General features: G+C 41.9%; 84 protein-coding genes across 84 annotated transcripts; 43 read left to right on the top strand and 41 right to left on the bottom strand.

Moving 5' to 3' along the window:
* Positions 1–3,077: 3,077 nt before the first annotated feature.
* On the top strand, positions 3,078–4,958 carry EAE98_005176 (uncharacterized protein; the record flags this gene model as incomplete). The annotated part of the gene is made up of 1 exon (XM_038952797.1): positions 3,078–4,958. The coding sequence occupies one exon, from the start codon at positions 3,078–3,080 to the stop codon at positions 4,956–4,958; it is 1,881 nt and encodes a 626-aa protein (XP_038810639.1).
* Positions 4,959–7,796: 2,838 nt separating this feature from the next.
* On the top strand, positions 7,797–8,000 carry EAE98_005175 (uncharacterized protein; the record flags this gene model as incomplete). Its single annotated transcript, XM_038952796.1, has 1 exon — positions 7,797–8,000. One exon carries the CDS (start codon positions 7,797–7,799, stop codon positions 7,998–8,000), a length of 204 nt encoding a protein of 67 aa, XP_038810638.1.
* A 2,214-nt stretch (positions 8,001–10,214) lies between these two features.
* EAE98_005174 (uncharacterized protein) lies at positions 10,215–10,564 on the top strand (the record flags this gene model as incomplete). The annotated part of the gene is made up of 2 exons (XM_038952795.1): positions 10,215–10,334; positions 10,403–10,564. The coding sequence occupies 2 exons, from the start codon at positions 10,215–10,217 to the stop codon at positions 10,562–10,564; spliced, it is 282 nt and encodes a 93-aa protein (XP_038810637.1).
* Positions 10,565–11,550: 986 nt separating this feature from the next.
* On the bottom strand, positions 11,551–12,274 carry EAE98_005173 (uncharacterized protein; the record flags this gene model as incomplete). Its single annotated transcript, XM_038952794.1, has 3 exons — positions 11,551–11,717; positions 11,771–11,928; positions 11,979–12,274. 3 exons carry the CDS (start codon positions 12,272–12,274, stop codon positions 11,551–11,553), a joined length of 621 nt encoding a protein of 206 aa, XP_038810636.1.
* Positions 12,275–15,205: 2,931 nt separating this feature from the next.
* Positions 15,206–17,055, bottom strand: EAE98_005172 (uncharacterized protein; the record flags this gene model as incomplete). Its single annotated transcript, XM_038952793.1, has 4 exons — positions 15,206–15,744; positions 15,852–16,565; positions 16,618–16,875; positions 16,932–17,055. 4 exons carry the CDS (start codon positions 17,053–17,055, stop codon positions 15,206–15,208), a joined length of 1,635 nt encoding a protein of 544 aa, XP_038810635.1.
* Positions 17,056–20,916: 3,861 nt separating this feature from the next.
* On the bottom strand, positions 20,917–21,199 carry EAE98_005171 (uncharacterized protein; the record flags this gene model as incomplete). Its single annotated transcript, XM_038952792.1, has 2 exons — positions 20,917–21,077; positions 21,136–21,199. The coding sequence occupies 2 exons, from the start codon at positions 21,197–21,199 to the stop codon at positions 20,917–20,919; spliced, it is 225 nt and encodes a 74-aa protein (XP_038810634.1).
* A 207-nt stretch (positions 21,200–21,406) lies between these two features.
* On the top strand, positions 21,407–25,778 carry EAE98_005170 (uncharacterized protein; the record flags this gene model as incomplete). Its single annotated transcript, XM_038952791.1, has 8 exons — positions 21,407–21,622; positions 21,669–24,303; positions 24,373–24,576; positions 24,659–24,679; positions 24,744–24,873; positions 24,929–24,977; positions 25,027–25,278; positions 25,441–25,778. The coding sequence occupies 8 exons, from the start codon at positions 21,407–21,409 to the stop codon at positions 25,696–25,698; spliced, it is 3,765 nt and encodes a 1,254-aa protein (XP_038810633.1). The 3' UTR covers positions 25,699–25,778.
* Positions 25,779–30,458: 4,680 nt separating this feature from the next.
* On the top strand, positions 30,459–34,720 carry EAE98_005169 (uncharacterized protein). The gene is made up of 2 exons (XM_038952790.1): positions 30,459–33,525; positions 33,595–34,720. Exons 1-2 carry the CDS (start codon positions 31,834–31,836, stop codon positions 34,072–34,074), a joined length of 2,172 nt encoding a protein of 723 aa, XP_038810632.1. The 5' UTR covers positions 30,459–31,833; the 3' UTR covers positions 34,075–34,720.
* A 2,335-nt stretch (positions 34,721–37,055) lies between these two features.
* Positions 37,056–39,174, bottom strand: EAE98_005168 (uncharacterized protein; the record flags this gene model as incomplete). The annotated part of the gene is made up of 2 exons (XM_038952789.1): positions 37,056–38,947; positions 39,033–39,174. 2 exons carry the CDS (start codon positions 39,172–39,174, stop codon positions 37,056–37,058), a joined length of 2,034 nt encoding a protein of 677 aa, XP_038810631.1.
* An 8,252-nt stretch (positions 39,175–47,426) lies between these two features.
* On the top strand, positions 47,427–50,227 carry EAE98_005167 (uncharacterized protein; the record flags this gene model as incomplete). Its single annotated transcript, XM_038952788.1, has 4 exons — positions 47,427–47,429; positions 47,504–47,782; positions 47,837–48,701; positions 48,756–50,227. The coding sequence occupies 4 exons, from the start codon at positions 47,427–47,429 to the stop codon at positions 50,225–50,227; spliced, it is 2,619 nt and encodes an 872-aa protein (XP_038810630.1).
* Positions 50,228–51,161: 934 nt separating this feature from the next.
* Positions 51,162–52,136, top strand: EAE98_005166 (uncharacterized protein; the record flags this gene model as incomplete). Its single annotated transcript, XM_038952787.1, has 3 exons — positions 51,162–51,214; positions 51,278–51,518; positions 51,594–52,136. 3 exons carry the CDS (start codon positions 51,162–51,164, stop codon positions 52,134–52,136), a joined length of 837 nt encoding a protein of 278 aa, XP_038810629.1.
* A 941-nt stretch (positions 52,137–53,077) lies between these two features.
* Positions 53,078–53,809, bottom strand: EAE98_005165 (uncharacterized protein; the record flags this gene model as incomplete). The annotated part of the gene is made up of 3 exons (XM_038952786.1): positions 53,078–53,299; positions 53,354–53,653; positions 53,705–53,809. The coding sequence occupies 3 exons, from the start codon at positions 53,807–53,809 to the stop codon at positions 53,078–53,080; spliced, it is 627 nt and encodes a 208-aa protein (XP_038810628.1).
* A 569-nt stretch (positions 53,810–54,378) lies between these two features.
* Positions 54,379–54,871, bottom strand: EAE98_005164 (uncharacterized protein; the record flags this gene model as incomplete). Its single annotated transcript, XM_038952785.1, has 3 exons — positions 54,379–54,421; positions 54,495–54,610; positions 54,662–54,871. The coding sequence occupies 3 exons, from the start codon at positions 54,869–54,871 to the stop codon at positions 54,379–54,381; spliced, it is 369 nt and encodes a 122-aa protein (XP_038810627.1).
* A 1,231-nt stretch (positions 54,872–56,102) lies between these two features.
* Positions 56,103–56,650, top strand: EAE98_005163 (uncharacterized protein; the record flags this gene model as incomplete). Its single annotated transcript, XM_038952784.1, has 3 exons — positions 56,103–56,395; positions 56,450–56,510; positions 56,576–56,650. The coding sequence occupies 3 exons, from the start codon at positions 56,103–56,105 to the stop codon at positions 56,648–56,650; spliced, it is 429 nt and encodes a 142-aa protein (XP_038810626.1).
* Positions 56,651–57,262: 612 nt separating this feature from the next.
* On the bottom strand, positions 57,263–59,923 carry EAE98_005162 (uncharacterized protein). The gene is made up of 3 exons (XM_038952783.1): positions 59,020–59,923; positions 58,836–58,963; positions 57,263–58,780 (listed from the first exon to the last, which is right to left on the bottom strand). Exons 1-3 carry the CDS (start codon positions 59,166–59,168, stop codon positions 57,489–57,491), a joined length of 1,569 nt encoding a protein of 522 aa, XP_038810625.1. The 5' UTR covers positions 59,169–59,923; the 3' UTR covers positions 57,263–57,488.
* Positions 59,924–60,523: 600 nt separating this feature from the next.
* Positions 60,524–62,185, bottom strand: EAE98_005161 (uncharacterized protein; the record flags this gene model as incomplete). Its single annotated transcript, XM_038952782.1, has 1 exon — positions 60,524–62,185. The coding sequence occupies one exon, from the start codon at positions 62,183–62,185 to the stop codon at positions 60,524–60,526; it is 1,662 nt and encodes a 553-aa protein (XP_038810624.1).
* A 1,022-nt stretch (positions 62,186–63,207) lies between these two features.
* Positions 63,208–67,023, top strand: EAE98_005160 (uncharacterized protein; the record flags this gene model as incomplete). The annotated part of the gene is made up of 2 exons (XM_038952781.1): positions 63,208–66,323; positions 66,393–67,023. 2 exons carry the CDS (start codon positions 63,208–63,210, stop codon positions 67,021–67,023), a joined length of 3,747 nt encoding a protein of 1,248 aa, XP_038810623.1.
* Positions 67,024–67,803: 780 nt separating this feature from the next.
* Positions 67,804–69,729, top strand: EAE98_005159 (uncharacterized protein; the record flags this gene model as incomplete). Its single annotated transcript, XM_038952780.1, has 4 exons — positions 67,804–68,185; positions 68,255–68,289; positions 68,362–69,114; positions 69,172–69,729. 4 exons carry the CDS (start codon positions 67,804–67,806, stop codon positions 69,727–69,729), a joined length of 1,728 nt encoding a protein of 575 aa, XP_038810622.1.
* Positions 69,730–70,110: 381 nt separating this feature from the next.
* On the top strand, positions 70,111–71,512 carry EAE98_005158 (uncharacterized protein; the record flags this gene model as incomplete). Its single annotated transcript, XM_038952779.1, has 2 exons — positions 70,111–70,372; positions 70,485–71,512. The coding sequence occupies 2 exons, from the start codon at positions 70,111–70,113 to the stop codon at positions 71,510–71,512; spliced, it is 1,290 nt and encodes a 429-aa protein (XP_038810621.1).
* Positions 71,513–72,089: 577 nt separating this feature from the next.
* EAE98_005157 (uncharacterized protein) lies at positions 72,090–74,122 on the bottom strand (the record flags this gene model as incomplete). Its single annotated transcript, XM_038952778.1, has 2 exons — positions 72,090–73,857; positions 73,917–74,122. The coding sequence occupies 2 exons, from the start codon at positions 74,120–74,122 to the stop codon at positions 72,090–72,092; spliced, it is 1,974 nt and encodes a 657-aa protein (XP_038810620.1).
* Positions 74,123–77,082: 2,960 nt separating this feature from the next.
* Positions 77,083–79,565, bottom strand: EAE98_005156 (uncharacterized protein; the record flags this gene model as incomplete). Its single annotated transcript, XM_038952777.1, has 3 exons — positions 77,083–77,253; positions 77,305–77,778; positions 77,826–79,565. 3 exons carry the CDS (start codon positions 79,563–79,565, stop codon positions 77,083–77,085), a joined length of 2,385 nt encoding a protein of 794 aa, XP_038810619.1.
* A 1,401-nt stretch (positions 79,566–80,966) lies between these two features.
* Positions 80,967–84,550, top strand: EAE98_005155 (uncharacterized protein; the record flags this gene model as incomplete). Its single annotated transcript, XM_038952776.1, has 4 exons — positions 80,967–81,106; positions 81,196–82,030; positions 82,098–82,239; positions 82,290–84,550. 4 exons carry the CDS (start codon positions 80,967–80,969, stop codon positions 84,548–84,550), a joined length of 3,378 nt encoding a protein of 1,125 aa, XP_038810618.1.
* A 922-nt stretch (positions 84,551–85,472) lies between these two features.
* Positions 85,473–88,698, top strand: EAE98_005154 (uncharacterized protein; the record flags this gene model as incomplete). Its single annotated transcript, XM_038952775.1, has 4 exons — positions 85,473–86,890; positions 87,036–87,135; positions 87,209–87,495; positions 87,549–88,698. The coding sequence occupies exons 1-4, from the start codon at positions 86,709–86,711 to the stop codon at positions 88,696–88,698; spliced, it is 1,719 nt and encodes a 572-aa protein (XP_038810617.1). The 5' UTR covers positions 85,473–86,708.
* Positions 88,699–89,250: 552 nt separating this feature from the next.
* On the bottom strand, positions 89,251–94,926 carry EAE98_005153 (uncharacterized protein; the record flags this gene model as incomplete). Its single annotated transcript, XM_038952774.1, has 4 exons — positions 89,251–90,942; positions 91,148–92,314; positions 92,363–94,177; positions 94,224–94,926. 4 exons carry the CDS (start codon positions 94,924–94,926, stop codon positions 89,582–89,584), a joined length of 5,046 nt encoding a protein of 1,681 aa, XP_038810616.1. The 3' UTR covers positions 89,251–89,581.
* Positions 94,927–96,018: 1,092 nt separating this feature from the next.
* On the bottom strand, positions 96,019–97,745 carry EAE98_005152 (uncharacterized protein; the record flags this gene model as incomplete). The annotated part of the gene is made up of 2 exons (XM_038952773.1): positions 96,019–97,562; positions 97,613–97,745. The coding sequence occupies 2 exons, from the start codon at positions 97,743–97,745 to the stop codon at positions 96,019–96,021; spliced, it is 1,677 nt and encodes a 558-aa protein (XP_038810615.1).
* An 890-nt stretch (positions 97,746–98,635) lies between these two features.
* On the top strand, positions 98,636–100,111 carry EAE98_005151 (uncharacterized protein; the record flags this gene model as incomplete). Its single annotated transcript, XM_038952772.1, has 3 exons — positions 98,636–98,720; positions 98,771–99,702; positions 99,752–100,111. 3 exons carry the CDS (start codon positions 98,636–98,638, stop codon positions 100,109–100,111), a joined length of 1,377 nt encoding a protein of 458 aa, XP_038810614.1.
* A 727-nt stretch (positions 100,112–100,838) lies between these two features.
* EAE98_005150 (uncharacterized protein) lies at positions 100,839–102,743 on the top strand (the record flags this gene model as incomplete). The annotated part of the gene is made up of 2 exons (XM_038952771.1): positions 100,839–101,773; positions 101,822–102,743. The coding sequence occupies 2 exons, from the start codon at positions 100,839–100,841 to the stop codon at positions 102,741–102,743; spliced, it is 1,857 nt and encodes a 618-aa protein (XP_038810613.1).
* Positions 102,744–103,343: 600 nt separating this feature from the next.
* EAE98_005149 (uncharacterized protein) lies at positions 103,344–105,727 on the bottom strand (the record flags this gene model as incomplete). The annotated part of the gene is made up of 4 exons (XM_038952770.1): positions 103,344–104,541; positions 104,597–105,123; positions 105,180–105,209; positions 105,263–105,727. 4 exons carry the CDS (start codon positions 105,725–105,727, stop codon positions 103,344–103,346), a joined length of 2,220 nt encoding a protein of 739 aa, XP_038810612.1.
* A 1,403-nt stretch (positions 105,728–107,130) lies between these two features.
* Positions 107,131–108,170, bottom strand: EAE98_005148 (uncharacterized protein; the record flags this gene model as incomplete). The annotated part of the gene is made up of 2 exons (XM_038952769.1): positions 107,131–107,603; positions 107,930–108,170. 2 exons carry the CDS (start codon positions 108,168–108,170, stop codon positions 107,131–107,133), a joined length of 714 nt encoding a protein of 237 aa, XP_038810611.1.
* A 2,164-nt stretch (positions 108,171–110,334) lies between these two features.
* Positions 110,335–111,498, top strand: EAE98_005147 (uncharacterized protein; the record flags this gene model as incomplete). The annotated part of the gene is made up of 1 exon (XM_038952768.1): positions 110,335–111,498. One exon carries the CDS (start codon positions 110,335–110,337, stop codon positions 111,496–111,498), a length of 1,164 nt encoding a protein of 387 aa, XP_038810610.1.
* A 3,837-nt stretch (positions 111,499–115,335) lies between these two features.
* EAE98_005146 (uncharacterized protein) lies at positions 115,336–117,701 on the bottom strand (the record flags this gene model as incomplete). Its single annotated transcript, XM_038952767.1, has 2 exons — positions 115,336–117,306; positions 117,546–117,701. 2 exons carry the CDS (start codon positions 117,699–117,701, stop codon positions 115,336–115,338), a joined length of 2,127 nt encoding a protein of 708 aa, XP_038810609.1.
* Positions 117,702–120,085: 2,384 nt separating this feature from the next.
* Positions 120,086–121,465, bottom strand: EAE98_005145 (uncharacterized protein; the record flags this gene model as incomplete). The annotated part of the gene is made up of 3 exons (XM_038952766.1): positions 120,086–120,235; positions 120,318–120,566; positions 120,617–121,465. 3 exons carry the CDS (start codon positions 121,463–121,465, stop codon positions 120,086–120,088), a joined length of 1,248 nt encoding a protein of 415 aa, XP_038810608.1.
* Positions 121,466–122,978: 1,513 nt separating this feature from the next.
* Positions 122,979–123,434, bottom strand: EAE98_005144 (uncharacterized protein; the record flags this gene model as incomplete). The annotated part of the gene is made up of 1 exon (XM_038952765.1): positions 122,979–123,434. One exon carries the CDS (start codon positions 123,432–123,434, stop codon positions 122,979–122,981), a length of 456 nt encoding a protein of 151 aa, XP_038810607.1.
* A 2,900-nt stretch (positions 123,435–126,334) lies between these two features.
* Positions 126,335–126,897, top strand: EAE98_005143 (uncharacterized protein; the record flags this gene model as incomplete). The annotated part of the gene is made up of 2 exons (XM_038952764.1): positions 126,335–126,546; positions 126,606–126,897. 2 exons carry the CDS (start codon positions 126,335–126,337, stop codon positions 126,895–126,897), a joined length of 504 nt encoding a protein of 167 aa, XP_038810606.1.
* Positions 126,898–128,032: 1,135 nt separating this feature from the next.
* Positions 128,033–129,349, top strand: EAE98_005142 (uncharacterized protein; the record flags this gene model as incomplete). The annotated part of the gene is made up of 1 exon (XM_038952763.1): positions 128,033–129,349. The coding sequence occupies one exon, from the start codon at positions 128,033–128,035 to the stop codon at positions 129,347–129,349; it is 1,317 nt and encodes a 438-aa protein (XP_038810605.1).
* Positions 129,350–129,672: 323 nt separating this feature from the next.
* Positions 129,673–130,677, top strand: EAE98_005141 (uncharacterized protein; the record flags this gene model as incomplete). Its single annotated transcript, XM_038952762.1, has 2 exons — positions 129,673–129,897; positions 129,952–130,677. 2 exons carry the CDS (start codon positions 129,673–129,675, stop codon positions 130,675–130,677), a joined length of 951 nt encoding a protein of 316 aa, XP_038810604.1.
* Positions 130,678–131,020: 343 nt separating this feature from the next.
* EAE98_005140 (uncharacterized protein) lies at positions 131,021–132,432 on the bottom strand (the record flags this gene model as incomplete). The annotated part of the gene is made up of 6 exons (XM_038952761.1): positions 131,021–131,320; positions 131,380–131,479; positions 131,527–131,906; positions 131,958–132,017; positions 132,167–132,174; positions 132,234–132,432. 6 exons carry the CDS (start codon positions 132,430–132,432, stop codon positions 131,021–131,023), a joined length of 1,047 nt encoding a protein of 348 aa, XP_038810603.1.
* A 3,751-nt stretch (positions 132,433–136,183) lies between these two features.
* EAE98_005139 (uncharacterized protein) lies at positions 136,184–137,299 on the top strand (the record flags this gene model as incomplete). The annotated part of the gene is made up of 5 exons (XM_038952760.1): positions 136,184–136,245; positions 136,303–136,428; positions 136,491–136,741; positions 136,813–136,957; positions 137,029–137,299. 5 exons carry the CDS (start codon positions 136,184–136,186, stop codon positions 137,297–137,299), a joined length of 855 nt encoding a protein of 284 aa, XP_038810602.1.
* A 130-nt stretch (positions 137,300–137,429) lies between these two features.
* EAE98_005138 (uncharacterized protein) lies at positions 137,430–138,816 on the bottom strand (the record flags this gene model as incomplete). Its single annotated transcript, XM_038952759.1, has 8 exons — positions 137,430–137,510; positions 137,567–137,624; positions 137,676–137,824; positions 137,873–137,964; positions 138,030–138,077; positions 138,130–138,250; positions 138,318–138,471; positions 138,521–138,816. 8 exons carry the CDS (start codon positions 138,814–138,816, stop codon positions 137,430–137,432), a joined length of 999 nt encoding a protein of 332 aa, XP_038810601.1.
* An 835-nt stretch (positions 138,817–139,651) lies between these two features.
* EAE98_005137 (uncharacterized protein) lies at positions 139,652–140,890 on the top strand (the record flags this gene model as incomplete). The annotated part of the gene is made up of 1 exon (XM_038952758.1): positions 139,652–140,890. One exon carries the CDS (start codon positions 139,652–139,654, stop codon positions 140,888–140,890), a length of 1,239 nt encoding a protein of 412 aa, XP_038810600.1.
* Positions 140,891–141,308: 418 nt separating this feature from the next.
* On the bottom strand, positions 141,309–141,566 carry EAE98_005136 (uncharacterized protein; the record flags this gene model as incomplete). The annotated part of the gene is made up of 1 exon (XM_038952757.1): positions 141,309–141,566. The coding sequence occupies one exon, from the start codon at positions 141,564–141,566 to the stop codon at positions 141,309–141,311; it is 258 nt and encodes an 85-aa protein (XP_038810599.1).
* Positions 141,567–142,475: 909 nt separating this feature from the next.
* On the bottom strand, positions 142,476–143,738 carry EAE98_005135 (uncharacterized protein; the record flags this gene model as incomplete). The annotated part of the gene is made up of 3 exons (XM_038952756.1): positions 142,476–142,491; positions 142,545–143,069; positions 143,119–143,738. 3 exons carry the CDS (start codon positions 143,736–143,738, stop codon positions 142,476–142,478), a joined length of 1,161 nt encoding a protein of 386 aa, XP_038810598.1.
* A 232-nt stretch (positions 143,739–143,970) lies between these two features.
* EAE98_005134 (uncharacterized protein) lies at positions 143,971–145,227 on the top strand. The gene is made up of 3 exons (XM_038952755.1): positions 143,971–144,298; positions 144,345–144,506; positions 144,609–145,227. Exons 1-3 carry the CDS (start codon positions 144,124–144,126, stop codon positions 145,004–145,006), a joined length of 735 nt encoding a protein of 244 aa, XP_038810597.1. The 5' UTR covers positions 143,971–144,123; the 3' UTR covers positions 145,007–145,227.
* On the bottom strand, positions 145,219–146,606 carry EAE98_005133 (uncharacterized protein; the record flags this gene model as incomplete). The annotated part of the gene is made up of 3 exons (XM_038952754.1): positions 145,219–146,123; positions 146,187–146,199; positions 146,595–146,606. The coding sequence occupies 3 exons, from the start codon at positions 146,604–146,606 to the stop codon at positions 145,219–145,221; spliced, it is 930 nt and encodes a 309-aa protein (XP_038810596.1).
* Positions 146,607–152,788: 6,182 nt separating this feature from the next.
* On the top strand, positions 152,789–154,675 carry EAE98_005132 (uncharacterized protein; the record flags this gene model as incomplete). Its single annotated transcript, XM_038952753.1, has 7 exons — positions 152,789–152,964; positions 153,015–153,077; positions 153,131–153,350; positions 153,400–153,560; positions 153,613–153,947; positions 154,003–154,580; positions 154,637–154,675. 7 exons carry the CDS (start codon positions 152,789–152,791, stop codon positions 154,673–154,675), a joined length of 1,572 nt encoding a protein of 523 aa, XP_038810595.1.
* A 3,745-nt stretch (positions 154,676–158,420) lies between these two features.
* Positions 158,421–158,905, bottom strand: EAE98_005131 (uncharacterized protein; the record flags this gene model as incomplete). Its single annotated transcript, XM_038952752.1, has 3 exons — positions 158,421–158,671; positions 158,742–158,791; positions 158,844–158,905. The coding sequence occupies 3 exons, from the start codon at positions 158,903–158,905 to the stop codon at positions 158,421–158,423; spliced, it is 363 nt and encodes a 120-aa protein (XP_038810594.1).
* A 1,152-nt stretch (positions 158,906–160,057) lies between these two features.
* EAE98_005130 (uncharacterized protein) lies at positions 160,058–161,332 on the top strand (the record flags this gene model as incomplete). The annotated part of the gene is made up of 1 exon (XM_038952751.1): positions 160,058–161,332. The coding sequence occupies one exon, from the start codon at positions 160,058–160,060 to the stop codon at positions 161,330–161,332; it is 1,275 nt and encodes a 424-aa protein (XP_038810593.1).
* A 1,514-nt stretch (positions 161,333–162,846) lies between these two features.
* On the bottom strand, positions 162,847–163,792 carry EAE98_005129 (uncharacterized protein; the record flags this gene model as incomplete). The annotated part of the gene is made up of 3 exons (XM_038952750.1): positions 162,847–163,168; positions 163,232–163,341; positions 163,424–163,792. The coding sequence occupies 3 exons, from the start codon at positions 163,790–163,792 to the stop codon at positions 162,847–162,849; spliced, it is 801 nt and encodes a 266-aa protein (XP_038810592.1).
* A 485-nt stretch (positions 163,793–164,277) lies between these two features.
* EAE98_005128 (uncharacterized protein) lies at positions 164,278–165,193 on the top strand (the record flags this gene model as incomplete). Its single annotated transcript, XM_038952749.1, has 2 exons — positions 164,278–164,530; positions 164,643–165,193. The coding sequence occupies 2 exons, from the start codon at positions 164,278–164,280 to the stop codon at positions 165,191–165,193; spliced, it is 804 nt and encodes a 267-aa protein (XP_038810591.1).
* Positions 165,194–165,603: 410 nt separating this feature from the next.
* Positions 165,604–166,311, top strand: EAE98_005127 (uncharacterized protein; the record flags this gene model as incomplete). The annotated part of the gene is made up of 2 exons (XM_038952748.1): positions 165,604–165,685; positions 165,742–166,311. The coding sequence occupies 2 exons, from the start codon at positions 165,604–165,606 to the stop codon at positions 165,894–165,896; spliced, it is 237 nt and encodes a 78-aa protein (XP_038810590.1). The 3' UTR covers positions 165,897–166,311.
* A 263-nt stretch (positions 166,312–166,574) lies between these two features.
* EAE98_005126 (uncharacterized protein) lies at positions 166,575–167,459 on the top strand (the record flags this gene model as incomplete). The annotated part of the gene is made up of 1 exon (XM_038952747.1): positions 166,575–167,459. One exon carries the CDS (start codon positions 166,575–166,577, stop codon positions 167,457–167,459), a length of 885 nt encoding a protein of 294 aa, XP_038810589.1.
* Positions 167,460–167,895: 436 nt separating this feature from the next.
* EAE98_005125 (uncharacterized protein) lies at positions 167,896–168,916 on the bottom strand (the record flags this gene model as incomplete). Its single annotated transcript, XM_038952746.1, has 2 exons — positions 167,896–168,659; positions 168,712–168,916. The coding sequence occupies 2 exons, from the start codon at positions 168,914–168,916 to the stop codon at positions 167,896–167,898; spliced, it is 969 nt and encodes a 322-aa protein (XP_038810588.1).
* A 2,297-nt stretch (positions 168,917–171,213) lies between these two features.
* EAE98_005124 (uncharacterized protein) lies at positions 171,214–172,389 on the bottom strand (the record flags this gene model as incomplete). The annotated part of the gene is made up of 1 exon (XM_038952745.1): positions 171,214–172,389. One exon carries the CDS (start codon positions 172,387–172,389, stop codon positions 171,214–171,216), a length of 1,176 nt encoding a protein of 391 aa, XP_038810587.1.
* A 748-nt stretch (positions 172,390–173,137) lies between these two features.
* Positions 173,138–174,961, top strand: EAE98_005123 (uncharacterized protein). The gene is made up of 2 exons (XM_038952744.1): positions 173,138–173,716; positions 173,807–174,961. Exons 1-2 carry the CDS (start codon positions 173,584–173,586, stop codon positions 174,634–174,636), a joined length of 963 nt encoding a protein of 320 aa, XP_038810586.1. The 5' UTR covers positions 173,138–173,583; the 3' UTR covers positions 174,637–174,961.
* Positions 174,962–176,337: 1,376 nt separating this feature from the next.
* EAE98_005122 (uncharacterized protein) lies at positions 176,338–177,582 on the top strand (the record flags this gene model as incomplete). The annotated part of the gene is made up of 1 exon (XM_038952743.1): positions 176,338–177,582. The coding sequence occupies one exon, from the start codon at positions 176,338–176,340 to the stop codon at positions 177,580–177,582; it is 1,245 nt and encodes a 414-aa protein (XP_038810585.1).
* A 1,024-nt stretch (positions 177,583–178,606) lies between these two features.
* On the bottom strand, positions 178,607–179,581 carry EAE98_005121 (uncharacterized protein; the record flags this gene model as incomplete). The annotated part of the gene is made up of 1 exon (XM_038952742.1): positions 178,607–179,581. One exon carries the CDS (start codon positions 179,579–179,581, stop codon positions 178,607–178,609), a length of 975 nt encoding a protein of 324 aa, XP_038810584.1.
* Positions 179,582–181,488: 1,907 nt separating this feature from the next.
* On the bottom strand, positions 181,489–183,465 carry EAE98_005120 (uncharacterized protein; the record flags this gene model as incomplete). The annotated part of the gene is made up of 4 exons (XM_038952741.1): positions 181,489–181,706; positions 181,790–182,403; positions 182,453–183,053; positions 183,108–183,465. The coding sequence occupies 4 exons, from the start codon at positions 183,463–183,465 to the stop codon at positions 181,489–181,491; spliced, it is 1,791 nt and encodes a 596-aa protein (XP_038810583.1).
* A 593-nt stretch (positions 183,466–184,058) lies between these two features.
* EAE98_005119 (uncharacterized protein) lies at positions 184,059–185,069 on the bottom strand (the record flags this gene model as incomplete). Its single annotated transcript, XM_038952740.1, has 3 exons — positions 184,059–184,554; positions 184,604–184,893; positions 184,947–185,069. 3 exons carry the CDS (start codon positions 185,067–185,069, stop codon positions 184,059–184,061), a joined length of 909 nt encoding a protein of 302 aa, XP_038810582.1.
* Positions 185,070–194,244: 9,175 nt separating this feature from the next.
* Positions 194,245–196,351, bottom strand: EAE98_005118 (uncharacterized protein; the record flags this gene model as incomplete). The annotated part of the gene is made up of 3 exons (XM_038952739.1): positions 194,245–194,897; positions 195,090–196,043; positions 196,258–196,351. The coding sequence occupies 3 exons, from the start codon at positions 196,349–196,351 to the stop codon at positions 194,245–194,247; spliced, it is 1,701 nt and encodes a 566-aa protein (XP_038810581.1).
* An 855-nt stretch (positions 196,352–197,206) lies between these two features.
* On the bottom strand, positions 197,207–201,082 carry EAE98_005117 (uncharacterized protein; the record flags this gene model as incomplete). Its single annotated transcript, XM_038952738.1, has 1 exon — positions 197,207–201,082. The coding sequence occupies one exon, from the start codon at positions 201,080–201,082 to the stop codon at positions 197,207–197,209; it is 3,876 nt and encodes a 1,291-aa protein (XP_038810580.1).
* Positions 201,083–208,214: 7,132 nt separating this feature from the next.
* On the top strand, positions 208,215–209,467 carry EAE98_005116 (uncharacterized protein; the record flags this gene model as incomplete). Its single annotated transcript, XM_038952737.1, is given in 4 exon segments — positions 208,215–208,312; positions 208,323–208,508; positions 208,823–208,961; positions 209,138–209,467. 4 exon segments carry the CDS (start codon positions 208,215–208,217, stop codon positions 209,465–209,467), a joined length of 753 nt encoding a protein of 250 aa, XP_038810579.1.
* A 974-nt stretch (positions 209,468–210,441) lies between these two features.
* EAE98_005115 (uncharacterized protein) lies at positions 210,442–211,434 on the bottom strand (the record flags this gene model as incomplete). The annotated part of the gene is made up of 1 exon (XM_038952736.1): positions 210,442–211,434. The coding sequence occupies one exon, from the start codon at positions 211,432–211,434 to the stop codon at positions 210,442–210,444; it is 993 nt and encodes a 330-aa protein (XP_038810578.1).
* A 535-nt stretch (positions 211,435–211,969) lies between these two features.
* Positions 211,970–219,483, top strand: EAE98_005114 (uncharacterized protein; the record flags this gene model as incomplete). The annotated part of the gene is made up of 5 exons (XM_038952735.1): positions 211,970–212,034; positions 212,097–212,161; positions 212,220–213,168; positions 213,221–218,999; positions 219,046–219,483. 5 exons carry the CDS (start codon positions 211,970–211,972, stop codon positions 219,481–219,483), a joined length of 7,296 nt encoding a protein of 2,431 aa, XP_038810577.1.
* A 1,112-nt stretch (positions 219,484–220,595) lies between these two features.
* On the top strand, positions 220,596–221,788 carry EAE98_005113 (uncharacterized protein; the record flags this gene model as incomplete). Its single annotated transcript, XM_038952734.1, has 5 exons — positions 220,596–220,751; positions 220,856–221,465; positions 221,517–221,561; positions 221,617–221,668; positions 221,746–221,788. 5 exons carry the CDS (start codon positions 220,596–220,598, stop codon positions 221,786–221,788), a joined length of 906 nt encoding a protein of 301 aa, XP_038810576.1.
* Positions 221,789–222,206: 418 nt separating this feature from the next.
* On the bottom strand, positions 222,207–224,162 carry EAE98_005112 (uncharacterized protein; the record flags this gene model as incomplete). Its single annotated transcript, XM_038952733.1, has 3 exons — positions 222,207–222,895; positions 223,014–223,873; positions 223,939–224,162. The coding sequence occupies 3 exons, from the start codon at positions 224,160–224,162 to the stop codon at positions 222,207–222,209; spliced, it is 1,773 nt and encodes a 590-aa protein (XP_038810575.1).
* Positions 224,163–226,230: 2,068 nt separating this feature from the next.
* On the top strand, positions 226,231–227,873 carry EAE98_005111 (uncharacterized protein; the record flags this gene model as incomplete). The annotated part of the gene is made up of 2 exons (XM_038952732.1): positions 226,231–226,576; positions 226,627–227,873. 2 exons carry the CDS (start codon positions 226,231–226,233, stop codon positions 227,871–227,873), a joined length of 1,593 nt encoding a protein of 530 aa, XP_038810574.1.
* Positions 227,874–228,869: 996 nt separating this feature from the next.
* On the top strand, positions 228,870–229,919 carry EAE98_005110 (uncharacterized protein; the record flags this gene model as incomplete). The annotated part of the gene is made up of 2 exons (XM_038952731.1): positions 228,870–229,184; positions 229,248–229,919. The coding sequence occupies 2 exons, from the start codon at positions 228,870–228,872 to the stop codon at positions 229,917–229,919; spliced, it is 987 nt and encodes a 328-aa protein (XP_038810573.1).
* An 844-nt stretch (positions 229,920–230,763) lies between these two features.
* Positions 230,764–232,254, top strand: EAE98_005109 (uncharacterized protein; the record flags this gene model as incomplete). Its single annotated transcript, XM_038952730.1, has 1 exon — positions 230,764–232,254. The coding sequence occupies one exon, from the start codon at positions 230,764–230,766 to the stop codon at positions 232,252–232,254; it is 1,491 nt and encodes a 496-aa protein (XP_038810572.1).
* A 572-nt stretch (positions 232,255–232,826) lies between these two features.
* EAE98_005108 (uncharacterized protein) lies at positions 232,827–233,474 on the top strand (the record flags this gene model as incomplete). The annotated part of the gene is made up of 1 exon (XM_038952729.1): positions 232,827–233,474. One exon carries the CDS (start codon positions 232,827–232,829, stop codon positions 233,472–233,474), a length of 648 nt encoding a protein of 215 aa, XP_038810571.1.
* A 680-nt stretch (positions 233,475–234,154) lies between these two features.
* EAE98_005107 (uncharacterized protein) lies at positions 234,155–235,183 on the top strand (the record flags this gene model as incomplete). Its single annotated transcript, XM_038952728.1, has 1 exon — positions 234,155–235,183. One exon carries the CDS (start codon positions 234,155–234,157, stop codon positions 235,181–235,183), a length of 1,029 nt encoding a protein of 342 aa, XP_038810570.1.
* A 1,169-nt stretch (positions 235,184–236,352) lies between these two features.
* On the bottom strand, positions 236,353–237,318 carry EAE98_005106 (uncharacterized protein; the record flags this gene model as incomplete). The annotated part of the gene is made up of 2 exons (XM_038952727.1): positions 236,353–236,942; positions 237,024–237,318. 2 exons carry the CDS (start codon positions 237,316–237,318, stop codon positions 236,353–236,355), a joined length of 885 nt encoding a protein of 294 aa, XP_038810569.1.
* A 2,099-nt stretch (positions 237,319–239,417) lies between these two features.
* On the bottom strand, positions 239,418–241,384 carry EAE98_005105 (uncharacterized protein; the record flags this gene model as incomplete). Its single annotated transcript, XM_038952726.1, has 2 exons — positions 239,418–241,037; positions 241,094–241,384. The coding sequence occupies 2 exons, from the start codon at positions 241,382–241,384 to the stop codon at positions 239,418–239,420; spliced, it is 1,911 nt and encodes a 636-aa protein (XP_038810568.1).
* A 595-nt stretch (positions 241,385–241,979) lies between these two features.
* Positions 241,980–243,456, top strand: EAE98_005104 (uncharacterized protein; the record flags this gene model as incomplete). The annotated part of the gene is made up of 3 exons (XM_038952725.1): positions 241,980–242,215; positions 242,278–242,651; positions 242,702–243,456. The coding sequence occupies 3 exons, from the start codon at positions 241,980–241,982 to the stop codon at positions 243,454–243,456; spliced, it is 1,365 nt and encodes a 454-aa protein (XP_038810567.1).
* A 4,310-nt stretch (positions 243,457–247,766) lies between these two features.
* On the bottom strand, positions 247,767–248,612 carry EAE98_005103 (uncharacterized protein; the record flags this gene model as incomplete). The annotated part of the gene is made up of 1 exon (XM_038952724.1): positions 247,767–248,612. The coding sequence occupies one exon, from the start codon at positions 248,610–248,612 to the stop codon at positions 247,767–247,769; it is 846 nt and encodes a 281-aa protein (XP_038810566.1).
* Positions 248,613–249,311: 699 nt separating this feature from the next.
* EAE98_005102 (uncharacterized protein) lies at positions 249,312–251,600 on the bottom strand (the record flags this gene model as incomplete). The annotated part of the gene is made up of 2 exons (XM_038952723.1): positions 249,312–251,212; positions 251,303–251,600. 2 exons carry the CDS (start codon positions 251,598–251,600, stop codon positions 249,312–249,314), a joined length of 2,199 nt encoding a protein of 732 aa, XP_038810565.1.
* A 476-nt stretch (positions 251,601–252,076) lies between these two features.
* On the top strand, positions 252,077–253,231 carry EAE98_005101 (uncharacterized protein; the record flags this gene model as incomplete). Its single annotated transcript, XM_038952722.1, has 3 exons — positions 252,077–252,816; positions 252,870–252,983; positions 253,031–253,231. The coding sequence occupies exons 1-3, from the start codon at positions 252,280–252,282 to the stop codon at positions 253,229–253,231; spliced, it is 852 nt and encodes a 283-aa protein (XP_038810564.1). The 5' UTR covers positions 252,077–252,279.
* Positions 253,232–253,863: 632 nt separating this feature from the next.
* Positions 253,864–254,312, bottom strand: EAE98_005100 (uncharacterized protein; the record flags this gene model as incomplete). Its single annotated transcript, XM_038952721.1, has 2 exons — positions 253,864–254,030; positions 254,222–254,312. 2 exons carry the CDS (start codon positions 254,310–254,312, stop codon positions 253,864–253,866), a joined length of 258 nt encoding a protein of 85 aa, XP_038810563.1.
* A 326-nt stretch (positions 254,313–254,638) lies between these two features.
* EAE98_005099 (uncharacterized protein) lies at positions 254,639–256,656 on the top strand (the record flags this gene model as incomplete). The annotated part of the gene is made up of 10 exons (XM_038952720.1): positions 254,639–254,706; positions 254,763–254,882; positions 254,932–254,950; positions 255,000–255,265; positions 255,313–255,457; positions 255,511–255,780; positions 255,836–255,957; positions 256,010–256,182; positions 256,229–256,375; positions 256,430–256,656. 10 exons carry the CDS (start codon positions 254,639–254,641, stop codon positions 256,654–256,656), a joined length of 1,557 nt encoding a protein of 518 aa, XP_038810562.1.
* Positions 256,657–257,048: 392 nt separating this feature from the next.
* On the top strand, positions 257,049–259,670 carry EAE98_005098 (uncharacterized protein; the record flags this gene model as incomplete). The annotated part of the gene is made up of 9 exons (XM_038952719.1): positions 257,049–257,166; positions 257,227–257,384; positions 257,432–258,295; positions 258,345–258,597; positions 258,643–258,762; positions 258,810–259,160; positions 259,210–259,292; positions 259,384–259,442; positions 259,496–259,670. The coding sequence occupies 9 exons, from the start codon at positions 257,049–257,051 to the stop codon at positions 259,668–259,670; spliced, it is 2,181 nt and encodes a 726-aa protein (XP_038810561.1).
* A 1,955-nt stretch (positions 259,671–261,625) lies between these two features.
* EAE98_005097 (uncharacterized protein) lies at positions 261,626–262,541 on the bottom strand (the record flags this gene model as incomplete). The annotated part of the gene is made up of 2 exons (XM_038952718.1): positions 261,626–261,976; positions 262,053–262,541. The coding sequence occupies 2 exons, from the start codon at positions 262,539–262,541 to the stop codon at positions 261,626–261,628; spliced, it is 840 nt and encodes a 279-aa protein (XP_038810560.1).
* A 1,101-nt stretch (positions 262,542–263,642) lies between these two features.
* Positions 263,643–264,056, top strand: EAE98_005096 (uncharacterized protein; the record flags this gene model as incomplete). Its single annotated transcript, XM_038952717.1, has 1 exon — positions 263,643–264,056. The coding sequence occupies one exon, from the start codon at positions 263,643–263,645 to the stop codon at positions 264,054–264,056; it is 414 nt and encodes a 137-aa protein (XP_038810559.1).
* A 3,369-nt stretch (positions 264,057–267,425) lies between these two features.
* Positions 267,426–268,886, bottom strand: EAE98_005095 (uncharacterized protein; the record flags this gene model as incomplete). Its single annotated transcript, XM_038952716.1, has 5 exons — positions 267,426–267,737; positions 267,787–267,924; positions 267,989–268,297; positions 268,373–268,702; positions 268,761–268,886. The coding sequence occupies 5 exons, from the start codon at positions 268,884–268,886 to the stop codon at positions 267,426–267,428; spliced, it is 1,215 nt and encodes a 404-aa protein (XP_038810558.1).
* Positions 268,887–270,278: 1,392 nt separating this feature from the next.
* EAE98_005094 (uncharacterized protein) lies at positions 270,279–271,806 on the top strand (the record flags this gene model as incomplete). Its single annotated transcript, XM_038952715.1, has 2 exons — positions 270,279–270,949; positions 271,089–271,806. The coding sequence occupies 2 exons, from the start codon at positions 270,279–270,281 to the stop codon at positions 271,804–271,806; spliced, it is 1,389 nt and encodes a 462-aa protein (XP_038810557.1).
* Positions 271,807–272,793: 987 nt separating this feature from the next.
* On the bottom strand, positions 272,794–274,107 carry EAE98_005093 (uncharacterized protein; the record flags this gene model as incomplete). Its single annotated transcript, XM_038952714.1, has 1 exon — positions 272,794–274,107. The coding sequence occupies one exon, from the start codon at positions 274,105–274,107 to the stop codon at positions 272,794–272,796; it is 1,314 nt and encodes a 437-aa protein (XP_038810556.1).
* Between the last annotated feature and the right edge of the window lie 4,134 nt (positions 274,108–278,241).

The raw sequence follows: 278,241 nt of genomic DNA, 5'->3' as shown, positions 1-278,241 counted from the left end.
GGTTGGATTTTTTTGAGTTTGTAGGATTAGATTGCGAGCTGCTCTCGTCCTGTGACTGTCCATTTCATAAACTCTTAGTTTTTGGGGCAGAGATGTGTATAGCAGTCCTTCAATCGTCTCAAGCCTCCATGGCCTACACAAAATATTCGTTTGGTACGCAAAGATTATTATTGTTTATCCTCCAAAGTCCATTGGATAGCATACTCATGGAAAATGAGTATGTTATAGAATAATAAGCCTACTGCAATTCCAAAGCATATGAAGATCTAAGAATGTGTTATTCGTCTGAGTTTGAAGAGTGTCCGATTTACATACAACTATGTTGAATTATTTACATAGCCAATTCATTCACGTCCGAGTATCACTGGTCTTTGCATAATCGACCGAGGCTTGGAAATATTGACAGAATGAGTGAGAATGGTTCTTTATATCGTAGTATGCTTGTTGGTTTTGTCTTGAATCGAAAGGGACTGAAGGCCGCAGTGCCTTGTGTTTAGTCGGAGGGGGGTGGCTTCATTGTCCTGGGTCTATCGATTTCCAAAAGCCCAATCGCGCCATGATGATATCTATGAATACTACGAAATTGCTTCTAGCACTCTTAGATGCCTAAGCTGATGATTCGAATCTGAGGTTAACACTCATCGCTTAGATAACAAATTTGAGTGGGATTATACTCGCGCTGAATGAAGCACGATCTCAGAGGTTGCGTATCATGGGGGGGCGAGATGTTCATTTCATCTCCGTTGAAGTGTTCTTCGAGTGCTACACGCTCTCACTCAAACCACTGTTCTTTCCGCGGCACCGAATGTAGCACACACGTAAACGGCTTCTAGATCGATGGATATTTAAAGATCGCTAACTTAAAACTTCTTAGGAAATAATAATGTCATAACGAGACAAAAGCTAATCTGACTCTCAAGTTGCATGCATACAATGGTTCAATAGGTTACCAAACATGAAGATCAACCCATTTGCATTGGTAGTATTGCTCTACTTGAATACTTATCATCGCCCAGCTTTAGGATTTTCAAATGATGGACTGCGCGTAATCTTTGGCTCTTCTTGCATTTGTATCTGTGGGTGACTTGATGTCTTTACATGTACAGAAAAAGAGGTATATCCTGACCACTCAAGCAAAACCATATACTGAAGACACTAACATCCACATATATCCAAACATGAATTCGACATCAACCCGAATGCATGACAGATGCATTTTAAAATGTCTCTCAACAGAGTATAATGGGGATTGTAGGCCAGAAAATGAGAACATTCAAAGGTTAAAGATTGACTAGGCTGGCTCGAGCTCCCCAAGCTCTAGCATCACATGAATCATACTTTTCTAACAAGATATAAATTTATGTGAATAGGTAGGTCCGGAGCTATTGAATAACTTGGCATATATTTAAACTCAAAACATCAATTCTTCGATTTGATATCGAATATTGAAAAGACTACAGGTACCTAGCTCTATGTAACCGAAAAAAGCAGCGGAAATTGAATACCCTTTCAAAGATCTTTTTAATAAATTATAAATTCATTACAAATTAAATATTGAAATTTGAAAAAAGCATATGAAAATTTGAGTCTTCTTTATATTGATAACAAATATTTTTATTATTTAATATTATATCAAAAAAAGTTTTAGTCATTGAAGTTCTTTTGAATAGTGATGAATTTCCGCTGCTTTTTTTGGTTACATAGAGTCTAGATACCCGTGTATTTTGACATCTCCATTTTCTTGTTCTTGCTGGATTGGGGTGGCTCGGGTGCCCAGGTGGGTTCATCAGGGTCTGTGCGTTGAGCTTAGACGTTCGTGCACTTGTTACTATTGACTTCACCTCAACTCTCGAATTATTCCACCACAATCCAAACTTCGAAGATAATTCACAACATCACAATTTCTTCAACTCTCTACATAAGATATTTGAATCTACCAGACACTATGGGCACTCTAGATATTCATTTCACTGTCCAGCATGTTTTCTGACTGTCGCAGGAATAGTTGTTTGTGAGAAGCTTCTACAGGCAAAGGATGATCCAGCGATACAATTCATCGCCTGGTCCTTGTATGTCTAGGCCGAAAAAAGGTGCAGCTGAAGAATTTGGGCGCAGCATATACCAGGTATATTGTGTTCGACCAAGACTGGCGAATCTTATTTGCAATGGTGTCTGCCAAATGTTCTTGATTCTTACTGCTTTGGTCCACCGCTTTCATTTTGTCACCAACCATGGCACTGGACACATGCGAGACCCCCACCTCTCTTGTTGTCAGCCTGTTCATAGGTAAGAGTTGAGGCCCCGGCTTATCGCACACTAACCGAAAACATACCAAAAACCTTTATTTCTTTAATTTTTGAATTATATATTATTTCAATAAATATAGAAATGAAATTATCGAAATTGATATATATTATAATTAATTATTAAAATTATTCAAAAAATGAATGGATTATTTTTAGTATTTTTTTTGATATAATTATAGGTTTTCAAAATTAGAATTTCCAAAAAATTCAAAAAAATCGATTTTTTTGTATAAGAAAAGTATTATATATAATAAATTTCGAAAAATTTCAACTTTGAAAACCTATAACTATATCAAAAAAAATATTAAAAATAATTTATTTATTTTTTAAGATTTTAAATATAATAATTTCTTATATAAAAGATTTTCAAATTAATTTTTTAATTATTAAATAAATTATAAAAGAAATAAATTTATATAAAAAAACGACTTTTTTGTAAAGATTTTGTTACAAAAAAGGATAGTATGCAATAAGCCGGGGCCTTAACTCTTACCTCAGCGTAGCGGAGGGATAAATGGATGTTTATTGACACTGCCTCAAAGCCATACCGGCCTGACAGGCTGCTCATGGTCATTATGTTCTCAGTCATGTCTGAAAAGATTTGGTGAACAATCCATCTTATTCTTACATTGAAAATATCATCCATCAGCCTCATTCCCAAAATCCAAAGCGATCAGGACTTGAACCATCAAAACCATCAAGATTTACTATATCAGGAGAGACAAATATCTAGATCTTGAACTCTCCAAGAACATCGGAAACAGTTCCCAAATGGATCCATATCGGTACCAACCAATCAATCTTGGTCGACCTTCTATTCGACTTCTCCAACTCCACAAAGGGGATTGGGCCGATGAAATTCAAGGCCATTTCATCAGTGCTTGGTTTGACGATTCCGATAGTATCATCCCATATTTCGCATTGTCTTATACCTGGGGTAACATTGACAAAGTGGAAGAGGTTATAATTGACCGCGCCAGAATCAAAGTGACTATCAACTTACACATGGCACTTCAGCATTTAAGATCTGACGAAGGAGATCAAGTATTTTGGATTGATGCTTTGTGTATCAATCAAGAAAATGTCCACGAGAAAATCCATCAAATCAGACAGATGGGCGATATATACAAGAAGGCTGAAAAGGTCGTGGTTTGGTTAGGTCAAGGGACTGAAGAAACCAACCTGGTGATGGATGCCATGACCAGGCTGCGAAAGGCAAGTTTAAGTTGGCATTCGACAGAGTGGAAATATAAGGCCCATGGCTGGGTCGATGAAAACAATGAGCACTTGACGAATTCGCGCGAGCAAATGAGGTTGATATTGGACCGACCATGGTTTCGAAGAATCTGGATCTTGCAAGAAGTTGCCAATGCTCGGCAATCAACGACAGTACATTGTGGTAACAGATCTATCACCGCTACGATCTTCTCCCAGTTTCCGGCTCTGATTGCTTTAAAACCTGCCGTACATTGTCAATCAGTTCTGGATATAATGTCTGAAATTTCGCGGAAAGAGTCTTGGTGGGCGCAAGGTCAGAAGCTTCACACGTTACTAGTAAAGTTTCGCGAAAGCGAGGCGACTGATGATCGAGATAAGATATATGCATTACTGGGTATGTCTTCAGACGCACATAGGAGTAACATCTTAGACCCAAAGTGCGACAAGTCATCCCAACAGGTCATTCGAGAAGCCGTCTCATTCATGTTATCTGAAAGGTATCCTCAACTGGTAGATGATGCGACACTCTATCAATTTCTCAACTGGAATTTGACGAAATTTTTAGATAATTTGGAAGGTTTAGAAGGTGCTATTTTGATGGATGCGTTTGCGGGAGCAGAAAAAGGATTTCTCAAGCTCTTTATTGAAACAGATGTGTGTCAAATCAGCTCGAGAGGCTTTCATGATCGAATTCCGGTGCATTGGGCCATTCAAAGAGACCGGCTCACCATTTTAAAGATACTACTTGACGCATATCTGTGCAGTTTCGAGAAGAAAGATTCAGATAAGCAAACACCATTGTCGTTAGCTATCCAAACAGGAGACGCTAAGATTGTCGGGTTAGTTCTTAATGCAGGCGCAGACATTGAAGCAACATGCTCGAACGGCTTAACACCATTGTTACTAGCTATTGAAAAGGACAAAATCAATATTGTTGACTTGCTTCTTTCGAGAGGTGCTAAATATAAAGCACAGAACATGAGTAGCTCCGATCTATTATCACAAGAAAGCGATAGATCTGGCCAGTCCATATCCTCACTTTCAATTCAAAAAAGTCAACTTCCATTATCATTTGCAATTGAAATCGGAAATTGCGATATCGCTAAATTATTACTCAACTGTGGTGCAGAGCTCGAGGATAAGGACTTATTGTTAGCTCTCGAATCTGGAAACGATAGTATGGTTGAGTCCTTGGATGATTACAATAGAGCCACACACGCTACGAATCGCAGAACAAGTCTACGGTCGGCGGCTGAGCTCAGGAACGTCCAATTAATCAAATTAATCAAGCCATTTATCAAGAAGAGGTTTGGGCTTGAAAGCAAAGATGAAAAGGGTCAGATACCACATATTGTCCAGCTTTTGCTTGAAACAAAAGATCATACAGGAAGAACACTATGGCAGAAATTTAAGGCTTCGCATCGGGAAAGGTAGCTTCTCGGCGAATGGCCCTTTTGCTTAATTGGGGTGCAATTGATATGGATGGGGAATAGAAAAAGAACATCACTTTTGTTAGCTTTTGTTGGAATGAAACAAATTTGGTTGTTAATTTCGTGGCGATGCTGGATGATCTATTCAGAGTCTCAAGATATGGAGTTCCGATTGATTTGGGGGCGGGGAACCACGAAATGGGCCAAACACTCTTTTTATTGCGCTTGTAACCAAGATTGATGACAGTCCTACGAATTGTGAGACGTGTCGGTTATCAACGTCTCAAAGGGCAAACCGGTATACCCAATTGACTTCATTATCTTACCCACGATCTCTGCATACACATGCCTCCTGCCCTCATGTCCTCGAGCTCTGTCGCTTGTCATTAATACACCGCTTGCGCAACATTACAAACCAGAGCCAGTGTAAACTTCTATTTTCAAGACTTAGGATAGTATTGGGATAAACGAGTGATTGGCTGAGCTGATGTGGAACAACAGAGAAATCTTAATCGATCATATATCCATTGAACAACCCCGCACATAGAACCTGGTTTTCTCTCTCTATGTATACCAAAATAACAATTCAAATATCATGTATATCTTAGGTAGTTCGAGCTGTTGGAAGCACTAGCACGGAAAGAGAGGTACAAATTGAGGAGATGCGGGAGCATGAAATCGAGGTTGCTAGTTTCAGCGGCTTGACACCAATCACCAAAGCACGGCCGGGCCTCTCGACAACATACTTGCAGAGATTGCAGCCCGACACCAGGTTTCTGAGAACGCTGTACTTATTAGCTGGCTAGTAGCTCAGCATGTTGTAGTGACGACAACGATAACGAAGGTTGGTTGACTGGAGGATTACGCTGCAGCTGTGCAGCTGGAATTATCGATGGACGAGCAGGAGAAAATCACACAGGTTGGATTGACGCATCATCTCAGAGATTGGATCCTGACCGTTTCGATCCCAATGATAGATCCTAGCTTTTTAATACATATCTGGTGATGTTTATAAGTTGATCTCAGCTACAGAGGCCGGAAGGAAACATTTTGGTATCTTGAATTTACAATCAAAATTCTCTTTTGCATTTGAATCGAAGACTCTTGTCTTATTGAAATCAATTCAAATGTCTTAGAAGGCCATCAATGCAAAGTTCATCTTGTATCTGGAAAGTTGAGATGATTCTTATCAACAGATATTCATAATTCTTACTACCTGTCGATTGGAGAGATATCCAACAATGCTTGGTAGAGAGTAGATGTGCAGAATAGAAGGAAGTATCACATGGCACCGTACATACATGGACATTCTCCGGTAAAATCGAAATTGAACGAAGTGAAAAAATTTATATCTCCAAAAAGAAGAAATCCATTCATATCTACACTTACAAGTGAATTCACATCTTCCACCGCATCATTATAACCAACACTCACAACTATCCATCCATCACCACCCTCCCTGAAACTGCCCCTCGATCTCAATCCATCTCCGAATTTTTCAATTCTTCGGCCGAAAAACTTCGGCCGCGACTCAGATCAGAATCCCAATACCCACACTCATCCTCATTCCCAACGACTAACCCAGCATCTCCGCAGATATTTCCATGAAAACATAACTACATCTCTATCCCAACCAATCTCTATCTCTCATGCCTTTTCCAAAAATCTTGTGTTGCACATCTACACCGGCTCCGAAGGTTTGGGAGTCTCGGACTTCCGAGTTTTTCCTCTAGCCTTCTTTCACCTATTTGTTTACTTTTTTATATGTAAAGAATTAATGAATGCTGCATGATATCATATCTATGCATATCACAATTTACCGCGGAGAAAAACTCAGGTCCATGTTCTGATCTAGAATCGAGATGGCTGAGAACCCGATAACGTAAGAAATTCCCGAGTAAGCTCATTTCTCCTCGGATGAGTAAGATTCTAGAATTCAAATTTCACGAACAGGATTTCCTATCTAAATGAAGTGGAGAGTTTCTGAAAAAGGCAGGAGATATGTTGGAATGGATAGTTGGTGATGGGAATTGAAGTTTTGTTGCATGTCGTTGTTCGGATCCGGGAGGAATTTTCGGATATAGGGGTCGGAGATCGTGGGGCTCGGTAAACGTGTACAAGTATACTGGTTGCTTGGAATGAATTAGAATAGATTTGGATTGATTGGGAAGGTGAATGTCTGATCGGAAATGAGGGGATGGTATGTAAAAGGGAAGGTAGACCGTTTTTGGTAACGGTGTGTAGCGATGACGTTGGATTATGTATGGAATGTTACTACAGGGGATCATTCAACCAGCCTAATATATAAGTCAGATATAAATACTATCTATTTGAACGTCATTATCTCACGGTTCAATCTGTGGTTTTTCGTTGAGGTTTATTTATTTCATTCTTTATACTTCATTTTGAATAATGACTGTATAATGGAGTGTTGTATTTTTTCAACAGCTACTAACAATACCAATTGATTCTGCCTATCTTTTCTTGAAACTCAGCATCCCGTTCAGACCGACACAGTTCGATATCACAAGACTTGAGAGTCATGATGATAGAGTAACGAACCCCTCAAATCCGTCACTTGAGATTAAAAATTATGTATTCCATACCTCTGTATATCAAGAAACCCCATCGGTTACCCTTCCCCTCGAATCAAAGATCCTCCACTTCCAACCCAAACCTAAATTCAAATCCACATCTATTAAATTTTTCCATTCAAACACTTTGTGTGTTACTCCTTCTATTCCCTTTAGACTTCTAATGATGCCTACAATCATTAATAGTCGCCACGATCATCCATAGCAAAATCATACCACCCAATCCCGCAAGCAAAACAATAACCGGAATGGCAAGACCGTCTAGAGGTCGAGCAAGAAAAGCTCGATCCGATTCCTCGGTTTGGATTGTTGATTCCTGTTTACAAGAGATCGATTCATCGGAACAGGTTTTTTATTATCGTGGTGGTAATGATGGCGGTAATAGTGGGGGTTTAGCAGTAGTAGTAGGAACTACGAGTTTAACAATGGTTCGGGTAATGATGGGGGCTTAGCTAGTAATATTAGAATGAAGCTTTTCAAGAGCTCCAAATTCGTATGTGATATCTGCCATTTTTCTTGCGATTGTTGGAGATGGTGGGTTGTGGATGAGAGAGAAGTGTTTGCATGGGATAGGTAGATATTTGTAGAATTTATTGTTGTGTATGAAATTACGATCGTTGTATGAATGTCCTTGGACTGATACTGGTTGGGAACTAGGAGGTCTAGTAACCTTCAGGAGGAAGAAATAACCGGTGCTGAACTCGCTAAATGGTAAGTTTTTTGAAGCACTTTTATCGAGGAGGTGAACGATAACATCTGTTGTATAAACGGACATCTTATTAAATTAAGATGTAAGACAGGTATGAGAAGAAGGAGCTAGTCTGACCAGGCATATAATGTATGATTAGATCGGTTCTAAAGCCCTTGGGGGTATGGCTGGCATAATGGTAGTCAAATCTATTATAATAAAATCCATTTTTCTAAAGCCCAACGAGGGGGTATCTTCTTCAATTCCATCGTTTGGATTGAGATTAGTCTTTCTTTCTTTTTTTAATTTATTGAAAGCTTTGTTATAAAAAAAAGCTAGAATACAGATCCAAAAGTATTTTAGTTACTGATTCCGAAGGACCTAATTCTTATTATCGAAATCATCACTTCACAACCACAAGCTGGGGAGAATTCCGGACGGAGAGAAACTTGTCTGAAAGCATCTATATAAACCAATCAAACTTCAATTATGTTAGAGGCGCCAATCAACCTCTTAGCCTGCTTATCGTATATAAACAAACCAAGTCTAGGATGGTTGCTCGTGGAAGGGGTTACTGGAAGTTTAAAGCTAGATAACAGAAAGGCAGAATGTGATCAGTCAAAGTATGTGTATAATGCAATGGTTTTAGGCGGTTTATGAATCGAAAACCCTTCGTCATATACGAATTCACACTCAATTCAGCCTTGCAGCCTGTATCGCTATATATAAACAAATCAGGACTAAGATGGTTGTATATGGAAGGGGTAATTGAGAGTTAAAGACTAGGAGCCAGGAGGGCAGATTTGATTGGTTGGATATTCATATGTTAGAATAGTTTAGATTCGCGGGTACTCGTTGATCAATTTGGAGAATAGAAAAAAGAGTTGGCCTGAATAGGCATATAATGTATGGATAGATTGAATAACACGTTAGATCATACATTATACCCTAATTTATTTCATGCTTCTCTATCTCATTTTCGCTTATATAAACTTATATTCAAGTCTCCCTCCTCTTATTTTCCTCTTCGCTTATAATCTATATTAAAAAAATTCCTATCCTACGTATATACTAGCTAGCTTAATTATTAGGATATATACTTATTATATGCGAGCGAGCGCTTATATTGTTTTAGAGGTCTTATTTCTTGAACTAATACTAAGAGCATAGTTATGAAAGCGAGCTCCTTTATAAAAGCCGTCTTTAAAATCTTATGATTATCTCACCTTATATCATTCAATCACCTTTATACTTTTGTATTACTATACAGTTTTATCATATAACTTTATGATTTCATCTAGTACAAAAATATCTCCTTTATATCAATGTATGCGAGAAAATGAGAATGTGATTGTAAAAGTGAAACCCTCTGTAACCCCTCCTCCCCCCTCCTCTACTCCCCTCTCTTAAGGCTTATGATTTTTGCAATTGATATCACACAATCGTTCTCATATACTCAAACATTACCACAAATCTATCATATAACCATAAAATTTATCCCACCAAGTGGAAAAGACTCTATATCATACCCGAACCTTTCCGCAAAGATCTCAGTGCAATGATTTTATTCTAAAGCGTAATAATTTATTCCCCCTTCCATTTCAGTATAAGAAAAGATCCAATATCTCTATCATTCAAAAACCTCTTATCTGTATAATTCGATTACTATGGCGTGTCTTTGCCGCAGCTTCACAGTATTAATTAATTAGTTGGTCGTTGGTTGATCATCATAACCTTTGACGAGTCTTTCTTTCTTCCCTTTGAGTTCGCTTTATTTCTTATCTATCTTACTTTATATAGAGATCGGAGTATAAGAACATTATCAATAATTACATGACCTTTTAAATCTTTGCAAGAAACTGAACATCGATCAACATCCCCAATATCACAAAGATATAAAAGTTCAACAGCAGTAACCCAACCTCATCATGTCAGAAACATAAACAGCGCCAGTAAAAGAGCCATTCATCCCAAGCAAATGATGACCAAGACCGCGGCCCTCTACAAGGAACTCACTGGCGATTCCTCGATCCTTGCTGCTAAGCATGCGATAACTCATCTTTTGTCTCCCTTTACTGCAGATGCCATTAGTAAGAATGTTAGTTCCCGTGATATCATCACGTTTCAATAAAATCCATATTGAAACCTCATTAATCCCCAACCTAGTCCACAACAACGGCTGTGTCACCGGCGAAGTCACAAAAGCGATCATGGAATCCCATCCCCGAGAGTATCCTAATCCAAGCCACCGATCGCAATCAATACATGATATATGGCTGTCGCGAGTTTGCCCCAGCGGGAAACTGGCCCGTGGAAGCAACTGTTTAGCCAGCCCAATCACTCACCTTTCCCGATAACCACTTCACGCATTCATTCAGCAACTTCTTCATTTCCCATCTCGATGACAATCACGATCTAGCAGCGAAGCAAGTCTATCGGACTTAAGCTTTGAAGTCGGGAGGCACAGCAATAGTTTCTACATGGGCTGCAATGGCCCATGGAGAACCGATCAAAAGAGCGCATCTTGAAACACGAGGGTCTGATGTTCCATTCCCTATGGCCATGCCAACACATTGGTATGAAAAAGATGCATTGAAGAATTTTTAAATTGTTGGGGGATTCAGAGAGGAGGATATCGAGATCACGACCTGTGATGTTTATATTGAAGCGAAGGATTTACGCCATCTCATGTCTGCTACTTGGAGCTTTTTGGGTGCGCGAGATGATGGATGGGATCCGGAGGATGAAGAGAATTGGGATAAAGCGGTTGATATTTTGGTGGAGGATATAGAGGCTGGGCCATACTACTTTAAGCTTCCTTTAGGAAATATCGCGTTGAGAATGGTTGCAAATGTGGGCCTGGCTACAAAGTAACGCCAGTTCTTTCATCTACTGGTATACATGTATGATTAGATTTTATATCCTTTTTATTCAAGCATCTTGCTTATCAGTTCTCTATCAATCTCGATCTCTATCTTGAGCATCCATTAAACCCTTACATGATAAAATACAGCACTAATGATATAAAGCCAAAATCAAGAGATTCTTCATTTTACATCTGTCAACAGAGCGACAATCAAAGGAGAAGAATGTTCCAAATAAATGATACAACAATAAATTAATTCCCGACCGAGTGGTCTCCACCATGTAAATAATTAGAACAAATATAAATAAGATGTGCAATCAATGCAACAATTGGTCATCATCCAAATCCAAATCCAATGTCTCAAAGAACACTAGCACGGGTATCGTAATAACTTTGTAAAAGATCGTGATGAAATAAGATGGTGATTCAAGTCGGCCCAGCCCACCCATCACATACCAGCAGCAGTCTTAGCAAAAGCAGCAGCTGTACCGGCATCCATTCCATAAGTTAAATGAGGTGCCAGAATAAGATCTCCGTGGGCGCAAATGTTATCACCGGTATGGCAGATAACTTTTGTATTTGCAGCTGATACGCCTGCGACTGGACTTCCATTGTCTGATATGTATGTTAGTGAGTGTTATAAATGATTTAGTAAGAGCTTTACTTACTTGGGTCTCCGAAAATGATAGCGGAGCTCACTTTCGCCATGGTGGCTGCGGGAACCATTTTTGCAGCGTTGTGTACGAGTTGACCGCCTTGAGAGTAACCTGCCATGACGACTTTGGAATCGGGACAATTTGTAACGGCAGTTGTGATCATTTGAGCCCTGTCATAGGAATTAGTGGCTAGAATTTAATAAACATTGGAGGTACATACATCATCTTGCTTCCAGCTGCATCACCTCCTGCCAAAAATCCAGGGATATCGGCGGGGTATGGAACACCTTGGGTAGCCACATTGCCAGCACCAACGGCTTTACCAAGAGCAGCAACTAATGGAGGTCCTGCCACGGTACCCATAGTCCCAGTTTCCGTAGTTCCACGGGCAAAAATAAGCATCATTGGTGCGCATGCTCCAGCTGCAGCTTTAACATTTCCAGTGCCCTCGAGAATTGGCGCGGCTAGCGCGGTAAGAGGGAGGAGCAAAAGAGATAGAGACTGTGAAACCTTCATTTTGGAGTCTTGTTGTTGTATGAATTGAACTTTCGAAATGATTATTATTTTCTTGAAGTAGTGAAGAAAGCGATTAAAAGTAAGCTGTATTGGATGGATAAATTAAAAAAGAAACGGTCATCCATTGGGGCTTACATGAATTTATATATTCAATCATACCAAGATCCTCAGTTACAATAACACATATCAACATCGCAAATAATCCCGTGACGGCGGAAAGGAATGAAAAGAAAGGTTGCGATTGGTTGAAATTTCTCATGCAAATATGACGGTAGTGACATTCTAGAAAGATGGATGGGATGAATCTGTGTGAGCGGCGGAGGCACAGACAGATACAGGATTTCTCCAACATGAAACTCGTCTCAACCATAACCCCATTATCACTAACACCGAGGTAATAAGGAAATCGTTCCTTCTAGCCTGACATTTAAAATCTTAGATGTTTAGACTCCAACGTTTGAAATCTGGGCGTTAAGGCTGTGTACATCAAAATTCATCAACTTGAGAATAATGAGGTTGTATCGCCGATCGATGAAGATATTTCAATACTTCGGTGTCTAGTACTGATGAAAGAAGGATCAGTTATTGCATATTTTAGATTTCCACTGAACTAAAGATGGAAGTATCTTTTGCAAATCTCCATCAGAATCTTCACACCGACTGACTTTGAATATGTAAACTTTTACAAGATCGTGTGGCTCGACAAGTCTACAGTCTGATACTACAGATCCCAACTGAATGGAAGAAATCAAAACCACGTTTTCATTGGCATTTGTCTGTGCGACGAGCCTCATCAATTGAGAAAGCGGAATGAAGTTTATGCCTCGGTAGTCATTCTGCTTATACGACGTGTTTGCGACGAGTTTGTGGGTATAAAGTAAAGACACAAATGCTCGTATTATCAGAATCCAAACTGCAAACCGGACGATATACTCTTTAGAGTTGGGATGGTTAGACAGTTTGATTTCTCGATATGCGATTCGTAGAGAGAAGCGTTCCTCCAGGTTCAGAATCCACTTTGATTTAACCTTTAAGCTACTTCAGATGTGTTTTGATTTTTGCTCGGCAGTTTTTGCCAAATCTTCAAGATTCGCTCGCATCGATTTCTTGGTGATGTTTGTTATATCGTCATGCCATTTTGATACGACAAGTAGGTTCGGCATTTGAGCTCGATGGGGCATTTGGACACGAGGGCAATGAAAGATGACACTGACACCCTGCAAGTGCTTGATAAATTGAAGTATGAATATCTTTTCCGCTTTCTTGGTAAATCGCACAGAATTCCACTCCTCTAACAAACAACAACATTCAACCACATACCTTTGCATCAATAAGGCATTCCGACGAGGTTTTATGGCACACCGAAGTCCGAAAAGTCGAAGTCTTATTATTCATTATGGATATTGGCCTATTGATGAATATGATCAAGACATTTATTTTTGATGGATTGTATGAGAAGGCTGTTAGACACCATGAGAAAGATGCGAGTCAGATTCATTCTAGCAATCCTTGGGGTGCGAATTTATCGACACGCAACAGCTGTCACATGACCCAGCCAGCCATCTTAGGTATAATTCTATAAATTCACACCAAGCTGAAGTGATACTACACCTAGGATCAATCGAGAAAGATATTCTATAAGAACAAGTCATCACAATGACAGGAAGACTCACGGCGCTATATCATCTTCTATGTTTGAACTATCTACCTCATCGATCTTCCATTTTCTGGTGTTCGAATTGAGTCAGTCTATTCCGACACTGAACATCCGCTGTCAATCACGACTTCCCGCTTGTCAAAAGAGCTAAATTGCTCCACCCCTGTTTCGACCAACTGATCACCATTGATCTCCCGAGATCTCCATCACTTGCATGGCCAGCAGAAGATGTTCTATTTTGACCGCATGCTTTTTCTCATAAAGCACATTATTGGTATGAAAAAGGAAGTGCGACGGTGGCAGAGATTACCACTGGGAAAATTAATGCTGAACTTGTCCGAGGGGTACATAAATGCACGTCAACCTCGACGAGATTCTACGATATGAGTTGGAATCTCAAGGGTAACAATCGCGATAGACAAGGGAAGTATGACGATGCTGGAGATCAAAATGTCTGGTCGATCAACGTCAAGGGTCTTAGTTGCCGCTTTTTTGCTGTGTTTTTATGTCTATTTCTCAACCCTGGTTGCATTGCCACGTCTCGTTGAGATCTTTTTGGCAGTACATCCACTACTTATTAAGCTTTGGGCAGGTATGACGAAGGGAAGTAAGGTACATTACTCGTCGTTTTCGTGTCACTAAGTGGTGACTGAATACTAAGGATATCTCCACGTGGACGAGACAGCGGTTCACCAAGTCTGGCTGAATCATATATCGGAAAGACTTACATTTCGATTGAAAGTGATGATGGTTTGGTTTGATGTCGAAGATTGAGAAGAGTGTATACTTTATTGTCCTGTTACTGTAGTCTGGAAGGTTCATTAGACGCTGTATTTGAGATAATCTTCCGTAAACTGCAGTGGCTATGAAAAATCATAGGTTAATCGTCGATGGGTAAACTGAGATGTGAGATACGCAGAAGTGAATATCCTGGGTTTCTCGAGTCTTCACGAGTTTGATCATTTCAATGACCATTTCAAATTCAATCTTGAATTGTGTGCGAAAGATTCACCCCCGAGCCTACCTAGGCATTCACAAATTTCGTGGTGTGTATTATGGCTACCTTCAATAGGGAGGAGTATAGAAATTCAATACACCCCAACATCCTTCAATCAGTTTTCATCTGCGAAGAACCAAATTACAATGCTGAGTTGATCTAAATTATTTATATAATTTGCTACATAGAGAACAACCTAAATGTAAGCAGGTAAGGACAACAAAATTATAATGACCACGATTGATACATCTTTTCCTTCCCATATACACCCCAAAATCTATATTAAAGAAATCTCCCTCTTCTCATACCCCACCGCCCTCCCATTAAGAACTCCATCCTCTCCACTAACCATCTCTATATCCGCTCTTTCCCTCAACAAAGCAGATCTATCCACTCCGCCCTTGCGCTCCACCAAATCAAAAGGAAACCACTCCGGCCTGACAATCACATACGCGGTGTAATCATACCAAGGCACTTCGATATCCTCACCCTTCTCATTCTTCTGCTTCCTAATACTCACACTCCACAAGATCGTCGCGATAACAGTAAGCAACACCATCTCGACATGATCCTGTCCAATACAAGCGCGTCTTCCCCAACCAAATCCGTGGTTGGCTTTGATGGATGGGAAATGGGTAAGCGGTTCTCTGTATGTGGGAAATTCGGGGGATAGCCAGCGCTCCGGACGGAAGTTTTCGGGATCGGGGTAGAGGACTGGATCACGGCAGAGACCCCATTCGAGTGCGAAACAGGTGGTGCCTTTGGCGAGGAAATAGCCATCGTATACATCGTCTTGGGACAGTACGTGAGGAACGCCTGATAAATTTTGTCAGTTTATCAAGTCATTTTGGGGATAGTTTCGAAACAGGGAAATATAAATTGCTAGAAAAAAAGAAGGGGAGGAAAATAAGAATCACACATACCAGCAGGAGCAGGACTTCTCCACCTGAAAATTTCTCTAATGATCGCTCTCACTACAGGCAATTGCTGGATATCATCAACAGAAGGTGGTCGATCCCCACACACCCTATCGACCTCTTCTTGTCCCTTGGCCTGCCACTCTGGACTAACAATCATAGCGTGGAAGAAACTTTGAATAGGTGACGACGTAAGAATACTTCCGATCAACGCCAACATGCCGATCGAATAGGTATTATCTTCTTCAAATTTAGGAGTAGTAGGCATGCTGAGATGTCGCGCCATCCAGGATGGATCCGGCTTCTCATTTAAAAGTGACTTTCTGACTTCCTCTTTCTCTCCAAACCAAAAGTTTCTCTCCCGTTGATAACGTACTCGTTCTGCTACTTTCCATGGTTGGAGGAAATCGGGAACCCAGTCTGGAATATTGCGGAGGAATGGAAGCTTGTTTTGGATATCACCATCGGCTGAGATACGGCGGAGGAGTTGGTTAGCACGCATGATGGTTTCTTTGGCGGTGGAGAGACGGCGATCATTCCAGGCCATTTGCGATGAGATTTGAGCGGTGCATTCTTCGCAGAATTGTTTGAAGAGGTGTGGTTGGGCGATGAGACGAGTGACGAATGTTGCGGCGCCTTTTTGAGAAAGGCCCTTGAGACGATCGGGGGGCATGCTGGACATGGTGGCCTTCATCCAAGTTTTGATGCGCCTCATGTCATCTGGATGGATATTAGTATTGTGGGAGGAAATTTCAGATACTGGGAGACATACCGCCATTGGTAACGAGGGGAATGTATCGATTTGTGTATCTGCAATCATCTCCGATAGCTGCAAGGAATGGTCTATCCGAATAGATGGCTCCTCTCTTGACAAACAGGTCTTCGCAAATTTTATGAGAGGTAATCCAGACGGTAGTATCGCCGTTCAGATTCACTTGGTACATGGTTCCATACTCCTTACTCCAATCCACCATTTTCATCCATGGATTCTTCGGGTCGAGATCAGGAACTGACCCAATGATTGGGTATCCTGTAACAAAACATCAGTAAAGATTCATCATTGAGGTATCATACATATTCTCTTACCTTTTGGACCCGGCAATGTTTTGGCGCCATCAGGTATCTTGACTTTCTTGAACAGACGCTCATAAGATACATAACATATAAAAATCGCAGCAGAAAACCCAAGCAGCAACAATGAGTATGCCATGCTTGCCTATGACGAAACGATCGACTATAGAATTCTGGAATGTAGAAAAAAGAGAGATGGGAGACTTGATATTAAAACAAAAATTGCAGCCTGTCCATCCAGCTCCTGGGAAACGAGAAAAAGGAAAAAAAGAAATACGAATCCAGTAGTACTACACTAGTTTCTCCAACACCAACAGATCCATCCACACTAAGACAAACTAGTCATTTTCCTCCCATATACCTACATTTCATCTGACGAGAACGACCAAGCCTCTCTCGAGCCTTGCACAACAACACCCAAAACATGCTTTCCAGCTCCATGTCGATCACGTAACAAGGGACGATTGTTTCCGTTGCTGAAACATCCTCGACGCGCTATGTTCCGAAGCACGGATACTAGAGATGATCCGCTAAACCCCTAGTGCCCCTTTTGCGTGCCGACCTTCGTATAGCTTGGCCCAATGCTGCATACATAAATACATTGCTTGTTTGAAGTTTGTCCTGTCTCGTCCTTTCAGCTTATGTAGAACGAGGATAATTGTGATGCATCATTGTAGATGTTGGCTGTACCCCCCACATTCGTGTCAGACTTTTGGGGGCTGGCAGATTTCTTCACGACGTCGCGTGCAGGGCTGAATTTAGTCGATTAGTAGTATGCTTACTTGTCATTCTTATCCATCGATGCTTTCAGAATTTGCGTGCGTTTGTGATTATCTACAGATTGACAACAAACAGATGCCGAGCTATCACAAAGTCAATATGTACGGAGTACAAGCGCAATCAAAATTTTACCCCGCGGACCGTCAAAAAGCTTAATGATGCAAAGCGTGTCGCACGGGGCTCTGCGCTCTTGAACATTTTCGAAATTGCATACTTGAATCTCTGATCTCATGTCTGTATATTTAGGTACGAGAGTAACTTTACCAATTGTTGGATAGGCATCGTGAGACAACCAATAATTCCAACTTTAGCTCGAGTGTGATAGAGAACATGTATGGACTGGATAACGACGGCATATCTAGATACGAGACGTAGGTATGTGTTTTTTTCTATTAGACTTTCTCTAACCAATTTCCTGTCAAAAAGCAAAGTATATGCCAGTGGATGAAATGGTTGACTCAGAATCTCTTACCCAAAACGAGATGGGGATATCTTTCATGAGTCTGCTTGGTTCGTTGTCTGGTATTTTGGTATGTTGTTTCGTAACTTTAAAGCTCATATCACCGAGTGTCTACGTGGTCCTAACTAGTCGCACCTAATGTATGTTTAGTAAGAAATGGAAAGAAAAAAAAAGCTATCAAAAGTTAGCTTGGATGTCTCGAGGATGTGAGGATGTGTAACGATAGTCGAGCGTCGATAAACGAACGCCTTATCGATCGCTACAGGGAACATATTAAGATTTCGTATTGTCGTGTACTTCGTAGAAAATTCAATTACAGCCTCTTGTTTTCCGAAAGACCGAAGAGCGAAGATCATGTATTTCACACATCTCGGAATCCAGTTTGGTTCTGAAGAGTCTTTGTTAGTGCTGTGAGGTTACATCTCAACAAGACTAATGCTTGTACTTAGTAATTCGATACAACCTCAACCTTACAAAGTACTCGTAGACGATGATGTTATAGATCAGGTTGAAGATTATCTATCGGTTCCATGGTAATGGCATGGCTTCAAGCATATTGGTATAGATAAGCAGATAACACAACGCTTCTTGATTATCCAAGGACGTGGATGTGTGTTCCGACCACCATGTTGAAGAAACATGAAACAAGACCATTTGTCCAAATATATTGATCATCGTGAGCCAAATACTGGAATAGCTATGGAAAAGTGACATGGATCTTACCCAAGCCTCTGTTGTAGCAAACATTGATACATAACTGCCAATACCTACGAGTAGGTAGTTACCAATCGAAGAAATCGCTTAACAATTTTTGATCTTCTTCAACATCGAAGTAAATTCTGATGGCTTTGATATTTCTATAATTAGCTCATCCAACCTCAAACTTTGAAAGACTGATGATTGAGCCCCATATCAACTTTTCTCCACAATACATTCACGGATAACCAATCAGAAATTTATGTCGATTCGTAACCATTTCTCCATTTGCGTTCGTTTGTAAGATCTTGAAACAACATACATACACACCAGATATCTGATCATAGATCTGGTGTGAAAAAGTGGGTAGATAGGTTATTAAAAGTTCTGGAAACAAATGTTTGTGAATTCGACGAGTATGAAGTTGTGTAAGGGAACGGCATAGAGGAAGTCATGATGAAGAGCGTCTTACTAACTCTCGCATTTATATCAAAGCCACATTGAGAAACATTCTGAAAGTTTTCTGTTGAATAATAGGAGAGGAATTTGAGAAAAAGAGTCGATCCATTTGCTGGCCAACTGTTGCGCAATAACCTCTTGGGATATGCCCCTCAATTCTTACGCAATGGGGTCAGTGGGAGGTCCATGTCGTATGCTATGAGACGGCTCTTTTATTTGTGAAAGTTTGACCTTGAATCTTCTTTATTGATTTTTGAATAGTATCGACTCGAAGGTAAAATTTATGTCCAAGGGAGATTGAGGGTCGTATATTCTTTGGAGAATCACAGTATTCCGATTCGAAACTCACAACATGAAGCCAACCGCAAAAGGCAGCAGAGAAAAACAGTTCCATGAACGGGGAAGATGATCTTCGCCGCACACAGGATTGGAAGTTTACATCGTTGCATTCCATAGAAACCGTTTTGTTCCTAAGGACATCTATTCCTTCTCCTGTGAGTAATGTCGGATTAAATGATTCCGGATGTGACCGTATCCTTACGTTTTCTCGATCTAATATTAATAGTAGGAGACTTTGTCGCTGCACTCTGGAGGCAAATTAAGTCCTTGAAAATGATTCCATCTCATGAGGGGGGGCGGGTGTAGGAGCACCCATCACTCATTTTTGCAATAATTCGGAATCGGCAATAGATACCAAGTGGTACTGAATCAAAAGGATCAATTGAACCGGCCTTACTTTGCCAAACTTCCCTCTCAAGGAAATCTAGTATTCTGCAGACAATTTCTTCATCTCACCAACACGAAGAAAACGATCAAGAAGAACCGCAAATCAGAACCAGCCAGACCACACCACACCACAGACGGAAAAGCACATCTAAAATCGCCCCCAGAAAACAACCCAAAAATCTCAATTCTGTTTATAGTCACCAACAGTTGGTCGTTGTCGTGATCAAACGTTTAATTTCGCAAACTTGGAAGTCGTCATCCAAACATCTCTGATTGGTGCTTCATATACGGGGTACACAACCTATCTCAAGCGAGCTTACATTATTCATCTAAAGAACCCCTCTTGATCTATTTTCATCATGATGTATTATTATACGGGTATGTACAGCCATGTGAACCAACATCCTGAAACTGCATGTGGGATACCGCGAAGAAAAAAGAATGCTGAGGGGTGGGTTAGTGAGTAATTATGTACATTCGTTGTTTGGATGGAATTAGGTAAACTGAAGCTTTTGATTTACGAGAGATGATTTATGGTTTTGGATGTTTGCAATAATTCAAACATTTGAATTCTCTATACACTCAACCTTTTGAACAGTATCAAAGTTCCAACTGGGTCCACGAATCAAAAGCTATTGACTGGCAGCCTACCCACCAGATCATCAAATGAAAACTCGGAGCAAATTTACAATATAATCAACATTAAGTTCCGAAAAGTTCTCTATATAGAAAACGGGTCCGTACATTCGGTAAGAGGATTGCATCGTACATTCCTTCGAGTCATGTAACATTGGTGAAGGGAAATTTCCGTATCGTGGCCAGGTTCAGCCTTACTGGTACAGGAAAGACGTTCCAGCATGGATAGAACGATCATACATACTATGGTTTCTGAATATCTTCAGTTCCCAAAACTGAGAATCCGTTGGCACTTTGATACAGTAAGTATATCCAAATGACCAACAACAATCTTTGGGAGATTCCTCCTTCAATTTCTCCTCTAGTTAGCGATTGCCTGGATCTCATTACACTATGATAGAAAGCTGTATAACTTTCTGTCAGTGACATTCACAAGCTGTGCCTCAAAAGTGTAATACTCACGTCGTGTCGTAGGATTCTCAATGATTCCTCTTCTCATCCATCCCGTTAGATTCTGGAGCATCATTTCGGCAATGGAAAATTATATCGTCTATCTAAGGGGTATCCAAAAACTCACACTCCCAGGTATCGCATATATAGATATTTGATAATACCTGTCATTCCATTTCGTAAATCATTCTCATTCTTTCCTTAGATTTCTCTCCTTGAAATTTCTTTCATTGGTATTCCCAGTCATTCCTTTCTGGTGTCAATATTACATTCAGTCTTTACCATGTCTCCTCTCAATTTGGTTCTCAGAACCGCTTTCATTCTTTCTTGTATATCGACTTCTTTTGCTGCAGTCTGCAATGACCAAACTCGAGCTTCTGGGGATCCCTCTGGAGAGGAATTAGCTGCATTCCTCAATTCTGAAGATCAGATCTCCCAGTTTTGTTCGGTGAATGTATCAGGGAAGACTTCAGGGAGTGTTAACTTCTCAGACTTCCAGGTAAGACACCTAAGAAAGATTTAATTCGACATACTAATTGAGGTAGATCTCTTTTGAGCGCAGTGATACCTCCAGTTCAACCTTGGAGCATTGCACGGAAGCACTCCAGGATATCGTATCCCAGTGCATTGAACCTTCCGATCCAGGAACTTATGGAGGAAGCTCAACATTTGAAAATGGAGAAACATACACCATCAGCAACGACTTGTATCCTCAAGCACCCATTGTCTCTGTGAGTCTAGAGAACCGAGCAGTGGAGGATGCGGCCAAACCGAAGCCTCCTAAAGTTACAACGAAAACAACTCCCAAAACAACTCGAACCAAAACATCTGTAGCAAAAGCAACCACTAGTCCAAAAACCACAGCAACTACTCCAAAGCCAACTCCGACTTCTGTGACTACGAGTCCGAAGACCACACAAACTACCCCTACTACATCTAAATCATCGACTACCAAGACAAGTTTATCTTTAGAAACTCCGAAAACGACAGCAACTTCCACTAGTTCCAAAACTACACAGACAATTCCCACTTCTTCAAAATCCTCCACATCCACATCTACCATCAAGACAAGTGTAGCTTCTGAGACTCCCAAAGCAACACCTTCAGCCACTACTTCAAAATCTGCCACTTCCAGCAGCCTTTCAACAAAAAGCTCTTCCATGACCAGCCTAACCAGTCTATCTTCCCAAACCCCCAAGACAACTTCCATAACCACGACTTCAAAATCTCAAGTAACCACCTCAATAACATCCCAATCATCGACTTTGAACACGAGTCCATCCTCCGCAACTCCCAAAACAACTTCGGTAGCCACCATTTCGCAATCCACAGAACTCCTACCTCCAACTTCAAAGTCCACAACTTCTAGTATCATCTCGAAGATTTCTTCCCCCAGCAGTCTCTCCTCAAGTCAAACTTCAACAAAGAAAAGTGGTACTAGCACTAGCACTACTTCCATCCCCTCCATTTCCTCCATTTCCTCAACCAAAAGCTCTTCCACCCACACTCCCACCATCACACCCGACGCTTCCACCTCAACCAAACCATCTTCAAGTACCATCCCATCTTCCCTCTCAACCACTCAACTCTCCACTTCAAGCCTGGAGGTATCTTCCCACACCCCCGAGCTAACTAGCACGCCTTCACAATCCACCCCCACAAAATCCGTTTCACTGGAACCTTCCTCGCAGAAAAGTACATCACAAACCGATCATTCATCTAGCAGCAGTATCCATACTTCTAGTCTCTCATCCACCAGTTCCCCCTCAAGCAGAACAAAAATCCTCACTTCCACATCCCTTCCTTCAACATCCCATACCCTCCAACCGACTCCCTCCTCACCTCCAGAATCCCTCCCCGCAACCAAATCAAGCATATCCCCCGAGTCCAGCGAAACAACTCCCGCAACGATCTCAGAACTCCCAAGCAGTGCAGATATCCATTCCTCCTCCTCCTCCTCCTCCTCAACAAAAACATCTTCCATTTCTTCCCTCTCTTCCAATTCAATCCCCGAAATCACACCCGGAACCACAATTTCCAGTTCTTCAGTGATTACCTCTTCAGTTTTTGGCGAATCAACTAATTCCGCTGGACATTCTAGTAGTACTATCGAGAGTAATACAATTCCCTCACCAATAACCACCTCCAGGATTTCAATTCAATCGTTAGCGTCTTCTTCAATCCCCGAAATCACACATTCTTCATCTACTTCATCGAGTGTTGCTTCTGGATTCGTCCCATCTACCTCGGTCCCCGAATCAACTTCGCAAGCAACCTCTCCCAAAACTCATATATCTTCCGGACAATCAGAAATTGTTCCTTCGCCTTCTCCCTCCACCCCCACATCCCAAGTAATCTCTACCGGATCCCTCACATCTTCCATCCAGCCCGAAATCACACCGCCTTCCTCGGAATCTTCGGTTTCCAGATCCATCTCTTCAAGTATTATCTCCGAGGCCATCCCTAAAAGTACTTCCACCGGATCCCTCACATCTTCCACCAAACCTGAAATCACACCTTCCCCCTCCAACCCATCATCTTCCGAAGCTACTCCTTCATCTCCCATCTCCGAAGCAATCCCTCAAACCCTTTCAACCAGCTCCCTTATATCTTCCACCCAACCCGAAATTACACCTGCTCCTTCCAGCCTCTCCACCCCCGAACTTAATCCATCAACTCCAGAAACCGAATTCACTTCGCAGGCCATTTCCACAGGATCTCTTCCCTCTTCCGTAGAGCCTGAAATTACTCCATCCCCATCTCCATCTCCATCTCCATCTGAGCCATCCGAACCAGTGGAAACCTCCGAACCAACCGAATCACCCAATCCCATCGAAACATCCCAGCCAGAAACTCCAGAAAGTAATCCAACCGAAACTGCCATTCCCTCCTCAACCTCATCTCCCTCATCCACATCAATCATTTCATCTGCCGCTTGTACAGCCACCACAGGAGGGAATTGCTCTACATGTTATCAATACTCTGGTTCTGGCGATATCTCGCCTTCTCTCTCCAACGAAACTACTTTGCAAACTCGCAAACTGCCACCATCGATTGCTGGTCGCATATCTACTACCAATCTACACTCAAAGATATCCAAACGAGTCACCGGATCATTTACTTCGTTTGACGCTGCCACTTCGTGTGTTTTTGGCTCGGTGGATGTTCCTTCTATTCCTGGTTTGTACACAACTCGTGAAAACCACGAATAATCCAAAAATTGTAATTTAGCTAACCTAATATATGAAGATGCATCTACTCTAGTCAGCAAAGCAGGTACTCAAACAGAATACTGGTATATTTTGCAAGATACTCCCGTGAACGCAACGACCTGTCCCGCACTTGGCTTTAAAAAAGTTACCGATGAAGCGCTTGTTTCTCAATTGATAAATTCAAATGCGGTTGGGTATACAAAGGCTGGATCAGGAATTGATTGGAAAGCGAATGCTCCTAGTAAGTGTCTGTCTCGAACGGATAGTCAGCTCTTACAAATATTGGACTGGCATACTGTAACTTTTGACTAACAAATCTTTAGCCGTTGGCGTAGATAGTGTTTGTAAGTATCGAGTCTCTATTTTAAAAGTAGTATGAGAGCACCAGACTAATGTCATTATTTATAGATGAATCAACAATTCTACAAGGCTTCTTCGCAAGTAGAGTTAACAACAGCAACTGTGCAGCTTTCAAGACTATTTTTGATCAGCCAGATACTGTCAATGCAGGAAAATCTAGGCTACAGACGATTTGGAAGTAAGTCTACAGATTACCTCCTCAAATGTCCACGGATTTTCTAATATAAATATAGTGCACTTCCTAGTGATATCAATCCCGACTATGCTGGAATAGATCAAAAGGTAATTTCTGCTCCAAAGATCATAAGATACATCACTAACAAACGAAAAGATAAGCACCGTCAAAGCACAAGCCCTCACCGGTGAATTGCAACAAAGTTATACCAGCAACGATGAGAAGTTAGCGTATATTTCCGAATTAGCCGTGGCAATGGCCATAACCAACGATGATGCCATTGCGAATCTTTTTCAAAGCACCAATCTCCGTATTTACAAGGCACTACTTGCTATCGATGCGGTTATTGGTGCTGATGCGGGTATTGGAGCTACCAATGGTACCACCACGACTGGTATTAAAGCAGACGTAAGTACTACCTACTACCCCTTTGCGCACCATTATATCATATTTCTTGTCCTTGATTGATACGAGGACAATAAGAAAGTCCACAATCGATTGCTCCACCAATAGGATCTCATGAGTTCTCCTTTCAACTTCAAGAGAAAAGCTAACACTCCTCTTTCTCAGTGGGCATCAACCTACCGCGTCTACCTTACTACCCTCCTAACCACCCGCTCCTCGACCATCCTCTCCCAAGTCTCTAGCTACCTTGATAATGATCTTGGACCTGCCGCCAGAAATGATAACGTTACACTTTCAGATGGAACGGTATCGGCAACTGAAAATTCCATTGGAAAGCGTGTTGACGCTTTACTAAATGCGTATCCTCTGGCTAATGCTTTTACATTTAACCAGGCCAAATTATTAGGATTTCCTAGTGTGTAGGTAAAGTTTGCAGGATGAATTTGCAAGGAAAGACTGAAAGAGGATAGAGGAGGTTTGTTAAGAATGGTAGCTTGATGATGGTGTATGTTTGATTTTGAATTTGGAGGATCGTTATTTTGAGTAATTGAGTTAGTTGTTTTCTTCGCCATTTGTAAAATATTATTATTTTCTTTTTTTCATGTTTTGTATTCGATTCTTCAATCTAAACACGAAATACCAATCATGACTTCAGCACGGAACTAAGGCTACCTGACTAGCCTTGATACGCATGGACCACACAAGGCTGACCAAGCTCCCCTCCACCAAAGCTCCCACTCTGACTCTCCATCGCAACTGCGATCACATCACATCACAACTCAATCCGCAACTCAACATGAGTACTCTTCAAAATCAAAGTTCTGCCACATCTGCCAAAACCTTTAAATTTCCCCGCGAACATTCTTTTCCTCCTTTCTTCACCCTCCAACCTACCTCTTCGACTCTCCATGCGCAACTTCGCAAATGGAGCGATTTAATCCTTTCCTATTTTGCGTTTCATCGATTGTTTCGTCTTACGGTTTCTACGTTGTTATCTTCCGAGTTGTTTAGAAATGAGAGGATTAATAGGAGATTGGATGAAGAGGGGTTGAGAGAGGTATTGGAGTTTATGAGAAAGGAGGGGAGAGTGGAGTGGATTGGCGGAGGGGGGAATGGGAAAGTAGGTGGAGATATATGTTGGGTATGGTGGAGGAAGGTAGATGAATGGGCGAGGGTTATTGAGGAATGGGTTGATGAGACGGGGCAGAGAGGGAGTGTGTTGACACTTTATGAGTTGGTTGAGGGAGAGGGAGGCAGGGGTGCTGGTATGTTATTTATTTTTGTCTTCTGGCTATCTGGGTTGGAAGAAGAGTATGCTAACAGATGGATTGGCAATAGAATTCCACGGTCTAGATACGGAAATATTACAAAAAGCATTGGCGATACTGGTGAAGAAGGGAAAAGCTCAAGTTTTCGGACAGGAAGATCAACAGGGTGTAAAATTCTTTTGAGCCATGGGAACATTCCAGAATACATACAAGGTTAAGATCCAAAGTCTTATACCATCCATGCGTTGCGGGACGATTGAAATAAGTGTCGAGGATTGATAAATCTTTTGGATGGGAGCATTCCGCATTTGAATTCGCATAAGGAGGGAGGAACTCTTTCACTGAAGCTTCGTTCCCCTTTTGAATCTTCAATAGGCCTCCACCGAACTTTGCCCGCACCAGTATTATTAGTCAATACTTGAGCACACCCAGCCCAAGATCCTTTCCATGCCTGTCTTCCAGAAAACCCTTTAATCGAGAAACATACAGGAGGTCACAACTTTAATCATGGTACACACACTTAACAGTGCGTACCTAGGTAGTCTCACAAGAAAGTAACCAGAGTCAAAACGACTCTTTCGGGAGCAAGGTCGACGCAAAGATCACAAAGCGAACCAAGCTACATGTAGCCAGAAACTCGAAAGGAAATTTGGACGCCATAGCTAATTCGTAGCTGTTGGGCCTAGACCTAACGAATGAAAAAAAAAATCCTGTCCCGCGTTACCGTGTATCGTCTTTTCCCGCTGTCTCCGGGGGACGTACCGAAATTAGATGGAGAATAATATTTGTCCTTCAGCTGGCCTGGGTAGATTGCTAGCACGCATGGAGACTAGCACCATCGAGTCTCATCGACCATCCCTTTTTCTTAGCAATAGATTTATGTTTGATCTGCGAGATTTTCTGATGGTACTTGGAAGTACTGGAGCCTTTGTGTGTGTTTTTTTTTCAAGATGGAAATTGGAGGGATGATTAGTGGGTGGAATGAAGGGGTGGGTGGGTTATTGGGGGGAAATATTGGGGGGTTTGTTCGTTTTTGGTATATAATTTTATAAGAGAGATATATATATACATATACCTAGGTAACTTACATACAGAAGTCGAAAGTAGATAGGGAGGTACTGGTCTAGTGGCATGGATGAGATTACAATCCCCAGCCAGGAAAGCTCCACCATAGCATGGAATGAAAAAATATAAAGTTGCTCACGTTAAGTTGATTCCATATCGTACATGTCATACCGATCATATCGTACATACCTAGCAGATGGTATACTCCGCACGATATATATATGGAGTACATATTTCACTCTCTGATAGCCTACGATATAGGAATACTACTCCGTAGGAAGTATTCCATGGATGGTCGAATTGTCGAATTGTGGAATCATAGAATCATGGAATCATGGAAGAGGGTCATTGAGTGTAGTGTGTGACTGTGATGGTTGATTGGCTGGCAAGCTTCTTCCTTGTTGGAAGGAGGAAGGGATGGGGAATGCATGGTTTTTATGTATTATAATTTGTATTGTATTGTATTGTACGAGTAGGTAGTGTAATATAGTATATTATAGTATAATTTGAGGTGAGGTGATGGGATGGGATGGGATGGGATGGGATGGGATGTGATGGATGATTGGTGAGTAAGTGGCTTATGAGGATTACGTAGGTGGTTGATAGATGGTGTGAATGGGTAGATGGGATGGATAGCTAGTAGGTGGATAGGTAGAGAGGTAGAGAGGTAGAGAGGATCAAGGTCTTTTGGCTTGTGGCTTTTGGATTGAATGGAGGGCTTGGAGATAGGAGATAGATAGGAGATAGATGAGAAATAAATAGAAAATAAATGGAAGATAAATGGAAGATGAATGGAAGATAAATGGAAGATAAATGGAAAATAGATGGGAAATAGATGGGAGATAGATATAGCAAAACCTCTCTATAAGGATACCGGTTTTTGTAGTCTTTTTTAAGGATATATAGAGGTATCCTTATATAGAGGTATCCGATTAATATCAACCTGATAATAATTAGTTTCCGATTAGCCCCGATTAATTCCAATCGGGTTATATTCTATAACAATTTCGGAAAATTTTCTATTTTCACAAAATATAACTAGATTCTTTATATAATAGCTCAGATCCTAATGATTTTATTGATCTAATAAGGATATATGTGATTCTAGAACCGGAAAATATAAGGATATCCTAATAAAGGGGTTTTAAGGATATAGATTTTTTTTAACCTTGAAAATTCTTAGAACCGAAAAATATGTCCTTATAGAGAGGTTATCCTTATAGGGGGGATCCTTATAGAGAGGTTTTGCTGTAGGAAATAGATAGGAGAATATAATTAATTGTATTTGGGTATTCGGGTATTTGAGTATTCGGATAGGTAGGGAGGCTCGGAGGTATTGAGAGTGAAAATTCAGGGAAAGAGATGGATTGATAGATACTAGGTAGATAGATAATAAATAGACTCCAAGTAGTATGTATGTATATATGTAGGTAGGTATATGTTACCAAGTACCAAGTACCAACAGCCAACACGGTGGATTTGAATCTAAAATTTGAATTTGATCTTGAATTTGATTTTGAATTTGATTTGATTTGAAAGCCATCATCCCATCCCATCCCATCCATGGATTTACTTGATTCGACTGACGAATGAGAAGTGTACGGTCCCTGAATTTATCTCCGAGGTGTACCTTTTTTAATATATTTATATTGCGATTATGATTACCTAGGTACGTATGATTACTCGGTAAAGGGTGGTTTGGGTGTTGACGGTTTTTGTACTGTATCCGTACTGTCCGGTCTTCGTTTTCCCCTTTCTCTTGCTCTTGCTCTTCTGTCTATGGAGTTGGTAGGTAGGTAGGTATCGGATGGATTGGTTATTGGGAATGCTGAGGTGGAAAGTTGAGGTTGGGGAATGAATGGATGGATGGATGGATGGTGTTGGTGGATGGTGGATAGATATTAGATACTAGATACAAAAACTAGATGTTAGATGTTAGATATTAGATACAGAAACTAGATATTTTCTTAATAAATAAGTAGTAAATACTTTCCCTGATAAATTCATCAGCATTAGTTAACTCCTATGTAGTTAATTAGTTCCCCAATAGTTGATTAGTTGTACGATATGAAAATACTCGCTGCCTTGGAAAGTTGCATCTCATTGCTCATTGCATGCAAAACAAGTTGAGCCGTCCGTCATCATTAATTAAAGATCCGAGTTGTCATAATGCATACATCCATACCCTTCGATGGGCCTATGTCTATTCTCGATTGCTCCCTCATCCAATGTTGCATTCACCGCTATTAGATGTGTTTGATCTCTTATCTCTCCATGAACTACTAGCGACGAACTACCGACTAGTTGCTCCTTCATTGATAGAACGGGTTCCAAACTTCTATACTTCTAAACTTAATTCTTGAGAGATCGGTAGCAACGGGAACGAGAGACTGGTTTACTTGCGGTGGAATCTCTGGCTTTTGGGTTGGGATAGTACACTTCACTGGTGAGATGATGATGATCGTCAACTAAGAGGGTGTATGTGTAGATGCAATGGATGGAGATGGAGATAAGAAATGTTTCAAGAGGAGAAGAGAGATCGATTCGATTGAAATATAAACTTTTATATTTGACTTCCTTCACTTCCTTGACTTCCTTGATTGACTGACTACCTTGACTACTTTGACTACTTAACCCTATCTATCTGTCTTTGTTTATATTATTGAATATCTTTTTATATTCAGATTGCAGATACTACCTAGTACTCATATACTCCTAATTCATATACTCCTTCCTATACAACATACTCATCATTCATATATATATATATATATATATATATGTATGTATATATGAATCCATAAACGTATTCTCATCTTATATACACATTCATACACATATTGATATATTCATTCATATATCCATTTATATATACACTCATATACATCCATATATATACAAACACATACACACACCTCCTACCATCTCTTCCAAATATATCAGAATCAGGGGAGGGAGTAGTATCCCCAGTTTGTTCGAATCTTTCTTCCACGAGTCCACCAGTCTATGAATCGATGAGATGAGTCCACGACCCACCGATTGCTAAATGAAGCATTTGAAATGATCCACCGAATATCATTACGACCACATTAAAAAGTTAAAAGATCAACTTAATCCTTACAGACTTGAGGTCGCGACCCGACTTCTCGAAATTCTCTGACCCTTGTTCATTACGAAAGTGGGAAATCATACTTGAGGGCTTCTTTTTGGTTGTTGCTGTTGTAAATATTATTATTGTTATTATTATCATTATTATATTGTTATTACTATCATTATCATTTCTTCGCAATTGCTGTTTGTGGATTCTTGACATTGAATCTTCTTTACAAGTTATTGCTTTTTTTTAACTTCAGAATTCACCACTTCAAACACGACTTTTACACTTCATATCACCACTTCTCCAATTCATTCTATCGAAAAAGTTGGCTCCAAAGCATCTCATCTCATCCATCCATCCATCCATCAATCCAACACTTTCCATTATACACCCACCAGCTTTGCTTGCTTCACACTCTTTCTGTCTTTCTTTCTCTCTTTCTTTCCTTCCTTCCTTATCTAGAAACGAATTCATTACGGAGTACGAACCCATAAAATATATCTCTTCCCTCCCCCTCACCGAAGACGAGCGAAAACAAAATATCTTTTTCATTTGAGAATAAACTCGACCCGACAGCTTCTACAGCAGCAACACTCTTTGCAATCCAATACCGGTACATCAACATCAACAAATAATATCAATTTCATTTTCACTACCTCCATCACCACCTGGACGACAAATTCCATTCATTACAATCGTTAATTTTTAAAAAGGCTTTATTTATTTCCTAGCTTTTGTTACTCTCGTTCAATCGATCAATCGATCAGTCAATCAATCAATCAATCAATCAAGCTTTCAAAAAGCTCTTGTTCTACTTCGATTTGAGCCAATTCACTTCTCCATCCAATTCCACGTCGATAAATCACAAGATTCGAATCTAAATCAATTTCCATTCCTTCCTTACCTCCTTCGGAACAAGCCTCAAAACCCGACAATCCATAAATACCTACATAGCATAACATAATCAGGGGGAGCAGGTATCATCTCATCTTTTCGAAACGGTAAATCATCATACCGCCTCCACCTTCTCCTCCCCCTCCACTTCATCCCGGCTTTCAATTCAATACCGCCAAAATAGCTACCTTACGAGAAAACCACTACCCTCAAATTCCATCTTTTGAAGATGCGATGATCTATTCAAATGATGCGGGTTATCCAACATCAATGCCTGGTTCACCCCCCGAGTTAACGGGATCGAAATCCTCGAAATCCTCCTCATTCCATTCCTCTTACCAATCCGATAATGATGAAATTCTCTCCGACGTCAATCATTTCGAAGAAATTGGACTCGACGACGAATCAAGAATTGACTCGGACATTGGGGAATTCGCCGTCAAAATGTCGACAAATCCATATTCCTCAACATTCACCACTGATTTGCGAAGTCAAGCAAAGCGACAACAACAACGAACTCCCATGTCTGCGACCCAAGGAAATACTAGAATTCCAAGAGACTTGACATCAACGACAAAAAGTCGTCAGGGTTATCCAACATTGAGGTCACAGATAAGAAATGCGGCATCGGATGGCTTGGCCATTGTGCCTGTACCCAGTTCATCAGCAAAAACCAGAAGAGGATTGAGTAGTCCCAGTGCACCTGTATTACCCACTACACTTACACGACAGCGAAGTTTGAGCCCAAATATTGGCGCAAGTCCAAGAAGTAGTATATCCGGAGCTTCCGCGAAAGGAAGAAGGGGCAGTTGGGTTTCGAATCGAGAACGAAAGACTATACAAGAGTTAGAAAAGGAATGTGATGAGGATGATGGAGATGATGTACCTGACGAATGTCTTCTGGAAAATGTGCCAATATCGCCGCGGCCTCCACAAGAACGAGCAAGTGCTGCACCATCAGCATCGACGAGTCCTGAGAGACCTGCGAAGGAGAAAACAAAGCCACTTGGAAATGGAACTTCTGCCAAGCCGGCAGAACAGGGAGAACTTAGATCACCAAGAGCGATCATGACACGAGGAGTAACGACGGGACAATTTTCAACTAATCATTTTAATTCTAATAAACCTCGGGCAAAGAGTTGGAACGAAGCTTTGTCGGATTTGAGTGAAGAGGCAAAGGCTTTGACAGAAGCGTTGGAGGCATATGCGGAGGATGAAGAAAGAAGGGATTCCGATACTCATAATTACCAACGTTCAGCCAAGCCAACAAGAGTGAAATCATCATTCGCTGAATTGCCTCCATTACGAAGAACTGAACTGATGATTGATCCGCTACCTATATCAAAGGAGAAGGAAGCCGTTCTTTCGAGGACAAGACCATCATGGCTTCCGCCAAAGGATCCAGCTGAGGAAAGACGACATCTTAAAGAATATCAAAAGATGATGGCATCAGCAGAGAAAGTGGAACGTCAGAGAGAATCCGAAAAACGTAGCAAATCAACTTGCAGAGATGACACAGCAAGTTCTTTGTTACGGATTTGGGAAGAACATGTTTTACCCAACTGGGATGACGTGATAAGACAACGAAGAACGAGAGAATTATGGTGGAGAGGTATAGCGCCAAGAAGTCGTGGAGCCGTATGGTTACGAGCGATTGGAAATCCCTTGGGTTTATCGGATTCATCATATACCGCTGCCCTTCGAAGAGCTCAAGCTTTAGAAACGACAATCAAGAGCGGTTCTCAATTAAGTGCAGAAGAGGAGAGGAAGAAAGGTTGGCTTGAACGTATTGAGAGAGATGTTAAGGAGACATATCCTGAACTACGAATATTTCAACCCGAGGGTCCTTTGCATGTGGCATTAATGGATGTTCTCAAAGCTTATTCCATGTACAGGAGTGATGTGGGTTACGTACATGGAACAAGTGTAAGTAACAATTCTTCTTTTTTAATCTCTACCTTTTTGCTTTAAAATGGAGAACTAATTCTTGAGTAGACAATCGCAGCCATACTTCTTCTCAACCTTCCCGATCCTTCCTCGTCTTTTCAAGCTCTCTCAAATATTCTCAATCGACCTCTTCCTCTCTCCTTCCATACCAATGACCCCGGCGCCATTTCTCGTGTTTATGACCTCTTCCTCACCACCCTATCACAAAAATTTCCACGTCTTCATTCTCATCTCACATCAGAAGGATTAAACTTTAATCCAGATGTTTATCTTCGTGATACATTTGTCTCTCTATTCACGAGCTCGATATCCTTTGATAATGCGAGTAGATTATGGGATGTAACAGTTTTTGAAGGCGATTCAGTATTGGTTAGAGCGGCGGTGGCACTTTTTGGATCTCTGGAAAGCAAACTTCATAGTGTTAGTAATGATGAAGAAATTTTGGAAGTTCTTCAAGGGGGGATTGGTGCTGAGGGAATGGGAGAAGAGGATTGGATTGCGGCTGTTAGAGGAGCTGGGAAGTCGTGAGATTATTTGTAGATGGATTGATGGGCAAAAGGAGTTTTGAGCGAGTTGATTGGGAATGAACAGGCATTGCGAGGAAAAGATGGATGGATGAGAGGAATGTACAGTACCAGTCTAGTCGACCTACATACAATTTTGTGTAGGTGTACAGTAGTTTAGATGGGGAAGCGATGATCAGTCAATCAATCGATCGATCGATCAATCAACTTTTAAAGCATTTTATGTTTTCTGTTTTTGATGAGGTGAATGATTCAATTCTATCATTAAAAATGTGGTGTGTATGTGTTTGATACAGGGGAGCGGACCCGATTCCTCTCGATCATGTCATGTCATGCCATGCCATGTTGATATCAGCTGATGTTTATGTTCCTGGGTACCTAGTAGGTACCTACCTAGTATCTGTAGGTATATCATATTGAATGTGTACGTGAGTGAGGATCGATGTGGTGAATGATATGATTTCTTTCTCTCATTCTCTCATTCTCTCTTTCTCTCTTTCTCTCTTTCTCTCTTGATTTTCATGAACGATCTGGTTAAGTAAGTGATAAGTAAGTAAGTGGTAAGTAAGTGATAAGTAAGTGATAAGTAAGTGATAAGTAAGTGATAAGTAAGTGATAAGTAAGTGATAAGTAAGTGATAAATAAGTGATAAGTGACGATGGTTTGGGGAGGGAGCGCGGGGGGGGGGGGGGGGGTTGAGGGGTTGAGGAGGAAAGGAAAAGAAGAGAAGAGAAGAGAAAAGAAGGGAAAGGGGGGAGAGATTCGGTTTCTGATATCTACCGTGAGGTGTGCAATAAAATGAAATGATATGGTATTAATAGGGGGATGTTGAATGGACCTCGATGGATGTTGAAGGGATGAATGTTGAAGGGATGAATGTTGAAGGGATGAATGTTGAAGGGATGAATGTTGAAGGGATGAATGTTGGAGGGATGAATGTTGAAGGGATGAATGTTGGAGGGATGAATGTTGGAGGGATGAATGTTGGAGGGATGTTGGAGGGATATTGGAGGGGAGGGAGGAATAGGTACTCTGAGGGAACTTTTCGGAATGGGATGGATGGATGGATGGATGGATGGATGAATGGAATAGGGATGGAATAGGGATGATTGAGGAATGATTGAGGGATGGAATAGGGATGATAGATGGATGGATGGAATAGGAATAATTGAAAGATAGGAAGGAAAGGAAGGAAAGGGAAGGAAAGGAAAGAGGTGGCGAGTATGGGTGCGGGTGTGGGTGCGGGTGTAGAAGTTTGAGGATGTAGAGAGGTAGAGAGGGAGGGGGGGAGGGAGGGAGGTTTGTAGATTGGAGGTGAGGTGAGGTGAGGTGAGGTGAGGTGAGGTGAGGTGAGGTGAGGTTGAGCTTTGTTGGTATTGAGTGTAAGTATATAAGTATATAAGTATATGAGTATATAAATGTATAAATGTATAAATATATAAATGTATGAGTGTGTGAGTGTGTGAGTGGGAAATTTCTGAAAGGAGATCTCGAAGTTGGAGGAGTTGGAGGGGTAGATTTTGATGCGGATTTTGATGCGGGGTTTAATGTGATGTTTAATCTTAATTCTAATGCTTAATATACAATATGTATGTATGTATGTATGTATGTATGTATGTATGTATGTATGTATGTATGTATGTATGTATGTATGTATGTATGTATGTATGTATGTATGTATGTATGTATGTACGTATGTACGTATATATATACATTCAGCTAATTACTGCGGATTTTTGATCGCTCGGTGGGGAGGATATACTAGGTACCTACTTATCTATGATTGAGGTTAATCATCTGTAATTAATCAGGTGCTGGTTAGTATGCGCGAATAAGCTAGCTACTCTGGATTATCGATCGGTATGTGGGTGGGATATGATGTACAGAGTATTTATTGCAGAGGGGAGAGGAAAGACAAGAGAGGAAGAATTTAGAGGTATGGTTTGCTGGTCTGGTCCGGTGTGTTGGGGTCTTGGAGTCGAGGTAACATAGGTATATATCTATGATCGATTTTTATCAAAAAAATATATCAGAGAAGAGGAGAGAAAGAAGAGAATGATATATCTTTATAAGATTCCATATTTGGAAATAGCAGATAGCTTGTTATGTTGTATATAGGTGAGTAACCGAATGTTGAAAAATGTCACAAATATCATTCATCAAACTTCAATTTCAATTTCAATATCTTTTAATATTTTGAATTCCTATTCCTTACTTGTTCATCCACTCCAATTCCAATCCCAATCCCTAACAGGGGAGCAGCGTGAGCGCTCAACCCATATGCAAATACTATAATATGAACCCTATACAAATAATCCCAGAAGCATCTTCAATCCTCTCCTCCTTCCCCAAGATCCCCCAGCTCTATAGCCTTCTTCTCATTCCCAAATAGTTAGGATAATAATATACAAAAGTGTTTCAACGAAAGTTAAGTAAACGGTGGTATGTAGGTTGAACAAAAAAACAAAAAACAAAACACACAAATGCCTCTAAACGCCTGCCTGCCTACTGACTGGTATTTCCTCCCTTCCTCGCGTGATTCCAAACACATACATGTATCTCTGATTCTCTCTTAATCTGCCGTAACGCCGTTGCTTGCCAAGGAGAAAAATGAATGGGGTATGCCAAATGATAATGATAATGCAATCCATGGTATGCTTTCGAAAACCAAAAAAAAAACCCTCAGAATGAAAAATCTTCCTCGTCGTCATCTTGTCTTTTCCCTCGTTGATCTCAATGATTTTTAACTCTTAACACCGTACACGTATCTCTCATTCTCATCTCATCTCGTAGCTCATAGTACTACATATCCATTAATCCTTCCATGTCTCATGAAAATCTCGCTTCGTCTGGGGTCTAGTAGGTAACTAGATGGGCTCAATGCCCGGCGTGATGATTCGATACAGTATCACTACTATATCATAGCACTGCAATATGAAGTTTTTCCATCTTCCATACCAGTGGAAGATATCCAAGTCAGGGTTTCTAGATCAACAAGAAATCCCAACCCTTCATCTGCATTACCTCTCTCCAGGAGACATAATGTGCTTCACCACCACCAGGACTGTATCTCCCATCCACATGACTCCAGACTTCCTTAAGAAGAGTCGATACACGACCGAAACTTCCTTGGTTGGCGAAATCTCCAAGAGCAGCGAGACGCTCGGCAAAATGGTGACGGAAGGGAGAATGAGTAGTACTGACAGATCCTCCAATGAGATAAACCCATACGAGACTACGATCATAGCCTCCGGGTCCAGCGGGGATGTATTCAAGTGCTTGTGTAAGTTTGTTAACCAACCCGACACAGCTATCTTGACTTGGGGAGAAGCCAGGAACGAGACTGCAGAGATAGATACGAGCTGCGAGACGGAAAGCAGCAGTCATATTCTTGCTCAATTGCTTGGGACTGAGAATACCATGAGCATTGAATGGAACACGGGGACCGGTTTCACCGATTTCCGTAAGTCCGATTTGATCGCCGAGAGCATGGACGTGTTGACAAAGCTGAATGTCATCCATGCCATCATTCTTGAGAGCTTCCAAACATGCGATTTCAGAAATGAGATACAAAACGCGATCTTCACAGCCCATGAGTTCTCTCAAGCCGAGAGATGAGTTGGTTTGCGACAAATGCTTTTCTCTGTATGTGTGAGCAAATGTGGGTGCACGGCCTTGAATGGTCGAACCGAGGATGTCGATCCAAGCCGTCAAAGTCATGTTGAAAGGCATCAGATCATGCGATTCGGTGACGAGACGTGGCAATTCGAGTTTTTGAACGAGAGAAATCGCAGCTTGGAAATGTTGATGCCATGGGATATCGGGGAGAGAGTCGTCGAATCGACCGACCGAGCATTGAAAGAAGATCATTCCCAATGTAGCTTCCAATATCGATACGTGATCAGTGTCGCGGTTGAGAGCTTCACAAAGTTCGGAGATGGTTGCATATCGGTGGCGCATGATATCGTTATCGATTTGTTCTCCTTGGATGTTCATGGTGGATTTGAAATGTTGAGCAGAAATGCTGAGACAGCAGTGTAGGTAACATTTGTTGCTTTGAAGTGCTGGAAGGATGTAATCTGTTCGTGCGGAACCATGTTGGTTGCTTTCGAGAATTGGAAATATGGTAGGTAAAACATCTGAGACGAAATGGTCGAGAAGTCTTTGATCACCCTCATCCAATTCAATGGCAACTTGGCGGAATGATGACGGTGGACCGTGGGAGAAATCGAAGAGATTCATGTTCAATGCTTCCTCTGCTAATACTTCATGTCTTTCATTGTATACAGTGTCCCACTCATGATCAATTGGGAAGGATGGTAGCATCGATTCGGGTGGTGGTGGTGGATGGAACGTGCTAAAGGTAGAGATGGTTGATTCGCGGCGAGTAGGAACATCATTAACAAACATTTGTCGTTCTGTCTTTACATCAATCTCATAAGGTGAGTATTCCGGATAAATTGCGTATTGAGAATGCGATGAGTGCATTTGCGCATTGTAAGCCGTGTAATCGGCCATGGGAGGGGCATTGAAATCAAAGAGAGATAATTGAGAATCAATTGATGATGATCGATTGCGGTCTAAGGAGTCGGAGTATGTTGCAGAGGTAGGTAATGAGTGTGTAAGTCCAGGAGGGGTATCGATACTCGATGACATGACTTGTTGTGTTTGAGCTTGAGATGGTGCGGTTGTCTTTTCCGTGAGCTTCTTTCGCTTGATGATAGTCTTGATCAGCTCTTTTTGCTGGCGGCGCAACTCATTGTTTGACCACCACGAAGGTCTCTTGTATTCACATCGTAAACCTAGATGCTTACAAGCACTGCAAGTTATGGCACCTTCATCACACTTCTTTCTTCTTAATCTACATGTGTAACAACCTTGATAGCTAAGGTCAGTATATAAAGTCGGACGATGAGAGATATCAAAGAATATCGAATTGAGATGAATTAAAGTCGAACGAACCTGTCCTTGATCGTCTATGCATTTGCATCTTTCCTTTTGTAGCAGGAGCAGCTTTGGGAGCTTTTGGTTTGGGTTGAGCGACAGCCATGTTGACGTTCGTCGTTCTGATTGCTGATTGAGCGTTGGGGGGTTGTGTTGACATTTGTATTTGTACTGTACCAGCAGTAGATAATAGTGGGGGCGGCGAGAGTGTGAGTTCGGTTCGAAGTGCGTGATATTGCGATGAGAGACTGGGGTTAGTAGCGTAGGTGATTGGCGAGACCGGGGGGACTGATAAAATTAATGAGTGTCGGTTCAAATCAAGTCCAGCTTGACCTTGAGTAAATGAGTGGGTTGTGCGGGTGGTAGATGTTGAATTAGGTAGAGACAACAATCTAACGACGACGATGCGGGGAGGGAGGGACTAAGAAATTGACCTTTTTGTTTCGATGTTCGAGAGCCTCAATGAAGAAAGTGAGGTAATGGTTGCATGCTCATGACCTATATATGAAGATGTCGAAAAGATGTACAATAATCATCTTCAGCCATGGGAAGAATTGGAAAATCTATTTCTGGATATCGAATGGAGTGATGCTATTTTTCCTGCATTCATCTACCTAGCTCATATTCCCGCCCACGAACGTACATGCACACGTGCGGCTACCAGTTGGTGCCCCTTTGGCCCTATGAGAAGACGATATCAACTAGGTCCGAATATAGGATACTTCCCATTGAGGAATGGTGGATGAAAGGTGGGTGCCGTTGTGCACTAGGCACATAGGATTAGACTAGGGAATATAAAAAGAAGGCTAGTCAAATAAAGTGGCCGCATCGCATGGGGGCAGCATTCACGAACGAGCCTAAAGGAACATTAGGAAATATTATCCAACATAGCATTATGGATAACTTCAAAAATCATGATTGGTGAAGATGATGATAATCCATGCATTGGGGTTAGTTCCACAAAATGCCGTGTCCACCAAGACCCTAGTCATCGTTACTGCATTTGATCCCATCCTTCTCCGTGCCCCTTGTCCTTCTCTTTTCACCCCCCTTGTTAATGAAAACCTACCGCACTAAGCTTTTTATGGGTCGGTTAAGGAACAGGTGTGGCTGGCCCAGTGGGGAAACTCAGCGGTAAAAGAAGGCGATTTTGTGCTATTTTCGCGAGGCGCCTCTTATGCAACCTACTCCAAGTCGGCCCCCCACCTATCTTTGCTCCCCTCTCCCTTGCCCTATTGCTCCCATTCCTGGTGTACTTGCTTGCTTGCATGTGTTTGTACTACGAATACCATTCAACTGGCACGATGGATCGATGGAACGATAACACATCGCATATCGTACAATAGCACATCGAACATAGCTGGCACCTACCCTAAGGATCCGTGAATTCATCCTCTTCTTGATATCAATATGGAGACTTCCTGTCAAACTTCTCAAATGATCTCAAGGGTTCTAGGTGGATAGATCGACAAGTCATGATCGGCTGTGTCAAATGTGATAGGTAGACATTTAAATGATTTTGAGTTTTTCTTTCTTTGTCAGGCTTTCTTGACTTGTCCACAATTTCTTACTCGTTTGATGGTTACTCGATAAACTCGAAGATATGTATGTATGTATCATGGATTCATGGGTAATCTACTCTCTGTGCAACGGGTGCACACTTTTGGAAGAGATATTGGTCTATGCTTCATTTCTGCAGGACACCTGCATTTCGCCATTTCGCGATAAATATCCATGTACATGAAAAGTAGATTGCTTGAATCGTCCTATTTGTTGATTCGTTGTATTTCTTCCTTTTGGGTCAGCACGACAATTTGCAAAAGCCTGAAAAGAGAGAATACCAATACGATACCGACATACAATGACGGAGAATCCCCTCTTCCCGCAAAAAAGTGGTACATTACCTTCCTATTGCACCATTGAACGGTAGAGCGTACCTTTTTCTCTCTCTCGAGGGTAGCATTCGCCAACCTGCGGATCCACACTGCCGATGCCTTTTTTCTAATCGATATCTGCTTTGCCTGCTTATCCGCAGCATAATTCCTTTACTTTACCCCAGCCCGCATACAACACTGAGACCCCGAATCCCGATGTGAACCTTACATACTGTACGATGTAGTTCTCCTCTTCTGCCGTAATCCCGTGCTTACTTCTCTATATGGTCCAATTAAATACGTTGGAATGACTTTCTACAACGGTCAACGGCATGGTGATTTCGTGAAATTCTCTTCATTCGGCGGTGAATGGATATTTGGGATCACGAGATGTGACGGATTGAAATTACACTCCATTCAATCCATTACTAGATTTCGACATCTCAATCCAAAAGAGTACGGAGGAACAAATGGTATAATCGTATAATCGTATTGTAACAAATAGCGGTCAAGTAAGATTGGGCGGAAATCGATCACGACAGGGTGATGAGAGTGCAGCCATTCAAAATACCTGAATTGCTTTTCAATAATGATTGTGATTTTCGTGGATGGGAATTGAAGAGTGGATTGATGACTGTGATTCGAAGATGTCAATCAATAAGTGTGACCACTTGCATTAGCGAGGAAAGAGCGGCTTTACCCGTAGCCAACGGTTGTCAGTTTCTGCTATCAAGTTGAATGAAGGAAATTGTCTAAAATCTGGGCCAGTGTAACTAGATGATTTAGTGGTTCAAGCTTAATTCAAAGTAATACAGCACGAGATGATCAAGTATTTTACGGAATGCTTAGGGTTCTCACTCACTCATTTCATGGAAGCGAAAATGAAGCTATTGATGAAGGGGTGAAATATTTCGTGTAGATCAAAGAAAAAAGTACGCAAACGAGAAGCCAATCGGAAGAAATTAATTAAAAAGTTACGGCGGAAAGCATATTGAAGAAAAAGTCAAGCATTCCGACGAACTGATATGGAGATAAACTAGGATGATTAGGATAATTGTCGAGGTAACGACGCAGGTCTTTTCAATACTACATCCCCCGCAATACACTGCTTGTGCAAGGTGGTATTTCTTCTGCATGGGAAGCTCTTGACTACATGGTGTCTATGCCCCGTAAGTGCACACACAGTACCTGCCTTTGATATTACAACGAACTGGCTGTTTGTCTCATCAGAAATCACAACGACCCCCCGAGTTCCCTAAATCTACAGGCTTCATGTCTCGCGATTTTGGCTGTCCTTCCCTAATCTTCATTGATCATCAGCGGTGAATCAATTGGTGTGCAGAATCAGGTAAAACCCTTTTGACTAAAGCTTGACGGAGTGGGGTGTGTAAAGTGTGGACAGCGGGTAGAGTGGAGGAGGTAGCCAAGTCCATGCAAATATTCAAATGCGAGATGGAAGGATTAGGACACGGATGCAACCTCAGAAAGTGACCCCTGGAATGATAATAACGGTAGGTAGGGGCATTTTTTCTCCTTCTCTGTCAAAAAGATCAATGATGCATCTGTGCCAGACTCATACATACGATTTTCTTCGGCAATATGACTAGGGAAGAGACTACCTAGTAACAAAACCTAGTAGATACTGAAAAGCTACCAGGTAGTTGTGAAATGTCACATAATGATCCAAGCTTCTCACATTCATCTATTCATCACATCCAATACAATCCTTTTTCCATCACACCAAAATCCTATTAATGGTATGAATTAAGCGCTTATTGTCAATAATTATGTATCATTTCTTAAACTACCACTTGATCATCAGTTGGTCTTTTTGCTGTATCCCTATCATATTTCGTCACATTCATCCTTAATTAGCAACATATCCCGCTCTCAATGTAGTGTTATTTTTGGACATTTCACATATGTTGGTCTTGCAGAAATTGTCACTAATTAATCAACATTTTCAATAGTCTCTCGCACTCGTCTGTATTACCCTTTTAGATCCCCGGGATTTCGTGGACCAGCGAGGCTCCGTTCACCCCCACACTGAAGCTCACAATCATCGAGCCATGTGGCTTGAGTCTTGACTAAGAATATGCTAATCATCACCGTCCCCATACGTACAACAACACCAAGCCTAGAAAGGCTGAGGTGATACGAAAATCATCAAAATGTGAAGTTTATGTTAAAGCTTCCTTCATTTCTACAAATTGTCCAAGGTACGCACGTTCTCCTCCGAACGTTTATGTGCACATCCCTTTACACTCGCAGCTTTTCCCCATTTTTGCGCCTTCTCCCTATTCCCTAACGATCTGGAATAGATGAAGAAGCTCGGTTTCGGTTAGAGAAGGATATCGAGGCAACAAAAGCCTTCGCCTCCTATCTTCCCAAGCAATCCAATCTTAAAATAACATCATCATCTACAATATTTGTGAAGTTGACAAGATCGCAATTTCGTTTCAGTTGATAACACATGAAGCTTGGACCGGTACGAGGACAGTGGTCAACAATATCTTCACAATTTGAAATATATCACTTGGCTCTAGAATCCTCACTCAAAGAAACTGCATGTAGGATGATGTGATGTGCGTTGAGGATGCAACCAGGATATTTGCCCGCATCTCTTCAAGACTTTCGTAAACCGCTCAATTCAGTTGTGGTGTAGGAACTAGAAGCATCAAGTAGACAAAGGATTGCTGAGGCTGAAAGTGAAGCCTCAGCAGGCTCCGGGGGACTGGCATCAGGAGTGGATAGAGATGCCGTTTCCGATGTTAGTATCTGTTAGTATCTTCCAACAACGGTAGGTACGCTGACATTACTGAGGCTGAATTTGAAGCTTCTAAGAATGTAGGATTGCTTCCAACAAGAGCGGGTAAAAGGCTCCCTCCACGATCCCAGTATTGACTGAGAACGGTAGGCACGCTGACATTGCTGAGGCTCGCTGAAGCTTCTTGGAGTACCGGAATGTTAACAACGAGAGTGGGTAAAGGAGATTCCTTCAGTCATTCCAGCCAGTATCGTCTGATATTGGCAGGCACGCTGACGTTCTCGTCCCTCGTGTTTTACTAGGTTTGGATGAGCTTAATGATCCTTCTCCTTTGTGAAAGAGTTTCATATATCGTATCTCTAATATCATCATAGTGGCTGACCGTTTGTATGTCTGCCTTATTGGAAACTTTGATTATTTTTCCGAGACAAAAATAATTCCTGACAACTTTATCATCGTCGTCATTTTCTGATAAGAATGGGGGAGACAATGCTCCAAAGCTAATATCTAGGAAATTAAACTTTCATCTGACAGCTCGTAAGAACTTTACCCATTTCGAACATTGCACTAAGAGCGTTCCGCAATTCCAGGTTACCGTTTAGGAGAAATTTTAAGATATGGAGATTATTTATGGACATATTAGATATGCACGAGCATGCTCAACTTCACATCTCCATATTAATTGATGTGGAGAACAAAGGTAAAAGTGCATGATGGATCTGGTGATCTGAATTCACGATCTTCAAATGAAGCGGATAGGATAGTACTTAGATAATCCAGCTTATTTGTTTTCGTACGAGCGGACGAGTGAGAGTACATACTTAGTAGGTGCAGCACACTTGTGTATATCGTAACGATTGATGAGTTTGATGTCCCATTCCCATTGTCATTTTTTCCAAAGAAAACATCTGCATCACCAAAATTCTTGGTCCTCCATGTGCGATTCGACTTCGAATACTGCGCAATTACCCGAGAATCATCTAATTGTGGCCAACTAGCCAGTAACGAATTCAAAACCTATCCTTCATGCTTCTATTCGTTTTCTCATGTATTCGAATTTCGCCATGGTGGAGCGTATTATATGTTGTACTGGCCACCAAAACTTCCGTATGTAACCTTCGGTCCTTCTTGAAGTGACCTATCTGATTGAACACAATGTTTTGGAGAGACCCGCATGAAGAAACAGTCATGTGAGGATGGTGTGAGTGCTCTTTTCGTCTGCAATTGGTTGGAAGAAAATATAAACTCACTTAGGTAGAGACGCCATTGATGCATCTGTGTTTATTCGGCTGGGATCTCGACATACACATGCAAAATTTAACGTTTGATTTGCTGAGAGGAAAAAATCGATTTTTCTACTGCAGATGAAAATCGATACTTCAAACTCCACAAATGTAACCTACATCATGTGTACTTTCAAAATGTTTACATTTAATCCACTTCCATACATATGTTCTTTTCTTTTGTACTTACAATGCCATGCATTTCCGATACCTTACTGATTAGTATATCGCATGACGATGCACCGTTTTGCGCAGATGACGGAGACGGTGAGGCCTGAGACAATTTGCTAATATGGATCAATCAATCAATGTACAGAGTATGTCAATGACTTGCACGCGTATCCGTGATACGTGGGGCTTGTATTGAGTATGCTGAACAATTGACAGAATCGAATGAGGGGCAAATTGAATCCTCCAAATCTGCGACAGCGATAGTCGAATCGACTGGACTATGTGAGAAGTCCGTTCTAAGATAATTTGTGATGAACAATCATGACCGGCCAATCCAGGAGGGATATTTAACAGGAAAACAATATCCGAGGACAAGGGCATCGTACAGACGTGACGAATCTTACAGCACGGAAACAATTTATCCAACAAGGGGGAATCATCGGAAGGATCGATTCTAATTGTTATCTCTTCACTCCGGACTTGAATTGGTTTGGATAAACGCATGCGACGGGAAAGTACAGGCACTGCACAGCACAGTCCTGCTTTTCTCCTCTCTTGCTTGCATGTAATATTCATGTGCCGACGCTGATTATTTCTGTATTGCATCACATATGGAACTAGATACATAGGTACTTGCAGGAACGAAAAGCCGGCAGCGGCGGGACATCGGAATACCCTCTTTTTAGGGTCTTACATCGATAGTCTACTCTTCCTGACGTTGTAGCGGGCTCGGGCTCGGTATCGTACATGTTAGTAGTCGTGAAAGTAGCTTCTTACTTCAGAGTTCTCTCTCTACCTCCACAAGTGAATAGATGCCTGATGGGATCTCTCTGATCCGCATGTGCATTCCCATTGTTAGTCAGAGTTTCGGGAAGTGTGGGGAGGAAAGGATGGGAAGAAAGAAAGAAAGAAAGAAGGATTTGGTTTCTCCAGTTTTCAAAGCTTTCAAACAGCCTCCCCCATTCTCGATGTTGACGGCAATGCGATTATTTTGAAGACGATAGCGATAGCCATGGCGATAATCCTTAGAACTGTTCCTTATCATCACGTACAACCAACAACTTCCAACAATGCCGAAAATCCGTACGTACAAATTTCTTGCAGTTCCGTTGCTGATGTGAGTGTTCATGCTTGTAATATCTTAGACCAGCGGTTCCAATTATTTTACAACATTTTTGAAGTATTTCAACAAGCTTCAACCTTGAAATTTCATTTTACTTGGAGCAATTACCCCTTCATCAACGGACCGCACCGTAGAAGTCTAAACGAGACTGGAGAATTTTCCACTTAAATATAGTTCTCACTCAACACAGGTAGTTTTGATGCTCGATATATTGATAATAGAAGGCATTCTCTATAGCTTATTGGCCTTATGGACTAAAATGATTTTCTTCTAGTCTCGGGACTAGATACTTAGGTACACAAGCCGGTGCCCGATAGCCCGATGAAAAAGGCGGGATGATGTGAAAAAAACAAAGGGTCTGGATTTGCAGACTTTCTCTGGGCATCCTCGGTCAAATCATGAGCAATCATACAGAGTAGGCAAATCATCCTTCAATGGACGAATCAAACGAATCAATTGACGAATTGTGTGCGTTAGCCAGGATAAACGAAGAAAGATGTGACTCGGCGCGTAGATGCAGAACTATCCGACCATTCACAACCAATCATGGATTTTTTCTGCAGGATCCATCTGACCAAGCTTGAATATTATTGGAACGTCTTCTATTTTTCACTTCATTTGTCCTGCGTGAGAGATGCGTGGATGTGAGTATTCTGCATGCTTACCCTAACAGAATCTCCTTATTGGGTCTAAGTTTCCTGCGATGTAGGGTCGCAAGGCTCGCAACCCGATCGTCTCAATGGCTCAAGGGAAACAAACGAGGGCCTTGTGGCATTGTGTGGCATTATTTCTCAAGAATAGTCACAATCTTCATGCAGGAATGCTGAGCACAGTTCACATTATAGAAAATATGCCGGGACGTTATACTGCCCATTGGTGAGCTCTGATATATTTGAGGCCCATGATATATCGTTTCGTTTCAAAAATGGCGATACATATACTGTCCTAGACGCCGTTGACTATAACCCCGACTCCTCCTTCTGATCCTTTTGAAATTTTACGATTCATTCATGTCAGATTGAATTTGATTCTTGCTCCAAATTTGCTTTATCGTTATCGCGGTTCATAAGATTTCATCTGGACTTGTTTCGGCTCATAGAAGATACCCCCGGCAACGGGCAAGCAAGCAGTCTTGCAAGTATTCTTGTACCGCCCGAGTTATCAATTGTTATTCCCGCCTTTGTACTAGGCAGTATGGTGAGTTGATGAGGCTATGCCAGTAATATGCTCATGTATATTGAAGTATCATACTAATCCTACGATGAATGTAGGCTACAACCCCTCTAACAGCCATCGACACTCGGCTGGACATGTACCAAAGGGGTTTCGCAAATCAACCCCGGGATGCTCTTCTCGGATTCAAAGAAACACAGCATCGTCCTGAGCGACCTTTATCATCCGCAACTGTATTCGATACCGACTTCGAGGATGACGTAAGTGATGTTGAGGAATTCGAAGATCACCAAGATACTCCACGATATGTAGAAGAGGCCGCATATGGATCGGATTTCGAGGAAGACTTGGACTACCCACGTCTAAGTTATAGATCAGTATGTACCACGTTTCATTCTTTTTGTCTCTCGTACTGACATGTCACTATTCAGGGAGGTCGAGCGAGTGAAACAACATTATCCTCCTACGAAGAAGTATTTACACCCACATCGGCCTCAAATGAATTCCAATCCTTCAATTTCGACTTGGGTCCGAAAAAACCGGTCGAAGGACCTCGGGGACCACATTTGTTCCGCAGCTCTGTTTCCTCGTCGCTGGATATCCCGGATCAATATGTTTTGGAAATGTCACCAATAAGTCCACAGCCATCGATGCTCACACCGCGACACCAAGTCAGCCCGCCTACTCCAGTCTCACCAGATAGTCCTACGAGGCGCCAGAGATTATCTCTCTTGACCGAAAACATCGCGGATCTGAACCTGAATGATATCACTCACTGGACACCACGCCAAGTCGCAAGATGGATGCATGATGCAGGTTTCGAATGGTCGATTGTTGAGAAATTCGAAGAAAATGACATCTCGGGTGCGATTCTGACCACTCTTAAGTTTGAGGATCTCCGAGAACTGGGTATCTCATCATTTGGACAACGAACAAAAGTTTGGAACGAGATTCACATCTTGCGAGGAAGTGCTCCAAGTACACCTAAGCCAATTACCCCCATCGAAGAAACTTCTCCAGCCACGGAATTCCGTATGATAAGAGATAGATCAGAAAGAGGTAGACAAGAGAATTGGTCGAATGGTCAAGAGCGAGGTCAATCTCGAAGGCGCAAGGCTTCAAAGAGAGGGAATAAACACGAGACTGTTTTGCCTTTGGAATCTATTTCAATTGTGGGTATCGAACAACTTATGCCGAAACCACACAAATGCTCAAAGGGAGAAAATTGCTCGAAGTGGAGGAAACAACAACGATTGATTGCTGCTTTCAATAAGGATCATCCGATCAGTCCCGAAGGTACGTTTTCGATTTGCGACAGAATATTTGAGTTTAATACTAATAGTTAAATAGAAGGTGGCTCGCTACTTATTGCTGGAGATCCAGGAAATGCTCTCACAGCTCGTCCAATCTCTGATGCAGTGCCTTCAGTTGTTGCATCTTCAGATGTTCTTGGTCCTGGCTCTACTCCTGCTCTTCGTTATTTAGAAGAGGAGAACCTTAAAAATGTTGGATTGCGTGATCCTCAAGATAATGTGAAGCAATTCATCAGATTCCAGCATCTCGCACCGAACCAATCATCCGAACAACCTCCAACTCCTCCATATGAAATGTTCCCGCCACTAAAAGGACCTATTGCAGGTCTCAGGGGCTTGCCTAAACTTTCTATTCCTCCACCTCGTCCTGAACAGCCCATCAGATCCCAGAGTGCCAATGGATATGGTCCTTGCAGCGCAACCGCCGTTCCAAACAGCGCTATCGCATTTTCACCTTATCACATGGACCGCGCAGAAGCTCTCTCTCCAGAGCTCCGCAACGAAACCCGCTCTCCTTCGGTCTATCGATTTGGTACTCCCTTTTCCGAGATGGATGTGCCGGTTACCGCTGTACCTATGAGTCCTGTCGCAAGAGAGGCTTCTCAGTCCGTTCCACCCAATATGACCTACCGCCCAAACACCAACACATCTACCAACAACTCGATGGCCAACTCTCTTCAACGCAGTCTCTCTCGTATCTCTAATCGTCGTCCCTCTCTTCTTCCCCGAGTTGATGAATATCGAGCCACTCAGTCAACCCAGCCTTCACAGCCAGCTCAGGTCCAGATTCTTCCCAATGAACCAGCCCACACATTTCCAGAAAGTTCAAACACCATCAGAGATCCCACGCACCCAGTGGGTATCGCAACCTCTATCCGTGCCTACTCTACAACCGACCCGTGGGCTCAGTTCGGCGGTCCAAATCCCAATCCATCTCACAGCACCACATCAATACCCCTTCCACCCCACTCCTCCTCTACATCATCCTCCAACACCTCCTCCCCAGAGAAAGACACACCTTCCTATGCTGGCTGGATGAAAAAGCGCCGCACCAAGATGCTTCGCCACGAATGGCACGAACACCACTTCACACTCCGCGGCACCACTCTCGCCATGCACAAAGATGCTCGTGCGCTCGATGTTTTAGAATGCATCGATGTTGACGACTACGCCATTGCGTGTTCATCTTTAGCCTCCTCTTCTAAACTCAACGCAGCGTTTAAACGAGTGAATATTGCGATGGGACGTGGAAATGATCGAGATAAGAAAGTTGACGTTTTTGCTTTCCAATTGATTCCGCAGGCGATTGAAAAGGGTGTGAAATTGAGAAAGAGAGATAGTTTGATGCCGAGTGGCATGGGCAATGCAGGAGCGAATAATAAAACGCATTATTTTGCGGTGAGGAGTAGAGATGAGAGGATTGATTGGATGAGAGAGTTGATGTTGGCTAAGGCGTTGAAACAGAAGAGCGAGGGGTATGAGGTTAATGTTAATGGGAATATGATTTAGGGCTTGGTGGATTATGACTTGATGACTTGTTTGATGGATGGATGGATGGGCGGGGTTTGATACCACATTTTGATTTGATGATGACTTTTATGAATGAATACCTTCTGTGAATAGCGGAGTTCGGGCGAGATTTACTTTGTTGTATGGAGATGTATTCTTCAATGTTTCTTTCTTTTCTCCTGTTTTTCGTTTAGATCAGTCGAATGTCTCATTTTCCATTTCTTCCTTATCTCCTTCTTTCAACGAATACTCCGAGAGCAATCTCCTTTTAGGAAGCCAGCATTGTCATGGAGTTTGTCTTTCCTTTACTAGATTGATTATTTTACTTGTCCTATCTTTACTTTTCTTTTTTTTTTTTCTTCGCGATTTTGAGAAGCAATCTGGTGTTGGCAAGACAGAGGATCGGAAAAGTCAATGGTAAACAGAAAAAAAGATGGATGGATGGATGGATGGAAAAGAATTGAATAATAGTTGAAAGGAATATGAATCTGGACATTCATTTCATTTATATAATGACGGAGGCATTTTGTGTTTAATAGTTAGTTAGTTGTATTTAGAAAATTGAATGAAGGATGGCTGTATATGAACTTTTTCCCCTGAACGAGAATTTGCTGTGCTGTTTTTTTGTGTGATTTTTGTTTGCGATATAAAGTTTGAGATGTAGATATTTGATAATGCGGGACTTTGCTTCAAATCGCGCAAATTTGTACAATATGTCGAGTGGCAATAGATACTGTGGAGAATCAGTTGAGTTAATTATTGAGTCTAAAAGTTGGGAGTTGGATAAGTGCTCTATTGATCCGCGTACCAACGGTTGGAAGGGAAAGATAAGTTCGTATCTCCTTATGTGTTTCTTGAATTTCTTTATTCAATAATTCTTCTCTCAATCATAGATCTAGCAGTTCTAATTTCTTGCTCTTTTTATGCATCAATAATGTCTGATATCTACGCTGAAGACATGAGACAAAATAAATCCGAGTCTCGCAGGTCAGCAATTTCTCGAGACTTCCTCCTTAAACAAGAATCATAGACTACTAACATTATGTAAAGACTAAACGAGCAATTTGAACTCCTGAGTCGGTACGGAAGTATCTCTCTGCACTCACAAATCTCCAAAAGTATTTGCTTGATCATTGACTCAATTTTCCAGAAACATTGGGTATTTTATCCATCCCTCCATTGCCGCCAAACTACCTCCTGGCCTACAATAGCAGATATCGGCACTGGCACAGGAATCTTTCTATCCCAACTTGCACAGGACTACCCCGATGCAATTCTTCACGGCTTCGATGTATTCCCAAACTTGTTTCCATCGCAAGAGACATTGTCCCCGCAAGTTTCTCTAAGCGTCATGAACATCAAATAGACTCCGCCTTCATCCAAACACAACAAATACGATCTCATTCACATTCGGCTCCTCGCCTCAGGAATAAACCCGACAGAATGGAAACCCATCGTACAGAATCTCCTTAAGCTTCTCAAGCCCGGCGGAGCTATCCAGTGGAAAGAATGCAATTGGATGGAAACCCAATATTACCATTCTGACATTGAATTATCCGTGCAAGCTGCTCGGTCGATGTGCGCACGCTTTAAAGAGGCAATGAAGGATAACTTCTCGTATGGATGGAATATTCTTCCTCGGATCTATGAGGAGTTTGGGATGGGAGATGTGGTGGAGGATATTGTTAGTTCGGATCGGATCGTAGAGACGAGAGCGGCTATGGCGAGGAATGCGATGGATGCTATTTTTGGGTGGGCGAGGTTGGTTTCGTCGAGGAATTTGGCCGGTTCGTTGTCTGCTGAGGAGCTGATTAGATTGGAGAGGGAGGTGGAGAGGCAGATTGCGAGTGGATGTTATGTGAGATATGATGTTCATGTGGTACTGGGATTCAAAGGTTGTGAGGATTGAAAAGATGGTCAAAAGATAGGGACTATTTTCTACAAGGTCCTTAATGAATGATTTGGTAGCCTAGTTCAAGTTTTGGTTATTCTTGAACTCTACTTCTCGTATTCTATGTAAGAGTTGAGGCCCCGGCTTATCGCACACTACCCTTTTTCGTAACAAAATCCTTGCAAAAAAATCGTTTTCCTATATAAACTAATTTCTCTGATAATTTATTTGATAATTGAAGTAATAATTTCAAAATTTTATATATAAGAGTTTAATATATATGTAATTTTAAAAATAAAACAGATTATTTTTAATATTTTTTTGAAAGAAATTATAGGATCTTGAAGTTGAAAATTTTCGAAATTTATTATATGTAATACTTTTCCTATACAAAAAAATCGATTTTTTTGAAAATTTTGAAAATTCTAACTTTAAACTCCTACAACTCTTTCCAAAAAAATTATAAAAATAATCTATTCATTTTTTAAAATAATTTTGATAATTGTTTATTATATTTCTCAATTTGAATAATTCAATCTATATATTTATCGAAATTTTATATAATTAAAAAGTTGAATAAATGAAGGTTTTTGCTGTGTTTTCGCTTAGTGTGTGATAAGCCGGGGCCTCAACTCTTATTTTGTAAGGTTCTGGCTTTTGAGGAGAAGAGCAACAAAGGTGAAATGTCATTTGAATATCGAATTACATTTTGGTTTTTCGAATTTAGATATCAATAGAAATTTGATACAACACCTTGGGCAAATAGATATTTAGATGCTGGCTCAGCTCGAAATTTGAAATTCTCGTTTGATTCGTGCTTATGTTGTACTCGAAGAAAATGACTGACGCCAGAAACTCTTCAAATCCATGTTTCATTACAGCAAACTAGAAATGTCTTTCTCTAAGCTTCACATTGATCACTCTGGGGGCTCCAAATCCAAAAAGTCTAGCCCTCAAACCTACAACCCATCACCATAACTTCCACTCGGTATAAAGCGAATCTCCCAGTTCCCAGCTGGCCAATTTCTCTTGAATACTTCAAGAAGTTCATCGTTCTCTCCTAACAACTCTAGCAATTCTTGTCTTGCTACATTACTCTCCTTTGTATTAGCTCCTTTATTTCCTGGAAATCCATTGTAGATTTTCCAGAACTGATTTTCTTTTTCTGGTCCCAAGAGCTTCTGTCGATAAGAATTAATATAACACAACAAAATACTAGGAATATAATCTCTTACCTTTAGATTCTCTCTAAAAACCTCCATTTCACAAGTCGTTGGGTAGTCGGGAGGAAACTTATAACAAGGCGTGTCAAGAATAGCATGAAGCCTAAGCCGAGCAGCATCGCATTCATCTTGCGTACTGGTAGGCATACTGAGAAAAGGTTCAATCCTAGACTTGAGCAAATCCGGTGGAAGTGGTGCATTGGCAACTAATTCTCCAAGTTCCTTTTGTGTATCGGAGATCGAGCGAGTGACTGAGAATTTCTCCATGCTAGTCCGCCATAGTTTGGCATAGAGTGTGCCTTGTAGTCGTGCCTGGGGATACTATTAGATGTGTGATTTGAAAGATGGATCAGGGGTACAAACTGTGACTTCGGATATGATGCTCCAGCTGTATTCGCTATAGTCATCAATTTTCCGGGCTTCGCTGGTGATATTTGTGTCGGTGACCTGGCTAAGTTGTTCGGACATCTTGAACTGAAGATTGAAAGTTGAGTATAAAGAAGAGTAGATGTGGAATGGGGGGAGTCTCAGTTATCAACTACACAATAGCACTAGGCTGTGGCCCATAGCCACTCGATGAACTCCCCTGTCGTGCTGATGCTGACACCAATCGCGTACATTTCCGTGCCACCAACTGTTGTTGTTACAGATGAAGAATTAGGCGAGTACCTAGTCATCCAATAATATGGTATCGCTCCCCTGTACCTACAGTATCAGACAGAAGCAGTAAATATCACGAAATTCAAAGTTGAATATCGGAAGAGAGTATGTTAAGATAAAAAACAATTTGATTCCAGCGAACCTACGATATACAAGCATCAAAACAGAAAACCAAGAATACAAAGATGGACTAAACGATTGTGTAACTTAAAGCAATCCAATGAGAACAATAACATCGCAAGACAAGTAAAGACTTCACAATATCTGACGCCAACCACCACGTGCCAACATCTTGGACCGTTCATACTTAGCCACCATCAACACAAGTGTGGGAGCTATCTTTAGCAATTGATGACACGTTCGAGATCCAGACCCAATTATTTTGAGATCGAATAGCAAGAACCGGCATTTGGATCGGCGCTAGCACCTCGTTAGCCATAGCCCCATCCTCTTATTCTTCTCGCCAAAGCAAAAAGAACATGAGAACACTTACGTATACGCCCAGTTCGAATAGGAAGAAGATCCACCCTTGCCGCATGCGGTTTCTTTCTGCATGCCACTGATGCACTCAGTTGAACCGATGTTCCTGGAAGAATCGGATCCAATATACTAGTTTCCTTTAGAATTGCATGAATATCACGTTTGGAGAGACGGAAATACCTTGAGGGTAAAGTCCCATTGGACACTAGCGCTATCCATGACGCATTGGTGTCGCTGCTCATTCTTGACATATTTTCCAGAGAGTCCGTTACAGATGGTTCCTAAATAAGAATTTATATTGACTGCGCTGCCGGAGATGCCACTGGTGTAGCAGCCAGCATAGATTCCTGTGGTGAAGGAGAAAATAGTTATGATGCTGAGGAATTGCATGATGATTGATGGGATGATTTGATTGAAAATGAAAAGGCAAAGTGTAGCTCGATGAGTTGAATTTGCGGTATTTGTAGGAAGTATTTATTGTCGAAGATGGTATTGATGAGGATAGATCTGAGGGGTCTTGGGGAGTGTTTTATAGACCTTCTAGCCGCAAAGGATGATATCGTCTCATGCTTTACAGTCTTCGATGATGGCATGGTGACTTAATCCCGAAAGATGAATCTCGACTTGGGGTGTCCTCGATAATTTCGAGGATGGAGGCTATGCATTCTTTGTTGTTCTAATTTCATCGAAGGCAGCAGAAGGTTTAGTTGGCCAAAGTCTCGAGAATCCCCCTGACTCGTGTGTGATACTCATATATTCAAGCATTTTATGTTGGTATAACTATACTCGCACAATATGAGGAGATCCTGCTGTAGGGATCTCTATAATTCAGTTCAATGGGGCCCACAATGGTTTGCATATTGAATAGAAGCTGAGTGTTGACATAAATCGATCACGAGGGGTCGGAGTGTCAACAAAATAGTCTCAAACTCGTGCAATCCTACCCTGGGCTCGGGACGCCCTTGAATGTTGATCAAGGAGGCAAAGTTTTGGTAACATTTGCAAAAGTCTACTGAATCTCATTATGTGGAGGATTTAATTCGTTCCATCGTAGTAAGCCGACCGAGAAACGAAAGGCACATGCGGCACCATCACTACAGGATCGTCTATTCTAATACATTATACAACAGTTACAACTTGAATGGCTCATACGATGTTGGAGTTTCAAACAATCCGAAGATGCCATGCTTAGATTCGTGGAGTTGACGTTATTTCCGTACACATAGCACTACTCGCATCACGCCATCTATCCCCAACAACTAGTAGAGCTGATGAGGATGGAAGGAATTGAAACAATGGTGGCAGTGTGACAGTCGTCGTTGGCTGCTCGTTCATGATTATCGAGCAGATCAGCGAGGTCAATAATCCCAGTTTTATGATCAGGCTCTTGAGAACCGAACAATCCTACTACTGCCTCTACAATTCTGTCATATGAAGTGTTATCAGCGGGAAGACACACACCAAAACAGAGATTCCCAAACAAACAAAGGGTATATAACTGCCGTGCTGCGCTTTCATATCGAACATCTTCTTCTTGTGCATCAACAACACAAGCCAAACGTCTAAAACAGACAAATATCATCTTTTGCCCTACCAGTTACTCTTCAGATTAGTAGCAATCATGAAGACACTCTTGTTCATTCCACTCCTGCTAATCAGCAGTGTAACTGCTCTCACATTACCTACCGAGGAAACTCGACGAGACACCTCTACCTATTACTCTATCGGTGAAAACGAGCTCGGTACCGTTTATTCCACCATCAAACCCACCGAGAAACGACAAGATTCTGAATGGTACGCAATCAGCACCAACGAACACGGAACCGTATATTCCAGCATCAAACCTTCATCCGTGAAGCGCGATGAATCTGGAGTATCCAGTCTAGCCGACTACCAAGATTGGATGGCCAAGCAGTAAGTATCGCATCAACACAATGCATATCAAATACAATACTGACCATCATCAAGAGGCTTGACTTCTCGAGAACTATCTGAAGTAGAAAAACGTCTCACAAATTACGAGGCATTGGTATGCATATGAAATCCCAGCAAACATGCCAATCAACAGATTCACAAAAACTGACATTTCGAAAGTACAATTGCATGGCGCTTTGTGGAACGAGACTTGCGGCTGCGACTGGCGATACCATGAGCTATCGCGTTCAATAGTAAGTTTGATGTTTTCCTCTTGTGGCTATGCAGATATTATATCTGCAGGAAGTATAGAAGAGTGTTTGTTAATGAGCATATAGTTGTCTTCAACAATGCGGCCTTCAAATGGTTATTTCTTACTACAGTAGAGCGAAATATATGGATCAATACCCAGATTCCTTTCCTCCCGCCGATAACTTGGCAGGTTGAGATTTGGAGTGCCATCATCGTTTCTATCTCGCTAGTCACTTGATAGACGGATGATAGATGAATATTTTTGTGGGCTGATGGAAGTTTGTTTTGGTCGGGGTTTAATTTTCTCGTATTTTGGCCATTCCTTCATATTTCTTTGATGTTATTTGGATTTATCAGTAGTATAGATCGGAGTTTTTGTTTTTGTTATCTGAGGATCTGCATTATTCTCAACTGTTGCGAAGAACACAGATCGGTACCTGAATAGATAATCATTACATTCGTTCTTATCCCGAAAGAACTGTCGCTTCTCTTTCTTGTATCCATGTATCAGTATGCCCGTCATGTATAATTGTTGAATTGATACATTCCGAAGTCTTGTAGCCCACAAATCAAATACCATATGTCAGTTTGACACGCCGAGCGCCCGCTAAGTCGCTTCGTCCTTGGTTCTTGTTCTGAACGCTAAAAGTCATGATCTTTTGTACAACCTCTTCCATATGAATGTTCATTGTGTCGTTTACCATTTAGCACCTTACCTTTCGCATTTCATTTCAAAATATAAATAAAATTCGTGATTGGTCATCTACTACAGTGTAATCAAGAACACCCTGGCTAATAATGAAAAAATACAAGAAGCCAACCAAATTTCCCTCCAAACTAATTAAGGCTTCCACTTGAATCCCGGATGTCTCCAATCCAAATCCTGGATTTGCTTTTGACTCAAACCATCCAACTCCGCATCCACATCTCTCGCTTCTCGCTTCTTATTATCCATCTTCATCCAGAAGAGCAATGCAATCGACAAAATCAATATCGTCGTTCCAGTCGCAAGATTGAGTCCATTTCCAATATGGTAATTCGGCGCGTCAGTCGGCAAAAATGACCACGTGGAAACGAGACCACCAATGTTACCCATCATGACAGTAGTACCGATTGCGCTGGAGCGTGCAGTATCAGAGACTACATTAGCAGCAACTTGAGCATTGCACAGTGCGCCGAAAGAGAAGGCTCCGCTGGCGATGAGGAAAGTGGCTCCGTAGCGGGTTTGCGCATCGCTGGTGGCGAGGAACATGATGTAGCCGCACATCATCAAGGGAGCGCTTGCGATCAAAAAGATGTTGCGTCGATCGAAGCGCCAGCTGAGGAATGGGAAAAGAACTGTAAAGAATGCACCGACAATGTAAGGTGGGACAGTGTGTAGTTGTTGAGAGACAACGGTGGCTGTGGGGTAAATAGTCCTCACGATTGTGGGGGCGAAAAAAGCAAGACCTTGGACGGTGATGTTGTTGAGGAGGAAAATGAAGGATGTCGCGATGGTTACTGGACTGAAGATACCGCGGAGGACCTTTTTAGTGTCGAAAGCATCTAGGACTTCGGTAGCTCCAACTCTCTCGGATTTAACACGAGCGATCGCGAGGTCTTTCTCTTCTTGTGTGAGCCATTTCGCGGTGGCAGGGCGATCGGTCAGGGTGATGAAAGCAATGAGTGAGAGACAACAGGTAATGATACCTTCAATGGCGAAAAGCATTCGCCAAGTGTGAAGTGAGCCGAAGCCGGGAAGTTTTAGAATCCCCGAGGCGAGCAAACCTCCGAATGCACCAGCCAATGGGGCCATGACAATATACAACGATAGACGGAAAGCCAATTCAGATCGGCGATACCAACGGGAAAGATAGTATGCGATACCAGGCAGCATGCCTGCCTCAAAAATACCTAAGAGGAAACGAACGCCTGAGATCGCGTGGATGTTGTGCACGAATGCAGTGGCAATAGAGCAAATTCCAAAGGCTAACGAAGTTCCTGGGATGAACCATCCTGGGCCCATCCATTTGCAAGCCATATTGGCCGGGATTTCGAAGATGATATATGAGATATAGAAGATAGATAAGACTTTGTTATAGTCGTATCCCGTCATGTTTAGATCCTTCTCAAGTCCTGCTAATTTTGCATTGCCTTGAATATCGTTATTAGTATCGTCCGATGTGAACAGAGAAGTGTTCTAACTCACCAATATTTGCTCGGTCGATAAAACAGAATAGGTATAATAATGCCACGGTGGGAACAATCATCAAATCAATCTTCAATCTCAACTTTCTTTCCGCAACGGGATCAAATGTAACAAGTGACTGGCCATGGCTATAATCCGAATAAGCAACGATTTCGTGCGACAAGAAACATCTCAGACTACTAACCTATCAGTCGCTGCATTACCTCTCTCTGCAATTGCATGAGCACCCTTATTTAGATGCTCCGAATGCTCATCATGAAAGACACCAGGTTTCTCATCTCTCGACTCCACACCAATCGCTCTCTCCTCAGCATTAATATTTTGAGGTCCCATAATGCAAAATGAGGTAGTATTCTATATCAAAATCGAAGGAAAAACAATCCAATTCCAGATCAATCGATAAAGAAAAATAATGCTCATCTTTAGACGGGGGATACGGAATACTTTATAACTCCGGTTTCCACCTCCCCCATCTTCCAACAAAATCTAGAATTGAAATAATTTGGGGAAGCGAAAACGCGGGGTTTGCGTTGGACTAAAACCTGGCACTCCACCACCCGTCCACCTTCACACGTCGCTACCCCAGAAACTAAACATCGCATGCTCAGCTCTGAAGCGAGTAGAATTCACGTATCTAATCGTGTGTACGCTACTTAGTACCTTCTTGGCTAGTGAGAGTCGGTCAGTCAATACGAAAGCGGGACGTTGACATGACTTAGATGAATGTAAGTAGATTAGTACCGAGCGTGAGCAATACTTATCGACAAATTATGGTTGGGAAAGACACTTACCAAGCATGTTGGGGCTTGATTAAATTAGTGTTGATCATGGTCGGGGGTGTAGGCGAGATAAGATAGCAAAGACATATGAGAGGTTGCCGTGGCCAAGCATACACACACATGCATGCACAGCCAAACGCGAACGAAATTCATGCCGCGTGTGCTTCTACTCGGCAGATTGTGGGGATGGGGAGCTTGGCCTTTTCGTGGGGATGGGATAGTGTACTTAGCTGATGGATTGCTTTCCTGCCCTTTCATCCGGGACCTTAAAGTTTGAATATGGATTTGGAACTTCAATCAAAGTCCGCGCGGTTCTCTGTTCAGTCAATGTTGACAGGTTGGGGCTGAGATTTTAACCTTTGTAGGCGAATTCATGAGAAGTAATGACATGACAAGATGTCAGCATCATTTTTTGAGGTGCTCTCAAGAAGGGGTCTGTGTTTGTTGTGATTTCATAATCGATGCAAATCCACTACACGTGAAATGAATGTCTATTGCTGGATGGAAGGAAGAAGAGATAATGTGAATTCAGTTAGCAATACGAATGATGAAGCTATAGATTCGAATAACAATATCATTAGTATTACTTGGCTTTCCCAATCCCTCTACGTACACCTCCTTAAGTTCTCTTAAATCTGGACTGTAGTGCAGGTTCGAAAGCGTTTGATATTCAAAAGGCCGTAGACTCTTGAACATGATAAAAGCTACGAAGAGGATTGATGCACCGAAGAGACTCAATAACTCGTCATCCTTAGACTGCGCTTTGGATCAGTGAAATCCTGCTTCCCCTATGTCGTCTGTCTCTCGCCCAATGCACGATTTTTTTTTACTCAAGCATGGTCGACTCCAATTCTCAGACTCCATGCTGCCATATTGTATAATATTCGTAAATCATAAATTCTAACCACCTCATATTGAAATACCACTCTCCCACCAATGCTTTCCAGTATACCATCCAAGTCCTACATGCTCCCAACACCACCACCCATGATCTTTACCAGCAAATCCTAAACCTCTAAGTAATGAAATGGGAATGGGTTCATAAAGCCAAATCCCACCCCGAGCAAAGTCATCCGCTATAAACCATCCAGTCAGTAGACCCCATGATAATGCATAGATTACATTCATTGCTTGCCTCATTGGCTTCGGGGTATTCTTGATGTACTGAGACAAGACGGCACAAATGCCAGTTTGCAGAAAAATCCCAACAGCTTGCAGCATGAAAAATTTAGGTGGATTCCATGGTCTTGTTTCAGGAATTTGAGATATACTACCGCCAGCATGCAAGATTCCAGATATACCAAAGGCAAAGACCGAAGCGATGAGCTTTGTAGTTGAGGACTTGGCATCTAAATATCCATTTGTGATCAAATAGTTTGTTGGTGAGGAGAATATGAGACGGAATATTTGATGCCAAGCACCTCCCCACAGCCCGGCAAGGCCTTTATTTGCAATGACCGAAAAAGAACCCCATGTGGTGGGGTAGTACCATGCTTCACCCCTGAGACCCATGAATGAGGATGGGCCGAGAAGTATACATCCTACTATAGGGGCCAAAAGAAATACCATGTCTAAAGAAATGAGTACCCCAGCCATTGATAAAAGCTCACGATATAGAGAGCGTAGGATTGGAGGCATTACTGCAACATGTGGAGGCATAGCATAATTGTTGGGACCAAGCCAAAAATATGCATCATTCATCATGATAGTTTTGACGACGTCAAGTAAGAAATATCCAATAATGAAGCGGGGAACTTGAGCCCTGAAGAGTTCATTTCTTGTGTTAAAGCGCTGGATTCCTGTTCTAGATATATCATGTTTCGCTGCTTCATCTGCAGGTTCTCCTAATTTGTTGTAGACGGATGGGAGAGGCTTTGGTATATTGGGAATTGCCCAGCTCCAACCAGGTCCACGAAAATTGATAATTAAGTCGGATATCCAGTCCAATCTCTCCCAAATGTCATCTGGGTATGATTGCCAATAGTACTGAGATTCCGTTGTCTCATTTGCCGCCGGCTGACCATGAAGCGCCCCTATATCTTTGCCGTTTGGTGCCTTTGAGCCAGAGGAAAGTTTGTTTTCTTCTCCATCTACTCTATTGCGCTGCCTTACATGTAACTTCATGCCCTCTCCATGTGCTGTAGTTCTCTGCTTGTTATCCTTTGCGATGATTTTGTTTTCCTGAATCTTCCTTCTCTCAATCCTCTTAGCATCAAACTGTGGCCGCATAAATAACAACCAGGTCAAACTTGTAACAATACCATAAACACTCATCAAGCCTGCCACGAAACTGATTGCCATGTTCGTGCTGCTGGTGTGCCATAGTGTTTTGAGCTGAAACCATGTTATAGCAGCCAGCACAATCCACCGCGCCTTGTATAATAATGGTCGATTTGTATGCCGCACACAGAGATAAATTCCCAGTAGTATAAAACCGTAGAGATTATATGGTACCACCATAGGCCGAAGCGTTCCTTCTAACACGCGATTTTCGAAGATTTGACGATAGGTGCCTACGACATCTCGAGGATTTGGAGGATCGGCTGGGTCTGCAGTGAAAAAGCTCGACATTCCTTCTTGTCTAATGGCAGGATATGCCAAGCAGAGGAAAGAGGAAGGGAGAGAGAGAGAGATAATACCAGAAGGGTAGTTTTGACTGCACTTGAAAAAAAAAATACCTTATTGCTTCTAGAAATTATTTGACGCGATTCAGCTGCTTGGTGGCGCAAAACAATTTGTGCGCCGTGTGACACTCTTCCGAGGACAAACAATAGAATGGCCAGTCCCTAATATCAAACCATGTATAATCGTGATTTGTGAGTTGATGAGTTGCATTATTTTGTTGAAAATTGTATTTTCATGCATTTTCCCGTGTAGATGTCGATGAGGTCACTATGAGATAGCATGATCCAGGTCGAAGAGAAATTGTGGAACTGCCTTACCTTGTGCAAAGTGTCAAAGATGTACGAGAACCTCATATTGATATCTGGGCAGATTGGTTTATGGCAAAGGATCGAGTATATTGTATGTTGATTTGATATTCATCCTGTTATTAGAATTCATAGATTGTAATGTTGTGTTGCTGATATTAGAAAACAGCTGCAGGGAGAGATAAATGCTCCATTCCACTATTGAACCCACCCTTTGAAATGGCAGCCCATGGACCAATGTAAGACTGCTTTCCAAGCTCAACCAATACCTCCTGTACTTATTAGATACGATACTGCCCATATAGAATGATTTGTATACATCATCAAGTTGCCATAGAAGAAAGACTTCAATCAAGACGCAAGACTTCGGTCACGAGGTTGAAGCGAGACAATACATTTTGAGATGACGTGTTGCTCAAGATTGTTCTCGGCACGTGACCAGGTTCGGTTGATCCGCCAACGTGAGACCCGTGAAAATGTTTATCAATAATTATCCTTGCATTAGCTTGAAATCCTTACCTTACTTCCTGAATCAAATCAACATTCCCTCTTGCTAAATTTCAAGACTTACTGACATTTATTTTAAATCGCGTCAAATGTAACTCTATCTAGAGATTCAATTCATACTTTTACTAACCTCGACAAGCCGAATAATTTACAATCATGGATCCATCACCACCAAAACGTGTTACCCGCGCGAGGGCAGCCGCAAAGTCAACAAAAGATACTGGAGTCAAATCTTCCAAAACCGCACCTGCCGTATCGAAAGCAGCTAAGGCCACCACCGTTACAACAAGTGCGAAGAGAAAGACTAGAGCAGATGAAGAAGATGAAGAACAAAACGACGAATTAGGAGAAGAGACCAAGCCAGAATCAAAACCCACTCGCGGACGACCGAGGAAAGCCAATGTACAAGTGGAAACGGAGGTAGAGGAAACCATGGCTCCTGTAAAAGCAACTCGAGGTCGACCAAAGAAATCTACAATCGAAGCGCCAGCCCCTCCACCCCCCAAACCTACAAGAGGTCGACCAAGGAAAGATGCATCTCAGGCGGAACCGGAATCAATTGTGGTCGAGGAACCTGCAACGAAAATCGCTCGCACACGTGCTCCTTCTGCTACGCTTTCACGCGCCATGGGACCGAAGAAGAGGGTCAAGTTTGAGGAACCAGACAAGGAGAATATTTTACCGTCCTCACGAGCAAAGCCCAAGGCTACAGAAACAGCCTCAGGACTGCGAGCAAAACCGGTTCGAAAGCCTGTATCATCTGCAACAGCTTCAACTCGTGCAACTCGTGCTAGAGCCAAGCCTGGCCAGGACGAGAAGGTAGAGAAACCATTACCGTTAAGCCCGAAGAAAGCGACACAAGTTAATGCGAAAAAGGAACAGTCGTCAGACGATGAATTATCGACAACAGTAAAGACTCCAATGAAATCATTGATGAAGAGTCCTGTCAAACCACCAGGAAGTATCTTTGATACTGCGAAAAAGATTGATTTCTCGAAATCCCTTGCAGCACAAAAACCTATAGAAGGAGCTAAACTGGATTTCCATGCATCTAGTATGATGAGTCCAGCTCGTCGACCCCCACAAACTGCAGAGAAGAAACTGGATATACCTACATCATTTGCTGATAAACCTTCAATGGAACCTACCCAGATTTTCAATGCATCAACACTGACAAGCCCTGCTCGACGCCCACCACAATCGTCGTCACCTTTCAAGGAGACATTGAAATCAAATGCGCAAAGATTTGAATTTGGACATAGCATGCGATCACCTTTCAAACCCAATTTGTTTGCACCAGAACCTTCGACAACCGCATCTCCTTTCAAAGCATCTCTTCTTCAATCGCCAGCTCGAAGACCAAAGTCACCTACCAAAGTCGATGAAGCTGGGTCACCAATCAGAACCAATCAGGGTGCTTCAATATTTGATGCCACTCCAAAAGCCAGCACCTTTAAGATTTCAAAATTTGAAACCCCGAGAACTCTCATGAAGAGCGCAATCCGTCCTGGTCCGATGTTTCCTCCAATACCTTCAAGCGCCCTCAAAAACAATGTTTCCAATGACAGTCCAATCTCGAAGGAGACGAACTCTTTGCCAACTCCAGTTCTAGAATTCTCCGGTCGACTCTCATCGATCATGCCGCGCTCTGCTGATCCAGCTTTGTCACCTGCGGTTGAACTTCCACCTCAAATAGACGAGTCTGTAGAACTTGTCGTGGATGATGTCCAAGAAGAATTCGACGACCCAGTGGCCACTGAAGATACAAATGAAGTAGTCGAGACTGTCGAAGCTCAGAGTACTACACCGCCATGCTCGCCTCCTCGTAAGAATACTGGCAGTTCATTTGAGCTCCGCAAAGAACCGACTGACGACAACTCGGATTCAGAAGATGAGCTTGCTCCTGCGGCTAAAAAATGTTCACTCGCCCCGCTTGCCAACTTTCAGGTTTCTACTAACGACTTCGCTTCTTCTCCTGTAACACCAGTCCGGCTTGGTAACATCAACAAGACTCCTAAAATGACTACAATTAAATCAGCGATGCGATCTTCAAGTAGATTCAATCAGGAAAAGATTGGTTTCACTCCTTTAGCAAAACAACTCAGTAACTGGATGGCTGCAAGCCCTGAAAAATTTGCTGAAATCGAGGATGAAATCGCCGACCCTGCCTCACCCGCACGAAAGGTATCAGCGAATGAAGTGTTTGCCGACTTGAGCACGGCTGCAGCTTCTCCAGCTGTTGCTTCCCCAGCTAAGAGTAGTTACTTCGAGGACGAGATGAGAATTCGAGACGAACTCAACATGGCCGAGAACGAATCTATTCCACTTGATGCTCTTGAGGCTGAGAACAGTGAGCCAGAGTTCGAGGATATTGAACTCCTAGAGGAAGATCTCGACCTCGCAGAAGAAGCTGATGAGTTGTCGATGTTGGATCCCGAAGCATTTGAAGCAGGCAATGATGACGAAAATGAAATTGCAGAGGAGCACGAAGAAAACGACGAAGATGAAGAACATGAAACGACGATCGTGGGCAAGCTTGAAGAGCCTATACCTGAGCGAGAGCCTAGTCCTTCAGACGCTAGCCAAGAATATGGGGATGAAAATGAAATGTTAATCGATCCCGCACTTTTGGCTCCTGCGCCTCAATCACCAACTGCACCAGCAGCTTCAGCTTCAGCTTTCACGACCCCCAAGCGTGTTTTGACCGAGAGAACATTCCATACCGTCGCAAAAGTGCCACTCAAAGGTGCTCATGAAACTCCAATGCGGCCATCACAAGCGAAGAGAAGCGCTAGTAGTTCGAAACTTCCAGCTGTACGCCCATCTAGCTCGTTATCTCGTAACAATACCGTGATCTCATACTCGCCATCCAAGAGTGCACCTAAATCTCAACAAGAAGAAGAATCCACGGAGAGTGCAGATAGCCAGCAATTTGCTACTCCTATCAAATCAGAGACTTTTACTTGGTCCACAGTTGCCACACCAGCCCGTACACCACGTCCGGATCTCAACACAGCACTTTTGAAGGGAGCAGTAGTCTTTGTTGATGTACATACCACTGAAGGCGCTGATGCTAGTGGTTTATTCACCGAATTGCTTACACAAATGGGCGCCAAATGTGTCAAGACATGGACATGGAATCCAAACAGCGATGACAAAAGCAAAATTGGAATCACGCATATTGTTTTCAAAGATGGTGGAAAGAGGACACTCGAGAAAGCTAAACAAACTGGAGGAGTAGTTTCTTGTGTTGGTGTTGGTTGGGTTTTAGAGTGAGTTTTTTTTAGTTCTTTTTGGGTGGCACGCCTTATTTTGTACCAGTTCGCTAACAAGATCAATAGTTGTGAACGTGAAAACCAATGGCTCGATGAAGCTTCTTATGCAGTTGATACAGCCATGGTTCCTCGAGGAGGTGCACGTCGTCGCAAGAGTATGGAACCTCGTGCACTTGCTAATCTCAATGGTACCCTCGTTCCATCAACTGTACCTGCAAAATCTACGTATTCAACCTTGACCTATCCGGATACCACACCAATGACCCTCAAATCTAAGAGAAGAGAATCAACACAGTGGCAAAAGTCACCTATTTCCAATGAAGATGGTGAAGTAGATGAATTGGGTGACGACAATTGGATGTTAAGCCCTGTTCCCGCTACACCTGCCCCGGAAACAATCAGTGCATATGCGGAAGAAGGATTGTGGGGTGCTGAAACTCCAGGTGCCCAAACGCCTTATTATTTCAAGAAGGATAAATTGGTGCAGATGACAGCTCCAGGTGGAAATAAGAAGTTTGTGAACTTTGACGAGGATGAGAGCAGTGGAAGTGGAAACTCGGGAGACGGCATGGGTTTCTTGAGGAAGGAAAAAGATCAGAGTGTCATGATGAGATTGATGGCAGCTAGGAGGAAGAGTTTGCAGTGGGCACCAAAGGTGGGAAGTCCACTTGCTAAAAGATTTGATGGTGGATTGTGAGGTCGAATTTGAATGATTTATGAACATGAATGGGAGTTTAGGTTGGGAAATGCAATTTTGTTTGTAATTGCACGCATTGGTTGAGGAACATGCTTTGCTGCTTGACCATACTTCTCATCATTGGCTAGGTGTTGTTTTGACAATCAAGTAAATATTGTCATTAGCTTGTGCAAGATCAAAATAGGATGGAGGGTTGCTGTTTTGGGGGTAGCAAGAGACTAGCTTGATGTAATCAAGCCACAGGGTATAAATGAATGAACGATGATGATTTTAGCAATATAGATTTGTTTAATATGTACTTTATTATTGACGATCGTGATCGTGTTAGGCATCTTTCTGGCTATAGTATAGCTTTCTTGTTATCATCAAGGTATTACAGGTGTCGGGTTTCAAATTTGTTCTGTCCCTGATTGAAGATTGAAATCTTCAACAAAAATCAAGTGTCGTTTAAGGGACCTTTACCTTGACCTTGACTCAAACAGTTTCGAGGCTTCCACGACATACATACTCAATCGAGTGAAACAATCATGCTCTGCATCGACATTTATGCCGCAAAATTGTGAAATCCGGAAGCTAGTGGTTATTGGTGCCGTTTCCAACATGTTTACCAACACATGGCGCTGTTGGTTCTTGCATGCAATAAAACCAGCGTTCAATTCGGATTTCCCTTCTCTTTCCACCTTTTCTTTCCATTACAGAATTGCGATAAGAGCACAAAATACCCATCTCATCCTATTCTTCTGAATCTAATACCTCCCCTCTCCTTCTACCCCCAAAACCATGCACACCCTCCTTCTCCTCCTTCTCTTCCCCCTATCCTGGATCCTCTACACCACCTACCACCTCTACCACAACTACCAAACCGCGCTGCAAACCCAGCTCCCCCTCATAATCCTCCCCTCTAGCCCGGACAACCCCCTCTGGGTCCTCACGCAGCGCTTCATCCTCCCTCTCATCCGTCTCCTATACGGCGAATGCGATATCACGCGCTATGGCAAACTGGGCTGGGAATACTACGTCAAGTATCGTGTGCATAGAGAGAAGGGAGATGCGGTTGTGCTTGTGACGCCGGGGTTTAACTGGGTTTATGTTTGTGAGAAGGAGGCGTTTGTGGAGATTTTTCGGAAGCGAGAGGGGTTTCCGAGGCCGGCGGAGATGTTGGGTGGGTTTTTGTTTTGGGGGTTTCCATAGGGAGAGGGAGTTTTGACTAATTTGATGTTTGCGGTTGTAGCGATGTTGGATGTTTTTGGTCCTAATATTTCTACCGTACGTATATTCGTATCATTACTATAATCGTATCTATCATTGTCCATGAGCTATCCACTAACATCCATCCAGGCCAGCGGAGCAGACTGGCAACGCCAACGCAAAGTCACCGGCGCACAGTTCAACGAACAAAATAGTAGCACGGTATGGATTCATGCACTAACCCAAGCAAACGAAGTACTAGAATACTGGAAAACGCTACCAGCACCCATCCGTCGCATTCATAAAGATACGAGAACGCTGTCTCTTCATGTGTTATCGGGCGCTGGGTTTGGTAAACCGTATTCATTTACAAAGGCGGCGGAATCTCCTAAGAAGGGGCATATGTTTAATTATCGGGATTCGTTGGCTTTGATTTTAGAAAATGCTTTGATGATTCTAGTTTTTGGGCCGAAGTTTCTCAGCAACAAATGGTTGCTGAAGAGGTTTAGTCGTTTGGGTCAAGCTTGTGTGGATTTCAGGGATCATATGGAGACGATGGTAAGAGAGGAGAAAGAAGTTATACATCAAGGAACATCTGGGAATCGGAATCTCATTAATTCGCTAATCATGGCGTCTGATGAAATGATTGAGTTGACGGGAGATAAGGGTATGGGTGGAAGAGGATTAACACAGGATGAGGTGTATGGCAATATATTTGTGTATAATTTTGCTGGACATGATACTATGGCCATCACGATGAATTGGGCTTTGTATCTCCTTGCTGCCAATCCAGAAGTTCAGGAATGGTTGCGCGAGGAGATACATGCTGTGGTTATCAATGATGATACTCAATCGAAATATCAAGAGTATTATCCGAAATTGAATCGCTGTCTAGCAGTTCTGGTACGTCCTGCTTTCACCATCCATACATTGATGGAAAGAAACTAAAAGAAACTCCAGCTCGAAACTCTTCGGCTCTTAAACCCCCTAATAGGAATCGCTAAATCAACAGGTGCGGAACCGCAACCTCTTACACTCAATGGAAAAACCATCGTCATCCCATCAAATACGCGCGTGATACCTAATATCAACGCAATGCACTCGCATCCGAAGTATTGGGGTTCTGATGCACTTATCTGGCGTCCTAATCGATGGATTCTCAGTAAGAAATCCGACTCCGAAACTCGAATTCAAGAGGAAGATCTTCCAAATGAATCGACAACTCCCAAGTCAACACCAGAAGAAGAATTTCTCTTCTCGCCACAGAAAGGTACGTATGTTCCTTGGTCGGAAGGAGCACGCGCGTGTCCGGGGAAAAAATTTGGGCAGGTGGAATTTGTGGCGACGATGGTTTCGTTGTTTAGGAAGCATCGCATTGAGGTGGTTCCTGAAAAGGGAGAGAGTGTTGAAGAGGCAAGGAAGAGAGCGGAGAAGAGTGTTTGGGATAGTGAGATTGTCTTGTTGTTACAGATGAAGAAACCGGAATTGGTGGGTGTGAAATGGGTGGAGGTTGAGTAGGTGGTTTAGAGAGCTTCATAGTTTGGCAAAGTATGTTACTTTATTGAGGAGGTGTATTTCAATAATGGAGAATGGGAATAGTTTGTTAGATAATGAATTCTGTGAGCTGCATGATGTAAGTATGTTTGATCAAAGAGCAAAAGAAGCTACAGATTAGATAGCTGCAAGGTGCCGGCCAGCCTGCCTTAGTTCCCGGTGAGCCCTGTCCCGTTCCGCAAAAGTGTAGCCTTCCCGTCCCCAGCCTCGTCAAAATTTCTCTTTCATGAAAAAGAAAGTTTTAATCAATTGCTCCTCCAACTCTTCCAATTGAATCCGAAATTGATGCAATCTCAATGAGATAATGTTATAGTCCTCTCCGAATCATATCAACATCTAACCACCATGTTTGAAAACCTCTGTTCTTTACCTCTCAGCTCCGAGCTCTTCGCCCAAGCTCTACATCCTACCGAACCTGTTCTCTCAGTTGGTCTTTCGTCTGGTCATGTACAAAGTTATCGATTACCGCCTACTGGAGCTTCTGCTGAGGATGAAGATGGAGATACGAGTGTGGTAAGCACGGGAACTAGTACTATTGACACGGAATGGAGAACTAGGAGACACAAGGGAAGTTGCAGGACATTGGGGTATAGTCATGATGGTGAAGGTTTGTTTTCCATTTTCTTCTCATGCATTTGTTTGATTGAAATCTCATCTTACATCTGCAAACTAATCAAAATTCTACTATTCAATTGCCACATACTAACATCCAACCCCAGTTCTCTACTCCGCCGGCACTGATTCCCTCCTGAAAGCCGCCGCATCTTCCACCGGCCAGGTCATCTCCAAAATCCTCATCCCCAATACCAACACCGATAAACTCGATCCTCCCACCCTTCTCCACGCCCTCTCCCCTCAAACTCTCCTCCTAGCCACCGATTCCTGCGCTCTCCATCTCTACGATCTCCGCGACAATTCGTCTTTCAAATCTGGTAAACCGGCTCAGACACATTATCCACACGATGACTACATATCTAGTTTATCACCGCTCCCACCTACAGAAATGAGCACGAGCGGGTTTAGTAAACAGTGGATCACGACGGGAGGAACTACATTGGCGGTTACGGATCTCAGGAGAGGAGTGCTCGTCAAAAGTGAGGACCAGGAAGAGGAGTTACTGAGTAGTGTTTTTGTGAGCGGGTTACCTGCGAGGGGAAAACACGGGAGAGAAAAAGTTTGTGTGGGGAATGGAAATGGGGTTATTACGCTTTGGGAAAAGGGAGTTTGGGATGATCAGAGCGAGAGGATTATTGTGGATGGGGGTGGAAAGGCGGGCGGCGAGAGTCTGGATGCTATGATTGCGATGCCGGAGGATTTGGAGGGTGGATATGGTGGGAAATGTGTGGTGGTTGGATGTGGAGATGGGAGTGTGAGGATTGTAAGGGTTGGGGGGACGAAGGGGGTAGTGGAGGATATGAAACATGATGATATTGAGGCGGTTGTCGCGGTGGGATTTGATGTTGGAGGAAGACTGATTTCTGGAGGTGGAGATACGGTTAAAGTTTGGAACGAAAGGGTCGAGGAAGATGAAGAAGAGGGAGAAGAAGAGCAAGAAGATATGGAGGATAATGACGATATCGTGGGTGATGGTGGAAAGCGCGCATTGGAAAAAGACAGCGATGATAGTGATGCCAAGGCAGACAGCAGCGATGAGGAAGATGGCGGACGCAAGAAACGCAAGAAGAAGAAGAGGGGAAAGAAAGGACCGGTTGAAAATGGAATCTTGAAGTTCAAGGGCATGGAGTAATTTGTTATAGTGCAATGGAATGATACCCAATTTGTCTACGTGTTTTGTGCGGAAATGGTAAAATACGTATCTCTCTCTGAGATTTGTATGTATGTATGTACCTATGCATGTGCATGTGCATGTAATCTTACATGTGAATGTAACCTATTATCTCGATAATCGAAACGACTATTTCTCCTTGGTGCTCTTCCAGCTGTACTCCGTACATTCTCATTTATATCGCTAAGCGTACGAGATAAAAATATAATATGAAATTGAATCGAATCGAATATCGCTTATTGAAGGTAAGGAATGACTTGACTTGACTTGACTTGGGATTCTTTTGATTCTAATATTACATCATATCATACTATACTACCTAGTATACTATACTATATATACTATATATAACATATATACACACACTCCCCATCATTCCCCAATGAATACATTACATTACATACGACCATTCATTCCAATCCCATCCAATCCAATCCCGGACAATATACCCTCGATCCAAGATTCTTATGCAAATCCTTTTCCCCTCCTTTCCCTCCTTTCGCGCCCTACCCCTACCCCTACCCCTTAAACCCATCCATCACCAAGTAACAATAATATCTTTCGTCACACTTTCCCTCCCCACGCCAATCCGCTGCGAACAAAACATTTGCGCCCTCCTCTTCTCAACCACCACATTCAATCCCGCAATCTTCGCTCTTCTATCCGCAGGAATATGTCCCTTTTCATCTCGCCACGGTTCCTCAAGATCTCGAATCCATTTACAGATGAATCCGCCGACATAACTATCCCATACCCCCTCTCTATATTCTTTACTCACAAACGACATTGCGATTGCTTGATCTCTCAATATCTTCGCTCGACAATGCGTACCGACTTCGAAGAGCGGCATTAAGATCCCCAGATTTGTGTGGTAGGATGAGGTACTGTAATAAGGATGGAGGTATGTACAATAAGTAATAATAGTTTGGAAATAATGCGTAAGTTGATCGTATTGAATTTCATCGATGAAAAAGGAGCCGTGGAGACGAATGGCACTAGCGGCGGCGTGAGTTTTAAGGAGAGCCGCCGTCCGAAATTCTTGCGAGTGGTGAGGAGATGCGAGACATTTCTGAAGAATAGATTCAGACGCTTTTTCCCAATGCATCAGATCTGCCAGATAGATATCGCGTTCTCGTAGAATTTCGGGTGGAAAACGGGCCGCAGCTACATAATCCATACAGGGATCCGCGAAGCCACCTTCGACGCCGGAATTGGTCGGATTCAGAGATTCTTGAGGCATCGCGGCAGATTCCTCCTCCCCATAGATTTTACCGCACGGATGAGTATCGCATGATGCCGCAGGTGAAGAATGAGAGGCGCGTGGCTCTAGCTGAGTCCATGGATTGTTATTTTGGCGTAAATCTGCAGCTCCTTCCCAATCTTTGGGTGAAAAGGTTGTGGATTGCTCTTGAAAGTCAGTCTCCAAAAGTAATTTCCTGGCTATATCGATGAAATGAAGGTTCCTTCTCATGATCATTTGTAAATACTCGTAAGAATCCTTGATGTTCTGAAAAGTTGGGACTTGGGCTCCGTGGAGATGGTATCGATTGAGCTGCTCCTTGATGATAACGTGGTGAGCTGGCGGACGAATATCAAGGAAGTGCAAAACTTGTAAGTCTAAATCCGTGAAAGCTCGCCGAAGTTCAGGTCCGATGACGTTCTCTTTTGTGAATTTGGTGCCGGTTGCTGAAGATTGATAGTAATCGTAGAGCATCATGATACCATTGGTTGCGTGTATAGAAGCGGATGCTTGATGTCCTTGTAGACTTTCGATACAAAAAACTATCATACACGCAATCAAAGCTGTTCTTGGACTCCGGCTCACGTTTCCATCAATTGCTTTCTGCATACCTCGTAGACTTTTTCCATACTCTCGCAAAGCGTATTCCAGGTGCTTTTTGGTATCTGACGATTCACCCCCTTGGACCATCTCCTTGCTATACTTGCTGAAAGCACCCAGTGCTACTAAGCCATGTGCAATATATGGCTCGATTTCACACACCTGAGGAATGATCTCGGACCAAACACTCGTTTGAAGTGGGCCTGCTAATCCTGCCGCCACATTCTCACAAAAGTGTTTAAAATACCTACCCTCAAGCTCTTCCGTAAATCGAGGTCCAAGGTACAATTCAATTATGGATCCTTGTGCAATATCCGAAATCGTCCCCTTGGGTAAAATGGGCACGATTTGACGGGAATTTGGTTTGATCTTCTCCGGTTGTTTCGGATATCCACTACACAAAATTCCGAATTTAAAACAGCGAGAGCAGCCGGGCAGTTTTTCGTCGCACTTAATTCTTCGGATCCTTCATGTGTATTAGTTATGATACAAAGGTGATGATAATAATAAAAGGCTAGCACCTACTTGCAATTTTGACATCCTGTCTTGACCTTGGGTAATCTGGCACGAAACTTGATTTCCTTCTTCTGTAGAGCTGGATTTTTAGATTTCTCTCCCGCGATCATTCGACGAATGGGTAAAATCTCGCTACTCCGAATAGTAGCATTGTTCTTATCGTCGCTTCTAGGAAAGCGCACGTCTGGTTGTATATTTTTGTTGGTGGTGGTCATCCTCTCTGAACAGCAGCGTTGTGTAAGACACCAACATGGTGAGAGCTACATGCGCAAGATTTTCGTGGCCTTTTGACGCACCAACGAAATTGCAGCAAACGGAGGAGAGTTGTGGGAGAAGGAAAAGAATCAGATCCAAAGGGAAGAATGTTAGTTAAACTAAGGGCGTCTAACGGTTGAAGCAAGGAGGCACTTCGACAACATATTGATCATAGCAATGCTGGCAAATTCTGCGGGGCTACTAAAACTTGGAATCCTCGCCTCCGTATTATTCTGCACAAGCATATTCCTTTACCAGAATGGATACCGACCAGTGAAGATCGCCGGTGGAGGGCTTACCCGTGTATTCGTAAGCTTACCTGGGAGCTTGGGGGCTTTGAAGATTTGGTTGATGTTGATGTTGATGTTGTGATGGTGATGGTGATGGTGATGGTGATTATTCTGTCTATCCATTCATGATTCATCCCGCTGGGTTCGAGGTCAGGTCAGGCAGTAATGGAAGCGGACATTGTTCGAGAGTCGAGACTTTCAATAAGGACCAACAACGCAACCCAACCACATCAAAACCGTTTATTTGCAAGGAAAATGGTTCGACATTATGAACCTTAATTGAATCCTTGGGAGAAAAGAGCAAGAGTGGAAGGAGGTACATACTGGCTCCTGGTACTGGAAGTGTCTTGACTGGGTTCCTTCCTGACTATGCTATGTATCTTAACTAGTAGATGTGCACGAGGTACGTACTCAAGACGGCACCAAGCCGGTAAAATCCTACAAACTTGGAAAAAAAGGGGGTGACATCCTATTGGTAAAGACGGCAATCGAGGTATTTCTAATTTATTATTATACATTATCCCTAGTTAGTGTGATTATATGATTATATGATTACATGATTGCATGATTACATGATTACATGATTATATTCCCGCAACCGCTCTCGAGCCGCTCCAGCGCTTACAGCTAATGAGTTTCCACATTTCTTCTCCTTTGGGCAGTTTGGAAGAATTCTTATTTCGGTCGACATTTTACCTCTTTCGTTCTTACTTTCCGGCGCCTGGTTGATTTTCCCATCTCTCCGCCAATGACTACCGATATTTCCAATAGAGTTTGGTCTTAGAGTTTGGAGTCGAGATGGGGATCGTCGGTGTACTTCTGATGACTACAATACAATATATGTGACACTTTGCGGGATCTGCTATTCCGCTCGTACTTGCTTGCACATTTCGCCCTTTCCTGCGGCAAACATGAATAACATGTTACAAACTCTAGACTCCTTTCACGCGGTGGATTCATTCCATCAGCATTCCATTCCATGTATGCATGCATGTGTGGATGGCAGCGTGGGTCATTCCACGAAGCAAACCAAGCTCTCGGTATTCCATCTAGTATTCGTGCCGCGTGCTGTCAGAAGATGCGTAACGCCACTCGGCCACCCAGACTCCGAAAAGCGGATTCGTCCGTCCTCTCGTAGATTATCATTTTGTGGCATGTGCATTGGTGATCTGGTCTCGGAATGCATACCGTCTGGCCGTACGGAGTACGAGTATGCGATTTTCATTTCAACGTTCTAGACTTTCCTCTCGGCGATGTACCTCTTCACATCTATCTGAAACAACAGAGACAAATAAACTTCCTCTCTGTTCTTCAACGAGCATACCTAGCTATGAAATTTTGAGATCAACTGATCTCCGGAATGTTAAATTCCCCGCACTTTTGAAATCGATGTTTTTGGTCTGATCTACATGCTATTGTGTATCTATCCGCATACAAACAACCCGATCTTTCTGATGACAAAGTGCGGGATCTATAATCTCAGATTTGCAGCTCCTAACTATCCTGCTTCAATGGACCAACGGCATATCTATTTTCAAATGCTATTCAGGGGTGATAAAGGTATGCGTTAAACCCATTTTCAGCTCTCCATCACTGCTAACAAGGACTCGAATACTTTCTTATATTTCGTCTACATTTCTTGCAAGTATGGAACTGAAATCACCTAACCATCTAGTCAAGTAGTCCATCTGTTTTCATCGTATTTCTTCCAATCAGAGGATTGCTACCACATCGAAGTATTCTAACACCCCCAACAACCCCTCTGCAGTAAAAGCAAGTTGCAACAGGTATCAGGTATCTCCATGATCAATTCCAATCCTTATCATACTCAATCAGTCCCCTCAATCAGTCTCCAGCCACATTGCCAGTCCTTGCAGTAACATAAAACATAACTGTATAGAAGACGAACCTGAAGGTATATGCTAATGTGTGTGTGAGAGAGAGAAAGAGAGAGAGAGAGATAAAAAAAGGGAAAGGTATTGATACAGCATCCATCTAGTATCTACACATACATACATACATACATACACAAACGATTACAGCAAGTCCCACGACAAATACATAACATACATTATTACATTTAAAATCTACAAACCATATATACCTACCTACTTAGGTATGCATGGCATAACATCGTATCAAACTAGCGATCATATCATCGCGCCAGCTATCAAGCAAGCATAAAAAGCCTTCCTTTCTCCTTTTCCATCCATTCCCTTTCGTCCTCCCTTCCATCCCTTTTGTTCATCTACACATCCCATCATCAAAAGTCATCCTCATGATCAATCTCTCCCAATTTCTCCCCGTCCCTCCCAGTAAGAATAATAATAACAACATGGAAAGCCTTTCTTTAAAACCAAATTACTATTTCCTTCCATGTGCAACCAGTCAATGATGCTCCGAAATGCAGGTAGAATATTTGCAAAAGTAAATCTGGGGACAACCCTTGCCTTTCCTCGAAAATAAGAAATTACCACCAAAATATCATTGCGATCTTTTCCACACATTCATTATGATGTGTCCCATTTGAATTTTCCCCATTCCCAAACGCCACGAAAAAAAAGTGCCATAAACAAAATAGGGTGTTTGACTTCATAAAGTCTGAAGAACGAAAGCTTTACTAGAACCGCCTAAACGTGTATAGCCGTTCTAGCCAATAATCGAACATTGTCTATGAAACCATCAACCAGTTTGAAATAATCGTTTGGTTCGCCATGTCTAGCTTTGAGACCTTGATCAGTAACAGCTGCTGCTGAGAGTTCGATTTCAAGCTCGTGTTCTTTTTCAGTTCGAGATACACCCTATTATGATTAGTTGATATCCGAGTGAGGCTAGGTGCATAAAAGACTTACATTTGATACCAAGTTTTGAGTGACTTGAGTGAGGTCCACTTGATAATGCGATTGTCTGTAACTCAAACGATCCTTGTTACGATCCGGTCTTTGGGCTCCATCACTTGAAACAATAAGTTCTTCTACGTTGCCATCAAACTTCATTTCAAAGTTTATACTAATTCGACAATCGAGTGCTTGACTAGGGAAGTAGAGATCCAAATCTGCTACTCGAGCTTTGATAATCTTGGCCAGAGGTTCACCAGTCTTCTGATCATGTGTAACACGAACTTTCACAGAATAACGTGGGTTAAGTAAAGCTCGTAGAGCAGGAGGTAAAGTGCTATGCATTGAAGACGGAAGCTCATAAAACTTGTCCGTCTCACGTCGATGTAAGTAGTCAATCTTAACACGTCGTTTCGACTGACTATTATTACTTGGCATGCATTCCTGGACTTTTTTATTTAAGAACTCGTTCAATCCTCTATGCTGAGCCTATACTTGTGTTAGCGGGGCAATGATATAAGATTTGTGTAACGTACCTCTGTCATTGTACTTTTGAAGGCAACAAACTGATTATCCAAAAGTACTGTTTCCGATCGAACTGGCAGACTCAATCTCACATTCGTCTCTTTACTGACGAGTTGCCCTAACTTTGCTTCAATTTCAATTTCCACACCATGACTGGCTAACTCTCCAGTATCTTCTCGATTAACAACGTGCATGTAGAGAAAGTCTGCCACTAGTCTCGTTATCTCCGCAGGGGGCTTTGTGCCAGATATGCTCGGCTCCCATGGACCAAGAGGACCATCCCAATCATAATCATTTCCTGTAACTGGTCGAGGAACTGCTGGTGATGGCTGACGCATACCATTGCTTTCTTGCTTGATCAATGTAGCTGGTAGACTTTGCGCGGTTGGCTGAGGAGTGTGTTGTCTTCCGTTGATGTTCTTACGGCCTAGACCCTTTACCCCCTTGGCACTTCGGGCCCATATTGGTGGCTCAGTATAACGAATCTTCTTTCTGGGTGGTGGTTGTTGTTGAGGAGAAGGAGCAGCGGTAGAGCTAGATCGATGATCGCCGTTCATTTGTGGTTTAACTTCATATTGGTCAATTCGTTGAGGCGCTTCAAAAGACATTTCCCGATCTTCCATTTTACGCTTTGTAGAATTATTGAATTCTTCCGGCTGCTGCTGAACCATTGAATTTCCTCTAGTCTGACTTGGTAAACGCGTTTTGGGGCTGACACTGAGACTTCTTTCTCGTTCAATCAAAGATCTCTGTTGCGTGGAGCTTGTTGAGGTTCTTTGAGAGTCGTAAGCACTCTGTGGAGTCGTTGGCATTCGAGGTGGAATCGAAGCGTTCGCCGGCGCAGGAGAGATTTGATTGTATTGAGTACTGTTGAAAGGATTCGTGGGTACTGCTCGTTGCTGATAAGGACTAGTCGGCTGTATAAATGCGCCGGATGATTGGCGTTGTGTTTGTAAAGGAGGACCCAAAGGAGTTCCAGGTTGAGAGTGCTGAGAGTGCTGAGATTGTTGCCGTTGATGTTGATGCTGAATTGGAAATTGATTTTGCGGTAATTGAATTGTGTGTATAGGACTATCTTGAGTGAATTGATTTTGATACTGCTGCTGCTGACTGTGCACTGACGTGGGTGTAGAATTCGAAAGTGAAGATTGTGATCTTTGATGTTGAAAATAGGGAATATTTGCCCCTGGTATCCCAATCGGAGGTGTTTGTGGCACTGGCGATAGTTGAATCTGTGAATTATATTGTTGTTGTAAATGGGGAGGGGGATTAGACTGCGAATAACTTTCTCTTTGAGGTTGGTGAAAAGTTGGAGGAGGATAATGATGACGTTGAGCAGGACTTATAGGATTTTGAAGACTTTGCGGGAACCGGTATTGACCACTCCCGACAATGCTAGTGGAAGTGTGCCGATAAGGCGAGGGGGCCGAATAAGAATCTGTTGGAGAACGAAGGTCATTCGGAGGAGGAGCTTGAATGGGAGTAGGAGGAGGCGGACGATTTAGATGGGTTGATTGATAGGTAGTTGGCGATGCATAAGGCCCACCATTTTGTGAAGCGTACTCTTGTGATTGTGAGCCATGTTTGCCCGGACCTGGCGAGACTTGCGACGAATGACTATAATTCCTGTAGATTTGTTGTCCCTGTCCGAATGGGGGACCCGTCTGAATTGGAGTAACTGGTGCCGGCGCATTTTGTTTCGATCGCGCCCCTTCGCCATTTTCCGTATTGATGATTGAGCGGAGGTCCATATTTGCGACTCGTTGTCCAGTAGCGGTAGTAGCAGTAGCAACACCACCACCATATACACCCTTACAGACCCCACGAGCTACACTCTCGATATCTCTTTCAGACCTTCCACCGGTGGTTCATTTGTTGATGATGTCGAATTTCGTCGGACGGTTGGATTGATCTCGTTCGTTCTCGAATGTTGGGGATAATGAAGTTGGCGCAAAGGAGAGGCAGGCGCAAACACATTCGAACAAAGAAAGCGTATCAGGATGAAAAAGTTTAGAACTACGCAAACAATAACGGCAAGATTGGCGGGATTGACCACAGTAATTTTGGGAGGGGATCTTGACCAGATGGACCCAAATGTGGAAATTTAAAGGATTATAAATTTTACAGTACTCGTCGAGATTGAGGACATATTGGAAGGGATTTATTTATTTTTTGGAGATAAATAATTGAATGTTTTGGGATGATGAATAGGGGGTTGGAGTTTTGAAGCACGAGAGATAATAATAATGACAATAATAATAAGTTTGGTGGTTTGGTGGTTTTGTGGTTTGGTGGTTTGTGGTTTGTGGTCTTTGGAAATTTACATATGATGGAACGACCTATGTAGTTACAGTCTGGTGGTATAGGTGGTAGGTGGTATAGGTGGTAGGGAGGGAGGCAGGGAGGCAGGTAGGGAGGATACCAGTAATAAGAGGTATTCATATGTGTCTAATAAGTAGTAGGTGTTACAGCATGATTTGAAGTGAAGAACGAAATGTGTTTATGATAATACGAATACGGTGTATCTAACATATAAAGTTTCGATGAAGATGATTCAAAGTATATCTTCAAAAGATTGATATTTATACGAATTAGAATTTAAAGATCGTTAAGTTATTTAAGCATCAATCAATACCTACTGGAGGAGGGAAATACCATACCGTACAGGTTGGTAAGTGCCTAGTCGCTCCTACTACCTAGTAGGTAATAGGTAATAAAATACATGGACCTCCGTAATAATAAAACTGTTCTCAGCCTTGTCCTGTCTTGTCTCGTCTTCTTGTCAACTCAACCTCTCAGCCTTATCTACGATAACCCTCAGATTGATTATGTAAGATTCATTCACCACTTGTAACCTACCCTACCTACCCACCTACAATTCACTGCCGGCTAATTCCGTCTCTCCCACTAAGCTTAATTCGTAGTTGAAGCTGTGGGAGTGTTGACGTGCCAAAAGGTGTGCCTGATTGTTGTAATCGATACGCTCCGGTCAAGGTTTGTATACTCTACACAATCTCATCTTCAACTACCAAATCCATCAAATCTCTTTCAAGTCCTTCATATTCTTGAAGAGTAACTTTCATTAACCTTCTTCAAATAATTCAACTCTTGCAAAGTCAAATCTCTCCGGGTTTCGAGCCATTCAACCAACCATGCCGAGTCTAACTTCAGCCTCTGGTGTCTTGGGTTTCCTCTCAGACGAAGAACCAGAGCTCAAGGTTTTTGCTCTTCAAACGCTGAATGATGATATTGATACCCTATGGACAGAGGTTGCAGGTTCGATTTCTCAAATGTAAGTCAAACCCAACTCGTCGCAGATAATCCATCTCAAGATAGCTCCATCACCATGACCAACTCGAGACTAATTTGGCCACTTTTCAGTGAGGCGCTTTACGAAGATGAATCCTTCCCCGAGCGACGACTAGCTTCCTTGGTGTTGGCAAAGGTCTACTATCACTTACAAGCATACAATGAAAGTATGTCATTTGCTCTCGGAGCGGGTGATCTATTTCAACTCGACAACCCAGGCGAATTCGAAGAAACCATCATTTCGAAATGTGTCGACACCTATATCAGTGTGTCTGCTCAACACCATGCTGCACCACAAGAAAAGAAACGGGATAATGCTTTACCTACTCTCGCAACGACTTTTGCAAGTGGGCTCAATGACATCAGCGCTGCTGCTGCTGCGTTGACTTCACCTACTACGCCTTTCTCGCAGTCTACTCTACCATCAAAATCCCTGCTATCACGAGCCTCTACCAATAACATGTTGGAACAGCCCGTAGCAGAAGGCAAGGCTTCGGATTCTACCATCTTACCAGATCGTTCTACTCAGATTGCGCTCCAAAAGATTGTTGAAAGACTATTTGAGAATTGTTTACGCGAAGGGAGATATAGACAAGTGGTAGGAATTGCGGTCGAGGCTAGAAACTTGGAGGTTTTACGAAGAGTCATCAAGCGTGCCAGTGACGACGAAAAGAAGTCAAAATCGAAGGTGCCCGAGGGTACAGCTGGTCCAACAGAAGAATTGATGGAATATGTCTTGGACATTTGCATGGGCGTCGTACAAGAGAGAGGGCTTCGAACAGAGATACTCAGATTGATCCTGGATCTATTGAACGATATACCAACTCCCGATTATTTTGCAATTGCAAAATGTGTTGTTTACCTCAACATCGACGAAGAGGCATCGGCAATGTTGAAAAAGCTGGTGGTAAGTACACTAACTGGACGAAGCAGTGACTTGACGTTTTATTTGAAATGAGGCTGACCTTTTTCAGACCAAGGATGATCAAACTTCTACCGCTATCGCATATCAGATCGCTTTCGACTTGTATGATAATGGTACTCAAGAATTCCTCGCCAAAGTAATTAAATCTTTGCCCAAGAAGGCCACCGAGGCGGAGCCATCTACAGAGGAGCGTGAGTAGACTCTATATTCATGCTTGAGTTTTTACTAATTTCTTGAGTAGCAACAGAATCTGATCAGCTCTTAGGAGAGTTGAACGATCAAGCTGGGGACTCTACCGAAGGAGCCTCGGATGAACAACTCAAGGTCTATGACTCGATCCGAAAGATCCTTAATGGTAGTGAGACCATTCGACTTAACCTTGAATTCTTATACCGCAATAACCACACCGACCTCAGTATTCTCAACAAGGTTCGTGACAGTCTTGAAGGTCGCAACTCCATCTTCCACACAGCTGTTACCTTCTGCAATGCGTTCATGAACCACGGCACAACCAACGACAAATTCTTCCGCGACAATCTAGATTGGCTAGGAAAGGCAGTCAACTGGTCAAAGTTTTCTGCTACTGCTGCTCTTGGTGTTATTCACCGTGGCAATCTTTCACAGGCCAAGAGACTATTGGAACCTTATCTCCCAAAAGCCTCGTCAATCACAGGTTCACATTATAGTCAGGGTGGTGCTCTTTATGCTTATGGGTTGATCTATGCCAACCATGGCGCCGATGCCCTCGAGTATCTGAAGAAAAGCTTCAATGAGACCCAAGAAGAGGTCATCCAGCATGGTGGTGCGTTAGGATTGGGTATTGCTGGTATGGCTACAGGTGATCAAAAAATTCTCGAGAGCTTGCAAAACGTACTTTTAACCGATTCCGCACTGAATGGTGAGGCCGTGGGTCTTGCGATTGGTCTCATTATGTTGGGAACTGGAAATGAGAAAGTTTTGCAAGACATGATCATCTATGCTCACGATACTCAACACGAGAAGACTGTTCGAGGTCTTGCTCTGGGTATGGCATTAGTTATGTACGGCAGACAAGAAGGAGCCGATGATCTCATCAAGGGATTGTTGAAAGACGCAGACCCATCTCTCCGTTATGGTGGTATCATGGCTGTAGCTATGGCATACTGTGGTACAGGAAGCAACAAGGCAGTTCGTAAATTACTGCATGTAGCCGTCAGTGATGTGAACGACGATGTTCGTCGTGTTGCCGTCATGAGTTTGGGTTTCATTCTGTTCCGCAAGCCCGGAAGTGTGCCACGTATGGTCGAACTTTTGTCCGAATCTTATAATCCACATGTTAGATACGGTGCCGCCATGGCTCTTGGTATCTCTTGTGCCGGTACCGGTCTTGATGAAGCCATCGATTTGCTTGAGCCTATGATGAAGGACCCTACAGACTTTGTTCGACAGGGTGCCTTGATCTCTCTCGCCATGATCATGGTTCAACAGAATGAGGCAATGAATCCAAAGGTGACGGAAATTCGCAAAACCTTGAAGAAGGTCGTTGCAGATCGTCATGAGGACGCTATGGCCAAGTTTGGTTGTGCATTAGCATTGGGTATCATTGATGCTGGAGGACGTAATTGCACAATCGGATTACAAACTCAAACCGGTAACCTGAACATGGCAGGTATTGTCGGCATGGCAGTCTTTACACAATACTGGTACTGGTTCCCATTCACCCATTTCCTCTCCTTGACCTTTACGCCTACATCTATGATCGGCTTGAACAGCGAATTGGAGATTCCAAGTTTCAAATTCCACAGTGCTACTCGTCCAAGCCTTTTCGACTATCCCCCAGAGCAGGAAGTCAAGACTGAGGATGCACCAACTTTGATTGCAACTGCCGTACTATCGACAACTGCTCAAGCAAAACGCAGAGCACAAAAGAAAGAGCGTGCTCAACGACGAGAGAGTATGGATATCGATCAAACTCCTGCCACACCAAAACTTCCCTCTTCAGCCGATGATAAGATGGATGTAGATGAGTCATCCAAAGACACTGAAGAGAAGTCTGCCGAGAAAAAAGACGAAGGCGAGAAAGATACCCCCGGAGAGACCTTGAAGAAGAAACTTGAGAAGGAGAAGGTTGGATATGAGATTGAAAACATGTCCAGAGTTTTGCCATCTCAACTCAAGTTTATTAGTTTCCCAGCTGGTCGATACAAGCCAGTCAAGAAACCTACTGGGGGTGTCATCGTAATGATTGATACCCAGCCAGAAGAAGAAAAGGTCCTGATTGAAGAAAAGGTGAAGAAGGTCAATGTCGAGAAGGCTGCAACGTTTACAACTTTTGGGGATCTACGCAACGAAGCCTTCAACTTGCGTCGTCAAGCCCATGCCCAAGGTGAAGCCGCAGGTGCATTCTCAGGAGCTGCTGCTGCCGCAGGTGTGTTGACCGCTGTCGATGAAGACGATGAGGGTGACGAGGAAGCTACTGTGCCCAATGATTTCGAATATTTCTCTGATGGGGAGGGACAGTAAATCATTTTAACTTAGGGCTCATAGTGAAATCTGTAATTTTAGCAGTTTACATTCAGCGGAAGCGTGTTTTAGATGCAGTCCTTGAGGATAGCATCATGCATGTATTGAAGTGGAGGAAATGCATTGTGATAGTATAGAGATGTGTACAACAGAGAGCATTATAAGTGAAGCATTTTACCTCATGTGATGAGTTGTATGAGTGATCATTAAATCCATCTTTATGGTCTTTTATTCTTGTCATTTTGTTTGGGGGCTTCAATACGTGACATATGTTGCAGCTGCTAGACGAAGTTTGGAACTTTGTGATCATTTTTCTTAAATTAAGTATAGAATTTCACGCCCTATCAATTTTAATGACTGAAATCCAAATAGCAGTTTATGATTCAATTGGGTAACATGTATTTGTGAAGAGATTCTCGTATTGTTTTGTTGGAGCTGGCGAGAAAGTGATGGTGGTGAGGATTATGAATGTGAATGTGAATGTGAGGATTGTATTGCTAGGTAGGTAGTTAGGTAGGTTTACATAGGTAGGTAGTGTTGTCAATGTATGGTTATGTGATGTGATGTGATGTGATTTGATGTGATGTGATTTGATGTGATTTGATGTGATTTGATGTGATTTGATGTGATTGTGATTTTGAGACGAGGGGGGGGAATAGGATAGGAATGGAAGGGAATGAAAGGGAATGGGATGGGATGGGATGGCGAAAAAGAGATGATGAGATGATGAGATGATTCGAGGAGAGAGTTTGGATGATTTGAATTATGTGTAGGTACCTAGGTACCGGTAGTCAGATTTGGTTATTATATACATGTGGAGAGAGCTCGAGGTAGTCTCGTAGTTAGTTGTTTGTGCAAGGATTTGGATAGTGGGGATGTGAAGGGAAGTAAAGTGTTGTTTGAGATTGTGACTATTAATAAGGTTACTAGTAGCTGGAGAGCTTCGATACCTAGGTATGATTAGAATACTCGTAGAACTTTTCCCTTTCTTCGTATTTCTTTCTTTTCATTATCTGATGGATGATGGATGATGGATGGATGGATGGGGGTTAGTGGATAGCAGGCTGAGTACTAGGTAGGTAGGTAGGTACTCTTTCGATTCTCCCCGGGTGAGTGTTTCCTGTCCTTGCTTGGTAGAGTCGGTCATGGAATTCTGATTCACGACAGCTGAACGATCGCTTTTCGATGAAATCGTGAAGATAAAAAAGAATTGCTCGTCACAGGGAGGGGATTGGATTTGGAGATTCCTGCTCGGATCCTATTCATTGATCGAGGGAGTGTGGAGTATGCCCGGTGTGGAGATCTTCAGTGCGTAGGCTCGGTAGGTAGTGCTGGCTTGTGTAGGTTTCGACAGTTAGGTAGGTACGCTAGGCGGGTATGTATGTAAGGTTGTATGGATTCGGTTAAGGTTAGGGCTGGTCTGTTGATTGTAAGATTACGAGGTCGAGACTATTGTTTGGATTTTTGGGAGTGGTCATGTACCTTTTGTTGTTGTTGTTGTTTTGATGATAAGGTTATGGGAGATTTTCGATGGGATGGTGAAGAAAGAATACGATCGATAGCCACGAATGGAATTCGTATATACATTCAAGCGAGGTATATGGAATAATGATTTTGAGATAATCTTCGAAGATGCAATAGCATTCATTAAGCTTTTCTAAGACACCTACCTAGGTACCTATCTATCTCATCTCGCCCATATTTACGATGTCGAGATCTGCAAGTGCAAGGTTGTCGGATGATTCTCATCTGATTCGCCCACGATCGACCACTCCCTGGTAAGATCATATCTGCTTCTGCATATCTCTGCATGGGCCTTATCATTCAGCTTATCCTTCTCCGGTTCGATATCTATCGCGTAGTACACAATATGCAGTTGCGATGAGGGGAAGGAGGGGTTTATGAATGGATAGAAAGCTACCTACCTACCTACCTTGTAGGTAAAGTTTGGGCTTAGGTGGGATAAGGTATTGAGACAAATGTGTATTTATACCACAGACCGAGGTTCAGCATCTTGTCTTCTGTCATTCTTGGTCTTGGTCTTTTATCTCTTGCTTTGAAGTGCGCTTTGAAGCTCGAGGTTGGAGGAAAGAAGGGTTTGTTCATAGATACCGTCAAGAGGTTATTTGCTGTTGTTGAGAAGAGGCAAAACGTGACGATGCGTTCTTTCACTTCGATGCCATATGTTCCTACTGGAAAACAAATCAAAGAACGATGCACAACGGTCAGAGCATGGCAATTGCCGAAACAGAAAAGTGCGTTGGCGCCAGAACATGTTTGGACGAATGAGGATATGGATCCGGTGAAGAAGGAAAATCAAACTTGGACTTTGTGGACGTGGTGAGTTTGTTATTTGTGATTTCGTAGGGATGTGTTGAGAGTTGATCAGGGGTGGGGATAGGGAATGCTGGAAATCATTGGCTTGTTTTGGGGAAGAGATGATAGATAGAGCAAGTGAGGTGTTGGCTGATAATATGCAATATAGGATGGCGTATTGGGCAACTGATACAATCACTCTGAGTACCTGGGAGACGGCGAGTAGTGTTCTAGCGGTGGGGTTAACATGGAGAGAAGCAATTCCGATTGTGAGTTTCTTCGAAATCCCTTACATGACCTAGCTATCTCTAATCATCAGATCAAAACTGATAAACACAAAAGATGGTAGTGGGAACGACTTGCGTTGCGATTCCCGTGGTACTCAACGGGGCCATCGGTGCCAAATTCCATATTCCATTTTCAGTAGCAATCCGAGCGTCGTTTGGATACTATTTTGCATACTTTTGTATAGTTTCAAGAGCCGTACTGGCGATGTTTTGGTTGGGTATAGTAGGCGCGGGCGGAGCACAGTGTGTTACGATTATGATATTGGCTATTTGGCCTAGTTATGCGAATGTGCCGAATCATATTCCAGAAGACCAAGGAATCACTACGCAGGGAATGATTAGGTATGTCATTCTACTAGATGGAGAGTAAGAAATACTAATCACATTTTCTTTAGCTACTTTCTCTTCTGGATAATTCAACTTCCACTTCTCCTTATACCCCCTACTCGTCTCCGATATCTCTTCGTCACAAAACTCATCGCAGCCCCTGTTGCCGCACTTGCAACCATGGGCTGGTGTATCCATAAAGCCGGCGGCTCAGGATCGATCTTTGATCTCCAGCCTACCGTCTCCGGATCCACCAAAGCATATCTCTGGCTCTCCTGCATGTCGTCAGTCACAGGCACGTGGGCTACACTATCATGCAACATCCCCGATTTCTCCCGCTACGCACGATCTTCCAAAGGTCAATTCATTCAACTTCCCTTCCTCCCTCTCATTTTCACCCTGTGTGGTACGATCGGTATAATCACCACCTCAGCCAGCGGAGTCATCTACGGAGAACCCCTCTGGAACCCCCTCGACATCCTCGCCAAATGGCTGGACCTCGGACACGGCGGACGCGCCGCAGCATTCTTCGCAGCCGCCGCTTGGTACATCGCACAAGTCGGCACCAACATCACCGCCAACTCCATCAGCGCAGCAAACGATCTCACCGTTCTCTTCCCCCGCTACATCAACATCGAACGCGGCTGCGTCATCGCCGCCATCGTCGGCGGATGGGTCATCGTCCCTTGGAAAATCATCAGCTCGGCCCAAACCTTCCTCTCTTTCATGGGCGGCTATGCCGTGTTTCTCGCGCCCATTGCGGGTATTCTCGCGGCCGATTACTGGGTGCTGCGGAAACAACATCTGGATGTGCCGGCGCTGTACGATCCCCTGGGAAGATATAGATACGTGTGTGGAGTTAACTGGCGCGCGCTGTTGGCGTTGCTACTAGCGGTGTGTCCGAATCTGCCGGGGTTGGCGTATAATATTGCGTTGAAGACGGATGGGGAGACGGGGGTGGAGAGGGATGCGGTGAGGATTAGTCGGGGAGCGAGAAATCTCTATTCGTTTGATTGGTTGTTTGGGTTTGTGGTGAGTGTGGTGGTTTATGTGGGGGTGAGTTGGGTTTGGCCGGCGAGGGAATCGTTGGTTGAGAGGTCGTTTTATGGGGATGTGGTGGAGGGGGAGGAGGGGGAGGAGGGGAGGGGGAGTGAGGGGGAGAATGCGGAGGGTGGGTTGGAAGGGGTGTGGGTTTCTGGAGATGGGGAGAAGATGTGAGGGGATGTGCGGGATGGGGAATCAGAACTGAGATTGAAAAGTGAATATTGTGTCGCTTAATCTTTAGACGCCAAATATTTCTTGTGATGAGTGGTTCATAAATCATAGGTATAAAGAATGGGATGGGATGGGTAATTCGATATGATTCTGTAATATTCTAAATCCGTGGCACTGGTATGATATCCAACAACATTTGACCGGTAAATTAGATGTAGATTTGAGTAAGATTACATAAACGCAGACATAACATCAGAAAATAAATACAACATTCCAAACTATTTTGACTATGCAAGCTTCTACTCGTTGACCTATAACGTACCTAGTTTGAGCTACTGGAAATGTTGGTTGTATGATGAGAGATATAGAAATATTCTATAGTTACCTATACATTTAAAAAAAAAACTAGAAGATGAAGGAATATACGTATAGAGAAATATGTGATATCTACTAGGTACCTAGTTACATATGAAAAGAATCTCAAAGGGAGTCTAAATTGACTGGTTTTGTTGAATATGGAATGAGATATCGATGTATGTACCTCAGATGATATGTTGTATTACTCACTTTCTCCATCCAAATCACAATCATAGATTCGTTCACTCATTAAGTAGGCATCATAAGATTGAAGAGTTATATATATCATGACATGGTACTTAATATTCCCATCCTTTCATATTTCCAAAACCCTTTGCGGTAGCGTAGTACAGATAACATGATTACGAGTAGCAGAATACGAAAGATGAAGAGAAAAGAGAGAAAAGAGATAATTATGAACGAATATAAGAAAGTACAAACAGAAAGGATTAGCAAAATCAAAATCAAAACCAAAATCAAACTCTCGGAACAAAAATTAAACCAAACCAACCATTCACCCGCTAAACGTCTATCCTCCAGACCTAGTTCTATACCTCTTCACCTTCGGAGCTGGACTCGGACTCCGATTCGAATTAGACGTCGAAGTAACTTGCTCCGAACTCTCATTTTTGCCCTCCACCTCCTCATGTACTTGAGCCTGTTCTGAACTATCACCTCCACTCGACTCATACTGGTTTATTTGCGACGTCTCGGCTTCATACGTATCCATCATATTCTTCCAATCCTGAGACTTTACCTCTCTCGTTTCTCCCTCGTCTGCATCTCCATCTTGATCTACACCATGCATTGATTTTCGTCGACGATCCTGTCGAATTGATCTTCGCACGGGTGGGGCTTCAATATCTGGACTTGGAGTCTGGATTGCCGTGCGTTGACGCGTCGTACGATTAGAGGGTGGGTATAAGTCCTCTTCTGGGATTGCGGCGGATGCTTTACGTTTGGTGGGGGAGTACGGGAGTGGAGGTGGTTGGCTGATGGATTTGGGAGTGTATGTGGAGTATGGTTTATCGTATGAGTCTAGCGGGGCTGCAAAGGATCGGTGTCGTCTGGTAGGTGTCGGCTGCGAGATCTCAATTTCGACTCCGGGGTCGGTTTCGGCTTCAGATGGAGGCTCGTAATCGCCGGCTTGGAAAAGATTCTCATCGTCTCCGTACTGTACATAATCGGCTTCGATACTTTGTTGTAAGTCGTCGTCGGAAGGTAGGTGTGAGGGGTGATACGCGTAACCTGTTTCGAGGCGGCTGGAGTCGGAGTATTGGAATCTGGATCCCAGTCCACCTCCTAACCCGCCACCAAATCCACCCGCTCCTGCTCCACCCGTCCCTTGTCCCTGGCCTGGCTCAGGAAGCGGTGTAATGTTTCGCAAGCGCGTACGAGCATTCATTGCATTGGCCTTTTGAAAATGATCTACCAATTTTTTGAGTTCCTTCGGATCTCTGCCCTTAGGCGGACCATGTACATCCGCGATACCTTGATAGTCGCGATGACGATAATGATCCACAACGAGAAGATTATCATCGGGATCCGAGCCGGGTACAGCGATTTGCTTACTACATCCAGGGAATGGGCAGGTAAATGGGAGAGTTTTGCTTTGATCGGCATTGAAATGTGTAGCCATGTGTGTAAAGATTTGCCTACGAGTCTGGTTGATCGTATGATATTTGCAACCTTTGCGAGACCAAGGGCATGCTCCAAGACTACTCCTATCTTCAGCGTACGCTCGTCTTTCGTCCATAGGACGTTTCGACTCTCGTTCGGCTAAAGCTCTTTCGCTTTCTACGAGCTCATTCTCCCGTTGGGTAATCCAGGAGAGTGTGGCTGCGTTCTTGGCCGCGATGCGATTGAGTGTTGCAGTTCGCGCCTGAAGCTCTGAATGGGGAGAGGTGAATCAGTAATGGTTAGAGGACCCGTGAGGGGACGAGGTGCAATCCAGATACGCTTGATTAGGGTTTCAAGATCTGAGAGGAAGAAAGGGATATCAGCTTGATACCCTATGGAAATAATGGAATGGAGGAAAAAAGATTTGGGCAGAAATCATGTGAATTCAAGGGATAAGTAAATATAGCGAACATACCTTCTACTCGCTGTCTCAAATTCTCCGGTTCTTTTGTTCTAATAGAACAGTATACTCTATGGTCATCCAATTGAGCTTCAGTGGCACCAAGCAACCTTGTGCCACATCTCAAGCAAAAAGCTTTTGGCAAACCTTGAGGAGATGTGCAATGCTCATCATGCGTGGTGATTTCATCGTTGCTCCATGCACTCTTATCAATGCCACATTTGGTACAGAACTTCTTATCTTGAACACGTCGATTTTTAGCGGTACAATTTATAACGTGCTGACCCCGTTCTTCTTCATCCTCCGCGGTACGATTTTGGCCACAATCGCCGCAGAATGAAGGTTCTAGATCGAGGGGTCCACGATCTGGTTGATCAAGGCATACGTATCTGTGATGAACTAGTTCAGCATGATTGCAGATAGCGGTGCGAAGTCCGCATTTATCACAGAATTCGACAATTCCTGGTATGTGGTCTGCCATGTGGCGAAGAACTTGTTCGGCTGTAAAACCACTTAGTTTGGCGTCGCATACAGGACATTCAATGCCATTCCAGAAATTTCGAATCATTTCGGTGTCTGTTTCCACTTGATGAGTTTCAAGATGCTCTTTCTTTTGCTCCATGGTCATGATTGACCACGATTCTCGCTCACAAAGAGGACATTGTCCCTCTTTTTGGAGTTGGACTAGATGCTGTCCATAATGGCGTTGTATTTCGGCATGATCATAGCCAGCCATGGTCACAGAGCAGATGAGACAGTTGTGAGATCGCTCTAACAAGCCATTTCTTAACTTCTGATTTTCTTCAACCAAGTTTAAAATATCAGTAGGGGTCAGTCGTTGTGTATAAACTGCAGGAGTCGAAAGAGAAACTCCTAATGTCAATTCTTTACTAGGACCATATGTTGGTGCTGAAGGGTCAAGGCCCGGCTCAATGACCGATTGGTCTTGAATGTAAGAACGACGTTGTAATGCATCCTTACGATGTTGATCTGTCATCCAAGTCTCCCATTTTGGAGTGATGGCCTTTTCGGCAACGGGTGCAATGAGTCGTGTTTTGTTGATACGAGGCTGCTGTGATGCTTCGGCAACAGGCGCCACCGGAACTGGGTTAAGTTCCACTGGAGGAGGGGGCGGGATTTGACGAGTATGTCTATAGCCCCAAGGAATTGTATCAGGTTGCACTGTGGAGGATTAGTTAGTCATATCGGCTGAAGCATGGCGAAACTCACTAAAAGGTCTAGTTTCTCTTCGCTCAATGAATATGTCGGTTTCTGTGAGCCAATCAAAAATATATTTTCTCCAGTAACTCTCTGTGGTTCTTCGATCTACTGCGAATGAACGATTTGTCTTTGTTTGGAGTAAAACAAAATTCGAGTCAAGAGCATGATCCCAATCATCATACATTTCTCTCATGTTTGCCCTGAAGTTCTCCAGGGAGGTATTGTGTTGTTCGTCTGTTGTATCCCACTGCCAGATACGTTCACCTTCGGAATTATCATGAAGCGTGAAAACTTGATACTCCGGACGGAACCAAATATTCGAGAAAGTTTGCACGCGACCGAGGAAAGCTGTTCTAATCATATTACCCTTCTCAGCATCTGGCAAGTCGTCATCAATTTCCATAATGACAGGTGGCCGGTTCTCTTCACGTTCTATAGCACTGAACCACATTGCGACAAGACTGCCGTTCGGGTATTTTGAATTCTGGCTATGACGATGAACCTTTCTCAGCCGTTCTACAATAAAACTGTAGATATGTTGATACTCATTGCGTTCAAATGCAATATCCCTCTGGTAATCATCGCCAATGAGATGGAGGTAGATTGTATCCTCGGGCTTTTTTCTCATGTCAGAATGAGGTGGAATTGTTATAGTGAGTTGGCATGACAAATCAACTTCAGTTTCAGCATCAGAATCATCATCAGGTTGTGGAACAGGTTTTGGAAGATTTTTCTGTTGTCTGACTCGATCAACAACCCACTCCCAAGTTTGAGGGGTTACTTCCATACCGCCAAAATTAAGAGCCTGTTCGTGAACCCCTTCTTGTGTGCTGGAAAGTCGTGGATTGCGTGAGGGACGATCCTGACCGTAAATGGCAAGGAAAGCTCTGACAAATGAGGGCTGTAAGTGGTTTAGACAGTATGGTAATACGGGGTTGAGGACCAAGGGTATTTTCCAGTAACTTTCCGCATTTTCTTGTTGACTGTATAATCTGACAATTTGACTGTCTTGAGGTGGTTCCACGACTTGGTGTTGTGAGGGCGCGTAACCACTAACGTTGCGCACGAAGACGCTTGTTTTACTACTAGCACCGATAAGAAACTTATCCCTGAGGGACAGGAAATCATTCCTATATTGTGTTCTGGTAAAATGTAAGGGTGGTAAAATGCGATCTTCAGTGTGAACATCAACTAAGAAAGACCAATCTGATCTCGGATCTATATTCAAGAGTTTCGTAACGGTGTCTTTGAAGGCAAGGTATGTTGGTCTGGTAAGTTTCTTCCCAAAATACGAATAGATGGGATGCTGAGATGTTTTTTTATCATCGTCTGGGAATTCTTTTGCCAAACGACGTACATCCTCATAGAACATAGGGACATCTTCATCAGGAAAGCGATCTTCAATTATGATACTCAATTGGTCGTGATCAACTTTGCCGATCACTTCCTCGATACTTGGCCACTTCTTTTCAAAATCTTCATGTGAAGCTATTGAAAACGAGATTTGTAGTGGTTTATCAATCTTACGTGGATCTACCTGGCGATAGATATCAACATTAAAGTGCAAGTCCACATCATTCGGGATCCCAAGAAGCCTATGAGCTGAATTGAGGAATTCTCTTTGGACCAGATGTGTACGGCGAGACTTGTGCTTAGGGCTTGGGCCCAGCAGGTTGAGATAAAGTCCTCTTAGTAGAGGGGCGCGCTCACGACGATCCGCACCGCCACGCATAGTGACAGTTGAGCGCCATTCACCATCACTACTATCTGCTAGTTCTAATTCCTCAATAGACCCGGCGCCACCTCGCATGCTTACTCGAGGACCTATTGATATTAGCAGATGCATCACAAGGAAGTTTTGGTAACGAACGTCGGATGATTTGGTATCCAAAAGATCTCTCGATATATGAATCCAGAAATTCTAGAGGCTTCTCGGAATAGATAATTCTCTGTGTCCGAGGGGGAGAAGGTGCGGGGTCTTCTTCATCGTCTGCATCGTCTTTCCAATCCGGAGTGAGGACCATGATATTATTCAATGTCATTGGTGCCACAGGAAGACCAAAGTGGACCATTGTCATTTTTGTTGCAAGATTGTCGAGCTGTCCTTCGAAACGCCCACCTGGGCCAATGTTCTCATAGTATTCTTTACTTTGTTCATCTCGAACCGCTTGTACTTCAACACTCCACGCCTGAGGATTTATCAAAATCTTTTGCATCTCTTCATAGTTTTCATCAAGGACATCGGAAATTCTCTCGGATTTGATAAGCTCGGCATAATATGCACGAGTTTGCCGCCACAAACGATCCGCAGGGCGAATGTCTGGCATCCATTGTAGACTTCGACTCTTGTTATTAATCTCGTCGTAGTTTTTCTTGTCTAATTCTTCATCAAAATATTTATCAATGGCTTTAGCTTGTTCTCGTCGTAATTGAGCAACTTCCTGCTCCGAAAGAGGTCTAGCATTTCGAGGAGCAATAGGTACCTCGACTGGTTCCACAGGATGAGGCAAGAAATATTCTCTTAAATCTGAGATTATACCTCGTAGGGTTTGTAAGGGCCCGTTTGCTGCCATAATAGAAGATGCTGATTGTGAAAAATGTAGGGAATGATGATGAAAATGCTATCTGAATGGATAGAAGAACAAAAACAAGGGGAAGCAGGTACTACAAATTTCAAGGGGAGACAGAGCTCTAGCAACTAAAGCTTCCAATCATTCCTTTGTTGCTTCAAATGACGGAAAAGAGATATCAAGGACAAAACCTTTAGTTTGGGCAGAACACTTGTCTTAGACCTCCAGTTTCCAAGTCGTGAAATTGCATTGTTAATGTTCTTTCATAATAACCAAAGAGCAATGCAAATGATGATCCCGAGTGAATAAAGACCATTCATTGACATTTGAACAAGGAAATACGTCGTTTGCGGTTGTAAAACTCAAAGAGCTACTTATTCTTTGAATACATTCCTTCAAGTTGAATCCTCGAAGGTTCATTGGACTGTAATTTGCGACGACGACATTTACGGTAAATGAGGTGCAAAGATACTGATGAATTGGGTTCCAAAGTATCATGATAGCATAATGAAACATCGATTCCATAAGGAAATGATTGATGGTATGATCATGAAATGCTGCATCCAGTTCAGTTCGACAAAAGATGAAGAAGAAAAAAGGAACGGGAGGAAAGCGGTGAAGGATCGAGTCACATGATTTTGGTCGATTTATCAAATGACTTTCCGGTTTACACATACAGATCGAGGTGAACTTGATCACACTGTAATAGGATCACATCAAAAAGCAGTATCGACGTTTGTACACACTTATGATAGGTAGTGAAGTTATTGATACTGTATCAAGAACAACAAAATAACCTCCACCTAATGTTTGTTTCCATCTTTTAATCTTAGATTCACGTCACGTGAGTATAATTTCTACGAGGGCTTCTTTAGGGCGAGACACGAGACACCGGAATTCAATCACCACCCGAAATACCTTTTCAGATATATAAAAATTACCAACCCCAACCAATTCTTGTATCAATGAGCCATTCCCTAAAACCCTTTCACTATAATTTATCGTAATTCGCACCTTAAAACTAACACAGTCTTTTTCAAAGTTTGGATATCTTACTATTCTGAAATTATATATTCTACAGCTTACAAGCGCCATCTATTCAGTACTCGTGGGTTTCTTCGACTTCTCTGGCCATCTCGTTCTTCTTCTGGCTTTCACGTAGAAGTTATTCGGACGGACCAGTTGAAATTCCGGATCATATTCCACTGGCTCATTACCCATCTTTTCAAACTCATATCTATACACCAACATTGAAAGGATGACTCTGACTTCTTGCAATGCGAAATTGAAACCGATACACATTCGAGGACCAGCAGCAAATGGCACATAGGAGGCCTTGTGTCGACTTTTGACCTTTTCTGTATTCCAACGGTCAGGATTAAAATCTGCTGGCGAGTCCCAAACCTTGGGATTGTTGTGAATATGGTGAATGGCAATAATCATTATGGAGCCTTTTGGAATACGATAACCACCAGGAATGATTACATCTGCGAGAGCGGTACGACCTGGTTGATAAGATGGATTGTGGAGACGTTGTGTTTCTTTGATGAGGATCCCGAGGAATTCCAGTGAATTTGCAAGGTCGGGTGTCCACTCTGTATCGTTTTTGATATCATGGTCAACCAGTTCCTGGAGCAAGCGCTCTTGATTACCGGGGTATGAAGCAATGCTATATAGTAGCCAGCTGAGGAGTGAAGCCGTAGTGATAAATCCAGCTCCCACAGTTACTAGTGCCGCGTTGTTGCGGTACTTTTCTGCAAGCTTGTGGCCTTTCTCATCAGTCGCTCTCACTAAATAGTCAACAATACAAGTTGCCTTCAAAGCTGCATCTTGAATGGGCAAATCTTCTGTTCCACCACCTTTGACGTTTCTGATAGCTTCTTCTATCAATTCTTTCACGTGTGCTTTATTATCCTTCAATTGCTTTGGTGCTCCCCATGGCATATGAGAATACCAATCTCCCATTGTCGAAACTTTCTTGTTGAGCTCCAAATTTTTGCCAACAGTCCTTACGAGGTCATGAAGAGGTGCATCGATCGAGTCAAAATGATGCATGTCCATTCCCAAAGCTAGTTTTCCAATCGCAGTAGAACCCATTTTGAACATATACTGATATACGTTCCAAGCTTCATCCTTCTTGTCTAGCTCATCAAAGACTTTAAAAGCCTGTTCCGCTGTGTCTTGCATTTGAGGTGTATAATGCCTGACGGCTTTGGGGCTAAGCGCCGGTGCTAAGAACTTATGTGCTTCTTTCCATGCTTCGGTATCCGTATCTGATAGGAAGACACCTGCCATAGGATCTTTTATACCATAAAGAGGATGATCGGAATTTATCACTTTCGACCAGTAACCTCCTTCTCCAAAACACACATCGGCCACCTTTGGATCGTTGGTATAATATGTTGTACGACCCATGTCTGTCGTTTTGAACACTGGTCCATATTGTTCAAACAAACGTTGGTGATTTCCGAGATGGTCGGGATACACTTCGTAATAACTTCCAGCAATGGGGAGGCCTGTTGGTCCGGGAACATCTCTGACTTGGTTTCCGTTAATCAGAATACCGATTGGAGAAGATACGTCTACGAAGTTATCAAGATCATCAAGAACTCCATTTTCATCGGTTTGAAACGAGATTCCTACTTGTGGGTTAACTCTTGCATGGCTAGTTCATATATTGCGGACCTACCTGATGGTTCCGCAATTGAAAACTTTTGAGCAACAGTGTATTGCAAGAACTCAAATGTATTTTGAAGATCGACTTCAAGTGCTTGAGATGTCTTCGCTGGCTGTCCCAGTAAGAAGAATGATTTCTCCACCATAGTTTTATATACTTTTGTATACAAGGAGATAAACAAGAGAAAAACGAAGTCAATGGGGGGAAGGCGAGTGTCAAGCTAGAAAAGGAATATGAGAACTCAATGATTCAATTGCCCGCTTTATGGAATATTGACTTGCTAAAAATTCCAGAACATAAATCTCAAGTTATAAACTATATATTCTAAAAATATACCTGGCGGACTTACCGACAGAATTGGTTTCAGATGCATATTTTGGTTCCAGACAATGAAGTCATAATTTGTTAACATGAAATCTTTTGCGGTACCACCAGTAGATATTTACCGCGGTTCCTCGGTATATTTCTTCATCAAGTCTTACAGGGTCCCCAGATGTGGTGAAAAATCAATCAAGAAACTCAAATAGCCTTGGAATAATTGGATCAAAGCCCATACGGCCTTATTTAAAGGGGTTAGTATCCAGAACGGCAAGCGGCAGATAGACGGCTAGTCGGTTGGTGGGTCTCCGAGGGCGATCCTTCCATACTAGTTTGAAAAACTCCTGGGACTTTTCTGATGGATGACATGGAACCATCTTGCCTTGGCTAATATGTCTTTGATTATTTACTAGAAGATGGTTACGATTCTCATCAAATCTTGAAACTCCGATTGATTGATGAAAGCGCCGCTGCACATTGAGGTCGTCTCCACATATACGACATATGCATATGTTGAAGTGACCTCGGGATCAATAATCAGTGGCGTCGACGGAGATAAGTCAAAGTTGCATCCTCGGTCTTTCAGAGATTTAGTTCTTCCTTGAAATTCCTTCCTTCTTCCATCTCCGTGCACTGAAAATCTTGTTCGTTGTCTTTTGAAGAGATCCCCAATCGCACTTGCTCGAGCCTAGCTACTCAGAACATATTATTATCATCATGAGTGAAAGCAAGCAATTTTCCCTCAGTGAAGTTCAGAAACATAACAAAAAGTCGGATCTATGGCTCGTAATTCATCATAATGGTTTGTTTTTACCTTGACGCATTATCGATCAAAAGCTAACATTTCTGAAGTTTACGATGTAACAAAATACCTTGAAGATCACCCTGGTGGAGCGGATTCACTGCTCGAAGTTGGAGGGAAGAACTCTACAGTTGCTTTTGAAGATGTTGGACACTCAGCAGATGCGCGAGAAACTATGGAATCATTTCTGATAGGAAGGTTGGAAGGGGCACCCGATGAGGAAGATGAAGACAGAGGATTGCCGATGCCGAAACCAGATTTGAAAGCCAAATCAGAAGATCAAGACTTTAATAGTGAAGCTCCGCTCATGACCGCTGGTAGGGCTGGGCTCAAGGTTTTCTCAATTGGATCTGCGCTTTTCCTAGGCTATGAAATTTACTCGAGGTCACCAAAAATCGGGTGGCTTCATGCACAACATGGAGGGTTTTGGAAAGGTGTGCTGATTTCGAGTATTGCTACCCTATCTATTGCGGCAGGAGTGGGACTTTATCTCGAAAAAGCATTATCGGGATCTTTCAAAAATCCATATTCATACCCATCACATTACAAACCATCTATCCAGATTGCTAAACCAATCACGAAAGTCAAGGGATATCTACAACCGGATAATTATCAAAAGTTACCTTTGGTCAAAAAGGAGAAATTGTCTTCAAATACTCATCGTTTGATATTCAAACTTCCCAAAGATGATATGATAATCGGCCTTCCTATTGGACAGCATATTAGTATTCGAACAGAAATCGACGGCAAGGCCGTCAGTAGATCATACACACCTGTTTCTAATAATTCCAATCCTGGGGAACTTCGATTGGTGATAAAAATGTATCCGGATGGACTTCTCACTGGAAGATATCTCCAGCATCTCAAAGTTGGAGACGAGATTGAAGTACGCGGACCAAAAGGTGCGATGAGATATCGAAAGGGAATGGTGAAGAAGATGGGAATGATTGCAGGAGGAACGGGAATTACACCGATGTATCAGGTAACAATGTCTACTCTTCTACACACAACTTAAGCTGACATCGAACAAGTTGATTCGAGCAATATGTGAAGACCCAACGGATGAAACTTCTGTTACTCTTCTTTATGGCAATAACAGCGAAGAGGATATTTTACTCCGCGAGCAGTTGGACAATTTCGCAAAGAAATACCCTGAGAACCTTAGAGTACATTATGTGTTATCCAAACCGTCAAAGAATTGGAAGCTGGCCAAAGGATATGTGACCAAGGAGATGGTCAAGGAATGCTTTCCAGAACCAAGCGATGATAGTAAGGTGTTACTGTGTGGACCACCGGGTTTGGTTGACTCCATGAAAACTAGCTTGGTAGAGCTGGGTTGGCAAAAACCAAGAGCTGTCAGTAAATTGCCTGACCAAGTCTTCTCATTTTAGCTTCATTTTAATTGTATCATATTGGAAATACAGCTAGATTTTACCATTCTTGTTCTCTTTGGGATTAAAGTTTTAAATTGTACGTGAAGCGTGCTAAATCTTCCGACCTCTGCGGAAAACTAAGCATCCGTTCGCCTCCGCTGTATATCCGAACCTCGACCTCTCTTCAACGTTTAAATCTCAAATACAAAGAATCTTCCGCTTTATCCAGAGCATACGTATGATGCAAAAATACGCAAAAGATTCGACATCATGAATTTCACAAATCCTGCATGAAGATGACTAGCATAATTGTAACACACTCAGTTGGCCAGACCTCGAACTAGTTGCCTTTAGATCCGGCCGGAACGACCCACACTAGTTATGCGTTAGCTTCAGATAGCTTGACCGAGGCCCAGACAAGTAGTTTGATAGGATTGTAATAGATAAATTTAGTTTTCCCTTCCGTCGCTAGCCCTGACATCATACCGAGGATGGGTGGAATGTTCGGAAGGGATGTGAGGGTGCGTGGGTTGTGGATTTTATGTGATTTATAGACGACTTTTCATATATAAAGATTTACTTACATATTTGATAGAGAAATACTGATACATACATTAACACAAACATTGACAGTAAATCTATCATAATCTCATCAAGAATTTCCCCCAAAGTCTTCCCAATTGAGTTTTCCTCCGCATTAAACCCTTCAACAATTTTTTTGACTCAACTACCCCAAACCCCAAAAATGACCTTCACACTTCCCACCACCAAAAACCGTCCCATAACCGTCTTAGGTGGTGGTGTTCTCGGCCGTCGCATCGCCTGCACATGGGCATCTGGAGGTTGGGACGTTCGAATCCGCGACCCTTCACCCGAACAGCGCAACGCAGCGCTCCACTACATCGAAAACAACATATCCATCTACGCATCCGCCATCCAATGTTCGTCTCCGGGCACCGTAACCGTCCATGAAGAGTTAGCCGAAGCGGTAAAAGGAGCGTGGAATGTTATTGAAGCGGTGCCGGAAAAGTTGCAGTTGAAGATTGATACGTTTGCTGAGTTGGAGAAACTGTGTGAGTCGGATGCGCTGTTGGTTAGTAATTCGAGTAGTTATAAGACTTCGGAGATGCTGGAGAAGGTGAGTGGGGATACGAAGAAGAGAATTTTTAATACGCATTATATGATGCCGCCGGATAATAAGATTGTGGAACTTATGACGGATGGAGAGACGGCGGAAGAAATCTTTCCGTGGTATGTAGAGAGGTTGAAGGAGGTGGGTATGCATCCTATTGTTGCTAAGAGGGAGAGTACGGGGTTTGTGTTTAATCGTGTTTGGGCGAGTATTAAGAGAGAGTGCTTGATGATTCTTGCGGAGGGGGTTAGTACCCCAGAGGAATTGGATAGGGTTTGGGTAGAGATGTTTGGGGGTGGAAAGGGGATGGGCCCTTGTGCTATGATGGATGGAGTGGGCTTGGATACGGTCGCGTTCATTGAAGAACATTATGTTAAGGAGAGGGGATTACCTTCAGAACATACAGTTGACTTCTTGAAGAAGAGGTATCTGGAGGAGGGAAAGTTGGGTGCTAAAAGTGGTAAGGGAGGATTGTACCCCCCTGGGCAAACAACAAAAGTTAAGGGCGAAGAAAAAGATCATCATGAGAATTTGCATGCTCCATCTTTGTAAGCTGTTCCTCCCATAGTCCACGAGACTGAAGTTAACAGACCTAGATATATGCTAGATATTGGACTCAATTCCCTGACCGATACCCTAAACGCAGGTCGAATCGTAGTCGGTTCCCCTGATGGCCGTCAACTTCGAACTCTAGTCTCCGGCCAGCATCTTCCAGACGGTCTTGACATTTCTCTGAAGACCGGTCGTATATATTGGACATGCATGGGCATCCCAACAGCCAACGACGGCACAGTACAGTCATGCAAACTCGACGGAAGCGACATCCAAACTGTGATTCCATCCGGAGCAGTCCACACGCCTAAACAACTAATCATTGATCATGCCGCTTCCAAACTATATTTCTGTGACCGCGAAGGTCTGCGAGTCATGAGATGTAACTTCGACGGATCAGAACACGAAACCATTATCCAAACCGGCGATTGGCAAAATCCAGAAGATGCAAAAGATCAACTCAAATGGTGTGTAGGAATCTCCATAAACAACAAAGAAGGAAAATTTTACTGGACGCAAAAGGGATTTTCGAAAGGTGGGAAAGGTCGGATCTTCCGCGCCAATATACAGATGCCAGCGGGCCAAAATGCTTCCACTAGAAAAGACATCGAGTTATTGTTTCAAGAACTACCTGAGCCTATTGATCTTGAGATAGACGAAGATACACAGACACTGTATTGGACCGATAGAGGAGATCCTCCTCGAGGAAATAGTCTGAACGCAGCAAAGCTTGGGGACGATTCATTGAAAGCGCTAAAGGATGATAGCGAAGAGAAGAACGAGTATCAAATCTTGACGAGACAATTGCATGAAGCGATTGGATTGAAACTGGATACGGTTAATAAACACATTTATTTGACGGATTTGGGTGGTGCGGTGTATAGAGTGGGAATGGATGGGAAGGATAAGAAGAGGGTTTATGATGAGGAATGTTCATTTACGGGTGTTGGATTGGCGCATGTTTAAAAGGTCTGCGTTTTTTCTGCAAAAGTATTATTAATGTTTTGATTCTATCCAAAGACGATGGGTATGTTCGTGGTTTTAGAAAATAGAATCAAAAGGAGTACTACTTCGTAAATCTCGGCAATGAAGTATGATCCCGCTTTATCCGTAATTAGCTAGCACTTAATAAACTCAAATTTAGAAAATGCTCCTCCGTGCTGGTGCTTAATTTTGGTTAAAATCTGGGGATGTACCGAAACAGGATATGATCTTCTCCTCTGTGTGATCGTTGTAAGATATCCGAGCCCATGTTCCGAATACCACCCTGGTTAGCACGGAAAAGTCGCCGATCCGTGATATATCTTATGCGGTTTTACTACTGGGGTAAATAGATATCGTGCAAAGGCTCTTATTATAATAATCTGAATGTCCATTGATAAATTAATGCCCATGCCGATTACCATACCCAAGAACCCTATTAACGAAATAGATCATGGTGCCATAATGCTCCCCATAAAGGTTGAAATCCTTGCTCCTAACCCAGCCAACCAGACCTTGATTTGAATGCGCGCAAACTTTCGTTCCTAATAAGTACACAGAAAGGAAATAACACTAACCCAATCACTAAGCCTTCACTGTGATATTGTGAACAGCACCACCCGCCAAACTCAAAGTAATGTATCCATCATCCCCATTTAATTCCGCATCGAAAGCTTTAGGTCCATTATTCCACGCAACCTCCCCATCAACATCGATTTCGAGTGCAGTATCGCGTTTCGCAGCCGTACCAAATTGAACCGGTAGACTCACTGACCCAGATGTTCCAACAGGAGCAGTTATACTCAACGCAAACCATCCATTTGTCTTGATACTCCAATCCACATGGATTGGACCCTTCGGAGTGGGAATTTGACCCTTAGCCCATTTAAGATCACCCGGATATGGTTTAATACTCCAGGTAGAAAATCCAGGTCCAGTAGGGATAACACCCAAAACGTAATTACTCATTGCAGGCACAATACCCGTGCTCCATCCATGAGCCATACTTGTGAATCCTTGTTCGTATGCACTTCCATTCGGTCCAATACCTTCCCACATGGTAACTTTGGGATCATTATTGGCCATCCAACCATATAATCTTCTGATTTCATCAAAGGCACTTGCTACGAGGTTGGTCTTGAATCGTGCGGATATTTCGAAGAAAGATATAAATGCATAGACACGCTGCGAGAAGTCTGCTTGCAGAACGTCGTTGTCATAAAATGAATTGCCGTAAAAGCGCTTATTGGCGGTATTGAGGTAATTGAGAATAGAATTGGAGCGGGAGGAATTGGTAACTCCTGCGAGGATAGATATGGAATTTCCATCCTGAGAGTGGGTTTCGCAAAATTCTCCGCCGACACAGGGAGGTCCTTGTCCGTCGAAGAATGCTCCGACTGAATTGTCGAAGTTATTGGAATTGAGTGCATCAGATACAACTTTAGCGCGAGCGAGCCAGCGAGAAGCATCGGAAGATTGACCTTGAGATTTGGCAATTACAGCAGCGTTCTCGAGTGCAAGGACATAGAGGGCACTGTAATACGTGACTGGACCAAAACGAGGAAGGAATGCATAATCTCCATAACTTCCTGAAATACCGACTCCTTTCCAGATGAGGTTTGTACCATTGTCTGTGACAGATGGGTAGAATACGTCCAGGACTTTGACGATGTTGGGGTAATATTTTGTGATGTAATCGTTGTCGCCGGTGTACATCAATAAATCGTAACTGCTGACAATCCACCACAATGGATAATCGAGGAGGTGAAGATCGTAGCTGCCACTATTAAAAAAATGTAAGTATACAACCACGAGTAATGATTGAGATGATCCCTTACATCGATGCAGGAGGAATCCATCCATCAGCACGTTGATGATCTCCTAAATCAGCAAGAACATTACGAGATGCTTCGGGTGCATCATGCGACAGGAACAATGTCTTTCCAGCAACAGCAACATCACCAACGTAGGGATCTCTATCTCTCTTTGCTCCGTCCAAGAGAACTAATTTGCCATCAAGAGTTGGACTGAAGGCATCTCGGGGGTCGCTAGAATTTTGTTGAAAAATGTCGGTTGCAATGTCATTAGTGTATACACCATCATACCACCATTGATTGAAATCCTCATCAGAACTTTCGAACCAGCCGGTGAAAGTATTTGGGGTACCATGAACACCTGAAAATTTCAAACTCAAGTAATCGATGGATACCTTTCCGTATGGAGCTGTATATGGTGCATCTGCGGCTAATGCATCGAGATAGATCTTTACGTAACGGAAACCATGAAGGCCATCGGCACACACTTGTGTACCATGTTGACACCCGTACACTTCGGTCCAGGTATAAGGTTGGCTACCAACAGCAATCTGAATAGTCTGTGGTTAGAAACAGGTAGCATAGAGAAGCATAGTGAATACCGTACCTGGTCAGAACCTGGAGTGATTGTCTGGCCCTGATATATTGTCAACATAAGCTATAATTTAAATAGCTTTGGAGTACACTAACACTGTTTGATCGTGAAAAGTCACTGATATTGGAAAGATATGTCAAAGTTTCGGAGAAAGCAAGTCGAATACCGGGGGGAGTTGCTGAAGCACCAGCAAAGTTGATGCTCAAGTATCCCACAGTGTTTTGTCCAAAGTCAACAATAATAGAAGGAACGTCATTTGATCCATTAGCTCTAGTTAATGTGGTAACTCCACCACCTTGTCCAAGGAGAGCATTGGGATTGTTGACATCTCCGGAGGTATTAACAATGCTTTGAGGTGAGATGATATTGGAGGAAGGAGCTCTGACATATTTTTGCCAGCTTGGAACAGCACTGGCGTCCTGTCTGGACGAAAACCGGTTCTGAATGGGATATTTGAAGTCTTTTGGTGCAGAAGAGTTCACTAAGTTTGTAAAGACGAAGATGCAAAGAAACAACGATGCTAAATGTGATCCTCCGAAGAGGGAAAGGCGGTAGGACATGGCGCCAACGAAAAAAATAGATAGAAGCAGAGGTTTGGTGTCCGCTTGGAAAGAATGTTAAGAGATTTCCGTAACTGTACCTTTTGGGCCCAGGCTCATACTTTATATGGGAACACGGCCTCTGTAGAGGTGATATCATTTCCCTTTCTTGACCTCGTCCATGATACTCAATAACCCGAGATACCGAATTCCAACATTTCGATATTAAACAATTGCTTATAGGTTCCTTCGCATATTGGCGTCTGGGGTAAGTGAGCTTTTTTGAGTGAATAGGGGGCACCAACAAAGACTTAATATGAACCCATGTAGATAATTATGGCGACAGACCCCCATGATCAGCAGGCGTCAATGCTAAGCATAACGGATATTAACGCCAAACTTAATCCTGACGTTGGGTATGACCAACACCAAGGATACAAAAGGTAGCACCGGATCGGATCATTTTTGAGACAGTCAAGATCGAAAGAACGCGCGTCTAAACATTTTCAGGTAATGTCATGATGAAATGCGCGTGAGGCGCCTCGCGTGCCTGACAAATTCGCCAAGGTTTTACAACCACCTGACTGTTTCTCAAATACATACTGTAGAAGAGGGAAATGGTAAATAATTTCTTCCAATAGTTCTTTTCAACATTACAACTACATCGGAGATGAGTATAATGTAGAGTTCGGGGTTTACTCTCGCGAGTGCAGTGAATCGCCTTTTTAAGTCAGTATTTGCAAAGTTACACACGGATGAATGTCGGGTAAACGGGTACGTACCGAGGTCAGCTGTTCAACGTTAAACGGTCAAAACATATGCAGCTTCACAGTCACGTTAAAGGGATATTCACCTCAATAATTTCTTGTGTGTGGGTGATAAAAAAAATGATCCAGTCATATGAGATAAAGTGCAGCAGTTCAATAGCTCTCGCAGATACATCAATTTCAAATAATTTCCCTTTGATTTTTGCCATTTCGACGTTGAATAATTGCTGGGGTTTGAGCTGAAAAATTAAGATTATCTGGATGTTGTGCTTTGGAATAGATTCAGCCCGAGAAATGGCTCAAGGAAAGTCGGTAGAAGCTGGAGTATCTCTTGGAAGCAAAGCTGAGGTAATTAAAGAAAATTGCATGTGCTGCTTGAAGCTGGCTTTCTTCGTTTGATCTAAAGTTTAAGTCAAAGGAGAAGTGTAGCGAGCAGTTTTAGTTTCCCAATTTTGTGTCTTGATGAGTTGTGAAGGTTTCGACAACATTAATTTAGGAATGAAGTGGAGCAAACCCGGTAGTGGCATCTGCAAGTGTACTCGTGTTTGCAAATATACGACATGAAGACGCATAGTATAGTTGATGATAATGTACAATATGAGTCTCATATGCTGTATGTCTGGGTACTGTAACAGACTTCTAACACTCATTCGAAGTCTAACATGCCTCACCTGTCACTCCAACACGAACTTTAGCAATTAATGCTTGCCCTGATCCATTATCACCAATTGGATTCACAACTCCACCGCATGTCACTACATAGATGCAGTCACTATCATTTTCCCCTCTCCCGAGAGCTGAAACAGTCCGACCTGCAGTCTCTTTTTTATCTAGTCCACCTAAAATCTTGAGCCTTTCCCCCTTTTGTGGCTCAGTCGCAATTTGGACAAACTTCAAAACTGTATATGCCGGGTCTGTAGCTACATAAGCGCTTCTTTCACAATAGAATGCAAAATCATCCCCGATAAACTGATTGACTACAAGTTCCAGACTACCGCTCTTGTACTCGCCAGTTTCATCTACTTGCATTTTCACGAGTGTCCCACGATCAATAACCGTTCCGAAAATCTGGCCTGTAAAGTACTCCAGGCCATTGAGTGCAGGCCATGGTGGATGAGTTGTGACCTTCCCTGATCTTTCGTCCCCAATTCAGATCGAAACCTTTCCTGTTTGTAAATTGAACGCAAAGGTTTTACATTGCTGGAATTCAGCCATCAATAGAGTCGACGTCTCAGGAATCATCGTAGCACCATTGAGCCATCCTGCTTCAGGTAGATTCGCGAGCTTTCCACCATGGTTGTAGCTGCTCCGCGAGACGGATCGAAGCCACGGAAGTCCAAGGAGTATACAGCCCAAGTATCAGCTTTCTCATGCACACCAGAGAATGCATAAAATAAATCGGCAATTTTCGGATGCTCTATAATCGCTTCCGCGTGATTTTTTGAGCCTTAGATACCAGTTTCTTCATCGTCTTCAGGAGGTGCTTCGGCAGTATTGAAATCATGTATCGACTGAATAGTAGACTCGGGATCGTTATGTCTGGGATCAACATAGAATATCTGGCCAACAATCATATTCGTGACGAGGAGCGTTCGATTTGACCGTACGGCAATATTCTCAAGGAAATAGCCAAGAGTGAAACGAGCAACGATTTCAGAATGTAGCAATTTGGGGACTCCTTCTAAATGTTCTTCCATGATTTTGATAATGATGAGATTAGGAAGGGCTATATTAGTTAACAAAACACGAGGAAAAATGAATCTCTAATATAATTACCAGATGGTAGAAAGCGGAGTTGAAATATGTCATTTGATGGCACCGGCGTGGAATTCATACACTCTTTTCCACTTCAGGAATGTATATGGTAAAGGGCAGTAGATAGCCATTGATCAACACCAATTATATCCAAAGACTAATACCAAACAAGAATGTCCCGTAAATGGGGAGGATGGAAGGGCCATGACAACCGTCATCATTTGCTTAGGGTCATCGCACACCTAGGACTCCCGGAACATGCTGTGTCCAGACGCAATTCTTTCGATACTCGAAGACATGTTGCTGGGTCCAGACACAACAATCGAGAGTTTGTGTCGAAAGAACTTGAGCACGGTGATAGGTTCTGAGGTTTTCTCCCGCGTGAAAAATCGCTCTTTCATGACCTAAGCCGTGGTTGAAGGCGCCGATGGTGGGAGCTGAAAGACCCCGCATTTAGTGTGAAATTTGGTCTCACATAATGATGCCCCCCGTGACATTCTTTTCAGCCCTGTCAGTGAAGGTGTAGATTGACCTTCTTAGTTTAAAAAAGGCGTGTCTACAATGCCGTTTTTTTGCGTGCTAGAACCCTACATTGAATTCCATGAGACCTAGAGTGCAGCGATCAAGAGCAGCGCAATAGCATTAGTGAGGTACCGCCTTACCTTAATCTTAGCTTCTCTTTTGGAGGTTATACCATTAACTCTTCCAAGGTTCTACTTAGCATGTCGAGTAGACTTTTCTGGTGTCGAGAATTTTGTGCATAGACCGGCTTCTTTCGTCCCATCCATTCCACGTGTGTTGGCAGATGTGCTTACTCCACGCCCAGCACAAAGCATACGAGATAAGCAGAAGGTCTTGAGTTTGGGGCATATTTATCGTGATTGAGGTGTTGCGATTGTCCTGATGTAGAAATCTGAACCATTTAAGCTCGTATCGTGCCGTGATTTAAAGCCGGCAAGCCGTCGATGGTCAATGTCAAGTCCCAACAGTGGGTGCGAATTTGTAAGACTCTTTTCTAAGTGCGAAAATCATAGTAATCTAAATATCATTTAATCTTGATAAAAGTCTATAATCTGATTACTTGGTGTAGAGTTAAGATTTGCATGGAGCCTTAAAGTTTTAAAGACAATGGTTTCAAAGCTACTCTGAAATCCGAGTTTCTTATTGTCTGACGAATTCGTGAATCTCATGATGGATGGCTTTGTCGAAAAGGGAGGATTGCAACTCGAGTATGTCATAAAAAGACAATTAAGCAGAATGCTCTCATTCATCAGTGGCCTGGCGAGTTGTGTTCTACATAGAGTTTTTTAATATCGCGTTGCAAAAATAAAATGATGGTGGCTCGGGGTGGATACATACAGGCACTGCTAGTCTCGGTAGTTGATCACTAAAATGTAATTCCCCATCTTCTGTTACTTTCAAGTTTCAACTCTTTTCCAGCCTTAAACATCCTTTTACCTTTCTTTGCTCCTTGAAAATTTGCGCCATCTCAATGGATTCTATTGAAATGGTGAGTCTGTGCCTTTTTTCTACCTCATGCAGAAAATACGCTCGACGAACATGCCCATGATTAAAGTTGGTATTTGAACTGTAAGCAGGTCTAATCGGCGAAGAAAGACCATACCGCAAAGCATCAATCAGCCACCAAAACGCAAAAGGGCATTGTGGCCGTTAAGATGAATGGTCGAGAAAATAATGTCCAGGTTAAAAGATACTCGCAAGATTTTTCTTTGCATGTAAGTTCATATAGATGCTGCAACAAAATAGCACAATGTACACTAATTTCTAGTTTCATTCGACGAAATGGTTGCGCCACGGCCAGCCTTCTCAATTCTTACTCTCACTCTCACACTCACACTCTCACTCTCACTCTCACAATATCAAAGCTCAAATGCCATGCCATATCATCTGATGGTATAACTCGTTGATCCCCCTACCCGGCTCTGAAGTCAGAAGAATAACAATTAACACATATAATGCATCGAAGTTCCCCACTATCGAGGAAAGCTCTTTGTTGTAAGTTGATTGTTGTCAAACCAAGATTTCTATGCTGTGGTTGTGCAACTAATAAGAAGCGAGAAACACCAACAATCAAGCCCCTTCATTATGAGGTCGTTTACCAGTATTCTAGGCTCTTTAGGCCTCAGGAAAAGCTCCGAAGATTCGAAACCAACAGATTTCCAAAAAGCAAAACGTTCACAAAAACAAGTTACATTCAATGATCTACCTAGGGATCAGCTTCCTCCTCGTTGTCTATTCGGTCAAGTTGTGACAGCGTCAGACTTCAGAAGACAACCCTGTTTAAATCTAATACAAGAAGAGAATGAAGCAATTGGTGATGACAATGGCAACAATGACGTAGCCATTACTTGTGCGGGTCGAGACTTGGATCTGACAGAGAAAGAACATGAACAAAACTTTTATTCACCAGCTCAATTACGGATGAGTATACAATCTCCAAGATATCCACCCCAAGTTCAACATAATACCGACATTAATAATTATCGCATTCGTCGTGTACCTTCGAATTATTCGATTAGTATATATTCTTCCGACGAACGCAGTACTACCAGTAAGATGGAGACCTTACGAAAGAGAGCTAAAACCCCGGTCTTCTTCATTGGCCAATTGGAAAAGAAAGCGATGGAACACAACTCTTCAGAATGGCTTGCCAACCAATATCAGAAAACATTACCGCGACGACGTATATCCTCTTCTTGGAACCTCGATCTACCTGTCATTCCGGTCAAGAGAACATTAAGGAAAATAAAATCTCAAGAGGGTCTGCGGGATCTTTGCAGACGTAATGCGACATCACCATCTGAAGCCTCGGATTGCGAAACTCTGGTTGGATCCGACGGAAGAGGTTCGCCGCATAGTTTAATATTCAAAGGGGATGAAAAGAATAACAAATTCGGGACCGAGAACGCAGCATCCCCAACATGCGAACCATTAGACAAGACATCTTCATCGGACCAGGATATTAGCCTACAGATTTGCTTGAATCTCCTGACAAGCAAGTTATCAACATCACTCCAGCAAGATCATCATACCACGGAACAAGAAAACAAAGCATCAAGCTTAGAGATCTTGCTTATGATTGAGGCTTACGAATCGATTCGAAAGGGTCTACGAGCGGGTTCACGTGATTTACACGTGACATCTGCTGCTGAGACAGCACTTGATCAATGGATTCAAGCTCTGTATACCATATATGAGGACTGCCATGGAATCGATCACAGAGTAACTGTCTTGAAAAAACGTACATAGGACTCACGAGGATCGCCTAAGCCAATTCGGACTTTGCTGAACATCAAAACGGCGTGCAATGCTTGAAGGGTCTGGACATCTAGATTCTAGCCTAAAAAGGTTCCGCTTTTCACTCGGGCTCGAACCTCCGAGGCAAATGTGGTTTTATCGAGACTTTGCTGGATGTTGAAACGTCAACACACGATTCGAACGATCAATAATCGAAATAAACTCCGCCAGGCCACGATGACTTGGACACGACAAGGAAGTGATGAGAAGGGCCAACCAGATCATGCCTGTAGCAGCAGAATGCTCCTAGGCGATGTGGGTCTCTCTTTGAAGAGAGCCTTGAGAACGGATATAGGAATACGTCCTCGAAACCGGCTGATTAACCTCGTTCATGAAGTGTCATGAGAAAAAAAGTCAAGCTCCCGGATATTTGAGTGGGAGAAGGTGATAAGAATCTCTGGGTGTAACCGGAGGTTAAAAAAGAGATCGATGAGATTACGCGCTGATCATGATGATGACGATGAGGAGGAGAAGGAAGAGGAAGATAGATCAGAGATTGAAGGAACGAATTCCTTCGCTCCTCCTACGATGAACTTGCGTATGGATTATGATCGTGGAACGGGTGTATGGCTAACGGGTAATGATTAATGAGTTAATGAATAATTGTTTTCCCTTGATTTGCGTTCATTGTCTTTCAATTTGGCGATTTCACTTGAGAAACTCGGGGATCTTATACAGCGAATATGCAAGATTACCACACGTTGAGTGTCTTTTGGCAAGTTACCATGTCACCTTTTTAATTTTAGACCGCTAAGGAGGTATGCTTCGAGTACCTATATAGGCCTTTTTCAGTTCAGCACTCAGTAACCCTAGCTTTGAAGTTATTTTTTTTGTTATATATCACCAGCACAATTGCAATTCACAAGCACATCAATCACAGTCACAATCAAAGCAAACAAGTAATTTGTAAAATCTCCATTTTCATAAACCATTCTGGAAAACCATCAGAACACAAGGGTATCTACCTGAACTCCTCATCTCCAACTCCCAAACTCCAGATCCTATATCTAGACAGACAGAAATAAAGTGTAAACCGCTTCCTCCCATTAGAGCTGAATCCACCTTGGGAGAGCCACTCCCAAGGTTTCCTGGCCCTCTCCGGGTTCTGACTATCTCGATCTCGCGCCTTTTTTGTTCGTAATTCTTCCCAATCGTGTAACTCCCATTCAATAGCAACATGCTGCTTCTTGAATACCATCGACCATATCAAAAATCTAACCAAACAACTAGAGCTCCACCACCATACACCACCATACAAAGCAGCAAAGACAAAGAACTCAAAACACCCCCAATCATCTACTCGAGCATGTCCTCCACCCTCATCATACGGGAACTAACCTGGGTTCCTTCCCAAGCGTTGCAACACATATGTGGGTTTTCGCGCTTCCGAACCTAGGAAATAAAAATCAGACGCATCGGAGGCGGACGTGCCCCCAATGGAAACCACTCAAACAACGCTTCCGAACCTAGGGAAAAAAATCAGACGCATCTGAGGCGGACGTGCCCCAAATGGAACTATCTACTGCTGACTATCTACCGGTACTTTCTTGCATTCTGATGTCTTTCTTTTTTTGGTTGTTCTCTTTCTTTCCTTCAAGGTCGACCTCTCATGCTTGATCTCCCATCTAGACAATGACTGCTCTGCTGCACGTGGTGATTTCGTCGCAGAGAATTTGATGCAGTCAGTCTATGATGAAGTAAGCGGATTTGGTAAAGAGGTCTCAGCGGTTGCTGATGCGGAGGAGAAGGAAGTGAAAGAGAAGAGAGAGGAATTCTGAGGTATCGATACCGAGATACATGTCCGTTGTAGTCGTCACTACCTGTCGATGTGGACATGAACTGGTGAGAATCGATGAAGTGGAAGTTTCGGAGGAAGGTTAGATGGGTCGAAATCCAGGTGGGTATCAAGAACGTATGAGTTGAAAGGTGAGCTTGATACCAGACCGGCGAGAGAGGGCGCACTGTTTTTTTTTTTGAGGGTTTTCTCTTTTGAAGTTTTTTTGTGATTGTTTTGTGTGTCTGTGGTACTTTTCGACACCAGTGATTTGATCATGGTGGAACTGTTAATTGTGGGACGCCGATAGACCGAGATGGTGCAGTCCTTTTCAGGACGAAGCCGAATGAATGGGTGCGGAGGTACTTTACTAGATCGCTGCCGCTGGTTTAAGGGAAAAAATCCGATATACCATCCTGTTGTGGACGAAGCTGAGTTGGTGCGGGGGAACAAAGGATCGCCGCTGCTGTGTGAAAGCTGAAAAGATCCGAGTGCTGCTGGGGGTACTTTGCTAGATCGCCACCGCAGTATGAAGAAACAAGGAATTAGTTTTTGAGAGTGGAGGGGTTTCTTTCCTGGACTGTCTTCATGCGATTCAGTCCGTGTCTCTTGCCCCAGTGCCAGCACTGAGGTGAGATGATGATGTTGAAATTGTTGAAACAAATGCCGATAAGAGTTAGACACTATGAAAGAACTTGTCAGCATTGTCACTGGGAAAGCTTTGATGTTGCGAAGTCAAGAGGGGTGGTAATACTCACATTGATCCTGGTGGTGGCGGAGTGTCTGAAGTGTAATATTAATGAAGGCGTAATGGCCATCATAGACATTGCTGAAAGATGCTAATGTCAACAAGGTGGTAAGCTCTCGATATGAAGAATGATCTCGTCATCGTTTGAGCTGGTGCACAAATCGAAAAGGTGTCGATGGTGCGAAGTTAAGAGAAGGTAAAATTCCCAATCCTGGTGGTGAAGGAATGCCTGAAGGGAAGTTAATATTAATGAAGGCGTAATGGCCATCATGGACATTGCTAGAGATGCAAATGTCGAAAGTTATTTGGTTATGGTGGTTGTATTTAGGTGGATAGACGTTGGCGCGAAAATCCGATATGAGTAATGCACATCGCAGGCAAGCGAGTGCGTAAGTTAAAAGTAATCGATATCGAGAAGGGTTATGATATCGAAGAATAAGTTAGGTGGTAAGGTTCCCGATGGAAAATCTTTGGCGTCAAAATTCCGAGGGGTATTCAAACCGATAAAGCTGCATGACAATGTCAAGAAACTTGGTTAATATGAAGACGGAGTCATGTGGTCAGAGGACTCTCAATAGGATTTCGCTGATGACGAACGTTGGAAGGTCTTCGAAATAGAGAGATGGTTAGACCAACAGGTGTCATGCTGGGGTTAAATAAGTTCCGGAAAAGTCCAGGAAAGGTATGGCCAAGGATCGAAAGCCAAAGAATATGAAGTGACAAGGTCGAGATCAAGAGAGAGGTGAGGGTAAGCTTTTTTTTGGTGATTGTTTTTTGTTATCAATTTTTTTTGAGCTTTTCTGTTTTCTTTGAGAATATACCAATCCATGGTGGCAGTACACATATCAGTCGCCGCTGCTCATGGTAGAATTCCGAATGGACTTTTTCAGGCCTGAAATGCGTGAAGCCTCACCGCGAAATTTTGATGGTGGCAATGAGCCGCACCGAGTAAACTATCTTGAAAAGAGACACCAGAGAGAGGAGAGCATTTTACCAACATAAGTACGATCCTGTGCGAAACCGAGCCCAACCAGTATAAGGAGTCGATGACATCGAAGAGTACAAGACTAAGAACAAAAGCTTCATGCATGGAACCCATCGAGAACCCAATATCCACCATGAGCGTTCCAAACTCAAGGCAGCGTAGTTCTTTCAGGTACAAGAAACCAGTGTTCATTCATCGCTGCATCTACGACGTCTGAATGATTGAGAAATGACGAGTGTTGTAGATGAGGTGGTTGGTGGTTAGGCAGGCTGGGATTTCCACTTACTTATTTTGATCAGCTGGCTTGTCTTCTTCAGCATTATCCTCCTTAGGGGAGGCAGCGACCGAAGAGCTTTTTGCCGATAAGGCTGGAACTCCGAATGAGTTAGTAGCTCCAAAGCGAACAGAGGGTCCAGCGGTGCCAATGGCACCAAAGGCTGTCGCAGCTCCAAATTGAACTGCAGCTCCGGACCGAGTGATGAAGGTCGGGAACGAGGATGCTGAAGATGGAGTTGAAAGTGCTGGAGCAGTGACAGCAACCTGTGGGGAAAGAACGCTTGGCGATCCCCAGCCTGAATTTGCAGGCTTGAAGTCAATGATCACACGTGGTGTATCAGTACTGCTAGGACCAGCCAATTCAGTTTCGGTTGACTCGACATTTTTGGCAGGGCTCGATGCGCTGACAGGACTTTCCTTTCTCTTCTTGGAAGATGAGGGAGAAGGAGAGGAAGAAGGGTGGGGCTCAGAAGGTGCAGAAGTCGTCTTTTCAACTGCCGCAGCAGGGTGAAGAGACTCCTGATGATCCTGTTGATTTTCATTCTCATAATGCTCATAATCATAAAGATCTGAGGCACCGTCATCCTGAGGTCCATCCTCCTGGTCGTTGTCTTCATAATCCTCATTGCCAGTGAGGACTGGGGAACCGACCTTTTCAGGTTCATCCTGGTTATTGATGACCGCTTCTGCGGGTTCATAAGAAGCGCTTTCACGGTTGCGATCTTCTTCTTCTTCATCACTAAAATTGGGTGGTAAGTCATCAGCCGGGGCAACGGATCTCTCACGATCAAACTCGGGATGTCCCTCCGCGAGAACGTGGTCGCCGCAGTGGCGACAGGTATTTCCGTTGTATCCACGGTCATGAAGACACTCCCACCTAGATGATTCCCGAAAGCCGACTAAACTAGAAGCTCGATGGGACTTTTGAGTGCCAGCAGGTGTTGGTGTGCGATAACGACGGGAGCGATCTTCCTGAGCATGTTCCTCATAATTATGATTTTCGTGGAACATACCTCCTTGAGCTGGATCAACTCGTTCGATGCTCTCAACCACCTTATTTGCACCGAAAAACTCAGCTGACTCCTGAAACTGACCCTCATATTCCGCGTTCTTCACTTTTTCGGCCGCAAGAAGCTTCTTCGTCCGCTCGAGTTCGATCTGATCTGCGGTGAGGATAGGAACTCGTTTATTCATCAAATTGAAGACCTCACGATACTGTGCAATGTCCTCCCTGAGCACCAGGTTTCTCGCGGCGAGTTCCTCCTTCTCTCTCTTCTGACCTTCATAAAGGTCAGAAAGTCGCTCGTTCTCACGTCGGAGCCGATGAGTTGACTGTAAATGGTCTCTCATGGCGTCTCGGATCTTGTTATACTCCGCACGAGTCTCCTTTTCCGAGGCCTCAATAGCATTTGTCTCTTCCACAGCCTCCTTGAATTTCTTCTGGAAAATCGCTTGAGATCTTGCTATTGCCTCTTCAGCGTCGTTTTCGGCCTTTGCAACAGCAGCCTTCAGGCCAGTAATCTCTTGCAACTTGGTAGCAAGCTCATCACACTTGCAGGTATTGGTGATGCCAGTCTTTGGAGAGACCGCAGAAATGGGTGCCTTTGCCATGGCACCGTTTTCTTCGCCGTCCAAAACTGGAGCGGCGGCCGTGGTTTCGACGGACTTTGGAGAGGATGTGGGAGTTGATGCAGCAGCATCAAGACCCTCCTTGGGAGCACCACCAGTAGCGCCAAATACTGGTGTGTCTTCAAGACCAAGAACTACCCTCTCCACTTGAGAATAAGTTGTTGCAGCCAAATCAGGTTGACCACTTGTTAGGTGGGAACGAGAGGTATCACTCCTCTCGACCCGTGTTCTCTTCATAGGCTCAGAAGGTTGCGCGCCAACGCCTTCGTCATCGCTGAGAGTCTTTGCGCTTCTCTTTCTCTTGGAAGGAGAGAGCGGCGCCAAGGCTGGAACCATGGCATCGGAAAACTGCAAATATGGAGTCAGCAAGTGTCATGATTAAATTGAAAGCATGTGATCAAATAAGATGATGCCATGGCAATGTCTTGTTGTATGGTGTGCGAAACGAAAAAGATGTGTCAAAATGAAGACATGAAGCTTCCAGAAGCAAGGAACATTCACGTTGATGAAATGTAAAGTGGGGTTCAAGATAGGGGAACATGATCGGGTATCAAAGAATGTGCGATTGACAAACAGATGGGACTTACTGCATTATTAACACCAGCTAGAGCTCCATCTGCGGGTGCTTGCATGTTTGCGACCGGTGCGACATTCGCGGAGGTACTCGCGGCGGATGAGGAGGCTTGATTTTGATCGGCCGATGCCTTCTTGCAAGGAGACTTTGATCTGGTAACGGCAGGCATGATTCGTGATGAACAAGGCTTAATGGTTGATGGTAAAAAGAGGAGGTTCTGTAACTACCGTTGTAGTTTGAAGTAATTAATAAGTACTTGTGAGAGACGAGGTGCTCTCAAGAAGTGCTTGGTGAAGTTGTTGTTATGTGGTGTGGTGTTGGTAACACGCAAAGTAAAAAAGGACTTGTGTATGAATAGGACGTATGGAGAAGCGGTCTGTTTTCAAGAGACAAGAATTTTCTTATGGTAAAGTAAAAGAGGAGTTGTAAAAGAGTCAGAATGCGCAAGGCGTGTTGTAATGTTGTACGGGTTGGATTGATTGAGTGTTTGCAAGTAGTACGACAGTTGTCAAGTATGAAGGATGCTTTGAATGGATTCTGAATTTTTTGGATGTAAAGAGGATGGAGGTTGGGAGAATTTTTGAGAAAGAAGAGGATGCTTTTGTGCGCAAGAAAGAACTCGCTAATCAAACTTGATGAAAACTCTGATCGGCTTAGCGTTCGCTATATTCACTTTTTGAGGCTTTTGATAATATTCATTCACTTCAAACAATCATTTCGCTGAGTTTTTCTACGGCGACCTCCCAACAAAAGCCCAGTCAGTACCGAGGTAGTTGTGGAAGAGCAGGGGCGCTCATATTATTCTGATAGCTTCACTTGTGGTAATTGGATAATGCTATACAATTATTGATTCTTTTATTTGCTATTGAGGGGTAATTTGACTCTTGGTGGTGATGAAACAGGAAGAGGAGCTTGATAGAAAGTAAAAGCCGCGGAAATTCCTGCTGCGCCTTTCATCTCGGGGTAAAATTGAGAATTCAAGCGTCTAATTCACTTATTATATGACTCAACAAATCTTTCATTACGGGGAATTCCATCTATGTATGAGCACGTTTCTCAGTGTCTTGATATCAGTGGTTAGTTGAAATTGAAAGGCGGGTTACGATTTACTCCGCCTTCATTGCTCATTATAACTTAGTAATAGACAGTGAATGATTCTTGTAAGACTGACCTCGGGATACCAAGATATGAGTTTGGTCTCTTGGTTCAGGGAAGTCACGAGACTGGGACTGTGGTTTGACAGAGAGGCATCGTGGTGATGAGACTTACATTGTCATCTTGAATTCGTGTAAGAGGTTCCAACACTCAAGCTCTAGGTAGGAATCAAGAGGTGTTCCACGGGAAGTGGTTAGTGAGCAAAATTAGACACGAACAAGATAGATGAGATTGTTCACGGCATGGTATATAGAGATAGAGTTATGGATGTAAATCAGGATTTTAGACAACATCTAATATGTAGCTAGTACTATATACAACTTCTACCATCGGTGGAATTCCAATCGCAACCATGGACATCAAATCAATAACTATAGACACGTAGAACCATACAAAAATGACCAAAACATGTGTTGCCACAGCCGTCATAATGAGCCTGGAATTGGCACACAGACTTAGAGAACCATCTAAAACATAGAGTATCCTTCACCGCAGAGTCCTGCAGGTAATCTACAAACATCCACCACCGTTTGTGGGCACCCGATGGATTCGGGAAAACCGCGTCCCTAAACCATAGCACATATCAACAGTAAGAAGGAGAATGTGCGAAGATAAGGTGCTGTAGTCGTGGACATCAGAATCGGGGGCTGCGAGCAGCAACATTGAGTTTTGGAACGGACCCGAAATGTCGTGCATGTATTTTGAAGTCGATGGGCATCTTACTCCTAATATCAAAGCCGGACGTGGCCATGAGATAGGCAGAAGGATGTCCACCATGTTGAGATATTGACTGTAACAGAGCAGACAATGAGAATGATGTGATTGGAAGATTGAGTTGTGAAATTTGAGTATCATTAGATCCAAGGTGTAGTTGTGATGTGTGTAGTAGAGTCGAGTTAAGAAATTGACCGGAACGAATTACCAAGTAAGTGTGATTTGGGATCAGGAACAGGATGCAGAGTCTGAAGTTGCTTCAAGTTTTGTCAGGGCGTCTCCGTTCAAAGCTCAAAGACAACTAAAGATTCAACGCGAGTCAACACGATCGATTATGCCGCAGGTAACTGTTTGTTCTTTGTGATGAGTCTCTTCGTATGGTTTGTCGACATTGAGCCCTCGGCAGACGGAGACAGAAACTTTGGAATCATTCATCTGCCCATTAGAGCTGAATCCACCTTGGGAGAGCCACTCCCAAGGCTTCCTGGCTCCCTCTGGGCAGGTTGAACATTTCCTCGTAATCGACGGTATTGCTTCGTTGCTCGGGCGATTCGCGTCATGTATTAGACATGCTGATCGAATGGACAATCTACTGCCTGCGGATATCTTCAAGTTAGTTGCTGCGCTTTGTACAAGGAAGTCTAGGACAGGAAGTCGTAACTGACTTTGGATATGTAAAGATACCTATGTAGATTCCTCAGTCGGACCAGGAAAAAGAGGTCTGTCAGGTGTATCCCACAAACGAAGATTAGACTCGTAAGTGTTGGGTGGGTCCGGTGACTTGGCGGCGACCGATGGTGTGGCATATCTGAGAGGAACAGAAGAGCCGGTTCTCTGAATTTATCACAATATCAGCAAAAGAAAATCAAGGATAGCCTCTAGGAGACCTTCAAGGTTGCAGTGAAAATGTTTTTACCTTTGGGTTTGTTGACCTCGAGCCTGCATCAGTCGCTTCTTCAGGTACTTCGCTGAATCTCATATCTTCCGGGAACACTTCAATGGACTGGATAACAACATCGCAGTCCTTGACGACGTTGTTACGGCGATCATCCCAGGCTTTCTGCAACTCGGCAGCGTCTTGGTCCGCAACCTCCTTTCGCTTTGCTGCTAGCTCCTCGTCTGTAAAAAATGGTTTATCGGGATTAACAGATATAAATTCAGGAGACTGAGCAAAGTTAGCGGAGCATTAAACCCTCAAGATGAGGGAGATCTCACTTTTCGACCCTCAAACAAAGCATAAGAAGCCTGGTTAACGTCTATAGCTTTGAGTGTCTTGTATTTGGCTTCCAGTGCATCATATTTCTCTTGTAATTCAGCCAGCTCTGTTTCCTGTATTGCTATAACAGTACACTGCCCTTCGAGCTCAGCCTTGACTGCTTCGTGTTCGGCTTCGAGGGTTTCATTCTTCACTTGTAGCTCAGTCGTAACTGTCTCAAGCTTGACTTCAAGAATTTTGTGCTTCTCTTGCAAAATATGATAGCTTTCAAGACCGCCAGAACTTCTTTCTTTCCAGTACTCGGCGTCTGAACGGTACTTCTCAATTGTGTCTTTTAGCTTCAACTCACGAGCAGCATCCTCGCTGTCAAGTTCTTCTCTGACCTCAAGCTTGATTTTTAATCTCATTATCTCTTCATTTTTCTGCTGAAGAAGTTGTTTGAGACGTTCATGATCTTGCTTCTTCAAAATATCCTGAGAAGCTGTGGATGTGGTATCCTGGGTGCCTGGGTCAACCATGTGGTGATCATTAGTAGCAGGTGAAGGAGAAGAATGACCGCGAGGACCATCAGATAGACCAACAGAGATATTACCAGTGAAGCCTGCGACGCGCGAAGTTGTAAACAAGATTGGCTTGGATTTGCCTTCGCTTTTTCGTTGGGGATGGTTGGCTGACTTTTTGGAAGGAGTGGCCGGGGCATCCTCGCGTCTGGTACGCTTGGTGGTGTGCTGCTCATCGTTGTTGTCGAACTCGACATCATGCTTGCAAGTGTTTGTTGGCGATGACGAAGTGGAACCCCGTGTGCGGCGAGCATCTCCAGAAGCTGTATTCTTGGTAGTGAAATCCATGTTGGCAATTTGTAGAATGATCTGTCAAACAAATGTGTGATTTCGAGAATTTACTAGTAAGTAGAGAAAATTGAAAGGTATGTTCAAAGAGTTGTTGAAAATTGAATGTTTTGCGAATGTGAACTTGGTCTTTGAGATCTGGAGTTTATTACTTTGTAATTGTTGCAGGTCCAAATTCTGAAAAGTGCGAGATTATATCAAGTCATGAATTTCGAAGCTGCCGTGTCAGTTTTTAGTGGAGCCAAAAAACTGCAAATTGAACGCGTAAAATTAAAGACGGTTAGCGAAATCTCATTTGAATCACAATACAAGTGAATTTTCGAGATTCAACTAAATGCTTTCATGATGATGTCTGAATTTCTCAAGCCACTACCAAGTATAGTGAAGAAGAAAACAGCTAAAAGCTGCTCCGCTATACTCTCAGAACTCTCATGGCAACAATATGCTGCTTCTAGGGAACCACGGAAGACAATGTGTTCAATTGATACTACGGAAACCTTGTAAGGGTCTATTATAAAAGCATCCTGTATGAATTCACTTCCTGAGTGACTGCAACACGGAATGGGCGTAGGATTTTTAGAATGATTGAGTGCTTCTAGGTGCCCTTTTTATACAAGTGCACTGCTGAGTGATATTATATCTTGATAGGAACTCGAAACTAAACGGCCAACTGTATGGTTGATCAAACAGGTGAGCAGATACAATCCTAATATACAAGCGTTTAAACACAAACAAGCACGCTGCAAACTCATGGCTCTAATAAACGGATTTGCAAATTTCGTGAAGGGAAGAATAATTGCGATTCACTATGTACTTATCAACTTCATCCTATTTACTCGCCCTTTTTTTTTATCTCACAAGTAGAGACAGCCTCTTAGTAATAGTTGTGCAGAATATCAAGGCCCTCTTTCAAGAGAAATGATCTCAAATAAAGACAAGTAGAGGGTTCTTGGTGAACAATAGTAAAAAGGGCAAATCGATTCTCTCAGGAGAGTTTCCTACAGGCCATTGACAGAATTCTGCAAACATCAATGAGTGGGATAACGGATGGAGTGCATAGACTCTTACTTCCCCTACTTTGGAGGACCAGTAATATGGAACTCGCCCCTGGGGAAGGGAATGGGAGGAGCAAAATTGCTGATATTGCCATCGGTATTATCGTTTTTAATGTGGCCCATTAAACAAGGCAAGCGAAAGTCAGAGCTGGGCAAAAGTGACTTCACCTTACATCATGCCGCTTTCATAAACAAGAAGATGCGAAGCCCACTACAAAGATACTTCCACTTCCGTAGAAAAACTAGTGAACAATAACATACATACCCTCGTGGAATAATATCAGCATAAACCTTTGATCATAATGTATTTGAATGAAGCCTTGAGTACTGATTTTCCTTGAATAATGATTCTACCTAATCCACCCCAAGAAAGGTAATCCTAACACGTACAACTTCTTTCGTTCATTCCTTCCGAGATAGAAACTTATGAAAATGCCAGTAGCATTCAAACGATTGCCTCACATTGCACGAGACATCCAATTCGCGGTCATAAGGGACAAGCACAACTTCCAAGCGCAACAACCGTGGTCCATGCTGCTTTCATCTCCGTCATCACTACCAGAGAAAGGATTCTTGATGAACACTTTCGAACCATTGGCATCCGTTGACACTCGGCTTCTGGGTGTCTCATCTTGTTCCGTTTTATCTGGAGTGTCTTCCATATATAGAGGCTCCCAGATAGGCATGTGTGAGCGACGTTCTTGACTGCCCACTGAATCTAGACGGGGCATATGCATGGTATTGAAAGGTGTAAGATTCGCTTGCCGCTCAGAATTATGTGAAATAAAAGGTGAATCACGGGCCCATGGCTTAGGGTCTCGTCGAGGACCTTGTCTGGCTTCTTGATGTGCAGATATGGCGATTTCATCGTCAGAGGATAGGGAGTTGGAGCGATGGCCTTGAAGGATCATCATCGCCAATGGCTTATTAAATCGAGGTGATAGTACGATTCAAATAGCGACAAGCAATTGGGAATATCGATGGAAACGTGAAGTGGTTAATTAAAAGTCTTTTGGAGAACTTGATACGTTAGACCATGAAATAAAAACTGAAGGCCACGAGAAATGTCATCAACCTTGTCGAAAAATATTCATACCGGTTTGATAAGTGTATCTTGCAAGCGTTTGAATGGATTATGGATTATTCATGTTACCAGATATGAGGACTACCTTCAAATTTGGGACAAAAAGTCAAGTGAAGTATTAGCAAAGCTACCAACTTTCGGTAACTGCTATGGGCTTCCATAACTACTTTGGAAGGTGCTCTACGGATAAGTCCTGCCAGATTTTATCACAACTCTCTTTTAACGTTTGTTATAAGCAGGTAACGAATCAACGTCGGGCAATAGTTCCATTACAAGCATTGAAGAATAAAAGGGTGGGAAGGGATTTGCGATCTTTTTGTCTTATTGTACACTTTTTGGGGCTCAATAATCTCAAAGTTTATACTATAGACTGTGTGCGAGTCACCTGATATTTAATGGTTGAGGAAAGGGAAGTGATTGGACCGAGCTATTTTTCGAGCCCGACTCGAAAAATCAAAAAGTTCAAGGGAGCGGAACCAAAGGTCAATATGCGCACATTTGAGGTCTATTATAGATTGAGGAAGATCAAGTCTTCCAAAATTTAAACATCAAATCCTTGACATTGAAGCACGGATATGACTAATTTGATCTCCACGCACCCATTTGCAGTGTAGGCAATAGTATACTATAGTAAAACGGTGGCGCGTATGAAGCTTTTGATACGGTAGATAGTACGTATTGGACAATTGAATACTCACTGCCGTAGATATCACTTAAAACGGATATCTACGAAGATATACGGGAAAACTGAAATATAAAAATCTAGTCCTATTAAAGCCTAGATATATAATTAAAAGATGTAGTATGTATAGTAGCTGACTAAGCAAAGCTCTCCTCTTCACCTCAATCAATTAATTAATTCAATAAACCCTTTTTCTTTTAGTAATTCAATAGTTCTATAATATCAAAAAGTTCAAAATATTCGATAATATTAATAAAATCTAGGGATAACCTCATTCGCGTATTTCGGCTTGTTCCGTACCAATCAAAAATCCGTATTTCCGTATCTTATCAGTGGTATTCAATATTAGGATAATATTGAATATCTTCAGTGGTATCGAATTCCATACCACGTACGTACATATTTCGAAGAAAAATCGATACGCACCACTATCTAACCCGTATACGGATTACGGGAAATACTATTGCCTACACTGCCCATTTGACTCCACACATCTCCACCCACAAGGCACAAGTAGGTAATATGTAGTCAAAATACATTTCCGTTAACAAGAAATAAAGTAAACCTTTATCTTCATGGTAGCTTCTATAGTCCAATGGTCAGGATTCCACCCTTCCAAGGTGGAGGTCGGCGTTCGATTCGCCGTGGTTGCACTTGCTTTTTACCTTTTTGGATGAAGAATTTTCCATACATCTATTCACAAGCCAAATCTGACGTACCCTCTTCTCCATGTTTGCCGGAAATACAATGTTTTGGGTGTATTTATTTTAAAAATGCTTGTATTTGGATTTATAAATTGTGTCTTGTTAATCCGTGGCTTCGTTTTCTCGCTTGATTGCAAAGGGTGGGGTACCGAAATAGGGGATGTATCTGTGTGTGGAGTGACTAGGTATTCAAAGTAGGAATAATTCATACCACCTCATTACATAGCGATACCATTTGCAACGTCCGCTGTACAGGAACCCGGCAATAAATCATAGCTTCTGACTTCCGTAGGACGGGTTCTTCCAAGGTTTCCTTTAGAATGGACTACTTTTGAAAACTTTCGACACCGCGGTTTTCGGCATTGATAGCTTGTTCGTCTTATCTTTCTTCTCATACCTACCTCTTCTTATCATAACAACCTAAGCCTAGCTTCTACATATAGTGGCCCGTGATCTTCTGGAATTCTGACATTCCCAATTCTGACATTGCTAGTCTCGGCATCGAGAAATCTTATGTGAACATAGTATCACGTGAGTCGTGAGAAAATACCAGGCACCTGTATATTGATGATTTGAGCCAAGTCCATATTCAAATTAAGTAATATGGGTATTTCCGGACTGCATTATCTTTGCTACCAGGCGATATCTAAAAAAAATCAATGTTCTAAGGAGACTGAAAACGTCGGTTTTGACAAGTCCTGTTTTTCCTTGCATCATACTCCAAAGAATTGGTTCTTCACTTCAATCGCTAAGTAATAAAAGATGGCATACATATTTCCAGGCTATAAGATTCTGCTTGGTGAGGGATCCTTACAGATAGTCTGCGGCAGATCGCCGTTTGCAGGAGGGCTCGATATTCATTAAGCACCCCTGCTCACTGAAACCCATCTTTACACTGTGATCACTTATAATTCAGGTCACCTCTCTTACTCTAGTATCCACCATTTATGTCTGAAAATTCGTAGAATTCTCATTCAATACACTAGTATCAATTTTTCCAAACTCTCCTTTTTGTGGCATGGCTTTTTGACAAAGACATAAATTATTGCACGACTTTTGTCAATTCACCTTAAAGGAAGCAATTCACTCTCCGACCACTCCAGATTTGACTGAAAATATATTTCGCCTAGAGTAGTGCCTTAGTCTTTGGCTCCCCCTCTTCCTTATAAACTCGCACTCGTCCTTCTCCAAAATTTCCTCTCTTTAATCACAAAATTTCTCTCCTCCATCCATCGGAACAACAGACAATCAAATTCTCATCATTGATTAATTTGATCCCAAAACCTCACTCTTTCCATTATAAGGTATTCTCGTTTGCTGAATCCTCATTTTACCTCTTACGATATGTCTCGTCTCAACAGTATCACTATTTTTATGATCTCTATCTTCTCGCTCCTTGCTTCTGTCATGGCAAATAGCTTGGAATTTTTCACTCAAGACACCACCGAGCGCACCGTCTTCTTTACCCCAAATACCGGTTCTGCTGAAGTTCCCAGCCTCTTTCTTCCTGCGAAGCCTGTGGACAAATATGCAATTGTTGTCCAATTTCCTCAAGGGTAAGTCCACTACCTATAAGATATCAAGTCTTCGAGTTACTAATGAAAACTTGATTTAGCTGGAGCGGCTCCTTCAAAGCTATTCTTCCAGGAGAGACTCCAAACGTTCCCAAAGTCACTGGTGAAATTACATTCCAGGGCTTCCAAGGAAAAAGCTATTATGCTGTTTCTGCGGTTGACAACTGCTGCGATAACTCAGGCATCCGATATCTAGTGCCTAAAGCTCACGGGGATGCATCTGGTTGCATCATGGCACCATTTCCCTGTACTGAGTCGTACTCGAGACCTGGTGATATGCAGGTCAAAAGCACCTCGGATGTAAGTTTTTTGTGTGTCTTAGGTGGAGCCTAGTTGGTATCAGTGTAAGTCTTCTGGTTCTTCAAACGCAAATTTCTTATTGTTCTGCATAATTTCTTTTATAGCCAATATAACCGAGCTAATAGTGAGATATACAGTCGATCGGAGGCAATCCTAGTATCGAAGGATTCTTGGGATACAGTGAACACACGAAGAGGTAGCATGGACAGCATGAACCTGGCGGGAACAGGGATTCATTGGTAATCAAAGATGGCAAAAGTTACATTATAGGGCTGGCTCCAATAATTACTCTCATTTCAATCTTTCAATAGCATTGCGTATTCGGAAACCAAGGGGTTTCACAATAAAAACCGGTAAAGACCTGCGTGCTTGTTGAATGCTGTTGTTGCTTTAACCTATTTGCCTGTTTAATACCTACTTGCCAAGAATCTTTGAGTAAAAGAGCTTTCAAACAACAAGACTAAAAGTATCATGAGCCCCACGCCTCTTATCAGGATGGCATGGTAGTGTCTTGATCGCATGAATTTTTTATGTATATTTTGGTTTCTTTTTGTTGATTAATCTATAGAATAATACGGGGATTAAAACCAAACTAAGTGCGAGTCTTCTGAAGCATTGTAAATGGCAAGCATATGAGGATTTGGTTCGTACGAATCTTGTTACATTTGGCTGACTGTCGGATACAGAGGCTGCTGGCGAGTGGTGGGTGGAATCTTGATGTCGCCCGATGATGATTCAAGCGAACACGCACAAAGACCAAAACGCAGTTAGATTATTACATTGACTCTTTCCGTAGATTTACTCAGTGTGTTTCAAACAGCAATGTACACCTTGGTAGGCTAATGCCACTTGACCCTTGATCGACAGTCATCCACGTGAAGATTGAAAAATTAATCCTGACTTCATGATTCACTCTATAGAATAAACCACGTTGTGGCAATACTGAATCCTCGTTGTATATCAAAGAAATACTTTCTTCGACCAGGCCGATATACAGCGTAGTTTAAACCTCTTCAAAAGACGACAGAGGCTATTGAAGCTGGTTGTTTACCTTATGATACAGCGGTTGCGACTTTCCTACATCTAGTCAGAATCGTCCCAAAATTACCCTTGAGTAGGACTGATATCAGGTTGTTACAAATTTGGTCTTATTTGAAGATTTCAAGCTATGGAGTCTCAAGAATTCACAACTACTAACCCTTCTTTCTATCATCCTAGCCAGCAAAAAGAAATGTTATACTCTGTTGAAGCACGGGAGAGACTTGAATCACCAGAGCTACACCTAACAACAAAAGAATGTAGTGTCATTCAAATTACCCCCAAAGCGCTCACTGTAGCTATCTCAGGATGCACCTCATCAGGCAAAACAACGTTGGCATTACTACTTTCAGAAATCTTCTCTTCTCCAACTACAAAACACTCGACAGACAATAAATCTCCACATATATCCAAGGAAAATAATCTAGGCGATGCAAAAGCTACACATCTCTTTACAACCATAATCCATCAGGACGCTTTCTTCATTCCGAAAGCTGACTGTCCATTGGTCCAATTTAACAGCGCTCCTAACGACAAACGTTTTGTAAAAGAAAGTCTTGCTCAAAAGAACGAAACCCCAGTCTATTTCTACGCCCGAACTGGCACGAATGGGGAAGAAAATGTACAGATCATCGGACCAAATACTGATTGTATGGAAGCGGTCAATTTTAGCAATCTACTTCGAATGGTTCAAGCTGCGCAGGCCAATACTCCCGAGTCAAAAATCTGTGTTCAATATAAAGATGACGCAGACAAGAAGAAACTGATTGAGCAATATTCCGGGGTGATCGAAAGCATGCGCAGAAGGGTTGGGGAGTGCTTAGCCGTTGGAACAGGTAGTCATATGAGAAACCATGTTGTTGCGGACTATAACTATGGATGGGTATTTGTTGAGGGATTTCTATTATTCAGCAAAACTCTGCCTTCTGACGACAGAAGCACATGGCTGGATGCATCCTCAGAGGTCGAAGACCGTTGCGCAGGGCGATCAGAAAACGTACGACAAAAACTCGAGAAAGAAGCTGCATTGAAGGAAAATTCTATGATGAGAACGAAGGAAGAGATGGTCGTGGCAAAGGCAGCTTTAATGCAAGAATTTGATATCAAACTATTCTTGCCTACTAGCAAGGAGGTCGCTAAAGAGAGGAGATTGAGCAGGTTCCCATACATCGACTTTCCAGCTGGTGGAAGATGTCCTGGACAGATGTGGAAGTCAGAAGGATACTTTGAAGAAGTTGTTTGGAAGGGTTATGAAGATTCATTCGGTTGGCTGTTAAGAGAGGCCGGAAAGGAGAATGTCGACGGCGTGTTTGTTAGAACTACTGTCGATGACACAGTTGAGAATACTGTTTATTGGGCAGTTGATGTCATTCTTCAATTTTTGAAAGCAGGCCATGAGGTGGTTTCGAAGGACAATGCTCCAGGAGTTGAGATCACAGGTACTTAGCTCGGACCGGAGGGGGTTTTCTGAAGTCTCCTAATATAGTGAGAATTGCGCTCTTGGCATCTAGGCAGCAAGGGGAGTTGGGTTTGTATTTGGCATATAAGATAATCAAGATTCCTCTGGTACCAGCGGTATTTCATAGATATTAATAACAATAAAAAGTCGTAAAAGCGTTCGTTCAAAGCTTGCTATTTCACAGTGTTGGAGTTGAAGATTGGCTGCTGTGGGAAAAAATGGCAGCCTTGCGCAAAAGGCTACAATTTCTAGCATCCAAACCTCAACGACGTCGCGACCTACATTTCCTCATTTGCTTACAACCAGCAATCATGTCACACCTTTATAATCCTCTTGCAACAGCTCAACAATTATACCAAAATACCTCAAATAATAGACTTCCATCTGAACTTCAAGACAGCATCCGGTTTTATACCGCACGACTTACGCAAGCCGCAGGCATTCTGCTTGGCCTTCCCCAAGACATCACAGCTCAAGCAAATGTTCTTCTCTACAGATATTGGCTTGTGGATGACTTGATGCAATATGAATATAGCGTACGTGATGAATTGGAAGTCTATCATTGATTTCTTAGAATAACATGTTCTCAGGATGTCTCAGCAGCTACCCTCTACCTAACTGCTAAAGTATCCGCGTCTCCTCGATCCTTTCGCAGTATAACGAATGTATATGCTTATCTCCTCTCTCAATCCGCAACTCTCACAAATTCTTACGTGCCCGAAAATAATCCCTCCTCGTACTATCTTTCCGAATCTGCCTACGTAACCTACCGTACACGACTCCTCAACATTGAAGGCCAAGTCTTGAATGCTCTGGGATTCAATACACACGTCGCTCTTCCCCATCCCCTCGCAATTACATATCTCCAAACTCTCGATATATTTTCACCGGCACACAAAAATGGCAGTGGCAAAGCGGTTGCGAAGAAGACCATACAATATCTCAACACAGCGTTGCTCAGTCCGCAGATGCTATATTTGACACATCAGCCATGCGCATTAGCAGTAGCGGCAGTATACCTAGCAGCAAAGGAAGAGGGAATCAAAATGCCAGAAGATGAATGGTGGGAGGTGTTTGATGTTGAGAGGGAGGAGTTAGGGTTCTTGGTAGTTGGGATGAGGAGTTTAGAGGGCGTGGCACGGAGGGGGAAAGAAATATTTGGGGAGAAGATGATGATTGCTAAAGATGATATCATGGAAGAACTGGCGAAACGAGGGCTGGGACCAAGTAATGGGACGAGTAATGGTCATAGCAAGAAGGTCGATGAAGAGGATGAAATGATGAAATTGATGGATGAGAGAATGGAAGATTCATAGACCTTCTGAAGCATGGAAGGCTTGGAGTTCAAGATGGAAATTGACCACCATACCGTGTGAAGGTCAACGAATGGCCTCCGAGCATATGATATTTACAATCATATGATATGTATATTTCTCAACCTTACAGGGACGCAATATAATCTTGATGAAGGCTATGCATCCTTTTCGGCTACCGACGCAGAAACCAGCCAGAAAAGACAAGATAGAAAAACCGTCCAAAGCTTTTCAATATTGCTGGCCAAACATCAGGATCGGCATAGGGATAAGAGCCAAAGACCAACAGCAAGCATACTGGTCAGGGACACTACTACATATTTAATTTGAAAACTACTGTCACCTATCAAATCCTTGGATCGATTTCTATCTCCTTCATTATCCCAGCCCCTTTTCCTATATTGTTGCCTTGATTAACTTGTGCAAGTGTAGATTGTTCCACGTTTAAGCGCTCATCCGAATCGTCCATTCTCGTTTGTGTTCGCAAGATAGAATCATCAACGTTGCGCTTTGGTTTTGATATTCGTTCCAGACGATAATAACTACTGTTTTCCGTGGAATCGTTCGGGCTTGGAGACTTGAAGAACGTCATTTTAATGAAGGATGGGAGAAATGGCAAACAGCCGCAGATAATGCCGATGTTCACCTCAGCAATACTATATATACATGTAAGTCAATACTCTGTAACACCTTAAGAAGTCTCACTTGCCTCCAGAGGAGTATAGGTACTAGACCATAAGTCTTGTCCAGAGTACCCCCAAGATGTAGTGTTTCATAAAGACGCAGAACACTTGCGGTGCACGCTCTGTTGAAAGTTGTTAGACTGCGTTTCTATTTGTGGAAGATACATACAAAATGCCGGCTCCAAACACGATCGAGACCCCAATCTTCCGCATTGTACGAGTTTTCAATCCCCAAATCAGTGGTATTGGTAGCAACAAAATCGTAAAATCACTAATAATGCTCATGGTACAATCAGCAAGGAATATCGAGTTCTCGTTAAGACAAGTGCCTTTTCTGGCTAGAGGGTCCCAGAAATGGGCGACCGGCCAGCATATGAATATCTTTGCTGCTGTTGCAGGAACATAGTATAGTGCCATCAAGCCGATCAGCACTCGTATCGCCCACAACATCTTATTGCTGACGCCAAATATGCGAGACAATAGAAGTAGAATTGCGACCTTGGTCGCAAAGACTTGCGGCCCGTACAACATCTGAGTCACATAAACTAACTTTGCATGCGACGTCAATACAGTTTAACTTCGTGTATTTCTTTAACTCACTTTTCCAAACATTTTGATATCTGTAGCTGGAACATCCCATTGGTGGACTCCAGCGCCATACTGGTTCACGTTTATTAGTGTCATTTGTGTATGTGTCTTCTGCTTGAGAACTTGCAGGATAATGCCATTCCAGAATATATAATGGTGCTAACCTGCATGCCCAATCAGCCTTTTGAAGCTTCAGTAAATGTGTCGCTAAGATGACTTACCCAAGCCACTATGCAAGAATCTTCTCACATCAGTAAGTTTCTCGAGATTTAAGATTGTAAAGCTTACAGTCATCTCCCGTTGTTTTTCGATGTATAAAGACTCTCGTATACAATCGTATGACTACGAATACAGTGACAACCGGTACACAGACGGCCTGACAAAGAACATTATATTTAGCAATGCTAGGCGGGTTGACAAAATTTGGAGTCACTCCAGGTGGTGGAGGAAGAGCACCTTCAATCGCTTGCCGCCCAAAGAGATTCATATTGGTGTAGTATAACGTATTCAATTGCAGAAGAACCTTGTGCGAAGTGTGGGTTGCATCAGAATCATTGTTTTCTGTGCGCGGACGAAAGTCATCACTTCGACCAGGAGAGAATACCAATGATTAGGGCGTTGCCCCCTATGAGGGGTGAAGGCTATCAAAGGACTCTCTATGCGAGATTTATCAAACAAACATTACAAAGGTTTGCAGCTGGGTACAGATGCCTACATTGCTTTTGAGCCAGTCGCAGTCGTAAAACAATAGGACTTGCAAAATAACGATTGTTACGATGAACTGCAATATTATGGCAGCCAATCAAGAAACTGCAATAATTATCATGCCAGGGTTTGATATCGATCCTCTGGGTCCAATTTCAAATTGTTTGCTAACGTCACAAAGGGTGTTTAGCCTGTTTTAATTTGAGGGTGGGAAACGTGTATGGAAATTCAGGAAACCAGGAATTGTCGTCAACGGGTTTTACAAAAAAACGGGAAAGGAAGTAATTCTCATCTCAACCGCGTATGACCCATCCGAATAGACTACTATACAGATTTTTAGTCCAAAAATCTGACGCTACATTTTTGACTGATATCGGCCTTTAGTTTTCGTCTTCATAATCATGAAGTCCCTGACATTTATGTTTTCACCAATGACACGGCTTGAATAGATGAATAGATTAATTTGGGCTCTGGAAATAGCATCCACGACAAGGTCTCTTAGCCGCGAGTTAAGAAAAATGCGCAGAAATGACCGGCCTGAGGCCTCGTACACGCATATGACTAGATGTCCGGTTGAGTGAGGTAGAATAGTTGGCAACATCAAAGTAATGGAAGCGATGCGGCATAGCCCTAAAAGTACAGGACAATACATGCATGAAAGAAATTGTCGACGGAAGACTGCTCCGCGCCCCCAAGTCCCTGCAAGTGGGGAATTGCCAGGATCAACGGGGTCTGACAGTGATCAGGTCACTTAATGGTGGTAAAAGCTTTATGGGGTATAGCTGGGCAATGTGGATTCAAGGAAGAGGGAAAGCTTCTCTCCTTCTGTATCTGTCCAAGTGGTCACAGCTTATGAATGGAGATGTAGCTCTATTCTATCAAATTGATCTAGTTCTATCCCTGTTTTACGAGGGTGTATTCTAGGGTATAGATAATGATTGACAGGTACCACACTGCATATAGTTATATGCAAAAGGGGATAAGAATATACCCAGGGGTCAAAACCCCAATTCTGCATTAGATTACGTCCCCCCACCCTAACCGCCAGGTCCTTATTACTAGATCAACTTCAGTCATTTCGTTATATCGAAAGAAGCCCTTACATTCCCAACTGTTAGAGAGCACCCTGGTAATACTATGGAACCAGTCATAATCGGGCAATCACAAATATTCGTCAAGGATCTTTCGTCTTCAATGCGTTGACTCTCAGGAGCCCCTGACCAAATGCTACGCACGTCCGGGCTCTTTCTCGTGTACGGAGGTTGTCAGCATAAGTATTGTAAAACACACCAAAAAGCGGCCGAGCTTTTCCCCATATACAGGGGTTTTAGCTAATAAAAACCTTACATTTTTTAAAAATTAGTATAGTAAATTCCAGATAATGAAAATATTATAAAGAATCTTTTAAGAATAAAAAAAAGTATCAATTTTATTAATATTTAGTATATATATTATTAGCATTAATAATTGCCTAACATTTATCTTTTATACTCCTAAATAAACTAATTAAATATTTATACAATATAACCTCCTATACTTCATTAATAGTCTTCCTAAGCTTGTTATAGATTATCTTATTATATAAATAATAATCCCAAATCCAATCTTTCATTTTATTTCATACATTCTTAATAAAATTGAGATTCAAATTAAATACTAACCATTTAACCTTTTCAATACTTCTTTTAATAAAATCTACAAAAATAATATTAATAACATATCCAGAAGCTCTATTCTACATAAATATATATTCTGAATACATATATATCCAATTATCAACAATAAGGATAATATAAATTTGATATAATTCAATATCAATAATACCCCAATCCTTTTCCTAAAATAAGCCTAATTCTTTACCTACTTTTTCTAAAAAACAACCTCAAAACATCCACCCGGTTTTCTTGTGTTTTCTTTTTAATATATATATAGAATTAAAAGCTTTATTAATACAATATTGTCACGGAATTCACCGTATAGTGTAACCTTACAAGTACTAATCCCGGTACTCCTTTGGAGTACTCACTCCCATAATTATTAATACTATTTCATTTATTTTATTTATATACCCTATATATTTAATTAAACGAGTACCTCACCCGATCAAAGTATATAAAGCAAATATAATCATTAGAATTATATCTCAAGTTAATTTAGTTTATTATTACTCTATATATCTATTCCCAGATCGAAGTGATTATTAGATATAGCTATTACCTCCGTGATAAATATATAATATATATTTTACAATAAGATCCTACTATCACCCACATCTTATCTAACTATAAAATAACATTTCATTATTTATTAATCTAATCAAAATATTCTAATACAAATTAAAGATAAGCTAAATAATTAGTTTTTAAAATAAAAGACTTTTGAAAAACAACATAACACTTATAGCCTATTCTTCTTAATTTATTTCGAATTACAGATTCACCTATTTCAATTTATTCTAATTCAAAAACCACTCTCTAATATAACATTTGCCTATACATTTTGAAAAAACTAATAAATTCAATAATTTAATTAAACTAGAAGATTAATAAAATTAATAATTAGCCGAATTGTTTTTTAAATATTATACATATAAAGTATATATAAACTACTTGTTTATAATTTAGATTGATATCATTTTAAAGAAAATATTCTTATATCTTTATAGTTTTCTATCCAATTCTATAAAGAATATATATTTCGATATATTAATCTTTAATCATTTCATATCGAATTAGAATTTCCAACACTAGTAATATAGAAAAAGATAAAATAGATTTAACAAATGAAAAGATTGATATTAAAGATAATAATAATAATATATAATCAATTATTTTGATAATATTGATATATAAATTTTAATAAATTTCGAGTTTAAATATTATCAATATTAAAAAGATTCTCATAAGGTTTTTAAAAATATTTAAAAGTATTGATTTTATTTGGATTTATTAAAACAATATAAAAGAGAACAATTCAACCTATTAAAACCTCTGAATTCCCCTTTACAGAGATATATGGAGGAAATTAATGTCTTACACAACTTACACTGACAACCTCCGTAATTATATATTTCTCAAGAAGTTATACCAAAAAAATAGTCAGGATTTATACTAAATAGCGTGTTATTTCCAATCATTCCCTGGAAGGATGGAAGCGCTGAGCAAGTCAAGCATCATACATTAAACAAGCACACCTGCAAGTGTTTCCAGATTCATACAATAGAAGTAGCTAGGACATGAATAGAAAATTATCGATCGGAGGTCGGTCCCGAAACAGCATAAACCACGGTACACCATAGCTGTAAGCTAATTTCTCGAGACGCGTTACTCGAGTCTGATAACACGCAGGAATACTCATGAATGAGTGATACCCCACTCAAGGATCTATTAGCTAACGAGATAGCACAATAACAGAGTTTGTCTCTGCAGTGTGGAAGTCTCCTGCTCCTTTGACTCAACCAGAACAGACAAGATTGCATTGAGAGGCCACCATTGAATATTACTCTAATCACCAGCATAACTTTCGACATCACGATGGGTGAGAACACAGTTCAGGAGGATTATATGTTTAGTCGTGGATTTCGAGATTCGGCACGGTTGCTATTCCCTAGATCTAATCGAGGGTAGTTGCGGCTTTTTACTGACTTGAATAGACTTCATATTCAACATCTGCTGTGGAACATACGCTTGGGATGGCTACTTCATCCGTCAATTCTCGTGCCGACAGCTCCCCAAAGAGAGGATATGTTCTCCATTGCCGATGTAGGAATTGGCAGTGCGTAAGTTATTTGTCAACAAGTCAACTGGATACCAACACTAACCTAAACTTTTATGAATGTAGAGATTGGCTGCTAGAATTATCACAGAAAGTCTCTCCCAATGTCCAACTTCATGGTTTCGACATATCCAGCGAGCTTTTTCCAGCAAAAGAATATCTTCCCTCGAACATGAAGCTTGAGACTCTCGATGCTTTCGGAACATTGCCAGAACACCTCAAGGGAAAATTTGATGTTGTTCATATTAGGGCTTTTACAATTGTTGTAAAAGGGGGTCATCCTGGAGTGTTGCTGGACAATCTTATTGCTATGCTGAGTAATTACATCATATCATACCTCGACAACACGGGTGAGAATATTGGAGGCTAATCCGTGGATGAACTTCAGAGCCGGGAGGATATCTTCAATGGGATGAGATGGATTCTGCATCTTTCAGTGCCAATTCCCCAAATGAATTCACGCCCAAAGTGAATATGGAACTAGTTATAGACAGGTTTCAAGACATGTGCAAGAAGAGTGATCTAGATTTTGGGTAAGTCGTTGATTCTATCAACCACCAAGTCAGACAGGAAAATAGCTAACCAAACCTCTTTTGATGGCCAGGTGGATCTCCAATTTGGCAGAGATATGTAACCAACAAGGTCTGAAAGTCGTCGACAATTTCCGCCTTCCTTGTAATGACGTGTTGAGACAAATGACAACGGACAATTATTTGATGGGCCTTGAAGATCTGGGATATGTCGTTTCGGAGAGAGCACTTGGGGAAAGAACAGCTTATAGACTGGCGTTCAACAAAGCGGTACTGGAGACGAGAAAAGGGGTTAGCATTTCTATGGATATGGTTGTTGTTGTGTGTCAATTGGAGAAGAAGTGATTGCAAAGGATTCAGGTACAAAGCATCTTATAATTACGAGCAGCAAGATTGGACAAATTATTCAGATTAAGTCGCGGAGAATAATTTAATTGATTACAATTATTCTAACCTTTTTTCTCAACACTTCAACTCAATATGAAGAATCAATCCAAGAAGCCCAGTTACTTCCCCACAATGTGGTCTTGCTGACTGTTCCAGTAGCAGCCGTTTCCTAGATCAATAGTAAGCATGATTTCTTAAATCCGTTCACATGTCTATTTTACTCACATAAACTCTCGCAGATGTGCTTGAGCCAGCTCCGGTATTAGCATATTCCATAAACATTCTAACTCACGTCAGCATTTTCCATCGAATAAAAACTTGGGGTAAAACGTACGGTGTGGCATCAGCGGCAAGTGTAGTCCACCCCGCTGCGTTAACCACGTCTGTCAAGACAGAGTTCTGGAAGATTACACGAGCAAGCGCTCGCCATGGTCGGCCGAGATAGACCTTTCCTGTTAGACTGAATCCGTCTGCTTGGGTGATCTACAAAGGTTTAGAGATTTGTTCGAGGAGTAGGATGGAATTTCTTACGGTGCTGCTGTCAATAATATACCAAGAAGAATCAGTGGCAAGTGTCCTGGAGCTTGCGGTGATTGCACCACCTCCGTTCGAAGCAATTGTACCTGGAAATGGGTTAGAAAACTTTGCTGGCATTTATTTGATTGTTGCATTGTTCGAGATAACATACATTCACCGAACCAAGCAGCAGCATTTCCAAATATATAATCCACAGCCCCTTTTATAGTCAGCAATCTTCATCTGTATTCTTCCAGTTATTCAAACCTTACCTTCAATATAACAATTTGAGTAATATTGCTTGCCAGCTTTGGCATACAAAGTATCTTGGTAGCCAGTGAATGAGCATCCATAATATCCTTGTTGGTCTCCATTGGCGGTTACAGCAACGGCCTAGAAAAGGTCATGTTAGTCAGTCAATTGTTCACTGCTACAAAATGTAGCTTGAGTAAAAGCGAACCTGAACTCCGGCTCCATAGGTATTTGCAAAGTTGACATTGTAGGCCTTGAAATTGGCGCTTCTGATATTAACTGTAGAGCTAGCATCGAGGCCAATAGTTGTGGAATTAATGCCATGCGTAATTGTTACTGTGTTGCTTTTGTATGTTCCAGTGCTGGCACGAGTTAGTTGCTTGTCCCCCGAAATTGTCAAAGGGCTTTTACTTTGTGGTATATCCATAGACAGTGAGGTTTCCTCCGTAACTGATCGTCAATTGCTCGTTGTAAGTTCCACTGTATATGAAAATGCAAGCAGTAGTAGTTGACGACCCAAGCGCAGTCAAAGCAGCCCCAACTGTGCTATATTCGCCGGAGAGAGTACCACTCCCTCTCACTGTTAGGCATCCAGACGGTGGGCTAGTTCGGCCGGCTCTTTTGTGCAGTACTGCTGATGCATCTATGGAACCGACAAACAATAGAATGGCGAGTAAGAAACTAGGGATGTACTTGAAAGTTGCCATGGTTTCAAAGTTAGACTTCAACAGCAAACGGTGAAGTTGATTGAAGAAGATTGAGAAGCGTATTCTAGATGCAACAGTAACAGTATTTATATATAATTTAGTTTTCCTAGATCTAGCCAAGAAACGAAGCTCGTTCAACTCCTCACCCGCTCCAATTGAGATTTCAAACCTACCTCTCTGATTCCCTCAGGCGAAATACTGTAAATGAATACCTCCGCTGGTATATTCGCAGGGAATGGTACGGAAATATCATCAATGTGCTTATTTCGCGGGGAATCAATCCTCAATTTTCCGTTTGAGTGGTAACGGAACATCTCGAGAATCCACACGTCGGTACCTCATTTAAATATCAGGGTAAGAACAAGTCGCTCTCGGTACATTGAGGGGGCAATAGTCACCACGCACATGCCACATGACGGTCCTGTATTCAGGCTCAATTCATGACCCTGCAATTTACGCAACGTTTTCGCGGATCGTACGGAGGTCAAAAGCATTTTTAACCTCCGTATCGCAGGAACGTAGTGAAGGGCGAGAAGGGGTATGAAACAGAAGGATTTAAACGCCTCGAAACAAACATGTTGAGTTGATCCTTTCCTAAATTGTAACAGGAATAAGATGTCTATACGTGGAAATACTCCAGAAATGGACAATACCTTCAACTTCCTTCCTCTTTCTTCGAGGGGGTTGTTTTGTAATCATCAAGCAAATGTTCCACATAGATTAATTCATTTAAGTGAACGAAAGTACCCGTTGAGCCATCCAAGACAGTCAGCCGTGAATATAAATTTGTGTTCTTCGAATTTGTTGTTCGATCTCTACCACTACATCTGCAACCATGCATCACAAATTTGAGCTTTTGGCTTTAGCAACATCGCTCTTCTCATCCGCCTATGCATCACCAACTGCAGTGAGGAAGGAAGCGAACGGTGTCAGTCTTGCCAAACGTGCGACTTGCACTCCTGCTTCTGCTGGAAATTCCGGAACCGATGACGTTCCAGCCATTGCTGCCGCCATTTCATCATGTGGAAGTGGCGGAGTCATTCAGATTCCGGCCGGCGTACAGTATGCAATAAATAGTGTTGTCGACTTCAAGGGCTGTGCTGGGTGCACCCTCAATATCGAAGGTACACTCAAAGTCTCGGACGATTTAGACTTTTGGGATGGGAAACGAGCTATATTCTATATGGATGGCATCAGCAAAGCAACTATCCAATCCGTTAGTGGAACCGGAGTGATAGATGGAAATGGGCAAGCAGCATACGATTATTTCGCTATCAACTCTTCATATGCTCGCCCGACATTACACTATATAACCGGGGCATCTTCCAATATCGCCATCAAGAACCTCAGGGTCAAGAATCCACCCAACGTCTTCTTTAGTGTTACTGGAGGTTCGAAAAATGTCGCATATTCTGACTTGACAATGACAGCAGCTTCGAAATCGACAACGGCTCCAAAAAATACAGACGGATTCGACGTTGGTGACTCGACATTTGTTACATTAAACAACATCAATGTTACAAATCAAGATGATTGTGTAGCTTTTAAGCCCGGAGCAAACTACACAACTGTGAATACCATTACTTGTACTGGATCACATGGACTCTCGGTTGGTTCTCTTGGAAACAAAGCAGGCACAACCGATTCAGTAACAAACATATACGTCACTGGGGCAACGATGGTCAATTCCACTAAAGCCGTTGGCATCAAGCTGTATCCTGGGGGAAGCTCACACGGATCAGCCATCGTCAGCAACGTAACCTTCAATGATGTTACAGTAAAGAACAGTGATTGGGCAGCTCAAATCCAAAGTTGCTACAACGAAGACGCAACTTATTGTGCCAGCAGTCCCAGCACGGCCTCAGTCACCGACGTATATTTCACAAATTTCAAAGGAACGACAAGCTCAAAATATTCTCCAGATGTAGCGAATCTGGACTGCCCAGGGGCCGGAACATGTAACATTAATTTCTCGTCTTGGTCTGTTGCTCCAGCATCTGGTTCTGCCACTTTTCTGTGCGCAAATGTTGATAAATCAACGGGCCTTACCTGTACTTCCGGTGCTTCGGGATAAGTGATAGTTTGTGTTTTCAAGTATTGACAATTTGTTGTACATATTTTGACAGGAATTCATGTCATGAATTATTTTCTTGCTGCTGAATAAAGCTTTTCGGTACTGATCCCAGGTAGAGACAGTCATTTCTTTGAGGCCATACGTAGCTTATATATATTGTCTTCATTCTGGACCTATAATTGAACTTTGAGTATGCTTGTGAGTGAGCCGCGTAGTGAGAACTATAATTAATGGATGAGATATCGATTCTGTGCTGCAAAGATTGAAACCGTTGAACTTTAAAGCCCGAGAGTTTTAAGCCGAACCAGAGTAGATCACGTCAACCGTCCAACGCCTAACATTGAAGTATCTATCCTGACTGAAAGTCAAAACCATGCCCAAATCCGAACCTACACAGCAGCGTTGCCATCATCCCATTCTATGCATCATGGACATACATGATTCCAAACACCTGAGCTACAGCCTCGGCGGGTGCCAATCTGAAACGTGATCCCACCCTCCAAGTAGCTACTCCAGATATCAAGAGAACCTTGCACACATCGAACTCATGACCATCTGGCCTATCCCTCGGTACTTCTGCCAATATTTCTGCTCCCATGTGCATCTGCACAATAATTTTGAGACCATGAATTCTTGTCGGTACTGCGATTTCTCCCCTTATAACTTCCTCCTTCATGCTTCAATGCTTAAGAGGAGCCTAAACGTTTGGACAAGAATGAAAACTTTAAGGAATGCATACTAACCCGATGGGATTCCCTCGAGAGTGAAGTGTGCCCTGATCCTTTGAGGTAGGCGATGGTACAGATCGGTTCTCAAAGGCGAGGGTAATGTAAGAAGTTACTCAAGAGAGACACAATATCCTTAGTCGCTTTCATTAATTACCTATTTTTAATGTCACATTAGGCCATTGACATCAAACAGCCTCATATGCTGTATCGTAAATGTTCCCTGGTCCAGGGTTATTTTTACCGGCCCTGGAGTCATCTTAGTTTCGTATGCCACTCGTGATACTTCTCTGTAGCTTCATCGAGCTGCGTTAAAATTCTGGATTTTGACGGTTCTTTGTGGGCAGATTTCTGGTAACCAGTAACAAAGCTAATCGCCTGCTTGACAAAGTCTAGAATTCAACAATTGGTCTGATTCAAAACTTGTTCGTGCTGAGTCTGGTGTTGATTGGCTCGGTCCAGTGAAAGACTGATACCTCTGAGAGAATTACGGCAGTGACTGGAAATAAAGTATTTGCATCCAGTTATAATTTTATCATAATGCGAGTTCGGCGAGAGTTAGTCAGGATGGAATGATACAAAAGACTCGAAAATATCATGAAGCAGATGAGCAAATGCAGTAATAACACAGGGCGAAGTGGGCAACAACGACCAGAGAATTAGTTCTTGCCTATTCCATTTTGTTTATGGTCAGTAAAATAGGATGTGTGTTGAGCAAAAACATAGTTTCGATGTCATGAAGCTTTTGTAAATCTCAGTTAATATCACTTTTCCGCGGCACAATAAGACAGGAATAGCAAGAAAATCCGCTCGAATAAGCAGACATCATTTGACTGAAGCGATATATCCAGTTGGCATCCCTAAGTCTCATTACTACTACAAAATTAATACGAGTTTTGGAAGCTACAAAGTGACTATGAACAACTCACAGTTCAGTCTTTCTATCGGAAGTAGTGTCTCTCTTTGCCTTTTTTGCTTCCGCTTGTGCCTTCGATGGAAAATGTCCCTCCAGATCCATCCATTCAGCAACAAATGCTGTTAGCATTTTGGCCCAATCCTCTACTGTACGCATGTCTAAATGCTCCCCGTCATCCTCAATATGATGCCAAACGCTCGGGAATGGGTTAGGTATCATGTGTAAAATTTCCACACCACGGGCCATAAAAGGTATATGATCATCCTGTACACCACCAAAACCAGAAAAGGCAGTCCGACTTACATCGGGAAGGAAATGGTGTTCGACTTTTGTTTGAGCTATCCCAAGCCATCGTAAACGATTTTCGATGGTAGCAAGACTTTTGTATGCCCAATGTGTAGTTTCGAAATATGAAGGAATGCTTGGATTTTCGTGCCCAAGAAGATCAAGAAGAAGGAATAAGCTAATCGAGTCCAATGGATTTTTGTAATTCGACATAGCTGCATGAGCTGTCGCTTCCCATGTTTCCGCCAATGCCCTGAATGAGTTAGTTTGCGATTTGTGCGGATTTGGAAAAAATCACTCACCTTGCGCCATAAAGAGAATCATCATTAGTCCAGCTCAGGAATGCTTCTTCGCCGTCGAGGAACAGTATTTGAACACCCTTTTCTTCCTCCAAACCAATATCACCCGCCGTTTTCATAGCCTCCCATTTATTCGTCAATGCCTGATCCACGCTTCTAGCTGCGTGCATAATCATCGCACACGGAGCTGCACTGTCAGTTGCGCCAATAAATCCTGTAGGGGTGAGTTTGCTATCGTAATGTGCAACCAAGGCCAATCTTCCAACATCTCCAGATTTCGCCCAAGGAGGATCGCGCGTTATAATAATATTAACAAATGGTACTTGTTTGTCACCGGTGACGGGAGTCTTCGAAGTCGAGTTTTGGAATTCAATTGTCCATTCCGGAAGATGCGTTGTAAAGAAATCAACGAAGTGTCTTTGAACAGTTTGGATTCCTGGGGTTCCTGGGACTCTAGGGATCAAAATCGGGGAAAGAATGGCCCCATTATGTATATCAAAATCTGCGTCTGCAGATGGGAGACTATGGAATGTCTGATCGGATAAAGGAGTGTATGCCGTGACGTTGATACTCAAGATGCTGCAAATCAAGAAAGCGATTGTTCCGATGTATTGTGAAATCATTGTACCGAGTGAAAAGGCGAGCGCCTCTTGTCTTTATCTGCAATATCTCCGCAATATCATACTTCCCCAAATGTTGTGTGAGCAAATACTATTCGTTCCTAAAGTCTAACGGTAATCTGTTACAATGATACCGAGATATGTAACCGCGGCTAAATATCGCGGCCCGTGGCGTCAAACGCGCTTGGCCATTGTATCAAATTTATTTCTATGCTGTATCCATTTAAACAATATTTGAAATATTACACAGCTGCCAGATATTGAGATTCGATTTGACATTGGATCAGCCATTCGGCCACAAGCAGAATAATGATTGATTGATAATTCGTTCCCAAATATATTTTCTTGACGACATTCTTTCCCCTCGCCATACCCGTGATCAATTGCAATGATAACATTGCTCGCACGATTAACGGCGCCCAGAGGGTTGGCTATCCAGAGACCCTTATCATGTCTTCGAACAGCTGGTTTCAGATACGCTAGTCAGGTTACAAAAAATAAAATACCACGAGCAGCAACACCACAACCTGTACCAACACCACAATATGCAAGCAAAAGGCCCGGTCAGTACATCTGCCTCTTTGTGTTATTCAAACTAACTGTAAATAGCATATCCCGAACGTCTGCTTATCTATCATTCTGGGACTGGAAGAACAGTGTTTCTTGGCTGCTTGAAAGTTACAACTATTTTCATATTTGTATTTTTTACTCTAGTTGTAGCGCCAGCACATTACTATGCGGAGGATGGACCTGAATGGGTGGCACCTGCTGGTAAGTTAATGCTAAGATCCCGAATTCTGCGGAATTTAAATGAAGCAATGTCATCAAAAACTACCGAGTCCTTCTTTTCTCAGAAACTAATATAATTCCAAGTTCTACTATCTGGAGCTGTTCCAGTGGTGTTCGTGGCATATATAACATCGCCATTTGTCAATTACATCCATCTCAGGCTGCCCAATTTCGCTCGTAATTCACGAGATCTATTGATGAGATACTCAAAGAACCCACCAAAAGATGCACAGGTCGATATCACTACGATGAACTTTGTAGGGAAACCAAGGGTGACTAGGCTCGAAATCTCCGAATTAAAAGCTGTAAAGCAAAGATTTGGCGTTGTGAATTTTTCTCGAGATACGAGAAAGATTAACGCGACGAGAAAATGGTGGATGCCAAAGGCCGTAAGAGTGTTTGGGGTTCATGGCGGAGCAGGAAGAGTAAGGGAAGGGGAAGCCTGGGAAAATGTTGCCATGAAAATACGAAAGGTCTCTTGATATTGGTAAAATCTTCAAACGCCTCGACGGGAAAGCATTTGCACATGTAAAGAGATGATGTAAAAATTCAACGTTATTCTGCTATAAACTCATCGCACTATCCGAACCCGCTAAGCGCAATCTTAATTGTCAGCCCCGTATCACTTGGGTAGCGCTTCATGAAGAGGAGCCAGAAGTGCACCTAACTTTCGAATTACTAGCGCATAGCCCACTTAACATCGTCTAGTCCATGGAACAACAACAATTTTAGGAATCTTGACTTCCGCCATCTCATGTTTAGTATGTGACTGAAATCCCCACTCAGCGAGCTGTTCACCGACGGCGGTATCATCATGAATGCGCTGAAAAAATGCGGTCATCGCATCTATACTTTTCTTTTCCATAGACTTAGTCCATGGCCTCCCTTGATGCCTGCTTCTACAATCTGCACAGAACTTTGGAAGGTATTGCGATGGATGATGTAGCATGAGGCGTATTTCCTCAAGTTGTGTAAAGACTTCTAATGCAACGCAATATGGCGTTTTTAGAGATTCGCCGATACTATCATGCCATTCCCAAGAGCGAACCTCCAAGACTCTTACATCTTTGAAGCCATCTCTCTTCAGGAATCGATTGGCGATCAATGGAGCCATCCAATCAGAACGAGTACAACACATCATGTCGAAAATGTCTGTGTACAAAAAGTCGCGTGATGGATCGAAGCAAAGAGGTTTTACTTTGCCGTTGAAAGTGCCTTGTGTTTCTGGCGTCATCCAAACAAGTCGATAGTGTCTGAGTGTCTCCTCTCGACTTTGCTGATTGACATACAGTGTTATGGGCAAAGGAGCCGTGTGCTTGGCTCTGCATTTACATGAAGAGCAGTGAGGCTCCCTTTGGCGGCAGAAGCGATTGGGTCGTACTTCGACTCTTCGTGGAGGAGGAAAAGCGAATTGCCATATTTTGATTTGCAGCTCCTTGATCAGGGATGGAAAACAGTGAAATGTTTCAAGCTTGTCGGTCTTTATAGGGTCCAGGATCTGAGCTATGATTTTGCCTTCTGGGTCAGGGAGATGTAAAGAGAGGATAGATAATGATGATATCATCAAATCTTGTTCTGAGGAGCGTACAATCTCTGCCACTATTTTACAAAGTTAGTCAGAGTCTTTGAAGCTCTGTACACAATTTTGGGGGAGAGACCAACTCGGTAGGTGAGCCTATAAGCTTTTAAGTTTTGACCTTGTTTTGTGATTTCTCTGTTGCAAAAGGTTAAGATAAATTGGAAGAAGATTCGGGGAGGTTTGGAATGACTATATATTAATGAAGAACAGCCTGGGTCTGACATTTTATATTCACTTTTCGAAATCAGCTCACGCTCTCCCAGCCTCAGGCTTCTCCGATCCCAATTGTAGTGAGGTGCGGAGGCCACACTACTTCGTGTCAATGTGGTGTATTCTGTGATTCAACAATGGAAAATAATCAAACATTTGAGAGAAAAAGCAGGTATCAATGACATGAAGCTTGCTAAGTACTTGTGCATATCAAAGTAGATCAGCAATTGTGAGAGCATCAAAACAAAGCTGGGAGTGTGGAGCTTTCCATGGACTCATACCTGATCTAACATAGTGTGAAAATAGCCCATTGAATCAAGAATTCTCGGCATACCTGCTGTCTCAATAACCTACTTCTAAACCAGAAAAAGAGACTCGGTTCCGCACCCCTATGAGGTCTCAGATGCTGAACAAGCAGAGCTGCCGGTCCTCTCGAGATTTGAGCGTATTGTTTTTTAATTTTCGTTTTGGTGCGCCAAAGGGTTCTATTCATATGTAGTAGTATGAATATTCCCGTCTTCATCCGTCATAAGCCCTTGCTCCAAGCCAAAAACTGGCGTCTCGAATTTGTGGGCAGCGCTCTTCCGGACAAATTGACTCCTTATACTGACATTCTGTCATTTGGAGATCGATAGCAGGGTTTGATCAACTTGAAGTGCGCTTGGTCCGTATGGGTCGGTCCCTTTTATATTTGTTTGTTGGTTGGGTAGCTTGAGATATTGCAGAATCATCTATCGTGTAGCTTAAACAGTCCGCCCTGAAACTTGGGTAAATCAGTATGGGCCATTCACAACAACTCACATGTTCCAGTCCTTCTGACGGCGAGGAAGTTTCCTTTTCTTATGTATCAGCTTGTGAGGATCAACTAGGGATTGTATTCTCGCAGCTGTTTATGAGCCAGCCCATTCCGCTTTGTTGTTATTACAGTCTGATCGTTCGAATTGCTCGTGTGCTCCCGTCAACTTTCTTCAGAGGCGTTAATGGCTTTGCTGGTTTCGGGCTTGAGTCTTTTGTCCCCTTCAAGCAGACTGCCACCTCCTGTATTCTCCTCGCATCCTTTGCCTTCCGCTTGCCCCTCATCTTTCTCCTGCACCCGCTACTTCTTTTATTCATTGCTTTTATGTCTTTCCCCTTTCGCCCTTTACAGAACTTTTCCAGGCAAGCGAGTGGTAAAGCCAGGGTCAGGCTCCCTCATCAAGTAGTGTGCCTCGAAAGACTCTTTCCATGGCATCCATCGGCTTTCACCACTCTTTTCCTTCAATACTGACAAGTGTGGTTCATCACATCCATTCATCAATCTAGACTTCATGGCGTATCTCGTAGGGTCCCCGTGATTAGTCGTCCACTATCCGCAGGTACCTTCCGATTGATCAATGTCGATTCAGTGTTGACTTCCGATTAACATGATTCTTCTCCGCATCCTTCGCATTCATACAGATGGTAATGGCGACTTGTTAGAATACAATCAAACTCTGTAAGATTACTTACCAAGCATCCAATCTCTTTCATCAGCTAGAGCTGAAATAGAAGTTCATCATCAAATTTATTGGAGCTGGTATATTTTTCGATTTTCTTCCAAGGGGGAGTCCAAAATAAACCGAGCATAATATGGTACGTGCACTGAAACATGTGCAAGAAAATGTTAGGTTCCGTTTCCTTCAAGTGGCTGCAGCATTTTCTTCCCAAATCGTGGAAACGGTCAATATTCAGTGTCCCACGTTGTTCCATATATCGTTCAGGACCACAGCGCACTGTCTAGTACCTGCTATCTTAAGAGTATTATTGGGCAGTCCTGGTCATGCGTGTCTTACTTTCTCCTTTTGTGTTGTCGCAATTGAGCATCCAGTTCAAGGTGATTTCTCCCTAGTTCTCATTGAGTCACATAAATCACTCTTCACATTTTTCGCAACAAGACGCAATTAAACCGGCCAAGGCCTATGAAGCTTATCTTCGCGTCTGCTAAGCACTACTATCGTGTTCGTTTGAAGTTCGACAAAACCCATCTTCGCCTTTATCGTGAAGCTGTTTCGACGCAGTTCAGCTGCATTTTTGTTACACACGTCGATTTGAGCTCCTTGGAATCCATATTTATCACCGTCGTATCTGAGTCTATGGCGTCTATCGAGTCCAGTCAATTCTTGTCGCAAAAGCCTGCTGATCAGATTTCACCTCAACTTGAGCCACACAAGTCGCACTAAACCGCAATATTTCCATAATACCCCGAGCATCAATATCGTATTGAAATCGCTTACGTCCGTGGGCTCTAGTTGAATCTTCTCGTGAAATTCGAGTTCCATAGGATCCATTGATTCCATCAATCACATCTTCGCCTCATCGCAGTTGCAGTAAACTCACCAAATCCATCAACCCTTCGGTCGCACAAGTTGAAAATCTTCACAGTAATCTTGTATCTCCGTCTTTGCATCGAGGTCACTTGCACAGTCTCCGGGTGTTCGGTATTTCCTCATAGATCGCCAAAGTCGCATTTCTACCCACCACGCAGTCCTATCTACCGTCGTAAAGTTGTATCGAAGCCGAACCTTGTTCCATTCAACCCAACCTGTTGTAAAATACTGTGCAGGACATCAGTTTTGGAAAAAATGGCCGGACTCGTCGATGGTTGGCGTTTGATGATCACACTCAATATATTTTGTCGAGGTTAAACAAGATTTCAAGGGAAAGGTTTTCCAAGCTAATCAAGTTTAAGAGGTTGAAGGTGAATAGCGAAGCCGCGACCTCACGAACCCTAATCACGTGTGACCTTCTTCCAATCTGGCTTTCTTCTCTCACTTATATATCCTGCGACCAATAGATTTTCGAGCGCAAAGCTTGGGTCACTTCTTCTCTTCTGTTTTCTTTTGCGCTCAACGAGAGCCAACCATTTCAAAAGACGCTAAGAAAAAGATCAAACATTCAGATATGCAACAAGACTTTCCAAATTCATGGAATGTGCCCAATAGACTTACGAGCGCAAAGCCTAGGCCCTTCTATTCCTCTGCGCTCATCGAGAGCCAACCATTCCAAAGGCCGCTAACAAAAAGATCAAACCTTCAGATGTGCAACAAAAATCTACGAATATTGGAATATGTCCAATAGACTGACGAGCGCAAAGCTTTGGTCACTTTTTTCTCTTCCATTTCCCTTTGCGCTCAACGAGAGCCAACCATTCCAAGGGACGCTAAGAAAAGTGTCAAACTTTCAGATATGCAACAAAATAGTACCCCGCATCCCATTTGTCCCATCATTCACTTTCTATGGCGCCATCCCGCCTTATGGAAGATTTGTTGCACGTCTAGAATCCCAAAACTCTACCTTAAAGGGCCAGAAAACGTGGAGAAGGCGGAAAGGCGGCAGATACAAGACAGGGGGCTTCGGCATTTGCACTTAGCTCAAAACGCACCAGAGTTCTAGACCTCTGGCTTAGAATTACCGCAGATTACGATTTCAAAGAGACCAATAAACAAACGAGCGCAAAGCTTGGGTCATTTTGCGCTCGCCCAGTTATTGGTCCTTTTGAGATTTTGAGCTCTGAAACTTTGTCTTTTTTTGAGATATGCAACAAAACTTTTCAACGTCTCAAACCACCCAGTCAACCACGAGCGTCTCCAAACGTGCTGCGGGAAGTAGTGCGACGCTAGTTATAGCTCCCGCGGCTAGTCTGCGACTTCTCATCTTCAAATGTTTGCGCTCGTGAATCAATTGGGTCCTCAATGAGCATGACGTCAATTTCGATGTTCCTCAGATATGCAACAAAAGAATTCGATGGCAATATAATTCACCTTAGGCGCACGTTCATAAACTTCAGACTACATCTATAAACTTGCGCTCGTCAGTCTATTGGCTCCCTAATGAGCATGACGTCGATTTCGATGTTCCTCAGATATGCAACAAAATGAAATGGTTGAGACGTAATTCACTCAAGCATCACATTCAAAAGCTTCGAGAACCTTCGGATGATACTAATGTACGATAAGCTGTTTATGAGTGCCTTTAGTAATTTCAACTTGTGCTTGCAAGGTCACTGGCTCAAATGAATTTATCACATCAATTTCGACATTTCCCAGATCTACAACAAGGCCAATGAGTACAATAAGATTTACCCAAACAACACAGAACATGAACTCTCTAATTGATCAGGAATTTAATGGATAGTCTCACTACTTGTCGATACTCAATCAAATTTTGTGTACTTTTCGACCTAAAGTATTCGACAATGCATTTCCCACACTCATCAATTTGTACTCTTTAGATCCCGGCGCACACTAAGCAGGCATAAAATAAGATTGCGCTTTTGCTTGAATATTTAAATCTGCGCATTATCGAGTCTCCTCACTATGGAACTGTTCCTGGCACGTCCTCTTATTCTCCGAAAGTCGTGCATTTTTTCTAAACAAGTATTCTTCAGTATGTTGAAACCGCGGCCCTTCGGGTGAACGAGTCGCATGGCTGTATATACACCGCTTACAAAAACAAATACTGGAATCATTGAATCCGCAGGGAAACAGTAAATCAAAGGGGTAATAATTACAGACGGAAGATTAGAATGAGGGATTGAAGACATACGAAAGATGGGAAAATATTCAAAACACAGCTTATTGATAGAATCGGTACTAGCGACAAGTTAATTGAAAGAGCATTACCGGTCTTTCCTTGGATGAAGTTTTTATTAACGAAATTGGCGTCTTCTAGCGTCATTGGCCATTTCAAAGTCTATTTGTCCAGAAGGTTCCCCAGCGCCGATCGTATCTGCGTGCTTTTCGCTTATAGGTTCGCGAGGTCGAGTAACTCCCTTCATTATCATCATCTTGAGCCTGACATAGAAGAGCAATGGCAAGAATTTGAAGTCAAAATTCCAAGCTGTATATCAGAAAAGCAAACACCAGAATTCGTCAATTTACCACTGAGCACTGGTGTGAATAGCAGATAGCCGAAATTCATCGGCAGTAGACAGAAAATACTTTACCTGCTTCAAGGAAGCCCTTGAGATGCATGCAAGTAGTTCTACCGCAGAATCGACATAGTCTATTCCAGGGGCAGTTGAAGATGTCGAAGAGAGCAAGGTCATGATGCTAGCATCAAGGATCGCAATATATGATGCAGTCGCCCATGTTTTGTACAAGGTTATGTCTATCAACTTAGGAGACACATCTTTTAGGAAGTACATTATCCAAGAAAGCTTTCATACGTTCGTTCACACAAGTCCAATTCGCGAAAACGTTGTGCTATCTCGCAATTTCACTCAGCTTTGGACAAATCCCTTCTATCGCCAAGAAATCCTTGTTGAAAGGTTCACAGTCCTCAGTACATTTTAGCTACTATATCACTTGATTTTCTTGCTGTAATGCTGGATGTCTGGTGGTACTTTCCACGAGTTCTTATTTTATCGTTTCACATTGGGTTGTCGTCTGGATTAACCTTATCCTGCTTACTCAGCCCCACGCTCACTTGGCCCCACACGAAATGTGCACAGACCCCCGTGAAATCAACCTCGAACATTTTCATCGAATGGATCATGGTATTACTACTACTACCGCATTCTGAGATTTCCTCACGTCAAGATTTGCGACGATTTGACTAATAAGAGTGTACTACCGATTCTATCTAGCTTTATCTAATGAATTAACGCTACCGGCCATAAATAATCCATCTATTCTGAAAAGTGCAATCCCATTTGAAGATTGGATCAATCCGAGACAGCCGCACCTCCCAACGCCTTCTTGAATGAGTGGAATGCCACCCTCAAAAACTTCTACCTGCCCGTATTGATAATGGTTGCAAATTTCTCGCGATTTCAACATAGTCAAGTCATGCAAGAGCCTCGATCATCTGATTCAAGATGCTCAATTATACTTCGAATCATCTTACCCGGCAATTGGCTTTCATTTTGACAGCACGAAGCCAGGGTTTTCAATAGGTGTTGCATATTCCCCGCCGTTCGACAATCTAAAATCTCACATCCAGAAATTAACCGCAGCAGGGTATAGTTTCACCGGCAATTTTCGTCCAAAATGCCCCACACATACTGTAGCATCGAGTTACAATACCCTGTACAAAGTTCAATGAAGTTTATGCAATGAGGGAACATTTTTGGCTATCGAGCTTTGCTTCCACTTCAACGGAGACATGGATCGTCAGGCATATAAACAAGCCTCAACTGTGGATTCCATCCTTCTATTTGCCATGGGTTGATTCGCTGAATTACCATCTTTTAGTATGTGACGGTCCTTCCCGTCTTTCGGCACATATGTGGACGAGGTTTGACCGCGACTTGGCACTTGCAGATGTTGGATCTCCGCCACATCTCGATTTCTTCAATTTCTTCAATTTCTTCAATTTTTTTCAAGTCAATATAACGACTACTACTTGTTCATCACACTCGTGCAAGCTAGACTTCATCATCTAGTATCATACTCGAATTCAAGCTGGCTTGGAGGATACCCATCTCTATCACTTGCTTGTTTGTGAGAGCGTCAACATGGCTTGGGGTGTGCTGGATGATTACAAATTGACGAAAGTTCCGGGAACCACTTTATTCAACAAAGAAGGCGTCGATTTGGCAGATGGTGTTGAAGTCGATCCCGACGTCAAAAAGTCTGGCTCAATTATTCTCATCCCTCAACCTAGTGATAGTGTAAATAATCCTCTGAACTGGTATTTGCCGATGAGACCCGGAATATCGTATATCACTAATTGGGTCCAAGGTCTTCAACTCGCAAAAATGTTATTATTTGGATCCTTTCGATCGCCTCTGGGCTTACTGTATCGTATGTATACCTGCTTACTCGGTAAACAGTAGAGTAATTCTAACAACACTCAGACTCGGTCCTATGGTTACTCCAGGATTTGGGGAAGTAGCTGCTACATATCATGTCAGCTTCAACGCTGTGTCAATAGCTTTGGTAGGGGTTTTGACTTTGGTTACGGGTACATTCACATTCTTCACTTCCGCTGCTGCGACAGTGTGGGGAAAACGACCTATGTTTATCATATCTCTGGTTGTCCTGCTGATCACTTCAGTCTGGGGATTCTATGCCACTGTAAGCTTATTTTTTGTACAACCCCGAAAAGTCTTTAACATCAAGTCAGAGCCTCGTTTCCTTAACGGTGATGCGGGCAATTCAAGGTGCAGCTAGTGCTCCGGTAGAAACGCTGGTTACCTCCACAGTGTCCGATATCTTTTTCGTTCATCAACGAGGGCAAAAGCTGGCCGTATGGGGACTCGCTATTCTTACAGGTGCACTTTTAGGGTAAGTCATCTTGAATCTGCTTTTTAGGTGCTTTTGGACTCATCATTTTCAGTCAAGTCATTTCAGGGGTAATCATCGAAACCATGGGATTTTCGGCTTCTTTTGGAATCACCTCACTTTGCTACATAGTAATCATTCCTCTGGTATACTTCTTTGTTCCAGAGACCTCATACCAACGAAAAACACTCGAGCACACTCATATCTCGGAGAAAGAATCCACGATGGAGATTGAAACCCAGGAAATAGAGTCCAAGAAAACATTTGTTGAAACACTTTCTCTGTACAACGGTCGTGTCTCTGATGCAGGCTTTTGGAAAACCGCAATCAAACCTATTCCGCTTATCGTCTACCCCGCCGTTATTGTCAGCACCTTTGTTTATGCATCATGTAGGTCGGCACATACTTGAGCCCATGAATAGTGTATGCTAATCTTGTGCCATAGTTCAAACATGGCTAATATCTTTCTCTCTCCTGTCCGTCAATATTTTCTCGGCTCCGCCTTACAATTTATCTTCATCACAAATTGGTCTTACAAATCTTCCCCAATTCTTCATGGGGATTGCCGCAACAATGTTGGCCGGTTGGACCGCGGATAAGATTGCTGCATTCATGTCTCGTCACAATAACGGTGTTTATGAGCCCGAGTTTCGCTTAACTCTGATGATACCAGCCGTCATTCTTTCTACAATAGGCTTTTTCGGCTTCGGTATCTCTGTTGAACGAGGACTACCTATCTATTGGCCTGTAGCATTCATGACGATCAATTCCTTAGCTGTACCCTTTGCGACTTCAGCAAGCTTCACATATGTGATTGATTGCCATCCCAAAGATGCAAATCAAGCATTTGTAACCATCAATTTCGTCAAGGCGATTATGGTGTTTGTCTCCAGCTCTTTCATTAATGGATGGCTGGAGACGGCTGGGGCAAAGAGCGTTTTTATTATTATCGGTTTAATCAATGCAGGTATCTGCATGCTGGCGGTGCCGATTTATGTTTACGGAAAGAGACTTCGAAGCTTGGTATGCGTTTAATTCCCATCGTCCGATTCATTCACCCTGCTAACAGGTTCATACAGATTGCTAGAAGCTCATGGGCCAAGAAACTTGAAAGATAAAAGTTAATTCATGATTATTTCATAACAGGATTCGTTTTGTTTAATTCAAATACAATGTATCGCGAAAGTCATTTATACTATCCTGCTTTTCGTCTCATGCATAGTACTTCATACGGAATTTTCAGCTCAAGATGTTTTTTAAAAAGATTTCAAAGATTTCAAAGATTTCAAAGATTTCAAAGATTTCAAAGATTTCAAAGATTTCAAAGATTTCAAAGATTTCAAAGATTTCAAAGATTTCAAAGATTTCAAAGATTTCAAAGATTTCAAAGATTTCAAAGATTTCAAAGATTTCAAAGATTAAATGGTGTCTACCCATTCAGAGGTTTTCTCATCTCTTTATAGACTTGGAATATAACCTACTATAAATGTCCATATAGGGGTCTACATTAAGTCTAATATATAGTCTTAAAGAATAAATACTTTGATTATTTCTGAAACCCATATATTGAGAAAGACAAAAACATCAAACCTAATCACCTCAATTATATTCAAACTTTCTACTAACTTTGGACCTGTATTACAGGTATTGCCCCCCATAGCACACGAATCTTTATAGTAGTTTGCTGTAAGAGTGACATCGCTCTGTTGAAATTGCGACGATTAGAATAAGAGTGAGATATTCCCTATGCACCCACAAACATTATATTGAAGCTCATAGTTCGAAAAAGAAGTAAAATTTGAGATTGGGTAGGTATTTATAGTTGATATTCTAGACCTGCCTCTTCTCCCCCTCCAAACAAAATACCACAATGCCACCTATAAATTAGTCAACCTTTGCTTATCAAAAAATTACATCCATCAATGGTCAATCCCAAAAACTGCGACCTGCATTTTCCCATCTCCGGTAACGCTATTGCCAATGACATCGCTTTCATTCGGGTTAGGTTTAGGTTCTTTCTCGCCCCTGTCTATCTTTCCTGTATCTCCGACAATGAATCCCGCAAACTCTCCCACACGATTATCAGCGACCATGGCCCTGGCTGTCTACCGACGCGGATTGGGATTCTCAAGTTGTTCCTCAAGTAGAAGATCAACGGAGCGCTCTGCCGTGGCTTGATTCACAATTCCTAAACTCTGGCTATCGACTTTTGAAAGCTCGTCGAGTTCGATGGGTACCAGATTTCCAATGATTTTTGAGCCGGGTATTATTTTCTCTTGCGGGTCCAGAATGAGGACGATACCATTCAATAGCTTTTGCAGTTATTCTATAGTCTACAAGGTCCATTTACATTTTTATATTATTATGAATTTTCCTCTATTATTCTCCGCTTTCCCCTTTGCCTTTTGATACCACGCGACAAGATTACAAATCTTCTGACTTATTTTGCCTATCAAGGTATAAATTTTATTTAAGTTTAGAATCTGAAATGACTTTTCGCTAGCCCTTTAAAAGAAATTCACTGTTTTTTAAAAGAAACTCGCTAACCCTTTAAAATAAATTTACTATTCTTTAAGAGAAACTCGCTAACCCTTTAAAAGAAATTCACTGTTTTTAAAAAGAAATTCGCTAACCCCTTAAAAGAAATTCACTGTTTTTTAAAAGAAACTCGCTAACCCTTTAAAATAAATTTACTGAATTATGTAAAGTAGTAAAATGTTTTTAATAATAAGATTAGTAGTCTACTATAATTTGTAATTCGATATTCCTCGAAAGAATCAAGTAGGAGTCAGATTCGAAGTCAAATTCGAGGTCTGACTGTTATTATTACAATTTCCCATGAGTAATAAACATCAATAATTAATTTTAATAAATAATACAAAATTGTTTTTGTTATCCACAACATGAAGCAACATGAAGCACTCATTGCGATAGCCAGTCCGCATGTTCAATCGTATCAGCTACGATATTCTAAGATGCGTTAATCTTCTTTGCCTATCTCTTTTACACAACTGAGCATCTTGGAAGGTGAAAAGGAATGCAACTTACACGAGGCATTTGGTCGCACACATGTACTTCCATATGATCATCGCTTCCCCATAAGAACCTCAAGCCTTTATGTGTATGAATGTTTGCTTTGCTCTCGTCACGATTTGGTGGTGTTGCAACACGTTGTGAAAGTGGCATGTCAAGTATATGTGATGTCGCTTGTGCATCCCATCCGGGCGCATCTCACGCAGTGTTGCCGTTGGGGGTTTGCGGATAACAGGCTGCAACCACTCACGCCCGCTATTTGCAGTATTGTACATCGCATAATGATTTCAAAACACTTTACTAAATCGACTCGATCTGTATCGGTTTGTAATAATAGAATAGCTTGCGTACTATAAGATAGAAATTGTGTAATTATACACAGATGACTAATTTTTGAATATAATGTTCCAAGTATAGATATACAAATATAAATAGAGCGAATTACTTTAAGCAACATCAAAGTATCATTATGAATTAAAAAACTTCAAATAATCCTATAAAACAAGCTAGTAAGTATATGCTGTGTGTTCACAAATCAAATGTTGAAGATGCCGATCATTCGTATAGTTGTGAGGACGTTTGACACACGAAATATGATCGGCATGCGCCTATTTTGAGGTAAGATCACACTGGTAGACACAATATATATATAGATTGAGGATATACGTACAATATCGAAGACCTTCATGTATTCTACTTTCAGATCCGTCAAGAACTCTAGAATTACACTATGGAAATTCAGTTCAAAAGCTTAGAATCATTTAAATAATCAGAAAGTACTTTTCATAAAGCAGAAGCAAACAAGACTACCTAAGTACCTATTCACGGGTATTTGGGGTATGATTCATCATGTGAATCATACGATCGAATATTATGTGATTCACTCGTATCTCATCCTCAAACCATACGGTGATTACATAACTCAAGCTCTTGTGCCTTGATTTCGAGGCAAGAACCTTCTGAAGGTCCACCGAGGAGAAAAACATCGATCCCTGATTCACCGAAAAAGAAAATCAATCATTAGTAAGCAGCAAATAACACGACCATCAGGCATGTGATCCAACTGTGTGAATTATGTGATATGTTCACGTGACTATGTAATTCAATTCGTTATTAGATCAAAGTTTTGAATATCAAGTGAATATTATGTGAATATCGTATGATTATATCTGGGGGTAAATCTGTACCCAGCAACTTTTGATGAAGTCTTTACTCTATCCTATGTATATAGCAAATTGGATATCCATCAAAATACCCGGGATTTTTATTTGGGTATATTTGAGTAAATCTGGCCAAGTGCCTATTCCTATGCGTCACAGCTGGTTGAGCAGCCGAGAAATTTTCCTGAATTGAAAATCAAGAAGCAGGCGATGCAAGTTCCGGAGTTGACTGAATGCTGATACTGGAAGTAGAAATGGAACTTTCCTGTACCAGTTCCGGTGACAAGAGCGGCGACTTCATGGATGAACATGGGGAAGTGCTATCTTGGCTTTAATTCGTATCTGGGGACCAGCGTGGTAATAATTCCTATCACCAACATTCATAGTTGAATATCTTGTACAATGGGGCGGTCTTTGGTACAAATACTGCTAATCAATTCTTGTAATAAAAGATTTCTTGATGCTACTAACTAAAAGACAACCAATAGATCCAAACTCAAATATGAAGGCCACCAGCTCTTCTAACGTCATGTCTCGAATTGTGTACCAAAACCAATAAGATAACAATTTCTGCGGCTCGTTCTCTCAGCCGCAGACAGTGAATTCTCTTCTTCCTGATCATAGGTTATATCTTGCAGATTGACGTGTATTTCAATCTTCAAATTCACATTCATGCTTGCAGCCACGGAACCATTAGACGTTTCGACACAGCCGAAGTAATCGGAAACACTGTCAAATTGCTGCGACCTCCCAATGCCGGGTCTTTGAATCTCTTCACGAGAACATTCTCAAGAGTTTCTTCGGTCTTTTTATATCGAACATTCCATGGTGCATCTTCTCTCAACGGAGCTGCAAGACCTTGAGATTCATCCTTAGCACCAGAAGCATCATATGTTAAACCAGACGATTGTGTAGAACCTTCTAAAAGTCTTGGGACAGACAAACCTTAGACATGCCAGAAGTTGAAATAAAGAGAGAGTAATAGACGTACCGTTCGAGGCACTTGGGGAAGAATTCGATAACTTGTGGTTCTCCGGACTGCTGGTAAGATTATCAGTGCCAAGTGGTATCAATTGGTATCGAGTAAGCATACCATCTGTCAGGAGTTCTTTGCCCTATTGGACACCAAAGACAGATTTTGTTGACACCGGTCATATTGTAGCAGGTTCGCAAAATCTTAGTTGAACAGTATTCAGAGGGGCACAACGTGAACTCGGAAACTCAAATGCTCTTATTAGATGATGATGCATTCTCCACAACGAGGGTAAACCACAATCTTATAAGCAGAAGGTCTAGAGGCCTCCACTTCAGAGTCTTCTCAGGAGAATATACTGCCGTTTACATTTAGTGGAGGCCTCAGCTATGTATCCTGAAGCTTAGCATGAGTTGGCACATTTGCACACTTACTCTCTCCCCCCCCTGAAAATAGGAAGGCAGCTTGGAAATATCGAAGAGGCCACCATAACGTGTGAGGATTCAATCAATGTAGAGCTGTAGTTTTGGCACAGACTCCTTCTCCCTTCATTCAAGGTGACTTCCTCCATATTCTCCCTTTTCTTCTTTCATCCTCCGCCACCCAATACGCACCCACTGACTCGCTTGCCCTCTGTGGCTGCCCATATCATTACGGCTTGTCTATTTCTCATGCTACATCACTTTTACATGAGCAATGACCTGATGAACGTGTCATACTAAGGTTCACAATATCACCGTACGGTTATCTAGATTTTATGGTTACCGATTCTCATTCTTTGATCATAGATAGGAGATGTGTACGCTCAAATTCATACAAGAAATTGTATAAGCAGTGCTTAGCGTACGCTGGTTAACACCCATTTTGCTACCGTACCGCCAATTCACACCCATGATTACAAATTTAAGGCTGCATGATTACAAAAAAGTGAGGTGGTAGCCTTCAATTTGCGTATATACGGCTAATTTGCAGTCTCACGAGAGTTCCCGAGCAAAAAAACTGTTTCAGAAGACCCAACTATAATCATTTTACCCCCCTTATCACAACTAAGCGAGACGTTCGCTTTGATTATTGCTACCATACAGTCAATAGCTGCCTTGCGCGAGTTTGAGAACATGTTTACGGTCTATGCTGCCTAGATGATTGGTAATACACCGTAACTTACGCTGCAAGAGAGCTTTCAGAGCCATTTCATTTGTGCTTAAAAGGGTAGTCTTTCCCACTGTTCTTGCTAAACCCTCTCATACAGAACAACTTACAATCATCTACCAAACAAGTTCTATCAAAAAACAAGAATCCATTCAGACATTCCAATAATACTCTCACATCTACCAATGCTCGATAGAGAAACATCCACGATTCGTCCATCATCTTCCAGTAGTAACAACATGAACAATCGACACAATTCTGAACGCAGAAGAGATTCACGCTCCAGGTCCCCTGGCAGAAATCAACAGGTTTCCTACCGCTCCCGATCACCACTCAGAAATCATCGTGGAGCCATGACTAGGAGCTCGCGCCCAAAGACCGGATCCCGCCTCTTGAACCTACCAAAAGAGTTACGGGATATGATTGTCGAACATCTTTTTGACTCAACTCGTCTCACATTCGGACACAGACAAATCAGTTCTGAATACCGCAAGGTTTTGCCAGCACGCAACGCACTCGCTATCCTCCGCGTTTGCAAACAAATGTACCAAGAAACTAGCAACATTTGGATCACTCGGGTCCTCTTCGACTTTGAAGATACTTTCCCACTGCTGGACAAGTTCTCCCTTCTACCATTCTCTACCATCAGCCAAATCCGTAATGTTCGCATTCGCATGAAGGGTGATGAGCCTGAAGCTCCTGAGACCGTCGAGGGTGAAGAACAATTGTATGGGCTACAGGTCTTGCAAGGACTGCAACTTGACAGACTCACAGTTGTACCAGGTTGGGGCGACTCATACACCGGTTGTGCAGACATCACTCGATTTATAACCACAAGTTTCCCTTGCAAGGAACTCTGCTACCACACTCCTACATCATGTTTCCATGAGAGCAATGAATCGACTTCGGTGGACGCAACAGATCTCGTCACTCGTCGCATCAACACTATGGCTGATCAAATCCTAGACAGAGGCCAATTCGGGACATCACTTACCATCCAAATTCTTCAGTCACCCGAGCCCAGCAGCCAGCGTACCGGCGCCGTCTTCAAAGATTCTGCAATTCAAGTTTTAAAAGAAACCTCGATTTCAAAAGATACCGATCCGGCTAAGATGATTGCATGTGGCAAGGCTTTGGATCCAAACGCTGAGACACTGGTCATCTTCAAGCCCATCGCGACATCTTTCACTATTCCAGATGAAGCCCTTCAAGGACTCTCCAAGACCGTTGACGACGTTCAAGTTAGGAAGACCTGGAGAGATGACTACAGAGATCATTATGTTCAGGAGGCTGAAGAAAACAAACCTGATATGGGAAATATCACCACTGGCGAACTCTATCCATGGCCTTTTGAAATGCGAAAGACTCATACCATCATTGATAGATATGAAAATGTTAATGATGTTATCTGGCCTGGAAAGAACGTGGACCAGGCGTGGTCGGGTGCAAATCTCAACTAAAAACGTCATCTCATCGGCCTTGTCGTTGTTTATGACGACCCCAATGTCTTGTTCACAACTCGAGTCTCCTTCTCACCCAAGGGTGTGTTCGACTGATTAATATCCTCGCACATCAGGTTTCCCAATATACTGTCTTTTCGACTAAAGAGCCTTCATCACTGAATGACAAGTCCTGGCAAATGCTGAGGACCTGAAAAACATTAGCATCATGGTATGGATAGCGTTGTGGAAACATAAACGAGAAAAAATCTTACTTCTTCTGTACTTCCTTCCTCGGGATATGGGTACTAGGTAGTTAGAGGAAACATCAACTAACGACACACGGGGCGGGATTGGAGTGCGGAGACAATTATAGGAAGGAATGTGACACTGTAAAATGGCATGGGAAAGGAACGGGGCTGATATACCCCTGCCATTGAGTGACGGACAAATTTCTTTAGGGCGGAGGGTCAGGAAGTAAATCGGAGGAAATTTCAATGTCTCAATACGTGGTTGGGAGGGATTAGTTGAGACTCTTTGGGCTTTAGGTGGTGCATAGTTAGTTTTGTTGAATTAATATCTTTTCAACGACTTTACTCCCACCGACTGTGACTGTGATTATGGTTGTGATTGTGATTTTGATATATTTTGAAGACCGATTTTTAACACGGGAAGAAATACTAACTTAATGATAGAAACAATGCGCTGGGAAATGTAGAATGATTTTCATGCATCGTGTGAAGATCCGATTGGACACTTGTCCAGGGTACACAAATCCCAACACTTCAAATGTCTCCAATAGATACGTGTTAAACTGCGGTCAAGGAATGTGATATGAAAGTTTGACTTGACCTAGAAAGACAAAATATATAATTTCAAGACCGGAGCTCGCCCATGTCTTACATAACCCAGAAGAATACCTATTTCCTATAAATTATATACCATCAAAATTTATCCTCGAATATTCAACACACTCAACTGGAGTAATATCAAAAGCAACAGGGAATATCAAACATCCCAGCCTCAACCGTCTCGCTTCCAGCCTTAGGAGCGGGATATCACGCAACCGCAGCAGCTTCATCCGCATCTGGAAAAGTAATACGGAACGTCTTCTTCCAGCTATACAATCATGGTATTTATTATTTCCGCCAATGGCAATCATTCTTCAAGCGTGGAATATGAAATTCGAAGTCCGAAATCTAGATACCGGTCGGAATGGTAATATGAAATATGATAATTATCTGTAGTGCCCGCAATACTCCTGGGATAGTTTCTAGAATATTGATATGAGTGGGTACGGCAGGTACAGTTTCTTTGAAGTGGTCTTCTACCACGGTAAAATGTATGCATAAAATAGTAACCCCGACCTTGGCATTGATGTTGAAATGACTCGGGGGTCCAAAACAAACATTTTGACCTGCTTCCTATTCTTTAATTTCTCCATTTGGTCAGATTTAATGGAAGGAGTTCCTCCTGACGACATGCAACAAAAGAGCTCGCTCGAAATATGCTTGTTTGATTTGCTGTGATCCAGCTCAGTCATTGCACATATCTTCCAGGATATTAAGCATTTTCTTTTGCAGCTCCACCAATTCATCCTCATCAATCATACCTTTCTCCCCCTCCATACTAGTCGTCCCAGTACTATTCGTGGCATCTTTCTTTCCAGGGATTCTGACCAATTCACTCTTCGTCCCAAAGAAAGGTATCCCTAAACTCCTTAATTTTCCATTCATCTCTCTGACCATTTGAGTTTGAGCTTTGTAAACTTTCATGTCGAATGTCTCTAGCTCTCTTGCCAATTCTTCGGGACTGGTGTTAGATGCCCCGCTTGATGTGGCTCCACCTACTGCTTTCCTGTATCGAGGTCAACCATTTGCATAACCGGAAATCGATCAATATAGTAGGACAACAACTCACAATACCTCTTCTAATTTCTTCTGTCCTTCCTTCCTAGCGGCTTGTCGCTCTATAAGAGCTTCTCTCGACTTCCACCATTGCTCTTCATGCTCATGTTGCACTTTGATCATCTATGTATATGTAAGCTCAAGTGAAATGCTTTACAGCCAGGTAATAGATCAAGTCAGACTGCTGATAGCAAATACAACCAACCTTCCGAATTTCCTGGAGTACATAATCGTGTTTATTCATCGTCCTCATAACACATCGCAGGCCTGCACTCCAGTCAATGATGGTAGCTGGATCAACGGCCTTTGAATTATTGATAGACTGTACTTGAGCTTGGAGCTGACCAGATTCACGATGTGGTATTGAAGGGGCTGCAGACTGAGACCATTGTGGTTGTGGTTGCTGTTGTTGTTGCTGCTGCTGGATTGCTTGACCATGTGACGTGATATCTGGTGTTTGAGCTGAAGCTATTTGCGTGGAAGGTTGAGCTTGTTGTTGATTCTTAGCTTTTGCTAGATTTGCTAAGATTTCCATTACAGAAGCAAGATCTGGAGTTGTATTATTGGACGACATTTTGACGAAATTGATGAATTTATATTGATTTATTGTTTCTTGATTGGTGATGGTAATGACTGAAGGAAGGATGAGAGGTCGCAAATATCGCGAAGTTTATATCATCGTCCTTGCAAGTATCTCTATCATGAATATGAGGTTAAACACTTCTTGATGTTGATATCTATAAATGCTGTACCGAAGATGTATAAATTGGTCTTGAGGTGCTTTGAATTGAATTGATACTGTACGAGTCCTCGAGTAATTATTGTTATTGATAATTCAAAGAGCTTCCATCATCAAGTCTGTGTGGTAACCTTATGGTATGGTAACCTTATTGCAGGGATGCGGAATGACCCGCCGCTAAGAAATCCCACTGGTCATTGACATCTCGAAAAAAATCATTCGATAATGAAAGTTCTATCATAACCCTCCATTTTAATACGACGACGACACCAGATTACGATATTTCTAAATCAAGATCCTCTTAATTAATATTTCAAAGGATGGCGCGCTCAGCAACAGATGCAACACGATTTACTTCGACGACCCCACACGCTGCCACAAAACCAAAACCCGTATCGAGAAATCCAGGACCACCAGGAGAGACACCGCAACAGAGAGTCAAGAGGTTAAGGGCTGCGGCAGATAAAGCTAGAGATGCACAAATTTCGACTTTTGACAAGTTCCTCTTAAGGGGAAGAGTGTGGGCGGATAAGGCGCATAGGTTTACAGCTTTCAGTTTGATTGGACTTACATGTATGATTTCCCCGCATCGTTGTCCGGTTCCAATTGGGAATCCATTGCTCTTGATTCGAGTCTGGAGGATCTGGTAACTCAAGCTGTACATCTGCTAATTGATTTCTTTTAGTCATTGCCGGTGGCGTCACAGTCTATGCATTGGGAGATATGATGGTATATAATCGCAAAAAGCGCGCCGAATTTTACGCAGAACAGAAATTCAAATATGCTATGGCACTTGAGAGTGCACAAACTGCCGCAGCATCTGGCACTGCAACCGAATCACAAATAGAGTTCTTGAATAGAGAAAAGGAGCGGGAACAGAAAGTGAAGATTGCGGAAGAGGCCAAAAAGAAGGCTCCCGGAGCATGGAAGAAAAGTAAGGATTGGTTATTTTCGGGCCTCAAGAAAGAAGAAGAGGGAGATGATGTAGGAACTAGTGAGAGAAGGCTAGGATATGAGGCATTGAGCGAAGAGGACGATAATCTTGGGGAGAGGGAAAGTGATGTTCTAAGAGCAATCGAGGAGAAGAAAATGGCAATACAAAATAAGGCCAAATCCGCATTTGAGGCAGAGAAGGAGAGACAGAGAAATGGTGGACCGCTGGATAGGATAGGGACTGATGGAGAAGAAGAGAAGCCGAAGTCTGGCGGCTGGACATCTTTCATGATAAGGAAATGAGCAGTGGGTGTGGATGAGGAAGGGGGCAAAAATAAAAGAAATAAATGAACGTCTATGTATCATATGGGATGAAGGTGTCTTGCATTGGGCTTGGCGTTCGATTCATTCTCTCCTGTACTAGAACTAGGAGGTAAAAATGGCCAAGCCGACGTCTCTCACTGTAGATTTGGCTTACTATTCCCAATCGCGTGTCAATGCTTCAGTGCTTTTAAGATTCGTAGATCCAACTGGGCGGATCATTCGGAATATAACGTTCGAGGACGGGATGTCAAAATAAAAGACACCATACTTTCGGCAAAATATGTACAGGAGGGTCTTGACCCCTTTTCCACATTCTAGACCTAATCTACGATTGTGCCAAATAGTTCTATGTCTTAAAGACTAGGAATCATTACCAAATATAGACAAATATGGGAACATATAAGAAGCATGTACAGTGCAGCACAACAATGATCCAGCTAGATCTTGAGAAGGGTCTCATAACGAAAGATGGTAGGTATCAACTTCAGAGAACCCCTTTCGAAGCTACTAATTGTTTTCAATGCCAGTTCAACCAGATATTAGCCCCACCAACAGGAGTAGTTTCATGCTAGTCTCTGAAATTCTGTATACACCCTCGCCTCAGTTTCCTGAAGGAATAAACAATCGAGCCATGATCATCACTCGGAAATCGGAATACTGGAATGAATCCATTGCTAAGTAACACTGCACAGCCCAGTCGTACCCGAAGACTCGTGATTGGTCCAGCTGATACTTCTTCTCCTTTTCTCTCGAGTCCGTTAGCTAGCACCCCTGATATCCAATAGTCATTAGCTTACACCATTCATATTTTGCCTTCCATCTTCCATTTACACAACAGAAATTAAGCATAAACAATTCATCTGAACAATTTCCAATCACCATTCAACTCTAAGATTGACCTAGATCATCATCCCCACTATTTCCACAGCTGTCAGATTGTCCAATTGGTTATTGAAGCTATATATAGTAACGCCAAGCTGGTCTTACAAGCATAAATTGCTGATCTTCTAGAAAAGATTCTTCATTTTACTTATACAAGGCAACATAAACAAATGACGTTGAATACGAATACACCGGATAACCCAGTCCGATGTTTACACAACATCGAAAATACGAGGGAAAAAAAGACACTTCATATGCAAGTAAGTATTTACTAAGTATGCAAGACGTCAGGGACTCGTAAATGTGGTGACGGTCGTTCTTGGCAATTGAATAAGTATCTCTTGTTTTCCCTTCTTGCCTCTTTCTATTTTGTTTCAATCTCTATTATATAATCTACCTATCACTTCACATACCTACTCAGAGTTCTTCATTGCACTCTATACAATCGTTTAAATTAATCTCTATTCATATCATCATCATGAAGTCAACATCTATTGCCCTCGCACTTGCGAGCACCCTCACCGGCGCAAACGCATACTGGAAAGGTTTCAACTCCCAAGCTACCCTCGGAAACGGTGCTTGCAAGACCCAAGCTGATTGGGAAAACGATTTCCGTCTCATCCAATCATTCCCCGGTGGATTCGACAGTTTAAGAGTCTACGCATCCTCGGATTGTAACACCATTGCCAACGTTGCCCCAGCTGCTATTGCCACCGGCGGAAAAGTTCTCTTGGGCGTTTGGACCGAGGATGCCGCTCATTACGATGCCGAGAAACAAGCTTTGTTGCACGCCGTTCAGACTTATGGTTTCGATTGGGTCGTTGCAGTATCTGTCGGCTCGGAAGATTTGTACAGAGGAGATACTACCGCTTCCACACTCGCACAACAGATCTATGACGTTAGAGGAATGTTGAGCACCGTTGCCGGATACAGCAGCGCAGTACAAGTTGGACATGTTGATACATGGACCATGTGGGCTGATGGAAGAAACGTCGATGTTATCAAAGCATGTGACTTCATCGGATTAGATGGTTACCCCTATTTCCAAAACACGCAAAACAACGATATCAGCCAGGGTTCTCAACTATTCTGGGACTCTGTAAACCAAGTCCGCACGACTGTTCAGAATGCTCAAAGTGGTGCTTGGGTTTGGGTTACCGAGAGTGGATGGCCTACTGCAGGTGCTCAGGAGAATGCGGCTATTGCATCGGTTGACAATGCTCGTACTTACTGGAAGAACGTTGCTTGCGAGGCATTCAACCAGGGACACACTTTCTGGTACTCTCTTCAGGACTTTGATGCCGTCCCCTCGTTCGGTGTTGTAGATGGAAATGGTAACCTCAAGTATGATTTGAGCTGTTAAGATACAGGTTGAGTGGTGAAGAGAAATTGGACTGTCTATTGGTAGACTACTCAGTATAACTTAATTCTAATGTAATTATACACCCAACTTCACGATTAAGTAACAGTGTGATATTATCTCTGCGCTTTCCTTGGCAGACCGGTTTTCGTTATTGATCCTTTGACCCTCATGAATACTGTCAGAATACAATTACACTAATCTTTGCTCAAGCAATTGAAGAACCATTATGAAAGCGAAAACTCATCTCGCTATCCTATTATTCTTTGTCGATTTGTTGGATCGAACCGTTGCTATATTAATACTTTTCCCCCTTCCAAACGATTCTTCAAACTCTCCAGACTGAACTCATATAGATTTCCCATCTACAGGATCTCTCAACTGAAGGTCGTGATTCAATTCCGGAGTACGTGCGTCCAAACTAGTCGAACAACACACTTCAAACCGGTAACATTTCACCATTAAACAGATCGACTTGAGAATTTGGTGTTTCTGTTTCGTTGAGTTGTTGATTGAAATGGTCAATCATCGACGATGTGGATCTCGAAGGCCTAATTGACTGATTGGGCGTACTCGCTCCGCCTTCATCGACTCTTAGAATGACGGTCAAATCATCCATGGCGAGATCTCCGGTTGGTATGATTTCGCTATTATGCGTTACTCCTTCATATGTTCGTGCGCTTTGTGGTAGTTTTGCGTGTACATTCTCCTCAGATGTCGGGGCCATGTGGTCAATAAGCCTGGTCGAGTTGTTTCTCACGATTTCCGTACCAGCGTCTACTCTCTTTTCATGCTGCATTACTGGAGAGATCGATTTTGCAAAGCTGGGTTTAGCATCCCTCACAATGTTGGTATCGACAGGCTGTTGTAAATCTTGAAGGGTAGAGCTCTGAAATGATGCATATGGTTGTGATTGTATATTCCGGCCAAGCTGGCACCCTCCGACTCCGGCGCGAATCAGATCATTACTGGAGTGGCGAAGCTGGCAATCTTCAGACCTAATATCAGGAATTGGACGAATACTCCCACTCTGCTGCATCTTATTGTAATGCGGCTCGCTATCGCTCCTTTGATTATGGCAACTATCGAGATAACTCATTTGCCAAATCCGGTATTGTTCAACTGCTCTTCGGGAGACTGGCGGATCGAAATATCCCTCTGCGACTGGAAATTCAAGTGGTGGCGGAGAAGTCTCGTCAGGGACTGTATGATTCATCAGATACATGCAATAAATTGAAATAGTTGGATTGCGTACAAAACTTCGTCCAGACTTGGCGCTCTACCATTGATTGGCGCATCTCTGGTGATAAGTCGCACTCTGTTTCCTCGACAGTTGAAAGTATTTCGTTGTAAGCCTGCATGAATGCAATCTGCGTGGCTCCTTTTTCTAATGCGTAGATTAAGATGCGGAATCTCATCGGAATATGGGCTTCATCTTTGTGGCTGTCTTGGGTTTTCATGGTGATGCGATATCGGGTCTTGAGGACCTTCTTTCAATGATCAATGATATTTTAACAAACAAAAATGCTTTTCAACTTGGATTTGATGAGAGGGATAAATTCTCAAAGCGTGGGATGGGTATGTTGATCTGTATCTTGGTTGGGTCTTCGAGGGGTGGTGATTCGAGATGAGAATCGCAAAGATCCTCCCTCAAGGGCGGGCAAATGACAACGAGGCAGGCGTAGAGATGAACTTTGAAGTTATCGTCGCAACTTCCCCATCTAACAATTCAAAATCTACGACTCGAACTTTAAATTCAGCATACACGTCTGAACCTCAACGCTTGAACCTCAGATCATACCACAGTCTGACTAGAATATTGCACAGGGTCTTCAAGCCGGCGAGTCAATTCATGTGGAAAATTACATTCCATCTTCTTCCGGTACCAACACGACCACAACAAAATGGTGCTTCGCCGGCCTTTCATAGATGCCAAAGCGTAAAGGTAGATTGGAGCAGCTAGAGTGTCATCGGCGGTGCTATTGCTCAACTCGAATGTTAATGTCTTATTTTTCATTTTCTGATCTTCATTGGGGAAAATGTACAAAGATTTCGAAGAGCTTCTTTAGAATATGGATGGAGGCTTTGGATTGGTGATCGGTAAGAAACATCGATGCTATGGAGCTAGAAATGCTTTGTATATAATGTTGGTGTATCCGCTTTGAGTTTTATCATTGCTTCGGAACCGATTAATGCACAATATGATGCTTATGGATCTGAATACTGGTCATTGTCTGTGTTGTCTGTGTATAGAATCAACAAATCTCATGACGATGACGTTTCCTTCTTGACTTGTATCCATCTTTAGAGTTACCCAGTAGATAAGAGATCATAAAAGGCTTTGATAAATACATAAGTTGTCTCGGGGTATTTCTTAGCCATTCTCAAAGCCGGAATGGGGATGTACTAGACAATGCAAAGCACACAAGTGTAACGAGCCTTCTTGTAAGAGTCTAGGATTTGACTTGTCCGAAGAATTACGCCGACTCATCAAGACGAGGCACAAGAAGTCTGAAAAGCTTGAATGTCCCTATCAAAGTTGCCAAAAAACTTTCACCCTTAATGATAAGCGACACAGACATATTATAAGGCGGCACTCAAACAAGCCCAGTTAAGCTTGGTCAATTCAACAAGAGAAATTTCGAAGATACAGACAGTATTACAAGGTTTCCACTGCCTAATAAAGTGAGAATGGAAGTAGTTGATTATCATACCCATCTTGGGTCGATGGAAATGAATTCGAGTTCTTCAAAGGACTCAAGCGCCGCAAGCTTGCAAACCAATTATACGACGTCAATTCAAGAGATCGGCCACGGATGTATTCCGATGGATGACTACTTGCTATTTGATGAGCTGTCCGATGACCGCACACCAGTTATCGGCTCATTCATCCGGTCATTTGCAGCCTCATCTACGCACGCGAGGCACGGCACTCTAAGCGAATCGTCAGTTTACGACACAATCAGCTTTTCATGGGGCTGTTGTAAGTTCGAGAATAGGGAATTTTCCAAGTATAATGTTTTCCCGCCAAGATTTCCACATTGTTTGATTGGGATAATGTTTGGGTCGCGACTCAAACCATGGTTTTACAGGGGTAGGTATTGCAGGCATTCCCAGTACCTATCTTTCGGTATACCACAAGCTTCCACCCTAACATCATGGACATGGCAATCCGCTCGGGGCTTTGCCTAAAATGTTGTGTACATCTTGGGATGTATACAGAGGGAATTATAAAGGAAATTTTGTTTGTTTTCGCGCGTTCACTGGTTAGACTTGGTTGTTCTTTTGCAGACTTTGCGGGTTTTACCCTCAACAAACGGGCCGAGAGATCGGATCAATTTGACCTATTCCTTGTTTTGCCTTCCTGCCGAAGCGAGTTTTTTATCCTGTCTCCTTAGGATCAATATGCACCTAGCGAGAAGGTTTTCCCCTGTTCGGCATTCTAGAAGGAAGGCAGATTTAGTCACAATATACATTTGATTTTGAAATTCGATGACAATGGATTATTGAGCTTGGCATGACAATAGCCAGCTTTGTCATACATTTCGAACACTAGTCGGCCATTAATCAATTCACTCATGAATTCCCGTTAAATATAGAACTAGGTGTTACGTTGGATTCTTTCAGAGTCTAGATGTCACTGGAATATGCTCGCTCCAAGCGTAATATGAGCTCGTGACTCTGAACTTCTATTTAAGTAACTGATTTCATTGACACTTGTTATGGAGATATTGGAACTGGACAAAAGATAATAAGTCTATTTCTGCTCAGAAGGTGTGATAGGTTTGGAACTCTCGACCCAATCGAATGTCCCCAGAACTTGCGTTAACCAGACATCTTTAGCACCATCCGGAATCTCGTGCTCGGTGTCCTGATCTTCGCCAAACTGTGATCCACTCAAAAAGGTATGCGGGAATCCTGGATCAAAACGACTCGCTCTATCAATCTTGGCCATGTCCTCATCAGTCAAAACAAGCTTGAGGGCTTCGATGTTGCCCTTGATATGCTCAACCTTACGACCCCCAACAAGCGGAAAGACATATGGAGCCTTTTGCATGATGTATATCATGGAGATGCTTGTAATATTGGTGTTCTTGGAGGCTGCAATGCTTTCCAATACTTTAGACATTCGCTTTTCAAGAACTGAAGGCTTGCCTTGACGGCCAGGATTGTTTTTCTCACGCTCCTGGAAGGTGGCTTCTGTTTGGAATCGACCCTGGGCAAGAGTCCCCCATGGAATCAAGCACATACCTTCGTCTTTGCACATAGGAACGATATCTCGTTCGAAATCACGTTTGGCCGCATTCCATAGCCCTTGGTATACGACAAATTGACGAAGACCATGGTCTCTAGCATATTGATTTGCTTTCGCTACCACCCAAGCAGGAGTGTCAGACACTCCCAGATAATTGACTTTGCCGGAAGAAACGAGGTCATTGAGCGAAGTCATTAGTTCTGGAATGGTGGTTGCATAATCCCACCAATGTACATAAAGAAGGTCTACGTATTCAGTTTGAAGTCTCTTGAGTGATGTTTCAACGGAATGTCTGAGAGACTTAGTTCCGTTGCCTCCAAAGTTTGATTGAATTTTCCCGGGATGATGCTTCTGATAAGGGGAGGAATATTTGGTGGCAAGAACCATTTCATCTCTGCAGTCCCTTGACTTCATCCACGCCCCAAGCCAGGTTTCAGATTGCCCTGCTTGATATCCGTTGGCAGTATCGATGAAATTACCACCCAGACCTTTGAAAGTATCGAGTATTTCAAAAGAAGTTTCCTTGTTGCACTCTCCCAAACGAGCCTTATCTGCATCGCCGAAGTTCATAGCTCCAAGGCAGATTGGAGAAACTCGCACATTGGCTGTTGGAGCTAGTTGGCGATGGCGGAAGAGCATAGACTCAGGTGCTGGTGCTAGTGGGAATGGTGGTGCCATTTTGATGATTGGATGTGAAATCGAAATTAGAATCGAACTATTGTTGGGTTGAGTTATGAAGAGGCACTGTATCTTATGGTACTGGTGTATACTTCAGGGAGGGATGGAAGAGAACTTTATACCTAGACAAAGTCTCTAGATGTGGCATCTATCTGCCATATTTGCATCACACGCTCGGAGATACAGACGGAGTTCGATCTCTCTAACTCCATGAGAATCATATAGCATACACCTTAGTGAAAGAATACATTCACCCCATAAACTTTGACTTCATAGGTAGACGTACACTTGTTGCCGAATTACAGATGTTGATGTTGATATCTTTGACCACTTCGAGCTAACATTGATATTCATCCAACAATGCCCCCACTCAAGCACCATTTATTGGCCAATATACCCGATTTAATAATGTGTATCCAAAACGTGACTTTTTTTAATCTAATCAACTTTTTGCTAAATCCTGTATTGAAATAATTCAATTGCTTTCAATTCAATCAATATAATTTCAAATTGAAAAAATTCTATATAGAAATATAGATCTCAATTGATAAAATCTATATTTAAAATTTGAATAAATTTGATTAAAAACTTATTGAATTGGAGGTAGTTGAATAAAAATTCAATTTTCGAAAGTTCAAAAACCTGAAAACTATTCCAAAAATTATAATTTTATTTAATTATTTTCAATTTAATGAATTTTCAATCAATATTATTCATATTTTAAATATAAATTCTATCAATTGAAATCTATATTTCTATACAGAGTTTTTTTAATTTGAAGTTATATTGATTGAATTGAAGTTTTTGATTTTCGGAATTCGATTAGGTGATATTCGAAAAAGTGCTTTTTTTTCTGGACACATGTTATTAAATCGGGTGTAGCATATAACTGCCACTGATGTATGATAAGCAGGTTGCATAGAACTAAGTCGAAGTAGGCTCCGCCGTGGCCCGTGGGGAAGGTCCTTCTTTGAACTTAGCATTATCCTGGGCTCTTGGTTGGATCTTTTTAATTTATCACCAAGAACCTTACCCCTCCAGCTTCTTCGATTATCGCCTGCTCGTACGAGTTTTGATTTATTCTCAATATGCCCGAAGTCGTTTGCATTATCAAACTACAATCTCTAATTCCCGAGAGATTCATCCTCGATTTTCGGACGAAACATAGATGGTCATCAAGAACTGATTTGCAACATGCCACCCAAAGTCGAGCTCACACGTATGTCTCAACAGACTGGGACCAGATGTATGGACGATGATTGGACCGGAGCAAGCGATTCAGCAATTAGAAGAAAATTACAGAATCGCTTGAACCAGAGGATATACCGTGAGAGTTCTTGCTGTGGATTATTGGTGTTGAGACTTGGTGTTTGCTCAAGTGATTGTCGCTAACTAACTGTTTCGTACGTACCGTCAGGTCAAAGACGTAAAGCTCCATCGAAACCCCATGAAGACCGCGAAAACGATTCTTCAATTGAAGCTTCACAGCTCCGAGAGCGATCAATCCTTGGTGAAGCCAAAAGCACACATTCTGCGAACCCGTTATCGATAACGAACCTCCGTATCGAGAAACAACCCAGCCAACTCGAGCAACCAAGCAATTCTTCTACCACATCATCGGCAGATATAAGTATAAAGCGATGGACAACAGGTCGCGTGTCGAGATACCAAGGGTTCTGTGAGATTCGACTGATGCTGGCCACATTCGAGGAAGAAGCTCGTAAGAATTATTCGATGGGCTCTCCACGAACAGATCAACTTCTCACCCTCATTCAATTCAACGTTTTTCGCGCATTGATCAAAAACACGCGAACAATAGGTTGGAACTTGGATTGGCTGGACTGTACTATCGATCCTCTATCCCCGTGGCTTAATCTTTCCACAAAGTTTGTTCCGGGAGCGCATTGTCCTCAAGCATTGTGTCCAACAGAGATTCAGCGCACAATCCCTCATCATCCATGGCTAGATCTTTGGCCAATTCCTCAAATGCGCGATAACCTATTGTTGCATGCTGGAAGTTACGATGAAGATCGATTGTGTAATGATCTAGTGGAATTTGGAGGTCTCATGAACGAACAATCCGGCCTCATTGTTTGGGGAGAACCGTGGGATATTTGGGGATGGGAGGTTAGTGAGACCTTCTTGAAGAATTGGGGATGGGCTCTCAAGGGTTGTAAAGAGTTATTGGCTTCAACAAATGCTTGGAGGGCGAAAAGAGGAGAGGAAGCTCTTGTTTTTGAAGTCTGAGCAAACTACCTGACCTTGGGACGAAGCGCCGGATGTTATATTGAATTAGACTCTCAAATCTTGGGCTCTGCGGGTTATCACATATGGGTAAGGTTAATTCCTTCCTACTTGTGCAGCCAAGAATCACATCCAATATCGTCTAGCAAACACCACCAACACCACCAACACCGCCAACGTAACGACGGGATAATCTGCCTGATAAAAACAGCAGAAATACAACTCCATTGGAACACGTACTCAATTATGGTCTTCCAGCTACCATTTTAGCTAACAATTCATGCGCCATCTTCTACAATCTACGGGGAAAGCTACGTAACGTCAATCTCACCTATGGGAGAGGGGGAGGGGGTCGAGGGGGTATCATCATTGCAAAGTGTTGATATGCACAGAGCATCAAACGATCTAAACTTTACTCACACCTAACCTAACCTTATAATTTCGCTCGGTTCAAAAAACTGTCTGCAGTTCCAACCTCTCAGAATAATACTGTTTGTTTTTTTCGCCGCACAGCAACATGAGAGAAGGATCAAAACGCAGAAAGTTCAGTAGGCTCGCGCTATTGAGACGGAGCGCAGAGTTGACCAACCTCTCTCTCGTGGTGTCCTCTGATTGGGTTTGCGAATAGAAGAAACGAACAAGAATGATGCTAATCAAGGTAACATTTTACGTAGGAGATTCAAATCGGTCGATCGGAAGTAGCCTTTCGTTGTTCATTCGACCGAGCTGTTAGCAGATGAATCTGATTGTGTAAATTTGATCCTCTAATGTGACTTCCATTTCCATTCACATTCTGTTGTCTTACTGTCAGATGCTCTTGGCACGAGTCAATATTTAACAATATCTCGCGAATCGGCTTGGGCCAAGCTCGGAAAGGACAAACATTTGAAAGAATGTAAAGTCTTTCATTTGCTGTTTGATCTAAATCTCAATTACGACTCGATTTACGGTTTCAAGTGCCGAAGTTAATGTTTCAATCGAGGGCCTCGGAGGTTTAACAATGGCACGGCCGAGTCAAGTGGCTCAGTTGCATACATCACAAAACTCAATGGTTTGAATCAGCAGACTAGCACTAAGACTAAGGTACAACATCAATATTTTCTCCACAATTTAGAAAGCAAAGTAACTACCTAGGTACTAATCGCCACATGCGTCACACGAACTACAAAAATCAAAAGTGTCAAATGGTGGAGGTAAATTGCCCAGGCCATTCCTACGTGACCACAATATGACATAGTCTATTTGTCAGTTCAAAGACATCTGCTGCCTCGGCAGATAAAAGAGATTTCCGTCGTCCAATACAAACTATTCCTTAAACTTTCTTTTGAATGCCAATGCCTATGTATCAAGTGATCCTCATTGTGCCGCCGATTGGCGCTCTTTCCTGTGGAAACCCGCAACTCCTCATCCCAAAGTGTTCAAACTACCTTATTAAGTTGAGACCTCAAAAATTGAAAAGAATGGACTACGCATACATAGCACATATTACCAGCCATTTACAGTCTTGCAAATATTGACAGCTGCTGGATCCACAATTTCAACGCGCGCTGACCTTGTTTCATTGATTCTTGAACCTCTTGTGTGCTAGAACACCTAGCCTCTCTCTTCACGAAACTGAATAAAAGCATTGGGGAAGCCCGTTTCCCAGAAGTAAATTGGACCTATCCACTCCGGCTCTTCTTTCCCACTTTAACAAGACTCATAATGTATCGCTCGCTTGTTTCTTTGTGTTGTGTACTTGGCTTAGCTGATATAGCCACCTCACAATCTGCCACCTCGCAGCAATCTACTGCCAATGCAGAAGCTGCTTTCAAGCAGTTGCAAACATGGTACGACGCCACTTCTGGACTCTGGACTACAACAGGATGGTGGAATTCGGCCAATTGCTTAACTGTTATTGGTGATCTCGCTGCCGTCGATTCAAATGTCAAATCGACCGTCACCAGTGTTATGTCAAACACCTTTATTCAGGCTCAAAAATCCAACCTACAAATGATGAAAGTTGTATTAACAGACTACAATTACCTATCAATGTATGGAGATTCTACCGGCGACATGAAGAGTCTTGCTCTGGCAAGTGAATTCCCCGTACACAAAGCAACGACTGTGAATCCTTCGGGTTTCTTGAATGATTATTACGACGATGAGGGTTGGTGGGCATTAGGTTGGATTCAAGCGTACGATGTTACAGGAAACGGCGACTATCTGACTATGGCTGCGGATATTTTTGCCGACATGAAAAATGGCGCGACCACACCCTGCTCAAATGGCGCTGCGGGAATTTGGTGGGACAAACCAAATACATATGTAAACGCTATTGCGAATGAACTATATTTGAGCGTGGCTGCTCATCTTGCTAATCGCGCAACGGGATACGATAGCTCGAATTATTTGACCATTGCGAAAAATCAATGGACTTGGTTTCAAGGGACTGGAATGATTAATGCACAAGGAACAATCAACGATGGATTGACGAGTTCATGCCAGAACAACGGAGGAACCGTTTGGAGTTATAACCAAGGCGTTGTTCTGGGAGGACTCGTTGAACTTTCGAAGGCAACGGGTGACTCTACTTATCTTAGTACCGCGAAAAGCATTGCAACAGCGGCAATCGCAGCACTTTCAGACTCAAACGGAATCCTTCATGACGTATGCGAACCGGACTGTGGAGCAGATGGTGCACAATTTAAAGGAATCTTCATGAGAAATCTCCAGAAACTTCACCAAGCATCACCCGATTCAAGGTACCTAACATTCATCGCAAACAATGCAAAGAGCATATGGGCAAACGATAGAGATACAAAGAATAACATCTTGGGTGTTAATTGGGCAGGACCATTTATCGCACCGGGAGATGCGAGTACGCAGAGCTCAGCGCTGGATGCTCTTGTAGCGGCGGTTGCGGTTGGTGGTGGAGGGATTGCAAAGGCAAGGAGATGGGTTGCTTGATGTGTATGGGAGGTGTGTGAGGACTTAAGAAGTCGTAATTTTGAAAGATAATATGGATCAATGGAGTTTGGGTTTATGCGGTGTTAGGCTATGGTTATTGGTGACATGGAATGTCAATACTTTGGGAGTTTTACGGGATGGATATCAGATTTTACTGTGGATACTGGATAGGCTACCGGCGGCACTGCTATATTGATACCTCGTCATTCTGAATTAAATATCCAATTGAACATATATCAAGTGCTCTAGAAAGCTTTCCTGATTTTCCCCGTGCACCACGTTTCTTTTCGTGATAAGTCGTGGAAAATATCCAAGCACCTATTTGTGCGGCAGCAGCAAGAACTTCAGAGTAATAGTTGAAAACTCACATCAAACTCACAAGACGCGTTCTAGATCCACAATCAATAGTTTACAGCGCAATCGATAGAACTGAATATATATAGAACTCATCCTTGCACTTGCGCCATCGGGAAAAAAGAGTCCAAGCTGTGCATTGACATCGATAGCTTCACTATCGCGATTATCTCACGAACATTGTCCGAGCACTACCAATCTAGTGGACGAGTATCTTTCAAAGATAAGAGACCCTCGAGCCTTAGGATCGGAGCACTACGTGCTAAGTCAACTTGGCTACTGATATATGTAATGGATAGAGTCTCAACATCATGAATGCAGAGACGGGCTTTGTTTCCGAGTGTGTGGTTCATTAGACTTTGTTGGATCCTGTTTCGTTTTATAGACACAAGGGAATAGGGAGAGGAAGAAGAATTGCAATATGTATCATGATAGGACATTATTCGTTATTACTGTTCAATCATCAATTACCAATATGGCGTCTACTAAAATGTCTGTCTGTTTGTGTATCCGTACGGATATGCCTGTTTGTACATCAAGATCTATCCAGCGATTTTCTCTCCTCCCATTATTATAAATCTGTTCTCTCCTCTCTGTCACAATAACTCAACCAATCTACCAAACCCCCTCTCATACCAACCCTAGATCAGAATTCAGAAATAAATAAAATCTACAACAAAACAACTGCGGCACCAGCAATCAAAGCAAGCATTGAACCAGCTTGAACAGATGTCGCTGCGCCAGTGAAGACAGGTGTGGTAGCTGTACTTGTGCTCTTTGGTCCGGAACCAGTACCCGATGGAAGGACGCTATAGCTTGGTTTGCTGGTGCCGGTAGTGGAGTTACTATATGTTCCTGGAGAACCAGAACCAGAACCAGAACCAGAACCAGAACCAGAACCAGAACCAGTACCAGTACCGGAGCCGGAACCCGAACCGGAACCAGAACCAGAACCAGAACCAGTACCGGAGCCGGAACCCGAACCAGAACCGGAACCAGAGCCCGAACCATGACCTCCTGATGGAGATCCCGAGGGACCAGAGCCAGAGCCAGAGCTGCAATCGGTTGGGGCAGGTCCATCGGCATAGACTGTTACGGTCTTTGGTGGGGCGCACATGGAACCGATGGAGGTAGGTTGGACGAACCAGATCATGGGGCTGGTGAATGTTACGGTCTCGATAACCTTGGAGATGGCGGTTGTGGTGGCAGTAGAGAAGGCGGTAACGGTTGAGTTCTTGGTCGCGTACGCAGTGGTAGTAGCGACGGAAACGGAAGAAGAGGTAGTGGGGTCAACGCATGATCCGGTGAGGGAGAAGGCATTGGACTGGGCGTAGATGACGTAGGTATTGGTTCCGTTGATGAAGTTTAGTTGCCATCCGTAATCACTGCTCACGTCACAGGGAATGGTAACATCGACGCTGTTCTCGGATTGTGGAACATTCTGAGCGAGGGAGATGACGGTAGGAGGCCAGTCTTTGAAGTTGACGAGGTAGATAGAGAATTGGGATGCATCAGTATCGACGGAGGACCATGTCACAGTGGTGGGTTTACCCTTTGCAACGGTGGAGTTGAGAGTTGGGGTGAGGACGGTGTATGCGGAGGCCGCGGCCACCAAAGTGGTGAGGGAGAAGATCTTGGAGAACATTATGAAGAAGAATATGAAGATTGGAGAATATTAATTAATGAAAATTTGGAAAAGAGTGTAAGTTGGCAAAGCCTGAGTTGTGCTAAAGAGCGTGGGTGGTAAATAAAACCTAAAGGAGGATATTCTCGATTCTTGAATAGAGAAAATATCTGACGGACGAAGGATTGGCAAAGAGTGGGTAGCTTGGATGCTTTTGTATTCATCGACCATCAACACCGTAATCTCACCAACTCCCTTGGACCAAATCACATTTAGTCATAAGTAATATATGTAGGTAGGATGCAAACTTGCGGCACATGTTTGTGTAATTTCCCTTCATACCCCTGATTTTAGTACTGATCTTACTTATCTCAATCCCATCAAACCAACGCCAGGAGTACAACCTATGAGGCACAGTTAAAATAAGATGGTAAGATGCAAATGACGGATGGATATTTAGGATGAACGGATGGATAAATTCATAGGTTAAACTTTTCTATATATTGTACTGTAATATTTCATACATCGACACATCGAAAAATCGTGTTGAGTGGGGATATATACAATAAGTCTCTTATGATATCAGTCGATATGGATATGGATATGTTTTATCTATATGAGATTTAATGAAACAGAATCCACGACAATAGAGTAGAGTTTCTTCGACTTTCGAACGATATAAGGCTGCTTCAACGCTTTGATTGATTGACAAGTGTGGCGGGGTGTCGATCTAGAAAACCCCTGACGAAAAAGCAAACAATAGACTACATAAGGCTAGATGCATGCATTAGACAGTCTTGATAGTCTTGATAGTCTCGGTGGACCTGCAGTTATCCGGTCCCATGCAGCCAAATGTATCCAACATCTGGTGATCTAGCCAATCTGTCTCTGTTCGTCCAGTTTGGTGGTACAGAGCGAGATAACACACCAGACACATCACGATTAACCGTAATTACCATGCATCACACAATGATACAATGTTTGGGTGACCAACCTCAGGGTGTACACACACACACACACACACACACACACACATATCCAAATAACCATGAAATCCAAATCAATGGTTCGTAACCGAGAGAGGTTTTAATTGGGATTCTGGCTGTGATGATTCAAGCAAGAATTTCACCACTATACGATACAGCTCGTATTATTCGAATTGAGCAATTTCAATATATTGCAATTGAAGTCAACAAGGATATTATACCATTAGGTTACCAATCAATTATGAACCCTATGGACCGGGAAATATAAGAGGGGAAAAAAAGAAAATTAACCGCTGGCCAGTGCAAAAGTTTAATTTCCACAAGGATATGCACAGCGATGCACGACGCTGCACGTACGTATGGTGTACGGTTAACGGGGTCGGTCTAAACGGGGAAAATCGTTGACAAATTTGGTAAGTTTCTATCGGAGATGTGATGTGAATTGAGTTTTGGGGTAAGGTTAAGCAAATATTGGGGAACTCTACTACGTACAATGCCACAATACCATGTTCCTCTGCCTATGATTAGGGTAAGGTTAAGGTTATTTGCTTAAACGCCTTATGGAGTCGTCGGGCCAGTCAAAGCAGTCAATCAGGCACACCAAGTATATGAAGAACCTCCTGCAGCTTGAGCTTGAGCTCGAGCTCGAACTGAGCTGAAGGATTGCTATGTGACTGGAGGTAAAGACCCGATTCCTACGAGTAGAAGGTAAATTAATGCCAGACATATCGATACCATATAAAAATACCCGAACGAACCAATCAAAGTACCTCGGGGTAAAGTCATAAAGTCTGACCATCTAAACAATTTCTCTTCCTCGGCCTTATGCGAATGAAATGATTCTCGATCCATCAAGTTATCCGTACAATATACCAATACCACCCTTTCTTCTTCACCTACGAAGTAAATACACGATCTACTCTACTCCAAATCAAATCCATCTTATGCGAATCCATACATGCTCTTGATGATGTCGCTTGCCTTCTCTGCAACCGCATACAATGTACTAGTCAAATGTCCACTGAGCTGATGAGGCAGAATGGATGCATCGACTACTCGCACATTACTGGTACGATAGACCTTCAAATTCGAATCCACGACTCCGCCAGATGTTATCCCCTGCATAGAGCACGTGCCAACAGGATGATTGTTTGAGCCGACTATATTATTATTTGTTTAGCAAGTGCAATCCTGAAAGCTTAGACGAGATGGCAGCCTAGAATCCTCATGGGGAAGGGCTTACATGTTGATTTGATCCAAGTTTCCCATTGCAAATCCGTAGCATTTTTGGGAACAACCGAATATCCTGGTGACATTTCCGTAAATGCACTTGCCAATGCTTTGGCTGCCCAAAATTTTCGTGTCCATTTTGCAATCGCCACTTGGACTTTCAGATCAAAGTCCACGAGAAAGAAATTCGGATTAATAGCTGGACATACGGCAGGGTCCGCAGAAGAGATATGCACATTCCCTCTAGAAAATGGTAAGAGGGTCCAAAAGGCTGTGTAGAGATATGTACCGGGTCCAGATCCGGTGTTGACTGTGTTGCCAAAGATGACCTCAATATCAGGTACGTTTTGGTTGATGAGATCATTTTGTATGGTCAGGAGGTAATTCATGGCGCCAGGTGAAATGGAACTATTGATTGCTGCAGATATTGACGATGCCCAAGTACTGAGATTCGCAGCTGGCACACTCGGGAGGATGGAAGATAATGGAGCATATGTTACATATGGCACTGTTCCGTTGTATGTGGTATTGCTTTCATAGGCAAATGCGTTGTTAGGTTGATCTTGAAGATTTTCTCCTACGCCAGGAAGAATTATCTTGGTCGGTATACCATATTTTTGCAGGATGCTAAACTTGTTAGTCCTGTCGCCTACTCGTCATGATTTCAAGAACCTACGTTGGATTCCCGATACCGGAATGCTCCAAAATCGCTGGGGATCTTAAACTTCCAGCTGAAACGATAACCTCCTTTGTCGCATTAATAATCTCAACCTCCCCGTTTGAGTTTAAAACTTCTACACCACCCGCCGTATACGTTGCTCCCAAATTGCCAGCCCAAGCAATTCTTCTGGCGGTAGTATTCAAAAATACATGCAAATTTGGCCTACCCTGTACAGGATAGTAATAAGCCCTCGCGGCATCTTCTCTGATATTCTTCTCTCGGTCCAGTGTAGATGGTCCCACCATGTGTCCAGTTACATTTCCGCCATTTACATCCCGACTTCTCTTCACACCGAGGGATTCCCACGCACTCCCCACTTGAGAGAAAAGTGTGCCGTTGTTAAGATCATACGCATATCCAACTTTAAGAGGTCCATTGTGTCCATGAAACGCTGGGATAAACGATGCGCCTGCTGCTGTTTGAGCTGCAGTTGGAATTGTAAAACTCTCGCTCTTCTTGTAGTATGGATAGAGTGTAGACCAATTCCAACCGGTATTTCCAAGTCCAACTTGCCATGAATCAATTTGTTGCAATGCTGCGCGCACGTAGGTCATTCCTACCATTGCTCAGTTGGAGACTCTAGACTATCGTTCATTAGTGAAATTCTTACCATTGATGGTGCTCGTTCCCCCTAATGCCTTTCCAGCATTATATCCCAGTATTCTACCACCAGCATGCGTCTGACTCGTCGTCGCATATTGCCAGTCAATTGCTGTGTTAAGACCTAATGTGAACCCATCCACACTGCTGACGTTTGTATTGTTAAGAACCGAAAAGCCGGCCTCGATTACAGCGATGGTTATGTTGGGAATTTCTGATAGACGATTGGCCACCACGAGACCAGAGGTTCCGCCGCCAATTATCACGAAATCATATGCAGAGACAATGATGTTGTAAGATGTAAATAAGTATCCCAAGATGATGTGAGACACCAAGGAACAAACTGAAGAATTTTTAGTCAGGAGCATGACGGGCGACTTGCTCCGGTCAATTGTCTAACGTGGTTTGAAAGTGGAAAGAATTGAGATATAATCAGAAACAAAGTTCGTAAAACCACACAGGGCAATAGTACATATTTATGTTCTTCTTGCTGGACAGGACGGGCCGATTTCCGTGCTTGTCGTCGCTCGTGAAATCCAGAGCCACGAAGGATGACTGCAAGGTACCCCGCACACGGAATCGCCCACCAATCCATGTGCTGTACATAATTGATATTGATCAGCTACGCCAATCACATTAGATCTTTTCAATGCTTGTGATGGGTTTCTGGCAAGTATTACGAAACGAAGCCTCGCTATGATGCGCAAATTAAAATGGGAAGTAGAGGTAGAATTGACGAGTATTAATGAAGTATTATACAATCTGCAATCTCTGAAATATTCTTTCGATTAATGTAGACACGAGGAATACCTAGGTAGGTAGTATAAGTTCAGGCACCAACGAACCCCTAAAGTGATCAAACCAAACGCCAAATAAAGTACAGACACTAAGCAAGCCAGAATTCATGATCCTCCAAAGTCCAAAGTAGTACAAAAGCCACTATGGTATCAAGTCCTTAGATTTATTGGAACGAGACCTTGCCGTATTTATCCTCGACAGGTCTTTCATCGCCAAAGCAGAAGTAGCCTCGAGAACTTGGGGTCTTCGTATCTACACCTCCTTCACTTGCCCATTGCTTCTCCATTTCTTCTCTATGCTTACTCTTTGGCTTTCCATCTCTAATGCGAACCTTCTCGAAGAATACATAAGAAGCATAGTATGTAGAACTGGTATTTCCAGCACTCGGTCCCTTTTTACCTAAGAATTCATTCAAGACTTTGGATTGGATTTTCTTCTCCTCGGGGTAGGTCTTTGCAATTTCACGGAGAAAAGCAGCTTGTGTCACACCGGGTTCGCGAAGGAACGCACGTATCTTCTTGCGAACTTCATCGCAGGTATCATAGATAGGGACAGAGACCGTGGATTCTCCATCGAGCTTAATGGCGGAAACATCAAACTTCTTCACTTCTTCGGCTTTGCTGACCTTTGGCTTTTTGGGAGGCTTGACACCTTGTAGTCTGTTTTTCTATTAGTCACAAGACTGATACGAGAATCTGAGTGACTTACTCTCGTTTTTTGAAGAAAATAAACGCGTTCAAGTAAACATTGCTCTGATCTCCCTTGAATTTGCCACTTTGGCCCATGAATGCACCGTAACTTCTGCTATTGGTGCCAATCTTTTTCTGAAATTCAGTGACTTTCATCTCGCCGCTCTCGAGAAAGGTGCGAATTTTGCGACGAATTTGATCACAATTCTGATCAACGATGTGAAGTCTCTCATCATCACTATCGATTTCTGGTAGATCTTGTGCTTCTTCAACTTCGGAAGCTTTGCGTTTGTTATCCGCAGCTGGTTTCTAGTTGTAGCGTTAGATTATGGATAAGGAGAAAGAGTAAGAGACATGATTACAGATGCAGGGGTTTTGACTGGAACCTTGTCTTTTGACTTTGGAGGGGGAAGGATTGGAGCTGGGGGCGTTCTAATGTTGCTGTCTGCAACATTCAAAGGTTGCTTTTCTGCTGTAGCACTCATGATTAACCCTGATTGATAGTGATATTCCTCGTGAGGGCGTTTAAAATAGGTTGATTATCGATGTTATTGAGCAAAGAGGACAGGAACTAAAAGGATAAGATAAGGAGAGGGTGAGAGAGATGACGTTGTAAAACGCGAACGCGTAAATATGGTCATGTGATCACAACACAAATAGACCAAGCGTTCAACCACGATCTCCTCCTCTCAATTCACATGATCACCAAATGACCTCTATCTCGTAGCTGAACTATTTTAATACCCTTTCCCTGTGAAGAGACATTGAACTTCTAAGGGTTCGTTCGGATCGATTTTTTATTTTATTAATGAAATCTCTAATAATAATAAAATGGTAAGGGATTGGAAATATTGATATTTGAATGAAGCTAATATATTTGGAGTAATATTGGAATATATAAGGTTGAGTTGAAAATGAATTGAAAATAAAGAAAATAATACTTTTTTTTAAATATATTGGTTTAACTAGATCTCAAAAGTTGTTATTAACTACTGTATAAGAAAAGTTGAGAAAATTTGTTATATTTGTTACTTTAATATTATTAGATTCAATATTTTATTAGCTCAAATATTGTATTCGTTTCAAAATATTTCGAAATATTTCAGTCATATATTAGATCTAATATAGTTTAATATATATTAAGCTCAATATTGTGTTTGGTAAATTGTTACGGAATTCACCGTATAGTATAACCTTACAAGCACTAATCCTGGTACTCCTTTGGAGTACTCACTCCTATAATTACTAATACTATTTCATTTATTTCATTTGTGTATTCTATATATTTAATTAGGTGAATACCTTGTTCGATTAGAGTATATAAAGCAGATATGATTATTAGGATTATACTTTAAATCAATCTAGTTTATTATTATTCTATATATTTATTCCTAAATCAAAAGTGATTATTAGATATAGCTATTACTTTTATGATAGTTATAAGTCTAGTTAGCATTTATACTATACTCTTATTATATATATATATTTTTTGATTATTTTGATTTATATATGCTTTTTTTTATATCTTTTTATAATCTTGTTATATCAAAATCCAATTCCTTAAAAGTTATCTGACTTATTATTTGTAGATATTAATCAAAATGGTTTTTAAATCTACAACATCTCTATATATCGAAAAGTATCTGAAAGGATATTAAATCATTTGATTTCAAATCTATTTTGATTACTTTAATCAGTTTTAAAGAATCCTTAAAAGATAGAAAAACTCTTTACCAGTTAATCCTTATTTACAATAAAGATTAGCTTATCAAGAATCTATCTGAATTTATTATAATTATCGATCTTATAAGAAAATATAATTTAAATAATTAAATAAAATATCTTTCTAATTTTAATATTTATAAATAATTTTAATAGAAAGATTCAGAAGGAAATATTAAAATAACTTTATTATTATTTTCTAAAAAGTCAATACTTAAGTCTGTAAGGTTTAAAATAACCACTTTCCAAAATATCTTAATCGAGCACTTTATATTTCAAGGAGAATATCAATATTAAAAAGATAAGTATAATATTATTTATAAATTGTATTAGAATATTTATAAATGAATTATAGAAATAATAAATACATTTTATTTTATAAAATTCATTTTTGAAAACAATAATGCTAAAGCCTTATTATTCAAAACAATTATTCAAAAGCTATAGAATAAGCTTACATTTATTATAATAACTATAAAATCTGTTATTATTTAAGAATATTGAAATATTCTTTAACAAGTAATTATAAATCGAACTAATCTAATTAAGTAGTATAATAAATGGATCAGAGTTTATATAACCACAAAATCGTATTATATTGAAGTAAAAGATGATTTAGCAATTATTAATTTCCTATAAGCTGTAAGAGTATATATACTTTCTATTTAGATAAATATTATATTTATTCAAATTGAAATTAATAATCAATTCGGAATTTCTAATTATTTTTTAAAATAATTTGAAAATATTTTTAGTAGTTTAATTTATTAGGACTTTTTAGCTTTCAAAGGTAAAGATATATTCTCAACCATCAACTTTAAATCTAAATAGAACTCTAATAATTCATAAAGAAAGCAAAACAATACTTAAAAAAGAGACTTCAAAAAGGCAAATAGTCGATACAAATATTCTTGTAAATTAAAATCTGATTGGAAGAATGAAAAAATGAATAGGAGTTATTATTCTAAAATATATTAAATAATAAAGTTTGTATTTATCGGGAAATATAATTTCTAAAATCTGATTTTATTAATAGAAAAGGAATATAATAATATATAAGAAAGGATTAAGGATAATTAATAATTGAATATATATAAAATCTGAAAACAAAAAGAATAAATCAATTCAAAAGGTAGTGATTTTCAATTTTATAATTTATAAGATCCTGGATTAAGAATAATTATCTATCTTATTCAAAGTTTTACTAATTATAGGATTTATATTATTACTTCTGATTTATTTTATCAACTTTTTAATAATATTATATTTGATAATGGTAATATAATGTATTTTATTAATAATATCGATTTTCTGGATAAATACAAATATATACCTTTATTAATATCAGATTATATTGAGGTAGGAATATCAAAAATATAGGTTATAAAATAAAGCATTTGTATAATTAAGAATATCCTTTAAAGACCTTAAGATTTAAAAGATAATCTGGTTTTTTCTAATATTATATATATTCCTAGATTTTATATCAATATTATTTTGGAAATAAAGCTTTTAGATATTGGAATATGATTTTTAAGAATGGATTTTATATTATAAAAGAATAATTTTGAGAATAGTTATATTGTTATTTATTATATTTATAAAAATAATCTTTTATTTCTAGAATACAAATTACTTTCCTTTTATTTAATCAATCTAAATATAATATTTGTAAATCCAAACCTTCTGATATATTCTATACTTAATTTCAATATCAAAAGACTATTTTGCTAATCAAGAAATCTATTTAAATCTCGAGAGGATTCTATATAATTCTGATATAAGTGATTAGAATGTTTGGATAAAAAAGCTTTTGAATATTTTGTTTTCTTAATAAGGAATATAAAGATTAAAAAACTTTTTAGAATTGAATATATTAATTACTTATATATATATATAAAGCAAATAATATTATAAGCTTTTAGTAAATCCTGATTATTATGTTTTTTTTATAAAATATAATGGGATTTATTCGATTTTCTATATATATATAGAAGTATTCTAGCTTCTAGTTATCAAAAATATATTTAGTAGGAAGATTTTTAGTTTTTTATTATATTAAAAAACTTATTTTGAAATACTCAATATAATTCAGAATTTCTTTATTTGAGTATTCAGAAAGTATAGTTTCTTAGTAATCTATATTAAGCAGAATAATGATATTTCAGTTATTAATATTATGAGAAACACTATATTCGAAAATTAAATCAAAATTGAAGATATAGAATTTGAGTTATCTTTATTAAATATATATAAATCAAATAATGAATCAAAACGAATAGGATAAGAAATAATTATTAAATAAATCAAAATACGGATTTCTATAGGTATATCTAATCTTTTATAGGTTGAAGTAGTATAAGTTGCTATTTATTTATATAATATTAGTTCTTTCAAAGTTTAATTATTCAAATCCCTAAATGAGGTATTGGATATTTGATTTTAGGAATATTTATAATTATCTGTTTTAGTGGTTGCGGATTATTTAATTATTAATCTTTATTCAAACTAGAGTAGAATATATCGATATGAGTGTAGAGTATACTTTCTGAATAAAAAAAAAGAATTAGATATAAATAAGAGAATTTATAAGACTAACCCTAAAGCAAATATTAGATATCTCATTGAATATATATTAGATTCCCTAATCTATTGTATTTAGATATCCAAATTTAAGCAGATTATTGTTATTCGAAATATTACTTTTGTTACGTAAGCGGACACAATAATAGTTGTAAGCTTTACCACTACGCCACGCACGCAATCTGTCCAAAAGGCACAGTATCAGGGATCGAGTCCTGATAGCTTACTACTGTATATATACCCTGTAACAACTTTCTTTGAAGAAAGGATATATAAAATAAATTAATTAAACAAAACTATCAATATATACACAGATCAAAAGCTATAGCAATTTATATTAATTCTCGATATTTAATAAATAATCGATATTAATAATATAATTATTAATCAAAAGGATAATATAATGACTTTTTTATATACTACTACTAATTCTATTAATATTATTATATATACTTCAGATATATCTCAATATAAACAAGACTCAGGAATATTTTTAGAAAATGGAAATTTATATAGGAATACCAAAAGTAGTAGTATATATAAGATTTTGTATTTTGAAGAAATCTTAAAGATAAAAAATTGAATTCAAGAATGAATAACTATTATTAATCAGTTATAGGAGTTTATAAGTTCTGCTTTGATATTAAGCAATTATAATAATCAATCTGAAAATATAGAATATAAGTATATTAGTAATACTACTCAAATTATATATGAGGAGTACGAGAATAATTCAGACATTTATTCTATTAATATTATGGATGCTTATATTGTAGAGGAAATAATATTACTAGAAAGATTACCTTTTTTGATATATATAATTAATTAATTCAAAAAAGATAAAATTCTATTTCTTTTTAATCAAAAATCCAAAAGATAAAGAATTATAAGGATCGAAATCCCTTGTTTAACTCTCAATTTATCTAAATATTAATCTTTTATTTTTAATAATATAATTTCTAATATCAATATATCTATAGATTATTATTATTAAATCTGATAATAAAAGAGATTATAAAACAATTCTTTTATAAATAATTATATATTTATAGATATTCTTATTATAAATTTATTACTAAAAAATAATTCCCATATTAAAGATTTTCATTCAACATTTTGGTTTAATTATTCAAATATAGATATATAGGGGAATATTTATTCATTTATTATTATATACAGTATAATCGCCTCCACTATACAAACAAAACCAAGCCCTTCTAATATACCTGAAAAAGAAGCCTTAAAGGAATTATTCAATCTATATCTATCAGGATTATTCAAATTACTTTAGTACTATTATCAATTTAAGAATTACTTTTTAGGAAAATAGTTTAAGTACAAATATGAGATTGAAATTAATAATCTGAAAAATCGCAAAATATAGTATAAAATCAATATATAAAATATATTAATTACCTTAATACTATTGTAATAAATATTTATATATAAATATAATAAATAGAGATTCTTAATATAATATTAAGCTAAATTAATTGTTTGTAGTGATCTTTAAGTGAAGAATATAATCGAATCAATTTATATTATAATATTAACTAGGAGATTATTTAGGATTGTAATAATATTAATAGCAAAATATAATCTAGAAATAAAGCAATTTGATATTATTAATATATTTATTAATATTTATAAAAATCTATTAAATATACCTATAATTTATTATTTATCAAATAAATTTAAGAAATCAAATAAATATATAGTTTTTAATTATATATTATATAATCTTCAAGATTCCCTTATATTATAATTCAAAGATTTTAATAAGATATTTAAAAATCTAGGTTTAAACCAATACAAAAAGGAATTCTATCTTTTTACAAATCCAAATCAAACTATTTTAATACTATTCTTTATAAATAATATACAGATTATATATCACTAAAAGAATATATCAATAGTTAATGGTATTATTTCTAATATTAAGATTATCTATAAACTAAAAGATCTAGATGATATAGAGTAGTTTTTGAATATCCGAATTATTTATAATCAAAAAATAAGAAAACTTTAATTAGTATATAATATTTATATTAAGAAGATTGTAAAGAAGTTTAATCTCAATAATAGTAATATATGTATATTTCTACCAATAATGGAATTTATAAAATATAATAAAACTACAACTATTATATTTATATAAATCTATCAAGAAAAGGTAGAATTAATATTATATATTGCAATCACAATTAGAATAAATATTACATTCACAGCTTTACAATTCAATCATTTTTTAATTAATCTATCTCTGAATTATATAAAAATAATTAATTATTATATATAATATCTCTGGAATATGAGATATTATTTAATTGGATATAGTCAAAAATAGATTCTACAGCTTTTATTCTTTTTAAATATCTTATTTACTGATAATAAGGAATTACAAAGATTATTTTAAGATTTTGTAATTTTATTATTCAATAAATTAATAATATGAAAAGCTTCAAGGTAAGATATAATTACTATATCTACTATCAAAGCCGAATTACTTAGTATTAAATATATATCGAAAGAAATACTAATTATACTATAATTCCTTAAGGAAATCAATCTTGTAATTAAATAATTAGTTATGATTTTTTATAATAATTAATAAATAATTAGATTAATAATAGAAAAAAACAAAAGGATTATTATTAAATTGAAATATATTAATATATAGAATATATAGCTATATTAAGAATATTTAAAAAGAAGTTTTCATTTTATATATTTATTTATAATAGAGATAATAATAAATAGATTAATTAAAAACTTATTATAATAAAAATTCAATTATTTTATATCTCTTCTAAATCTATAAAATATGAGCGTTAGGATTAACAAGATCAAATAAAAACTTTTTCTTTTAGTATATACTTTCTTTTAGTATATTCAAAATCGAAATTTATCAAATTAATTTGTTTTCTCTTATTAATTAGCTTATTATTAGAATTAATTATATTATTTTTGTTAACAGTATTATATTCATTATCAAAATCATTATTATTATTAATATTAAATATTACCTTATTTTTACTTTTTGAAATAAAATGAGCAAATTGTAATTGAGTTTTTAAACTTGCTATAGAGATATATACTTTGATTTTTGTATATTTAATTATAAGGGATTTAAAAATAAGAAAAGATCTCTGTTTTTTAATTAAAAAGAAAGATAATAATTTTGATAAAAAAAGTAGATAGATAGATGATTATAATAATTGAATAAAAGAAAAAGATATAATTTGTATTGATAATAAAAGAGAATTAAGATTAATAAACTTACTATTCTCTTTAATTATTATTAATATAACTATTATTATAATACAAACCGATTTCTAATTTGAAATAATTCTTTAAAAAGTATATCAGTAGATTATAATAATATAAAAAGATCAGAATATACTTTTCCAAAAAGTATTACAAATTTAGAATTACAAAGTTCTAATAACCAAATAATTAAAGGTTTCAAATACACTGAGAAAGGTATATAAGTATATATAATATACTTCCAGTATCAAAGAGAAAAAGTATTTCTTTATTTAAAATACTTATCATATTCCTCATAATAATTAGAGAAAAAAGAATAAATATATTTTATATAGGGAATAAAGTTTTGTATACCTTTATTCTTAAAATTATATTTAAAACCTTTCTATTTGTATTTATTATAAGCTTTACAAGTAAATATCTAAAGCTTACTTAATCTAAATATAAAAATAGATTTATTTAAAAAAAAAGGGGTTTTTAATAAAGAATTCTTATTATTGAAAGGAAAATTGAAAAAATAATATTTGGTTGTATTATTAATAAAAGGATTATTGTATTTTACAGAAGTAATCATTATATAATATTTGTTTGCTTTAGTTTAATGATTATGAATAGTTTTAATCTTCTTTAAAAAGTTATTATCAGGATTTTATTGAAATTTATTAAAAGAAGACTTTATTCGCGAAATCTTTTTATCAAAAGATGATTTAATCTTAACTGAAGATAATAATTGAATAGAAGTATATTAAGCATTAGATTTATTAGATTGAATATTACCTTTCAATATATTATATAAAAAGGCGATTATATATCGACTAAAAATATTAACGGAATTAAAGGATTCTTTGATAAAAAAAAGATATATTTAAAGAATATATCGAACTATCAAATATAAAGATTAAAAAAAAGGAATTGTTTTCCTTTTATAATCATTTTGATCCATTATACCCCCCAAAATCCATCGATTTCTATTTAATTCTATTACCATTATAAAAGCATCGCATATACAAATCAATTAAATCAATTAATATAAATACTTAGCTAATTATAATTAATATAACTCAAGCCTCATAATATATATCAATTTAAAGAATTAATTTCTTTACTCCAATATTATTACTTTTTTATAGATTGCCTAGATTAACAATATAACTCACTTTTTTCTTTTATAAAAAACTCTGTATATTTATATACCTTATATTCCTTTGTTTAATGAATAAATCTGCCCAATAGATAAATTTGCAGCAATTATTCGAATAAAACGCTCACCAACATTTATATTACTTACTTTCTAAGAATTTTTTGTTTGTTTACTATACAGATCATTTGGTATAATCGTTAAAACATTTAGCAATCTAGGAGATATATTATAGAATTCATTATATAGTATAATCTTACAAGCATTAATTCCGATACTTCTTCAGAATACTCATTTCTATAATTATTAATACTATTTTATTTATTTTATTTGTATACTTTATATATCTAATTAAATAAATATCTTGTCTGATTAGAGTATATAAAGTAGGTATGATTATTAGGATTATATCTTAAGTCAATCTAGTTTATTATTATTCTACATATCTATTCTTAGATCAAAAGTGACCATTAGATATAGCTATTACCTCCGTGATATAAATACTATATTGAGCTAATGTATTAGTCTAATGTCGAAAAACAGATCGATCCGAACGAGCCCTAAATCGAAGATTGGAGCTACAGCTTGATGAAGCTTTTCGACGAAGTATTCGAAGAAGAGCAGCAAGTTTGACCCTTCTTCAATGGAATCTTCACGCTTAGCATTCGAGGCACACGCTTCCACTCACCCATCAAAAACAAAGATTTATGTTAAAAGCCTCCCACAAAATTTCAGATCCCATTGCATTGCTACACGAATTTTCTTGAAATACGCGTTTGTCAGATTGGGAGTAAACTTTTGGAGACATAGAGAACTCCACTTGCTTCACAAACAACCCAAGGATATATTAAGCTACGATCGTAATACTGCCAACTGTTCAGGCTACGCTCTAACCTCACATCTCTCTTCCCTTTCCATCTGGAATTCCCTCACCAATGCCCAAACCCCCACTACAATTCATCCTTCACATCCTTCTTAGGGCCCCCCTTTACAACCCTCTCACAAACCGCCGGAGTCCCAACATCCATCCGGTAATTACACTTCTCCATCTCCACAACCTTCCAAATCTCATCTTTCTCAGCACAAGCCAACACAACAGTCGTGGCCCTGTTCGGTCCATTCCAACAATGTTGCCCATTCTCATATACCAAAGTGGTTCTAACTCCCTTACCAAGACCCTTACCCTCGGCATCAACTTCCTCGTCAACTTCTATTTTGTCAAATCGGACAAAGTTACCCATGCCAGTGTTTCCGCCACCCTTTTTGGACTTTTGTGACGTCTTTTCCATCCAGCAGAGTTCGTAGTCGTATTCACCCGAATCTTTGGATACACAGGAGCCTTTGAGAGCGCGGAAAATATCATCTACACCATAGTCTTTCTCAAGGTCGGATTTGAGATTAGAAAGGGTGTTCTGTTTGGAACCAACATCATCGCTGACAGCTTGATAAGCATTTCTCGCATCTTGGACAGATTTAGATTCGGAGCCAGAATTGGCATTATCAGCCAGAACACCATTTTCAATGAGGATGATACGGAGATCGGTGACCTTTTGGTGAACCCAGGTACGGATGGATTCTGGGAGGTATTCTTCGAATTTGTAAACTATTTTGTGTTAGTGATGATATGAACGATAGATAAAAATTCTTCCAATATAATGCTCCGCTGGTCCGTCGGGGGAAATTGCCATGGAGACCGACTGGCGGAAATAACCACCACCTTCAACTGCAGCAAGTTGTGGGTGTTTAGGGGCTCACTTCAAATGAAGGAGTGGAGGAAGGGTCAAAGATAACTTACGAGCATCAACATCGCTCTCCTCCTCATCGTTCTCCCAGGTCTCCCATTCAATCCCATCATTCTCAGCTTTAGCCGTCTCATCCACAGCAGCATCTTGACTTTCAGTATCTTCTGCTTCACTAGCATCCTTAGTAGCAGCATAATCCTCCCAAGCTTTGACTGCTCTCTTGACACCTTCGTCGTTGAAGTTAGGGTTACGCTCCTCCTTAAATCTTGCCAAAATTCCTTCCAGCTCGTTGACCTTATTCTGCAAAGCCACTTTCTTTGCTTGAACACCCGTCAAAGCATCTCTCAGTTCCGCAACTCGAGTTTTAGCCATTAATGCCAAAATTGAGACCTTGCTGGTCTTCCCCTCTGAGGTCTTGACAACCTTGCCTCTCTCCTTCCTCTCCACCTCCTCATATTTTTGTTTGAGCTCCTCTTCTTTTTTCTCCAATTGACTAATCTCCAGTTCCGTCCTGCCAATACTCATCTGCACATCTGCTCTCAGCCTCTGCGCTTCATGGACCAATTCATCCCTCTTCTTGTTGGCCTTGAGTTGTGCCTTCGTCCTAATATCATCTAATCTCCTCCACTCCTTTCCAATCTCTGCACATTTATCCGCACATTTTGTTCCGCCAACATTCTCCCACTCATCACTCCCATCACAGCACAACTCATAATCGCAGACTCCATCATTTACATATGTAAAAGGAACATAAGTTGGTATATGACCCTTGTTCTTGCAGTAATATCCTGGCAAGGCTAAACTTGTGTTGTGTGGACTTGAACCAGTGGTGCCTTGTAATGGTTGAGGAGGGGAGAGTTTGGATAGATAAGTACAGGCACTCGTGCCTGGCTCGTCACTTCCATCTGGACAATCGCAGTAATCATCGTTTACTTTGGAGATTTCGATTGAAATGGAGGGGTTTGAAAGACATGTGAATTTGTCTGTTGATTTGTAGAATTTCGCAACTATGTAGCAAGAAGTAAGATATTAGCTATTGGGCTTCCTGATGGAATTGTAACCTTTCCAGATAGACTACCTCCAACAGTAGTCTCCAGATGGCCAGCGAAACGGCATCTTAATTAGGGGATTTGCTTATTCAGTTGCTAGAAACGAAGACCGATGCTCAAATTCGCCATTACTTCGCTGCGCCAGACTCTCATATTTCATTTGTTTACTTACATTCAGGACCAACACCTCTTGGTCTCGAAGCTTCAGCCGCAAGGACTGAAGTAGAAATCGTGCTTAGAAGCACTAATGCTTTTGCTGCCACCATTCTCTCACAATTTCGAGACTCAGTAGGTAGGCAAGTTGTATTCTATGAAGGACAATATATAAAGCAATTGTTGAATTTATTGAACTATGACATTTAGAATAGGTAATCGAGATAAGCTTGAGTTCAAGCTGTTTGTGGGGTACAATGTAAAGATGCCAGCTTGCCAACTTAGCGAACAGACCTTCCATGTAACCTCAAACCTGAACCAATATTCACGTCCGACTAGTGATCCAATCAATTGATCAAGTCAAAGTCAAAGTTGCACAATACTATCCCGAAAAGAGTGTTTGTTATCATCGAAACTTATAGGTTTGTGTTCAATAATTGATGTTCTCACCTCCGTATGATTACACAAAAAGTAATCTTAATCTCCATGATAGTGGGCAGGTATGTATCACAGTTTCATAATGAGTCCCAAGTAATTGTGAATGTTTTTTCAATTGTTTTCCTATGAATTCTGATGACGGCTCGAATGCGTACTGCATGAGCTCTATCCTCATTCGATACCGGTTCACCTACAGACCACCCAACCCACCATACCCGGCCAGCTCACTAAATATCCATCAATCCCATACCTAACAACCCAGTCCTGCTGCGCCATTCAGTTATCCCAATATGCTACATATTTCCTCCCTCCAATTTCATCGTCCCGCCTCCCCGTTGACATTGTTTTCCAAATTTTGGTATGAAACAAAGAGACACATAGTCGAATTCCTTCTTTGCCGTTTCAAAAACTCCAATATGCCGCTGTCCTATTTTGTTGCCGCGAGGCAGATGTACAAAGAAAACAGTTCATGTAAAACATTAAGATCGAAAAAGTAGGAATTAACATGGCTTGTTACCATGATATCGCAATTAGAACATACTTCCATCCTGGACTGGTGTCGGTCCTCTGACACCTCCAAGTCCGGGGGAAAAATCTGGCATAGCCGGACTTGGCGCATTATAAGCCTTTTCCCTCGCCTTAACATTGAGATTGCCTCCCTCGCTAGAACTTTTTCTTAATCTTTGCTTGTGTTTATCCCTGGGTGTTGCCTCTTCATCAGAGAAGGTGCTCATTTCTTCGTTACTCTGCGAAGACAATGGAATCTCATTTTTCTCAAGGTATTCTGAAGGGTCCTTTTTTCCCATAATCGCATCAAACATAGCTCTCGTCTGTCTTCTTCTTGGATTGACTGCTGGAATAGGTGGGGCAGTACTATTTTGAAGGCTCGATCCAGATGGAAGGTTGATTGTTGAGATACGAGAAGTGGATGATATGAAAGTTGGTTCCGAGATTTCGGACTTGGTAACTGACTTCTTGCGAGCAGCTATACGGCTATTTGCCTGAGAAGTTGTTGGAGTCGCTGATCTTGACCCAATTGGTGATGGGTCAGCTAGAGAAGGTGTAGAATTTACTGAGAAAGGGGTGACAGGTGATGGTCTAGGTGAGAGACCAATTTCTAATGCATCACCAGTCTGGAGAGCGTGCATGCTCTGTGGATCAAAGTAACTCGAGGGCTGTGGTTTGCTGTTAGTCCTGGGTCTCGAGGTCATCGCTGGGGATGGAAGTGGGGATGGGCGACCGGAAACACCAGGTGACAAACTTGGAGATGAACCAAGAGATAAACCGGACACGGTAGGTTTGAGCATGAGGCGAGCATTTTGAAGATCCTCAACGACCCCTTGACTCGACGTGCCCGTTCCCTCGGCCATTGCTTTAGCTAAATCATCCTTGTATCTACCATTGCGACTTCTAGATCGGCCAGAGGCATCAGAACCTGAACGATCACGAGAAGTACGGGATGGAGGTCGTGACCCGGAATGATTCGTACCTATACTACCCTTGCTCTCCCTGTTTGCATTTCGTTGGGAATGGGTTACTGGTGGGGGCTTTCTCTCTCTACTTTGAGCTCTTTGACGTAGTGCCAGATTACCAGACACATCATTCATTCCCTGCATTAGTCTTGACTCAAAAGGATGCACTTGTCGAGGGTCACTAGGTCTTGGATTGGACCAATTAATCTCATTGAAATTGCCGTCGCCTTTCTGTTGATGTCTCATGGCTATTTGATGCTCACGATCGTGTTGAGCGTCTCTCCGAGCTTGTCGAAAGGCCTTCATCTGAGGAGGTGTTGAAGAAGTAGCGACATTTCGAAGCATCTCCTCTTCTTCCTCCTTCCATGAGCTGTCGTCAATTCTTTGCTTTGGTGGTTGGGGAGGACTGTTTTGTACGACTGGGCTGCTGCCTATTCCGAACATCTTCATGGCTTTGGATTGACCAGCAGCTTCTTTCTGCTTCATTGCCAACGCACCAAGGCTAGCCTTAGTTTTCAGCAGTACAGCAGATCCTGGAGTAGGCGAAGCAACCTGACGCTCAGGCTGGCGCTCAGGCTCAAGCACTAGGCTTTTCAGATTTTCCTGAACCTGCCTTCGGCGTTGAGCAAGTTCATTTTTGAACTCTTGACGCTCCTGTTGGGTGGCTGAACTTCCATTCCTGTTGTGACGTGTTTCCATCTCCCTCTCCCATGCAGCCTTTGGTGGAGATCCAGGATCGGCATCCGAATCCGTTGATTTTACCACAAGAGGTGCTGGAACAGCGCTGTTTACTTTAGCCAAAGGGCTTACTGGGGTTTCATCCCAGTCATTAATGTCCCATGGATTTCCTCTCTCATTATAGTCGCGAGACGGCTCTTCAACAGGATCAGAATATGGATGTTCATTGAATCCCGATGAAGTTATCCCATATATGGATGAGCTGTCACTGTCAGATCGCAAATGTGAACGGACCATTCCGCTCAAGCCAGGAAGCGTTGGAGAGTCTGCTGGAGATTCAGGCAGTCTTTCGCCATCATCAGGTGGTGTAGTTTTAATCTCCAGGGTTCTTGGGGGGCTACTTGGGGGCGCAGGTAGTGGTTGTTGTGGACCTCTAGGTGCTGCGGTAGGTGGCTGGTAGGCTGGATGTTGAGATTCATCGGGTCGTGGTGTCATCAGTGGATCATTGTGATTACGGTACTTCAGATTTGGGAAGCTACGAGGCTGGGGTAGTCCCCATGGTCGACTCATCAGTCCTCCCTTGGTAGGAAATTCAGATCTAGTAGGAGATGCTACGGAGCGAGTAATTGGAGAACCCATGAATGGTGCTGAAACGGTTTCGCTCCCTGGAATTATAATTCGTTGTTGTTTTGGTGATTGTGGCTCGGGAGCGCGGTCTTTAGGGGGGAAATGTCTTTGATTAGAATGGCTTTCTTGCGTTGCACTAGAGTCGGTTCGAACTCGTGAACCAGGTTGTTGTCGTGGAACGAAGGGTCCCGGAGGGGAATGCTTTCTTGGTGGCGGTGTCTCTCTTCCGTTCTTCATGTGAGCCAGATTTCTATTCTCATGATGCTGTTGACCAGACTTAGGGTGCGCACTGCCAATCATCATAGCCTTAACGCGGTCATTGACTTGTGATGGTGGTGGAGCCTCATCATTTTCGCTGACTGGAGGACTCAAAGGAGGGTTCGAAAATCCATATTGTGATTTTGGCTCCACTCCCAGATGGGCGGACTTAATCGTTGGGCCGAAATCAAAGCCACTGATTGGAGACGGAAGATTATGATTAGGTGGTGGGCTTGCAGCACGTAAATTAGGCATGCTACCTTTGGCAAGTACAGGCTTGCGGTCCCACTTATCAGGTGCATTAAAGGAGGTAGCTGACGTTGGTGAATGCATTGTCAGCGGAGGTGTTTGAGCACCCATACCACGTTGTCTGGTCAAGGTGTCTATTCTGTTCATGGTTGAGTGCTGTTGGTCATGCACATGTTGGTCCAGCCCAGTTTCGTACAGTCGGCGCATTTTGGTTGCCGACCTTTCCATTCCAGAATTTGTTACAGAGCCTCCGGCTGAAACTGGTGTGTGAGATCCACTCAAAGATGGTGTACGCTGTGAAGTAATAGATGTTGCTGCTGTAGAAATCCTTGTGTTCACCGGCCCAGAAGAAGTGGTAGATGATGTCTCTCTATTACGATTGTATCCGACAAGTGGTGGTGAGCCTGCTCTCGAGTGCTCTGTTGTGGATACATCTGCGTTATCCTCATCGTCGTTTCGCTCCTCCCATTGTTGTTCTCTTTCCTTTTCCCTCAATTTCTGGAAAGCTGATTGACTAACGTCGCTTTCATACAATACGCGACCCCCAAGGCCAGCCCCATCGGCGGAACTCTTCGATCCTGATGGAATTTTATAAATCTTTTGACGACCACCGAAGAGTACATTGCCCTCGCCTGGCTTTGGTCGACTCATAATGCTACCAGTGTGTAGGGATTCATCATCCGTACCATAGCCATCTGCGACCGAATCGGCCCTAGAAAAGGAAAATGGTGGTCGAACGGATCCATGTATTGAAGAAACCTCTGCGATATCAGAAAGACCGTGTCCTTGAAATCCGAAGTCAATCAATTTCGAAGCTCGCTTGGGAAATAACACACTGTCATCACTGGCTTTACCGATTTTTGAAGTTGGGTCGTCTTGTTCTCGTAACATGGAAAAGCGAGCCGATAATCCATTCATCAACAGACTTGTTCGAAAGTCGTCCGACGATGGCAAAGCATTCTCAAGGTCCAATTCCAACTTTGGTTCCGGTTCTTCCTTCTTCTTCCCAAGTCTAAAAGTTTTTGATGGTTTGACAGCCAATGTGTGCTCGGTATCGCTGGACCCTCGACCTACTCCTTCTGCTGCGTCCTTGGCATCCTTCTTCTTACGGGATCGAAACATGATGCTCGGTGTTTCGCACTGTGATTTACAACTTTCTAATCCTCTCAAAGTATAAACCCGATTCTGGCAAAAAAAAAAGTATTAAAATACAAGCTCGATTGAGATCTAGTGAAGAAACTTTCCCGATTCTCGTTTCAATGGATGTCGCTCAACTCGAGATATCGGAAGGCAAAAAAATGACTCGAGACGAAAGACCAAAGCGTGAACGACAGGAAGAAACTTGGGGAAATGGAAGATAAGCTGTTTTGACATGCAAGCATTAGCCTTGAAAGTTTGATAGTTGTTTGAGGTAAAGGAGTTCTCGGTGAACTACGCACGGAAGAAGTGTAACAGGTCGGGTATGATCAGACGAAAATTGTGAGCAATTGCCAATAGCAAAGATGTTTCGTTTTGCAACTTGACAATTACCAATAGTGATAGCTTGAACAGAGCAAGTGAAGGAATGCTATCGGCAGTTGTGCTTCACAGATTGTAATGAATGTATTGGGGTGTTTCGGTATCCCTGAGGAATGAAATTCGTTTCGTTTCGCGGTGCATGAATTGAGTTGCACGGAAAGTCTGATTTGATAGATGTCTTCGTCAATATGCCGTCAGTCAGTCGAATAAGTGACCTGCACGAATTGTATAGTATGGAATTCGAGATGGTTCTCTCAAGGGGCCGAACAAGAAAAAGGAAAGAGTAAGGCAGTTGCTGTTTTAAACGTCAAAGTCGGGTATTGATAACCACACGATATGTAAGATATCCTGGACAGCTAATTTTGTGATGGAAGAAATTGAGATTGTGATTCCGCCAAAGGGGCATGCCAATGAATGAATGCTTGAATGCAAGTGAATATGCGGCGGGAGAAGTATCGTCTGAAATATTGTGATATTATTGTCGAATCCGCCGTCCGTCTCAAGTTTGCCTCTTCCCTTTTGTCCCTTTGGTTGGCGTGAGTATACCGGTACGTCTAAAGAAAAAGAATGAATGTGGTGTAGAAGTAAAGGGATAGAATGGGAGTGAGTGTGGGTGAAAGAGTGGAATGAGAGAATGGAGGATTGAGCGATTGATTAATTGATCGATGGGGGAGAAGAGGGACAGTACGTCGTTTAGTTTCTCTCTCTCTCTCTCTCTCTCTCTCTACCTAGTATCTACTCTCTCTCTGTGTCTCTCTCTCTATCTCATTGCAGATAGCCAAGGTTCCTTGAGAGTTTGCCAAAATGCAATCCAATCAATTTGTTGAATTGATATGGATGGATGGATGGATGGATGGATGAATAATTAATTAAGAGGATTTGGATCAATTGATAAAAAGGGAATTATGCATGAGGTATCTGTAGGTACCAGGCCAAGGAAGGTTTTGTAAATAGAACCTTGCCCAATATGTACTAAGGTTAAAATGTGGCCCCCCCGTTCCTCTTCTTTTCTTTTCTTACGCCAGTGCCACATCACACATCACTCCTCTCCCCCCCCCTACCCGAGTCAAATTTCTTTCTTTACATCCATCTACCAGGGACTATGTACCGTTCATCTGGTCTCTCGAACCGCTGCCATACCCCTGATAAATCGCATTTCTTTAAAATGATTTTGTTTGTTTACATTATTGCCATTTGGTGACAACGCATTCAATAGTACACATTGTCTATGGTTTACCCAGATAAAAATAAGATAGCAAGTGGGTTGAATTACCTAGATGTACTCCGTCTCGAGTCCGTAGACGATGGTAGGAGAATCAATCTTAACTCGGAAGTGAACAACAAGTGAGTACATGTAGTCCTCGGACTCCGTGAATTCGACAAACAATGGTGATGGTGGCGGGTGGTAAGATATACGATGAAGGGGGAGGCAAAGACAGAAAGGGTTTTGTGGCAGCTAAATGAAGATGAACCGACTGGTGAGGTGGTATGCGGGTATGGCCTCCAATGGGAAGTGGTGATATCTCTCTAGGGTTTTTCTTCAGCAGTTACCAAGATGACTCTTGTGCAAGCGTATATAAGTGAAGCGGCGGCGTAGAATGAAGCGAATCAATTAGAATCTTTCAAAATGCGTGTGAAGAGATGAAAGAGATCTCTTACTCCCTTGTCATACATATTCAACCGCTGATCGAGCCGTCTCATAGGTCAATTGTAACCAAACCCCTTCCCTTCCACGGTTTGTGCCCCCAAACTCTATCTATTATCTTAGCATATCGTGAACGTCGCGACCGGCCCTCGAAAATAAGCTTCGATGCAACTACGTTCTGCATACTCCTGAAACTGAGACTTGATGATCTAGCGGCACGGCTAACCATTTACTCCGTAGATTGATTCTTTGGGCTGACTTTCCATTTGCCTGGAATCAAGGAAGTCGCTGTATAATAGAAGACGATGTGTCCGTTGCTGTTAACATGATCATCAGATGGTTCGGGATTTTCATCAACCTTGGAATGGATTTGTAGAACATTGATAACTAGGCCGAGATTTACTTTTCTTGCAACTGTTTGATGTATAATTATACTTTCGTGCATCACGATTTACTTTTGGGGGATGAGCATCAGATGTGTCACAGTAAGGGTTATTTGAGGTTTCAAATTCGTCAGAAGAAAGCATTATAAAATACAGAGTACGGACGGAGTATACACGTGAGAATTGTTTTGATTGTAATGTAATTTTGACTTATTTCAAATTAGATGAGATGAGGTGAACTCAGAAATGTAGACCCTCGCGTCGATGAATAAGACAAAGGGGGTGTCAAATTCACGAAAAAGGGTTCGTTAAGTATACCTGAACCTGTGAACTAGGGTTTGACTTGCTTGACTTGCTTGACTTGCTGGATCACGACAAGCGTGCTACACCACAATACCTACAGTATTACTACTATAATACTAGACCAGAGACTAGGTACCCAGTTAGTCGTAGTCTGTAGTCGTAGTCTGTAATCGTAATATGCAATGCACGGGACGGATTTCACCCGCGAGCGAATCAAATATCAATTGTACCTGAAAGTATCTGAGCGTACCTGACACTTGACCAAGTTAAGACATTCTTGACGGTTAACAGCTTATCAATTGCATTTTTCCTCTTTTTTCCTTCTTCGGTCCTCTCTCCCCTCAGCATGTTCCGAACATTCATCCAATCATCCTCTTTCGGCAAGTAGGTCGATAATTTACTCGACTATACACTAACGTTCATATCACGCCGGTGTAAAAACAAGAATGTACGGAGAACAGAGTACTCGTACAGTTGTACAAATTATAGATGAAGAACATCTTTATATGAAACAAGAAGTCAAGAGCTATCCAAGATAATTCGTTATTACAATACTACTTTACGAGGATTTTAAGTTCAATTATCATCTCATGAACGCATCCAGCCAGCCTTCATCGCCAGAGTTTTCCGTTCATAGTCTGCTCTGCCTCCTCCAAGGTCGACTGCGCTTCCCCTCCCTTTCTAGAATGACCCCATGAATTCATCTGATTCATTACTATCACCAAAAGTGCTCGGGAAGTGGATATCAATTTCTTGTCTCATATATCATAAATCATCGGGGTACTTGCTTTTTACATCCTATGTCTTACTTTACTGTCTCAACATCAATCGAAAAGCTCACGAACCATTCATTCACAGCATTGATTCACATACTGTGTGTATACAGTAGTCATCAATCAGAGGCAAAATGCTTGAAGTCTCAGTGAGTGATGGGTGACGGATGACCGAGGTTTCATTCACCCCTTGATCCTAGCCGATATAAGATTCGTCTGGTGGTCCACTCAGTCATAAGGCCCGAGTTCCGACCAACTTCCAAGCTTCGATAGAATTACCCAAACAAGTACCCAAACAAGTATCAACCTCGAGGTATCGAAAAGTATATGTTCCGTACAAACCGTTCTAAGTACACACCGAGAAACCTTACATAGACAACTTGTTTACTATATCGTAAAGTTTCGACACAATATCCAAACTCCCTGTTCGGTGTAATTCTTAAAGCATACAGTATTATATACATCATCGCTGCTCATGAATCCTTTTTCACGTCTGCTTTGAACATGATCCGTCTCACCAATCAAGCATTGAGATCGCCAGGAAAATTATCAGGCTGAACGATCTACCACCTCCATTTGCCTGGCCAGGAATGGTAATTACTTTTTTCATTCCCGGTTCCAATCATCTTAATACATGGCGATCACCCAGGCCTTTGATTACCTGCCAGCAGAAATGGAACGGCCGAGACAAGAGAATCACGGAAATGAATTCTTTCCCGAGCGGGGCGAAGGCGGGGAGGGAAATAACATGACGTTTGAAATCTCTTGGGAGCTGAGCGCTCCGAATCCTTGGGTTCTTTTTGTCAACTACGGAGTATGTAAGAGCCCTTGGTGTATTGGTCCTTCTAGAAGACTTGCAAGGCTACTCAGTCAGGCCCATTGCTACTCAGGGTAAAATGATACATCGCATTCGATTTTCACAACTCATCCCTCTCTTCCACCACCATACCCTCGGAGATTTGCGTTCTGTCCCGAAATGATTTGATTCCGAAAGGGAAACGCAATAATAACACGCGTCAATGAAAACAATTAGCAAACCACTACGTATTTCTGTCGAATTGGCAAAGGCACAGATGCTGCAAGTTGCCGCTTTAAATTCCAACACCTGCAGTGCTGTGAACTCCTTCAAAGTGCACACCATATATTTGTGCCAGTAATGCAGGGTACGGACAATGCACATCGATAAGCTTACAGCAAAGCCTTTTCTCTATAAGGAAAGTCCTCACATGCTCAGTTGACAATATAGGCCCATCCATTCTAATCACCATTTTCGAATATCGGGAAGTGCTCAATTCTTGTTTGATATCTAAGTCTAGATTTAACATAACGTGGATATTCTTGGTTCATGTATAACTAGGATTTAAATAAAGTGCTAAGTACCCAAGTATCGGCATGCGCCGTTATCTGCCAAATACCTAGTAGCAGAGGATATCAGGCCGGTTGCATTGCATGATAATGGCGAGAGCGGGAAGATGCCGAGGTGGAGAGGATCAGGTAGGCAGATCTAGTGAATCCGGGGAAAGTTGCCCACCATAAGTTGTTTTTCTTTTTTCTTTCCTTTCGGAAATCAACCTACCTGCTAAAGAAATGATCATCTTGTGGTTTGAGTCCATGCTATATTTTGAATGGACGATACCTTCTTAATACCTCACATCCAAAATTTCACGATCCGGCTGCTTTGTTAACCTAATCTTCTTGGCCATAAAGGCTTACGTACCTCCATCCCTTCCGAAGCTTTCACTTCACGTTTTCTTCTCAAGCGGGATATCAATCATACATATCGAAGTGCAGTGCGACAATCAGGATTCGCGGTTAAATCCACATACTCGTACGAGTGCCCATACGAACATCAAACTCCCGTGAGCACAATTTCATGCTGTCAAACCCCAGTACAAGAGATTATGTATCAGTAGGTAGTCTAAGGACGCTTGCATGCGGGGTACTACGTCGTGAGTGTACTTAGTCAAAGCACAGTTTTCATACGTTTCATGGGCCCGGGTTTGATATGAGTTTGGTAGTCGAGTGATAGCACGAATGAGGTGAGGTGCACTAACATGGTTGGTGTAGAAAGAATATTCGAAAGATTGCTCTTCGTTTGGATAGAGATCAAAGAAAATCATTTTAAAACTAGTGTATAATAGTAGTACTCCAAGACAGGTTGTAAGCTGTAATTATATCTCAAGTTATCAACTTCGGTGGTATGCAATTTGCTGCATCTGAATACAATCTGCTGTTGTTGACCAAAAGAGTTCCATATCGTGTGCGTGTATGCTAGGACATGTTCAGGTATATTGCAATATTTGCAACCACTCAAACGTAAATCTGAGATTACAATCTATTTGTAAATTGATACTCCAAAGGCTCTTTTGTTGACGACAGGTAACCAAACGATCTTCGGCCTCTGAGGCAACTAGTATAGCAGTATAAGATAAGTTTTTCCGTCGGTCTGAGTTCGAAATCTACACTCATGCCATCTGACTTTGAGGTTCGCTGGTGTCAGTAAAGGAGAAAAGTAAGACAAGCAACAAAACTTGAAAGTGTAATGATTGTTGAGTCTTATCACTCGCTCTCATTTTCCCAAATTCATTCGTGTGAGATCCGCAAGATGACAAGGTATACAGCCGGATGATTTTTATTGAATGAGTGCATCTCATTGAATCACGATATGTACTCCGCTATGCACCATGCTGTGACATAGACGACAGCATCGCTACATTCTATTGTACCACACACTTTCTTGCTGCTTCGCTTGTTCAATGAATCGTGCAATTTGCATACAATTCATGATTCATGATCACAGAGGAGGGGTCTGGTGACACACCTTGGTAGCTTAGTTTCTTTACGGCTCTAACAAGCTTTTAAAGTGATTGCAGACTTAATCTATCTAACTCTAATTCTTAACAGCATCCTGTTTGATGCTTTGAAGTGGGTGAGATTTCAAGTCTACCATTTCTGCTCATTTCCTGGAGTGATAGAGTCTCATCAATATGTGCTCTCTAGTTCATACTCGCTTTGCTCCCATGCTGGAGTTCCTATTTGGTCTCATTACATAAGACAATATTGCGTGGACATATTCGATCCATATGTGTTGGATTGCTTGCTTGCTTCGTAAAATACAGAGCAAACATATCATTGTTTATGTCTAGCCCCACTCATCCGATGATATCTTATTAAATCGATGGAAGATGAAAGATGCTAGGTGGGCCCATCTTATTTTGTCCAAACCTCTACTTAGGCCTCATGGAAAGACTGCAGGAAAGCTTAAATCGACTAGAGGTCATGGAGAAACCAATACCAACAGCCGTCGTGCAGTTTTCTCTTTCGATAGAAACTCCATAGTGTAAGACGACAAGTGTCGCACTGGTCGCCGACGCAAGCCGGCGGATTTGATGCCTGGTTCATTCTTTTACTCATCAAGTTCTTCCCTTTCTGGAATGAAACGATCGATATGGCCAGTTGACAAATGGGCATCATTCTATATTTCGCAACACTGATGTAGATTTGCGATGAGTATAAGCGTAAATGTTAATGGAGTACTTCACGCTCCAATACTCATTCATGAATCTGTCAAATATTCTTGACCTGAGAACAAACTCTTACACGATATTATTGTTCTTCAAAGACACGTTATCATGGGTACTTCTGAGTACTTCAACCAGTATCCCGAGTTTCCAGCCGATCTCAACGTTGCCAGCATTCCAAGTATTTCATTCAGCCAACTCAAAAAAATGTGAATGAAGGGTCCGAAAAGGTCTTCAGGTATGCAAAGAATTTGGTTTCTTCCTCTTGGAACTGAGAAATGGCGATCAAGGTGAAAGTTTGCTATTCGATGCAGAGAAGGTGTTTGTCATTACTAAATCAACACTTACTCTTGATCATGAAGTATTGAAGAAATGCGCATATCAACCCGCAAAAAGTATCTTGGGGTAAGTTTTTATCTCATCTTACTCGTTATTGAAGTGTTCACTTGTGGGTGGTGAGAATCCCGGGATATTTCACAACTTTCCATGTTTTGTGATAAATTTAATCTCTTCTTGACTCTTGAGGAAGACTGAAACCTCGTAAGGTTTGGTTGATTCATCTTATACTATAAAGCCAAATTTCGCAGCACTTGAATCAATTTTTCAAGAGATACTGCTAATTTCAGTTTCTGCGGAGATCCGTTCGTTTGGGCACCCACTGCTGATTCAACATTTTAAGTTTGGGAAAAAAATGAACGATTAACCTACAATACCTTTAGATATGAACCTCCTGGTATATTAAAGACCGACGACGGAAAACCCGATAACATAGCAATGCATCCCCTCGGGCAAGACAACATACTGGAACAAGTTCACCATGTGCAAACCCCTTGCCATTCAAAACTCACCGTGAACAATGTAAATTATTATTCTATCACGTCCATGGAGTTCTGAAAGTCATTTTAACCCACCTTGAAGAACATCTGGGTCTCGCATCTGGTATCCTAATGTCCCTGAATACTTTAGACAAGGAATCGGATATTTCTCTACGTATGCTAATTAATCGTGCTCAATCATCTACAAAAGATCATCAGATCACATTGGGTGGCCATACAGATATTGGAACCATAATGATGCTCTTCAACATCGCAGGGGGTCTACAAATTCTTCCCTCCTCAGCAGAAAACTGTAACGAGAATTGGCAATACATCCGTCCGGTCCCAGGCTGCGCACTGATAAATACCGGAAATATGATGGTCGAATGGACAGGTGGAATGTTACGGAGCTCACTCCATCGTGTTGTTACTGCGCCGGGAAAAGGGGCGGGCGTTACGAGGCTGAGTTTAGCATATCTGTTGAGATCGGGAAAATGCTTCAATGGACAGGTTGGAAGAAGGAGAATAGGAGGAGAGAATTCTGAGTGAGTGGAGTGCTTGGAGGGCAATTTGGATTATAAAAGGGGAGTTGGAACCAGGTACAAGAGGTGGGAGAATGGTGGGTAAACTCAATGGAGAGGTAAAAGTTTAATCGATTTAAGATGAAATGGGATTTGGATCAGAGTTACTTAGAGACGATGATGGGAAATACTTACTGAAAAAATGTCCTTTCACAGGCCTCATTCGTCATTGTCGTGAGCGTTCGGCTATTTAACATAGTGCAGATGCTGGTCTGCTAACAAAAGTAAAAGCGTCAGCCGCACGCAATACTTGAACATCGCTCTCCATAATGTATTGCCCCGGTAGATTCAAGGTAGGGATTCAAAACCACTTAAGCATATAAACTAAGCAAGATGATTAACCAGAGCGGATTTTCCCTTGCAATCGTTCCGCCAAGCTCAGCTTCAGTATGCAATAGTGGAATGGGCAACAAAGAGATTGGAGAAATGGCATCTATATGGAATGAAAGCTTGGGGTCGAAGATGAATGTCACCTGGGATATATGGTGAGCAGAAAGTGTATATATAAAAATTAGAGGGATTTCGGGATAGGTCCAGGTTGGTCGAGTTCTATGAACCAGAATGCTTGATTGAATGCAAAACATACTTCTAGTCGATTATATCAAAGAATGTAGAATTGAGAGTGAAGTCAGAACCTGGTGCGTTGAGAGGACACGAAACATAGAAAGTATATTAGTATATGGAGAGCAATTCTGTACTAACAGAGAGGCTCTCATGGTTCTTATAGATACGGGGAAGAGGAAGAGGGTTGTGACTATTGATTCATCCACACCCGCAAAAGCTTCCGTAACCACCTAGTACGATTCTGCTCTGGAAAACAATGATATCATGCAATTGTCGATTGGCATATGATGTATCTTACAAATCGGGGACGATATCCCACAGAAACCAAGCCCCTAACCAACAACACCTAACGCCACGCCTTTCCTGTACCATGTTCTCTTAAGATTTCTTGTTCATCGAGAACCCTCTTGTCATGAAATCCCCACCCTTTTGATTCTGTGCATTGTATCCGGTATTCGAGAACAAACTCTTGAGATTGTCATTCATCCCCAACTTTCGTCTTTTGTTTCGTTCCTCTTGCTCTTCCAAAACTTTGGCTGTTAGATTTGCCGCTGATGCATTTTTGATACCTGAAGGTACCGTGGATGGTCCATTATTTGACTTTGTTGTCGCTGGACCATTTCCTTTCTCTTGCATTCGAGCCTGGGTCTTGTCGGCCACTCCATTTTCTTTCGCTCGAGATTGGCTTTTGTGAAGAGAGTCTTCTTTCCCAGTTTCCGAGGGGACCGCAGACTCTGTTTCTGTCGCGTGCTTTCTTTTCTTCTTTCCCCCTGGAGCTTTTTTCAGCGAATGAGTTAATCCTCCTTCCTTCAGCTTACTCGCTCGCAATGCCAATCTTGAGCTATCTTCTTTCGATATGGGAAGTATAGATATGACATTCTCCGCAGTATATCCCTCATTACACTCCACACATGTATCACTTTTTAATTCTTTGATCGCAACTTCTGAGAACGCATGTCCACAAGGCACTAAATAGACAGCTCTGGTACCAGCTCCCAACTCCTTACTGGTTATAGGACATATCCTTTTTTCTTCCTTATCTTCCTTGACCGTGGAGAACTTGACTTCTACAATATCGCGAAGTCCCTTAACTCGTCCCTGCAGAATCTCTTCCTTTTCCCTTATGACAGAAGCGGGGACATCATCGTCTTTAGGAAGTAATTGTTCGAGAATGGCATCTTTGTTGTAGAGCGTTCCGGCGCAATCGGATACGATAGGCGTAGTGAGAGGTTTATTGGAGAGAGGACAATATGTCCAGGCGTGTGTCTGTGATTCGTGAAGGGTAGCTTTTAATTCTGAAGTATTTGGATTGCGGGCGGCTTCTTTTACAAGTTCGCGACGAGTAGGAATACTTCCACCATCGTTACCCATGACGAGGAAATAGAAGTGCTCTGTATTGGTATAAAATTCAAACCCTTGAAGATATGGAACGAATGGTTTTCATGGAGCGACTTTTTGATGAGTGAGACGAAATAATAAGTCTTTTTTCTTTTTTCGACGTAGGAAAGATGGATGGTTTGACATTTTGACTGAGGCGGTCTTTGAAGTGCTTGAGGCGGTCTTACCGTTTTACTGATAAGATCGTTATCGCCACGCACCGTATTAGTGAATGTGTGATTTAGCGTACTTTTCACCTCGAACTCGTCTGTTCGGCATCAAACCATCGAGCTCTCCGTCATTAACAACTACCCAGGTATCTTATAAGACAGTGAGCATTTCAAACTCTTTGCCTGCCCATAATCGAATTGCTGGTCTATTCAAACACAACTACCACTACGAAAACAATTACTCAGCTGGATAGCCGCACAAGGACGAGGACGAGGACGAGGATGGAATGCGCATAACACTGTTGCTGGTTGAACTGCAAACTCACCCATTGAGAGAGAAGCTCTGAAAAGAGGCCAAAATGTCACAACAATCTAATCAAGCATTTGATGCCTTGAATCGCATTGTGGCAGATTTACGATCACGGTTAGCTTGACGCAACTGAGTATATTGCTATGCGGTGTTGGTAGCTAATAATTCGGATGTAGGAGTGATGAACAACGAAAGAGAGCAGCCTTGGAGTTGAGAGAGTTGCTGGAGGTGGCTTCCAGAGGTGAGGCTCTCATTTCATACTAGTCTTTGGGACGGGAAACTAATCAATGTTCTGGTAGACTTTCCCCAGGAACGATACACGGAGTTTTCCAATATTGTCAGTGGAAAAATCACCAGCCTCATCGGTCACCATGGAGATGTTGAGCGAACCGGTGGTATATATGCTATCGATGCGCTGGTCGATTTCGACGGTATAGAAGTCGGACAACGAGTCACTCGATTTGGACAATCCCTTCGAAATATATTGAGAGGGAAGGATCTTGCTCCTATGCAACCGGCGGCAATGGCATTGGGGAAGATGTGCCGGCCTGGAGGTTCGTTGGTGTCGGACCTGGTGGAGAGTGAGATCAAAACCGCCCTGGAATACTTGCAGTCCGATCGAATCGAAGAAAAAAGATATAGCGCGGTTCTGGTTTTGCGAGAATTGGGCAGAAACTCTCCAACACTGGTTTACACTTTTGTTGGACTAATATTCGATCAAATATGGGTAGGTTTGAGAGATCAGCGACTTCTCATCCGACAGACTGCAGCAGAAGCTATAAGTGCATGCTTCCAGATAATTAGGGAGAGAGATCCAACTCTACGACAGACATGGCAGGCAAAAATATATGATGAAGCTGTTCAGGGTGTGAGACAAGGGACTGTGGAATATATCCATGGATCCCTTCTTGTAATTAAGGAGCTTCTTCAGCAAGGTGGTATGTTTATGCATGAGCATTATCCGGAAGTGTGCGAAATTGTTTTCCGACACAAAGATCACCGAGACGCACAGATTCGTAAAACCGTTGTTATGCTGATACCCGAATTGGCGAACTATTCCCCTACCGAGTTTGCTCAATCCTACCTTCACAGGTTTATGGTGTTCTTATCCGGTATGCTCAAGAAGGACAAAGATAGAAATGACGCATTTCTGGCTATTGGAAATATCGCCAATGCTGTCAAAAGTGCTATTGCCTCTTACCTAGATGGAGTTTTGATATATGTCAGAGAAGGCTTGTCGCTGAAGTCGTAAGTTATGCCGGAATCTCATGTAAACATGCATGCTAACCATTCCTTTCAGAAGGCGACTCGGCACAGTGGACCCAGTCTTTGATTGCATCAGCAGATTAGCAGTCGCAGTTGGGCAAACCCTCAGCAAGTATATGGAGGCACTTTTAGACCCCATATTCGCATGTGAGCTAAGTCCCAAGTTGACTCAAGCTTTGGTGGACATGGCTTTCTATATACCACCAGTAAAGCCTATCATCCAAGAAAGACTGCTGGACATGTTGAGCAAGGTTCTCTGTGGCGAGCCATTCAAACCCCTTGGAGCCCCTACACCAAACAACATTGCCGCTGCGCCAGTCGTGCCAAAAGACTCAAAAGACCCACAAGCATATGAGCACCGCCAAAGCGAAATCAAGCTAGCCCTTAATACTCTTGGCAGTTTTGACTTTTCTGGACATGTTCTAAACGAATTTGTGCGTGATGTTGCTATCAAATATGTGGAAGACGAGAATCCAGAGATTAGAGAGGCAGCTGCTTTGACGTGCTGTCAACTTTATGTCCGAGATCCTATTGTTAATCAAACGAGCCACCATGCTATTCAAGTTGTTAGCGAAGTTATTGAGAAATTACTTACCGTCGGTGTTGGAGATCCGGATCCTAGCATTCGAAGAGTGGTTCTAGCTGCTCTTGACGAACGATTCGATCGACATCTTGCCAAAGCAGAGAACATTCGAACTCTTTTCTTTGCTTTGAATGACGAAGTATTCCAAATCCGTGAAGTCGCAATCACAATTATTGGCCGCTTGACGCATGTAAATCCTGCATATGTCATTCCTTCTTTGAGAAAGGTCCTCATTCAAATGCTCACAGAACTCGAGTTCTCCGACGTAGCGAGAAACAAAGAAGAAAGCGCTAAACTGCTTAGCTTGCTCGTTCAAAACTCACAGAAATTGATTAAACCATATGTTACTCCTATGATGGATGTTTTATTGCCTAAAGCTCGCGATCCTAGTCCAGCTGTGGCCGCCACAATTATGAAGGCTATCGGTGAACTTGCCTGTGTTGGAGGAGAGGGCATGATTCCATTCATCAAGCAACTCATGCCTATAATCATCGAAGCTTTGCAGGATCAAAGCTCTTCTGCCAAGCGTGAAGCTTCTTTACGAACTTTAGGTCAATTGGCAAGCAACTCAGGATATGTCATTAAGCCATATCTGGAATACCCTCGACTTTTGGAAATCTTGCAAAACATCATTCGAGGAGAACCACAACGAGGACCATTGCGACAAGAGACTATCAAACTAATGGGTATTCTTGGTGCTTTGGATCCATATCGACATCAACAAGTTGAAGAGCGATCTCCAGAGATGCAATTACGTCTAGAGTCAAACCAGATGACTGATATATCTCTTATGATGACGGGACTGACACCTTCCAACAAAGAATACTTCCCAACTGTTGTGATAAATGCTCTTCTCAACATCTTGAAGGACCCATCCCTTAACCAACACCATGCTATGGTTATCGAAGCCATCATGTCAATTTTCAGGACCTTGGGACTAGAGTGCGTTTCTTTTCTTGACAAGATTATTCCTGCATTTTTGTCTGTTATTCGAACCTCTCCACAAACCCGTCTTGAGTCATACTTCAGTCAATTAAGTTTGTTGGTAACCATCGTCCGACAGCACATCCGTAATTACTTACCAGAGATTGTTGTGGTACTTCAAGAATACTGGAATGAGTCTCCGCCATTGCAAGCTAACATACTTCACCTTGTTGAGGCTATCTCGAGATCACTAGAAGGCGAATTCAAGGTTTATTTGGCTAGCCTACTGCCACTTATGCTGGGCGTGCTCGAAAAGGATACTACAACAAGACGACTTCCTTCAGAGCGTGTGCTACATGCTTTTCTCGTGTTTGGTCCTAGCGCCGAGGAATACATGCATTTGATCGTGCCTGTTATCGTTAACGTATTTGAGAAACCTCAGCAGCCTTCATTTATCCGAAAAGCCGCGATTGAAACTATCGGTAAGATCTCAAGACATGTCAACCTGAACGATTACGCCTCGAAAATCATACATCCCCTCTCGAGAGTTTTAGCTGGTAGTGATAGCTCATTAAGATTGGCATCACTTGATACCCTTTGTGCTCTAATCTTCCAGCTCGGAAGGGATTATCTACACTTTGCCGGCACAATCAACAAAGTTCTCAATAATCACCAAATTCAGCATCAAAATTACGAACTGTTGGTTAGTAAACTTCAAAAGGGAGAACCTTTACCGCAAGATCTGAGTGCTGAAGAACGTTATCTGAATCAATCCGATGAAGTCGACTTCTCGGATGTTTCGAATAAAAAACTGGACAGCAATCCTGTCCACTTGAAGGCTGCTTGGGATGCAACAGGGAAATCCACCAAGGAGGATTGGCAGGAATGGATGCGCAAATTTAGTGCATCCGTATTATTGGAGTCACCAAATCACGCACTTAGGTCATGTGCTCAATTGGCATCGGTATATCCACCCCTTGCAAGAGAACTGTTTAATTCCGCTTTCGTCTCATGTTGGGGAGAGCTATTCGAAGGTTATCAGGATGATCTGATACAGAATATTGAAATGGCGATCAAATCTCCTCACGTCACTCCTGATCTTTTGGGCATCTTGCTGAATCTTGCAGAGTTCATGGAGCACGACGATAAAGCCTTACCAATTGATATAAGAGTTCTGGGACGAGAGGCTGGTAGGTGCCATGCTTGGGCCAAGGCTCTTCACTACAAAGAACTGGAGTTTTGTCAAGATCAAACAAGTGGAGCTGTTGAAGCATTGATCCAAATTAACAATCAGCTACAGCAGTATGATGCCGCAATCGGTATTTTACGAAAAGCGCAACTCTACAAGGATGGTATCACATTACGAGAGACTTGGTTCGAGAAGCTCGAGAGATGGGAAGAGGCTCTCGAGTTTTACAAGAGGCGCGAGGAGGATTTCCCAGACCAAGCAGAGACTTTCGATGTTATAATGGGTAAAATGAGATGTCTACATGCCTTGGGAGAGTGGGAATCACTCTCGGCCTTGGCTGAAGATAAATGGCATACCTCGTCACTCGAGATCAAGAGAGCCATTGCTCCTTTGGCCACAGCAGCTGCTTGGGGTCTCAGAAAGTGGGATCTTATGGATGATTACTTGAGTGTCATGAAGAGTCATACACCAGATCGATCATTTTTTGGAGCAATTCTTGCCTTGCATCGCAATCAATTTCGCGAGGCTGCCCTTTTCGTCCAAAAGGCCAGAGAAGGATTAGACACCGAATTGAGTGCTTTGGTTAGTGAGTCTTATAATAGAGCCTACACGGTTGTTGTTCGGGTACAGATGCTTGCAGAGTTGGAAGAACTCAGTATATATAAGCAGAGCAACAATAACCCAGCCAAGCAGGAAGTTATGCGTCAAACCTGGGAGACTCGTTTGCTCGGATGTCAACGAAATGTTGAGGTTTGGCAGAGAATGTTGAAGTTGAGAGCTTTGGTCATAACTCCAATGGAGAACATGCAAATGTCAATCAAATTTGCGAACTTATGTAGGAAGTCGGGAAGAATGGGCCTGGCCGAGAAGCACCTCAAAACTTTAATGGGCGGCGATGAGAGCCTGGATGTGGTATTACCTCAGATTGTGGAGAATGCAAACGGAGATCGACGAGTTAGGGTTTCAAATAAACATATTGAAGCTCCGGTTCAGTATGCTATATTGAAGTTTCACTGGGCTGTCGGCAAGCAATCTCAAGCATTGGAAGCTCTCAAGATATTCACATCTGGTCTGGCAGAGAAACTACAACAAGCACAGATCGCAACTCAAGGGGGCATCATAAATGATATGCATGCCATGAACCTTCACAATGGTACGAACGGGATGATGAACGGAAATGGTTACACTAATGGTCTCGGAGCAAATGCCCACAGTCTGCTAACGCCAAAGGGCTTGGCTGATCATACCACACTCCTTGCTAGGTGTTGTCTTAAACAAGGAGAGTGGCAGGTTGCCCAGAAGAAAGGTAACTGGCAAACCGACAATCTTAACGATATCCTTGCCTCGTATAAAGCAGCCACTCACTTTAATCCACAATGGTACAAGGCATGGCATGCCTGGGCTTTGGCAAATTTTGAAATTGTTCAGGCTGTTCAGGCAGACCCCGGGCATGAGTTACATGATGTAAATGGTGGTAATGTCGTCGTTAATCACGTCGTTCCTGCTGTCCGTGGTTTCTTCAAGTCCATTGCTCTGTCGCAAGGAAGCTCTTTGCAAGATACATTGCGTCTTCTTACTCTTTGGTTCGCTCATGGTGGCCACGTAGAAGTCAATCAAGCCGTTACCGAAGGATTTTCTTCTGTTAGCGTTGATACTTGGTTAGAAGTCATCCCTCAACTTATCGCACGCATCAACCAACCAAATGCTCGTGTTCGCGCTTCCATTCACAATCTACTTGCAGATGTTGGCAGAGCTCACCCGCAAGCGCTAGTCTATCCATTGACAGTCGCTATGAAATCCGCCCCTAATACACGTCGTTCACGATCAGCCATGCAAATCATGGACAGTATGCGGCAACACAGTCCGAAATTGGTAGACCAAGCAGATCTTGTTAGTAAAGAGTTGATTCGTGTGGCAGTATTATGGCATGAGCAATGGCATGAAGGTCTCGAAGAGGCATCCAGACTGTACTTCGGCGACCACAACATCGAGGGCATGTTCAACACACTCGCGCCTTTGCACGATATGCTCGATAACGGACCGGAGACCTTGCGAGAAATCTCCTTCGCTCAAACATTCGGTCGTGATCTTCAAGAGGCTCGAGAATGGTGCATTACCTACCAAAGAACGAAGGATCTTGGAGATATCAACCAAGCTTGGGATCTGTACTATCAAGTCTTCAGAAGAATCGCACGCCAGTTACCGCAACTTAACAATCTTGAGTTAGCTTACGTGTCCCCCAAGCTTCTCAATGCTCATGATCTGGAGTTGGCTGTCCCTGGAACGTATCAAAGTGGGAAGCGTATCATATCGATTGTCAATTTCGATAGCAACTTCAGTGTTATTTCTTCCAAGCAACGCCCAAGGAAGCTTAGTCTTAAGGGAAGTGACGGTGTCGCTTATGTATTCTGTCTTAAGGGGCACGAAGATATTCGACAGGACGAACGTGTTATGCAATTGTTTGGTCTCTGCAATACCTTACTCACCAGCGATTCGGAGTCATATAAACGTCATCTTAACATACAGAGGTATCCTGCCATTCCACTGTCCCAGAATTCCGGTCTTCTTGGTTGGGTGCCCAACAGTGATACTCTACACGTCCTCATTCGGGAGTACAGAGAAAGTAGGAAGATCTTGCTCAATATTGAACACCGTATCATGTTACAAATGGCCCCCGATTACGACAATCTCACCCTCATGCAAAAGGTTGAGGTCTTTGGTTATGCTCTCGATAACACAACTGGTCAAGATCTTTATCGTGTTCTTTGGCTAAAGAGCAAGAGTTCTGAGTCCTGGCTCGAGAGGCGTACAAACTATACTAGATCATTAGGAGTGATGTCTATGGTCGGATACATTCTTGGTCTTGGTGATCGTCACCCTTCGAATTTGATGCTCGATCGAATAACAGGTAACATCGTTCACATCGATTTTGGAGACTGTTTTGAAGTTGCTATGACTCGTGAAAAATACCCCGAACGAGTTCCGTTCAGATTGACTAGGATGTTGACATATGCTATGGAAGTTAGCAATATTGAGGGAAGTTTTAGAATTACCTGCGAAAACGTGATGAGAGTATTGAGAGAGAACAAGGAGTCTTTGATGGCAGTTCTTGAGGCTGTAAGTTTGATTCATTTCTTCTAGAGACACATTGCTGACAAACTAGTTCATCCATGATCCCCTCCTTAATTGGCGTTTGAACGGTGAAGCTTCACCTGTAGGACCCAACTTCCGATCCGAGCGCCGGGAATCTATTATTGCTGCTCAGAATCGTAGACCTTCAACAATGGATGACTTTGTTCAACCTGCAGCGTTAACTGCGGACGCAGGAGATCCTATAGCAGCTCCAGGTGGCCCACCAGCTTCGCGTCCTCGTGCAAGAACGAATTCCACCACTCAAGGCCCTCAGGATATGGAGGCACATGAAAACCAGAATACGAGGGCAGTGCAAGTACTGGTGCGCGTCAAGGAGAAGTTGACGGGACATGACTTCAAACCAGACGAGGAATTGCCATATATTCAGCAAGTTGACAAGTTGTTGATTGAGGCAACGAAGTTGGAGAATCTTTGTCAACATTATATTGGTTGGTGTAGTTTCTGGTAATTCTTGCACTGAGAGTGATTGGCGAATGGGAGTACCAAACAAGATTTACTTGCATATCCAAGTTATTACATGATGCATGGGCAGGGCGTTCAGGAACGGGACTTCGCGATATATGGTGGGTAAATCTGGTCTATAATGCGAAGTGAAGGGAGGGAGAACTGTGTAATACTCTTGTGCATATAAACAACCGGGTTTAAAGTCATATAAAAGATTGTTAACCGCTTTACATTGTTATATTTACGGCAGATTGGAGCACGGGGCGTTGGGAATTAGGGGTTTGAAGCGATTCATATGTTAGTTGAGAGTCGATGGCCATATTTCTAGGATCATACTTTCAATCCAATCAAGATAAACTCGAATGAACTAGTCAAAATCTGGTAGTAGTTTATTGTTGTGAAACTTGATGATACCTTGAATCGGAGTGAGGGGTGATGGTTTTTGTTCTTTCAATATTAATTATCGCATGTTTGCTCGACAAATTTGATTCGAAAAAAGTAAATAACATTGGGGTGTGTTCTCTGTCCGAAAAAGTATTGGGTGGAAGATGCATTCATGATTGTATTTTTGAATATGCATCATTTTGAACCGAAGAGAACATTTCGAATGCTTGTCTTATTATAATTACAGCAATGATGTTGTCCTCTCTGCCTCCCTCGTTAGTTGGACAGAGACCTCCCCATTCTCTTACTTAATTGACTTTAAACCAGAGAAGCAGATGATAGCAGAAGGGAGATTGGCTAGCTAATAAGCTGTACATTCACATCAAGTATTCACTATTTTCTAATCCATATGGCCCTAATGTCGAAATGAAAAAGAAAATTTGAAAGTTGCCGATCAGGAAATTGTTTTATTCACGCATGGTATGCATTCATCCATATACGGGACAAACGACAAAGTCTATTATTCAAATTTTGGTTTGCTAGAGATCGAATCTTTGACCTGTCACTTTTGCTCGCTTGTTGTACTTATAGTAAATTTTTTTTCCTTATTTCGCATGATTTCTATATTCTCACTTGGAAACCAACTTTACTACAATTTTTATCTACCAAATACATCGCTACCTTACCACAGCTTCGACCTACAAGGAAGAGACATTTAAATCCTTTGTAACGATGCCTTTGGTCCCGGATTTTGATCTTTACGAGGCTCTTGAGGTCCCCAAGGATGCATCCGCACAAGATATCACAGCGTCGTACCGTCGACTAGCAAGAGTTCACCATCCAGATAAGAATCTTGACAATACCAATGCCACTGCCAAATTTCAAAAGGTGAGTTAGGGATATTATCAGGCCGTTCAATGCATCAAACATCACTACGCTACCGCTCATACTTCACTACATAAATTGACGTAGCTAACTCGATGTGCGCATAGGTACAAGCTGCTTACGAAATACTCTCTGATGAGCGTCAACGCAGAGAGTATGACCAACCAGTTCTTTCCAACCTATCTAGTGGATTCGGAGAGCAGTACCACCAACCAGAAGACTATGAGTATGAGTATGATGAGATGGAGGAGATGATGTTCGACCAGTTTTTCCGCATGTTCTTTACTCGCGCATCACGAAGACCCAGCTATGACCGATATGCTGAGTTCGAGGCTGAAATGGAGCGTAGAGAACGCGAAGATAAATTGAGGAGAGAAGCAGAGGCTGCCTGGGAAGCTAACCAAGCTGCTGCCCGACTCGAAAGAGCGAGGCGAAACGCTGCCGAAAAGGCCAAACGTGACGCCAAAGCCGAGGCAAGGAAAACAACGGAAGACGCTGCAGCTAGTCTGAAAGAGAAGATTGAGATGGAATATAAGTTGAAGATGGAACTCATATTTTCTGCCAACGATTGTGTCACGGATGCTGAGAAGCAAGTATGCTGCGAGCATTGTTCTTTTTGGCCAAAGGAACAAATGAAGAAGAAGTTCAAGTGTTTGACTTGTGGCCAGAAGAGAGGCACGACACAATATAAATGCCCATACTGCGCCTTGATCATCTGTCAGTTGTGTCTTAGTGCAAAACGGTTCACAAAGAAACTCTAGAAATTAGGTTATCAACTGAACGAAAGAAACCGCAGATCAGAACGAGTTCTTTGTAAGTCCCATATTACTCCCCGATATCTCAAGTCATGGAACTAATAGTTCTTTAGATGTTCTATGCTGTGACAAACGTACGATATGTAAAGCACGGGTAGAATTATGGTTGGTAGTCATGATCGGTCGAAGGCGAAATTTAGTAAAGCTCCAAGAACATTGAAGTTGCTTCACAATCTTCACAGTCCCAAGTCGGAGAAAGAAAACCGGGGAGAAACAGCTGCTTAAATCACGGGAATATTGACACATCTTTGGTCATTACGGAGTGAGCTTTTGAGGTTTCCCGCTGTTTGCATGATGTTTCAATTCCCATTTTGAATAAATATTCAATAAGTCAGGTATACCAAATCGAGAACAACCTATAGATATGGTATCTTATCCCAACCAAGTGAGAATCCCGAGAAAAAATGTATCACTAGACTATGGACTCTTGATTCAAACTAGGAATTGGATTGTCACCGCAGTTTCGTGCCGTATCAGTAATTAAGATTACAATTTTTTATCATCTTTGATGATTGTCTTGCTCTAGATCTGACGTGCTGTCATAGCCCAACTTAATTCTCAAGAATGACCACAAAAGATACTAGAATCTCTTTTGAATCGCCATCTGCTTCGAACCATTGACAATCCCCCTCAATTATGTTCCTCACCAAATACGACCGTGGATTTGCTTCATATCCTTGACATTGATGTTTCTCCAGAACATGGTTGAAATAAGAGTGACGAAGTAAAGACAAGTGGCACAGATTAACATCAGCCTTTGAGTATCCCCATAGGCTCGGTTTATAGCATTTCTTGTGTCACTTCCTAGTGGATAGCTGGACTGCACTACCAAACTACCATAAATTGATGTGAAGTCGGCTTGAGATGATGCAGGAAGAAGTTCGGCGAGCTTGACAGGGAATATGCCAGTCCAAAGTGCAGCTGCAATAGTGGATCCGATGGCCCCACCAATACTGGCAATCATCGCTTCCATGGCAAGAATAGCGGGGATGTGTTGGTGAGAGGAGACAGCCATGACGGTCATCTGTTCGCACATAACCAAGGTTCCACCACCGAAAGCAATAAAGATTTGACACATTACGATATATCCAATATTGGTATCGGGCTGACGAAATTTAATCAAGAGGCCGACAGCGAGAATAGTGATAGGCACACCGAAGTAAAGAGCCAGCCACTTGAGGCGTCCGTTGAATCTGATAATAATTCCAACGACCAGTGCCCAAAAACAAGACCCAATTGTGTAGATGTTTGAGATGTAGGTGGCATTCGTAACAGATTGATTGAATACGACGATAAGCATGGAATAAAAATACGAGTCCCAGATGTACCAAGCTGATTGAAGTCAGAATCTTGCTAAATTATTATTGCTTCTTGTGAAGGTCTCCAATGATCGGGGCTGTTGAACATCCTGATTCTAGGAAGCGAGGTCGGGTCAGAGAAAGGTACATACCGCAGTAAAGACTAGCAACCATTGTATAGGTGAAGAATACTGTTCGATCCCTCATCAAACCCCAAGGAATGAAGGTTACTGGTGCAAGGTACATTTCGTATAGAGCAAAAGCAACGATTAATAGACCACCAAAGATAATGAAGCAAATGACTAACGGAGATTTCCACTCGCCCTTCTGATAGCTGTACAAGCTGAATGTTAGAAGAAACAGAGCAAGGCCAGCAGCAATCAGCAATAGACCAATGACATCGAACTCCCTGCAATAATAAATAAATGATTCAGTCCAAGTTCGTCCACTGTCAACCTTTTGAATCAAGCCTTGCTTTTCGGCCTTCTTTTGATGATAGTAGAAAAGTCCGAACAAAGGTATACAGATAATTGGGAAAATGATGGCCCATATACCGAAACCCCATCTAAAACCTATCGTGTTCAAAACACTTTCAGCAGCAGGTCCATATGCCCAGACTGTAGCAATCCAAGGTGAAGAAGAGAATGCAATCCACCAGGCTCGGTTCTTCAGCTGGGTTGTATCGGCGATAAAGATTGTAAGCGTGAAGTCAATTCCATTGTAACCAACATAGTAGAATACTTGAGCTGCGCAGTATGTTTTAACATCATTACATCCGGCCATCATAACCATACCAAGAGTAAATGAAGCGACCATGACACAGAAAGCTTGGGGACGACCCCAAATATCCATGAGTTTCGCATATGGTAGTTTTATGAGACCAGCTATGAGACTCGAGATGATGGAAGTTGTTGCCGTGAGGGAGTGGGCCTGGAAAGAGGAGGTTACATAGGGTGTAAGTGTGCCGGTCAATCCGGACGCGAATGTCAACAGGAATTCAATAATCCAGATTCTAGATTAAAAACCCTCAGTAAAAGATTCGACGAAAACATTTTTATAATCACGGGCTATACTAACAAAATGTAGGCCAGAATCAAATGATTTCTAGTCCATACTTGGTTGATGGCTTCAGCAGCTTGCACGCCATGCTGAAACTCTTTGTTGATGACCTCGCTGTCATTTTCCGAGAGAACATTGGCTGTGGTTGTAGGCGTTTTTTCTTCGTCTACGGATGAGGTATGGGCTGTATCTTCCGCAATTGGTACCTCATTTGGAGTGAGATTATTGAATCGAAACCTCATTTTGCAATCGCCTGTTGGCTGAGAAACCAATAATTCAAAGCTGAAAGATAATGGAAAATGTAGCTATTGACGAAGAATAGAAAAGAGAGACTGAAAGTGTATTTATTCTGAACACTTTGAGAAGTGGCAATATAGACAACGCTCCAGATCACAATAGTGGAAAGGAAAAATTTGAGCGCCAAGGAACACCCAACATTAATTTTTCGCATAATTCACCGTTCCTGTGCAGCTTTAGGCCGGTTGACACGGGGACTTGCCTACTATGCTAGACCCTAGATAAAATGTCGATGACATGTCCTGGTCATTGCCCCAAATAAGTCTCAATATCGTGCAGCGTGCAGTTTGACAAGCAAGCTTAGTTTGGAGATCGAAGTCCGTCCACATGCTCAATCTGATGGATGGAGCGAGTGGATCCAACCAAATTAGCCGCCGGCTTTATCCCCATTTTGATCTTATCAGATCATCAAATCGTGTGACTAGTTGTTTCGTATGACTAAAGCTTATGTAGAGTCGGAGAAGAGATGGTCGGTTGGTTTGAAATTCGTTCAACGATAATAAAACCAAGTACCCCCAACGCACTCAGCATCATATATCAAACAAGCAGGTCACTAACCCTGCAGCCGACATGAATTCTATCTTGAAAAACTGAGATGAATGTTGGATGGTAAATGTTGAGTGAGGACAAGTAAGACATTGTCGAGCTATGGATGTTGAAAGATAGATCGATAACGTGAAGAAATAACTAAATCTGCTATGTGGCATTTGACTTTGCGTGGCTAGACCATTAAAAGTTCCGTCTGCCCCTCTCGGATTGAGACCCTCCCCTATACTGAGCAGTGAGCATAGAGTTGAAAAATGGATCGTGGGGCAAGATATTACAAGCGTGAGAAATTATCTGGATGTCGGAATTACACTCAAACAACCAAGAAATTGGTTCAAGGCGCAACCTCCAGGATGGTCCAAATAATCTCACCAGTAAAAAAACTCTCGAAGATCTCCATTGCAGTACCATATTCAGTCTAGTTGGACCAAATGGTAACTCAATCCTATCGCCGCAATGAACTTCTTGTGATGGCATGAGAAACAGTCGACTTCAACCATGAGCATTGGGTATCGTATCTACCTATACATATGTTTGAATCCCAGGACTCATACTTTAGTCTTCACTTGAATTTGCTTGCCCTTTCCTTGTAGGCAATATCCAGATTTCGTACACCCTACACCGTCTCATCTCGTTTTATCAATCACATCTTATCAGATGCTCATTTGTGTCCCATCATGAGTTGCGCCAATAGTAGCGCTCAACATATCCCACTCTTATCAGATGGGATACCACAAATTTCAAGGTGGGACTTTGTCAAGCACTTCACCACAAGTGGGTTTTGGGCCCGAAGGACTGCACTTTCGCATGGTTTGACCCTTCGAAACCAAAGTTCTCATCTGCTGAACGGGCATCGAATCGTCTCCCAAGTTCCAACGGATATATCCAGGCGATAGTTGAGTTCTTTGGGTTAGATTGATGTGATAAAATACCCAATTTCATGTGAAAAAGAGTCTTAATTTTTCTTCCCTTTCGCATTCGGTTAGATTAAGGTTAATTAGTGCGAGCATTCTAGTATGGATTGTCTAGGTAGTCAGGTGTACTCGGAGAACAAAAAAGTCTTATCTGATCTAATCTGATCCGATCTAATCTAATAAGACCCCAACTGGTGCTAACCATTCCGCGCCTGCATAGAAACATCGATAGATTGAAATGTAGACAAATAACCTGGCGAACGAACAATGAACTGAACTCTTTTGTTGAAATTACTCACGCCTTTTATGACTTCTTACTCAATTCTAAGAACATAAACTGTCGTTCTTTTCACAAGACCCAAAATGACACGGTAACCTTAAGCATGCCGATCACGCGTTGTTCTAAGCCGTTGTTTATCCGTGCTCGAGCCGTGCTACAAATGCAGTAGACTCTACCTCGGCACGTGCTCGTCAACTTCAATTACCTAGCCATCACTAAACTTCACTCCTCATAGCAACTGCGTCTCCGCATTGCAATTTCTCTTGACCAATCATGTATCCACCCCTTCGCATATTGCTTCCTGGTAAAGGAGCTCTATTAGGCCCTGTGATCAAGGACAAAACTACGAACGTATCAAAATGCTATCGCTTTTCAAGAGTACCGTATGCTTTACCACCAACAGGTAAAAGACGATGGCGAAAGCCGTTCCCGCTCCCTTCAAACTTCTCATATGGTTCCGAAAATAATCCGCAAACTTACAACAAGCCGTCTATTCCATGCCCGCAATCCCCGCTACTCGTATCACCAGGCAGCTCGAGTGAGGATTGTTTACAGTGTAACATCTACATCCCACTTGGTGAACCGCCATCAGGTGGTTGGCCAGTGTTCTTCTACATTCGTAGGTGTCATCTCCATGACGATTTGAGGATCTATGACTAAGAAATTCAGATGGTGGTTTCCTTCAATACGGCTCGAACAACTCAGACGACCCTTCTTCGTTATTGGCCGAGACAGATGTGAAATGCATTATTGTATGTCCCAATTACAGACTCGGAGTTTTTGGATTTCTAGCTGGTAGAGAACTCTGGGACGAGACTTCAGCTGGAAACTTAGGACTCTGGGATCAACGAGCTGCTCTTGAATGGACATATGAAAACATCGGGTTCTTTGGTGGCAATAATGAGAATATCACAGTCGGTGGTTTATCAGCTGGTTCTTATTCCACATTTCATCAACTCGCGTACGACATCGGCCCCAATTCTAAACGCCAAATCATTCGTAGAATCATCCAATGGTCAAATGGATGTGGAGTTGAGCCCAAACGAATTTCTGAAGCTCAAGAACAATTTGATGATTTACTTTCTGTTTTGGGAATATCTCGGTCTTTGAGCGCAAAGCAGACCGTGGAAGTTCTTCGCACTAAAAGCTCTGATGAATTAATAGTTGCAGTTGGAAAAATGAAGCAGATTTTCATTCGTCCGGTTCTCGATGGAGAGTTCATTTCGAAGGATTTGTTCACTAGAATCTATGATGGTACGTTCGGGAAACGATTCAAAGAACTTGGCATCAAAACCATCATCGGGGATCTTACACAAGAATATCAGCTCTATAAAAACGTGTTTCCGCCGCATTCGTATGAGAGATTGATTGACCGTCTTTCATGGGATTACCCACGAAGTATCGCCACGGCCGTTTGCGCTAAATATAAACCGGACCACACTTCTTCAAACTACCCGAAGGAACATTGGATTGAAATTTTTGGTAAATTGTATGCTGACATGCAAATACATTCTACTATGCGTGGCTTCCTCGTCGCAATATCTTCTGATGTCCCAATTCAGAGTATCAATCGATACAGAATTGATTGGAGAACAGAAAGTGTGGATAAAAGGTTGCCTAAAATTGTTGGAGCCACTCACGGGACGGACATGTCAATATGGTTTTTTGGGAACGGGGATCTCTTGAATGACAACGAGAAGGTCTTATTGAGAAACTGGTTGAAGCCAATGGCTGATTTCATACAAGGTAATGACTTCATTTGGGGTACACGGTCGATCAAGGAAGTGAGATTTCTTACTTCAGATGGGAAGATTCAAATCAGAGATGACGATATATTTCAACAAAGTCTGGAATTGTGGAATCTTTCGAGGGAGGTCATTGAATCTCAAATTCAAATTAAACAATCTAAAATATGAGATCTCAGATTCTTTTTGTTGATATTACTGTAGTCATCGAGGCGATTTTACTCAATTTCTCCTGTGTATTGTAAGTCTAGTAACGGTAATTGACTTCAATCAAAGCATCAGCTATCTTCGAGTGGTTTCAGGTAAGCAAGTAGTACCTTGTAGCATTCGAGTTCATAGTCGTCAGCCACTGAGAGACAACTTGGTAGAATATAGAGTGCTCGAAGATAAAGTAGTCGAAAGAATAAAGTGGAAGTGATATTTGCGTGTCACAAAAGCTAATGTGAATCGCGAGAGGAGCTCAAGTTTTGAAAGAGAAGTTTCAATCGTAGGCCTTCTCCTGGCTGAATCATGGAAAAGACCCACTGTGATTACCAGACCACGAAAGATGACGACATCTAGGCATTTGAGGCCCCTGGTTAAATTTGTAAATATGGAAGCCCTAATTCACCCATATCTTGTGAATAGATAGTAAGGTTTCAGACACAAGATGATACCTTCAAGACCAATCGATAAGCAAAGAAAGGGCTTAAAGTAAAGTAGAGAGAGCGGCATAGATTTCGCCCTAATTAGTAAATGAACTGATCTCACAATCATCTAAAATTCCCAACTTCTCGGATATTGCCCAGTGTAAAATTTGAGCTTTTCTTAAATCTCAATCTTTGTTCTTCTTATACAACAAACAAAAAGCTCTGTGCCATCTTTCAAGACTCATTACCTGTCCAGATTTTATTGCTCGGAGCAGCTGTAATTTACCCGTTACCAGTTAGGATTCCTCAAGTTTTGTTCTGGGCAATCTAATATGTTCTTCCAGTATTTACAATCTTCATAAACTTTTGTTTCATCTAGCAACGGTTGATCTTCAAGCCACATTATATCTCAACCCTAATATTCAATTTTAGCTTCAATAATCCATAGCTGTGACAAGCTTAGGAGCTTCTTGCCGCCCGATCCAAATCATCTGATGCCGCACACAAGACATACTTTTCAGCTTCCATCGAATACACAATGAACATCATCAATCATGAAGGCAGAGCTGTACCTTTGGCACCAATTCATACAATTCTCATCTGTCCAACAGCGAATTACAAGGCTCCGAACTATATCTGCTATGACTACGTTTGTCAATACTGTCCCAAGGGAGACCAAGGAGCTCAAGTCCTTTACTATCCACAAGAAGCCGTTGATCCACATCAGAATGGCCCACGAGTATATGCTCGCTTTTACCACGATCATAGGTATCAGGTGTATGCTAACAATGAATATGAAATGCCTCCTCAGCATTCTAAAGCTAAAATCTGTCACTTTTGGTGTCAACATGAGGTTAGTCCGAGCCCAACTGCCATCCATTGCTGTATGCCTATAAATATTGATTAAATTCATTAGATTGACACAAGTCCCCCAATCCAGCGTACCTGGTATTATGTTCCATGGAGTGACCCCATTCCTGGCGTTCTTCAAGACGATGGAAACATATCTTTCACCGATCCCGTCTCTGGCTATACCATAATCGACAGTTCCCCTGTTCCTGCCGGATTCAGACCCTACCGCGAAGGAGACACTCCATTCGATACAAATTGGCAAACAATACCCTCCTCTCCATCTTTTCAACTTGGAACAAAACTTGCCACTCCCAATCCTGATATTGGTTCGTCGCGATCCAGGTCATCTGAATCCGGTGGCATTATTGTAACTCCTCGGAGCGAGTACAGTATCTCAGGAGCACATAGATTGCCGACCAAATATCAGGTACCAGCGGAACCAATCAGTCAGACTGAGGTTGAACAGATTCATCAAGGCGGAGCTGTCCTTGTATCGGAGTTGAAGGAAAGTGAGCGAACTCCAACCAGAGCTGTCTGCGGAAGAGGATGGGGAGAAGGAGGAAGACGTACAGAAGTATCAATCCCTCGGGTAATTACTGGTGGTGCTGGTCGTGGCAACGGAATTGGAAATGACAACACAAACCCGCCAAGCGGCCCCAGAGGTGGAGGAAATGGTCGGAGCTACAATCGTGGTCGAGGAGGACGTCCTACTAGAATCTGGAATTGGCATGTTTGATTTTGTCGATGAGGAATGGAATGGTATTAAGGCTTGTTGTTTAGTGTCTGCCTTTCTTTATTGTAGTTAGCTATAGTATTTGGGCATTGGTACTCATAATGCAATCTCTCCCATATGGATATTCATGTTATTTTCAAAAATCATTGTGGCGCACAGTATGATAATGACCCTCTACATTCTTTCTCTTCTGAAATTCACGATCGGATGAAAAATGTCAGGAAGAGCCAGATCCTACATCACTAACAGATCTAGGATTCTGTGATCTCTCAGAAAACTCGACAGCTGAAGAGTTGTAGGACGGTTTATTTGAAAATCAACATGTCTAATTCTCGGCCAGTATTAGAAAATCAGATACTTTTACATTGGCACTTTTTCTCAACTTCGCGGATATAAGATTATGTCCGGCGCTTATACTCCCCGTTCCTGAAGAATGGCGAAACGATAATTATACCATCTCTTTGACTTACAACAATTTGCTTCCCTCTATCCACGATTACACATCAAATCGCCCAAGTCGCCATGCCTTTTCCGAGCCGTAGATGTCATACGTGCAAGAAGCGACGGGTAAAGGCAGGTCTTAAGAATATCTCCTCATCATTCATTGGTCTTGAGACTTACAAGAATAACACAGTGCGATGAAACAAAGCCATCCGGCGACCATTGTGCAAAAGCAAAAATCAATTGTCAGGGCTATAGTGGCATTGAAAAATACGAGTTCTTGAACGAAAACGAGGCAGCGAGTGGTAAGATAAAACGACCTCGAGGTCCCAATCTGCGGCGGTCAATACAACTAAATTCACCATTTCAATCCCCCGTGCCAGAAGAACAGACAAGACATGTCAATATGACAATAGACGAAGCCAATCTAATCAAACTTCCAAGCATCCCACATGTCACCGTTCTTTTCTCATCGCCGCGACCTCCTCCCACAACACCTCTGCAAGATCAAGATATTGCCTACTATACAATACAGTTTGTCCAGACACCCGGAAGAATGTTTACTAGTCATAATAGCCAGATAAATTGTTGTGTCGGTTCTTTTCAGCACTCCTCAATTTTCAGCCTCGCATCGTCAACGATTTGCCGACTTTCTCCTTGGCCGATTGCATCACCGGAACAAGCATCTCATGCCATGTCTGCCCGTTCCACATTACAACTCGCTATTCTTGCAATTGCCCACACGACTTTCGGGCGATCGACAAAGAATCTTGCTGCTTTATCAATTGGGAGTAAGATATACTCACAAGCCCTGGCGGCAACGAATCTAGCGCTGAGAAACTCAGAGAGAGTCGTAATGGATGAAGTCATTCTTACCGTTCTCCTTTTAAGTCATTTTGAGAATTCCGTGACCCAAAAAGCTCAATTTGTCGCCAAAGACATCAAGATTATAGCTGCGAAGGCTTTTAACCATCATGATGGCGCGATTGCAATTTTAAATTTACGACTGCAAAGCCAGCAAGAGTCATATCGATCGCATTATTCAATTCTTCCAACCCATTCCAGCAACTCCAGCACCTCCCATAAAAACTCTGGGTCGGAATTAGACAAGATTACAAGGCGACACTTAGTTCGTTCGCTCCTGCTCAGAAGCATGCCGATACCAAGTTGGCTGAAGAATGGAAGAGTCTTCGGGGAGATAGGCTCAAGCTTAGTTCTTGATCAGTGTTTAGTTGAAGTCGCCGATTTGGGGTGTTGTGTGAGCCATGCTTCTATTGGTCTTGACGGTATTTCTGCAAGAGGAAGTGGGCAGATTACTACAAAGATGCGCGGCTTATTGGTACTAGCACAAGAGTTGGAAACGAAATTGGTCAGATGGGCTAAGGAAGTACCGATGGTGGATTATTGGAGTACTTTTCGAGTGACGGTAGATGATGATGACGAGCCTGGCGCAAATGATGTCTTTGATCAAATGGTTCATCTATATCCCTCGATTAGCCATGCCGCAATGTGGGCTCAATATCGTGCTATCCGTCTTCACATGAATGACATCATACTGAAAGTCTTTCACAGCGAAATAGAGTCTTCAAAACCTGACACCAAGTTCCAAGAAGATATCGTTATACTGAATATGGAGAAACTAGCTCTGGATTTCTGCGCCAGTCTACCGTTTGTTCTGGGATGGATTGAACTTGGAGGGACAGGTATGAAAATGGTACGCAAGGGACGAAGAAATGCAGTTAAGGCTAGCACGGCTAGTTTGGTTTGCTGGCCGTTGACTGTGTCAACAATAGTCTCTGAGATTCCAGAGCAACATCGATCATATCTGAAGAGCCGTTTACGAGATGTCAGCGAACTTGTCGATGATGGGGTTTTGGAGACAATTGCTCATTTATGATCGATGTGTGCTAGACTCTATAGATCAGAATTGGAGTCTAATAAGGATTGGCACTGGAAAAGAACTGTCTGTTTCCTCCTTGTAGTCACCAATGCAAAAGATAAGGCAAAGCCAAAAAAGCAATTTCATTACTCTCTTGAGGAAGGCTACGCCATTGATCTTATCTCTTCGTCGGGGTTTCTGGCCGCTACAACCGTATTCATCCGGGCAGCTTCATATGCAAACTAATGGCAAAAATCAGCCGGCAAGCTTAAAAGTGGGGCAAATTGACATTAAGCCGACGTAAGGGATTTCTTCCTCAAACCCTTGCCACAAAACCACCAGATTTCTAAGCAATATCGAAATCGTAGTGATAGAAATGTTGACTCTGCATTTAATGACGTGATTCAATCCTAAGACTTGATGGACCAATCTCGAAACCCGGTTACATGAACCTGCCACTGCCATTAAACGCACCCATCAAGGAGTAGCATGTGAGCAAAATTTCACGTATTTGTATAAAGTAACACCGATATCTTCTTTCTACAGGATCGGTACCTACTCTTTACAAGTATTCAAAAACACGTAAAGCCATGGCTCATCCTGAGATTAAATTCTATTGGGCACCTGGGGCTTGCTCTTTATGCCCTCATGTTCTTCTGTTCGAAACTGGAGTTTCTTTTGAATCAATTGCCAACTTAATCACAAAAGGGACGGTAGAATTTACTCAAAACTTCTCTTCCATAAATCCCAAGATGCGTGTTCCAGTACTCTCACTTGAGGGTGAAAATATTACAGAGGTTCCTGCTATTGCGACAGCGATATCTTCATTTGCTCCGGAACTGCATCTTTTAGGGCGAACAACAATGGAAACAATAAGAGTGTATGAATGGATGAATTGGCTTAGCGGAACATTGCATGCTCATGCATTCGGTGGCCTATTAAGACCGGAGAGAATGAGTGATGAAAAAGCAGCATTGCCGGGTATTGAGAAAAAAAGTATGGGAAATGTCCAGAATTGTTTTGATATGATTGAGGGAAAGTTGAATGGCCTTTACGCAGTCGGAGGTGCATTCACAGTCGTCGATTCGTATCTTTTTGTGTTCCATCGTTGGGGAGAAGGACATGGCTTGGATATGAAGAGAGCGTATCCGAAATACACAGCGCTTGTGGAGAATCTGGTGAATCGTCCTTCTGTCCAGAAGGTCTTGCAGCTCGAAAAGTCGCAGGTCAATTTATAGACATTCAAATCCTCCCAGGTAATTTTGTCGACACTCTTGATTTGTTCGACTGTTTTCGGCAAAAAGGAATGATAGCATCTGCCGCTGTCTTGTTGTTTTCAAAGGGCGCAAAAAATGGTATGAAGGTCAAAATGTTCAGTGTTTCATTCGGGTACCCAGTCTTTTGCACTGTGTGAGATCCGCATTTCACACTCCCTATATCCTGTTCGTATATGCGATTTTCGCGCGCCAACTACTGCCATATTGTCGCTCGCTGGTCATTGGCCATTGGCTGTCACTAGTACAGATTGTTCTAAGATTTGTTTAGAAACATTAGCCTATCTACGAGCTTAAAGATGTTGAGTATCTAGGGTTGAAACCGACGTAGCCAGTTTGCGCGATGTGGTATAACTGAATGTTTTCGATATCGCATAGTAATTTGTGAATAGAAGACGAGATTGAGGAATAGATTGTGCGCGTTGTGCGATTTAATAATCCCGTCAAAATTGTATCTTTATCAACTACCCGTAAACCTTGTACGAAGGTAATGATTGCTACAACACGTGCAGGAAATTGATAGATTATGTAAGCGGGGGTGAACTGACCGTCTATCTGCCGAGGTTACTTCCCTTGGTCAGATCACATCCACAACGATTCAATATTACAACAGTTTCGATATTATCCGATCGTAAAATATCATTATGACTATAAAGGTCCTCATTGTCGGTGCTGGCGCTGTTGGTGCATTCTATGGATCTCGAATTGCCCAAGTTCAAGGCACTCAAGTCTCCGTTATATGCCGATCAAATTACAAAGCTGTCACCGCCAACGGGTTCAATGTCACTTCACCAAAATTTGGAGAATACAAATTCATTCCGCATCAAACCTTTGCCAACCCACAAGAAGCTCGAGATTCGAATGAAGAATGGGACTATATTGTCGTAAGCACAAAGGCGCTTCCAGATGTTAACGATGATTCCGAGATCCTTGAAGGCCTCGTGAAGAAAGGTCACACATCTATCGTCTTGGTCCAAAATGGTCTCGGTGTGGAAGAACCATATTCAAACAGGTTCTCAGGGTCCACCATATTAAGTGCTGTCACTGTTGTGAGCGCCGAACAGACTTCCCCAGGTCTTATTAAGCATAACAGATGGACACGAATAAGCATTGGCCCATATTTACCCGGTGTTGTTGAATCGACGAAGTTGAGTAATGATCAACACATGGCTGTTCAACGAAACAATACGTTTGTGAAATTATTACAAACAGGTGGCATCTCGGATGCCCAGGAGTACTCACATTGGAAACTTCAAATGGTGAGGTGGCATAAAATCGCCATTAATGCGAGTATGAATCCTTCCGCTGTGCTTTCCTCTGGGAGCACAAATAATGATATGTCGCTCGATCCAGAGCTTTACATTCATTTGAAAGGTGTCATGGACGAAGTTTTAGAGACAGCCCCAAAGATATTGGGGACTAAGCTACCACAAGAATTTGCAACTTCTGAACAGCTGTTGAAAAGTACACAGAAGAATACTAGTGGAAGTAAGCCAAGTATGTTATTGGATTGGGAGCAGGGGAAGACAATGGAGCTTGAAGTCATTTTGGGAAATCCAATCCGAATTGCCAGGAGTCATGGACTGGAAATGCCAAGGCTACAAACGTTGTATGCTTTATTAAGGAAAGCTCAAGAGAATAGAACAAAGGAGAAAGTTGATAGTAAACTTTAAATATTATATTAGTTCCTATAGATTTTCAAATGTATCTAAGAAAAGACGTATATCGTAGGTAAGGTTTTAGTATTAAGTATAGTGCGTATTGTATTGAAAGCTATATATAATCCAGTTGACTATATCAATCAAGATGATTACGTAATACGCCTAATGCGTCTAGCCTGTTTTCTATCTGAAAATAAGGAAAATTTCATTTCGGTCCGTAGTCTTAGGGAATTAGGAATTTAGTAGGCTGAGCTTTATAATTGAGTTAAAAGTTATATATAGTAGTAATAAGCTTAATTATATATTATAAGATGAGTTATAGATCTTTTGAGACTAGAGAAAGCTTTTCGTAACGAATATTATAGATAAGATATTTATAATAAAGAAGTAGATATATAATATATATATAATAACTAAGACCTATATGTCTCAAATAGCTATAATTTACTTTAAGAAGAAATACTATTCTTCTTAATAATTTAGTTCTATCGAGAAGTAGTTTAGAAGATATCTTTAGACTAGTTATTAGTATAATTAGAAATTACTTTTTAATATAAAATAAAGAATAGAATAACTCGAGTAAAGTTATTGAATTCGATATTAGATCTAAGTTAAATTAGTATATATATAATCTACTCGAATCAGTCTATTCAAATCTATAGTATAAGTAATCTCTATATATAGGAAGATCTACTGTATATTATTAAGAAGTTACTAATTATATTATAGTAGTAAAGATTTTCAAAATAATAGTATTTCTAATTAAAGCGGGAAATTTACAATTAATGAGAATTCTCTAGACCTTTATATAATGATCTTAAAGACGATAATATACTTTATTTGGCGATTTTATAAAAGTCTATAAAGAAATAACTTTTCTAAAAATTTAGTCACTTTACTAGGCCGGGGGCATAAAGGTTTGAGTTTATTTTTCATCTCCTCAATAGGTGTAGGGGAATTGAAGCAGATGAATACTACTTGATGTATATAAAGGTTTTGTAGGATTGGATTGTTATATGATAAGTGTAAAGGAGCTATATAAATGCGGCATGCTCTGTTTGAGGGCTGAAAATCGCATCGAAGATCCGATCTGAGCAAACAGAATACCGAAGAAAAGAAAAGTGTTGACTGCTCGTCATAATAATTATATAAGAAATGATAATACCTGACGCAAAACTAGACTAGTTATACAATAATGGTATAGCTTCTCCAAAGAACCGTTCGATATCACCATCTGACTGATTTGCACTTAACTCCAATGATTTCCCGATAAGGGCCTGGGAAGCAGGACTAGACGCTTGTAAGAACTTGTCCGAATCGCCTAAGAGATCGCTAAGCTGGGGCCTTGTCGCTACATTGATTGACTGCTTGGCAAGGCCAAGAGCATGAATCGGGAATAAGACCATACGCGAGATGAGATCATCAATATGGCCATTCATCTCTGCTGTAGTGTCAAAAGCCTTGTTGATCCAGCCTATGCGCTCTGCTTCTACAGCACCAACATCTTTGCCACTCAGGATATACTCCATTGCACGACCACGTCCAATCAGGCGGGGTAGGTACTGGCTTCCTCCGCCACCAGGGATAAGACCAACTCCAATTTCGGGTTGTCCGAGAAGCGTATGGGTCTTAGTAGCAAAGCGCATATCAAGGGAAACGAGAAACTCGTTGCCTGCGCCACGTGCTACGCCCTCAATTGCACCGATGGTAATTTGTTGGAGGTTCGTCATATTGAAAAGTAGCTCAATAGTTCGACTTGCGATAGTGGTGTCTAGAGTAGTCAGCGAAATGTTCGTATGAAAGAGTAATCTGGGCTAGAATTTCACAAAAGGTTTTGTGAAAATGCACTTACCGAAAGGTTGGATGAGGAGGTCTAAATGATTCAAGAAATATAGTGGGACGTCGCTCGTAAATAAGACGACTTTAATCTCAGTGTCACTTTGTAGCTTTTGAACTACATCAGAGAGTCCAGACAGAGCGTCCTCTCCCCAAACGTTGACTTCAGATTTTGTGTTGTTAAAGGCAATTTCAAGTACGCCTGGTCGAGACTGGTTTGTTCGGAGCCCAGGATAAATGGGAAGATCAAGGGCAATGGCAGTTGACAGAAGCAATGGGATTGCTGAGAAACGAAGCCATGAGGAAATCATCTTAGCGACAGTAAAAATTTGGATTAGAGCAGGTTGGTGCAGATATCAAAGAGAGTTGAATGCTTGATGAAGGTACAGATCAATGGGCAGAGTAGAAGACTATATACACGCTTTTTCTGCTGTCAACAGTGGCCTGGTAACAATTCCAAAATTACAATGCTAGATCCAGACAGCTTACGAGTTCTTGCAATCAACTCCCGCATAGATGAATTGTCTCGTTATTCACAAGACTGAATCTTACAATGAAGCCTTCGCAGAAGTTTTTCTGAGCCTTCACGCGACATTACCATGTTCCTTGCACCTTCGGTCTTGTAGTTGTTCCGCATCTCTTAATTGTTAAGTTTTCCAAGTCTGGGAACTCATCACATCTAATTGGGCTAGTCTCAAGGAATGGAAAGTAACCTGTCAGCGATACAAAGAACGTCGGAGGAGTGGATGGCATGCTTAGTGATCATAAACGTTTTTGGCATCCATTCTCTCTTGAAGTGGCTGATAAATTGTTGATCTCACCGCAAGTAAACCGTGAAAAATAGTCCGCAGAACTTTCGCGTAGAAGGCGCTCAGGGTAGATTTTGTCCTTGATACCGAAATGTTATAGCTGCCCGGCATTCGAGTTGCAAAAAACTCCGATAGTGGAGTACGTTGAGGTTTCTGATTAACAATATTTGGAGATATCGAATAATAGAGTTTTTCAGAACGTATGTTTGCATACTAGATCTCATGCGGATAGAATTGTCAAATCTTCAATCAGTATTGCATCATCTAATTTATGAGAGGGTTCATACAAATTTTGATACTTGAGATTTTCTTAAATCTCCCGAGGTCTTTAATAATCTGAATGTGGGGTAAGTGAGGTTATGTAGGTAGGTATTTGAGCAAAGAATGATGGAGCACGTGAGAAAGCCATGACGGATTAGTGTGAGTGGGATCATCCGGTAACACATTCAACATTGCTGTACTCTCATCATTAGACATCTAACGTAGGTACTTGTGAAGTGTTATCATAAATTTGACGATATTGTTTGAACAACATTCGGTGTCTTTTTATGCTCAAAGTCTCCAAAATGGCTGTAAACTAGCTGAATTTGTGGATTGATTTCATGCTTTGAGTAGGTGAATTGTCAAATTGTTAGCTGCTGTATGACTGGGTTGAATGGGGGAAAATTGATCGATTTGACCAAAGCCAGATTCTGCGACGGGTATTTTGGCAGTATTGAGAGGTCGCGAACCGTATAATACAGGTTTCGAGCAGTTGCTGCCATCACTAGAAGTGGTGGTTAGAGTCGTAGGTTCGCAGTCAATTTCCGCTTTTCGATTTTTCTCTTCTTAACTTTTTGTCAACCATCAAAATTCAGATCGAACCTTCTCGATGTCTCGATTGAAGTCTGGAGGATATTACAATCAAAACAATTATTGCTGTCGGTCCACGTATGTACCTTCTTTTCTCGATGATATTGTCTCACACTTACCGTTCGCACGAGTAATTCCCATCATCGACTTTGTTTTGACTGTCAGCATATCACTAAATATGGAGATGGATTGGAAAACGTTTTCTGTTTAAGACTTAAGATGCTCATTTCCAAACTGGCAAGTGACACACAAGAAGTGCTCGACGGCGACAGCTCCGAAATGAATATGACAAAATACCTATGGCTTTCTAGATTTTTGATAAATTTGCTCAATTGACGCTAGAGTCGGTGCTCTTATGTCTGAGAAAAACCCGCTTCAACGGCTACTCCATGAGTTGGGTAGTTTCTAGGGCTCATTGAATCATATTTAGTGGATGTTAGAGATATCGCATTGTAGTCGGTGGTATGGAGTATGATTAATGGATAAGAAAGTGAAGATAGATCGTGGGGAGTGAGCTTGATTGATGGCGAATCATCATTAGGAGTCAGGATAAGCACATTATTCAGATACATCTTTTTTCAATTGCACTTCACATACTAATAAATTATTGGAACCTCGATCCACAAGCTGCTCCTTACGTCTTTCCCGCTTTAAATTACATCGAAGAATGGAAATAATGCAGCAGCAAATTGACGACCAAGAGAAAAGGAAACAATTCCCCAGGTCTCTGATTACACGCGTTCTTTTACTCAACGTTCACCACCGCTGATCTCTATAGCCTCCGACAATCTATCAATACTTGAATTTGCGAAAATCGTCTCAGTCGATACCGGCTCAGATCCAGGCTTCACTGTGCTGAGAAATGCATTGATCTGCTTGATGAATCCGGGCAGTTGCAATGAGTCCAAACCTGCCTCAAAAAAATCCATCTCATCATCAAGATCTCCTTGTAACCAAAAGTTTGTGGCAACTAAGTTGTGGAGCGAGTGTTTAAGGTTTCCATAATCCACGCCTTCTATTAGTGAACCTTGAGTATCAACGGCTGCTTTCTCACTGTACAGCCTCTCGAGTTCTTCAGCGTATAAGACAGGTACCGAAGCCCTTTGAATGGTCTCTTTCCCTGCGCGTGGAAAGGGTTTGTCTGCTGATGCTATGATGATGAAGCTTCTCAGAACACGCGCATGTGCGGGGCAGTCTCTATTGGCGGCTTGGATCGTAGGCCACAGCGTATCTATCAAGGCCAACTTCTCTTCTTTGGTCGCAGGAAATATCTTAGGTTCGACAAGAAGGGATGCTTGAAACTCATTGTTACCCCCCACAAACGCTGCTGTAATGGCGGGATGTGCTGCCACTGTTTCCTCAAATGTTATAGGATTCGTCTTTTCACCGCTCGAAAAAGCGATGATATCATCGGCTCTTCCACGATGTGCCCAATAACCTGGCTTTGTCGGATGCTGTTCATATAAATCGGCTGTTGAGTACTCTTTCAATTGAGGAAATGTACAGAATATGCTTTGATATAGTTCTAGCTTCGGGTCGCGCACAATTATCATTTCATGCCGTCCGTCAGGTCGAGGCCGATATTCGTGGCCCAGGTATGAGCTGTAATTATAGTATAACCAATCCTGAACGTTCGAGATACGACATGGCAGATATGCAGTCTCCGTTGACCCAAAATATCCAATGACCTTGATTGTCTTGGAGATTTTGTTTCCAATTTCCTGCGACAAAGAACCGCCCGCAAAACCAACAAAACTCACTCGATTGGTGATGCCATCAAAGTATCTTGGTGTTTCAGACAGATCTTTCAAGATAGAAGGTGGTGCAATGCTACCAAAGACATTGGCATATCTATGTGCCATATCTAATACTTCCGCAGTTCGAGGGCCCGAGGGTGGGAGAACGGGAATCGCTCCGCCATATACACCCATGCCATATATGAAACATTCACATGCTCCATGAAACATCGGCAGATTGAGGAACACTCGCCTCCTTCTCAGATAGTCGGAGTGTAGAGGTCCTTTATTGCTTGGTGGTATCATTTGGTACGCATCCATGGCTGCCCAGGTTCCATGCTTGACGAAGACTGGCTTGGGAAACCCGGTTGAACCAGATGTATGCATTATTATCAATGGATCATATCGTGCTTCAGCAAATGTCTTCTCAAATGGATAAGTTGTGACTTTGTCGTCCAGATTCAGAAAGATGTCTAGATCGGGCATAGATTTAACACGCATCGGCCGTTGTGCAATGATCTGTTTGTAAATCACGGGTGCTCCATTTTCAGCAATCACAAGTGTGTTGCACTTGGTGGATTTGAGAAGGGACAGGTGTGCGTTTAGACTATTGCGATTGGAAGCGAAGAAGGCCTGCAATGATGTATATTTAGTATTATTTCAACTTATGGAAGGTGATTTCTTCATACAGTATAGCCTGTCTTTGTGGCAGCCATGAGTATGATCAGATATCGAAGATCAAGTGGTCCCATGTATGACATTGTTTCAAAGTCATTTCCTCTGCCAAGGTGCTCTTCGATCCACCATGAGCACCAGTTGATGGCTCGGGAGTAGTTGAGATAGCTCACATCTCTCCATCCACCTTTGAGATCTTTTGCGGCTGGGATAGCAACAAAAGTTCTTTCTGGTTGAGACTTCGCATAGTGGTCAATTAATGTTGGAAGCAGTCTCTGGCCACAATCAGATGGAATTTCATCCATGATTTGATGGTATGAAAATTGATTTTGGTTGGAGAAAATGTTGAGCACAATTGATCTGCCCCAAAATACGATCTTTTGAGAAATTGAAGTACAGTAGCGTTGGAGTTTAGGAGTACTCAATAATAGCCGGGAGAAGCTTTATAACCGACCTTCTTTCTCTTCGTGCTCAATTGGTAACTTTTGCATATACCCCTGGACGTGATTTTACTTGCAGATAATCATGACATAGGTACCTTCGGTCTAAATCCCCTTTCAGTCTGGCTTAAACACAGGGGTATGTCCAAACTCGGGTCATCAACACAACTTTTTCGGCAGGTATAAACAGTTGAAAAAGTGGAGCTAATGTAATGCAACCTTGCTACGCCACATGCTACAATCTAGATATGATGGATTATCGGTATTTGAATGGCTTCGCTTTAAATTGTCCGAGCTAGTTACAGGGATTTCAAAAATCGCATTCGGTAGAGGGAAGTCATTGTAATCTCTTCGAGGTATCAATATTCATTTCTTTCTTCATCGTTGTATCAACAAACTCGAGGGTCACATAAGCTGCTATTCATTTTCATTGCAATTTCAATCTTCTTCGTTACCTAATATGGCTGCCGAAAAGGACCCAGTTGAGGGGAAACACGAGATAGATGTGCCATACCAAAGTTCCATGATAATTCTTCCGAGCAGCACACAACAGCACGATACAGAAAAGTCTTCCCATAAAAATCCAGTTGAGCCTGCAGGTGGAGAAGTGCCACTTCTTACCGTTGAAATCCCCAATGGTGATCTTATATCATGGCTGCACGTTGCCGGGTCTTGGTGTATCTTCGTAAACACTTGGTAGATACTTTCCCACCCAAGTAAGAAGTGTTATAGTTTCTGACATTATCATCTTATAATAGGGGGATCATAAATACCTATGGTGTATATCAAACCTTCTACCAGACCAATCTTTTACGCTTCGAATCCGAATCTACTATCTCATGGATTGGCTCCGTTCAGGCTGCCCTTCTATACGTCGTAGGTGCCGCCGCTGGCCCTATATTTGATGCCGGATACATGAGGGCTTTGATCTGGAGTGGCGTAATTTTGAGTGTTTTAGGAATGATGCTTGCCAGCATTGCCAAGACTTATTGGCAAGTGATTCTATCACAAGGAGTACTTGTGGGTTTCGGTACTGGCTGCTTGTTTGTTGGTGCTGTTTCGATCATTCCCCAATACTTTACTACAAAGAAGATATTTGCATATGGTATCACTTCTACGGGTAGCAGTATAGGCAAGTCAGCCTCTTTCATATGATATTGTCAAGGCTAAATAGAAATATAGGCGGTGTGATCTTTCCAATTATATCCAGCAGGATACAACTACGTCTTGATTCAGGCTGGGCAACAAGAATTATCGCCTTCGTTATGCTAGCCCTATTTATTGTTCCACTTGCTGTAATGAAACAACGTATCCAGCCAGCAACGCGGCGCAAATTATATAACGCAAATTCCTTTCGCGACAAACCGTTTCTAGTCTTCTGCCTGGGCACCTTTTTCGGTTTCATGGGCATTTACGTCCCTTTCTACTATGTTCAGCTGTACGCCCTGGAAATATGCCATATGAACGAAAACTTCAGTTTCTATTTGCTCGCCATTATCAACGGTAGCTCAACGATCGGCCGCATAGTACCTAATTTCTACGCTGATAAGACTGGCCCACTCAATATGCAGATCCCATTCACGTTCATTGCTGCAATTCTTTGTTTCTGCTGGATTGCAGTGAAGAATACTGCTGGATTGGTTGTATGGTGTGTAGTGTATGGTTTCTTCTGCGGGTGCTTCGCCTCAATGCCATCTTCCAGTGTGATGAGTTTGACGAATGATCTACAGACTATGGGAAGCCGTATGGGAATGGCTCTTGGGGCTTCAGGTCTTGGTTTCCTCGTGGGTAGTCCCATCGGTGGAGCGCTTCTTCAGAGCCGGGGTAGCTGGGCATCATTACAGGTTTGGGTTGGTGCATTGCTGGTCATTTCAGGGCTCTGCTCAATTGCAGCACGTATAATGAGAGTTGGAACTAAGTTTAAAGTCAAAGTTTGATATGGATTGAAGTTGAAGAGTGAGAATACAAGTATCGCATGTATGAAAGATGTATAGCTAGCTACCAAGAGCAAATTAGTTCTGGAAGAAGAATTATCCTCCACGAACGATAGTCTCGATATATGAATACCTACTTGAACGCATCGTGCTTCCAAAAGCATAAAATTATGCCATGCACTCGAAGATGTTCAAATTTTATGGTAATTGCGTAACATAAAGATTACACACGTTCCCAAGCGCTTTATGCTAGTGACAATCGACATCCTGTCCAAATATCTTCAAGTCAAATTTCCGAACACTCTATTTCTGGAATTCATTACATCAACTCAAGGGCGATAACTCTCTGTGATTAACCAGTATTTCTGCAAACAAAGCTAATTCCGAGCAACAGAAACCAAGTTAAATCAAGAGCAGTAAACATATTCAACAACTTTACGCCTAGAATACTGGTTTTTGAGGGGGCAGAAAATGGGAGTTTGAAATTTGAGAGTAATTGAGCTATACTTGTAGGAAGCCATAGACGTCTCTAGATCCTCTACCATCATCGAGCCCTATCCTCCAGAAATCTCACGCAGTGTCCATTCTTACTGTAGTAGTCGCGCGGATAGCATTGTTGTTTTGTAAAGGAAATGTGCTTTGGTCACTACGAGCTGAGCCTGCCGTTGCCGTCGCTTTTAGATGATATGTGCTCTGGTTCTGGTCCAAGGAATGTTTGGTGCCGGGGACAAATTTTGATCTGTTCCTAACCTTGAAGAGCTCATGTTGAGCTGGTTGCTGGGAATAGCCGGCGCGCCTGGTACGATATCTAGTGCTGGTTTCGCTTACTATTTGCAGTGTAGGCAATAGTATTTCCCGTAATCCGTATACGGGTTAGATAGTAATGCGTATCGAGTTTTTTTTCGAAATATATACATACGTAATATGAAATTCGATACCACTGAAAGTATTCAATATCATTTATTTATTTAATATTATTAGCAATATACTGAAATACTGGAATCCAATATAAAATATACATTCCCTATTCAAATTAGACTTGAAATAAGGGATTCCCATTCAATTTAAAATAAGGAATGGAATTTTATTACCTAATATAAATAGGAATCCTTTATTTCTAGTCTAATTTGGATAGGGAATATATATTTTATATTGGATTTCAGTATTTCAGTATATTGCTAGTATTCTTTAGGCATATGAATATGTACGAGAGTAGTATAACCTCCTTTCTATACGTATTAGCTGCAATATCAATATGCTAATACGCGCCACAGTTTCACTGTAGTACACTATTGCCTACACTGACTATTTGTACAAATTGTTTGCCAAGAGGGCGACAATCTGGAACACAAGCGACGATGCAGGCAATATTTCGTCCGAGCCTGAGGAGATTTTAGCAATGAAGGTCAAGTGTGGAGGTAGAATACATACCCAGCCCATATCAATAGATTCACATTGGTATCTGTAATAAAAGTCAATTGTCCGATTGTGACGAGAAATGTGTACAAGACTTATACAGGTGGGGTATTTTTGGTCGAAGTATGATATAAGATAGACAGTCCTAACAATCGCACATATACCGGAACTGTGTAAAGTTTCCCGTTAGCGCAGAAACTAGTGAAAGCAAGAGAGAGAGAGAGAGAGAACTCAAACTGACATTATTCCCAGCCCGATGAGGATGCATAGAATAATTTTGTTTCTCTTGTCTAAGTGGAGATTTTTGACGATCCAGATTGGAATGAGTGATAGGGACCAGTCGGAGAAAGCAGCGACACCTAAGATCACTTCTTGTCAGCTCATCAACCTAACTTGAAAATTTCATGACAAACCTCCTTGTAGTTGCGCAAATTTAATGAAGACTATAGGGTTCCAGCAAGAGCCCTGCAATGTCTGTTTCCAGATTTTCTGGGTGGGCCGACATTGGAGTACCCCGTGTCCATGGAGCTCTTGAGCTCTGATATCCCGAGCCACACACCCTATAGTTCGCAGTTTACTCTTTTTGATCAGTACTTCACCGCGGTTCTTGTCGGGAATTCGATCTTCATTGTGTGCGATCCTCGTGGTATGATGATGATTCCTCATTTATCACCCTCCATGAATCAGAGAACATCCGTGGCCAGCAGCGCAACTTTGAAGTTTGTACAGTAAAATTCTTCTTTCAAAACCATTTGATCTCATATTGGGAATCTCCAGATAAAAATACTATGAAGCAGACTACAGGAACAGTATTTTACCTCAAGCGTGATGTCTTATATGAGAGTACCAAGCCTTGATTCTGCTATATTCCGCCGAAAATTCTAAATGGGGCGCCTGTAACCAACCAAAAGTATATTTCTTCGGAAATTTCTATAACGAGTCTCCATGGACAAGAGCACAGTTTTACGCTGAACAAGAACGGGTTCGAGGTTCTTGAGCATCCCTTGGACGCCAAATATACACTCAAGAATCTTCGAGAGGATAACACTCTAATGGAACAGTATAAAAGTGAGATCGATAAAGTTTTGAAACAAAGGCTTGGGGCAGAAGAAGTTGTTGTTTTCCAAGAGGAAGTGAGTAGTCCCAAGATTAAGCCTCAACGGTCACTCTACTAAGGTACTAATCTTGATCAAGTTGCGGAAAAGAAACCAAGAGTTCCCAAGATCACTTGACGAGCGCTCAGCTCTCGAGCAGCATGTGAGAGGAGTTCATGTTGGTTCGTAACTCAAACTCATCTTTATCATGATGTAAATTGCACACATTGCAATTCTAAGGACTGACGAAAATGTCGAATAGATTCCTCGCCAACAAGCGCCATTGAGCGCGCTGTTTATATCTGTGATACACCAGCTGAGCGAGCACGTCTCGAGGGCAAAATACAGATAATTAAGTAGGTTTCAACCACAATCTATCACACGCCTCCAAGCTAATTCAGAATTTGAAGTACATGGCGTCCTCTCTTCGATGATTTAATGACTGACCACTAGCACTATGCGACAGTCGCTCAATCAACCTTGAAGAAGATCTTATTCCTTCAGACAGCGTATTTCCCGAAACAGTGTCAGCGACGTAACAAATCTTCCAGAATACCGAGCATAAATGGTAATTTTTGGATGGGCAAAAGACGGACGAAATGTTGCTTTTCAAAATCTTTGATTCTGATGACTCCGTATCTCGATGTAGGGACTTGTTCTGTGAATCTTTCCTGTGAAATTGTGCTAACAACTATTTTTCATAGTTTGTCCCCATGCTTCCTTTGATTGTTGTGAGGATTCATAATAAGTCCACTAAATCACTTATTAATATCTTACTAAATAAGGGATATCTTAATGACTAATACATATATAATATGATCTTATATTATAAAATCATATTATCATATAATTGTATAATAATATCTCTTATCAAATTGATTTATAATAAAATAAAATAAAATGGAACTAGATAGAAGTATACAGGAAATATCGCTAAATTGATTAATTGTACTTTCTTTTTATTATCTAAAATAACTCTATTATATGAACAAGGGAATTCACTCAAAGGAATTCACTTCAAGGAAATGACTTCCATACAATGACAACTGTATTAAAGGTATTTAGGCGAAAGCGAAGGAGACTAGCTCTTTCAGTAGTGTCTATATAAGGCCTACTATTTCCCTCATTTAGCTAGCTCCTTAGATTGAATACAAATAGACATTTAGGGGCCTACACATAGTGGGAACCACGTCTTCCGTATCTCTCTCAAACCAACATCTATAAAATATAATTTAAATCGATCTTATTTATAAATATAGAATATACTGGAATTTTATTATAAATTATATAAACCTAGAATATTCTTTAAAAAAATCTAGAAAAAAACAAGCAATTCATCTCAACTCAACCTAACTCTTCTAAATTGACTTTAATTCAACTCTTATTCTATATATTCGATTTATCCCTCGAGCTTAAATTGACTAGATCTTTCACTATCACTATAATAATACTATTCCTTATTATTAAAAAAGCTAACCTCCAAGAATTGTAGCGATGTTGTCAGCGCAAGACCCCGAGAGAGAGTTGAGATCAGAGCAGCTGTTATATTTTATGGGAAAGTAGGAGAGTAATAGGAACAGTTCCATGGATGGCATGTTATTTCCAAACATCACCATCGTAGAAAGTACTTCGCTTCAGTATTTAGACATCACCTTGCCAAAGTAGCATGGAGATCCATTGTAATAGGAAATTGAGATATAATTATATATACACCGACTTGTGTGTTAATTGATAGCCACACGTACATATGAAGTCAAAATAAAAACTAGGATAAGTCGCTGATCAATATGTGTTTCAACCATCTTACAACACAGTTTTGGTTGCAATGGCTATCCAAGCAACCATGCGAAAGCCAATCTTATCGCCAGACCTCACTATAAAACCGTTCTTATTCTCTTTCAGAAGAAGTTCTGTGGCCCCAAGGAGCTGATTCTTTTCTTCCTCTGGCCACTGATCCCCTACCATGTTCATGAAATTATCCGTAAATCCTTTAGCCGCCTCGTGAACACCTTCGTTCCACCACATAACCTCCTTCTCGTAGATTTCCACGTCGTGGAATTCTCCGGACTTTAGCGTCAATTCCATCGTTTCTCTTTGAGTCCAGCGATCGAGTGTGGACATGGCGACAGGCTCGGTACCGGGTCTGATTATCGCCTGGACTGCGTGAAGAATTGGATAAAATGGTACTTCCTTCCAACATGTAACAACCGCCTTTCCACCGGGTTTCAAAGTGCGATGCAGCTCTTTTGCACCAATAATGGGATCAGAGTAGAAGAAAATCCCGAAATTTGTTATAGAAAAATCAAAGATCTCATTGGCGTAGCTTAAACTCACACCGTCCATAACACCCGTCTTAACTCGATCCTGCCAGCCATTCTTATTGATAAGATTATCAAGCAAAGCTATCATGCCTGGTGCAACATCTGCGGCGTGAACTTGGGCATCGGGATATGCCTTTAAAATGGCTTCTGTCACCATACCTGGTCCACAGGCACTGTCGAGTATCTTTGGGTTTTCAGGTAAGTCAGATAGAAGAGAAATAGCGTATTCAATGACTCTACGAGTACTACCCCCAAGTCGTCGCTCATAGGTCGAGGCTTGTGTATTGAAAGAGTCGCAAAGAGGGGAGACGTCGGTTGTTGTAGCCATGATTGCTGAATAAAGTACTATTTGTTTCGTGCAAGTAGAGAAAAGCTTCAATATTTTCACGATGTAAAAATTTACATCCGGATATTGAACAGCGCAAATCAAGGCAGATGTACATGGCCATTTGCGCTTATAAATCATGGCGGCTTTTCAGGTCTCAAAGTATCACGTGAGCGATCCAACTCTTATATTATATAGTCTCCAAGGTTTTTCTATATTATATTTCTGGATTTTAAGAAGATAGTTAAGAATTTAGATTTAAATTAATAAAAAAAAACTATATTTTTTTTATAAATCTAAATTAAATTACTTTAGTATTATTCTTTATAAATAATATATAGATTTTATTTTATTATAAATATATATTAATAATTAATAGTATTATTTCTGATATCAAAAAGTATTTTTAAATTAAAAGATTTAGAATATAAAATAGTTTTTGAGTATTTAGATCATTTATAATCAGAAAATAGAAAAACTATAATTAATCTATAATATCTATATATGATCAAGTTGACTATATCAAACAAGATAATTATCTAATACGACTAATGCGTTTAGCGTGCTTTCTCGAGCATTGCCTCTGTTCTATATCAGGTGAAACATCAGAATCAACAAAATCGCTGCTACTTGAAAGTCTATAATCGTAAGGAGGTTGGTCATATTATTCATTGTACAGGAAAACAGCTGCTATTGAAAATACTAATGGCTTCTGACATTTAGATCTCTGAACTCCCCTCTCAAGGTGTCAATACCATTCTTTCTCACGTCTTGCACCAACTCGAAAACTTTAGGCGCGATGACCTTCTCATCGAACCCAAAATATTTGTACGCGTCCGCCCCAGGTAGCGAGTGTCCAAATGAAGACATCGAATAGCCAGAATCAGCATACCGCTCCCAGCCATTGACAGCATAAGCTTCAATCACAACACGTGGTGTCTGGCTTCTGTACCGTAAGACTTGCCGCTTGTACTCTAAGGATTGCTCGTCGAAGAGTCTCTGGCATGGAAAGCTAACGATCCTCACCCTCAAGCCAAACTCACTCTCCAGGAGACTTGCTGTTTTCACTGCGAATACCATTTCGGCACCGATACCAATCAAGGTCACGTCAGCTTCCTCTTTTTCGATGAAAACGTAGGCACCTTTCTGAACACCCTCGCGTGATGAGTACTGTGGATATTGCTCGAGATTCTGTCGCGAGAGGGAGATGATGGTAGGAGTGCTGGTGGCGGCTAGCGCAGCGATATATGCACCAGCCGTCTCCTCACTATCGGCAGGTCGAATGTATAGGATATTTGGCATGGCGCGATAAAGACTTGCCAGCGCAATGGGCTGATGCGTCGGCCCATCTTCTCCTGTACCGATGGAATCGTGTGTTGCGATATGAATCTGCTGCAGCCCTTGAAGGGCACCCATTCGGATTCCTGGTGCAGCGTAGATGTAGAACATGAAGAATGAGGAAGTGACAGGAACGATAGTTCCCTTGTTAAATGCTGCTAGACCGTTAGATATCGAAGCCATTGCATGCTCTCGAATTCCCCAATGAATATATCGTCCGGAATAATCTCCATTAATACCACACGAGGTTTTCAGACCTGGATGCTGGAAATCCACCTTTCCTTTCCACATCATGTTTACGGAAGGTGACAGATCAGCTGTTCCCACCATGAAACTTTTGATGTTCTCCGCGAGAGGGTTGCAAACTAGCCCAGATGACTTTCTCGATGGCGTTGGGCTAGTAGGAAATTCTGCCTTCGCAGGAATGAACTTCGCCCAATCATCCGTCAGCTTCCCTGCTACACGAAGCATGAATTCTTCGTATAGTACTGGGTGAGCAGTTGCATATGATTTTAGTAATTGATTCCAGTCGGTCTCGATCTGTCTTCCTCGCGGCTTCGAGTCCCGGAAAAAAGCATAAACCTCGTCCGATACTTGGAAATGCTTTGTCTCATCCATACCGAACGTCCGCTTGATATTTGCAACATCTTCCGCACCAAAAGCAGCCCCATGTGCTTTGGCGTCGCCGGCAGACTGACTGCCAATACCGATTATTGTCCGAATATTGATAAAAGTAGGTTTATCCTTGTTATTTCGTGCTGCCATAAGCGCTCGAACTATTGCCTCAATATCGTAACTGCCATTGTGTACATCAATCACATTCCATCCGCAGGCAATCATTTTAGCGTTGACATCTTCGCTGTTGCATAGATCCACAGAGCCATCGCATGTAACCTGATTGTTGTCGTAAATCACTGCCAAATTATCGAGCCTCCAGTGACCAGCTAAAGAAATAGCCTCCAGCGCAACACCCTCCTGTAGACAAGCATCGCCGATCATACAACAGGTCATGTTATCCACTATTGGGTAATTTGTTTTGTTGTATGTAGCTGCCAGATGTTTTGTAGCCATTGCTAACCCAACTGCATTTGCAATTCCTTGGCCCAGAGGTCCCGTGGTAACCTCGATTCCATCATGTTCGATTTCTGGATGTCCCGGGCAAATCGAGTCCGTTCTTGCGGAGTGGTAGGATGTGAGTTGTTGAAAAGTCATGTTCTTGTATCCGACAAGATGTAAAAAAGTATATTGAAAGAGACATGTGTGACCTTCCAAAGTCAGTACAGAGAAGTGCTATGATCGTCTATTCCTCATCCCCTAAAACTTGGAAGCACTCAATAATCGAGATCACTGCCTACCGTTGGAGAGAACGAATCGGTCTCGATTGAAGAACTTTGGATTTTCTGGCGTATATTTCATTACATATTTCCACAGAGCGACACCAATTGCTGCCATTCCCATAGCACTTCCAGGGTGGCCACCTTTGAATTGTTCACAGAGATCTGCGATGAGACATCTGAATGTGTTTAAAACACGGCTGTTTAGCTCAGCTCCTTCAAATTTAACATTGACAAGCTCGTCGGGGACTCCAGAGTTGGGAAAAAGCTGCATTTTGGAATCCGTAGGCGACGGCGTTTCAACGGCTGAGGGGAGCATGTTATGGATAATTTCGATCGGTGGAAGTCAGGTGTAGCGATTGCTACAGAGAATGGGTAGGCGAGAAACAAATATATAAACCTCATCTCAGCTCTTGTTGCCTGCTCATCGATATCGACCGAATCCCCTTGAAAGTGCTTATAATTGCCCCAATAGGCAAAACAGCTCGGTCAGCTATTTCTGAATGGCCTCCTGCCATCAGCTCCCGGTTGGTACTTTCTACCTCGTTTTAACTCTGGCGTATCAAGGCTGGTATTGCTCTTTTGCTACAAAAAAGTGACTGGCGACGCTAGACTTTAACCTAAAGCGGAAGTAAGACAAGGAAGCGCATTGTCCACCCAATGCTCCACTTTTCTGGGTGCTTACAGTTTCCTCTTCCGGAAGTTCTACGACAATCAGACTCTCGCATCATCTCTAGCTCAATTTTATGAGCGTAAGAGGAAGTCATAGGCATTTTCAAGATCGACTCAACGGAAGTCTCTCTTGAAGTTATGTAGAATTAGCATTCAATAGCCGCTACGTGAGCCACAATGGAGTTATTTGAACGCATCTTCAAGAATGTAATTTCCTTGCCATACTTGCTTCCCATCCGCGAAATCTTCTTTGCTTGGTCTTGAAATAAGATACCTCTTCATTTTACTCCTACTCATATCAAACTCTATAGCATTATTTCTTCAGGATGGGCAGTCTAGCTGAGCCAAATGTTCCCCCCTTGCCGGGGTTAAGGCCTACAAATCCCCTCTTCTCCCTTGCAGGGCGCACAATAGCCATAACGGGAGCAGGCAGAGGTTTGGGGATTACACTCGCAGCTGCTGTACTTGAGGCTGGCGGCCATGTAGCATGCATCGATATTCTTCTCTCACCATCTGAACCCGAATGGACATCTCTCCAAACCATCGCGAAATCAGCCAATCTCACCGTATCATACCACCAATGCGATATCATCCTCGAAGATGAAATCTCAGCTACTCTAGATATTATCGCAGATGCCGGCTCTAAGCTTGGTGCTCCGTTCCAAGGGATCATTGCCTGCGCCGGCATCCAGCAAAAAATCCCGGCAGTGGAATATCCGGTCGATGGCTTCAGACGGGTCATGGATGTCAATGTAACCGGAACTTTCTTGACCGTCAAACATTCGGCTAGGATCTTCATAGCCGAGGGGACGAAGGGTAGCGTGATTATGATTGCATCTATGTCGGGCCAAGTCGCAAATAGGGTATGAGCTGCTCAATTAGCGACCATCAAGGCATACTAATCACGGTCTTGTAGGGTTTGACGTGTACTGCATACAATACTTCGAAGGCAGCTGTGCAACAGATGTGTAGATCTGTTGCTCAGGAATGGGGTGTTCATGGAATCAGAGTAAATACTCTATCTCCAGGAGTAGGTTTTCTCACCATCTTTCGAATTTATCTCTGACCATGCCTCAGTATATTAGGACAGCGATGACGGACGGGCTTCTCGCTGCTGAGCCAGAGGTGGAGAAGACATGGATGGCAGGTGCTTTGTTGGGTCGACTCGGGGTACCTGAGGATTTTAGGGCCCCCGCTGTGTTTTTACTTGCTGATGGTAGCTCATGGATGACTGGTGCAGATCTTAGAGTCGACGGGGGACATTGTGCTTCCGCATGATTTTTCTTTGCTATTGGCTGGATTATCAAATCTTTTGAACAAATAAATTACATTAAAACTGCGTATATGGACAAGAGGTTTTGGAGGGTTGTGTGTCAATATACATTTCGTAAGCAACTGTAAGAAAATATCAGAAATGAAGACGATGCGTGTGCAAGCATCGTACAGAGCCCAGGGCATTATTTCCTAAACAACCACCCAAGCTGCTCTGAAAGGGCTATAAGGAGGACTGAAAGCCTGTTGAGTCTAATGAAGGACTTGATGGCTACCATGATCAGCGATCGAACTGCTACGGCCCTCGTGAGTCCAGTTACTGGGCGCTCTAGCTTGGTGAGCAGGAGCTGCATGGGGCAGTACAAAGAGACAATTCGACTGTACCTAGCAGATTGCGATTTTGATATCGATAGAACTACCAGGAACACTTATAAAATCTTGATAAAGGGTAAAGACCTGCTGGTAAAATACTGACTATATTTAAGATCGTAGATATCAATTCTGGGTCGACTAGTCACGAGGACTGTATGATACCAAGCCGAAACAAAAAACGCACATTATCACCCTGACAATTCTCGCAGCGCTCTTCCAATACTCCGTAGAACACTACATACCTCCACAGTACCAAGATCCGGCACTCACATTCCAGCTTCCTCGATCTGAAGATTATCCTTCCCGACGTAACTCGCTCTCCCCAATACAGCATCCAATTTTCTTGTGATATCGGCATCCTTCCTCGCCGCTACCTCTGCCGCGCTGAAGTCCAGGTTTTCAGTAGAAGTCTCGATAAACTGAATGAGGACGTCTATCAATAGACATCAGAGCGCGGCCATTTTCCGTCCCTTCATTTTCCAGTGAAGCAGGTTATGCGATCTAGCCATGTGCCTTGCCCATGGTGAAGGGTTCCAGGTGCATCCGTTCCAAGGGAGCCGAGACAGGCTTGAATTGATTCCCACGAAAATAGGTTAGTTCAATCTTCTGAGCATTACGTCTCACGATTTTGTTCAAAACCATAGCGCCAACGATGGTTCCACGCGGGGCAACAGGTTGTAGTGGAGCCCTGGATGGCGCGCTCGACAGGGGCCATCCTAGTCGCCTGAGTGCCTAAAACTTCCTCTTTTAGATATCTTAAATCATCTTATGACTAGGTAGTCAATGTAGAACCTTGCTCTCCGCAAAGCCTTTTACTAGTCTCTCCGGCTTGCAGGCTCTCTAAACATTGGGAAATGGGGCCCCAGGATGCGACCCCACAGTGTTGAAATTTGGCTCTTGGAAAAAGGCACAGCTCATTGAGATTACAGTGTATAAGACCTTCCTTCATCCATCAACTTCATTCTTCAGATTGAATCGGAATACAGATAACCATTCAATATCTGAAGCTGCTTTTCTATCTACCCGTTAAGCACAGCGAAAATGACAATTCACACGGGCGCCCCTCTGTCGTGGGCTATCACGGCGACTGCTGGAAGCGGTTTTCTCCTGTGAGTATCCCCAACACCGTCCCTTCGAGATACTCAATTCCTAACAATTCCGCAAGATTTGGATACGATCAAGGTGTAATGAGTGGACTTCTCACGGGCAATGCTTTTACCCGTCAATTCCCAGAGATTGACACAACACCTACTGGTAAAGGCAGTTCGTCACTTCAGGGGACTGTGTAAGTCATATCACCGTCGGCTTTACATACTTCGTACTTACATGAATAGTGTTGCCATATATGAGATCGTAAGGCTACCCTACACCACAGTCGTCGAGCTCATACTAATGTCGTTAGGGTTGTTTCTTCGGTTCATTATTCTGCTTCCTGTTCGGCGAAAGGCTGGGTCGAAGGAAGTGTATAATGATTGGCTGCGTCGTGCTCTCAATCGGTGCTGCTCTCCAAGCCTCTTCAAACACTATTCCTCAACTGATCGTAGGCCGGATCGTAGCGGGGCTGGGGAATGGGATGAACACAAGCACCATTCCAGTATGGCATGCCGAATTAATGAAGGCTCACAAGAGAGGGAAGGGTCTTGCCGTGGAACTCGCGATCAATATATTGTAGGTTGGGATGAGATCCTCCGAGAAAAGTTGCTGATATATCCCAGTGGTGTAATGATGGCATACTGGGTGGACTATGGTTTCAGTTTTGTGAATAGTGCCGCTCAATTTCGAGTGCCACTTGCTCTACAAATTGTGTTTGCTGTTGTCACTTTCGCAGGGGTTCTTGTGCTTCCAGAGAGCCCGCGATGGGTACGTAGCTTTCGTCCTCTCTTCTTGCTAACTAACTTAGCTAATGGCTGCAGCTTCTTGCACATGATAAACCCGAGGAAGCCAGACACATCCTTTGGGCTCTTGAACCAAACGCAAATTCAATTGAGCCCTCGGACGCGGTAATTCATCAGGAAATGGCCGAGATCCAACATGCAATCTACGAGGAGCGAGCTGCGGCCGAGGGGTCTGGCGGAAAAAGAGCTCTTCTGAAGAACGGTCCCCAGCGGTTCCTTCACCGTACTCTATTGGGTATCGGTAGCCAGTTTATGCAACAGCTGAGTGGCATCAATCTTATCACTTATGTGAGTCCCCAAATTTTTTCGCTCGATCGGTCGCTCCTTAGCTGACAACAGGAAGTATGCCCCTGTAATCTTTGAGACGTCGGTCGGCTTATCGCACAGTATCTCTTTACTGCTTTCTGGTTTCAACGGGGTCGCCTATTTCCTCTCCTCTTTGATACCCATCTGGTTGATTGACCGGTAAGACTTCCTAGATCACACCTACACGGGTGGAAAATACTGATTTTTCCAGTCTCGGCCGAAGAAAACTCATGTTGTTTGCAGCAGCAGGGCAGGCGGTTTGCATGGCAATATTAGCTGGCACGATCTCTAATGGATCGGCGAGCGCAGGCTATGTCGCAACTGTAATGCTCTTCCTCTTCAACTTCTTTTTCGCAGTGGGCTTTTTAGCCATCCCATGGCTTCGTAAGTCTATCAGGCCCAGTTATAACGTCAATGCTAATCGTATCAGTACCTACCGAGTATGCACCTTTAGCGATTCGAACTCCCGCAGCCTCTCTGGCTAGCGCATCAAATTGGATTTTTACCTTCCTAGTAGTTGAGATCACACCTGTCAGCATTAATAGTATCAAATGGAAGACATATATATATTTTGCTGGTATGTAGTCTTCTTCCACACAAATCGAACGTTGCCCTCTGATACAGCATATAGTCTTCAACGCTTGCTTCCTTCCACTCATCTACTTCTTTTATCCTGAGACCAAAAACCTGACTCTGGAGCAAATCGATGAGTTATTCATTGGTGAAAAAGTCTTGTTGCATTGGAAGGAATCTATAATCGCTACCGACGTACCTCAGGAAGATCTTCGAGCGAAGTTTGGGGAGAAGACAAATGTTGAACACATTGATAACGGTGCACTGCCTAAGGCATCCTTGTAGATATAACTAGCACAATATTTTGTTAGTTGAGAGCCTGTACGGATCGGAAGAAGATGACTTCAGCTGAGAGCTGAGCTTTCCAGTTGGCAAAGAGTTATGTCTGTATATTTTAATAACGCCGAGTAGAGTAACATGTACCTAGTGTACAAGCTGGAGATCACGTGTGAATTTTGAAACATGGGTCTTGGTGCACCAGTGCCAAGATTAAATTACATAATTTTATAATTTCCTAAATAGGAAGTTTGAGGCACTCTTAGTGCAAATAGTGGAGTACGTACTAGGGTGCGGGGAAACGGAGCTCGCGGCAAAAGCAGATGGATTGAGAAACCTGCTTTTTTTTGGTAACCTTTAGACAGCAGGCGTCTATGCTCCGGAGCAGACCTATTCTTACTATGGAAGGCAGCAGTGAGCTTCAACCCTCTGTCGCAAAGACCTCCGGCATCCTTGTCCAAGCGAAGCAGACACGGACCAGATCAGGGTGTCTTGTTTGCCGTCGGCGACGAAGGAAATGTATGGTCTCAGTCAATGCCATGCCAACCCGAAATTAGAAATGCTAACAGTTGACCTCAGGTGACGAGCTCAGACCAGAATGTATGAATTGTCATGAGAGAGGGGAGAGGTGCGATTGGGGAATGAAGATAACATTCCGAACCGATAATGCAACGAACATTGACTCAGAACATCCGTCGATGCGGGAGGGATCTAAAAGAAGAGCTCGGAGTTTTAAGGTAGCTTGGGGTGTCAAATCTCGTAGATCTAGCTAACCGGCTTGAAGATTGTGGATGTAACACCACAAATTGAGAAGGGATCTCGGATAGACGATCACCCACAGATAAATCTAAGTCATACCCATGTAGCAATTAGCTACAAAAGTCCTTACAACAATAAATCTCTGGGGGAGAATTTGGAACCTCTGGTCCCCGTAACTGACGAACCTTCCATGTACCATTCCCAATTGCGTTCGGAGTCTCCTTCACTCAACACTCCCAACTCAATGGTCGTATCGTATCCTGACGATAATTCTTCCAGAGAAGATAACGATCAATATATGCAAGTAGACGCCAGTCGGAGAAGTGAGTCATCTGTGTATCACCGTCAAGCTTCTCATGGTCAGTCGTATTCCGATGAAGATCATTGTATTAGCAACCTAGAAGCGGAACATATGACATCTCCTAATCATGACGTGTCGAGCGATCGGACGGATCCCAAAGGTGCAGCTGCTGATCTTCTAGCACTACGGTATTTGCAGCAATCAAAATCCGCTACTGCTGTATCCCAGGTATCAAGGCCTCCTCCCGACAATAGAAGTATTCTTACGGATATCAATCAAGCACAGATGCTCGAGCTTGAGGTCTTCGATAACCATCAGGATGGTATCTTCCTGCCTGGCTCAGAGTTTCAGGAATCTCACTCGACTTTGAGAGATCACTTGATCTACACTGCGCGATCGAACTGCCCGACTCGCGTAGGCACCCCAGATTTACAAGCACCTGATTTTAGCTTCGCCGAGAGATCTTTCTCTGGAAATAAAGGGGCAGACCTGAGCTCAGAATCAGCTGGGCACTCCAGGCCACCTGAGATTACACCACAACGAGAATACCTTTTGTGGAAAACCTGGATTGATGAGCTCGCTCCATGGGTATTATGGGATTTATCTTGTACTCCGCATTTTTACTAACTTGCTCTAGCTTGATAAATTCGACAACAAGCGCCATTTTGAACACAAGATACCTATAATGGCCAGGAAAATCCCTCATCTCAAGAACTCGATCTTGGCTTTATCTGCTCGCCAGATCGAAATGAAAGAAACCTCCGAGTCATCGTCGGAAAGCTTAGCGCTGTACCAAGAAGCAATTCATCTTCTTCTGCCAGAGCTACAAAGCAGGGATACTGCTGTGATAGCATCCTGTGTTATATTGTGTGTACTGGAAATGATGAGTTGTAAGTCGTCGTAAACTAGGCGACAGCAGTTTTGACAATGATCAGGTTCTCCAAAAGAATGGAGGAGGCATCTGGAAGGATGTGCAAATTTACTAGAGGCTGTTGGAATCAATGGATTCGTCGGTGGGGTGGAGGAAGCTTTGTTCTGGTGTTTTGCTCGCATGGGTAGCGTATACCGCCACCATTCCTCGAAATCTAGCTAAGTATCGTAGATCTTTGTGGTGCTTTGATCTCTCAGGATATCACGCTTATTCCGGTAACACGTTGGGCATCAAATGTCGACTTCTCGTCTGACGTCAAGCTTTTCCGAAATCGAGATAATGGTTTCGATACATACGCCAATTATGCAGTCTTTTTGTGCGCCAACTGCGTTGCATACCTCAAAGCCTGTAAAGGATGGGCTCCGGAAACGCAAGATAGCCGGTGGATTGAGCTTGTTAACCTTCTCGATGATTGGTACACAGTGAGACCAGAGGAAATGAAGCCAATCTTGAGTATTTCGCTCAATGAAAGCGAGATTCATCGCCCATTTCCGACCGTGTTGTATGGAAATGGGCCTGCAGGTTAAACTGAAGATTTATGCGCCTGTTGATTTGGACTAACGAATACTAGTCTCCGGCAACCAATTGTATCATACAGCAATGTTGTTAATGTTGCAAGAAAGGCCAGACAGGCTGCAAGTACAACGAAGACAAGTAAGCTAGCTTCTTCTCATTAATATCTATCTTGGAAATCGACCATTCAATGCATTTTCACATATCTCTGGCTAACAATTTTCTCATTCAGAAATCAATATTTTGGCATGCCCGCCAGATATGTGCTATCTCCGAGTCAAATACACATCAGTAAGTCCATATCTTCACATCTCTTCTTGATAATCGATTGCTAATCCAATTAGCGGTGCGTGGACAAATTCAATCCAGCCCCTATGGATTGCGGGAAAGGTCATGAGTCACCCTAGCGAACATCGAGCTATTTTAGATATACTAAAGAGAATTGAACAAGAGACAGGCTGGGTAACGAGCTGGAGAAGAGAAGATTTGAAGGCCTGGTGGGGTGACTACGATAATTGAGACTTTTTTGTTATCACTAAATGGAGGTTTGTAGATTGTTGAATTCTGATGAGATGATAATTGTAGCTTGCTTCTCTCTTGGCCACGGCGTCGGCTACTGTACGAAATGAGTCAATAATTGCCTGTTTCCCAACTCTTTGCATCATGTTCAGTAATGCCCTGACCGCAGTTTCACACGCACGCATCCTGATATCAGAGTTATAATTGACTACCGTCGCTACTGTTGACCCAAGAAATTGCCTTGCTGTCGAAGGAGGGCACTATTCGCAGCCTGTTCAGTGATATAGCCGCCAAGAGACTGCGCCCGGCAGTGCTGGTTCGGTTAACGCTCCGAGTAAGATATAAGTCTACCTCCGCACCTACCGGACACCCCTACATACCCCTTCATTTCGGACACCTTTACCACCAAAAACCACCGTTGTGATCTATCAATATCTCTACTATAATTCAATACAATCTAATAAGATTGAAATACTATAATCATTGTATTAATAATAATCAGATTCGAAGATATCACTAGATTTTTAGTTATTTTTTGTTAAAGGTTACTTTGAATTAAAATTTGCTTCTCATTTTATATCTAATTCTCATGCAAATAAGAGTATCATTAAATTGCTAATAACTTTTTATCAGTATAATAGTTAGAATTAACTCTCTATATCCTTATCTCTAAATACTTTATTATTATACTTTTAAAGAATCTAATTCTATTTGATTTCTAAATATAAATAATTATTTCTAAAATAATAATAAAGATAATTAGAAGTATTAAAAATATAAGAATCAATGATTTCACAAAAAAATTACTTTTGATAAAACTTTCCTTCTCAAATTGATTTTCAATGTTAATTAATTCTTTAAATATCTCTTTTATTCCTTTTAATTCAACCTTAATTTTATTATTATAAATTAAATAAAATATTTTAAATTTCGATATTTAATAAAATATTACTGCTTTCAAAATCAGATTCAAAATTGCCTCAACTGTTTTAATCCCTTAAATTGATTCTTGGAGGTTAGCTTTTATAATAATAAGGAATAGTATTATTATAATGATAGTGGAAGATCTAGTCAATTTAAGCTTGAGGGATAAATCGAATATATAGAATAGGAGTTGAATTGAAGTCAATTTAGAAGAGCTAGGCTGAGTTGAGATGAATTGCTTGCTTTTTCCTAGATTTTCTTTAAAGAATATTCTAGGTTTATATAGTTTATAATGAAATTCCAGTATATTCTATGCTTATAAATAAGATCGATTTAAATCGAATCTTATAGAATCATTTTAGATAATAAAAAGAAAGTACAACCAATCAATTTAGCGATATTTCCTATATACTTCCATCTAGTTCCATTTCATTCTATTCCATTATAAATCAACTTGATAAGAGATACTATTATACAACTATATGATAATATGATTTGATAATACAAGATCATATTATATATGTATTAGTCATCAAGATATCCCTTATTTAGTAAGATATTAATAAGTGATTTAGTGGACTTATTATGAATCCTCACATTGATTTTGAGATAATTAAGATTGATTATTATGTCATTTGCGGGATTGGTTTTAAAGAGAGGAGCTGTAGAACTAAGGCACAAAATTGGTGGACCTTGGGATATGACTAATTATACAAGTCGTGTAAACAACATCTTGAGCTACTATAACTGGCTTCTAACTCTGATACTAAAAGAGATTACGTATCACCTCTGAAATTAGACTCAGATATGATTTAAATCGCAACATGCATGCAGAATACTTTTCAATAACAATGCAAGCATCCTAAACAAAGTTGAAGTAAGATTTTAATGATATCAAAGCAGATAAGACGGATCTCTAAATTTCCTGGCTCATCAAGAAACCTGACTTGGATTGTGATCCTCGATATCACAGTGCTGGCAGTACCAGTTACTATTGCAATAAATGCTTCAGTTGAGATGCACCAGACTATCTATGCTAACAGTCCCTTCCCAAATTTTTGAATTGTTGCCACAAACCCTTCAATCCAGGTCAAATGGGGCGAGTGACCGCTTGGGCATCTGACGATAGTTATGTTGACTCCAGGTCGGGAGTTTTGTAGTGCAATCATCCCTTCCTGATAAACTGTAGGCAAAGCTAAATCGTCCTCCGTTATAAGATATTTAGACGGCAGAGCAACATATGCATCGTTATGCAAAATGGTTTTGAATATCGGAGATGCCGTCAATGTGGATTCATATTTCTTAGCCTGAGCGTCGTCTAGCCCGTTAAAGAAGTACTTGGCGCCCTCAACTGTAGAAGCAACGCCATTCATTCCATGAACCTGAAAATCGATCGTCGTTAGCAATGCTTAGATGCCTGAAGAGACGGCCATCGGGTGCTGAGTACGCAAAACTTACATGAAATTTGCAGTAGGGTGGAACAACGGGAGAACTTCCATCTTTTGGCTGAAAGAAGCCATTCACAGAATCCCCCACAGGAATCAAGAATGCACAAGCATAGAAAATGCCAATGATACCACCAGAGAGACCACGCTTCTTTCGATTATTTGCTTGCAACTCTGGGATAGCACAAGCGGTCGCTGTGAAGCCGCCAGAAGAGTGACCAAGAACAATGACGTTTTTTTCGCCCTTTTTAATAAGGTCTTGAAGCAATTCATTGATGATGATTAAATCATCCGATGGCTGCGGGTACCCACCGGCCGGAATATCTCGATCATAATCTGGGTTTGCGAGGTCCCCTACATTCAATTTCGTCAAGTCTGACGAGGGCAACTGTGGGCAATATGACTCAATGCCAGCGGCTGTCAAAGCATCTTGGAAGGGTCGATATGGCTCTGGCGTGTGGTAAGATCCATGGCATATGACAACCACAAATGATGAAGACATTTTTTTGATGGATAGAAAGGGGTACTTGGCTGAGGCTGAAGAAAGTAGAAGAGGATGCGGAATGAAATATCATTCCAAAGGGGATGTCTATCACATGGATTGATGGCCTTTGGGCCTTGGGGTCCTTCGCCAAATTAGCAACTGCCACTAATTTGATCTGCCGTGCCGCTGACATGCATCCGCAAAAAAAATGATGAGACTAACGGATTTTACCACCACTCCCTAAGCCAAACTGCCTTGTTATAAGGTTGTCGACTCTCCTAACGGAATACATCTAGACTCGGGCAATTCCGATCAATTAAATGAGGGCTGAATTATAAGCAGAATGAACTCTCAGATTTCTCACAGATAAAGTTCTCAGAGATGGTCATATTCGGCTTAGTACGGATATGCAATATAAACACATGTAAAGATGTAAGATCTTACCTATGTATATAACTAGTGGGGGATGGAGAGGAAAAGCTAGCCTAAATAGGCATATAATGTATGATAAGTTCGACGCTAGAGCCCTAAGGGGTATCGCTGGTCTAATAATAACCATGTTCATTTTACTCGTGCGGCCAGAAAGTATGCAGCTTCGACGCTAGATGCATATACCACAAGATAGTGAACTACAAAAGGACTAACCAGATTTTCATAGCGCCGGAGTTGCATACTTTCTAGCCGCACGAGTAACCTTATGGCTTGCGGGATGACGAAGTAAGCACTAGAAGATACAACAAATTGGTATGTATCATCTTACTGTGTCTCGTTCGTGTGCACTTACCAAGTTGTGGCATACCAGTACCGTACCTTGCTCTACGGAGTAGATTAATTCTGATCCGCAACCCTACTAGGTATGTTTCCTATTCAGAATATCTTCATTTATTACAAAATTATCCGTCGAAACCGAAGTTAAAACACTGTGATTTTGACCAATTAGTCCATTTTCATTTTAGATACTTCGCATGATATCAAGACCGATAAAGCGCATTTGAATAATATACCAAAAATAGATTTTTGCTTAAAATAAGAAAGAAATCTATAATTTATATGATGTATATATAGAAATCTTGAATTTACATTCCAAACGGTAGCTTCACAGCACCACTCGAGGAAAGCATGGTTCCGGACTACGGCAAAACAGTCGCATACCCAGGATACAGACGTGTTCTTACAAAGGCAAGCAAAGATCGGAGTTGGAAGTGGTCTGAAATTTGTCCGGATGCTGTTGTTGGGTTCAGTCCAATCGGGTCCAATTTCTCACTCGCCTTACACTGGGCTCAATATCTTTCGTTGTACGCGTACAACCATGGTCTACTTGAGCCAGCCGATTATGGTAAGGTTCAAGTCGCCTTTCCCGGATCTGAGGGCGGGTACAATGCATTGTTCACGCCTGTCTCGACACGGAGTTTAGGCCGCATCTCGATTCATGCTTCTCTCAATTCTGATAGGTGTGGCGGGAGGATTCTGAATGCAGTTGATCATGGTAGTCCGACTACGTTTCGCGAGCTGTGGCCAAAGATCACCGAATAGTTTGGTCTTCAGGGTGTCGGTCCTGCTGAAGAATGCCAACTCAAGCCAAGCGAATACATAGATAAATACAGGTCACTGTTTGAAGACAATGGAAAACTGAAAGCAGTCAGCGCTGGAGTTGGTGTGGGGAATAAACAGCTCGACAGTGTCGGTTGGTGGCTGGAATTCGATCGACAACTAAGCCCAGACAGGCTGAGAACGTCAGGTTTCGAGGAGGAAAGCAATCCCATTCAGGGTTGGCTGAAGGCTTTCGAGAAGTTCAGAGCAGCTGGCATCATTTTTTAGTCAGTCGCCGGCCATTGTGTTACTAAGAGTAGAGTAAGAAAATGCATTTGATGTGTTGCTGACATCCGTATATCGAAGAGATACGAAACACCGAGGAAAGACTTTTGATTCCCTCTCGCATGCTGATTGAAGGTCTGAAGACACCAGTAAATGCAAATGCGTTTAACTAAGTTTTTGTGCGATGCAACACTTCTTGAACCATGCAAACTCGACATTCAAGAAGATACATACTCAGTGTAAGCAATAGTATTTCCTGTAATCCGTATACAGGTTAAATATTAATGCATATCAATTTTTTCCAAATACATACATACATAGTATAGAATTCGATATTACTAAAGATATCCAATATTAGAATAATATTGAATACTACTAATAAGATATAGGAATACGGATTTTTGATTAATACAGAACAAGCCGAAATATACGAATTTGAGATTATCTCTAAATTTCATCAATTTTATTGAATATTTTGATCTTTTTAATGTCTTTGAATATAAATATTGATATTATAAAACCTATTAAATCATTAGAGAAAAGGGTTTATTGAATTAATTGATTAATTGAGGTTTTAAAACAAAGGAGAGTTCTAATAAGCTATTATATACTTAGTCAGCTACTATACTACATGTTTTAATTATCTAGGCTTTATTGAGATTAGTATTATCTTTTTATTTTTATATTCAGTTCTCCCGTATATCTTCCTAGGCATCTGTTTTAAATGATATCTACAATAATAAATATTTAATTATCTAATACGCACTATCTGTCATATCAAAAGCTTCATACACGCCGGCATTTTACTATAATATACTATTGTCTATACTATATATACTCCCTTAGCAGACTTACTCAGCCTCCCCTTTCGAGAACCCATAATCATGCAGTACCTATAACTTCTATCCCTGCGTGCCGAGACGCAGTTGATGGCTGGAAAGAAGTAGCAATTGCAGCATGCTTAATTGTAAAAGTAGGCGGGCTAGCCGTTCTCATATATGTAACAATATACTGGCTGCCTGTAGCTTCACGTGATCTGGTATCCAACTGCGTCTGATGACCCAGGAATGGAAACCAACTTTTCTTTGAAGAAATCGTAGGCTTGAAGCAGTAGTTATGATGGAGACACCCTAAGATGTGGATCCAGTATTAAGCAACTGAACTGATACAGAGCCATCAGTATTCTTGAAAGTGCTAGTCGAGAGACTAGAAGGTGCACCTCAAGGCTTTTCGAAAGACAGCTCATTGGGCGTAATATCAAATATTAATACTTGGATTCCGAAGAAGTACGCCGAAGATACATTGAGTAGTTGATTACCCAAAGACTGTGGTCAATCGACTAAGAAGATAAAGAGCTGTTTCCAAGCCTCAGCAATCCATATTAGTTTCATAATCTGTCATTGAATCTTCCAAAAGCTTTCTTGACCTTGAAAAGGTTCCATCACAACTAATTGATCATTTAGGGCAAGGAAAATACCCATCAGATACAAAAGGTGTGTAAAGCTAGTTTCAGTAGCTTCTCCATAAAATAATCAATTATGCAATGTATTCATCCAGCATGGAATTTATCGCTACGAGACGACTTAACCTTATGAAATTGTCGGTTTGGAACAAAGCGGGGCTTGGATACGTAGAATTACATGGGAGTTTGTAAGGATCGGAAGCTCCAGTCTCCCACGTGATGCAATCCTTAAGAGTGCGGCCGAAAACCGAGACATCAATGCCGATGTGGGGATACCTTCATTTCAACGAGACAATGGATAACGCTGAAATGAGGGTGCGATGGTTCTCATATCCATAATCTTAGATCGTCCGACGTTTCACTTCTGAATTACCGTTCCCTCATTTCCACAATCTTCTCTACCTCTGCCATCCCGGGCCTCCACTTTATCCTCCGCTAACTTTCAAAGGTGGGATATTTATTCAGTCCCTGGCAATAGTATCTTCGCTGGGAAATCGGGTACCTCACGACCTGTTTCGAGACGGAACATCGGCACTGTGTACCGGGCCCATTTTGGAGATTATTCGTACCTACTCCATGCAACTATTTCCCCTCAAAAATGCTTGTTTTTGAACTTAGTTTTGTCACTAAAAAGTTAAGTCTTGCTCCGGGCAGGGGATAGTCAAGGCGGGACTTATGAACTACTGTGCGCCCTAGCAATAACGTTGCTGCAGTTTGCTGCTAGGCTGAATTTCCGTGTTGGTATCCACATCTAGAAATTTCACACCTGCCTTCGTAACTGCCGGATAGTGACCATTTGGAATTATTTTATACATTCGTTTATATCGCATGAAATTCGTCTGCTCTGTGCGACTACTGGTTACTCTCCAGTTTGGAGAATTAGTGAGGACCAACAGCCATTCACTCCAGGCACTAGCCAAACTCTCCATTCTCCAAGAAAGGCCCGGAGGTGGGATATCGTACTTGGAGAGACATTCGCGAGTGGTTATGGAAGCTATCATAGCCTAGGTCATAATATTTCTGTTTCTTCATGAATTTATCCCTAAAAAGACGGTTGGCTCTAGTAATGATCCTCCAATCTGGAAATTTTTGACTCACACCTCCTTTGACAGGCCTAGTTTACCAGTGTGTACTTGGATAGATGGACTTATGTTGTCGGCAAGAATCCCTGATACACAAGATATCTTGGTGAGTCGGTAATGAGACCTTTCATCTTTCAATCGTGGTTTCTGAAAACTTTCAGAGGGCTTCCTTGTTCACGTGACTTTACAGACAGATCGTTGATAGTAACGCCTATGAGAGATACGTTTGAGTATTTGCACGCTAGAAATATGGGGATCAAGCTACTTGAGGGTCACAGACTCGGAGATACCGATATAAGAGATAGTGACGAATAGTGAAAGCCAATAATATTGTCCTATCCTGAAGTTGGCTACAGGCACTGAGAGTAATACGCATTACTATAAGTGCAAGTGTATGGTGAGGCGCACGCGGTTCCTCCAGTATAACCACTTCCTCCACATTTTCCACATTGGGCGACTGCTCGGGCACCACTGCTAGAAGTACCGATTGGGGCGGCACCGGTTGAAGTCGGCTTGACAACCAAAGTTGTCATTCCGCTTCCACTAATTTTTTGTTATTTTGTAAACAGCCATATCATGGCTTGCTAAAGATCCAGATATGCTAGTTCCTGATCCTTTTTTACCGCTGTAGAACTCTGTCCAGCTCCATGTGCCAGAGCCTAATCCAGGAACACTGCTAAGTGCAACGTTATAGTTGAGCGCACCATTTGCAGCTACGATGCCAACCACGACACCATCGGAGAGCGGCCCAGCCCAGTAGGGATATAGCTGTCCAGATGTTGGCCCTGCCTGACCCGATGGAGTGAAATAGGTAGCTGCTTTTCCAAGGGAATCTTGATTGATGGAAATTATACCCTAATCTCGTTAGACGTGGAAAAGTGGACACCACCGAAGAAAAACTTACTGCGTTTTTGATTATAGCGAGGGAAGAAGACTTTATACTGGCAAGATTTGTACCAATAATCAATGGAGACTTGGCGATTGCCCAAAGACCAAAATGTGCTCGCTCTTCGGCTTCGGAGAGACCACCATTACCAATTTCCTATACTCAGTCAATCTGAGAAGCCGTAACAGGGAATCTCTTTAAGCTGGGCAGTTTGACTTACCAACATATCCAAGTCATTAAACCCGCCAGGACCGGAATATTTCGAGATCCCCGCTGCAGTGTTGGCAATCGATGAGACTGAGGACCAGGAGTTTTGAATATCACCAGTGACTCTCCAGGAATTCCCAACCGATCCGCCCCAGGTCCATACACTGTCCACTCCCCAAGAGCACAAGGAGTATAGTATGGGATGGGACACGGTTTTCAAGGCATTACCGAATGTCTGATACCAAGCTTCCGAGTTTCGTGCAATCCAGCATGTTTGTGGAACTTGTCCGTTGCAGGGAGTGTAGCAGTTGTCATATTTCCACTGAAAGAGTAAGATTTAGCTTCAACACCTTCGAAGAAAATTGGAGAACAGGAGAGTAAAGCAGATTATTCTCACGTAATCGACCCCCCAGCTACCTAGTAAAGTAGCATCTTGCTGCTCATGTCCCTGGGAGCCTGGGTATCCTGCGCACGTCATGGTACCCGCATCACCATATAATCCAAACTTAAGCCCCATACCATGAATCTGATTGACGGTGTGTGCTATACCGTTAGGCCATTTACTGGGATCAGCGACAAGGTTGCCGGAGGAGTTGCGGGACTTGGTGTGCCAGCAGTCATCTATATTCACGTATATGTAGCCAAGGTTTTTGAGCCCCAGGTTTACAAACTGGTTTGCTGCAGTCATTGCCGAAGAAGCTGAAGCACCATTGCATCCAAAGGCATTCTGAGGATGAATCAGTAATTGTGAGTCTGGGTACGGAATAGTGAGAAGAGGGAGTTACCCAGCTGTTCCAACCCAAAGCAGGAGTACGACCAAGGCCGTTGCTGATACGCACTTCCAAATTGCGACTATCCACGGTAGAACCCAGGAAGCCTACAATGAAGGCGGGGAATAATTGAGAGCGCATCTTTTAGAATGGTGTAAGAAGTTGTGGAATGGAGTAAACTGCCAAAGCAATCGTTTTATGCACCACGACCGTGGCCGTTATATGATATTATTTTACCACTGAGTCTACTAAGTTAGATCACTTCGGACCATTCTTGAATATAGCCGTACAGCCACTTCGCTCAAGGTATTCCCCGGAATACGATATGCTCCACATTTTAGAGTTTGCCGATCTACTCGTTCCCCGAAGGTAAAGCTGTAGATTTTGCAGCTTACCAGACAGGATAGGCAAATCAGACATTGAGATCTCTTGTTCTTTGAGGAGAAGGACCGTCATTAGTTGAAACTTGATACCTAAAGTCGAATATCATTGGCGCGGATACTAGTAAATTAAAGATGGACCTCTGTGCTTCTCGTCCCCATACCAAAAAGATATATACTGTCACCGGCAGTTAGTAGATTGGGCCATGATTGGGGCGTATAACCTTATTGTTGCGGCTGAATGTCAATGCGGGGTAACTCGCTAGGAAACTTAATTAAGGTTAATTTAACTGCACCATTTAACCATTATCAGCACCTAGATCAGCAGGTGATTTCCTAGGTTGTAGCCGAGAAAGGAATGAAGGCGGTTAGCTCAATCTAATGGAGACACAAGTGTGCCAAATCTTACGTGATAGTTCCCACTGAGGAAGGATACTGAGTGTTCTACAAGAGGCATTTTTCAGATGAACATACTTTTCCCCGTATGAAACCAATGATTAAGGAAGTGGATAGACTAATATGAACGGAGAAGATCAGGAAAAGTGGAGCGGCGGATAATTTGATGATGCCCAAAAGTGGAGCTCTCGTATAAACTGCTCATACTTAGGGATGGGCGAATTATATAATTTGGGGGTCGATTATATAATTTTATATTATAATGCTTTTTGAGGCATATAAAATATTATGCCAAGTTTATGCACGTGTTTTTCGGGCTAATAAGACCATCAGGATGAATGAAAGTGGGTCGTTTTTGGAAAAAGTTTTTAATAGGTTCTAATTTTCAATTTAGTGTATAATTAGACCCAAAAGTCAGGTGCTAATCATGTGATTTATATACTAATTATCTTCTTTTCAAAATAGCTTCAAAATAGCCTTTTATAGGGTTTTTATAGGGTTTTATAGGATTTCATGATTAGTCATAATATAATGCAATCTGAGCGATATTACATATTATATTTGATTGAGCGATATACGATATTATATATCATCAAATCGCCCAACCCTAGTCATACTTCATTTCAACTCCCTGATATATTATGCCACTGACATTTTGTTATGAGTTTCAGCTTTATTCGCAAGCTTTTTTATCCTTCCGAGTTACAAAACTATCATTAGATACAGTGGGATCTCAGGGAGTTGACGCGCCGCCAAAATGCCTCAATCATTGAATTCGATTTCATGGAAGGCGAAATGCGTTGCAACAGCCGCACTACTCCTCTGCCCTCTTTTGAGCAAAATTGGACTTGTTGGAGCTGACAATCCCTTTGTACAGACGATTTACACAGCAGATCCGGCACCGATGGTCTATGATGATCGTGTGTATGCCTTTCTTGACCATGACAACGATGGCGCTACGACCTACGTGATGACAGAATGGCGTCTTTTCTCAACAGCAGACATGGCAAACTGGCAAGATCACGGATCTCCTGCCAGCCTGGCCACCTTCAGCTGGGCCAACGCCAATGCATGGGCTCCGCAAGTTGTTGCCCGTCATGGGAAGTTCTATATGTACGCCCCAATGCGCCACACTACCGGTGCAATGGCTGTGGGAGTCGCCGTGAGTTCCACCATCACAGGCCCGTACAAAGACGCCTTGGGAAAACCTTTGGTCGAGAATAACGAGATAGACCCGACGGTCTTCATCGATGATGACGGTCAAGCTTATTTGTACTGGGGAAATCCAGATCTGTACTACGTCAAGTTGAACCAGGATATGATCTCATACAGTGGAAGTATAATGAAGACTTCGCTCACAGTTGCTGGCTTTGGGCCAAGGACTGGTAGCAGTACGTCGCGCGCGACATCCTTTGAAGAAGCACCTTGGTAAGTCATTTTCTCCAATCCTTCTCCCATCAATGTCCTTAGTCAATACGTGTCTGCAACCCATGGCTTTACGTCCCAGTCTTTTGATTCTTCCACATCTTCGAAAATGGTGCACTAACAATAATCTCTCGTTTACCAGGCTTTACAAGCGCAACGGCACCTATTATCTGGCTTACGCAGCAAATTGCTGTTCCGAAGACATCCGATATTCAACCGCCCCTAGTGTCACAGGGCCCTGGACATACCGAGGAGTTATCATGGCAAGTGCCGGCTCAAGCTTTACAAATCATGAAGGCATCATTGATTACAAGGGCAACTCATACTTTTTCTACCACAATGGTGCCTTGCCCGGCGGGGGAGGTTATCAGAGGTCAGCATGCGTTGAAAGATTTGTCTACAACTCTGATGGTACTATTCCTACAATTAAGATGACGACAGCTGGGCCCCCGCAAATTGGCACTTTGAATCCTTATGTGCAGCAGGAGGCAGAGACAGCAGCTTGGTCCCAGGGTGTAAAGACGGAGGTCTGCAGTGAAGGCGGCATGGACGTTAGTAGCATTAACAACGGCGACTATATCAAGGTTAAGGGTGTTGCCTTCGGTACCGGGGCTAAGTCTTTCTCTGCTCGCGTTTCTTCCGCCACCAACGGAGGTACGATTCAAGCGCGCCTAGGGAGCACTTCAGGCACTCTTGTTGGAACTTGCACTGTATCAGGCACTGGCGGCTGGCAGACATGGAAGACTGTAACTTGTCCAATAAGTGGGGCCACAGGAACCCAAGATTTGTACTTTGTCTTTGCAGGTAGTGGTTCTGGCTTCTTGATTAACTTCAACTGGTGGCGCTTTGACGAAAAATAACTGGATTTCCATTTGTTTCTACCTCTTTACACTTTATGTGAAAAACAGAGCGGCTGTATCCTTCAAACAGTGGCAATGAGTGAGAAAAAAAAGATATTCTAGAGTGGGCCACTAATCGTAAATCATGCTTCGGATCCTCCGGCGGAGCACAGAGATCCTTCGGATTTGGAGGATATCCGAATGCCTTTCTTTATGATCGATTGCAATCTATTTTACAACATGGAGAGATGGCTCTTATTTTTTGTAGCTTTTCAATCAAACTTGCTTGTATCAAATTAAATTGCCTTGCACCACTTGCTGAACAACTTTCACTAAATAGTTGACCAGAATCGTCTCTCGGCACTGGTGTCTCGAGCTGTATTTTAATGATAGCTCAACGACCTCCAGCAACGTTTTGGTTACCTCGCCATCTTCCAGAGGGGCCACTGTGGTGGCCCAGATATGCTTCAACGTCATTGTCCGTAGCAGGTGTTCGTTGTCTGTGCAGCGTGTTCGTTGTCCCTAGCCAACCAAATATGACGTCACTACTATCGAAGTGAAGTGAATTTTAGGATATATAACTAACCATTCTCACTATTATAACTCTAGATCATACGGATGCCTGAGGATCTGAGAGTTAAAGGGTGGCCACTATTTAGTACCTAGTAGTAAATCTTTATATAGAGATTAGATAATAAAGTAAAGTTGAGATATCTTCACTTTTAATATAATAATAGGAAAGATGCCTAATAAAAAAATGTATTTCAGGAATTTGATACATACCACCAAAGTAAAGCGTATTCAAAATACGAAAAATACTAATTACAACACTGAGGTCTATATAAGTAAGAATATATTTCCTTTGTATATGGAGCTTTATATACAACTCAACGGTATAGACACTTTTGCTTCTATACAAATTGACCATTCGTCTAACCTGGACTTCACCCTTTCAATAGTGCTACAAATCTGCCCCGGAGAGGATGGGCCCAGAAGATGGGGAACGGTTCAGTACCAAGGATGTGCAGGAAAGGTCAGAGTGGCCTGTAGTGGCGCCTCGCTAATGTTCTGCATTACCGTTTCTTCTAGCTCTGCTATATCCTCCTTGACCCTCCTGTCCAACGACTCCTCGAAATCAGCCGACTGTTCGTCCATCTCTCTACGGAGCGTGTCCATTATTCGTGACTCGGCCTGCCCAACGAGTTCCACCATTTCCTTCTTGTGGGCCGCAAGTGCATCGTCGAAACGCTGTTCAAGGGCTGACAGGCGCGACTGCAGAAGATCCTCTATGTCGGCTGGGCGTCGCGATTTCTGCTCTTGGCATATCTCGGGACTGCTGCCTCGACGAAGACGCTTTTTGCCTTTGTCGAGGTCAAGGTAGACAGGGGCAGAGCCTGACGCTTCATATTCTGGAGGATGATCGTGCACTTCACTGCCAGTATCATCGTCGTCGCCCGCTGTGCTAGATTCCAGGCTGTCTCCCTCAATTATCTTGCCCCCTTGGCCCTGGTACAATGTAGCCGCACTCGCAAACGAAACGATGCTACCAGCTAACGGCTCGGAGACAGCTGCGCAGAACTGTCGTATCCGTGCAGCAGACAGAGTCCGTGGCGGTACGGCAGCGTACACGGTCCACGACATCTGTCTAGCCAAATGAAAAAAGGAGGTGATGATAGTCCCTGACGCTTTGTTCTTGGGTTCGAGTGGCGTAGGTGGCAGCACCAGGGCCGGCGGCTTAGACATCGTAAATACAAGTGCTATAGTATCATTTCCCAATACCTTGTCTACGGGCTCTGCTTCAAAAGATAGCTGCTGAATGCGCTCAGGGTAGATATGGATGAAGATGTTGGTCCTGCCATCGCGACGCGAACCAGGTGCCTGCTTGAGCTGGACAGAGGCGCGCAATTTGAAGAAGGCCTTGTTGGAAGACATCACCCAGTGAAAGTCGAAGAGTAAGCCAGGCAAGCGCTGCCCTTCCCCCCACGACGCAAGAGCAGAGATCTTGGTCACGTCGATTTTCTTAGGCCATGTTGGTTCGATGTGTCCCACAGAGGGCGCACCAGAGCTGCTACTTTTAGGCGACAGAGACGGGGAAGCACGAGTACTAGGAGACGCAGTCTCAATGTGTTCGTCTCGCGTTGGGGATCGATTAAGGCGTGCTTGGTCAGGGCTTTGCGCGGTGTGACTTTCCTGTTCGATTTCGAGATCTGGGTTGAGCCTAGGCGTGTTCGGATCTATCGTGGGGCCAAACGTAGTCGATCGAGGGGAGGGTGACGACGTGGGATCGGTGGGAGAAGAGCATTCTGCAGTACTGACGATCATAGTGACCGGTTTCTCGTACTATATACACTGTCAGTTCAAACGACCACTCGCAACAAACCTGGGCGTGGTAAACACGTCAAGACGATCCCTCTAGGCCAGCCCCGTCTCGCGATAGAGCTGGGCTAAGTGGTGGTAATCGGCTTTCTTTGAAGATTAACCAAACGGTTATGGGATCGAGGGTCCGGTCGCTTTCATTCCTGCACGCCCAGCCTAGCCACAACACACTATATGACGAGCTCCAGTGCTGCAAGATGCACCAGCACCCAGGGTCTTCCGTCGTCCGTAGAGCGACGGGTAGAAGCCTGTCAAAAGTTGGTGCTGGCCGCGAGACACTGGTCGTCGAGAGTATCGTAGACTGTAGGCAGGCGGTACACGGTTACCTGCTGTCGCAGAAGGCACCTTGGAACTACTTTGGGGTCGGCCGGGATAGAATAAGAAGTGGTGTTGATAGTGTGTGGTCTGCGACAGTGGTGATAATGGTAGAGATGTGGGGAGCCCAAGTTGGCAATGACTAATTATCAGAGAAATGCTTATATTGAGGGTGATCTTCAGGATCCGATCACGAGAGCGGAGATCGATTCCAAGTCCGATCCTGTTATCGGTGATCCGCTTTTTTTCATACCGCGGTATATCTAATCATTATATGATTACTGTAAAAACTCGATAAACTCAGAATCTACTTAACCGTATTTAACCTAGCATATTATCAATCCCCCCTAGATAGAATAATAGAATTCCAATACTTTTTCAATCTTTTTTTTATTATATTTTTAAATTCAATAATATCAAATAAATCGATTTTATATTATATAATTTTTATTTTGAAAACATAAATAATAGAGTATTATATAATATAATCTGTAAATTCAATTTATTTTAAAAGGATTTTAATTGAATTATAATCATTAATATAGATTTTGTTTTATTTATTTTAAAATTCGAAATAAATTTAATATATATTTTTATTTTTTAAATACTTTTATTTTTAAATTAATCTATTAGAATATTATTATAAAAGAATATTGGAAAGGAAAGAATTTATTATGAGTAGATAGGAAAAAGTTTTAAAATTGAATTTTTTAATAAATTAGTAAAGAGTAATGCTATTATTAGATATATATTTATTTTTTATAAGTGGAGATGGAGGGATAGGGATAGTTTTAATTGATTTATAGAATGATAGAAGGGTAATAATATATGATGATATGAAAATTTTGAAGTTATTTAGTATATTATAAAAAAAAGATTGTTTTAGAGTTTTTTGAGTTTATTGTTTTTAATTAAGAATATTTTAAAGTATTAGAGAATATATTAAAGAGTAAGATAAAGAAGGAGGGGATAAAGAAGAAGGGAATAAAGGAGGAGAGAATAAAAGAGGATGGAATAAGGGAGGATGAAATTGTTGGGACAGGGATCATGTGACCGCACTAGCGCATGCGCTAGCGCCCCCGCACTATAGCATATACATTTATAGCCTTTAACTTTTAGAATCTTAAGCAATATTACAACAGTATAAATTATTAGTATTATATTACTTCACTATCCTTATGATGATATCAATACTGATCAATGATATTATAGATCAGGAGCCTAATATCTTAATTTCAAATATAATGTGGGTTTGTGATTAAAATTAATATTTTTTTGAAGAGGTATAAGCTTTTGTATTAAAGTAATATGGTTTAATACCTATTCTTGTGTGAATAAGGATTGTTAGTAATGTGGCAATAGTTCTTATATTTAATATTAATTCAATATGGTTTAATATTAACAAATGAGTTTAATCGGCAATGTGGCAATAACCCTTACACTCAATCTTAATTTATATTTTATTCTTTGAAGTAATGTGTATTAAAGAATACAAACCAGTAGCTATCAGCTTGAGTTAAGCATTATTTTTTATAAATAGATATAATTTTATTGAATTTAGTAAAATTATATTTAAATATTTTATCTTATTTTATTACCTATCTGCTATCTATTAATATAGTAGGATTTTATAAAGACAACTTTATAGAATATAAGCTTAAATATAAGAATAATATTGGAAGTATAGCAGAATCCATTATATTATCAGTTATTATAACTAATGATTTTGATATAATAGCTGAGAGATAGTAAGACTATCACGGGGCAGGCAGGCAGGATCAGGAATCTATATTCGGCGGTGTTAAGAATAGTAGGTACAGGGTGTAGACTAAGATATAGCTTAAAGAGCTATAATATAGGATCTTCTAATGTAAAGATATACAGAGTTTTCACTTATAAGTTAGTCTAACAGGGCCTAGCTTATTGTTTATTGGTTACATATATCCACACTGTAACATTACCCCCCTTCTTTAGGCCGAGCTCCGATAAGGCGGCAAGTCACGGTTTACAGTCTTACAAACAGGCGGTTCGGTTCAGGCAGGTCCAGGCTTATCGGGATATTTACAATGGAAGTTGCAAATCAGTTCCTACATACCTTCTAGGTAGCTGGTGGATTCTTTAGTTGGCTTATCATAGCCAACCTAGTGGATAGTATATTTCAGGCGAGGTTCTCCACAACCTTTTCTTTCTTAGCAAAAGTTCAGGATCTCGGCGGCCTCGAAATACTCTAAGCCATCGACTTCTACAAAGAGTAGCAGTGGATTACACTACCTAGAAACAGAATCATTATATGTGGGGTACAATAGGTTGATATAAAAAACAGGGTGAATCCTTATAAAGACAGGTAGTTCTAGTTTATAGGCATAGGGGCCTATCGGGCTCAGAATCTTAAATAGCCCAAGATTCTTTCAATCAAGCTTCTTTTAAGAGTACAGGATTTTGATGTTTCTAGTGTTCAGCCAGATTAGGTCATTGGGGGTATATTAGTGGGCAGGGGAATAGCGGGAATCAGCATTCTTCGAGTATCGGGCTTGGCTGGCGGTCAATTCTGTTTTCAGATGTGAGGAGATTGCTTCCATTTTAGAGACAAACTCTTCAGTATCTCTTATAACAGGATGATTACTTTCGGATAGGATTGGTTCGAAGTTTAGATAGGGATGAAATCCGTAATTAAAGAAGAACGGAGTCATTTAGATACTCTCGAACCAGATATTATTGATGAAGAACTCAGCAAGTAGAAGCCACTCTACCCAATCGTCTTGTAGGTAAGTTATATACAATCTGAGGTATTGTTCCAGCATCACATTAACTCTTTCAATCTGTCCATTAGTCTCAGAGTAATAAGCAATAGAAAGTCTAACAGATATTCCCAAACATTTGCAGGTATGCTTCCAGAATTCGGATACGAATTGGGCTCCACAATCGAAAATGATCATTAGAAGCAAGCTGTAAAGCTTCCAAATATTCTTCCGAAACAAGCAAACGACTTCTTCAGAATTACAAATACCATAACAGGGCAGGAAGTGCTTTATTTTAGTCAAACGATCGACTACCACCATGATGACATCGAAGTCAATACTTTCGGGCAGATGTATAATGAAATCTATCGAAATATCTTGCCAGATTCTTTGCAAAATCGGGAACAAACAGAGAACTCCTTCCTGGCTTCTGCAATTCGGAGCAATGTAGTAGCAACTATAATAATTGCAAACCTACTGTATAATGTAATCATAATAGCCAGATTAGTAGTAATCTCGGAACAATAGTTCAAAGGTTCGGGTATGGTACAGGTGACTAGTGGTAAGGGACTTGTGATATAGATAGAGCAGGTAAGCTTTCAGGGGATTATGATTGGGAATATATAGCTTCCCTTGGTAATACAACAAACTGTTGATTTCAGAACACTCAGCAAGAGTGATTTTCGGGTATCTTGGGGATTCCTTTTGTAGGGATTTCAAGATGGATTTGGGAACAGGGTCGGCTTGGTAGCCTTCTTGGAACAGGAATAACAAATCAGCAAACAGATCTAGAAGGGTTTCTCGGTCTTTTAGGAGTGTTATAGGATTAGGTTCTAATATAGCAGGCAGGAGTTTGGGTTCAGGTGTAACAGGATCGGGGTTTCTCTGGTTTCGTGTAGTAATAGCGAATTGTATTTTCTCAGGGTTAGGGTTAGGGTTAGGGTTAGGGTTAGGGTTAGGGTTAGGGTTAGGGTTAGGGTTAGGGTTAGGGTTAGGGTTAGGGTTAGGGTTAGGGTTAGGGTTAGGG

The sequence above is a fragment of the Botrytis deweyae genome (assembly GCF_014898535.1).
Source record: "Botrytis deweyae strain B1 chromosome Unknown BDEW_010, whole genome shotgun sequence".
NCBI lineage: Eukaryota > Fungi > Ascomycota > Leotiomycetes > Helotiales > Sclerotiniaceae > Botrytis > Botrytis deweyae.
This window is presented reverse-complemented; position numbering and strand designations above follow the sequence as displayed.

What these genes read in the sequence shown, in the direction of transcription:
- EAE98_005169 (XM_038952790.1), top strand. Translation starts at nt 31,834, where the DNA reads ATGATCTATTCAAATGATGCGGGTTATCCAACATCAATGCCTGGTTCA. An exon ending in GTTACGTACATGGAACAAGT is followed by an intron (nt 33,526 to 33,594) that starts GTAAGTAACAAT and finishes ATTCTTGAGTAG; the next exon opens with ACAATCGCAGCCATACTTCT.
- EAE98_005162 (XM_038952783.1), bottom strand. Translation starts at nt 59,168, where the DNA reads ATGGGACCTCAAAATATTAATGCTGAGGAGAGAGCGATTGGTGTGGAG. An exon ending in GGTAATGCAGCGACTGATAG is followed by an intron (nt 58,964 to 59,019) that starts GTTAGTAGTCTG and finishes TTCGGATTATAG; the next exon opens with CCATGGCCAGTCACTTGTTA. An exon ending in TATCGACCGAGCAAATATTG is followed by an intron (nt 58,781 to 58,835) that starts GTGAGTTAGAAC and finishes ACGATATTCAAG; the next exon opens with GCAATGCAAAATTAGCAGGA.
- EAE98_005134 (XM_038952755.1), top strand. Translation starts at nt 144,124, where the DNA reads ATGATAACATTGCTCGCACGATTAACGGCGCCCAGAGGGTTGGCTATC. An exon ending in ATATGCAAGCAAAAGGCCCG is followed by an intron (nt 144,299 to 144,344) that starts GTCAGTACATCT and finishes AACTGTAAATAG; the next exon opens with CATATCCCGAACGTCTGCTT. An exon ending in TGAATGGGTGGCACCTGCTG is followed by an intron (nt 144,507 to 144,608) that starts GTAAGTTAATGC and finishes TATAATTCCAAG; the next exon opens with TTCTACTATCTGGAGCTGTT.
- EAE98_005123 (XM_038952744.1), top strand. Translation starts at nt 173,584, where the DNA reads ATGCCACCCAAAGTCGAGCTCACACGTATGTCTCAACAGACTGGGACC. An exon ending in CTTGAACCAGAGGATATACC is followed by an intron (nt 173,717 to 173,806) that starts GTGAGAGTTCTT and finishes ACGTACCGTCAG; the next exon opens with GTCAAAGACGTAAAGCTCCA.